At 40.6% G+C, this 288,358-nt stretch overlaps 7 protein-coding genes across 17 annotated transcripts; 3 read left to right on the forward strand and 4 right to left on the reverse strand.

Moving 5' to 3' along the window:
- The first annotated feature begins 2,169 nt into the window (after positions 1–2,169).
- On the forward strand, positions 2,170–33,874 carry strip2 (striatin interacting protein 2). Of its 3 annotated transcripts, none has more exons than XM_087831218.1 (22): positions 2,170–2,525; positions 7,758–7,827; positions 14,367–14,441; positions 16,227–16,361; positions 16,572–16,692; positions 18,340–18,408; positions 19,095–19,201; positions 19,321–19,448; positions 20,666–20,854; positions 21,217–21,267; positions 24,304–24,536; positions 25,159–25,224; positions 25,313–25,376; positions 25,655–25,726; positions 27,502–27,576; positions 27,873–27,970; positions 28,734–28,860; positions 29,659–29,759; positions 29,969–30,035; positions 30,134–30,238; positions 30,426–30,630; positions 32,019–33,874. In XM_087831218.1, exons 1-22 carry the CDS (start codon positions 2,415–2,417, stop codon positions 32,267–32,269), a joined length of 2,520 nt encoding a protein of 839 aa, XP_087687344.1. In that variant the 5' UTR covers positions 2,170–2,414; the 3' UTR covers positions 32,270–33,874. The 3 variants fall into 3 exon arrangements, with proteins under 3 accessions (XP_087687344.1, XP_087687346.1, XP_087687345.1); XM_087831220.1 differs by having other exon boundaries at positions 2,170–2,435; XM_087831219.1 differs by lacking the exon at positions 21,217–21,267 and having other exon boundaries at positions 2,171–2,525.
- A 3,088-nt stretch (positions 33,875–36,962) lies between these two features.
- On the reverse strand, positions 36,963–39,752 carry morn2 (MORN repeat containing 2). Of its 2 annotated transcripts, none has more exons than XM_087831223.1 (6): positions 39,167–39,748; positions 39,028–39,060; positions 38,906–38,956; positions 38,626–38,732; positions 38,407–38,543; positions 36,963–37,151 (listed from the first exon to the last, which is right to left on the reverse strand). In XM_087831223.1, the coding sequence occupies exons 1-6, from the start codon at positions 39,171–39,173 to the stop codon at positions 37,049–37,051; spliced, it is 438 nt and encodes a 145-aa protein (XP_087687349.1). In that variant the 5' UTR covers positions 39,174–39,748; the 3' UTR covers positions 36,963–37,048. The 2 variants fall into 2 exon arrangements, with proteins under 2 accessions (XP_087687349.1, XP_035765165.2); XM_035909272.2 differs by lacking the exon at positions 36,963–37,151 and adding an exon at positions 38,023–38,100 and having other exon boundaries at positions 39,167–39,752.
- Positions 39,201–50,821, forward strand: dhx57 (DEAH (Asp-Glu-Ala-Asp/His) box polypeptide 57). The gene is made up of 24 exons (XM_006780603.3): positions 39,201–39,683; positions 40,425–40,598; positions 40,691–40,969; positions 41,051–41,257; positions 41,390–42,282; positions 42,375–42,556; positions 42,678–42,799; positions 43,839–44,034; positions 44,138–44,262; positions 44,382–44,515; positions 44,605–44,659; positions 44,754–44,965; positions 45,215–45,331; positions 45,687–45,783; positions 45,933–46,106; positions 47,578–47,778; positions 47,875–48,151; positions 48,390–48,485; positions 48,578–48,661; positions 48,870–49,007; positions 49,093–49,167; positions 49,254–49,388; positions 49,477–49,677; positions 49,904–50,821. The coding sequence occupies exons 1-24, from the start codon at positions 39,649–39,651 to the stop codon at positions 50,045–50,047; spliced, it is 4,353 nt and encodes a 1,450-aa protein (XP_006780666.2). The 5' UTR covers positions 39,201–39,648; the 3' UTR covers positions 50,048–50,821.
- Positions 50,822–51,651: 830 nt separating this feature from the next.
- stmp1 (short transmembrane mitochondrial protein 1) lies at positions 51,652–54,723 on the reverse strand. Its single transcript, XM_006780608.3, has 3 exons — positions 54,566–54,723; positions 53,150–53,203; positions 51,652–52,156 (listed from the first exon to the last, which is right to left on the reverse strand). Exons 1-3 carry the CDS (start codon positions 54,578–54,580, stop codon positions 52,085–52,087), a joined length of 141 nt encoding a protein of 46 aa, XP_006780671.1. The 5' UTR covers positions 54,581–54,723; the 3' UTR covers positions 51,652–52,084.
- LOC102780635 (dynamin-1-like protein) lies at positions 53,622–67,336 on the forward strand. 3 transcript variants are annotated; one of them, XM_006780607.2, is made up of 19 exons: positions 53,622–53,678; positions 56,078–56,219; positions 56,684–56,730; positions 56,815–56,886; positions 59,016–59,102; positions 59,478–59,640; positions 59,758–59,878; positions 60,203–60,334; positions 61,346–61,552; positions 61,773–61,893; positions 62,064–62,219; positions 62,300–62,389; positions 62,493–62,585; positions 63,111–63,164; positions 63,472–63,552; positions 64,366–64,497; positions 64,596–64,705; positions 65,784–65,943; positions 66,026–67,336. In XM_006780607.2, the coding sequence occupies exons 1-19, from the start codon at positions 53,661–53,663 to the stop codon at positions 66,080–66,082; spliced, it is 2,043 nt and encodes a 680-aa protein (XP_006780670.2). In that variant the 5' UTR covers positions 53,622–53,660; the 3' UTR covers positions 66,083–67,336. The 3 variants fall into 3 exon arrangements, with proteins under 3 accessions (XP_006780670.2, XP_006780668.2, XP_006780669.2); XM_006780605.3 differs by lacking the exon at positions 53,622–53,678 and adding an exon at positions 54,830–55,057 and having other exon boundaries at positions 66,026–67,334; XM_006780606.3 differs by lacking the exons at positions 53,622–53,678; positions 63,472–63,552 and adding an exon at positions 54,830–55,057 and having other exon boundaries at positions 66,026–67,333.
- Positions 66,973–85,600, reverse strand: tnnt2e (troponin T2e, cardiac). 2 transcript variants are annotated; one of them, XM_087831222.1, is made up of 17 exons: positions 85,491–85,600; positions 82,011–82,070; positions 81,911–81,918; positions 81,799–81,822; positions 78,943–78,966; positions 78,360–78,383; positions 78,119–78,133; positions 77,658–77,681; positions 77,393–77,423; positions 77,222–77,282; positions 74,583–74,699; positions 74,386–74,463; positions 73,344–73,457; positions 73,099–73,211; positions 71,711–71,801; positions 70,655–70,692; positions 66,973–67,159 (listed from the first exon to the last, which is right to left on the reverse strand). In XM_087831222.1, exons 2-17 carry the CDS (start codon positions 82,052–82,054, stop codon positions 67,120–67,122), a joined length of 846 nt encoding a protein of 281 aa, XP_087687348.1. In that variant the 5' UTR covers positions 82,055–82,070; positions 85,491–85,600; the 3' UTR covers positions 66,973–67,119. The 2 variants fall into 2 exon arrangements, with proteins under 2 accessions (XP_087687348.1, XP_087687347.1); XM_087831221.1 differs by lacking the exons at positions 81,799–81,822; positions 81,911–81,918; positions 82,011–82,070; positions 85,491–85,600 and adding an exon at positions 79,148–79,692.
- Positions 85,601–87,269: 1,669 nt separating this feature from the next.
- On the reverse strand, positions 87,270–153,968 carry cald1a (caldesmon 1a). Of its 5 annotated transcripts, none has more exons than XM_087830330.1 (16): positions 153,831–153,968; positions 120,968–121,053; positions 112,984–113,121; positions 109,199–109,634; positions 109,071–109,103; positions 108,853–108,981; positions 107,064–107,158; positions 104,369–104,636; positions 102,266–102,403; positions 97,478–97,521; positions 97,191–97,263; positions 95,662–95,802; positions 95,384–95,479; positions 93,868–93,942; positions 92,325–92,354; positions 87,270–88,871 (listed from the first exon to the last, which is right to left on the reverse strand). In XM_087830330.1, the coding sequence occupies exons 2-16, from the start codon at positions 121,042–121,044 to the stop codon at positions 88,791–88,793; spliced, it is 1,854 nt and encodes a 617-aa protein (XP_087686456.1). In that variant the 5' UTR covers positions 121,045–121,053; positions 153,831–153,968; the 3' UTR covers positions 87,270–88,790. The 5 variants fall into 5 exon arrangements, 4 of the variants coding, with proteins under 4 accessions (XP_087686456.1, XP_035763772.1, XP_087686455.1 ...); XR_004843636.2 differs by lacking the exon at positions 108,853–108,981 and adding an exon at positions 93,510–93,561 and having other exon boundaries at positions 88,777–88,871; positions 92,325–92,361; positions 93,874–93,942; positions 107,064–107,167; XM_035907879.2 differs by lacking the exon at positions 108,853–108,981 and having other exon boundaries at positions 92,325–92,361; positions 93,874–93,942; positions 107,064–107,167.
- Positions 153,969–288,358: the final 134,390 nt, after the last annotated feature.

The raw sequence follows: 288,358 nt of genomic DNA on the forward strand, positions 1-288,358 counted from the left end.
AGCTTAGTTTCTTATATGAAGTGTCACTGTGACAAATCTGCAGTGCTTAAGGTGGAGGGAGAGGGTGGCCTGGAGTGGGCACAGCGGTGGAGCCAGACGTGTTTTATCAAGGTCACCAGACTGCCACCATTAATTTCACAGGGGTGGCTCTGACTCGCTGCTTCTTACTACACTGCATTCATGCCAGTGTAATACACAACGAGGACTCATTATTAACATTTATTTAACCAACTATTTCCCAACCAGAGAATAGACATTTTTATATTCTATATAAAACCAGTAGTTGCCAACTGGTCTCTAGGTTTGTTCACTGGAGCCTTATTCACGTAACCCTACAGCGAACAACTTAATGTTACATCTGTCATGTGACTACAAATCCTGAATAGATCCACCACTGTTGTCTGCTGCCATCTTTTACATACAGTCTGTAGTCAGGCCTTTTGAAGCTGCCTTGACCCACCTTTAAGAGAAATTAACCCTGATGATACCATTGGGATAGTTTTTAGACCAAACTTGAACTTTAGCCTGGAATTTATAACAGAAAATAGGAAACCTCGTCCTTGTGAAAACTGTCTGTAGGTACTTTGCAGTTTGTCTGCAGTGTTGGGGAGTAACGGAATACATGTACCGCCGTTACGTATTTAAAATACAAAATATGAGTAACTGTATTCCGTTACAGTTACCGTTTAAAAAGGTGGTATTTACAATACAGTTACTTTGTTGAAATAAATGGATTACACAGCGGTACTTCCCTGTTTCATATTGTGGCGGGTCAGGCCTGTTTGGGTTTTGTTTGACAGCTACGTTCTGTTGTTCCAGGCGGCAGCGTTACGGTTGCCTTGGTTACAGGGTGACGCTCTCTGCGTGTTTCCTGGGTGAGAGAGCGCCTGTTGTTGTTGTTGTGCTAAGCTAATAGGCAGAATGCTACCGGTATACCTCTAAAGAATGTAGCATCATAGGCAGTGTAGTCCGTGCTGCAGGGAGAATGGACTGCCATACCTGTTATGTGTCTGTGAGCGAGGGAGGGAGAAAAAGGAAAAGTACGAGCTGTCATCGAGCAAAAACGGGAGCTGGAAGCATGTAAATATAATAATAACCACTGCAGCCAAGAAGAGTGCCTGACGAGCCCAGTTGTAAGTAAGCTATTAAGACTCGACTGTACACCGTGTTCGTGTTTTCCTCCAAAAACAATAAGTTAACAATAAGTTAGAGCAGCCTTTCAACGCCTCTCTCTGTCTCTCGCTAGCAAAGTTGACCCACACAACAAAGTAAAGCTAGTTTTCGGCTACGAGCCCAACACGCACCCGTATTAGTCAGAGGTCCCTTTACTACGGTTCGGAGCCGCGGACCTTCAGTAACAGTAATAAATCACAGCAACAGTACATTCATGTAGTTGTAAACAGCATGATAATATATTAAGTAATCCAAAGTATTCAGAATACGTTACTCTCATTGAGTAACGTAACGGAATACGTTACAGAATACATTTCGGGGCATGTATTCTGTATTCTGTAATGGAATACATTTTAAAAGTAACCTTCCCAACACTTTGTCTGCTACCATGAAACTAAACAGTTAATGTTTTTGATAAATCCAATTTGCCTTCCTAAAAAAATCGTCCATCAACTGAAATCACATAAAATTCTGAAAGTGAGTCTACTTGAGTTACATTTAGACAAGTTCCCGCTGCTCCTCTGGCTTGCTCTAGAGTTCCTCACATCACTGTGTTTTTGTAGCTCCTGTGTTGCGTCTGCTGATCTTACACTTGGCCTGCGATGGATTTAACCACCAGTAAATTACTATTTAACCTTGAACTCTCTCACCTCCCCCACTGCCCTAGCCATGTGGCACAAGCCTGCTCTGAACTGTTCACTCCAATCATGTCATCTTAAGTGGTTTTTCCACAGTCGGGGGGCTGTGTGTGTTTCAGTCTGCAGGACAATCCACACACAGCCACGCATCAATAATTCACAGGGGAAAGTGACAGGAGGTGAAATGACAAATGAAGACGCACACACATGAAGTGATCTGCGACAGTGACATCACAGCTGACGGCAGACTGTGTGGCAGCTCAGCAAAGGGGATGCAGCAGTTATTTTTATAAGATGTAGCTGCTTCTAATACTTTGAGCCATTCAACCTCCACTTTAGTACACTAACATCGTTTTGGTTCCATGTGTCAGCTGATGCGACTCTCTTTAACTCCGCCCTCTCGGTTCGAGCAGGGACAGCGAATCAAACATATCGGGAGGGGGGAGTCGCAACAGCAGCAGCAGGAGAAGGAGGAGGAGATCCTCAACTTGGCTCTCCGGAGTCGGTCCCCCCCTCCTGACGCGGTGCAGTCTTGAGCTGTCCACCGGACCGGTATGCACTATCCGCGGAGGAGGAGGAAGTGAGCCGAGCCGACCGTGAAAGATGCAGACTGAGGACATGGAGGTACCTATCATTAATAACCTTAACGATAACGGCGACAGACAGAGGCCGAAAGGGAAAGATGTGTTCAAGGATCAGCAGAAGGAGTCAGAGGTAAATTCAAGTACAGCACAGCGGGCTCCCACAGCTCCTGGTACAGGAGCGCACTGGACGGCTGTGTGTGCGTACGTGTGTGTATGTGTGTGTTGTTGCTGGGAAGCTTTCAGATCAGCTGAATGTCCTTTCCATGCAGCGAGTCGTCGTCTTGACTCGAGAGCATGCCTGCATGCATGCGGGCAGACGGCAAGGTGTTATTTTGGCAGCGGCTCCTATAAATAACCCAGCGGTAATCCTACAGCGGTGCTCAGCGTGGGGGGCTGCAGGTGGTGAAATGTGACTGCTGCTCCCAGGACCACCGAGCGTAACTGCATATCATATTTGTGTCCTCGTGGTGTCCTTTTGGCATCTGGAGTGCATCCTCCATTTAATCAATCAGAGAATCGGATCAGTTTTTGGCAGTCCGCCTGCCCCTCAGATGAGCATTTATTGGTTTTATTTGGGATCTTTGTAAAAGGAGGAATTTGGTTTAGTACGCTTTCTTGGAAACTGAAATAAAAGTGGCTGCCAGACAATAAAATATGTGCAAATTTAAAATCTTTGAGGTTTGAACTACAGTATGAGTGATATACTGGTGGCACAATAATAAGCCGATGCTGGCCTGTCATAAATTTAGAATTGTTTGGGATATATATGAATGCTTGGGGCGCGTCAGAGACCTAATTTGGATGCTACAGTCCCACTAAATGTACAGTTGTTTCCAGTCCCATACATATCACCAGCAGGTGCCCTCCTCTGCCTTCTAGCTAGCTCTGGAGGCTGTTATCATCTATTGTAAACTGGTAAAAACAGAGAGGCACAAATGATGAAAATATGTAGTCAGCGTAAACATTGTGAGTTAGAAAGTTTACATTTGTAATGCGTTTTATATAAATGAGATTGTATTTGAACTCAAACTGCATCAAGAAATTATCTCCCTACACTATCAGACCATAATTGCCTTCTGAATTATTGCTACACGTCACGGTGGATCATTGCTTTCATGTCATTTGCACCAAATATCGATCCTGTTGCAAATCGAGACTCATCCAACCAGGCAATGTTTGGTTTTTTTTCCAATCTTCTGCCTGATTTTAGTGAGCTTGTGCAAATTGTACCCTCAGTTTCCTCTTCCTAACCGGAAGAAGTGGGACCCATTGTGCTCTTCTGCTGCTTCAGCAGCAAAGATGCTCTCCTGCACATATTGATTGTAACAAGTGATCATTTGAGCTACCGTTGCCTTCCTTTCAGCTTGAAGCATCGGAGAAATCCCAGTAGATTATCACCTTTCTTCCCCGATTCTGATGCTCAGTTTGAATTCCCACAGGCCGACTTGACTGCATCTACATGCCTAAATGTATTGACTTGTTGCCACATAATTGGATGATTAGTTATTTGCATAAACAAGCTGTTGAACAGGTATCCTTAATGAAGTAGCTAGCAAGTGTATGCAAATAGAATATTGACTAATATGTTGATATTAGAGCCTTGTCACTGTCTAAGAATTTGTACCTGCAAATCCAGTATGAGTTTGTGTTTGAACTGCTGGGTGTACATTGGAATCAGCCAATAAATCTTTTTTTTTTTTTCTTTTTTTTTTACATCATTGCAGTATCTTTTTTTTGATAAAAAAGACTGAGGCGGTCCCATAGGTCCGGTGTATAAGCATATTTTCTGTGGTTTAAAGAGTGTTTAGAGCCACCGTAGACTGCTTATGGGAGTCACCTTCTGTAATATGGACCTGTAAGCTGTAATCTCCTCCGCTATTTCTAAACTTGACTGGCGAGGCTTGTTGTTAAGGCTCCCTCAGTGCTCGGCAGCTATAATTCATCCTCCTCCTGAAAAAATTACTAGATGATGGGCTTCATCGGTGGGGTTACTCGGTCCAGATACATAAGAGATGTTACTCAGAGTGCGTTGAAGCCGAAACCATTCAGAGTGCTTTGAAAGAGGACGCTGAATGTTTTTTGGGGGAACTAGAGCATATTCATCATACGGTCAATGGATTGTGGGATAGGGGGGTTGGGGGGTGAATGAATGAGGTTCCCTGGCCTCTACAGTTGAACCAGGAATCTCAAACCTTACTCAGTCGTGTACGTGACTGTTTGTCTTTCTTGCTGGCTGGAGTGGTCATCGGTTGTCCATGTTGGCATATGTTGGTAGGAGAGGGGGCGTTCAGCCTTGACACTGCGCCCGGTGTTTGCACGCTGATGCGGTGTAGAGCGTGCAAACACAGGAGCCGTGCCAGTTCAGTTTGGAGCCGGGGCAATTTTGGTTATCAGCTGGCGGCAAAGAGAAGAGGAATGGTAAACGAGAGTGAATGGGGGAAAATGAAGGAGTGGAAGAGAGAGACTGGGTAATTGTAAGGAGAAATGTAAGAGTAGCAGCAGACGAAGAAGAGAGAGGAGAGGCATGAGAATTAAAGAGAAACATAAAGAGACATGTCATTTTGGTTTGGGCAGAGGAGTTAACTTCAGTTTCAGGGATGCCAATGGAGGACTGAGGGACTGAGAGACTCAGTAATATAATCTATTTAACTAATTTATCAAGGCTAATTAAGCCTAAGTGAAAGTGTTAAAGGCCTTGAAAACAAGTTGCCTCAATCACTTTTACATGGTCACACAATTTTCAGTGTAAGCTAAACAGTTTGGTTTGTTTTTCTTGAATTTTTGTATATTTTTCTGCATAAAACGAATCTAGGAAATTCTTGCAGGGTCATACGTGTCTTAATTTAGCAATTTTAAAATGAACTGCCAGTTTTAAGGCTGTTTGGTTACACTTAATGTTGTGAATAATTATTTTATTGACTAAGAAAACTAGTAATCATTGGAATTTTATGCATTGTTTAATTATTAATGATGAATAATGTTAATAAAGGATGGTTTTGTAATAGCTGTAATATTATAGTAGCTACTCATCAGATGAAGTTCACTTGATAAAAGTCGCCTGACAAAATTGTTTTTTCTGAACCATGTGTTTGTAATGCATGAAGTTAAAGAGAAGACCAAAAATAAGAACAAGTCCAAAGTAGGAATGTCACACTATCAGAAATGTTGTTGTTGGTACTAGTACCAGTATTACTTACCTTAAAGCTATAAGTTAGATTTAGAGCCTAATAGACATGGGAGTTTTAAGACGAATACCATGCCGATAATTGACGAAAATTCGATATTTCGGCCAATGTTTTTTTCTTCTTTCAGACACAAAAAACATAAACATATTTCTCTAATATTTGTTATGTGCATTTATTTATAAGTCTTTGGATTCTTTAATTATCTTGGTCCTTAAAAAACAATGATTTCATTGTCAAAGATTACTCCTTTACCTTCCAAACATATGTTTGAAATAGGAAGGTGGACAAAATGTGCAACAGCAACACTCAAAACATGGTTTAAAGGCATTTCTCCCATCTATTCTTTACTTTTGGCCGAGCTCTAGTTAGGGTCTTGTGATGACACTAATTTCTCTCCTCTGCTCTCCTGGGCTTTCTGTTGTGTATGTTTTATCATGTGGGCTTGTCTGTGTGTAAAGCACTTTCTCACATACACTAACCAGAGTGTGGTAATGTGAAAACATTAATACTCAAGGTGTAGACGACTCTGTAAATTACTGTGAGTGCCGTAATTCCTCCCCGGCAAGTGTTAATCCATCTAAAATGACGATATGGCTCTTTTTCATAACTGTCCCTGGAAAATAAAACCCTTACCACTGTCACCAACATCCTCCTAGCTTTGGTTCACCCGCCCCCTTCAAAAACAGACAGCCAAGGATAAACACTGCAGAGCCTCCCTTCTGCTGCTTTAAGGGTCACGATAAGCATTTTCCTTCAATCATTCTGACTCCCAAGTGGTTTTCATTTCCTGGTTTACAAGTGCAGTAATGATATCAAGTTGTGTTGCTCAGGCTCTCGGTCATAAACAAACTGCCATCTAATGTCCTGCATATTCTACTTCCTGCTGACTTGGTTGCAGCAGGTATTTATAGGAGACATGGCAGCACACAGTTATTTAACCAGGATGCCTGACTCAGAGATCCTTATTTACCGTCCTGAACCGGTCCCCAGGGCCGTTTGCACAGGGTTAAACACGGTTCACACCCTTAGCCTGAAGCTAAGTGCTGCCAGGAGCGTTTAATTCTCATTAGCATAACATGAATCTTTTATAATCCTTGTAGAGAAATTTTGCTTCACGTTATTATCAAGCACAACCCTTTCACCACTTTGTTCCTACCCTTACACGGTTTTAAAAGCCTCTCTGTATGGCTGCATGCTACTTACTGTGCAGTGTGTCTTGGTGCAAGTTAGTAAGGTGTCATTATGTGTACTGTGCATCCTGTTTCCCTGCAAATGAATTTGTTTCAAAAGGACAGTGACTGCAGGCCTTTCTGCGTGCTTATCTGCCCATCTCCCTCTGTTGTGTGCGTGCGTTTATACGCTTACCCTCCCAACTTTGGTTTTACTTGTTTAGATGTTGAGAAAGGCTTCATATAATGCATTCATAATTTATTAGGTCTGTCTTGGTCAGTAAGCTAGCTAGACAAAAGAGTGTGAGGCTGCTGGGAGTGTTGTTAGTTTGGTGAGATCTGGGACAAAGTTACATTTTTCAGTTGTCTTGCCCTAAGGTTACGCTCTAAATATGACTGTGTGTGTGTGCGTGGATCACATGCTGTTCAAACGCTCACAGATTTTGAGTGTTGCGATTGCGTGAAACATAGAAAATGTGTGCAGCCTGTCTCGTGGGTATTTGTAAATCACAGGGTGAGGCTAATGTCAGAGCTTAGAGAGACCTTTTCCTGGATACAGTGGATAATCTGCTTCGATATGGGGGTGGGGGCATGTTGACTCCTGTGCCTTCTCTTTCCTCTTGTTCTGGTGCTGGCTAGGGAAAGCCTTCTCTGACTGTTCAATTAGGCTGATTAAAGCAGTAGCTGTGTGCGTCCATAGAGAGCACCTGTAACCATGAGTGAGTGGCTCTGCGTAAGAGGATCTCAGAGGAAAGATGTAAATGACTAATCAGCACTGCCTGAAAAATCAGCCACCAGTAAAAAGCCATGGTGAGTGTGTGTGTGTGGGTGATGTGTGTATGGATGTGACTGCAAACCGAGTACATAGTAATTGTAGGTGTTGGGATATGTAAATACCCCACAGTATGTTTTTGCATCTATTTCAATGTCAATGTGGGCGTTTGGGGAAACTGTGATTAACTGAATTCAGCTACATTATGTGTGCTAATGTGTGTTTTGCTCTTGCAGAGCTCCATGGAGTCTCCAAACCTGGAGTTTGAGTACGGAGACACGGACACACTGACTGCTGAGCTCTCTGGTAAGACCACAGACCGTCATCTGTTGGCTTTGGACTTTGTATTCGAAGCCTCAGAATTACCATTTTGACCACCGCTGTGCTTTTGTGGCCGTATTTGAATGACAGGTGCGAAGTTTCACCCATCAAAAATGGAGCACAGCCATCTGTATGGTCAGTACCACACAGCAGGCCGTGTTACTCGTCAAACGAGTCCAATAAAATTACTTTAACAGCCACCAAAAGCGAAAACACGATGCAGGTGCAGATCAGCGACTCGATTGACAATCTGTGTTGGGACACCTGTCAGTCGAAAAGCTGCCAGAGCAGACTTACAGTCATGTGAAAAAGGAATATTTTCACAGGGCTCGATGCAGTGCTGTGCATCTAGTCTGTGCATAATAAATATTCTCCATTGGGGAGGAATTTTGGCTCGCTCTTCTTTACACCGTTGCTTCTGTTGATTAAGAGTCACTGACGTTCATTTATACAAAGCTCTCTTAGGGTCCCACTGCAGCATTTCAGTCAAATTGAGGTTTTGACGGGGCCACTGCAGTCATTCTTTGATTCTTTTCTTTTCCTTTTCAGCCTTTCCCTTTGTAGATTTGCTGGATTGTTTGGGAACATTATCCTGCTGTATCTCTCAGTTTTAGCCAAGCTTTAGCTGTCAGACAGATAGCCTCACATTTGACTCTATACTCAGATATGGACTCAAATGTGAAGGCCATTTGAGTACAGTTATGTTTGAGATGATCTGAGTCAATCAATCAATCAATCAAAGCTTTATTCGCCACATGCAGGCTGCCCTGCAGTGAAATGGGACCCCCCCCCCCCCCCCCCCCCCCCCCCGGACCTTACACACACAACACAGACATTACATGGGGATACAAGTCGGAGATCGGTAGCATTACAGAAAAACACTGAAATATACACTACAGTGGGAAAGTACAAAAGGAAAAAAAGAGACCTCTACTCATGCTGTGCTTCCATGGTAGGACAGCATGAGAACAGGAAACAAAAAAAACTCCTCTGCACAAAAAGCACATAAATGTCCTCAGAACATAGCTAAACAATATTGGAGTAGGCTGCATTTAAAAGATACTTTGTCGGTACTAAGAGATCCAAAATATGCCAAGAAAATATCCCCCAATTTCTAAGCCCAAACCAACCTATACAGAGGACTTTGTGGTTGATCTGTCTGCAAGGCACCCAGGTCCTGTGGCTGCAAAACAAACCCAAATCATCACCCCTTCACCACCATGCTTTATAGTTGGTATCAGATGTTTGCCCTAATATGCTGTGTGTGCTTTCCATCAAACATGGTGCTGTGTCTAAAACAGTCAAATGTCACCTCAAACACTTTGTTGTAAGGCAAAGACCCTACAATGATACAGAGAAAACCCCAGCCGTGAGACAACCCCCTGTGAGTAAGTACTTTGGTGACAGTGGGAAGGTAAAACTCCCTTTTAACAGGAAGAACCAGGATCAGGGAGGGGCAGCTGTCAGCTGTAACCGGTTTGTTCAGATGCAACTTTGCAAATCTAGTGTTGAATAGCAGGACCTGGCTGCTTCTTTTTCTCTTAATTCTTATGGAAGCAGTGAGTGTTGTCGGATTATAATATTATTTTATGCCATGTTAGACCCCTAATTAAAGATTGTAAATTATTATGTAGTTTTAGTTTGCATTATTCTCCTAAATTAGAAGAGGGTATAACTATTACATTTGGTAAACTGATTTGCATTACATTAGACTGCTGATTTATTGTGAATGAATGATATTGTTTTATGATTCATTATACTGTGAGTTATAAGAAATACTGTTTGCAGAAAGTCATCGCCTTATTTGTCTGGTTAGAAGAGAACAGAGCATTCTGCCCCATCTCAGCAGGAGCAGATAAACAGGGAGTCAAGGTCGTAGCTTAGGCGCTGTGTGTGAGAAAGAATGTGAATGTTTAGGCTTTTATGATTAGGTGGGGGCCACTAGAGGCTATAAGAGTTTGATCAAGGCTCCACCATTTTGAGATCTGATGCTGTCTGCTGTATGGTGTCCATCTCCCACGCGTGTGTTCATTAAATCATCGTTTGACTTGACCCGGCCGGACCAGTGTGGTTATTTTGGGTTTTCCTCTTGTATCCATCCCCAATATTTGAATCCGTAACAGTGTGGACTGTATAGACTGCTGTGAAAACTTTCTCATGACTGCAGATCAAAGATCTACGTCTGTTTGTCATGCATGACGGAGCTCTTCGCCCACAGAGCTCCTACGGTGACACCCCTGTTTCTACTTAGCATAGGAACGAGAATGTGCCATTGATTTGAGAAATAAATCAAACATCCACATTCCTCAGGATGCTTTCAGCTGTTTTATGTTACACGTGCAAACAAAGAGAGTCGGCGAGAACAGCGATGAAGGCGCAGAACAAAAATCTTTTGGTGTTTTTTTTTTTTGCCACGCACAGAAAAAATGACTAACACTAATCATTAACACTGTGATTATTCATTCAGAACTGCAGCATCTGTGTAAGGTGGTAACAGCCTGTACTTGACTTGGAGCTTGGTTAATAATGTTCCTTTTAGGGCTGAGTACAAAAAGTATATTATTTATTTTCTCCGATCCGGCTGGTGTGCTGAGAGAAACGTTGAATAAGTGTGTCGATTTGAAGTCAGAATGATGTTCCACCTGGTAGATGGCAAACGGCAGCTGATTTGCCAAAAAGGTTAGTCACACACAAACAGGCAAGACAGTCACCGCGGCTTTCTGCCGACAGCTCCTCGGGGTAAGGGAATGACGACTGCTCCGAGAACAGGAGGAGACGCGTGACTGTGTGACGGATCTTTAGACTGCGCATGAAACAAACCGAGGAGGACAGCTGCTCAAAGCATCAGAGCATATAATAAACATCATACGGTTACAATAATGTGAATGTGAAGGGGATGCACACATCCAACCCTGAATTTTCATTATTATATTATAACTTACGGCAGAAAATAATTCATCTCCTTAATTATATGCAGCATTTACAGTTTGTCATGCGCATGAATGCTTTTTGTGTTGTGCATACTGGGCTGCAAAGTCGTCCTATTTCATTCTCCTGCTGGTCTTGATGTAGGTGTCTTATTATAAGTGTCTCTATAATATTGAAAGGCCCTTAAGCTCTGTAAAAATCTGGGATTTCCGAGTTAAATTTGTTGTTTTTCGCTGTAGATGGAGGTCTATCTGTGTCTTGACCTCACCCGTCGAGCGTGGGCGGACGGATATTTTGCCCATTCATAATCTCTTTGGCTTTTAGTAGATTGCGGAATACGTTTTCTTTGCACTGCATTGTTATTTGGGTTATTTTAATCGGTGTTTGCACAGCACTGTTGTTGTGAGGCTTAGCTCTTGGTTTTGCAGGGCTTTGGAATAAAGGTTGTTTAGAGAGATAGATGCAGAGTGATTTTAAGAAAAAATGCTTGTTAGTGGATCTGCATAAATCCTTATTTACATGCATACAGCTGTGGTTACTGAATAATGTGCTACTTTATTAGTTACACCTTACCAGTACTGAGTTGGACCCCTTTTATCCTTCAGAATGGACTTAATTCTTAGTGGCGTCAATTCAACAAGATGTTGCACATTCACCACCACATCCTCACTGTGCTCTTTTCTATTGAGTGACATTTAAATGCCCACACCGCCATCACCACAAGCCTGAACCATTGACATAAGGCATGATGGATCCTATCAAATTGTTCATGACAAATTTTGACTCTACATCCAAATATCATAGTAGAATTTGAGTGTTTTTTCAGTCTTCTGTTGTCCAACATTGTTGAGCCTATGGTAATTTTAGCATCTTCTTAGATGAAAGGAGTGACACCTGGTATGGTCTCCTGCTGTAGCTCATCTGCTTCAAGGTTGCACGTGTTCAGAGATGTTCTTCTGCATACTTTGTTTGTATTGATTGATTATCTGAGTCACTGTTGCCTTCCTATCAGTTCAAAACAGTCTGACATTCCTCCTCTGACCTCTTGCATCAACAATGCATTTTCTTCCAGAGAACAGACACTCACTGGATATTTTCTCTTTTTCAAGCCAATCTCTGTAAACCCTAGAGATGGTTGTGTGTGAAAATCCCAATTAGATCAGCAGTTTCTGAAATACTCAGACCAGCTCATCATCCACAAACGGCCGTGCCACATTCACTTAAATCACCTTTCTTCCCCATTCTGATGCTCAGATTATACATCCACAGTCACCCAGACTGTGTGTAATTCATTAAGTTGCTGCCCTGTGATTGACTGATTAGATGTATGTATGAAGTGAGGGAAGATTTGGGGGTGGGTCTAACAGATTCCTACCACGTAAAAGTGCAGTGTCTGTTGGACTCTCATTCTGATCCATCCCCAGCTCTGTACAAACCTGTCAGATGCACGTCTCTGGGTGTGACTGTACTGTTCTATAATGGAGGGACATCTTATCACAGCGGTCCCCAACCCCCGGGCCTCGGACCAGTACCGGTACCGGTCCGTGAGTCGTTTGGTACCGGGCCGCGAGAGATGAGGCTCAGGTGTGAAATGTATGGTTTTCAGGGTTTTTATCGGTTTTGAACGTTATTTTGTTATCGTTTTGATCGTTAACTCGGTTTTCCTGGGTCTTTTCACGTGTGTTATGAATAAATCTTCTTTTTTTCGGTACCGGTACTAGTTTTATTTTGTTGTATTTATCCACGACACCTTAAAGGCCGGTCCGTGAAAATATTGTCGGGCATAAACCGGTCCGTGGCGCAAAAAAGGTTGGGGACCGCTGTCTTATCATCACGTTTATTTATATGTACATTATATGCAGTGTTGGGGAGTAACGGAATACATGTACCGCCGTTACGTATTTAAAATACAAAATATGAGTAACTGTATTCCGTTACAGTTACCGTTTAAAAAGGTGGTATTTAGAATACAGTTTTGTTTGTTTTTTTTTAAATAAATGGATTACACGGCGGTACTTCCCTGTTTCATATTGTGGCGGGTCAGGACTGTTTGGGTTTTGTTTGACAGCTATGTTCTGTTGTTCCAGGCGGCAGTGTTACGGTTGCCATGGTTACAGGGTGACGCTCTCTCTCTGCGTGTTTCCTGGGTGAGAGAGCGCCTGTTGTTGTTGTGCTAAGCTAATAGGCAGAATGCTACCGGTATAGCTCTAAAGAATGTAGCATCATAGGCAGTGTAGTCCGTGCTGCAGGGAGAATGGACTGCCATACCCGTTATGTGTCTGTGAGCGAGGGAGGGAGAAAAAGGAAAAGTACAGCTGTCATCGAGCAAAAACGGGAGCTGGAAGCATGTAAATATAATAATAACCACTGCAGCCAAGAAGAGTGCCTGACGAGCCCAGTTGTAAGTAAGCTATTAAGACTCGACTGTACACCGTGTTCGTGTTTTCCTCCAAAAACAATAGTTCGTTGGAGCAGCCTTTCAACGCCTCTCTCTGTCTCTCGCTAGCAAAGTTGACCCAGACAACAAAGTAAAGCTAGTTTTCGGCTACGAGCCCGACACGAACCCGACGTATTACTCAGAGGTCCCTTTACTACGGTTCGGAGCCGCGGACCTTCAGTAACAGTAATAAATCACAGCAATAGTACATTCATGTAGTTGTAAACAGCATGATAATATATTAAGTAATCCAAAGTATTCAGAATACGTTACTCTCATTGAGTAACGTAACGGAATACGTTACAGAATACATTTTGGGGCATGTATTCTGTATTCTGTAATGGAATACATTTTAAAAGTAACCTTCCCAACACTGATTATATGAAGCCGGAAATGAATTCAGACTTATGATGAACACGTCTTCAATTAATTCTTTGTCTCCAATGTTAACAGTAAATACATTTATTTAGTTAGAGCTTATACAAGTCTGCATTAGGCCAGACAGACTCAAAAACCTTCTGAAAATCAGTAAAATGTGAATTTCTTTTCTATCAAGGAAATCTAGGACTCTTGGGATACTACGGAATAATTCATCTGGACAACTGCTGACTGAAATACCACAGCATGGTTTGATTTATCCAAGCCTTTTGGAGCAGATGCCACAAAAACATCCCAATTGCATTATGATATTGAACAGCTTCAACACTGCACAATGCAGTTTAGGGAGTGCTGGATTTGAGCATTTCATTTTTAGCCCTTAACTTTAAAAGCCTGATGGGGTACCGTCGTCAGTTTGTGAATGTGATAACTTAAGAACAAGTTGACGTAGGAGCTTCAAGTTGATACCATACCATAGGTATATCTACTAAAAATCTCGGATGAGTTTGAATCTCGGTGACCTCAACCTTAAAGTCTAGGTCAGAGGTCAGGTTTTCTCAAAATCTTTTGATTCGAGAACAAGGCGTTGTAGGATTTCAAAGCCTCTGCTAGGAGGCTCATCTTTCTTCTGATGTATTCTTTTCATTCTCTTACTCTTGGGGAATTATTAGCGGGTTTAAATTGCTTCTCAAGCTCTAGAATGAACTGGAAATTGGTTTTCCATCACTGAGTGGGTTATAGTGTTTATTTCATCCCTGATTGTATCCTGTTGTGTCCACAGAGCTCTACAGTTACACAGAAGAGCCAGAGTTTGCCCTCAACAGAGACTACTTCGAGGAGGACTTCAGAAGCCATGGTAATGTGTGTGTGAGTGTGTGCGTGCATGTGTGCGTGTGTGTGTGTCTTCAAGTTCCAGAATTACAAAATTGCACTTGCACACTAAAGGCTGTAAAAGCGACGTGTTCAGTGAGCTGCTGTGGTTTACAACCTGACCGGTGAGGTGAGGCGAGGGTGAGCAGACACATCAAAGCTCTGCTCTTTTAAGCTGTTCAAAGAATTGATATCCCTACAGATTGAAGGGGCCACCCTTAAAGCATGTGATTAACGTTTGGTTATCGAGAACAAAGCGGCTTTTCCAGTCTGTACGTCGGCGTTATTATCAGCCTGACAGGAGATCGAGCTTTAATACGGTGTTGCTTTATCTGCTTTTGTGTGGAAAATTGCATTAAATTACGTTTTTGCTGTTGAGCAAGAAGAAAAACTTTCTTCTTGATTTATTTTTATTGTGACAAAGTCGAGTTTTCTGTATTGAGGGAGGTATTATTTTTAGGTTTAGGGCGTTACATCAAGTCCTGCAGAGACGGTGTCGAGGCGCCCTTTGTAGACAGTTTGAATCAGAAGAGAGCGGTCCTCGCCGTCTGTCACTTTCCCTCCACGCTGTGTGATGATGAATAGCAGAATTAGATGAGAGCTTCACTGTTTTATGAAGAATAGAGGACAGAGCTGCCTGTTTGCATCACTGTCTTTCCATTAGTGTTTATATGTGCGGTTTCCTGTTTGACTCGTCCTTTTTGTGGACGTGTTAGTGTAGCATGTGAGAGCTCATCAATGTTTTATCCTCCCCGTCACTCTCATGAATTACAGTTATTATCAAGGCACGTCTAATTGATGGTCTTTGCTGTTTAAAAAAAACGTTTTTTGTGATGTGTGCTGTAATTAGAACGTTTTTTGTGTGTTTTCCTTGCACAAGTGAGAGTGTGTTAAGTTGAAAGAGATCAGTGAGGATGCTTTACTCCTTAATGCTTATCACCGCCTGTCTAATCAACCGAAGAGTCTAAGAGTAGAAGATGGGAGGAAAAAAATGCCATAGTCCTTGCTAGAGACTGAGTGCATTTCTGCAGTGCTGCTGTTTTTGTAGTTGTTTGAGGTGCACTCAGACTCAGTTTTTGCTCGTCTTAAAAATAGTGTTTTTTTTAAAGCATACATCAGGTTTCTCCTCATTGCTTTCAGCTATCTCCAGAGCTAATGCAGTGAGCCACAACATACAAGTCTGCCAAAATATCTGAATATAACGGATTCCCAGATGGCAGAACTAACAGCTACTTTTGCAGTTAGCTAAATTAATTGCGTGCACGCCACAGTGCCGTAAAATTAAAGCTGGAAATTTGCGCTTTAATCACATCTTAATTGTTTGATATGTAATCCACTGTGATGAAGAAAACACCTAACGAGAACAGGAAATGATAAGTACCTCTTTTGTGCAACAGCCAATGAGAATCCTGGGTTTACGACATCCATGTTATTATAGTGCAGCACGTAGCAACTGCATCATTCCTTGACCGTAGCAAACCAGGGTACGAGGACTGTGTCATTATTATAAAATTATTTATATTCTTGGTATTTTGAAAAATTAACTTCCCTGTAGATTCAGATTGTTTTCGAGTTTCTTTTCCTCACTTTTTCCTCCACTCGTGAGTTTGTAACAGGAACTTTAGCATCTAAAAAATGCTGCAAAGTGCATCAAAACGTTGAAAAAGTCGACACAGATACACTCGGAGTTCTCTAAGGCACAGAAAAAAAATACAAATTAAATTTCTCTGACTGCAACCTTGAACCTTTTGTTTCTGTGTCCTTTCTGCAGCTCGAGGCAGGCGGTGGATCGAGCTGACGGTGGAGGAGCAGAGGGCGTATGTAATGAGGCTGCTGGACGCGCTGGAGGTGACGGACAGGGACAAGAGGCTGAAGGTGGCCAGGGCCATCCTCTACCTGGCTCAGGGTGTGTGGGCTGCACAAAAGCCTTTTTCACAGCAGACATTTAGGTTTTAGAGAAAACGCACATATCTTGCTGTTTATATTAACCATGGCTAAGTCTTCAACAAGGTCGTGACAGTGAGCCAGAATGCACAGCACCTGAATTTACACCGGTCACTGCTATTCTGCCATCATTTGCTTCGAATAGTCATCACTTCTCGCCTTGTTTCTCCAGGAGTGTTTGATGAGTGTGACACAGAGGTGGATGTCCTCCACTGGTCCAGGCACAACATTTTCCTGCTGTACGACATGGGCATCTTCACAGCACTGCTGGAGCTGCTTAGCATGGAGATAGAGTGAGTAAGACACCCTGGTTATAAATGTAACATTGTTCCTTATGCAGTGCTGCAGGGATGTTTCCAGGCTGGGGTGCAAAGCGCTCCTGGGGGAGCAGATGCTCCATCGCCCTCCTCGCCCTTCTTGTGGATTGCCTCAGTTGCAATGCCCGTTCGGGTCCCCTTCGCTGGGGTGCCCCGGCGGGTTGACTTAGAATGAGTGCAGACCAGGGGAATCCGACTGTTTAATTAAAACAAAATTATCAAAAATAATAGAACTGTAAGAGCCAAAGTCAATGTTTATGTTTTGCCTTTTTGTTATGGTGCCACAGGTGTATAGCCTTACCTGTGTCTCAGGTGATGGCATGTGGGTGTGGTCACAGTCTATTTACCTGATCTCGGTGTTCGCAGCAGGTGTGGTTTGTGGGCAAACTTTTCTGTTGACCGTCATTTTTTGGCACACCAGTTAATCCATGGGCTATTTGTAAATTGATTGAAAGCGCAAACGTTTGTTTTGTTTTGTTCTTAAAATAAATGCGCAAAGTACAAGTATGACTCATTATGGATTATTGGAGGCGCGTCACAGGGACACAACCAACTCAGCCGGCCGTGGCTTTATTTACGGATGAAAGTCGCAACAAGAACAATTATAGAAAACTGAGGTACAAACCTCTGTCCTATCGCAGATTTATTATAAGAAAAGTGGAGATTCAAACAAGCTTTTTATGGGCTGGCATAGAAGCATGCTGCTGCCATGACCCCTTGTAGACATGTCCCTGCAGTGCAGTGAAAACGTTTTTGCCTCATTCTTGAGTTCTTTCTTTTTTTGTTATATTTCTTACTCTTGCATGTTTCAGATCATCAATTTTTAACCTTAGACAAATATAAACTAGTAAATACAAAATGCAGTTTTGTAAATGATGATATCATTAATTGAGTGAAAATGCCAACCTCGTCTTGTGTGAAAAAGTAATTGCCTTGTTCACGTCTGAGTCTAACTCAGAATAAGTAAGGGAGAGAGGGGCTAGCATCCCCTGGAGATCAGAGAGAAAACAGAGAGAAAGAGAGAAGCGAGGAATATGCAGAGGCTGATGAAGATGGTCAGCCAGGCAGAGATGAAGCTGAAGCTGAACAGACAGATGGCTGTGATCTAATCACAAATCCAGTCCATCATTTGATGATGTGGTCAGTTAAAGATGACTAATGTATGCAAACTTGCCACTTTAGTTACATGGTCACATACAAATGTAATGATACTGGGAGCGCATTGTAACTGGATACATAGCACTACACCTCTCTTCATTACTTCAGAGAAGCAGAGACACGCAAAAGGCTGCTGAGGAGAGACTATAGGTAGCGTGCCGCCTGTGATCAACAGACCCCTTCACTGGGAACGCGGCGTGACAAAGGCTCCTTCAAGCCAGCTTTGTTGCTGCTGGTGTCAGCCTCAGTTGGGCTTCAGTGCTGCTTTGTTGTTACATAAGCTGCTGCGAGGCATCTTCAAGTTGCATAGAGCTGCAGAGAAGGGCGGTTTCAGCAAGACGAGCAGGAAAAACACGATGAAGTGTTAATCATACAGGTACAGGTAGTCTCACCTGCGACGTATTCAGAGACTGGCTTGCCACTTTCAGATAATCCACTAAAATCACGTAGCGTTTGTTCCCGCAGCAACAGCCAGGCGTGCAGCAGTGCCGTGAGGAAGCCTGCCATCTCTCTTGCAGACAGCACAGAGCTCAGGTAAGCAGCATAAAACCGATTCAACTTCCTGTCTGCTTCAGATCAGGAGGCCAATAAATACTGTTTAAAAATAACCAAAGTGCTTAACTTCATGCCATCTGGCCTAATCTGCAAAATGTAATTGTATTCGCTGACTGTTGTCCTCACATTCGTTTTCACTCTACTTCTGCCGAATGAAATTGATTTTTTTTTAACACAACAGGCCTTACACACAAACACATGAAATCATACGATTCACACACATACAGTAGCGCCGTCTGTGCGTTCCCTAGATGAACACTTACAAATAATTACAAGCTAGACGAGTGGATTTGCCTTTAATTACTGCCGCAGAACCGAAAGCCATTATAGTCCTTTTGAACCGAGCGAGAGGCTTTGTTGAGCGAACAAAGCCTTTAATGTACAAAACACCACCTGTATTGCATCAGATAATTACGAGGGAATGGCTGCATGATCCAGCCAGAGCTCGGAGATTATTTTCTCCTAAATGCGCGAGCAATTTGCAAAACCAAGCGCTACTTGCTTATAATTTCCTCTGTTATATCAATGATTCTTGTACTTATAGGCCACTTAGGGCCATTATATCTGGTCACGGCAGCAGTTAAATGCATGCCACACACAGACAAATGCACACATAACCTCAATGTGTCCATGATGAGTTCTTTGGACGTTTCTTTTTCTCGCAGAGTCTTACTGAGCATCATGTACTTGATGGTGGAAACCATTAGAGTGCAAACAGAAGACGACCGACCTGAGTGGATAGCAGCCAGAGAGGCCTTCAAGAATGAGCTCGGTGTGTGCGTGTGTGTTTATTCAGTATTTTGAAGTTACATGAGTATATCTTTTCATTGGCTTTCATGCTGCATGTCATTTTATTCCATTTAAAAACATTGCCTTTGACCTCCCCTCCAGCTTCTCCTCTTTACAACGGAGAGCCCTTTGCTCTACTGCTTTTCACCATGGTGACCAAGTTCTGCAGCATGAACGCGCCACACTTCCCCATGAAGAAAGTACTACTGCTGCTGTGGAAAACAATACTGGTCAGTGTGTTACAGTCAGGTTGTTGCATGTAATGCAAATGAATCTATTTCTGTCCATGTCTGCATTTTTGTTTTGCTTTTTTTTTTTTTTTTTTTTTTTAAATAAAACCAGTTTCACAAACACTCAGCGCCCACTTCATTATTTAGACCTTGCTGGTACCTGGTTGGGCCTTATTTTGCTTTCATAGCTGTCTTAATAGTTTGTGGCATAGATTCAACAAGGTGCTGGAAATATTCCCCAGAGATTTTGGTCCATATTGACATGATGGCATCGCACAGTCGCTGTAAATTCGCTACTCTGTTGCATTGACATCTGGTGACTGTGGAGGCGCTGGAGTGCAGTGAACTCGCTGTCAGTTTGAGATGGTTCGAGTTTTGCGACGTGATGTTTTATGCTGCAGGAAGCAGCAGTCAGAGGATGGGTACACTGTGGCCATAAAGGCATGACAAGGTCAAAAACAGTACTGCGTTTTGTAGGCTGTGACGTTTAAATTATACAAAATTGCCACTGCAGGGCCCAAAGTGTGCCAGAAAATGTCCACAGTATTACACCAGCAGCAGCCAGAATAGTTGATACAAGGCAGGATGGATTCATGCTTTCATCTTGTTTACACCAGATTCTGACCCTGGCGTCAACAAGGCATTTTCTCCCAGAGAACTGCCAATCATTGGATAGTTTCCTTTTTTTTAATACCATTGTCAGATGGCTATGATGTGGAAAATCTGAAATATACACAGCCCATCTGGCACTAACGCCATGCCAGGTTCAGCCACTTGGATTGTTTTTCCTCACCATTCTGGTGCTCAGTTTGAACTTCAGCAGGTCGTGATGACCACGTCTACATGACTAAATACACTGAATTGCTGCCATGTGATTGGTTGATTAGGGGGGGGAGTCAAACAGGCTAATATTTTTAAAGTGTGACCAACATTGTCATCCATTGTCAGCTGGGCAGGGATAGCTCAGTAGGTAAAGTGGTTGCCTTATGATGGGAAGGTCGGGGGTTCGAATCCACTGAACGGCTACCCTGAGCAAGGTACTGTCCCTACACAGTGCTCCCTGGGTGCTGTACTGGTGGCTGTTATTTCCCTATGGGGACTAACACATTATTGTTAACAAAATTTTATTCCCCTGTTAATAGACATTACTTAAACTTTGTTGGTAATATTTTATAACACATGAATCATTGTTTACCTGGGTCTTTTCTGTCTTCCAGTTTACTTTGGGAGGTTTTGAGGAGCTCCAGGAGATGAAGGTGCGACACCGGGAGCGTCTCAACCTGCCCCCACTGCCAGAGGACAGCATCAAGGTGGTCAGGGCCATGAGAGCGGCCTCGCCCCCGGCCTCCGCCATGGAGCTCATCGAACAGCAACAGCAGCAGAAGAGAGGCCGCCGCAGCCGCAGGGTACTAGCCCTCGAGCACACACGGACATCACACTGAAGCTAAATCCATTTAGACAACGTTTAGGTGACAGTGTCACTTTAGTGTATATTGCTGGCATGCTGTTATTAATACAAACTCATGTAATGTTGATCAGTTTCATCTATCTACCCTAGTAGACTCTCACTCTCTAACTCTTTGCTGGGTCACCTTTTTCCAAAAGTTCCAACATCATCAGTTCCCTGCTGTAAGTCAGTGACCACAGATGATCTTGGTGCTCGGACATCTTTGAGAATCCCAGCCTCTCTATTTTTTTTAATACTACAAAGTTTGACTGGACAGGCTTCCTCTTTAATTGCCCCTCTTCCTTCCTTGTGTCCCCACAGAGTGCCTTTGTTGATAGCTTGGAAGGAGACAGTCCTTTTCCCAAGAAGCAGGTCTTTACCCACAAGTTCCCTCTTATTCTCCTGCATTTTCTTTCTGCACTGAGCTAGACTTTTTGCACTCCTCTCCCACATCCCTGCAATCCGCCCCGTGCAAAATCTCCTCTCTCTGCCTCTTTGGCTTCCTTTTTCTCTTTCTACCTGCGTTTCCTTTTCTCCTCTACGTGTCCTAACTGTTGCCATTTAAAACTCATCCAGTCCCGACCGGATGCACTGCACTTGTCAGATAATTTACCTGATTTAAATTGGAGTTTGAAGTTATCCACTGGGCAAACTCTTTAGTGTTTGAATAGATAATGGATTGGAAAAATTCTGATGTTATAGATGGTTTTGGTGCAGCCTTACATTCTGCCTAATTTCTAATCCTCCATTTAATTGTTTCCAGCTTCATGCACATGTGTGTATTTCTTTTGCTTTCCTTTAAGTCTCCTGTTATTTTAATAATTTTTGCATGCTTCTGTTTTAATCCCCCAAGTGTCCCTCATTCCCTTCCCCTGCTTTGCTTTTCCATTTTGTCTTCTCCCCTCTTTTATTTTTGCTCATATTCCACTATTTTCCCCTCTTTTCGTTACTCTTTCTTCCTCCTCTTCCTCCTGGGGCGGCAGGGTTTGAGGGACAGGGCTGACTTGCTGGCTGTAATCACTGGCGCTGGAGCAGTCCCATAAAGAAAGCTCACTTCAGACATCAACAGTAGGAGCATCTCCCTTGTAGTTTTCATCACATTGCTACTGGGTTTGGTCTCAAAAATCACCTTGCACCATAGAGTGTGGACTAGGGGTCAATGTCTTTAAAATGCATTCATTGAGGAGGCGAATTGAGATCACCACCACTGTAGTTTTACTTCTGCAGGTGCTGTATTGTAGGTTTCAGTTGACCTCTCTCTTAAATGGATGGCATTAAAAGCAATTGCCCCCTAACCCTGGTAGAAAAAACCACTAGCTTTACCTCCCACATAGCAGAGAATGGCTTTTCCATAGAGAATGGCTCACGACACAGTCTCACCTCCCTCTTCCCACTCCCTCCCTCCCACCATACACTCACTATTAGTGCTCACTTAGCATTAGCGCTACCACTGATACACCAGTACTGTACATCGACTCCAGTAGCTCAACCAATGCCCCGAACGCTGACTCATGCCTGATGCTTGCACTCTTACCACAATCATTCATTGTAGAAGTAGAAAACAAAGATGCTTTGTGTGTGTGTGAGTGTGTGTTTGGCACTAAGAGTTCAATATGAACGCTGTCTTTTTAAGACTGCCGCTTGCGTTTTTACCCGTTTCTTCAGTGCAGGTGTGTGGTAAGTTTAATCAGACATGCTGCTTGTGGTGTTGTGGAAGTCTTTCTTCAATATATCACATTTGTTTCACAGGTTTTTGACAGGACACAGTAACCTAAGAGAGTTAAAAGAACATTTCAAGAAATCTGTTGCTTCAGTTTTTTATGTGGAATATCTGTTAGCTTAGCATAAAGACTTAAAGCGTAATAAACATGTGTCTGTGCCATCCAGTGTTGCCAACTTAGCGACTTTGTCGCTATATTTAGCGAGTTTTCAGACCCCCTAGCGACTTTTTTTCTAAAAAAAAAAGTCGCTAAAAAAGACGTGAAAGACATTACAAAAACAATAATTGCTAAAAGAAATTTAATTTGTAGTTCTAAATAAATTCTAAATGCATTTAGGACGTTTTTTGCTCACTTTATGTCTCGTCCACGATGTTATTTCTCTCTCCAGCAGCATAGGTTACAATTACATTAGCATGACTAATTATGCAAATTAGGTGATGACGTCATTTAGCGACTTTTAGGACAACCAATAGCGATTTTCCTTACTGAGGAGTTGGCAACACTGGTGCCATCCAGCTTATTTCAGTCTCACGCACTTGAGGTGAAGGCAACTGGACTCCATGTAGCAGGAGACTTTATCAAAGAGTGTTTGGTGGCTAAAATGGGACAAACTACCTGTGACCGGCCTCAGTGAGGTTAAAGGAAAAATAGGATTCAGAAGTAAATAATAATGCAAAGGGCCGAATGCCTCCAGGTCTGGTGTAGCATGACGTGCAAGCTAACCCAACTCTAAGCTAATGGTAAAAAACAAAAACAAATAAATATTCTCCTATAAGTTTTTTTATAGACTTTCTATTATTATTAAACATAATTTAGCTCTAAACCTCAATAATTTGCTTTAGGGGTGCTGGTTGACAGCCTAAATATCAATGACCAAAAAGCCCAAAGAAACAGTTAGCTTAGCTTTGCGTATTAGTATAGTATAAGTATTTGATAGTATTTTGATAAAAACAAACAAAATTCCCTCCAAATGTCAAAAAGACTGCTATTACTGCTTCTAATGTGTGTTAATTAGTGAGCTTTAAAGGTAAGTGTTTGCAGACGCTATAACGCTGCATTTAATATGGAATGATGTCAATTACTTTCGTTTAGCTTCAAGTTTAGCATACTTTAGCAGAGGAGAAGATGTATTTCCCATTGAGGTACACTTACACACTTTTTTAAGGCTGTGTGTTTTCAGTGTGACCAGTATGTGGTGTCTCAGAAATACCTCCGTCAGCAGCTTTCTTTAATACTCCTCCTGCAGCAGGTTTGCTTCAGCTGTCCCTGAAGAGTCCTCACACTGAGGCTGCATTGCTATAAATTATATACTATAGGTCCAGCTAATAACCACATATGGAACGCTTGAGCTGAAAGTGTGTAGTTTTTAGTATGTGTGTTGCACTTTAATTAAAACACATCGTCTTATGAAGTAAAAATGGTATCTGGTGCACTGCTTCCTGCAGTCTAGATGGAAGCACTTTAATTCCTTTTGCATGATTGTATAAACATTTGCAGAGAAGAAGGTGCTTAAAGCTGATAAACTCACAGGTAAAGTTTATATGGAGGATTTTCAATCACTTCTTGGTTTTGCAGTGAAAACTGGAATTTATTATGTCTTAAAAAATTTGGACGAGCTGCTGACTCCTTGGTTGCACAGTAGGTGCATATCTGACCTCCTTTCCCTCCTCTCCCCTCTGTCTCCCAGCCCCTGGTCAAGCAGGACAGCTTGGACACGTACAACGAGCGAGACCCCTTTAAGAACGACGACGCCCGGGACGAAGAAGAGGACCCTGAGGACACAGACAGCGGTATTGAGGGTGAGGTGGACCCTCTGGACCGCGACGTCATCATCCAACCGCCACCACCGCCACCTCCTCTGAGACCACCGACAGAGAGGGTCAACTTCCCCAAAGGTCTTCCTTGGGCCCCTAAAGTCAGGTTAATAAAAAAAAATGTTGTTGCAATCTGTATTCCTAAAAGTCAGAAAGTTGTTCATGATATGACGTTTTATTCTACAAAAGTTCCAAAGGATTGGTTGGTTTGTTACCACGGTGACCACTGGGGTACAGGAAACTTCAGCTGGGACATGACGGGTGTCTGTTTCCCACCCTGGTTTCCAGAAGTTAAAAGTAGATCTTAAACACAACCTCCTCCAGATTTCTCTCCTCACCAACATCCAACAATATGCTCTCCATCTGTGTATTTCAGACAGGAGCCTGGGTGTCTCTGCAGGGGGCTGCTGTTGAATAATACATCTCAGAGAAGAGCAGTGCATCAGTTAAAGCCTTTTCTTTAACTGAGCCGTGTCACTGGGCGCTCTCGTTACTGTGTTTTTTTTCTTTGGTCAGAGCGCTGCATCACACAATGGTGATTAGACTCTGATCAGTAGGAGGTTCTTAACCCTTCTCACAGAGAGCAGCAGCAGCACACCGTGTGCCCCATGAGATTTGAGAGGGAGCTGATGCAGTACGCTGTGATCTTGTGTTGTTTGCGTTTATGTGGGTGTGCGCGCACATATTTGTGGCTTAAATCTCACTTGAGTCTGCTCCTGTGTCTTCAGGGAGAAAGACATCGAGCACTTCCTCGAGACGAGTAGGAACAAGTTCATCGGTTTTACTCTGGGGAAGTAGGTGCTTCGTCTAAGACTGTTAAATATCTGTATTCATTCAGTTTTTTGGTGACTTCTTCATTCAGTGCTGTTCGTTACTTTACAGTGACACAGAAACCCTGGTGGGCTTACCCAGACCCATCCATGAGAGTGTCAAGACTCTTAAACAGGTGAGTGTGGGAATTACTGATTATTTTCTATGTTTTTGACTTAGTAAGTCATTCTTACACAAATTCACATTTCTAGATGCCCTTATCCACTTCCTTGTGGATATAGTCTCCGTTAATCAATACTCCCACACTGTTGAATCCCCTTGAAATTGGCCTCCCACTGAAAAATCCATAACGTCTTTGTAGAACAGACCGATATGCTTAATCACACAGCTCTGGGTGTCAGCCTACGATGCTAATTAACAATTATTCTCATATGTTTTTGTTTTTTTCTCCAGCATAAGTACATGTCCATTGCTGAAGTGCAGATCAAAAGGGAAGAGGAGCTGCAGCAGTGTCCACTGACTCTGGTCAGCAGTCTTACCAGGCTTGTGTATAATATAGAGTGTATTACAGGGAGCAGGCACAACTGTAATGATTTCTCCAAGCACGCCCGATTTCAGACTTATTAGGCTCATGCACCAGACACAGTAACCTCACAAATACATTAAAAATGAAGAAAGTACCATTCCCATCAAGCCAAACTCTTTGCCAGCTATACATATTTAAGGTTTAGAACTGCATCTTGCACAGTTGGCAAACGCGGTCCTTCAGATCTCTGTCCACTGATCAGCTACAGCCGTAAACCACCTGCCTGATACCGTGCTGGTGCCACGGCAACATCTCTGCTCCAGTGTTGTTGGAGCCTCCGTGTATCCGACGTGTTCCAGTGACTGCCGTGGGCGTTTACTTGACATGTACATGAATCATAGGACCCCCGGCTTCCCAGCAGAAGGTTGCATCCTAAATGTCTGAGGTCCTCACCCAAACTCTGAGGGTGATAACAGACACCTGTGAATGTGATTCATGCTGCTAGTGTCCATGACCTTATCCCGTCAGTCACTACCCACAGCTTGTGACAGCAGGTGAACATAAATGAAAAATATATCTATATATACCGTTAATAGATCTATGCGTGATACTGCATAGATCTAATTCACATAACTGCAAAGTATTTAACCCCATGCTCAATGCTTATGTAGGTTATGTTATGGTCTCTACAAAGATTCAGTGCAGAAGTTTAAATCAGCCACAAGTCCACAGCATTGCAGTTTTTTGGAGCATCTCCAGGGCAGGTGAAGCCAGTAGGACCACACTGGCTGCAAGAAGGAATCGTGTGATCTGTTAATTCTCACCAATACAAAGACATTGTTCTGCCTGTGGACAGATGTTGTCAGCGCGGTAACATTAGAACTGTGTGAAATTTGAATTTGAATTTATTTATTTAAAAAGGACAGTGCAGTTTAACATAGTTCAGGTGCAAGACATGAAACTGATGTGCCGCACATAGGTTTATAGCTACTGCTAATTTTCAACAATTGTCCCTTGTTGCACTTACAATCTAAATAGATACATTTTCATAAAACCAAATTACATCATAAATACAATTACAGTTACTCGACAATAATTTTAAATAAAATTAAAATCATTAGTTAAAATGACTACATCTTTGATTTCCCTTTAACCACACTTTAACCTTCAATGTAAAAGATCTAATGTCTGTAATCAATTTGATATCGGTTGGAAGTGTGCTCCACAGATGGCAAGCCTCTATAGAAAAAGCTGACTGACCGAATGTAAATCTGCGATATAATATCTTGCAGTTGCCGCTCACCTTACTAATAATACGAATACTATCTTGTCTCTGGATGTATCTATTGAGACACTCTGGGGCCATCCTATTTATACATTTAAAAACTAATTTAAGAAAACACAGATGATTAAATCTCTTAAAACTAAGTAGATTATATTTCTTTAAAACGTGACAGAGATGCCACCGAACAGATTTTTTATCCATTATTTTTAAAGATTGATTATATAAGGATACCACAGGCTGAATTGTAGATGGTGCTGATGTCAAACTTGAGCATGAACGTGAATATAGGTCCGGTTCAGCAACATTAACTCGATCGATTGGCTGTGATCACATCATGTGATTGGCTCTAATTTCCCCAATTCTGTCAGTGTTGAGCTTATATCTGCCTTTGTTCAGGTGTTTGAACTTAAATTTGGAAGAAAGATTCGAATGTTGCCATATTGAGCACTCAATGTTGACTTTCCACTGTATGCACGTGTTATCTCCCAGGGTGAAGAGGAAGTGGAGGACACAGCAGCAGAGATGCTGTACCTGGGAATGCTTCCCAACCTGTCACAGTATGTGGTGAGTACCTCATGATTAAATTCTCACCGGAGTTATTGACCTTTGTTTAATAAAACCAGCTCATTAAATCTTCAATAGTCTAACACAGAGTCTCAGTGGTTAGCAACTGTCTCTGTACTGGTTTCAATCATATTTCTGAGCATTAAATTTTAGCATTAAATTATTGCATATTATCTCATATGAAATGGGTTTTGTGGAGGACAAAAAAGCTTACAAGATTTTTAAGAGGGTACTGTAGAAACTTGAATGATTAGCCTGTTATTATTCCTCTATTTTTGTGTTCTTTTTTTCATCAGATTGCCCTCCTGAAGCTACTGCTCGCTGCAGCTCCGACCTCCAAAGCCAAAACGGACTCCATCAACATCCTGGCTGATGTGCTGCCTGAGGAGATGCCGTAAGTACTGCAGAAAGACTGCTGGGATCCTTGACTGTCTTTCTTTTCTTTCCCCTACCCGTGCTGCTGTTTTTTTTCCTTTTTTTGTCATGATGCTGTAGATATCTAGAGCCATATTTAGATGAGACAGTTTTGAAGAGTAAACACGCTTTTGCTAATAATGCTCAGCGATAATTAAAAAAAGATGGAATAAAAAGAAAGAAATCCTCTCGGGAGCATCTTTGCACTGCTGTTTATGTACGATTTATTTTTATTTTTGTCTAATCACTTGGCAAGAAAAAAAGCAGCCTGCTTTTCTTATGGGTTTTCTTGGCTGTTAGCACTGGTGTAAATGCACTACTTGTGGGTTGTTCGTGGTCTGTAGGATGGCTCTGTTTTAGATTCGCTGACACGCCAATGAAAGGAGAGACAGTTTTCCTGATGCAAAAACACCCACTCAGAAAAAAGAAAGATGTCTGATATTTTCATGGCTGAAATCCATTTCTTTCTTTTTTTTGGTGAGCATGTTTTGAAACTACGCACTCGCTCACCTGCCTGAGCTGGCAGCAGAGCCATCAGAAGGCCATACAGGGTGCCTGGGTTCAAGTCTGCCCCAGTTTGTTTCCTTTGTGTCTTCCAGTTCTGTCCTGGCTAAAAAAAAGTTTTTTAAAAAGCCCAAAATAAATCCGATTCGGTCTCCTTCTGTGCCTGTCACTTTGTCAGAGAAGTGATTATACTGTTAAAGACCCAAAGGCCTTACAGTTACAGCGTGTGTTTCTTTTAGTATCACCGTCCTGCAGAGCATGAAGCTGGGAATCGATGTTAACCGACACAAGGAAATCATCGTCAAGGCCATCTCTGCTCTGCTGCTCCTGCTCCTCAAGCACTTCAAACTCAACCATATCTATCAGGTTACACACACACACACACACACACACACAGACACCTTCACTGTGCCCTCCTACATACACCTTAACTTACCTCTCTTCCCTGATAAAATCCATACACCTCCCCCACTGTAACCTCCCCAGTCCTCCGCCTGATTAATCAGTCAAGCGCGCCATCACTTTCTCCATTTCATCCTCCTCCCCCCCTCACACGTGTTGCCTTATCTTCACTCACAACTCGCAAACCCCTGACTCACACACAGATTCGCAATTGGAGTTCATCTCAGTGAGGACGTAAAACTCACTGAAAAATGATTCATCCTCATTTCTGGTGCTTAGTATCTCAGTTTTTTGTTGCTTCAGTGATTATGAATCTTTCTGATGCTAGTAAGGGATATCTACATAGTTGAGAAGCTGCTCTGTAAACTTAGAATGATAGCGCCCTCTGTTGCAACTAAAGGAGATTACATGCTGACACAATTTTGAAGGGGAAAGCGGCTACAGTGGGAAGTCAAATCGGTTGCGGATTGTTTGAGACCCACACAAACTCGGCATTGAGATGAATACTGTAGCTTCAGCATGAGAAATGACCCCACTTGGCTCCTGATCTTTTCCACACTCAGCAGTAATATTGGGTTGTTTTTTCCCCACACCCCCCAATGAAAAGTCTGAAATGTGTTGCATTATTTTTTTACTATTATTGACTGATTGATTGGTTTTCCTTTCTTCCAATACATATCACTAAATGTAACAGTTGCATTTTCAGCCATGGCTCTTCTCCAGACTGTTCCTCACTGCCGCCTCCTCTTTTTTTCCCTGCAGTTTGAGATTGTCTCCCAGCATTTGGTGTTTGCCAACTGTATCCCACTCATCCTCAAGTTCTTTAACCAGAACATCATGTCTTACATCAGTGCCAAAAACAGGTAGGATCCTTTTCTCTCATCCTTTCGACTTACAGCGCCATTTACGTCACCATTTTCAACCTCCGACGATCAGTCGCACAAGCATCTGTTTACTGTAATAACCTAAAAGAGGTTCATACAGATTCGCATTAAGTTACAGGTGACAGGTTGACCTGCAGACTTATCAGTTTTTGGCTCTCGTTGTTTGTTTCTGTGTTTTCACACTGTAGTATATGTGTGCTGGACTTTCCCCATTGTGTGGTCCATGAGATGCCTGAGCTTACAGCTGAGAGCCTGGTGAGTCACACTGATTGAGCCTCAGTGAGTAATAGTCAGCTAAGAACGTAGCGCTCGCTGTGTAATGACGTTCTCGGTGTCTTCACGTGTGTTTTCAGGAAGCCGGAGACAGCAGTCAGTTCTGCTGGAGGAATCTGTTTTCCTGCATTAATCTGCTGAGAATCCTGAACAAGCTGACCAAGTGGAAACACTCGAGGACCATGGTGTGTAAATCTGCATTAGTGTGCGTCTCATAAAGAAGCCTTAGGTTGGAACGCCCACCTGAATTCAATATCTTTATATTGAATGCAAAGTGATATCTGCCTCCTTACGAGTGTGCATCCTGTTAAAGGGACATTTAGTTTGTAAGATGCCTTCAATTTGCTTCATTATATTTAATCTTTCTTTCAGATGCTGGTTGTTTTCAAGTCTGCCCCCATCTTGAAGAGGGCTTTGAAGGTGAAGCAGGCCATGATGCAGCTCTATGTTCTCAAACTGCTTAAGATTCAGACCAAGTACCTGGGCCGCCAGTGGAGGAAGAGCAACATGAAGACCATGTCGGCGATCTACCAGAAGGTCCGGCACAGGCTCAATGATGACTGGGCCTATGGAAACGGTAAATAGCAGCTGGCAGAAGCAGTATGCGGGGATTTGTTGAAACAGGGATTTTCTGCTTACATTTTGAAAATATCACGAAACCCCCCCCAAAAATCTGAAAATACTGGCCAATCAGAAGCTACAAATAACACTGTGCACAGAAGCTCTGTTTTCACTGACCTAAAACATTGTTTATGTGTGGACGAAAGGTCAAAAAACACGTCTCATGGGAAGAGAATATATCCTTGTGTACTGGGGAACAGCCCATAATCTGTTTGCACAGTTCAGTTTGATTTACTAAAAACCAATTTATGTTTTATGTTGTATGTTTTTATTTCATTTTACTCCTTTTAACACTTTATGTCTAGGAATTTTTCTTTAACAAATTTTTATCCAATTTGGAGCAACTGATATGTGATTTTGGGGACAGATACAAAAAAAATCCTTTAATAAATATAGCAACGCATATTCTTTATGTATAATACACATACAGTATATCTAAACCATAAAGTTACTGAAACTTAAGTGAAGAAGCCATTTGTTCTGCACCATTCAGCTTTGATGACTCTCTGCTACTTGTGCTGCAGTGCTGAACACATAGAGCACCCTCTGCTGGACAAACGCTGTTATAACAGCACTTAAATTCAGATTCTCTGCAGTGTGCTTTAAAAAAATGTCAGTATGCATTAATATGTCTATGATAAGCCAGTGTCTGACTCTTAGTTCACAGTGACAAAGTGCATTAGCTAAAAGAAAAATAATGTAGTAAAAATATAAATAATACAAATTAAAAATCCGATTTAAAAATGCAAAATAGAATTTTCTAACAGCGTTTTAATGGGAACAGCTGTGACAGTTTTATTGTATGTTTTATGATGATGACACAGGGTACTTATTATGTTAGTCAAAAACTGTCGAGTGGAGCTTAGTAAATTGTAGTCTGATAGGCTGGAGTCACAGATTAAATTAGGAACATCCTGCAGCGTTGCTCAGAATACATTCAGTTTAGCCTTTTAGATCTTCCTAAACGAAGCGGTCACAGAGCTAATTGGCCCCAGCAGTGCTCCTCACTCAGAGCTGATGAACAGAGAGGAGACTGCAGCATAATGAACATGTGTACCCGGGGCTGTGAAAACAGGCACGTTCAGGGTAATTACTGCATGTATGCGGGTGTTTGTGCAGCTGGTTGCATGATTACAGTACAGTTGTCCAGCAGCCAATGGCAAACTGTCTGGTTTGTGTTGCTATGGCAACAGGGATGGGGGTGGCAGTGGGGTGGGGGGACTTTTCAGGGTCCCCATCCCTCATGGGAGAGCAAGCAAGCTGTCACTGTGAGCGTGAGAGAGTAGGAGATAGAAAGAAGAAGCAGGCACTTAAATTCAAATTCAAATTGTGTAAAAATCACAGATATTGACGCACGGCCGTGGGACTTCCAGGCAGAGGAGTGTGCCCTGCGGGAGAGCATCGAGAAGTTCAACAGCCGCCGCTATGAAAGGAACAGGAACGGAGATTTTGCGCCCGTGGACAACTGCCTGCAGAGTGTGCTGGGCCAGCGCATAGAGCTGCCGGAGGACTTCCACTACAGCTACGAGATGTGGCTGGAGAGAGAGGTCTTCTCGCAGCCGATCCAGTGGGAGGGGCTACTACAGAATCCATAACGTACGGGGAGGGAGGGAAGAGGGGGGGGCATGAGGGCGTGGGGTGGATGTAACTGTGCAAAGGTCACACATTGAGCCTCTTGGGGGTGGTTTAAGGAGGTCGTACCAAGCAGCGCTGGTGGGAAGAAGGAGCTGGCAGCTGCATGCAGCAATGGAAGAAACGACAAGAGGATCAAAGATGAGTTTTAAAATGGATCGAATTAAAGAGTGCCACACACTGACATGTGCCTATAACTACTATGAACACACATGACCGGCAAGAACAGAGGTAGCAGTTATAAGAAACACCTGGTATCGCTGTAGCAGGAAACTGGTTTTTTTGGCCAGTTATACTGCCCCGCCCCCATGTTAGACAACAAAAACATCAATTTCTACACCATGTCCCTTTTTTTAACATGTCAGTGCTCTTCTGATTCCTCAGTCATGTTTTCCTCTTTATTTGTATCAACGTGTGTTCTAAACATTACGTGATAAATGATTGTTTGAAAGAACCTTTTTTTTTTTATTCAACACAGAGCCTACTGTAGGTATAGGGATTGTGGATTGTCGGTGATGGTTTTAAACATTTCTATTATATATTTTGTATAAAAGAGAAATGGAGCCACAGGGTTATGATAGTCCAAATGTAGAAATGGGAGCTCTTTGCTCCGAAAGCACCAAAAAAACTAAAGAGAAATATACCAGCGTATTAGTGTATGGGTTTGTTCTGTGGATGTGTAAAAGTCTTTGTGTGGAGAAGGAAATCTGAAAAAATGGGAGATGTGAGTTTAAAAAACAAAATGTTTTGTCTTAAAAAATATATATATCTGTATTTTTAAGTAGAAAATGAACCTTATATACAGAAATCCTGTTATTCCAAATATCTTAGCTTCATTTTAAGCAACGTCAAACCTATAATTACTGATGTCCTCCAGGGTTTGTTTCGATACATGTCGTGAGAGATGAAGAGGTCACAGAAGCTAATTGGATGTACTTTTTTATCAAAACGCTTCAGTTTTTCATATCACTTTGAATGAAGCTTGTGAACCGTGTGCAATGAACTTGCTTTTGAAATGGTTCCTTCAAAAGGTGCAGACCAAGCCTGCAACCACTCACAGTCAGTCGCTGTCTTCAAAGCCACTGTGGTGTGCCAAGAACAAAGATATTGACGAACCAGCAACAAGATGGAGTCAGTCTTCTATCAGTCTGTCACTGAATATGGTCAAGTTGGAAATTAAACGCAATGTGTTTGTGATAATAAAGCAATCAGCTAAGATAAATCAGTGAAAACTGCAAATCTTTTGCTATCTACAGACACAGAACATCACTGCTTAGATTAAGAATCCAGCCAGAACCTCAAAGATCTGAAATACAAGTTCAGAAATGGTGACGTAATTGCTGCAGGACAGCAATTTTTACTGAAAATTACACAGTAATTTAACAAAATGCAGTCAATTGAAAGCCAGTTGTTTGAGTTCTCTGTTGAAAACAAAACAAACTGGCTCAGATTGCAACATGTTGGTAATTTGTCTGCATTTCTAAACGGACAATTATTTGCAAACCTTTTTCTGTTTGTCTGGCAGTCAGTCTTGAATTGGACAACGACTGTTTAAAAACAGGTTTTCTCCCGGCAGTTACAATTGGGACTGGTTGCACAGACGTAGGGGCGTAACACTCTCGAACTCCCCAGTTGGTCACCACAAATACTTGCAATTGGTTGGCGAATGTGAAAAATTCAGTGCAGCTCCTGGGCAATTATTCATTTCTCCCAGTCGCAATGAAGTTATAGTTGTAGTTTCACTCAAGTGTGACTGAGCCATAATAAGACCTGTGTATCACTTGTTTGAATTTGTTATTGACTGTGGAATGGGGAAGGTTTTTTTTTTTTTTTTTTTTTTTTTAACCAATATGGAAGACCAAAACTGCCAAGATTAGAACTAAAAAAAATTTTTTTTAAAAAATGAGTGATTCAGTTAATAAATATTCTTTAAAATATACCAAAAATATAGACATAGCATTTATTTACTCATGCATTTATTCTCATATTTGCCAATTTATCCATTTATTTCTTGTTGTTCATTTGTTTATTTATCCATTTATTATGTTTCAACTACAACCTTTTCATTTCTCAATAAATATCTTATTATGTTATGCAAATTGAGCAGCTGTAATTTCAAGTTCATCATAAGATCAACATCGTATCTTTTGGTTAGTTAATGCCAGGCTCAACTTGAACAGTCAGAAAGCTGCTTGAAATCGTAGACACCAAGGCGGAAATAACACTGAAATAAATTCACGATTTAAAACAAATATTTTTAGTAAATTCCATCCATTCTCTTCTGCTTTTCCCTATCAGGGTCACGGGGGGCTGGAGCCTGCTATTTTTAGTACATGTTTAACAAATTGATTAAGGATTTAAATTTAATTGGAAATAAATAAATATGTGCAGTATTTGAAAAACAAGTCCAAAATTGTCTTTTTTTTAAAAAAAAATTATTTGTTTCCTAAATGTCAAAGCTTCGAAGTTAAAGTCTATTTTTCTTTGTTTATTTTCTATGACTTTACAGCTTCAAGATGTCTTTGGATTATTGTGGTAACAATGCAAACAGAGAAATACTCAAACCAATATTAATACATAAACAAACACACAAAATAGTTTCTCTCAATGCACCAGAAACCCATTCAATAAAAAACATTTTTAGACACAGTTCTGACAGATATTTGCAAACATTAATATTCAATATTATGGACATATTGGAAAGTCCACAAGTCTGTCTTGATCGTGTCTTTTCTTGGCTGTTGTGAATAGAGAAATTTACACACACACAGAAGAAATTCAAATAAAAGAATGTAATTGTCCCTTTTTATGACTAAATTAAGGCAATTTAAAAGGTTTTTCATCCAAATAATGGAACATTTATTTATTTTTTTATTGATTGTTTAGTTTGGCACTCTTTGTCCTCCGCAGATTTTAAGGTTAATAGTGTGTCTGTTTTGTCTTGGCACGCCACAAAGAAGCAAAACATTAAAAAACAAACAAAAAATGTTTTATGAAGTGTTTCCAAATGTTGCAATTTGTTTATTTTAAAGCAAAAAGACCTCTAGAGTGAAAACGAATTTGTTGTCTTGGCTGGACTGTGTCTGCTTGCTTCCCTGAGCTTTTCTATCAAACCATCTGGAGTTATTCGAACCCATGATCGGAACAGTGACCATTCTGTTAACTGATGCCCCACTTCCACTCAACAACAGCACAACACGCGAACCACACTGGTGGTGGCGGTTGTCACAATAATGGTGCTGCTTTTCCAGTTTAGTGCAACTTCCTGTAGATGAAACTGCCTAAACAATGCTTCAGAGCTGAGCACCTCGATTCCTGGATATGTCTTTACTTAAGCACACAAACAAGCACAAAGGACAAAAAGCATGTACTTTTGTTTTTTGTACAATTGTTGATTGTTTCAGATTGTTATCTACTTGCTTTGAGGGGGTTACAAACCGTTACGTATTATCTCTGTATAGAAATAATTTTGATACTCAGTCTTGTTGAAATGTGCATGACCATGGTTCTGTTCTGTGTTCACGTGTTAATGTGGCATTTTAAATGGCTAACCTTTTTGTCTTTCCAGTCCAGTAAGAAAAGTTTCTTTTGTTTGTCGTACAGTGTTGTGCACCACACAGGATTCTCTTTTTGTTTTCTTCTTCAGGAAGGCGATATATTTAACAATAATATTGTATACTTTATAGATTCTCAGGTTTATGGAGATGATATATATATATATATATATGACAACAGTTTTAAAAGCTTCCTTGCCATTCTCTGGCTCACTACCTGTAAAGAGGAATATACATTCTGATACACCTGAACCTCTAAACATTTACTGCATAAGCTGTGCATCGTCACAAAAACACAGTAGCTCATTGTGAGTGTTGGTCGCACTTAAAGTTCAGATGTAATGTTTATTTCTTTTTGTATCTTGTGCCAAATTTGAGTGCCATTTCCTGTTTTTATTCTCGTTTCTGCTATCTGCATTCAAGTCCGTACTGAAGACTTGGAATACAAAAAAAAATATTTTTTTTTCTACCTGAAAACTGTACAATCAGTGAAAATTGCCGTTTATTGTATCTGGGGTAATATTTCACCAGAAGTGTTTAGTATTGTATGGACGTTATTACCGTATATATGTGTTTTTTGTTACTCACACTTCCATATCTGCATATTCTAGATCCAGTAAATACTCGACACTGAAGATGTTCAGGGGTATGTGCAATTACACATCCATAGAGGCATTATACGATAGAGTGACAGATTACGATATCAGAGTTGCAGAGTTGCTTATTAAACAGTGTTGAACACTTGTGTTTGTTTGTCGACTCATTTTAATTTGCTAGCCGAGTTGTCGGAGGGGTTGTGTGGGGCAGAAAGCCAGTTCACACACAAAGCTGTGTGTACACACACTGAAGGTCAAAATGACCACATACTCACTCTTCCCCAGGCCAATGTTCCAGCAGTTTGGGTACAGCTGTTATGGATGGGGACATGAGCCCCTCTGGGATCGGATGGTGGTGCAGTGATAATAAAATTGCCCTGCACTTGTCCTTCACTCTCACAAAGAGTCAAGACACAGTATTGTAGATACTTGACTCACTTATGCCAGCGACTGTCACCCACTAATATATGAAGTGAAAGAAAATGTGCACAAGATCTTGTATGAAAAACAAAATGCAGAAGAAGTTTGTTGTCTGATGCAGTTACATTTTAATGTTATAGATAAATGTGCCAAAGTGTGGTGTTTGTTTTGCCTAAAGGTTGTGTTCCAATTTGAGTCCAAGCGCTGCTTTGCCGTGGAACTCCCCCGTCCAGACCAGTCCCTGTGCGCTAATGAAAGCCCCATCTCCCTCCAACCTGGAACACACCAGTAAAAACAGCTAAAATCTACAATTTCATCTGCTTGAACCAAACAAAGCCAAAGAACCAAAGAAACAACAACTACTGGGTTACACAATATTGTAACTAAACGCGTACAATAAATGAAAATGAGGAAAGATCATAAATTTGAGTCTGGTCTGGATACAGTTCATCCAAACAGTTGTTGTTACCATATATTCTTTCCCGGGGTTTGACCTATGAAGGAAGTTTAACATAGCCAGGTTTCCTTTGTGTTAGCTGGCTTGACCAGACCTAAGAACTCCAGCTGGGAAACAAACGGGTACTTTCTGCCTCATGTTCGACTATTCTTAAGACTAAAAAAGATTAATTGAGCAGAAACTACTCCAATCACAGAAATTGTCACATGAACAGATTATAAAGAATGTGGAAATATGCAAATAAAGATGTAACTAATCAATGTTCTACTCTGTGTTTATGAAGCTGCAGCGTAAAATTGATTTAGAGCAGGTTGGGGACCAAACATAAAATTTGATTTATGCTTTTTTTCAATATCACCAGCTGAGATCATTTAAATTCCTCTTTTGGTTCCTGCTTTGACTTTACTGTTATTCCAGTCTTCCTAGTGTTTCCCTGACTCCCCCACTGTTTTGTCTATGTAGTAGCACCTTCTACTTATTATCATGTTTTAGTGTTAAGTATTATTATTTCAGTGTTTATAATTTGTCCTTTAGCTATTTCCTGCTTTACTTTGATAGTTGGTTTCCTAATGTGTCAGGTTTCACTCTTTCATTCGCGCCTGCTTCTCTGGTTGTGGTTGTCTTTGCTTGATTACTTTCACCTGTGCTTGGTTCCCCACCTGTTTCTCATCCTCAGTCGATCACTTGTGCATATATGCTGACCTGTTTTTCAACCTTGTTCTTGTCATATCTTTGCGTTGGCTATATTTTGGTTCCCAGGTTGGACTCTATAATCATAAGATTAGAAGAATCCAGTTTGAACTTTGGAATTTTTGTTTGTTCCCACATCCTGCATTTGAATCTTCCCCACACTAAGCAATGTAACTTTAAATCTCATCTGATCGTCAGGTGCTTTAAGAACTGTACTGGGTTTGTCTGGGATTTCCTGTTTGGTCAATTGCATCTCCTGTGCAAACTCCCAAATGACATGTTTGTGTCTTTTAAAATAAAAACTCTCATATAATAGTTGTCTTTAATATTTATCTGATCTTTTTTTTTTTCAGAAAATATTTTTAAAAAGGCATTTTTTTTACCTGTTATTATGAAAGTGACCTTTACACATAGAACCATCTGGGAAGGTGTATGTTCCTGTGCCGCTGTACATGTTGTCTTTGAATTCTCCTTCATATTGTGCTCCAGAGGGATACTGCATGGTCCCTCTACCATGCATCTGGGAGAGCGACAGAGAGGGAGATTATGTTTGTCTAACCACATGGTAAAAATAACTGATGTTTGAGGTAGTAATTGCATACTTTGTCCTCATGCCACTCTCCAGTGTATGTGATGCCACTTGCTGAGGTGTGTTTACCAGCACCGCTCCTCACCAGTGCTCCATATGCAGACCTGCTGCACTCTCCCTCTGTGGAGAACAGAGGTTCATACATAACTAGCATAGACGTAAATTTCATCTGAGCAGTCACATTGAGGCATTGTGTATTGCTTTAACCAAGAATTAGGTCTCTTCTTCCCAAGATTTTTACACGTGGAAATGTTTCACGTGTAAAGCTGGATCATCAGCCAGCTATAACTTACCATATCTGTCTCCGTTTGGAAAAATGTAGGAGACTTTTAGAGGTCCACCCCCTGTAAACAAATACACAGTTATTCACGCTGTCACAAGAATACGCAAACTGTGGCACGAAGAGGATATTTACCATCAGTGTTCAAAGAATCGCTTCCTTTCTTATCTGAAAATGAAAATCACACCGAATCAGAAAAGGGTTTGTGTGTGTGTGAGTGTGAGTGTGCGCAGACTAGGTGTTAGAACGTCAGATCTTGACAATCACACTCTACCAGACATCCGTGACAGCTTCCCCCAGCTGGCAGATGGTTGTCAAAGCCGAGAGCAAATGCTGTGTTCTGGCCAACTTCTTCAATGTGAAAAGTCAGACAGCTGATTAGAAAGTTGTGACTATGACACAAGTTACAACCGCACTGTAGCTGTTCACTTTGACTTGCCTTTAAATGTAGCTAATGCTGCCAGTAAGCCGGGGGTCCTGTGTTTTAAAGGCAGTTAGAGGCTAGCCCTTGTTACCATGGTTACGGAATTGGTGCAAACTAATATCTTTAACGGCTTGTGCGACGCTCTAAAGGCGTTTTATTAAACTACTGTTTTCAAATAACAAGAAGAAAGGCTTACCGCCGCTAAAACCTTCGACTTTAACCTTGTCAAGTGACTGAGAGATACTGCTAACTTTTTATTGTATTTTTTTTCTAAGCGCGAACGTAAACCGGAAAAGAAACGTTGAACTCAAGAGTTTGGGCCAATAGAAGAGATGCAGGCTACCGGTGGTCAGAGCAGCTGGTTCAGGTTTGTTCGCAATTGTTATTAAAGTTTCGTTTTTCAGTTTCTTGCGCACTTTACCGATTATAACATGGCTCTATACTTTTTGACATTTTAAAGCATTTAGACTCACTGACTTGACTTGCCGGGAGGCTTTTTTCAGTTAGCTTACTGTTACATTAAAAGTGCTTGCTAGCTGTTAGCTCGTTAGCTAGCCGACTCCTTATACTTGAAGATGACTAACGTGCAGCACCTTACTTCCACATTATTCCTTATATGTTCTGGTCTTTTGTACTTTGCCTGTAGCCAGCCACCTAGCCGTGGGGTTAATCGGTCATCGCCCTGACTGGGTTGTTAGTCTGCACGTTAAGTTTGATTGCATAATTGTAGCCAGCAGCGCTGTGTGTCAGCCACCATCTCATTGCTCGCACTTGAATTGAAGTGCCAGCCAGCCCACAGCGATGTGTGACTGTGCTCTGCAGAGGGTGGACAGTAGTAGCTGCCTGCTCTTCCCGGGTTCGCAACCAGTAGCTCTCTCTCCCTCATCTAGGATTTCTTTGGGGGGTATACTCCCATGGTTGGAAAGATTTATTCAGACCATGCTTTTTAATGTCTCTTTTCGCAGATTGTTTTCTGCTATGATTGGACACTGATTGAATGTAAGTATATTCTGACAGCAGTGTTTTTTTTTTTTCTTTTTTTTAAATAGTCAATTTTGTATTTGTGCTGGTGTTTATGTAATGAATCTGTTCGTGTGTCCTTTGGTAGAGAAATGAACGCAAGGAGAAGAGGTGGGAAGCCCAACAGAGGAGGTGGAAGATTTAATAAACAAAGAGGAGGAGGGGGAGGAGGAGGAGGTGGAGGAAATCGGAAAGGAGGAACCAGGCTCTGGGATGACGGGGATGATTTCAACCTTGATTTTGGACCCTCTTATTTCACCAGGTGTTAATTTATATTGAAGAAATATTTAGCTTTGTGTGCTCGGCTTCAGTTGATTTCCTATCATTTTGCCTCGTGTCTCATTCTGTCTGCAGATCAAATAAAGGACGAGGTGGTGGCGCCCATGCTGGTGGCAGGGATGGTGGTCAAGGAGGAAAGAAAGCTAGAGATCGAGACCGAAATGGGAAAAGTAGTAGCAAGGCTCTGCCAAGGTCCTTGACGAGTACCAGGATGGACTCAAAGGTCAGTGAATGCATCAGACCAGAGGTGAGCAGTATGCCATTGCAGAAGATCTTCATGACTACAGCGAACCAGGAACAACTCAAGGAGTTGCTGAGGATTTTACAGACACAGGACTCTGATGAACTGTATGAGTAAGTACATACGCACTTGTTTGAAAAGAACAATTAGAAAGCTAGGAAATAAACTCATGCAACCCTCTGTTTGTTCCTTAGTGATTCTGGTTCAGATTATTCCGGGCTAGATGAGGAGGAAGAAGAGGAATTTGATGAATTGGATTACCGTGAGGAAGGCCAGTTTTGGGCCACAAATGATGAGCCTGTGGAGAAAGCAGAGAGCCCAACATTTGACCTAGAATATGAGGATGAACAGCCCAGCCCTGAACCTGTTATCTCCTTATTTGCCATAGGAAAGCTCTGCAGGTGATTTCAAATTTTATGTTTTATTTCCAGAACCTTACCTATGAGCTAAATCAGATGTTCTGAATCTGTGCTTTTGTGTGTACATATAATTAGCTTCTAACCCACTGCTTTCTCATAATTTCCTCTGTGTAGATATGGTTTTGACAGGGAGCGCAGCAAACAGGCGCTGGAAGCTGGTGGAGGAGAGTTTGGGGCAACTTTGGAACAGCTCCTCCAACAGATTTTCACTGAGCGCTATGGTCAGAAAGCAGTTTCCCCTGATGGACTTGGTGAGGTGCCTTTGGATGAGTGTGTAAACCAAAAGCAGGAGGAGGCCTTGGCTCTAGCTGCTATTTATGGCGAGCGCTTCAGTGAGCGCATTGCCAATGCTGTATGGACAGTAACCCTGGACCTGTCGTTCCTCTCACGATCTCCTGTTAAGAAAGGAGGAGTGGTAGGCGGAGGCGCTCCAAACATCGGTGACATTTGCAAATTCTACATGAAAGGTCAAGGCTGCCGCTATGGAGACAAATGTTGGTTCAAACATGAATTTCCCAAAAAAGACATGTCTGTGGCTGGTTCCTCGGACCTGAAAGGCCCAGGCCAGCCTGGTGTCAGCAGCTATTCTCCTCCTGAGTATGAGCTGGAAGTTCGTTTCCCCAAAGGGAACCGTTACCCTTTTCAAGCACCAATAGTTGCCTTCAGTACCAATGATGAGTCTCTCTGTGCTGCGGGGAGGCTCCATGTGACTGAGAGATTATTTGGAGAGGCATTGTCTGCAGCAGAGAGCAACCAGCCTGTTGTTTACACCCTGATAACCTTGTGTGAGGATGAAAATACCATGAAAGAACTATTGTCCATACGGCATCACAAATACAGCACCCCACCTCCTGTTGTTGCTGTTCCTCCGCCCTTTCTTGCCATAGCAAAGAGTAAAACTCTAAGGAGCAAAGCTTCTGAGGAGAGCACGAATGCCATCACCAGCAGTAGTAACCATGCAAACAGCGGGAGTGCTGCTGCATCGAACAACCCAAGGGCCACAGATAGTAAGTCGGATAGAAATGTACATTTTTGCTATATATTTTCTGTTGTTTCTTTATACAATAGAGAGCTGTATTTAATTCTGCTCACTTTTTAGTAAAACGGACAGTGGATGCAGAAGAGCTGGATGAGAAAGACGAGGATGAGAGGGACCACGCAGTTCCAGTTAAGAACGACAGTTACGTCAAGCTAAAGAGGAAGATGGTGAAAAGGCACAATACGATGGACAATCTGCTGCTAGAAAATAGCAAGCTGTGCAAAGAGTTCAGTAAGAAACAGGTGGGTCTTAGGAAAAAAATGTGTATATATTTTTTTGTTTTTTCTTCCTCCACATCCTTCTCAGTATGATGCATGCCTTGTAATCTGTTTCCGATTTCCTTTGGTTCCTCCGTCAAACCAGTCCTCCAGACGCTACAGTTCTATGCTTGAACAGAGGAAGAATCTTCCAGCTTGGCAAGAGAAAGAGCACATCCTAGATGCACTGGACCAGTGTCAGGTGCTGGTGATCAGTGGCATGACTGGGTAGGTCCCAGAGTTTTACCGTGACTTATAAATGAAAGAAAATATATATTTTAATGATGCTGATCCACCCTTTCAGCCTTTTTTCCCCCCAACCAATAGCAAGTCAAATGTGTGGATATATGAAGGGTTTTAGCTTGTATGGAATTAAAAACATTTACATCAGATATATTAAAATTGAAAGTTTATAAATGAGATCTACTATGGCTTTCCTTACTTTTTGTCATATCTGCTGTTATATTGTTATAATTATTAGAAGTTTTAAATAATGAGATCAGTGTATCGTCTTGATGCATTCTCAATCATCCAGGAAAGTAAATCTCCAAAAGTTGATTCTGTTCATCTGGACGTAGCGTTTTGTGGGAGAAACGTTTCGTGGCGAAAGATGTACCCTTAGGACAAGGAGGACTGCTGGTTTGAGCGCGGAGTCAAGGAGGCCATTTACGTGAAAAGGGAAAGACCATCTCTGAATCGAGGAGGGGGCCTAAGGGAATTTGCATAATTATGATTAAGGAACTGACCTCCCAGCCCATTGTTCCTTCAGTGGGCTGGTTTCAGTCATTATGCAAATTTACTGTTTATAAGATTTGGGGAAACCTGCAGTCAGCTGAGACTGAAGAAGTCATTTGGATGAGTGACGAAACGTTTCTCCCACAAAACGCTACGTCCAGATGAACAGAATCAACTTTTGGAGAGATCAGTGTATGTACATAATCTCGATGAACCAAAAGCTCAGGTTTCACATTGTTCTAAACTCTTTGTAGTCTGGGTTTTGTATGAAAATGGTTAAGGATAAATGGCTCAATATGATCATCATATAATATAAAAATCATATATAAACTTAGACAGAAACCTGCTGTGGCTGAACAGACGGCCTGTACCAAAGTCCAGTGTAAGCTTAATATAAAAGAGGACTCGAGTTTGAAAGAAGTATAAAAATTCACCTTCACAAAAAAGACGCTAAACATGCCTGTGATTATTGCCTGTTCCTAAACATGACTGTTTCATGTGCTTTTTTTGAATTAATGTGACTTTTCTGCAGGTGTGGTAAGACCACTCAGGTTCCTCAGTTCATTCTAGATGCCTCTTTGAGTGGCCCCGCGGAGCAGGTGGCCAACATCATCTGCACACAGCCTCGCCGCATTTCTGCCATGTCAGTGGCTCAGAGAGTGGCACAGGAGCGTGCAGAGTGTCTGGGGAACTCTGTGGGCTACCAGATCCGCCTGGAGAGTGTCAGGGTACAGATACAGATATAAAAACATCTACAATACAGCATTCTGGTTGTCTGTTTTTTATATTAATACTATATACTCTTCCAACACTGACTGCTCCTTTTATCAGACTTCAGCCACCAGGCTGCTATACTGCACCACAGGGGTGTTGCTGAGGAGACTGGAGGGTGAGGCGGACCTAAGAGGAGTCACGCATGTCATCGTGGATGAGGTGCACGAGCGAACAGAGGAGAGGTGAGACAGAAATACTTCAGCTTAATGGCACTTGTGTTGTAACGTGTGGAAAAATGAACCTGGAAAAAAAAAATTTAAGCTGCTTCTTTGTTTCTTGTCTCTTAATCTGTTATTTTCAGTGACTTTCTGCTGCTGGTGCTCAAAGACTTGATGGTGCAAAGGCCTGACTTGAAGATTATCCTCATGAGTGCCACTCTTAATGCAAACCTCTTTTCTGACTATTTCTATAACTGTCCTACTATCCACATACCAGGTAATCTATTAGCAGAACTGACAAATTCTATTCTTACACCTCATTCTATGCATTCCCCTCTTCATTCTAATAAATGTGTGTTGCTCCAGGGCGCACCTTTCCTGTTGACCAGTTTTTTCTTGAAGATGCCATAGCTAAAACTCGGTAAATACATTTTAAAACATTTAAGTAAACCGTAGACTGTCTTTACGATTTGCGTAGCAACACAACGGTTTGTGTATTGTGCTGTTTTTTCCAGCTATGTCATTGAGGATGGTAGCCCTTACATGCGCTCAGGAAAACAGAATCAGTCAACCATGGGTGCCCGAAGCAGAGGGGACCCGAGTTACGTGGTCGATGATTTGAGTGAAGATGTCTGGAACTTCATGTCTTTCTGTAATAAAGACTTTGTCAAAGACTCGGTCCCAGACCAACAGCTCAGCCTGCAGGATCTCACCATCAGATACAAAGGTGAAATGAAAAAATTAAATGAATGAGAGGTAAAACTTGAGGGGGTAGGGACAAATAAGTAAATACTTCTGCCTACTCCTTTTCAAACAAATAATGGAATAATATTTTGTAATGATTGTGAAGGCTCATGTTTGAAATGTTTGAAATAAAAATGAACTGAACTGAACTGAAAATATATTTAGGTTTTAATCATACAAGCTGCCAGTGCCAATCAGGGCATACATCTAAAAATTTGCGTTGCTGATGCAGATACTAAGAAGTCTGTGCTCAAAACCATCGCCACAATGGACCTCGACAAGATCAATATGGACCTGGTGGAAAGCCTGCTGGAGTGGATAGTAGAAGGAAAGCACAACTACCCACCTGGTAAGAAAACAACACTTGACAGCAAAGCAATCTAACTCAGGTGGTAGAGCAGGTCACATGCCAACTGGAAGGTTGGCGGTTCTGCTCCAGTCTGCATGCCGAATATCCTTGGGCAAGACTAACTCTATGTTGCTCTCCGATGAATGCATGTGTGAATGTTAGATATGCTTAGAAAACGTACTTGAACAAGTTGTGTAAAGCGCTTTGAGTGCTCATATAACGCTTTTCTATTTTATCTAAGAGCCAGTCCAGTTAACATTACCATATACAGGTGGCCAGTAAGTCTCTGATGTACTGATCTGGATTGGGGACAGCTGTGAAGCTGAACACTGGTTATGTTGCTTTGTGTCTGCAGGTGCAGTGCTGGTGTTTTTGCCAGGCCTCGCTGAGATCAAGATGCTCTATGAGCAGCTTCAGTCCAATAGAATGTTCAACAACAGGGGCGTGTCCAGGTCTGTGTGTGTTTTATGGCAACACTTGGTTTGCAATTGTATGTGTATAAAATGAAGCTAAAAGCTGAACCAGTTTTTTTTTTTTGTTTGTTTGTGTGAAAACTTTTGACTGAAACACATTAACTGTAACTTTTGGTCATGCCCATCAGGTGCGTAGTGTTCCCCCTTCACTCAACATTGTCCAATGAGGAGCAGCAGGCAGTTTTTAGCCGGCCTCCAGATGGTGTCACAAAGATCATCATCTCCACCAACATTGCTGAGACCTCAGTAACCATCGACGACGTGGTTTATGTCATCGACTCCGGAAAAATGAAGGAGAAAAGGTAACCTTCTATTATGCTAGCCCTAAATGCTCATTTTTGACAGTTTCGGGTTGTGAATTCAGTGTTGGGAAGGTTACTTTTAAAATGTATTCCACTACAGATTACAGAATACATGCCTCAAAATGTATTTTGTAATGTATTCTGTTACATTACTCAATGAGAGTAACGTATTCTGAATACTTGAAACTACATGAATGTGATTTATTACTATTACTGAAGGTTACTCGCCATACCAATACCAACCAGATTTTTAAATCTTAATATAAAATGAGTAACAGTAGGGTGGACATTAGGTCAGGCTGCAGTTTTTGCAGTGATCTCGTATGGAAAACTATTCCGCGCGTATATAAAACAGGTCCGTGGCTTTGAACCGTAGTAAAGGGACCTCTGACTAATACGTCAGGTTCGTGTCGGGCTCGTAGCCGAAAACTATCTTTACTTTGTTGTCTGGGTCAACTTTGCTAGCGAGAGACAGAGAGAGGCGTTGAAAGGCTGCTCCAACTGAACTTATTGTTTTTGGAGGAAACCATGAACACGGTGTACAGTCGAGTCTTAATAGCTTACTTACAACTGGGCTCGTCAGGCACTCTTTTTGGCTGCAGTGGTTATTATTATATTTACATGCTTCCAGCTTTCGGTTCGGTGATAACTCATACTTTTCCACTCTCCTTTTTCTCCATTCCTCGCGCTCACAGACACATAACGGGTATGGCAGTCCATTTTCCCTGCAGCACGGACTACACTGCCCATGATGCTACATTGTTTAGGGCTATGCCTGTAACACTCTGCCTATTGCATTCATGTTAGATAATTTTTTTTAAATATTTCTTCACGTCATCTTAATGCGTGTTTTGTTTGCATTTCCACCGATGTGGAATTACCAAAAATAGAGAGGGCATAGCCTAACATATGAAACAGGAAAAGACCGCCGTGTAATCCATTTATTTCAACAAAGTAACTGTATTCTTAATACCACCTTTTTAAATGGTAACTGTAACGCAATACAGTTACTCATATTTTGTATTTTAAATATGTAACGGCGGTACATGTCTGTGAAGGTTCTCAGTCATCCAGGTCATCGTAGTCTAAGGAGCTTGGAAAGAAACGTTCATGTGATTAGGTAGAGGATCATCAGGGGGTCCCTTGTCCCTCTTTTGGGGGAAACTCCCGCTGGGTTTTATATCTAGGACTCTCCACCATTTGACCTTAGAACTGAAGGAGCTTCTCGGATGAGAGGTGAAACGTCTTCAAGCAACTCAAAGAAGTCCAGACGCTTTTCTTTCCAAGCTCCTTAGACAACGGCGGTACATGTATTCCGTTACTTCCCAACACTGTGTGAATTATACTTCTTGTTTTTTTTAAAAGGCCCATGCAATCATATTAAAATGGTTTTGTGATACATGAAGATGCACTGATATATGCTCAAATCCACAAATCTCTAAGTCTCCCTTGATATTTTTTTTTCTTTCAGGTACGATTCATCTAAAAGCATGGAGAGCCTGGAGGACACGTGGGTTTCTCAAGCTAACGCGCTGCAGAGAAGGGGTCGAGCAGGTCGTGTGGCCTCGGGGGTCTGCTTCCACCTCTTCACCAGCCACTGCTTTAAACACCAGCTGGCTGAGCAGCAGCTGCCCGAGATCCAGAGAGCGCCTCTAGAGCAGCTCTGTCTCCGGTAGAGCCGTCTGTTTTTCCCACATAACTCTGACTATAAAATGCAAATGGAGAAATTCCAAAACGGTTGTTCACAACACTGACCTTTCTGTAACAGAATCAAGATCCTGGATGTGTTTGCGGAGCAGGCGCTGGAGTCAGTCTTCTCTCGGCTCATCGAGCCCCCGTTAGTAGGAAGCTTGGACGCTGCCAAGCAGCGCCTTCAGGACCTGGGAGCTCTGACCACAGATGAGAAGCTGACCCCGCTGGGCTACCACCTGGCCTGCCTGCCTGTCGACGTGCGCATCGGAAAGCTCATGCTGTTCGGCGCCATCTTCCGCTGCCTTGACCCAGCACTCACCATTGCTGCAAGTCTGGCCTTCAAATCCCCATTTGTAAGAAGGCGCTAGTTTCTGTTGAGAGACGCTATGTGCAGTTCATCTGCAGCATGCCACTGATTTTAGGCTCATTAACAATTACAAGTATAGTACACAGCGCAGTAATGAGCTGCTTCGTCTTTTCTGTTTGTTTTTAACAGATAGGAGGTTACATAATGACATTTATTTGTTTATTATGTATATTTGTAATGCAAGTGTCTAATTCTATGGAAATGAAAATCTGGTCTGCTTCCAGGTGTCTCCATGGGATAAGCGAGAGGAAGCAAATAAAAAGAAAGTGGAGTTTGCAGTGGCTAAAAGTGACCATCTAGCTTTGTTACAGGCATACAAGGTCCCTACTGCATTTGCTTATTGTGATAAGATAATTCAAAGATGTTGAAATACATACAGATAATATAAAAACTTTCTTTTTTTTTCATGCAGGGATGGTGCTCCGCAGCAAGGAATGGCCACCGTGCCAGCTTCCTCTACTGCAGGGAGAACTTCCTGTCATGGCGGGGTTTACAGGTGAGGCAGTGGTGTCCAGAAGCACTTAATCACTTGTCCAGAATCAATAAACTCACTTTCTCTACAGTATAATTCTGATCTTCTCTGTTTGAATATAAATCTAAAGCTTATGAAGTTCTTCCAATGTATTCAGATTTAATTTCAAATGGCCCGAGCAGTGTGTTTTATATGGAAAATACTTGAAATGGTGAATTGTGACCTTTGGCAGGAGATCGCCAGTCTGAAGAGGCAGTTTGCTGAGCTGTTGTCTGACATTGGCTTCATCAAGGAGGGACTGAAGGCCAGGATTATTGAGCAAATGTCTTACAAGGGTACAGACGGGGTCATGGAAGCTACTGGCCCTGAGGTGACGCATACAAATCACTGAATCAGTGATTCAAGGGTTCATCTTGGAGAAAATAATTCAAAAATTCTAATATTTTGCATCTCAGGCAAACCTAAATTCCAGAAACATCCGGCTGATGTCCGCCATGCTGTGTGCTGCCCTCTATCCTAACGTGGTCCAGGTGGGCATAGTCCCCCTCTGTGTCATACAAGTAAAGAACAGAAAGCCAAACAGAAGTATGAAACATTCACACTTGATGTCCTGCAGGTACGAGCTCCTCAAGGGACTTACAAGAAGACGGGCACGGGAGTGATGAAGATGCAACCCAAAGCCAACGAGCTCCGCTTTGTGACCAAGAACGACGGTTACGTCCACGTGCATCCATCATCCGTCAACTATATGGTGAGGTTAGGGGGGGAAAAAAGATACGCTCCAAATTAAACAACTTGTAGGAGAAATAAGCCTCACCTTTCTGTTCTTTATGCACCAGGTTCGCCACTACAACAGCCCGTACCTGGTTTACCATGAGAAGGTGAAAACGAGTCGCGTTTTCATCAGGGACTGCAGCATGGTGTCTGTTTACCCGCTGGTGCTGTTTGGATGCGGACAGGTCAACGTGGAGCTGCACAGAAGCGAGTTTGTCATCTCCCTGGATGATGGGTGGATCCGATTTGCTGCTGCTTCACACCAGGTCAGAGGATCTGATTTTTTTTGTTTTTGTTTTTTTTCTTTGATCACATGAACAAAAAGTTTCAGCTGGCTCAGAGCTTAGTATTGCAACGGGCGTACAAGCTGTGTAGTTTATATGCTTTAAAGGTTTAACAAGTTTTATGGAGAGTGCAAGCACGACAACTAAACAACTACAACATATAAGTTAACATATATGTTACTACATGTGCTTGTGTGACTATATCCAGGTGGCTGAGCTTTTGAAGGAGTTGCGCTGGGAGCTGGACCTGCTTCTGGAGGATAAAATCAAAAACCCGAGCATGGACCTGTGCAGCTGCCCCCGTGGCTCCAGCATCATACAAATGATCGTCCACCTCATCTCTACAGAGTAGCTCTGCTACTCAAAGCTTCCTTTATTATTATTTCTTTATTTAAAGGGCTCAGATGCATGGAGCCCCAGTGTTAATGTCTTTGTGCTCCTGCATCACTCCCACAAAGTCTTTATTAAAAATTCTTTAAAAAGTCAATATTACTGCATTGATGGTGGATAGTCAGAGGAAGATTAGCTGGGCAAATATTTGACATGAGCTCAGTTTCAGTACACCACGGTGTTGCCACCTGACACTTAAAAGTGTTGTTTTCCACGGAGTTGCTTTTGCACTCAAGGTTTTTAAAGCAAATTCTGCCTTTAAAGAAAAAAATGTCTCTATGCAGGTGATTATTAAGATTCCACTCTTATTCCTGCTGGACTAAAGCAGCTAATGCTTCGTTCAGTTTTTGATGTCATACTACCGCTGCATGGTATGTGCACATAAATTGGCACATGATTGATTGTTAAGTGATGTCACAGAGTTGGTATACAGTGGTTTTTTTATTTTGGGTTGTGTCTTGCTCACAACTGAGAAGTTTCTTGGGTCCATATTGGATTTTGTACTATGAGTTTATTTGTAATGCATGACTAAAAGATCCAAGAGCTTCTGCATGGAATACAGTTGGTGTACATTTACTGAATGTATTTAAATGTTAAAGTACAATTTCACAATGTGAATGCAAGGGCTTTTTACACCAGGATGATTTGGTGAGAGCTGCCAAAGAAACTGGAAAGCTACTGTCTTAACATGAATTCCACTGAACGCTGCACTACCATTAAATTATTGTGATGATAACCTGTTGTTGGCCGTTTTTCTTCCTTACTTAATGTAAGCGGTGTGTGGTGTTTGATGCCCAGCTGTGTCTCAGATACAGCAAAAGAATTTAAGCTCCGGAGGAAGGCCAACCCCTTCATACATGAGCAAGTCCGGTCTGTTTCTACGACAACAGGATGTAAACAGATGGGGTATCACTGTCACCGCTGAAGCCATTCGAGTGCCACTTACAGTGCCAAGGCAAGAGCTGGTATGAAATGATTGTATTTTATTATCATTTTAGGCACTTTGTCCTAAAAACTTTAAATCTTTTTTGGCAGAGAAAAACCTGATTTCTTGTTTTACAGATGAAAATCTGATCACTTACTGAAGCAAGATTGACATTCACTATGGTAAAGTAAAAAATAATTAAGACATTTATATATTTATAGACGAGTGATTAAACCACGTATTTTCTCCAAAGCCCACCAGGAAATCAAGAGCCCACAGTTCTAAGTCAGCCAAGAAGACTATGGCCCCAAAGACACCTAAAAAGAGGTCCTCGTGTAGTGCCAAAGTCACCACAACCGAGGTGGACATCCTCAGCCCAGCAGCCATGGAGAATATCTACTACATTGCTCACAATGCAGCAGACTGCCTGGAGTTCAGAGGATTTGGATGGCCAAATTCAAAGAAGAAAAAGAAGGGGACAAAACAAAAGAAGAAAAACTGAATCATACATTTTGCCAAAGAGAATTTTAACTGCCTTCCAATGGTGACACCTACTGGATGGATTTGAGATGACAGTTGGAGTGTTTGAGGCACTAAATAATTAATTCTAGTAAAACTAACTGCATGAGACTTAACAGGACTTCATTATATTCAACTTTATTGTATTGTTCAGAATGCTGTTTGTACAACAACAATAAAAACTTTGGCAGTTATTGTGAGGTGTGTGAAGGAAAATCTTCTGTGGACATATTGAATAGCTCGAGTGCATAACAAAAATGGTCAACCAGCAGTACCATGAAACTGGAATTAAAATGATCCCATTAGGTTTTTTGTAATATTCTTTAAATCCAGTCTTTGCACTATTTACCTTAGAAAATAGTTTACAAAGAGTATACCTATAAAACTAAGGGAAAAAACAAACACTGTTCCAGGCACGGCTTATATTTTCATATACATGTAACATGGTCAACTCTTTCATCAAGTGTACAACCATGACATCAAAATAAGCCTTTAAAATAAATAGTTTCTCTGCAGAGGATGTCCATTCTTGCTTGCATCATGGTCCCACTTTGCTCACTCTGGGGGCTTCTTCTTGGCTTCCACATCTTTCTTAAAAGCTTCAATTTTCTTGGCTATGTTGGGCACCTAGAGGGGAAAGATACAAATTACAACTACCGGTAATAAAGTCTGAGAAATGTATAGGTTGTGGTTTGTTAGAGGCACCAAACTAAAACTAATGTAGTGTAAATTAACTGATCTAAAGTACATTTTTCATTAAAAAAAATACAACATTCAGATTTTTGCTGTAAGCTTCAAACTTATATATCTATTGTAGCCATCTTACAAAGGTGGGAGATAATAGATACAGCCAGGACTGCAGAAAGTGGCACTGAACATGCAGTTGCAAGAAAATATTTGAACCTTTTGGAACAACAAAGATTACTCAGAAAATGTGTTACGATCATCTCAAGTCATAACTTTTACAGCACCTTGGTCATTTTGATCAATTGAGGTCGTTTAAAATGTACTATAGAAATTGAACTTGATAGATTGTAGATGTAAATAAAGACATTCAAAGTCTGGTTACAGACGATTAAATACGGACCATTTAAAACAAGGAATGGTAATGATGGAAATCTTTGAAATATTGCACAACTTGCACTGCACACCAACGCACTGAAGGGAACAACATGGTTTAAAGCTGCTTTTAGGGAACAATAAATTTAAAATTGTATCAAGAAAATTCAGAAAAAAAAGCGTAGAGACAATAACCCAAATCCCACAAGTAAACCAACCAGAGTCCGGATCATAATCCAACTGAGATGTTCTGGTTGTTCAGAAAAGACATTCAAGAAACACAGAGAATGCCAAAACTTGAAATGCCAAAACTGTGTTTGTGTTTTAATAGCTCAGTCAGGATTCATTTCTATACATAGATAAAGGCCATAAGTTGGCAACGACCTTAAAAAACTGCAGTTTCACACATCAGTCACTGAAGGAATAAAAGGCTCCAGCCAGCATCTATCCAGACCAGATACGTTTTGGTTTGGGGTTCGGGGTTAGTGGAGCCCATGGGTTAAAGTGACATCTTCACTAAATCATTGAAAAAATGGTTTGCAAGTCACAAAACACACTTACTTCATAGTTCTGAGCGAGATACATCCCCACAACATTTCCCAAGGTGAAGCCAGCCTGGAAGAAAAACAAAGTTCATTAAAACCCTTTAAACTAGTGTGAAAAAAACGATTTCACAGGATTCCACAATGTTCTGTGAAAAACTAAGCACACCCCATTCAATAGCCCGTAGAACCGAGCAATAACTTGAAGAACTTGTTTTCTGTATGACTTTATCAGTCTGTCACATCGTTGTAGAGGAATTTTAGCCCACTCCTCGTCACAGCGTTGCTTCACTTTGAGGTTTGCTGACAATCGTTTGTTCACAGCTCTCTTAAGGTACCATCACCGCATTTTAATCAGGCTAGACTTTAACTGGGCCATTTCATCACATTGAGTAATTCTGTTGTAGATTCGCTACTGTAATCGGGATCATTGCCTTGTCACATAACACAATTTTGGCCGAGGATGAGATGTCGGAAAGATGGCCTCACCCTTCACTATAGACTACTTTAGAGAGGAGTTCACGGACTCAATGACTTCACGCTTCCAGGTACTGTGGCTGCAAAACAAGCCCAGATCATCAGCCCTCCCCTGAGTAATTTCAGTTTCTCTAAGCACTACACTTAGAGAAACTACAATATTGCTGGAATATTGTGGCATTGTGAATGCTCCAGACCGGAAATCTGCCAAACTTCAATTTCAGGTGTTTACACTTCTTAATGATAAATTAATAAAGTGGATTTGATTAGCAGCAACTGACTGGTACTTGCACTGACAACTACCATGAAAGCAGTGAAGAGTTTTCAGGACTCTGTGTGTTTGTGTACATAAGTAAGTTTATGTTATGATTATTTAGCCATCCATCCATTCGCTTCCGCTTATCCTTTTCAGGGTCGCGGGGGGCGCTGGAGCCTATCCCAGCTGTCATAGGGCGAGAGGCGGGGTACACCCTGGACAGGTCGCCAGTCTGTCGCAGGGCCAACACACAGGGACAGACAACCATTCACTCGCACATTCACACCTAGTGACAATTTGGATTATCCAATTAACCTATTCCCACAAGCTGCATGTCTTTGGACGGTGGGAGGAAGCCGGAGTACCCGGAGGGAACCCACGCAAACACGGGGAGAACATGCAAACTCCACACAGAAAGACCCCGGCCTGATGTTGGAATTGAACTCAGGACCTTCTTGCTGTGCGGCAACAGTGCTAACCACCGTGCCACCGTGATTATTTAGCCGATATATTTATTTATTTATTTTTTACCTTTGTGGTGGCTGACAGTGACTTTTATTCCTAATCATGCAACTCAGTTTCAATTTCAATCCAAACTAGCAGCACTAGCTGCACGGTTAGCATAATGCTAACATTTTTAACTCGGCTAGCTTCGCAACAGACGTCAACTTTTAAGGAAAATAATACACATGTAAAACTTACCAGGAATTGCAGCATGATGAAATACTGAAGACACTAGAGGTAATCAAACTAACTCAATGGTACAAAAGCATGCAGGCAGTTCAAAGTTAGAAGGAGGGAAGTAGCCGAGTTTCTTGGCGAATGAAGCTAGCTTTTCATCAACAAAACGTCTACGCATGCGCAAGACAACTAATTGTGGCGTCATTTTCAGCGTCTATACGATGTAGTCTTTTCCTTATCCTGAGCCATACGTTTTCGACCACTGGAGAACTACAACTCCCAGCACCCCACAAAATCTCTCAGCCGTCTGGTGGGTGTTGTTGCAATGGTGGTGTCGGAGGGACATTGAATGACTTTGGCTCCATCACGGAAGAAATACGGGTTTATTAGGTTAATTCAGCATTCATGAGCATGGAGGCTCTTATACCCGTCATAAACAAGCTCCAGGATGTGTTCAACACAGTAGGGGCGGATATTATCCAGCTGCCGCAGATTGCAGTAGTGGGGACTCAGGTAAAAGGCTGACTGGGTGCATTTTGCTCAGCAGGCTGTCATGCTAGCCAGATAACCTTGTTTTAATGATATACATGTATGTAGGAGGACTAAGAGAGTAGCATTTACTGCACCGTGATACCGATTCGCATATCAAAATGACGCAAAGGCCGTGTCTGGGACTTCTGCTAAATTGTCACTTCTTCTTTTTCACAGCTAATAAACAGATACGCAGAGTCTGACCTGACGAGAGCAATTAAGTCTATTTTGATCACCATTAATTATATCTAGATCCTCATCTAGCTTCTGTAGACTAAAACTAGGACATAGTCCGAGGGAGAGGTAGAATTAGCTTAGCGGAGCTCCAAGATCATAAGATCAGCCTTATGCTGTTGTGTTAAATCAGAAAGAAGATGCCACAGTTGTGATTGTTTACTGAAACTAATCTGACTGGGAAAAGTAATTTTAATTAGTTAGCTTTGAGCTTTGGTAGTTTGCTAAAAAATATTTTAAACCCCTGGTTCCATATGTTTTTGAAATTCGTAAATCTTACCCATCACAAATAACTAAAAAAAGACACCTAAGCTATCAAAGAATGAACTAAAAGTAAACATTCTTACCGATTATAAGCTGCTACTGCATACAAGCTTGTGCTAAAAGAGGAAGTTCCAAATAACAAGGTTGTATGTACAGGTAGACTGGGTGAACCAAATTTCCTGGTTAAATGCTCCATTTCCAGCTGCCTCACTGACCTGATATTCAAATCTTTTGTTTGCAAGGTGCAGCCAGTCATAAGATTATAGAGAGGGGAGCTAAAATGGCTTGTTTCAGACAGTAGATGAACTGAAGAGCTACATTAAGGCTAAATGTATAGGCTAAATAAGGATAAATTGTGAATGATGTAAAGCTGTAAAGCTACCAAGAATTTAAAAATGGGGTTGGAAAAGAGCATAATAGGTCCCCTTTAAACAATGAACTATAACAAGCCATATCTCTGGTGCTTTAACTCATATCTTTTTTTTGATGCACTTCTGCCTGCAGAGTAGTGGAAAGAGCTCTGTGTTGGAGAGCCTGGTGGGCAGGGACTTGCTGCCCCGTGGGACTGGCATTGTAACCAGGAGACCTCTAATCCTCCAGCTAGTCCACGTGGATCCTGGAGACACAAGGAAACATGATGAAGCTGGTATGTACTATGAACTGTAATAACCCTTTTTGGTCTTTAAACGTCTCTTTTTTTAATACAACACACACACACACACACAAGGGGGCACGCAAACACATGCTTGTAATCTTTAGTATCCTGTGTGAAAGATTCCCTGCCCCAGGTTTAAAATCCTGTCTCTATCACTGTCTTTCCAACAACTTGCAGATGTCATGGTGTGAAAAGCACTGTACTTCAAGGAGGTGCATTGTACAGGTGTCTTAATGTTTAGTAACCTACATCATCTTCTTAGCTCTACCCCCTCCTCCTCCTCAAAAGCACTACCTGTAATTCCAGCTGCTTTTATTCACCACACCAGTAAATGTCACCAGGCATCAGTCCTCGCATTAACCGCCATTACGCTCAGGCTCCCGCACAGAGTAGCTTCTTTAATAGCCAGCACCCGTGTCGACCTGCTTTAACAATGTTTTTATTCTGGTTCACAGGCAGAGACACTGAAGAGTGGGGCAAATTTCTACACACTAAAAATAAGGTATGTGTTATTGTGATACTAAAAAGAATTCAGTCTGCTGAACCATACTTGTTGTGATATTGTTATTGATGCTTTTCTTTACAGATCTACACAGATTTTGATGAAATCAGGCAAGAAATTGAGAGTGAAACCGAGCGAATATCTGGGAATAATAAGGTGAGACGAGGGTTGAACATTTTCTAAAGCAGTGGGGTCATTGAGGATAAAATCATTATAGGATATTTCTTCCTTATTTTGCTTGTCAGAAACCGAACTTTAAACTGTGGCCCACCTACAGTCAAATTAGGAGTTAGAATAGAATATAATAAACCTTTATTATCCCACAGATGAGAAATTTGGGTGTTACACAACTCTTATAGCAGGGGGAAATATAAAATATAAAAGGAAGACACAAAGTGATCCTATATACATAAGCAACTGAAGTTTGTATATACAGGTAACAATGTATAGAAAAAAATTGTACGGCTATATGAATAAAATGTACTGTACAAGATAACCAAAAGCATGTTAAACTGTGTTATAGAGTCTGACAGCTGCTGGTAAGAATGACCTGCGGTAGCGCTCCTTACTACACTGTGGGTGTAAAAGTCTACTGTTGAACGAGCTGCTCAGTGCTCGTACGGTCTCATGCAGGGGGTGGGAGGTGTTGTCCATGATGGATGTTAGCTTAGACAACATCCTCTACTCCCCAACCTGCTCGATGGACTTCAGCGGACAGTCCAGGACAGAGCTGGCCCTCCTGACCAGTTTGTTGAGTTTCCCCCTGTCCCTCTCTGCCATTCCACCACTCCAGCAGACCACAGGATAAAAGATAGCAGACGCCACCACAGTGTCGTAAAACATCCTTAGGAGTGTCCTGTTCAGCCGAAGGATCTCAGCCGCCATAGCAGGTGGAGGCGACTTAGACCCTTATTGTATTGTCTAAGTCGTCATTTGTGTTCGTGGACGTGTCCAGTTTGTTATTGAGGTGAACTCCCAGGTATTTGTACTCCTCCACCGTTTCCAAACCCTGGATGTTCACTGGTGGCTTCTTGCTGAAGTCAATCACCAGCTCCTTTGTCTTGCTGGCATTGATGGAAGATAGTTAGTAGGGGTGCAACAATACTCTTATCGATATTGAACCGTTTGATACAGTACTTTCGGTTCGGTACGCATATGTATCGAGCAATACAAAATTTTTAATTTATTTTATCAACTTTCCTTCTGACTGTGCTGTCTGTGTTGAGCGCTCAGTGGATCTGCGCTCGACAGTGCAGCCTAGGCGGAGTAGTCGAACGCAGATTCACTGAGCGCAGGGCAAGCTAGCTAGACAGAAGTTAAGCTCTCCTTGCAACATAGCAAATTGAACCTCCCCCACCCTAATTCAGATGTGGCGTTTGGAACTATTTTGGTTTTCATGTGACGTATGACCCTGAAGGTAAGCGTGTCATGGACAAAAGTAAAACAGTATGTCGGATGTGCCAGCAATGCACATCCATTGGTGGGAACTAGTGCGTTAGCGCAGTTAGCTCGTTAACGTGTTGGCCGTCCAGCCCCACGCACGGGGCGATCCGCGGTAGCTCGTTAACGGAGATTTGCCGTGTTGTGGCGTTAACGTCATTTCAACGACATTAACGCTGACAGCACTAGTGGGAACACAACGAATATGACTGCACATTTACTCCGACATCATCTTAGTGCGAAGACAAGTGGAAGCAGACAAAAACAACAAGCGGGCATTTAGACAGCCGTTAGCACATGATTCTCCTTATGGGGACCTGATATGTTTAATATGCTGCTGAGAGTATACCTCAGAAGAAGCATATAGTATAGCTTTTATTTTGGAAAGAGACATTTCTCGGTAATAAACTCTCTTTTCCAAAGATGAGTGTTTTCTCGATCAGATTTTTTTTTTTACTTTGTTGTTTCAGCAACATTAAATTTAAAAACTGTACTTTTGAGTTAAAATATATATTTATAATTTTAATAAATGACAAATTAAAAAGGCATGAACATTTTTTTTGTTATCGAAAAAATATCGAACCGTGACACCAAAGTATCGAACCGAACCGTGAATTTTGTGTATCGTTGCACCCGTAATAGTTAGCAGGCCGTACATACAGTAATAAAAACAGAGAATTAAAATAATCCAGCTGCAGCACAACTTTTAAACTAAATGCTTTGAAAACGGCAAGTGAAAGTGTAACTCTGGTTTAGGTCAGTGACTCTAGAGGGTCAGTGACCCCCCCCAGTTCTAAGTTACTAAGCTATTAAATCCACTTTCTTCTTTTCTTGTCCCTCTGCAGGGAATCAGCGATGAACCCATTCATCTGAAGATTTTCTCTCCTCATGTCGTTAACCTCACACTGGTTGATCTGCCAGGAATCACTAAGGTAACATTTGCTCCAGCTCCCCAAGACAAGTCTTTGATCATCGTGTACCCCAAGGGAAATTAATTGTACAACACCCTCTTTTAGAAGTTTTATTCATTAAAGAGCACTAAAATGCCTTAAAAAAAGCTTTACCTTATAAGCCTGGTCAGCAATGTTAATTTCTCCATCTGGTCAATGCTTTTGCGTATTTTATATTTGTAGATGGGTGAGAATTAATGTTTTTCAACCGTGTGCTATGAAAGCCTCAGGGTATCCAGGCTTTGATTCTAGCCTCATTAGTTGGTCCCCCTTAATTTGACAAAGTCCCTACTTTGTTGTCTGACTCAAAACAACGAGTGCTGTGTCTTTGCTTGTAATTGGAATTGCTCCTTTCAGGTGCCTGTGGGGGATCAGCCTAAGGACATCGAGATTCAGATAAGAGATTTAATCCTGAAGCACATCTCTAACCCCAACTGCATTATCCTGGCTGTCACGGCGGCTAACACAGACATGGCTACCTCGGAGGCCCTCAAGGTGGCCCGGGAAGTCGACCCAGATGGTAAGAAAAACCAAATGGGAGCGATGTTCTAAAACTAGTAAAATAAGGAGTATTTTAAAAGTGTAATCTAGTGGCAGTGGGTTATGGTGCCCTTTGTGAATGACTGTAATTCATCAGGCAGGAGGACATTGGCTGTGGTGACCAAGCTGGACCTGATGGACGCTGGTACCGACGCTATGGATGTACTGATGGGCAGAGTGATCCCTGTCAAACTCGGCATAATCGGAGTAGTCAACAGGTCTCACAAACATCACACAAACCGCTACTCATAATGAGTATGATTTCATATCAGAGATGAATAGCTCAGTGGAGATGTCGAGAGAGGAGTGCCGCATCAATTTTTAATGCTCCTAGTAAAGGCTAATGTCAGGATCTATTGTTTGTGTTGCTTTATCACTGTCGTGCCATTGAGGGGGAAGATTTAATAAAAACGTTTCAGTCTTCGTGCACATCAATCACCATTAGACTTCTGGGAAAAATACGAGAAAGTACCGTAAAACAGACTTTTTCTCGTAAACATCTTTTTTTTTCTTTTCTTTTTTTGGTACGTTTGAACTTTTAGGAGCCAGCTGGACATCAACAATAAAAAGTCTGTGGCTGATGCAATTCGTGATGAACACGCTTTCCTGCAGAAGAAATATCCATCACTTGCCAACAGAAATGGAACCAAGTACCTGGCCAGAACCCTAAACAGGTAAAAGTAACGGCACCCTGATGATTTAGACTTTAATGTTTAAATCACACTGAGACGATGGTAGAAAGTTGCATTTTCTTTATCGAGCACCATTCAAAAGCTAGTTGGTGAAGTAGAGCCTGGATGATGTATCTGTTGGCTGATATTGGCCTATTGGAGATGATTCTGTTCTCGGGTTTATGCTGTCCTGTATGTGGCCATTTGAAAATTAGTTCTAAAAATAAAAAGAAGAAATGTAAATGATGCTTGGGGTAAATTAAAAGTAGCTAAATTAAAAATTTGTACCTTAAGCACAAAAGTTCCAGGGCTTCAGGTGATACTTAAAACACCCAGAAGACTCCCAGGCTCCAGCGGGAGAGTGTTCCACAGCGTCGGACCCAGAATGGCAAACACACAGTTCTTAGTGTTACATAAGATGCCTTGCAGATCTAAAATTAAACTACTAATATGCAGACAGAGCCTCGTCACTGGATAATTGTGATGTATTAATGTGTATATCACTTTAATATTGCAGAGGGAGATTATTATTTTATTTACCTGTGTATTGAAATGTGATTTTCAGATTTATAGAGGGTGAGAGCCTCCTCGTGTCTCTCCCTCTGAGTATGTCCCTGGATATGAGGCGGCATCAGTAGATTCACTGCTGATGTACTCTGGAGTTAGACCATTGACTTGAATCCTCAATTAATGGCATCAGAACCAGGGTGATGTTTGGTCATAATGTGTGGAGACAAAAAAATGGTGGTTTGAAGGGCAGCGTTTAAGAGTATATAGTGTTGTTTACTTTGTGTTACTGAGGCTTTTTGTTTGTTAACACCATTAGTTTGTGTTTGTTTGCAGAATGTGATCATTGTCATATATGCAAGAAAATGCCCAAGTAGTGCTTCCTCTGTGAAGATGCTGTCTGCATAGATATGGAGCAGCCCTGGCATTAATTACAGGCATCAGCGCATGTTGCTATTGTCCGTCCTAGAAAAGGTAACGCTCTGCCCTTTGCTGTTGTAATATCAGGCTACTGATGCATCACATTCGAGACTGTCTCCCTGAGCTGAAGACACGGATCAACGTGCTGGCAGCACAGTACCAGTCCCTGCTCAGCAGCTACGGGGAACCCGTGGAGGACCAAAGTGCCACCTTGCTCCAGCTCATCACCAAGTTTGCCACAGAGTACTGCAACACCATCGAGGGCACGGCCAAATACATCGAGACGGCAGAGCTGTGAGTAGTAGTCTCTGTGCCACTCCTCCGACCTGCCACATGGTGACGCTGTTGATCCGGTGCAGGGAGAAATGAGCAAAACAGCTGCATTGGTTTCATCATTTAATATGATCCAAATTGTAAGTTGAGGCACGCACAGCCTCTGCGAGGGAAGAGCTGACAGGAGCGGAGGCCATGGGGTTCACATCACAGCTAATATCCCCCCGCTGCTATTTTTCAGGTGCGGTGGAGCCAGAATTTGTTACATATTCCACGAGACCTTCGGTAGGACGCTGGAGTCCGTGGATCCTCTGGGGGGACTGAGCACCATCGATATCCTAACGGCCATAAGGAACGCCACAGTGAGTCGTCAGCTGTCGCACGACGTCATTAGCATCACTGCAGCTTGTCCTCTCACACCTGCGTTCAGTAGTCTGTTGTAAAACAAGATGAAAAACACTTTCTGTCATACAGCTTATCTGTTCAGCACACGTTGCTGACTTGCACTTCCTCCCCTGCCTCCCCGCATTAGGGCCCTCGACCTTCCCTGTTCGTGCCCGAGGTTTCCTTCGAGCTGCTGGTAAAGAAGCAGGTGAAACGCCTGGAGGAGCCCAGTCTGCGCTGCGTGGAGCTGGTCCACGAGGAGATGCAGAGGATCATCCAGCACTGCAGCAACTACAGCACACAGGTAGCTAACGGGCCCGGCGTGCACTCAGCTCGCTTTTGCTCGCGTGCAATCGTTAACGTTCGTGCCGCTTCACCCCGCAGGAGCTGCAGAGATTCCCTAAGCTGCACGAGGCCATCGTAGAAGTGGTCACCTCCCTCCTGAGGAAGAGACTGCCCATCACCAACGAGATGGTACCGACACCTTCAATTCTCTTTGCACGTGCGCATTTATCTCCTGCGGTCGGGTTTTAGCAGCAAGTACAACCACTGTAAGCTGTTTTTATTCTCGCCGCAGGTTCACAACTTGGTTGCAATCGAGCTGGCCTATATCAACACCAAACACCCGGACTTTGCAGACGCATGTGGGGTCATGAATAACAACATAGAGGTTCGTACTCATGTGGAAAGAATAAAGACATCAGATATAGAAAATAAAGTGCATGGAAGCAAAATGATGGAGGCAGTATTTGGAAATTAAGAAGCAACTGATTACACTGAACCCATGTTGGTGATATTTAATTGCATTTTAGTTCAAGTGATATAGAGCAGGACTGGGTGATCCAGCTCTGTTCAAAACTCACTTATTACCCAAATAATTTCATGCACAGGGTTTTGAATACTGGTCACTTGTGTTTTCAATATGACTCTTTGTGAACTTTGATAAATATTTTTTTCTAATTTAGTCATTTGAGTTTTTCCTTCAAGTCTATTAAATTATTTATATTATAAACAGAATAACTAACAGTGCTACATGATGAAATGTGTTTGAAATGAGCAAAGTGTTTGGTTTAAGACCGAACCCCCTTTTTTTCCTCTAATCTTCTTGCCAGTAAATTATTTTCCATATTTTTTTCTTTCTAAGAAGTGTCAAAAACCATCAACTGTTCAGACGTGTGTTTTTGTATGTTTCTAGGAGCAAAGGAGAAACAGGATGAGGGAGATGCCCGCTGCAGTTCCCAGGGATAAGGTAAAAGAAAGCGACTGTGTTTCCAAATATAACCGTAGCTCATGTGTTGTAACATTTGGTCGCAGGCTGCAGAGTCCCAGCATAAAGGAGACTTGTGCGGCGTTAATCACTCGGAGCGCTGCTGAATGATGATCCGTGAAGCAAATGCTTCGGATAGTTTCCATCAAGGAATTTTATCCCACATCTCTTCTCTCCTCTTGCCTCAGCGTACGACAGCCAGCCTCTTTTTCTTCTGTCTTTCCACATTTCTTCTCAGTGCTTTCTTTTTCCTTCCTCTCCCCCATCCCTGCTCTCGTATTCATGCTAGTCTGTTGGCAAAGGCCCGGCCGGCCCAACTGCGGTGTCTGGCGAGCCCCCTGCGTCTGGAGCAGAGATGGACGGTGCCAAGGTGGGCACACATGCAGCCTGCTGGCTCTGTGCCTGGCTGGCTGCGGGGCTGCTGGTGGCGATGGATGGATGGATGATGGGTGGATGATGGGCATGGTCTGCTGGCATGCACTCTGATCTTTGTCTGCTAATGGCGTGCTCTTATTTTGCTTTCCCTCAGCCTGTGTGGACTTGCACTGACAACCATTGTGTTCCCTGAAGTCTGTTAAACCCAAAGTTTGTCTAACAGAAAAAAAGATTTCTTTCCCTTTCTAACCTCTTAATACTATATGTGCAGTCTTTTGTTTTTAGATTCCAGACATTTTGAGGTAGAGAATAATCCTACCTCTGCGTACCATCTAATTAATCCTCCTTTCTTTTCCTTTTCTTTTTCTGTAAGCTATGCTAACAGTTCATGTTCCTCAGGGAATAAAGCGTGCTGACTTTGGTGACCCCTTGACTTTTCCTCTTACTTATTTTGTGACGTGGTTGGGTTCCCCCTTCATCTGAATTGTAGCAGTGTTGAAATTGCTTCACTTTTTCCAAGCATCCCCCTTAGGTGTGCTTTGTTTTTAATCTTAATAAGCATGCTAACCTGCTTTGATAGTGTTGCCATTGATGTCTGAAGTTAACATTTATACTTGCAGAGCTGTTGGCATGGCTTTTGTCATGTTTTCTCTCTAACTTGTGCATTAACAGCACAAAGACGTAAACTTTCATTTGATTAATCCGGTCTCTTTTTTTTTAACATGCCTGTTTTGTGTTAGCAGTGCATATGAGTCCTACTTTAACCATCACTTTCTGCAAATGTCATATTATCATTCTTTTTTTCCAGGCCCCACCTGCAGGGGTTCAGGGGGAGCAGGACGGCATGGGAAGCTGGAGGGGCATGCTGAAGAAAGGGGAGGAAGCCCCAGGCTCAGGACCCGGAAGCCCACTTAAAGGAGCGGTCAACCTACTAGATGTGGTAACTTAACACTGGCCTTCCAGCGTGGCTCGTATTAAACACGACAGTCTATTGAGGGATTAAAACACTAGCCTTCCCTTTTTTCTTCCCTTTTGCAGCCTGTGCCTGTCGCCAGGAAGCTGTCGTCACGCGAGCAGCGGGACTGTGAGGTCATCGAGCGCCTCATCAAGTCTTACTTCCTCATCGTCCGCAAGAACATCCAGGACAGGTAGGCCCTCCCACCTGCTCCTCTTTTGTTTATTGCCATCAAATCCTACATAAAGAGACCAAAAACCAACACTAAGACACATCTGCTAACACAGCGTGTGCAGCTGAAGCCTCATTTCTAGTATTCCCCTCGTCTGCTCGAGCGCCATTGTTGTCCAGAAATCAGAATTTAAAATGCATCAGTGAGCCGCTTTGTTGGATCATTTTCATAAGCAACCAGAGGCACCGTACCTTATTTTCACTAAATCTCTCACATATAATATCTCTGCCTCTTTAAATGCTCAGTAGTGCGCCAAATGAGCAGTAATCTGTTTGTGAATAGTCCAGTAAATGGATTTAAAAAAAGTCTTGTCTGAGTAAAATTTATACATTCACTTCTAGAAAACTAATGAGCCTTTTAAAAAATGAAATTATACACAGACATTGGTGATGGGAAATTGCGGCTCCCCCACTATACTGAGGTGATCCGGTGGTTCTGCTGATTTTGTGCATGCTTTGTTCCGAGGAGGGAAAGGTCGCTACAAATCAATGCAAAGTCGTTCTGAGTGATCACCGTCATCCTGTGATGAAACATTTCTAATCTCTGGGATCAGGCTGTAAACGCACCCCCGTCCACAGGGCACGAGGTGGGGGTCATTGAATGGTTTATGAGGATGAAAATTATGTAAATCATACGCCTTTGCACACACCGGACTTGAGCAGCTGCGAGAATTTTAAGAAAGAAGTGTTTTGCTAATGTTTTTATGTGACGTCTGTATTGGCGGCCTGTTTCTGCACATTTATTTCAGTGGAAATTTGGAAAGCACAGCGACCGACACTACAGGACATGTTGTAAACACCGTCCTTTAAATTCCTCCCTTTCCTCTTGGGAGCAGAAAACGCCCTTTAAAGCTCAGGAAGATTAAATCCATCATATTTAGCTCCTGCTTAAACAGCTCAGTCCTCGGACAGGCATGGCCACCTGGCGGTTTAAAGTCGAGCCACCTCCGTCTGGGGAAACGACGCCATCGCCGGGCCATCTTGCCGCCTTGTTCTCAACCATCTGTTCGGTCTGTTTCCTCTTTCTCTCTCTGCGGCAGCGTGCCAAAGGCAGTGATGCACTTCCTGGTCAACCATGTGAAGGACAGCCTCCAGAGCGAGCTCGTCGGCCAGCTGTATAAATCTGGCCTCCTCAACGACCTGCTGACCGAGTCTGAAGACATGGCCCAGCGGCGTAAGGAAGCCGCTGACATGCTACAGGTAACGGGTTCCTACGTTTGAGCAGTGCTCAAGTTTTCCACAGTGTACAGTCGCTTCAATACTTGTTCACATTTGTCCACAGGCGTTGCAGAGGGCCAGTCAGGTGATAGCAGAGATCAGGGAAACGCATCTGTGGTGAAGGAGAGGGGGGGAAAAACGCATCCCAGGCTGTTGCCTCCTCGTCACACCCAAAGGACCGATGCTCCACGCATTCATCATGTCTGAACTTGAAGTTTTAGATTTGCTACCATGAAAATATTCTGATCTCTGCTTCGGTGTACAGAGCTACTTGAAAGGAGCGAAACTCGTGTTGTTCACTAAAAAAGTGTAGTGTTGTCTGGAGCACATGAAAATGCACTGCCTCTGTTTGCTAATGGTAAAATGTCGCCACCCACGACTCCAGGAGGAACTGAGAGTGCCGCCAAAGGCAGTGCACTTTTCGTTTTCGCCTAAGTTTGGTTAATCAGTATGGAAATGGACTTTTGTGCGATGCTGAAATCAAAGTTTTTGAATCCGTTTTTCGGCAGCTCAGCAAAGCATTTAATATTTTGGCTCCAAGTTATATACTCAAAAAAAAGAAAAGTAATGTATTTAAAATATTCAGCTCCTAATTCGCAGCCTTTTCATTTAAGAGTAGCTGTCACATGTCTGAAACCATCGAACCTCCATCATCTTAATCTTTGCACTATTATAACTGCACTGTACTGTAAAGCAAGTCCATTAACCTGACACTGTATTACCATCAGAGTCTTTATTTATTACTGTGTTATTTAAATGTGTGGATAATTTCCAGAGCACCGTAGCAGGACGTCATTTAATTAAGTTTACATATCGCTGCCTATGTGTGAAGAAAATTCATGGTGCACTGTGGTTCTGTGTGTGGTTCCCAAAAGAAAAAAATGAATAAAAAGCGGTATTTTACTGCCAGTTAATTGGTTTGAATTCATATGTGCAATGAGTGAGGATTAGTGAAAAGAAAAGAGTGCTTCATTTCTGAGATAATTTAACATGAAAACACACAAACGGGCATAAAAGCACAAGTCTGTTTATTGTTTGTAAAGGCTAAGGGCTAAAAGGCACAAAACTGTGATTACTGAAGTGCAGATCGAGAACGAATTCCAACACGGGCACTCGTGGTGAGATGGCTCCTCTGAGGATATATGTCGACGTTTCCATCTATCTCACTCTGCCCTTGGCCTTTCCTCTCCCTTTGGCGCTGTGAAGTCAGACAAAAATATTCAACTGTTCAGCATGTGTGCATAGATGAATATTTTTAAGTTAAACTGCATAGTTTAATAGGTTTACACCTATTTGAACCTCCGTACGGCATTTTTCCTGCTATGTAAAGCATTAAAATTAAAACAAATAAGCTACTGAAGTTGTAATCATGAATAAATATGAACTGATCCTCCAATTTACTGATCTTAAATTAAAAAAATAAGCAGTATTTAATAAAGGTGTGAATAGACACTAGGTCAAAAAAAAAAAAAGACTTGATAACAATAAGCCGGATTTGGAGAAAATAAACAGTGTTTAACTATTTAATGCTTATCTTCACCTGCTTGCAGTTATGATTATTTCATAATGTCTTTTAATAGTACGCATGGAGTAATTCTGTAGTTTGCTGGCATACATGGAAACATTATTTTCAAGAAGCTAGCAAAAAGATAGCTAATAGCTGAAATTATGATCATTTTAACCTTTTAGCTAATGATGTAAAAAACACATTTAAAGTACATGTAGCAACATTAATGTATGGATAAAGTGGAATTGTTAGCTGACAATGCAAACTAGCTGGAAACATAGTCAAGTGAAAACGTTTTCAGAGCAGGGGCGGATCTAGAGAAATTTAGTTCGGGTGGCATGGAAATCAAACGGGGTGGCAAAATCAAAGCCATTTCTTTACACATTCAGGTTACATTCTGTAATATGTACTATATATGGTTAAAACAGTGTTTTGCAACCTTTTGCAGCCATGTATTTCACATATTTTGCATCAGACAAATCACAGCACACCACCGAACAAAAATGTCACAAAAAGCATATTGATAATTTTTCCCCGCGCACCAGGCATAGCGGAATTAGCTCAGTTTGTCCACGGTATACCTTTTTTGTTTTCTTCTGACCACTACTCATCCTAGGGCCTTTTTCTGAGTGGGAATTTTCTCCAGGACCCAGGCCAGATTGACTACTTTTTTTCTTTTCAAATATTTATCTATTGCTATTACGCGCCGCGTCGTCTCACAGCATGACTATTATGGATTTTCTTCTTCGTCTTCTTCTGTTTTACTGGCAGTTGGCAACTCATTTAATTACAGCAGGTCGTTGTACTGCCCTATAGTGAAGGAGAATGTAATTGTTCTGATCGCTACTCATGCTGGTTGCTTAGAGTACTAATCAGGTGGAACCAGATAATCTTCCACGGCACATCTATGTGCCGAGGCACAGTGGCTGGGAAACAAGGTTAAATTACATCAAATGCAACACATTTACATATGTTACACATTTCATATAAACATTGTAACTTTCTTATTATCTTTAGCCCAAAATATTTACATATTTCAGTTACATAAAGAAATGTGAATTTAATTTTATGTAGTGTATAGCCTTTATGATAAATAACCATGTTGTAAGTATAAAATCCAGAAAGCTACACAACAAGAGGTGCATCAGTTAGAAATACAAGTCTAACTTTTTACGTTTCACAATCTTTTCACTATTTATTTTTTAATGGGGTGGGCACCTTATGCACATGCTACCACAGTTAATCCGCCCCTGTTTCACAGGACTTTACACCCTTACTACCTTTACTGTGTTTACAGTTTTTAGAAGGCAAGTAGCATGACTTATTTATTCATTATTCATTACCATTTATTACTTGCACAGCTGCTCTTATTGTTCTATATTTCTTCATATATTCTTTATATATTTTCTATATTGTGTATTTTGTTACAGTTATTTTATTTTTAACTTTAATTTTTATATTTTATTTTATTCTTTCCTAGTTAAATTTACCCTTTATTTTAATTTTCATACTTATTTCCTATCCTATTCATAGTCTTTTATTTTAGGTCACGAGCAGTTGTCTAAGCATTTCACTACATATCGTACTGTGTATGACTGTATGTGACAAATAAAATTTGAATTTGAATTTAGACAGGTTTCCAGGAGAAAGCTGCTTCTCTTTAAAAAAGAGCATAACAGCACAGCTTAGATTTGCAAAGGTGCATCGGAACAAACCACAAAACCTGTGGAACGATGTCCTTTGGACAAACAGTGAAGAGTTTTGCCCATAACGCACAGCACAGAAAACGAAAAAGCAGCAAATTAGCACAAACACCTCATACCAGCTGTCAGATGTGAGGCCATCGTGTGAGGCAAGCTAAAGTTTGGCCCAAACTGAGTAACAGAACGGGACAGTGATCCCAAACACAGCAGCAAATCTATCACAGAATGGCTGAAAAAGACAAGAATCATGTCGCAATGGCCCACGCCAAGTCCAGACCTCAACCTGAGTGAAATGATGTGGCAGGACCTTGAGAGAGCTATGCATAAATGAATGCCTGTAAACCTCCATGAACTGAAGCACACTGTGGGTGGGCAAAAGTTTCTCCAGAACGATGTGAGAGTCTGATAAAGCCAAACAGAAAAAGAAGGACTTCAAGTTGCTGCTACCAAAAGTGTTTCTACAAGCAAATGAATTATGGGATGTGCACGGTTTTTCACAGGACTGTAAAAGCTTTTTTCACATGATCGTACACAAGCATAAACATTAAAGTATAGAAACTTGTGCTATATGAAAATAAGAGGGACAGCAAGAAAGAGCTGTGATAGATGAAAGGAAAGGGCAAATGCCAAAGCATCATTCTATTAGACAGGGACAAAGGACACAATTTTATGCTGAACACAGCTGGCAAACGATGACTGTGTCCTCACCTTTGATGTGCAGCCGCTGTCTGTTTTGCACCATTGCCCATAAGATCTGATACAGTCATAAAAATACAGGCTGCTTCGACACACAACTCACACTGTCTGTCCTAATTTTTGACATACTAAAAATCAAAAACTGAGAAATGTAAAAGATGAAAGGGAAAGATGAAAAGTGTTGTAACAGGATTTAAGAGAATATAAACCAGAAAAGATGATAAAAATAAATAAAAGAAACTGCATACAAGCCTAAAAAAGGTTGCAATACACAAGAACTACAAGAATTTCTATTAATGAGGTGATCCTTTTCATGTCTGTTTCAAACAAAAACAAGTTTGGCTACGTTTTGATAATTTGTAGCCCAGCTAAGACATCACGCTCCCAATTAATATCATACAGCATTATGTGAATTTTGGAGGCTTTGAGTGTAAGAGATAAGTCACAAGGCCCGAGAAAAAATGTATAAACGACCAAATTCTTTCTGAATAATAGAAATCCAATTTTCCCAGTGGGCCACATGAGCAACTGAGTTGTGTTGTTGGCTTCACCAATAAACTGAACACAGATGTGCTCAGTGTTAATGTCATGTCTTTATTAAAAAAAAAGAAAAAAAAAGGGAGAATTAAATCAATTACCCACCCCTGGGTTAGATTTCTCCAGGAGTGTTTAATCAAAAGGAAAAAAAATCACCGTGATACACAACAACATTTTTAAAGAAATTCTAATGATGCCCTTAGTGCAAATATGAGCCACACCTGAAGGGTGGTTCATAGATGTTACTTACCTCTGGCTGTTCTGAACACGAGCCTGGAGCAGAGTGATCTGTAGAGGAAGAAACATGGAGGACATGCTGAGTCCAGGAAAAACAACAGACGCCAGCTGAGCCAGCAAAAGAGGATCTTCTGGTCCTGTGGAGTAACTAGCTAACAGTATATTCTCCTACATAATTTTATGTCCGCATGGCAACCTGTTCTGTGAACGGTCTATATTTTAAACATATTTTAAACAGATTGAAAGCTAATATTCGGATTACTGCTCATGTGTAACTTGGTGAATGTGTAAATCAAATAGTGCTTCCAGACACACAAAAGTAAACAAAGAAAGACTTTATTGCGCCACACTGAATATGAAGCTACTTGCCTCTCCCCTATGTAATAAAACCTCGAATACAGCATCCATGGCAGATACTCAGTTGACAGTTCCAAGTAAAAGATTTGGAAAAACCACAGTTGCCATCTGCTTTAAATACTCAACATTGATAAAAATGCTAATGAAAAAGTCCCAACATAATGCAAAAACAAACCTGACATGCACATTGTGTCTTACTAATTTAAAGTGAACCTACTATAAGGGAATTAAAATCTTAGAAACAAAGGAAATAATTAAAAAAAAACCTGTTTCCTTTGTCTCGTGTCTCTGCCTTCTTGTAAGTCAGACCTCAAGTACCGTCTCAACTCTGTACTGTCTCTTAAGGTCCAGGATTAAACGGCCACACGCTAGCTTCACCAGCACACACCACTGTTTTCACCTCCTGTTTATAACTTACTCACTCAGCGGTCAGTCAGCTCTGGTTCAGCCCTTTGAGACTCAGTTTTTGACCCTTTGACACACAGACCAAACAACCAGAAGGCTCAGACTCGTCTTTAACAGTTACTCACAAATTCAGCTGCTCAGTGATGCAGATCTGGAGCCAGCTGATCATTTAAATAGAATGACCTTGCATTAAGTTTGATTACTGTTAGCTGATATTTCAACAGGCGCAAATAAAAGCTTGTAGATCAAAAACCGGTGTTCACTATGTCATTGCACAGCACGTAATATCCCGAGGCGAAATACTTACATCATATTTCTGTCTCATCAGTGTCTTGGTGAAGTCAAACTTCTCAGCCTCCAGCATCCACAGCCACTGATAGAGCTCATTGGCCTTCTCCCTTTTAATCAAAACCAGGAGGAGGACAAAAAGTGAAAACCTAAAGGCCAAAAGGCTCAAACTGTAGATGGGAGTTTATGCACCACCAAATCACCTGCAGCAGACTTGAAATGTGGATTTAGATGTGCTTAGAAATATGGTATCTAACCAGATTCTTACTCTGGATGGCATTACCTTGGCCTCCAGTAACACTGTGAGGAACCTTGGAGTCATTTTTGACCAGGATATGTCCTTCAACGCACATATTAAACAAATATGTAAGACTGCGTTCTTCCATTTGCGCAACATCTCTAAAATTAGAAATATCCTGTCTCAGAGTGACGCTGAAAAACTAGTTCATGCATTTATTACTTCCAGGCTGGACTACTGCAATTCATTATTATCAGGATGTCCAAAAAACTCACTGAAAAGCCTTCAGCTAATCCAAAATGCTGCAGCAAGAGTACTGACAGGGACTAGAAAGAGAGAGCATATTTCTCCTGTTTTGGCTTCCCTTCATTGGCTTCCTGTTAAATCCAGAATTGAATTCAAAATCCTGCTCCTCACATACAAGGTCTTAAATAATCAGGCCCCATCTTATCTTAATGACCTTGTAGTACCATATCACCCTATTAGAGCACTTCGCTCCCGCTCTGCAGGCCTACTTGTTGTTCCTAGAGTATTTAAAAGTAGAATGGGAGGCAGAGCCTTCAGTTTTCAGGCCCCTCTTCTGTGGAACCAGCTTCCAGTTTGGATTTGGGAGACAGACACTATCTCTACTTTTAAGATTAGGCTTAAAACTTTCCTTTTTGCTAAAGCATATAGTTAGGGCTGGACCAGGTGACCCTGAATCCTCCCTTAGTTATGCTGCAATAGATGTAGGCTGCCGGGGGATTCTCATGATGCATTGAGTTTTTCCTTTCCAGTCACCTTTCTCACTCACTATGTATTAATAGACCTCTCTGTATTGAATCATATCTGTTATTAATCTCTGTCTCTCTTCCACAGCATGTCTTTTATCCTGTCTTCCTTCTCTCACCCCAACCGGTCGCAGCAGATGGCCGTCCCTCCCTGAGCCTGATTCTGCTGGAGGTTTCTTCCTGTTAAAAGGGAGTTTTTCCTTCCAACTGTCGCCAAAGTGCTTGCTCATAGGGGGTCATATGATTGTTGGGCTTTTCTCTGTATCTATGAAGCGCCTTGAGGCGACATTTGTTGTGATTTGGCGCTATATAAATAAAATTGAATTGAATTGAATTGAATTGAATTGAATTGAATTGATTTAGGTGTTTGAGCAGAACTGTGAACAGTAGTGTCCTTACTTCAGTTTGTCCTCGTTGAGACGCTCGACGTTGAGAGGTTTCTTCCTCTCCGCCAGGATCTTTCTTTTCTTCTCTCTCTCCGTCTGCTTCTTCGCTCCCCGCTTTCCGTCTTGCTGGATGTGAGATTTAATGAACGTGTAAAATAAGGAAGAGACCGCATTTACATAATAAACAGGCAAACTGTGAAGCTGATCATATTTCCTATTGCTTTGAATGCAAATGTGTGCGCGCGTGTGATCACTCACCCTCTGCTGGAAGCCAGAGTACTGCTGAGTCATGTTTGTGAGAGCCTTCTTCTTCTTGGCGTCCTCGTCCTGCTTCCTGCGGGCCTCTTCCTGTTCCTTCCTCTCCTTTTCTTCCTGTGACACGGATTAAAGAACAGAAAAGAGAAAATGAAACCATCTGTCCACTTGTCTTTCCAGCCACTAAAACAGGACTGAAAATAGCATCCTCCAAACGTTCTGACATCCTCTGATGTCACAAAAAAGAATGTAGCGTCCATTGTCGTTCATTCTCAAAAAGTTCAGAATATTGTTTTTATGTGAGCAAGGCTATTCTATTGTGCAATCAAGGTTATTTTGCACATAAGATTAACTTCTATGTGCAAAATACATAAATAATATTTTTACTGCCACTTGGGGGCAGCAGAAACAAACTGTGAATCCATCACTGACATAGTCTCATGTTTTAAGATAAGTTAGAGAACTTTTTAAAATTAATTTGCCTACTTAAATTTCAAGCATTCACTTGGAGATGTGTTTGTGACCATAGCAAGTTTAACACTAGTCTAATACTTCTGTACAATTCTGGCTCCTCTAAAGAGAAATTTTTGGCTCTACACTTGCTAACAACGCCTTTTTTCCTGTGGCTGAAAATGAGGCTTTATAAAGAATCAGTGAGTCAAATATCATCATTTGACCCATTGTTATTATTAAAAATGTTGAGGGCAGGTTTAAAGTAAAAAAAGAAATTGTAAAATGGAAAGCAAATATCCGAGTGCAAGACTTTGTGTTTATCCCAATTTATGGAATCTGATTCAAACTTAAATTTTCACTAGCCATTAAAAAGCCAGTGCGTAACATTACATGAAAACAGAGGACAAACAGATCTAGGATGGTTCTTTTTTTGTTGTTGTTAATTAGGCTTTTGCAGACTGTACTCTAATTCTGTTCAGGAACGTGGGTAAAACCACAGCGTGTCAGCTCCTGGGGGCAGGACACTCTTCGTTTATTGCAAACATTGTCTCATTCTGAAAAAAGGCCGAGGCAACTGCATCTTGAAACTCACAGCAAGCCGATTCTGCCTCTCCTTCTCATGCTCGGTTCTGATCCTCTGTTGCTCAGCTCTCTCAGCACGACGCTTCTCCTAATCATCCGTGCCCACACGCAAACACAACCGCACACACGCACACATAAACAGAGTGTAATTGTTTGCTGGGTGGTGCATCGCTGTAGCGATCTGGCACGCTTTCCTGGAATACTTACAATCCTGTTAACGAGAGCGATGAGCTCCTCCTCGTCCTTCTTTCTCTGAATGAAGTGGGCCTCGATCAGAGATTGCAGCTCAGTCAGATCCTTCTCCTGACGCTTCCTGTGGATATCCTGCAGTCACGTATAGATGTTTTTAGTTCTCTACTGAGCACGACTCGTATGCATATCATCTCCAGTCCTGGCTTCACGCTAAGATCTACATTTTGGCAAGAAAAACAGGCAGACACCCACTAGTACATTCCTCAAACATGCAGCACACATGAAACTTGATGATTATATACATTAACTGATCCCTTTATTACTGCATGTTAATACAAATCTCTAATCACCCAATAACTTAGCACATGGCAGCAACTCTGTGGTTTCAGGCATATAGGCATGATCGAGAAATTCAAAGTTAGTGTCAAGTAAGGTGTTTAAAGTGACTTTGGATGTGGCATGGTTGTTATAGTATTTTGGAAATCTGCTGAGATATTCCCACACAAACATCTCTAAGGTTTAGAGAAAATGCTCGGAAAATAGAAAACATCCAGTGAGCAGCGATTCTTTGGGTGAAAATGGCAGAGGTCAGAGGAGAATGGACACGATCCTTCCTTCGGGGACTCAAATAATCCCTTGTTACAATAAAGGTATGCAAAAAAAGCATCTTTGAACACACAACAAATTTAACCTTGAAGGAAATGACAGCAATACAGCAGCAGAAGACCACACCTGGCGTCAGTTAAGAACAGGAACCAGGCTATCATTCACAGAAGTTGAAGAATAGAAGATTGGAATAAGGTTGCCTGGTCTGATGAGTCTTGATTTCTGCTGTGATGCTCAAATGGTCGAGTCTGAAATTGTTGCATAGGCAGTGTTGGGAAGGTTACTTTTAAAATGTATTCCATTACAGAATACAGAATACATGCCCCAAAATGTATTCTGTAACGTATTCCGTTACGTTACTCAATGAGAGTAACGTATTCTGAATACTTTGGATTACTTAATATATTATCATGCTGTTTACAACTATGTGAATGTACTATTGCTGTGATTTATTACTGTTACTGAAGGTCTGCGGCTCCGAACCGTAGTAAAGGGACCTCTGGCTAATACAGTGGGTTCTGTGTGGGCTCGTAGCCGAAAACCAGCTTTACTTTGTTGTCTGGGTCAACTTTGCTAGCGAGAGACAGAGAGAGGCGTTGAAAGGCTGCTCCAACTGAACTTATTGTTTTTGGAGGAAAACACGAACACGGTGTACAGTCGAGTCTTAATAGCTTACTTACAACTGGGCTCGTCAGGCACTCTTCTTGGCTGCAGTGGTTATTATTATATTTACATGCTTCCAGCTCCTGTTTTTGCTCGATGACAGCTCGTACTTTTCCTTTTTCTCCCTCCCTCGCTCACAGACACATAACAGGTATGGCAGTCCATTCTCCCTGCAGCACGGACTACACTGCCTATGATGCTACATTCTTTAGAGCTATACCGGTAGCATTCTGCCTATTAGCTTAGCACAACAACAACAGGCGCTCTCTCACCCAGGAAACACGCAGAGAGAGAGCGTCACCCTGTAACCAAGGCAACCGTAACGCTGCCGCCTGGAACAACAGAACGTAGCTGTCAAACAAAACCCAAACAGGCCTGACCCGCGACAGTATGAAACAGGGAAGTACCGCCGTGTAATCCATTTATTTCAACAAAGTAACTGTATTCTAAATACCACCTTTTTAAACTGTAACTGTAACGGAATACAGTTACTCATATTTTGTATTTTAAATATGTAACGGCGGTACATGTATTCCGTTACTCCCCAACACTGTGCATAGGCAACATACCAATATGGATCCATTTTGTCTTGTTGTGCATCGGCGGTTCAGGCTCCCACAGTGTGGGGGCACACTTTAGGCATCTTAATAGCAACTGAGCATCATTTAAACACCACAGCCTACCTGAGTGTTGTTGCTGACTGCGTCCAACCCTCTATAACCACAGTGCACCCATCTTCTGATAACTGCGCTATGTCACAAAGTTCATTTGCTAGTTTAGTCATCCTAAACTACTTTCTTGAACACGACAATGAGTTCACTGTATTCAAATAGTCTTCACAGTCACCAGATCTCAATCCATTAGAGCACCTCTGGGATGTGGCAGAACAGGAGATTGATATGATTGGCGAGTAGCCGAGAACTCTGCAGCATCTGTGTGATGCTGTCATGTCGATGTGGACCAAAATCTCAGAGGAAGGACTCCAGCATCTTGTTGAATCTGTGCCACCGAGATTAAAGGCAGTTTTGAAGGTAAAAGCAGGTCCAACATGGCACTAGTAAGGCCACCTAATAAAGTGGCTGCTGAGTGTATCTTTTTAACTGAAGAGGACCTGTACTTATAACCAAAGCTTTATCAAGAGCTGTGCTTCACACCCACTTGTAGATACATGCAAAAGTCAGATAAGCCTTTGATTCTGTCTTTTTAAGTGTGAGTCCACCTACTCCTTTTTTAATTAGAAATTAATAATTTTCTATGTTGCCAAAAAAAAAGAGATGTATTCTAAATTCATACTTAGAAATAGCGCTGCTCTCCCCATCTAACTCCAAGGCAAGCCATGTTGAAAAATGCCACACTGTTTCTTTAAATTGGCTTCAGTCACTCACATCAAAGTCGACTTTTTCTCCCTCAGGTATCTTTGGCACAGTCAGCGGTGGTGCAAACAGCCTGAAATATAACATCTCTGTGTTACAATGAGAGGAACTTTGAACAACCTTATTGCAAGTTGGATAAACTGATTAAAATTCAAATAACAAAAAAACAAAACCCAGCCTTACTTTGGTTTAGGTTTGGATTCATCTGTCATATCTGCAACAGGGAAAATAATAATATATTATGGGTGTATGTGTGTGTATCCAGTGTCCTAAAAATCTTTATTTTATTGGATTTTTCTATTATTTTAGCAGTGATGGAGAGCATCTGTGGATTTTTTATTTCCTTTTGTTTGGTTATCAAAGGCGGGTTGAAGACACCAGACATTTTTGGTAAACTAGAGCAGTGATCAAGCTATTTTCACAAGGCCTTATCAGCATGTAAGAGTACCTTCATCCACAGCTGGAGACTCGGCTGCAAAAGGACAAAGGAAAATGTTAGTGCATCAGCAGGTGGAATGCAAATGGATTTCCTTTTATTATTTCCTAACTCCATTTCACTCAGCTCTGATATTTACCCTGTGTCTATTGATACGAAAATCTTTCTTGCATGTCAGGGTTGGAAATGGAGTCTAAATCGTTTCTGTATATCGTGTCAAACTAGAGTTGCTCTAAGTACTCTTGGGGCTGCAAGCCATGAGCCTTAGTTTACCTTGAAACAGTGGAGGCATCTCTTTGATAAATGTGTATCAACCATGAGGGCCAAAATAAAATTGGACGATATTGAGATATTTACGCTGCAAATGAATGCCTCGGTACGGGAGAAAATCAAAACTATTGGATTTTATTACCTGACAAAGATGCGCACAAAAACAACTAATATAGTCTTGTATATGCACCCGTATACATTACCATCTTCTGCAGGCTCTTGGCGAGGGCAAGGCGAGGAGACAGTAGATGAGGATTGCAGGAAATGGAAAACAACTTATCAGTTAAGACTGCTCGTAGATGGACAAGGCGCCGAACACATTTGTTATGTTTATTAAATAATGGAACGCTAAAGTTAAGGAAAATAACAAGAACAGTTGGTGATGAAACCTCGCAAGAAGGCTGTAATTTCCTATAAAGCTAAAAGGGAAAAAGAGGTCATTACCTCCAGCTGTTGAAACCGGGGGTTCTGAGGGGTGAGAGTAATGAAAATATGATTAGATGCTGTCACTCTTTAATCGATGCAATGCATTTTCCTTCTTAAAACAATCAAGACATGTTTGCCGTGGGATAAACACGACTAAATGAATGTCAAACATGTGTGATCTGAAATGAAAATTGAATTTCAACAGAGCTCTTCTTGCATTGCGCGCAGTCGCTTTTGTCTGAGTAGGTGTCTCTATTTTTATTATTTTTTTCAAAGATCCTGGCAAATAAATCTGCCAAACTCAGCAGGCAACTCCTGGGGAGCCAAACATATAATTAGCGAGTACTGAACATAGGAACGTTTATAGTGATTTAGTTAAGGAGGTAATGATGATGTGAATGAAGTATTGTTTCAATTTGATGTGGAAACGGGTGAGACGATATTAAAAATCATTTTTTTTATATTTCAGTGATCTCATCTGATGTTTAGAATGGTGCAAGTTTATGAAATTAATCATAGTTTTTCTCCATAAATATTGTTACAATTGAGGAAAAACATTTCTTCATAATGGAGGAGAAAAAAATGTACAAAGAAAAATTACCTTCGACTTCAGGAACAGCTTCTTCTGCAAAGCAAGAACAGTGAAGTAAACTTATTGAAGTAAACTTCTGTTGCTCTTGGGTGAATACAACAACAACAACACACAAAAAAGGGCATGATACAATAGAAACAGCCACAATAATATCCCACAAGTGTGTAAGTAAAGAAACATGCTTTGTTTACAGACAACAAAAAGTCATACAAACGTTTTTCTTTCAGCGTCTCCATGACTGAGTGAACAAAATATGGATTAGTGGATCAATGAGACTCTTGCAGACAGCTTGCGGCTGGGTTTTGGTCACACTCTGAGCACTGTGATGTTGTCTCTTGGGGATGCACCGAGAAGCAGTGCTGGTGTTTGACATTCATTTTGAGCAAAGCCAAAAACTGAACCCGAGAGCGGTTTGCAACAGGCCAGATATCAAAGCAAAGCCTGAGCACATGTTTTATATATGACTGTTACCACACGCTTATCAGCGCTCCTCTCCTTTACAAAAGTAGCCTCTGAATGCTTCAGTGTAAAAGTTCTCCAAAATGAAAAGTTTGATAAGTAGGGTAGCAACAGTTTCTGTTGGTCATGTACTGTCACAGCTCAGGTACCTTTTGATAGAGCAAGGCTAGCTTTTCTGTTTCCTGTAATTGTGGTTAATGGGAGAGGTTTTGTTAGGGTTAAGAAACCAAGTTTACTTGGTTAAGTTTGAGAAAATATTGTGGTTTGGCTAGCCAGTCTGACATGTGCATATTTGTGCTAACCTGAGCTAGCAGATGCTCCCAAACTCATCAAGCTAGCCAATCAGTGTTGCCAACTCCTCAGTAAGGAAAATCGCTATTGGTTGTCCTAAAAGTCGCTAGAAGTCGCTAAATGACGTCATCACCTAATTTGCATAATTGGTCATGCTAATGTAATTGTAACCTAAGCTGCTGGAGAGAGAAATAACATCGTGGACGAGACATAAAGTGAGTAAAAAACATCCTAAATGCATTTAGAATTTATTTAGAACTACAAATTAAATTTCTTTTAGCAATTATTGTTTTTTGTAATGTCACAATTCCAACCCTGCTCCTTTACCCGGGCTTGGACCGGCAAAAGTGACCCGAAATAGGCACTCTGGTGGAGTTACTTTGTGTGTGTGTGTTTATAAGTAGTTTTAAACCGGATCCACAAAACAGCATAAGAGTAAAAGAAGAACTGACTGCGATACAGCACCCGCTGCTCGTTGAGAGTAAAAGCGATATGCGCTTTCACGTCTTTTTTTAGCTAGGGGGTCTGAAAACTCGCTAAATATAGCGACAAAGTCGCTAAGTTGGCAACACTGTAGCCAATGCAACCAAATTTACCAGCTGTAAACTGCACTATACTACACTCCACACTTTATTAGTTCCACTACTACCGGGTTGGACATTTTTTGCTTTCCCAATTCTCTTAAGCCTTTGCGGCATAGATTCAGCAAGGTGATGGGGACTTTCCTCAGAGGAAGGGTCGATCGTCATGTTATTATTGCCAAATTCCAACCCTATCCAATATCACAGCAGACACAGAGACTCATCAGAATAAGTTTTTACAGTCTTCTGTTTTCCAGTTTTGTAAACCCTTGTGATTTATAGCCTGCTGCTGTGCAATTTAGAGATGCTCTTCTGCATACCTTGGTTGTAACGATGATTATTTGAGTTACTGTGATCTGACCATTCTCCTCTGACATCAGAAAGGGATTTTTCTCCCAGAGAACTGCTGCTCAATGGATATTTTCCCTTTTTGGGGCCATGGAGATAGCTTTGTGAGAGACTTCCAGCAGATCAGCAGTTTCTGAGAGACTCAGAATCAACGACCATGCCATGTTTAAAGATTCTCAGTTTGAACTGCCATCTCTGCATGCTGCAATAAGTTGCTGACGCATGATTGGCTGATTAGATATTTACATTAATGAGCAGATGAGTAGGTGTACCTCTTCAAATGACTGGTGAGTGCAGTTCTTAAAATGAGTCCTTTACAAAAAAAACTGATGTTATGCAACTCATAACTAAGAGTAAAGGGGTCTGAAGAAGGGCATATCAAAGGTAGAGAGAAGTTTGCCTTTTTTTTCTTCTTTTTAATTTTCTTTCACAGTTGAGCTGGGTTTAGGAGACAAAGTACTTGGTTATGTTTAGAAACAGACTGTGGCTTGGCATAAAAAACACCCTTTCAATAACATAACCATGATTTAGAGAGGCTTACTGGAAGAAAACCTTCACTCATTAGCATTATTGCCTGGAAATATGTCACGTGACAAGAGGCGCTTAAGCATGGAGGTAGGGGTAAAATTACTGTACAAATACAATAAATATATGGGAATCCATCTTATCTGGAAAATAGCTGTTTTGGGGATAGGTGATTTAAAAATGCTGCTGCAGCGAATGAGAAATTAATATAATTAAATGTGAAGCTGTTGCATGACATACCATCATTTAAAAAGAGTAAGCCTGGTGTATTTTAACAAAGGCCCATGTCGCTACAGGCATGGTGGAGTGAAAGTAGCATATTTAAGTAAACTTTTTCTCTAAAAGTCAAACTGATTAGAAAGAGTCAAATCGGCAGCCTGGTTAGTAAACCTGTCAGAAGACTAAAACCCACAGTACACTGTATACATACTGACATGAACTGTACAGTCCTGAAAATGTCACGGAGACATTTCCAATATAAACCGACGGCTAAACATGAGCCGACACATCAGTGTTGACAGAGAGGTTGTTAACATTCAAAAAGAAAACACACACAGCCAGCTTGCTACGCCTTTTTATCCCTGACAGCAGACACTGTAATGGCAACAGACACACCAGAAACAAGATGAAGCACACGCAAAGCCACTCAAGAAGCCTTTACCTTCCTCTTGCTGCGTCTCTGCCTCTGAGCAGACATAATCAGGTCAGCGTATAGAAGCGAGGAATGACATTTTGGTATATAAAGAGCAAATTCTCACAAAACCTTTACCTACCTTCCTCCCTGAAAATACAGGAAGCAAAGACGTAAACTTTAAAATCAGCTGATTTTGTGTATTTATAGCTGTGTTTCGAGGGCGTAGCGAAGGTACTCACAGAATCTCCTCGATAACTTCTACTTCTAGCTCTTGATCGCACATCTTGGATCACAGTTACCTGCGTCGGAGAGCAAAACATCAAAAAGTCGCCACACAAATTTAATTTGATACATTTTTACATAAGAAAAGAAGCAGCTGTTGAAACAACACGAAATCATACCCACACGTATCCATCCGGGTCATTAGGGCTTTCACGTTTATTCGTACATTTCACAAATCTTCGTGCTGTGATTGCTCTGATTGTTTGTTTTCTTGACATCTCATTGCCTGTAATGTTTTCGCAAAAGCCCTCGAGATTTTTTTTCCCCTCGAACAGATGGATTGCATCTTTCTCCTTTCGGTACTTTTATCATTTGTGCAAACAACTAAACCAAAAATCCACAAAAAAATATTTAAATAAATTTTAAAAACTTGGCTACATGCTGTGAGATTGGAGCAGTTGTAGAATCCGGAATGATTCCACCATGGGCACTGCAGGCAGAGGCCCAGGGCTTTAAACAGCTCCAGGCCTAATCCTCAGCCATTTCCTTTTGGCGCTGATCAAGGCTGCAGTCAGCCGACTAGAGTCTGAAAAGCGCTGAAAATATCAGGCTTGCATGAGTTCTTCGGGGATGCACTGATGTATCTGCAGCCACACATATTGCATTGGCTTTGATACGTACACTCGTAAACAGTTTCCCAGGTACTTAAAAGGCTTTGAAGTAGTGCAAGAAATCTCCATCATAACAGGTGCTATTTAGCGTGATGGCAATGCTTAACTTAATATATTTCTTTTAAAAGCAGTTGTATTTGATTTCAGTACAAGCTCGGTTTATTAAGGGGCCATTACCCTCTTTTTGTTTACTTAGAAATCAATTTTCTTGTCATGATCTGTACTACTCAGGCTGAGTGGCTGTGGTTCTGAATTTCAATTTCTAAAGTCTTAGAGGGTAACCTTGATACAGACATGAGGATGTCATGAGGGTTAAGCTAGACTTGTAACATAAAGATTGTGTTACAAAATTGTAGCGTGGGGTTTGAAAGAAGTGCGTGTTCACCCAATGCATGAGTGGACTACTGTTTTGAAGGCTGACGCTTGAGATTTCAGATGTAGCCATCTTGGCACATCTGTCATTCAAGGCAAGGCAAGTTTATTTGTATAGCACAATTCAACAACAAGGTGATTCAAAGTGCTTTACAGAGACATTAGAAACAAAAACAAATAAAAAGCATGATTTAAAATTGATTAAAACAAGCAAACAAACTAACTAACTAATTAACAAACAAACAAACAAACAAACAAAACAGTATATAAAATCAAAACAGATAAAATCAGAACAGTAGATAAAATCAGTAGTTAAAATGTAAGTTTTGAAATTTAAGCTTAAGTGCGGATTTGGTGCTTTATTTAAATGCAGCTGAGAATAAGTGAGTCTTCAACCTGGATTTAAATAAACTGAGTGTTTCAGGTGATCTGAGGCTTTCTGCGAGTTTGTTCCAGATATAAGGAGCATAAAAGCTGAATGCAGCTTCTCCGTGTCTGGTTCTGACTCTCGGAGTAATATTAAAACAAAATGTATTCAGAATAGAAACAAAAGCCAAAAGCTGGGTAAGGTAGAGGGGTGGATCTGATTCTAGTGATGAAGCCCATTAATTCACTAAGAAAACAGTGAATTAACCGACTTCTATTTGGAACCACAAAAGTTCCCCCTCAATGGCCATTACAATAAATGCAAGTCTAAGGCACTTCTGCATTGTTTTTACATTTTATACCTGGAAACTATACATGGTTTAAAATCTAAATTCATATTTAAATTGTTTAAAAACTGATCATTAAATTGCCTCTTTTATTGTGTTACACCAAAGTTTTGAAGCATTTAATGTATTATGGCATTTTCATGGAAGCAGTAAGGATGAACATAACTTTTCACAGAACTGTATCCAGCCCCTGAAAACGTTCTTATTCACAACTTTATAGATAATCAGTTTATAGGTCAAGACATCTCAAGCTCCTCTCTTTTAATTTTTCATCGTTTCTTTCACAGGAATAGGATATCGTTTTGTAAATACCTCCCTCTGTAAAAACACAACCTTTATTTTGATAAAGAGCACAAACAAATGTATTTCTGATGTCTTTATCTGTTTCTCGTGGAGGTCCTTCGTGAAAGTAATCATCCCTTTGAAATCAGAGAAAGCTACCTAACATTAAGAAAATGAAATCACACATAGGAACACGGTCGATCCAGCTTCTGTAACAACACCATCAAAATGTCTGGAGTCAAGGTCACGCTGCTCAGAGGAAGGGATTCAATAAGGTTCTTTATATGTAACAGTTGCATGTCGGAAATATGGTTGCGCAGAGCACCTCCTGGGGCCGTGTTTTTTTTTTCCACATGCTTATAAATCACCGAACCGTAAACGCCAATGTCAGTGGGTCAGAATAGAAGGACCGAGGGCGAGGGTCTATTTATAAGAATAACAGAGCAAGCTTTTGAACAGGTGTTCAACAGCTCCTCCAGACAATGGGCTTGGCTCACCTCGCGCATACTCACAGTAAATCAATGAGCTGTGACTCGGGCTATTTTTGCCATTGCAGTTTGGTCAGCTGATTGTTTGGGGAAACATTTTCACAATACCTCTGGGTAGACTCTCTTGCTTTTTAAAGTCATATTTGGTAACAGATATTTGTTCTCATGCACACGTTAAATGGATGACGAAATAAAATTAGCTCCACATCCCCAGTTCCGCCCTCGCTCCCGCTGCCTGGCTGCCGTCCTGACCAGCTGCACATTCAATCTCTGCACGCCATATTTACACCTTCTGTATATGGTTACTGCCCCAAATGTATGCTTCTGTTTAAATTCTGCTACACATGTGCTCAAATTCACACATGGCGGCGCCTGTGGAGGCCCCAGTGTGGTTACTTGTGGCACTGAACTCAGCAGCTGACGTCAAAAGGGCCAATGCAAAGGAAGAAAAAGCGAGCGAGACCAAGAAAGGTAGAGAAAGCTGAAATGAAAGAAGGCCATCTGGTTGAAGAATAACACTAACTGGAAACCCAGAAAGAATTCACAATGTATGAGAGCTGTCATGGCCGGGTATTAAATGTGTATTTGCTTTAATGAATGCGGTCAGTCCCCGTCTGGCTGAAACTGTGGAACAACAGAGAGTCTGACAGCGGCAAGAATGTTGCGGGTGCTGGTTTCAGCATTAGGCAGCATTAAGTCAAAGCCAAAAGCATGCAACCAACTCCAAAGTCTCAGGAGCGAGCTTAGCACCTTCCACAGCGTGATATACACAGTTTGGATCAGAATAGAAAAAAAAGAAGTCATCATAAAAATGCCCAAGCCAGTTTGATCCATTACATCTCACTACGTATGAGTAACAGGTAATCGTTTGATCATGCTGATGGGTTTTACGTTTCTAACTCAGGAGCGCTTTAATTGCAATTATTGGCCTTTTTGACATCATGCACCCTGAGATGATGCTCAACTCTTACCTCCTATATATTCCTTGAAGAAAAAAATGGGATTAGCCACAAGTACTGGTCTTATTCTTCAGCTGCCAGACAAAGACAAGTTCAATCATCCGCCTCCCAACCCACAGCGCACACTTAATACAGCCCTGTTTGTCACGTGACCACATATCTTTTCTATGACTGGTCAGGATGGTCAGTTCTATTGTTGGAGGCAGACAGATGAGTTATACCTGGACAGACATGCTGCCTTTGAGTGCTCACCGTAATCCGCTACACATGAAGGGAGAAATTGGAAATACTTTTCACTTTAGAGTCATTTTAAAGAGGGCTGTCAGAACGTCATGGTTTTTGTTCCTTTAGAGAAATGACACCACAAAGCTGTGCTCTGCTGGAGTGCAAGTACAATTGCCTTCAAACTTGTACCTTCAGTTACACCCCAGCCAAATAATTTCAAACACATCATTCATTTAAGAACATGATAATTCACTAATATTCAATATTTCTGAAGAAAATGACTGAAATGACGTTTTAGTTTGGACACCTGACCTAATATCTTCCAATATTCAACTTTTAGTTATACAATGCAGAAGAACCACGAAGCAGCTTGTTGGAAACATGTTTTTGCGATTTTGACCATCGTCAAACTCATTATATTCAACTTTTTCCAAGATTGCCTATTATATATTCATTTTAAGGACAGAATTTGTAGGCATAGCCAGGTGGAGGTGTGTTTCCACTTTGGCGGAGGCCTTATCCAGTGAGCGGCAGTTCTGCTGTAGAAAATGCCTTGAGCAGATACAGGAGATGAGAGGAGAATGACCAGACTTCCCCCAGCTGCTGGGAATTTGGCATAAATAACACAAATCCATGGACCTTTTATTAATACCCTTTCATTCTGAAAGCAAACAGGGTCCAACCTAGTACTAGCAAGGTACTAGATCAGGGGTACCTTGCTAGGTACCCTAGCAAGGCAACTCCAGGCCTCGAGGGCTGGTGTCCTGCAGGTTTTAGATGTGTCCTTGATCCAACACAGCTGATTCAAATGGCTAAATTATCTCCTCAACATGTCTTGCAGTTCTCCAGAGGCCTGGTAATGAACTAATCATCTGATTCAGGTGTATTGACCCAGGGTGAGATCTAAAACCTGCAGGACACCGGCCCTCGAGGCCTGGAGTTGCCCACCCCTGTACCAGATCAATCCTTCTGTAGCAAGTACTAGCAAAGCATGGGTCCATCCAGTGGCGGTGGTGTCATGGTGTGAGGGTATTTTCTTGGGCTGTTTCATACCAATTTAATTCAATTACATTTTATTTATGTAGTGCCAAATCACAACAGTTGAGGCTGTTTATATTGTAAAGACCCTAAAATAATAGAGATAAAAACCCCAACAATCAGATTACCTCCTGTGAGGAAGTACCTGGCAAGAGTGGGGAGGAAGAAATTATATTATATATGGTTATAACACCAGATATTGTTGCTGACCATGTCTGTGCCTTTATGACCAATTTAGTACCAATTCTCTGATGGCTGCTTCCAGCAGGACATTGCACCATGTCACAAAGCTCACATCATCTCAAACTGCTTTCTTGAACATAATAATGAGTTCACTGTACTCAAATGGCCTCCACTGTGTTCAGTTCTCAACCCAGCGGAGCACCTTTAGGATGTGGTGGAACAAGAGATTCAGAATACGAGAAACGAAGGCAGTCGTGAAGGCAAACGGCAGTCCAGCCTGGTACTACTATAGAGAAGCATCTGGTGAGTGCATTAAGTGAAGTTGTGAAAGGAAACTCAACAATGTGGAATACCTCAATGTATTTATTGCTGTTGTTGAGTCAAGGTTACAATGTTCAACACATTCCTCCGCTTGGAATCTGCCTGCTTGTATGACATTTGGAGAGAGACTACAGATAGTGTATTCTGCATAGGCTTAGCGCTACACAAGGAACAAGTGTCTGGTTAAACATGGAAATTTAAAAAGTGGACACAAGGCTGTAGAAAACAAAACAAAACACAACATTATGAAACCATTACATTAAAAAAAATACAAAAACGTCACATTTTATCATGCTTAAAAATATTTTGGTCCAGCTCCCCTGCTCTTTTCAGGAGCCATGGAATGTGATTGTCAGATTGTTGAGCAGTAACACCGATCAATTTAATGCCCTGACAAACAGTTCATATTCTTATAAGCTTGTGCTGCGCGAAAACGTGAAAAATCACAAGTCAAAATCATGCTGAGCTGCTAGGAGGCTTTAAAGTACTGTACCTCGGCTGTCCTAAATGCTGTCATTGCAATCATAAGGCCAGAAGTTTTACATAGTGGTAAATATCCTTGTTACTATGACCTTGCTATATGTTTAGGCACCCTGATTTTACTTTGTATGCCCTCAATATGTAAAGTATTGCTGAGCATAAGAGTGTGCATAGAGGCAAAAAAGAAGTTAAAGGCAGATTAAAAAAAAACATGTCCTACATCATAAAACTTTAAGGCAGCAAAGGCACCACGTGCAACTGCTTTTAAGAGGAATGTCTGAAGATGTTTTAAAGTGTTCGAAAGCTAGAAAGAACTCAACCCCCCCCCCCCAAAAAACATTAAAACATAAATAAAAAAAAAATGACATGAAAGGACAATAAATGTCAAAATGGCCTTCTGAATATCCAACACTCCTATCACCTTCAAAATCAACTGCCTGTTGGTGAATGAATAAAAAAGCAAAAAAAATACCTTTTGTTATAAGTATACAGATGTTATATATGATACGGTATGATAGGTCATAGTCAAAATCACATGTGCTAGCATATATTACTCAGACCATTGCTGCACTATTGGTAAGACAATAAAAGTGAAATCAGCTAAACTCTAGAAGTGCTTATATTTCTATCCTGAACAGGTGAACGTTGAATAATATAGCATTGTGTGAAGCTTTTGCTTTAAATATAAATAAAAAAAGAGAGAGATGGAAAATATTCTGAGGGAGAGAAGTGATATCGCCCATCTCTTTGGAATGTGGAAACTTTTGAACTCATCCACTCAGCACGGAGTACGAGACATAAATCTTAATTCTATTCGTTTTATTGTCTTCCTGGCAGGATTTTATGAAGTAATTAGTAATTTTAAATGTCCAAATTTCACAGCATTTTGTTGTTATCATACTTTTTTTTTTTTTTTTTTAGAAAGCAGAAATTATTGTGCAAAGGCACTATACGTGGTAAGCCTATAACAATATGCTGATGCTGTTTCGGTACAGTGCTCGGACAGTGTCTGTCCTGTCCCTGCGTGCTCTTGGGGGTCCCTCCTGGGGGTGTGGTATTTGGTTCTTAAGGAAAAGTCAAAGAAGATTCTTGGATTGTCGTGGTCCCCAGCTTTAGTGGCTCCTTCAAGACATTAGTGTCCCATACCTATCGAAAGACACAAAAACGAGTACATCAGTGGCCTGACTCAAAGTCCAAATACCCACACAGGTCTGTGTTAAACCAAGCAGTGAGGTGTTTAAATTTGGCTCCACAGAAGTCTGAGTTTATTGGAGTCAAAAATCATTTTGCTAATTTTCCATATGGTACTGTGGAAAAGTCTTGACTCACCTCTCGCCCTTATATTTTGATTACAAGGAGCAAGACTTTGGTGAAATATTGTTGGTTTTGAGCAGGAGTTTTTCAAGTTTCCCGAAGGTCTTTTATATTTTTTAAAAGACCACCCCTTGTAACAGAGATATTTATTTTTTTGTTTGTTAAGCTACCTAACGCTGACCTATGAATCATTTAAGTAAAAAACAGACAGACAGCTTAGCAAAGAACCAATTTTAAAGAGTAAGTCGTGCCCTTAAGAAACAGGAAACAATCCAAGCAAAGACCTGACGCAGGATCTGAAAGATGGCCTTTCATCTACTGATCACTAATATCTGAAATGCTCCCAGTGGAAAGAAGTCATGTCAAGTCATGACACAGAGGTACTTCAAATTACATGAGAACTGGTCTCAAAATCAGTGGCAAGTGAACTTATGGAGTGGTGATTACAAATTATATTTTTGGTTCAAGTCGTCATCAAAATATATATGAACAGCAGTGAGTACACACCCATCTGTAATGATCTGGGGGCTGCATTTCAGCCAGTGGTGTTGGGGTCTTGACAAAATTTAGGGAATTATGCATGCAGCAAAATACCATCCATCATGCAACCAAACGAGGAGAGTGTCTGATTGGTAAGAGCTTCTTTTTTCACTGTGATAATGATGCCAAACACACTCTCAGTCCAGTACAAACATATCAGGACAGAAAAACACGCACCAGAAAACTATCAGTCATGGATTGGCCTCCCCAGAGCCCAGATCTCAACATTACTGACACAATGTGGGATTGTCCTGACAGAAAACGATGCAAAAGGCAGTAAACATCCAGAGAAGAGCTTTGAATGTCCCCTCAACAAGCCTGGAGAATTACTCCTTAAGAGATGACAAAAACTAAGGCTACCTTCACACTCCAGGCGAAAGCGCATCAAATCCTATTTTTTTGAGCCTATGCGACCCATATCCGATCATGGTATGACAGTGTGAACGGCACAAATCCGATATTTTCAAATCCGATCTGGGTCACTTTCGTATGTGGTACTGAATCCGATACATATCCGATGTTTTAGAAAGCGACTGCTGTTTGAACGGTCAGGTCGCAATAAATCCGTCTTTTACGTCACCGACACAAGACAGATGCCAATTATCAGCGCCAGAGAAGCGCCCGAGAAGCGCCCGAGAAGACATCGTGAACGCTTCCTGGCCATCCAGTGTAGATGTCAGTGAAACTGTTGGCAAGACAACGTGAACATTTTATTTGTACTGTATAATCTGCAGATTCTGACAGAAATCTGCAACTATCCTTTGAAGCACCGCTCCTCTAAAACAGCAATAAGGATCATTATTAGGTTATTTACATTATTATGTAAATAACAAAATAACTTAAAGCAAAAATTGGGAAACATAAAGTCCGAAGTCTTTATATTAAGGGCCATCAGTCAAACAATACTGTTTGCTCTGGGTCTAAACAGAGCGCATTGTGTGTGACGTCTTCTTTTGCGCATGCGGGCCGCTTTGAGGGTTCACACTAGAGCGTGTTTGCTGTCGCATTTTATTTGTAGTGTGAACAAGCAGACAAAAAAAATCGGATTTGATGAAAAAATCGGAATTGAGCATTAAGACCTGCAGTGTGAACGTAGCCTTTGAGTACAGATTGTGTTGAAGAATAATGGTGACTTTCAAACTCATGAGGATTGTACACAATCTGTTTTTGCCTTATATGCTGTACTTCAATGTTTCAATAAAACACTGCACCTATTTTCCATTTTTCTATCAAAATATAAAGAAATGAGGAGTGGCTTGAGATTTTTGCATAGTATTGTATTTCTAGGAACATGATTGTTATTGTACTAATTTTCAATTCAACTTTTCATTTAACACCATCATCAGGTCAAAACGTTCAGTTTCTCCAGTTAACCACCAAATTATTGCAGATGTTTTTTTCTCTCAGCCCAGCAATCATGCTAACAGGTTTACTGACACTACTGTTTGGCTCAAAGCAATGTTGTTTTTAAGCACTTAGTAAGTACTTATTTATGTTCCCTGTTTCATAGTTCAATCCAGAATCTAAAACAAGCCACATAATAATATTAACAGAGGTCCTAATACCATTCAAGACCCTTGGTTACTTCTGATTTATTAAAAAAGTCGAATAAAAGCAATTCTTTGTGAATATTTCTGCATTGTTGAAGGACGGCAGATAAGTTGTGCACCCTGATTCATAAACTGCTGCACTCAGTAAGCATTGAATTCTACCTATTTTCAAGTGTCTACATAATTTTGGAAACTCTCCAAGCATGTGGAGAGCGGGTGGGCTGTAAACTTCCACGCTGTCCACTCTGGTGTCAGATGTCTGTACGGTGTGACAGCCAACTCTTAGTAAGAAATTTAAAAAAAAGAAAAAAAACGAAGAAACAAATCCTTTCTCATCCTCTGAGTCAGGCTGCTATGGTGTGCTAATCTCGAACATACCAGTTATTAATGTGACAAACCGGCTTGGCAGGAATGCTGCTTGTAACACTGCCCGGATCTAAGCAACAGACGTGGACGTGTGCGAGAGTGGAAAAGCTGAAAGGTCTGAGTGGTGTCAAGAAGGCTGTTGAGAGCAGTCATAAAGGTGAAATTGGTTGTGTGTGCGTGTGTGTGTGTGCTCTGAACAAACACCGCATTACGCTGACATGTGTGGAATCTCTCAAGGCCAAAAGCTCTCTTCTGCCTGAGGAGGAGGAGGAGGCTGTGCTCGGATCTGATTTTAAAATAGCAAACAATGTATGGGTAAGTGGCATCCTAAAGCAGCGGCCAAACAAAAGGCCAAACCGCAAACCGAAATACTGCACGGCTGCCTGTGGGAGGACCAGTTATGCGCTTTGGAACACACGGTGTTGTGTAAGTCAAAGCGCAGGTGAGGTCATGCCTCTAATCCCGACAAAAATTAAAATGCTTAAGTGCTTAGACATGTGTCCAAACAAACACAAGTGGAAAAGTTTGCTGCTGGGGGAGTCAAGCGAACACGTGAATTTCTGTTGCTCCTCGCTTGTTACAAGAAGCTCCTGCCTGTACACAATGAGATAATCGATGTCCTTGTCCTTTAGTCGATTGTCTAACTTCATTTCCACATTTCCACCTCAACTAAAGGATTAGGTGTGTACCCCTGTGGATTGAGGAAATCCCCCAGTCTTTACAATTACACAAATGAAGAAAGCAGACAAAGTGGCCCAGCTCAGAATGAGCCAGTGAAGTTGAACTCTTCAGAGCGGCCACATGCATGCCTGTGCGTGGAAAAACTCACCATTAGCAACTGATTTGGTCTCCCCTCTGCCTGCCACCTGGAAAACATGAAGACAAGAAGTTGATGAGCCAGCGAAGATGCAGAAAGACTTCCACTTGCACCTCGCCCACGGATTCTTGCGCCTATCCCACCCACTTCTTCTGTCTTCCTTGACGTCACAGCATAGCACACTACCTAATGACAACTCTCTAACCACCACTTTTCCTGTACAGGGCCCTTTTTTTTACATCAGCACAGACCACCGCCTGGTGTCCTCCAGCCCCACTACTCACTTGCAGACCACAGCCTCTGGCCTGCGCTGCAGCTACTGCCTGTGGCAACACAAGGCTGCCAGATAAGAAGGAAAAGAGAGTTTGTAGAAAAACGAGTGGTTATGGTGGATATCCAGCCTTTTTTCCCCACTTCTGCTAAGCAGAGTTTAAATTTACACACAGACATTCGATAAAACAGATCATTCCCATCAGCTTTTAGTCAAACGTGCTTGAAAATCAGAGGCGATAACAGTGATTCACAGCGGTCGAGCTGCCGCTGCACACCCCAGTGAGGCATCTCTCCTGTAAAGAATGCTGTAAACAGTTCCTCCATTAGGGCAATAAAAAGTAAAGTGAAGCTGAGCTGGCTCGAGAGCGGAGATTTGTGGCCGTCAGAAGGAGCAGCGGTGATGTGATGCAGCCATTTGTGAAAGGTTTAAAGCCTGCAGTTGGACAACGGGCACACTTTTTGTTTTTTTTGTAAATTTACAATGTAAATTTGATGTAATCTTCTGGATTTTGTTGCGTCGGCTTTAATAACCTATGGTAGTTAATGGAGGCAACAGTGTAACCTTTCTTTAAACTGACTAAGACCACTTTGTGTGTGTTACTTTACAGCAATTGAAAAGATTTCTATTTCTTTCTAGTTTTTTTTCTTTTCTCTTATTGCAGAAAGGGGCTCAAAGTGACTCCCCGTCAAAATAAAAGCCTCTAAAAACACTGCGAGTCAAGGAGACACAAAAAGTGACGTACACGTTCGATCACAAATCTCTAACTTTGGACTGAAACTCGAAAATGTCCAACCACAGCCAAAAAAACAAAACAAAACACATACAAAAAAGTCAGTGCAAAGCAGTGTGGGCTCATTCAGTCATAAGCGCTTTGAAGAAAAAAAAAAAAGACACAAAAACACATAGAATAGTTTCTCTTTTACCTCTCCAGGCTTATTCCAGATTTAACGGTGAGGTCAACTAGCTATCAGAGTTCTTTAAAAACAAAAAAAACACATAAATGTGATTGTTACTCTCAGTAATGTAAAGTAAAGTCGAAACATCATGAGATTTATCTAATATTTCTACTTCATCTCTTTAACAAATTGTTGTCTTTGATTGACAACGACAGGAAACTGGAGCAAAAAAAAATACATGGAGAGCCGTCCAAGACCGCAAACTGTTTTGGCAGACTCAAAACTCCATTCTGGACTTCCTCCAGTACGTGGAGCACTAATCTGGATCTTTCCCTACACAAATCTCACTTCATGTTAAGCGAGTAAATGGGCTGATATTAACGACATCTACCTTGGCCGGAGAGGCGCCTTTGTTTTCCCATAGACTCCTCTTGTTGGTGACGTCAACAGGCTTCAGGTCCTGTCAGGGGGAGAGTCAGAAAGCAAGCGCATTATCAGTGCATGCTCTGCATTTGGAGCTCTGATTGAAAATGTTCATCGTGTGGCAGCGGTGGCGGTGCACCTGAGATGTAGGCAGGATGGAACGAGCGCAGAGAATGACTGATGCGATCAAGCGGAGAGCGGTTTGTGTGGAGGAAAATAGATAATCAATAGTCTGAGGCAATCCAAGTAAAAGAAAGACGTCTTAATGCTGTCACGTTGGACATAAAGTTATGTGCAGTGAAAGTTTCATCTGCTCTGTTTTAACAATGTTAGCACACAGCATAATGCTCCAGCATGAATATTTGGATAAAGTCATAGCTTTAAATGTTTCTATACACTTGGGAAGGACAGGACGAAAAGCTCAACCTTTGTCTGCAAGCAAACATGCAACGGGTTTAGCATCAAATGCTTGAAAATGATGCCACGTCTACACTGTCCACATGCACTTTATCTGGAAATTACAGCTGCGAGAGCAGCAAGCTCACACACGTCATAATTCATTTTTATTTGAGGCCACCAGGTGGAGTCAGAGAGAGGATACAGCCTGCGTCCAACTGACCTGCTTCACTGCATCGTTTGAAAGTGATCATAAAACATGTCCTACACAGAACATAAGCAGCAGTAAATATGACACAGGCATAAAAAGACAGCGGGACTGAAGCAGGAGAGGGAATGCTGCACATTATTACTAGTCACTCTCACTGTTATGTGGAGGGTCCGCCACATTAAGAGCCGTTCCGAGCCAACTGGTCTAACGTGGGAGCAGCAGCGATGTCGGATAACTGCCCATACACCTGTTTTATTTCACAAGGATGGCCTCAGAGAACCTTCAACAGCACTTCACACTCCCAGTGAAATGGGAGGGTGTAGAGGCCACAGTGGGATTTGGCCTTGGTTGACAGTTAAAGAAAAACCCACCAGCTGTCATTGGATTCTGGGTCAACTTGTTAAATCGTGACTGGTGTACAATTCAGTTCAATTTGATTTATATAACGTGAAGTCATAATAACAGTCACCTCAAGAGTCTGCAATAACAGAGAGAAAACCCCAGCTATCAAAAGACTGCTTATGAGCAAGCACTTGGTGACAGTGGGAAGGAAAAACTCCTTTTTAACAGGAAGAAAGCAGGCAGAACCAGGCTCATCAGGAGTGGGTCTCTGACAGAGGCCAGTGGCATCACTCTCTGCCAACCAAGCACCACCCACTTCAAAATAAGAGCCAAGAAAAACAAAATACAAAAAAGAAAAACAAAACAAACTTTGGCAGAAGGATGACTACTTGTGTTTTCCATGACAACTTTATGAGATTTAAAAGACGACCCTAACCCTACTGCAGGCCACTACCTTCATGTGCTCTGGTTCTGGATTTTGCTCTGAGGTGAGTGCTAAGTGTACTGTGCTCATACAGTGTTGACCTACCGCTGGCCTTCCTCCTGGTGTCTTGCTGCTCTCTGGGGTTTTATTCAGCCAGTCGTTGATGCGGCCCGCTACGCCTGTCTTTATCACAGCTGCTTCCTGTTTGGACAATGTCAAAGGTCAGCCAAGCCTGGTCATCACTGGCAGCGGGGCAGAGCAGGAAGGACCAGTGAACTGGGCTCTTTCCTGTCTGTCTGTCCTTCTCTCGCTCATACACACAGAAGGTTTCAACAACTTTCTAACATCCTGCACCACCTTTACTTTTTTATTTTTTATTTTACCTTGAATGTGCTCCCGCCGCTTCCAGGCGAGCTGAACACGTTGCCTTTCTCCCACATGCTCTTGATGTTTCGTATGCTGTCGGTGACCATGGGCAGATCCACGGCTCCGGAGCGAGGGGATCGAGACTCCTTGTTCTCTCTCTGAGGAGACAGAAATCTGGGTTTTAAGCTGCGATAGAAGCTCAGGAAAAAAGCATAAATACCAACAACTCAATGCAACGTCTTTCTTATGTTTTGGGGGAGTCAAAGTAAAATGTTGTGCTCTGGAGTGGCATTTTTGGATTGATGATAATAATATTTCCAGAATGATAGCCAAAAATAGGCAGTGCAGGCACATTTTAGTCAAGCAAATTAAAAGTCTTACAGAATGAAATATTACTTTTTCTGCATAGTTGCTTTTTGACAAATATTGGATATTTGCAGTAGAGATGCACAGATCAATCAACAACTGGCATGTGCAACGTGCGTGGAGCTATGATGTTGTTTTGATTGCTTCAACATATCTATTTATGTACAGATAAATTATTGAGCCATAGCACAAACCATTGCTGTGCAATGATGTGTTTTAACTTTGTGATGCTCAGAGTTTGTAAGATTTAGTCAAGTTAAAACTGAGGGCTATCTTCCAATTTACACACAGTATAAAAACTTTGTGAGGGTTTGAGCTGTCACTTGAGAAAGCATCGTGCCAAAAACAAAAGAAATCCGTTTCGACTTGAGAAAAACAATTGCTGATGCTCACAAAGCAAATGCTGGATATAAAAAGTTATCACAGTGTTTCCAAGTGTTGAGGACTGGAGTGAGAAGTATCATCAATAAATTCAAACAGAGCCACACAGAGCAAGGCTGGCAGAGGTAGGCAGTGAAAGACTTCAAAAACTAGTGAGAAATGTGTCTAAAGACCCCAGGACAACTGCCAAGACACTAGAGACACAAGAGAATGACTTAACCTAGTCGGGAATTGTGATGTCAAAGAAGACAATCACTAGAACCTCGCACAGGGAATGGACTGTGAGCCTGTAGACCTTCAAACCAGACTGAAGTATCCTAAGGACAACCTCGAGAATGATTAGGTATACCAGAGGTCCGTCACCTGAGATGAAACTGGAGCTCTTTGGTTATAGAGATTCTGGTTATGTTTGGAGAAAGACGAGAGACGTGCACAACCCACAATCCCCACATTAAAAACACGGTGGTGGGAGTATTATGCTTTGGGGATGCTTCAGTGTGTCTGGAACTGGGAATCTTATCAAGGTGGAAGGACTGAAGAAACAACAACACAAAACACACATCACTCCTCCAGAAGACTAAAGTGAACATTACTGACTGGCCAGCTTAAGGCCCGGACTTGAATCCCATTCAAAAAATCTGTGCCAGAAGACCATCAAATCTGGTGGAGCTTGAGAGATTCGCCAAAGAAGAATGGGCTGGAATTGCACAGGAGACGTGCGTGAAACTTGTTGAAAATGACAAACAACTCCATCCATCCATCCATCCATCAGTGTTTTCGAAGCTGATGCAGAGCTAACCTGAGCAGCTGAGGTGTACTGCTCCAGCCTGTTGTCTATCTTGGACACCACAGGATAATGAGCCTTCATTGTGCTGCGGGGCAAAAGCAAGAAATTAACATACAGTGCATGAAAAATCTAAATGCCCTGAAAATGATATACACATTACATACAGTTTGGGCTTTACGTCCTACACTACAGACCCTCGGGTCTAGCTCTCGATTGTATTGTTCATATTCAGCAAAAACAGGATTGCTTAAAAAGCGTTGTTAGTAGAGGTCAACATGACTAAAAAAGATGACGCTTACCTTTTCTGTGCTGACTTGTTTAGAAACTCGGCTCTCTCCTCAATCTGTAAAGAAAGGTTAGAAATCTGTGAGTTATAAATATTGCATCAGAATTGCTCTGCTGCATGCAGTACATCTCTACCACACTTCAGATATTTATTACAGCATCCCTGCTGCTGAATCAAGTGCACCAATCCCTTTATTACCGTTAATATGAACTCATTTCTGACTTCAACATGTAGACACGCCTAGTCCTAAACAGTCACTAAGCTTTGATGATTAATAACATAAAGGGGATCTGTTAACCTTGTGTGCAGCTTCAGATTTTATTTTTTTTGACTCCACCAAAGACGTAGTTCATAATAATCCTCATTTGTTTTAAACTGAGGCTTGCTGTGACACCTAAGGCCATCTCAGCTCGCTTTCCCTCCACTTCAAGCTGACTTCCCTTTGCCTTCCCCGGCAAACTGATAATTTGAACAGAAGGTGGGTGGAGCTGCTATGCTTGCAGCCAGAGCTGTGCGCCTGAGACGATCATATTATAGATATCTGTTCTCATTGACAGCTTACAGATCCAAGAATAAAGCAGTCTGAGCCCTGAGCTTCTGCCATACAGGGGTTACTTCTGCTCAATATTTTAAACTTTGACCATGTTTATGAACATCCATCATCGTAAGAGTATATACCGCAGACAAGAAATAGGTCCCCTTCATGCACTTAACTTTATTTCCCACAATCTCTTTGCAGGCTGTGTTTTCAAATAGTAAATATCTCATTATTATTTTTCTTCATACGTAATATAATTTGGCTTCACTTGAGCAGCACCAAGATACTGTTCCCTCTATGTGCAAAATGCTCTGAAAGACATGCACACACACGCACACACAGTCAGAAACTGACCCCCACCCCACAGCAAACACACAGTCAGAAACTGACCCCCACCCCACAGCAAACGCTTTGCTCTCTCTGCCTTTAGTCTGTGGGAATCTCTGAGGATTGTTTATGATCAACGGCACAAAAGGCTAAAAGAGAGGGCAGCACACGCGTTCCTTAGATGCACACATACACACACAAAAACACAAAACCCTATAATAGGAACAAAAGACGAAACAGCAGAAAAAAAGGCCCTCTTCCCCTCTCTTTATGAAGAAGGCCATTGCACTCGACTGCTACCGAATGTGGGAGTTCCCAAAAATACTCCCTGACAGGAAATTCCCCATTCTCAGACGCATTTTAAAGAGCCGTAGCCATCCAAATGCAGTTACAGTAATCCTGTTAACCCTAATCGCTTTCCTGCATATCCCTGCTGCCTGTCCTTCATCTCGTCCCTCTGTCCTTTTCTGCCACAGAACACTGAGCTTTATCTACAATACAGAGCGGGGTTATGCTGGTTTACTGCTGATAACATGAAGGCGAGCTCTCGGGACTGAGAGTTCCACTGGGAGCTGATTCCTGATAGTAAGACAGTCTTTTTTTTTAACGTTTTAGTGTAACAGGAGGCACCAAATGGCAGCTGTCAAACAAAAAGCACCTAATAGTAAAAAGAAATGAGGGGAGTAAAGTGTGCATTTTGATATAGGAAGTAGCCTTTGGACAGGTTCAACAAAAACCAAAGGGGCATGAAATTCACTCTGCACATAAATCAAGCAAGAATATGCTCCAATTCATGTGAGCCAATATAGAGAAAAACAGATGTGTTGTTGTCTGTTGTCTTTATGTAGCAAAAGGTATTTCAGCATGAAATAGATTAGAGTTGCTTTTCATGCTCTATCTTCTTCACAGTTATGGGATTATTACGCCCGTATTTTGTGCTTCTATACTAAAAAAAGGTTCAAACTTAAACTTCTGTGGTTTTATGTTCCTTTATAGTCAGGGATAGTGGAGACAGTCCAGGGATTTAGTGCTTATATGGTATATACCCGACCTACTGGGCTTTTGGGTTGTCCATTTTCTTAAATTAACAATGAGTTACTTAGTTTTTTGTGAAATGCATCAGCTACCTCCCAAGCATATGAGCCTTCTATATTTAAATTTAGCCCCCATTTAAGTACCAAAAATCGCTGAATCGCTGCTTGTTAAAATGACGCCTATATTATAACCTGCTTACAATCCAAAAACATTTTCACATTCATGACAGATCTGCTTGCTATCAAACTCATCTTAATAAAAACTACACACAAACAAGCCATTTTCAGTTTTGAGCGACAGGAAGATGCCGTTTTGTCTTTATTGATATTCTTTTGTACTAACCGCATTAAGGAACTAGCTTTTCAGGTACTTACGAGACAGTGAGTACCTTTTGTTTTAAGCGTGTTTCCTGCTAGCAAAAATTAGCTAGCTAGTCAGTACTATTCAGATGTCTTGCAATAGCTGAATAACTGAAACGAAATTCATATCGGATATTATAATCACTAAACATCGAAATACGTGGCATTAAATAAATGCTAAAGACGCTATGTGTCTGCAAATGTTTGTTAAGGCAACATTCATATTAGCTATACGATTTTAATTTAATTATGGAGTTTCCAGACCCCTCGTTTTTGGATTATTTCATCTGTTGCGAAAACACACAAATTAACTCAAAGCAAAACACAGCACCATAACTGTCCATATGTTCCGTGTACGTGAAGAACACAACAGATAGATATGCACTCAAACAAACACATTCACGAAGAAACACTTGTACGTACAGTGAACATGACGACAAAGTAAGGCTTTGTCTGTGAAGGGAGTGAAGGGGGCATGAGAATTACTGTTTACAAAGTGACCACAATTAAAAGAAGTGCCTGGGTCTAGTACAATCAGAGCTCACACACCATTAGAGCCAAACCTAGAGTCTCACTGGGATGGGCCAGATGGATATTACAGCTAACTGTCACTAATTAGATTTTCTCCACTGGCTAAAAAATCCCCCTAGATTTTGTGTGTGTGGGAGTTGGCTTTTGGCAAAACTGAAAACATTTATTCACATTTGAGTTGATTAAACGTTCCTTTGCAGTGACAAACATTTATCTTTAGATAAGGCGATGGGGAGGGTTGGGGGGAAAACTTTTCTTCGTGCATTTCTCGAGAAAGGCTTAGATTTAGACAGTTTTTAAAAAAAACAAGTTACAGTTTGATTATTGCATCTCTCTCTCTGGTTTTATGAAATCCACTCCTTTATCTCAGTTAGATAACACTTGTGCAGATGCCAGTCACCTGGCGGTTAATCTCTCCAAATATTTGAATGTTCAGAGTAGGCTTTGCTGCACTGAAGGATAGATGGTGTTTGCAGGTTTGCAGGAAAGCTTTTACGGAGTTCTGCTGACGACTGCAAAGGAACCAGTGCAAATGCAGTTTAGTACAGCACGCAAATGCTATAAAGTTGTTTTAAGCCTTAAACTTATTTAAGTGTTCAACCCCTGTTCACTACACCACATTGTCAAATAGCTTTGGACGCAAATGCTGGTTTGATTGTTAGCTTTGATGCCACTTGCAATGTAGTAAAATATCAGTGGTTGCCCAGTGAATTAATTTTTGACTCAATTCTGACTCAACCTGACTGCAATCACTTTAAGACAAAATGGTGAAGGTTTGCAAATAATTGCCATCTATTTTATAAATGGAGGGAAGCAGCCAGCATGTTGAAATAAATTTGAGCCAGTTTTTACTGATGAGCACAACTCGTCTGTGACATGTCTCTTTGCAATACTCTGCTCGACTGGTTGCTAACTGGTTGTGAATCACATGTAACTGGCAACTTAACCCCACTGAATCACAAACTAATAGCAGACTGATTGCAGACTGATGGGAGAATGACTATGTCTTATTGGCTTTTGATCAGTAAAGTTTCTTAGAAGACGACAGCTGACTGAGTGGTTGTTGACCTGGTCCCTGTCTTTAAAGCAGCCATTTTAAAGGCAGCAGGATCACAAGTTGATTTTTCATGGTCGCAACAATTTAGCCTGATAGTTTTAGATGAACTGCGTGCTTTTACTCACTTGTCCAATTCAAAAACACAAGCACAAATATGTAGTTAATAGTTTGACTGTCTGCTTAACCAAAGCTACAAGTGTTAGCGTGGTCATTATAGTGTGCTCATACATAGTGTGGGGGCCTGTCAGGGATGTAAAGATTAGCTTAGCATTACAACACTTAATTTTCCAAACATTTTTGCAAGTTTTATTTGAGTTAAGGATGAAAAATATGCAGTTTGAAACTAATTTACCTTGAATGATTAGAGTTTACATCATCATACTTGATCAAACTATTAAGAGCTTCACTGCATTTCAGCTTATCCTTACAGGTCAACAATAAATCATGTATTCAGTTATTAAGTGCAAATGTTTTAGTCCCATTTTAAGATGCTGATTTTAAAAGATAGAATTTAACCCATTTTTTAAAAAACACCCCTGCAGTATCCAACAAGACGTAAGCATGACTACTGTGAGCAATACATAAAATATCAGTTTTTGGAAAAATTACAGAAATCAAAACTCAATTGTAAATTTATGTTGTTGTTTTTTTTTAATTTGAAGGTTCAATTAAATATCCAGCTAAAAAAAATCTGGCATATATTTCATGGTTCAGGCTTTACTGGAATAAAAGTCAGTCAGGAACTGCATTTTCATACAACAAACAGAGTTCATCTCTGCCTAATCGGCTTGTTAGCCCCCGCTGAAAAAATCTGCCAGTGACATATGCCTGTTCAGGCCACCGAATGATCTTTGTATTTTGATTTCTATTGCTGCTTCTATTTTTATCCTAACCCATATGCGCAATACCAAAATGGAAAACCTGAGGTGAGAAGTCAAAAATGGTTGGACCGACCTTCAGAGAGGATCCTCGTGGGCTGAGACACTTAAACGGTTTGCCCTCTCCATCCATAGTGTCATCCACCTTCTGTCTCTTCTCAGCCGCCTCTGCTCTCCTCCTTTCAATCTCCTCTTTCATCTTCCTCTTCTCCTCCTGAGAAAGAGATGGCAGGCATTTCTGAGTGACTCTGTCCTGCCAGGTAATGGTAGCTTGTGTTTGCTAGCTGCTTGTATCGACTCTAACTAAATGGAAACATACTTATGCTGCCACAGGCTATCACATGATAAAGAAAATGTCACTGGCAGTTGACGATCAAAAATGCAGCCGACCCAGACACTTTCTAACTGATTTACTTATTTTATCAAATGAAGCAGGTCAGTCTCGAATTCAATTACTGTGAGTAAATTCTTATTTACAGCCATCGGCTGCCTCGGGAGAAAAAAGGCATTTTGAAAAGCCTGATACAGCAGACTATCAAGAGTTAAAAAAAAAAGTATGAATCATTTGTACAGTATTCAGAAGAGGGCTGGTACTTGGCAGTATATCAGCCCTCTCCGGCAGCCTTGTCTTGGTTAATTAGTCTCTCTGTATCTCTGGGCCATCTTTTAATTACAAACCAAAAGGCCTCATTAACATCACACAAGAGGAGAAGAACAGGGGCAGATAGCTAGAGATGGGCCGCCACGTTCGGAGCCAAGAGCAACAAAGAAGACCAGTCAGGGTAATAGCGAGAATGTAGGGGCCTCGGCGCGAGCTGGCTGCGAGCGAAAATGAGCGACGCGTTTTGGTACAGCGGGGGAACACGAAGGAAAGCAGAGGTTATCGCGTCTGAGATACGCAAGGACGAGGATGTTGTAAGAAGAGGAGACGGAGGAATGACATATGTGAGTTACAAGCGGGGACCCAAATAGGTTGAGTCATGATAACGGAGACGTATGGCGAGATAACGTCACAGCGGTGCAAGTGTGAGAGAGAGTGATGCATGGGTTTCTGCTCATACAGGTGCAAAGGGATGAATCAACATGGTGCAGAGCATGAGAAAATGTAAAAGACTGCAGTGACGGTTGTTGACTTCATTCTCACTGATGTCTGCATTTGAAATTTGATTGTTGCAACAGCTGTGTGGTCAGGCAATAAAAACCATTCAAGTCCACTCTTCTTTCGATTGTTTTGGGTTTTTTGGTTTCGATTTTTTGCTGTTGGCCCAGTCAGAGGTTTAAGCACACACGGTGTGTTATTGTTGCAGAATGACTCATTTGTAAGAGATGTGCCATTCTCGAGACTTGCTATCCCCAACTACAGCCCCTCCTTTTTTTTATTATAACAATAATGGGAACAGACACAACACTGTGTGTGCAGGAGCTCACAAATATCTCAGCAGGTGTTTCATCTGGACTCAACAAGATCCAAATTAGAAAGCAAGCTTCTTTTCTTGGGCTACAAAACTGAATAACTGCAATTTTTCCTGTAACTACGTAACCATATAGTACAGGGATGTGTAGCTTTTTCATGCTTTTTCAAGTTTAAAGGGACAGCTTCATGGATATATCGGCGACTCCGATAAGCCATTTGCATAGAAATGTGGCTTAATCCAAAGTAAAAAAAACAAAACAAAAGAACAATATTAAAGAAGGAAAAGATGACTGAAAACCAGAATTGTGTGATAATTCAGTCATAATAGAGAGAAAACAGGACAGCAACCTCTTAGCGTCTAAGAACAGTTGGTGGTAGCCCAGAGATTGATTTGAATTTTTTTTACATTTATCACAGTTCCCAATTATCACAAGAAGAGACTGATAGCAACTTATTGCTCTTATTGATGTACCAAATTTGCTTTGAAGACAACAACTGACTGCAGGTGGTCAGAGAACTGGTCCCCATCTTTGAAACATCCATTTCGAAGGCAATCAGTTCATAACTTCATTGCACATGCACAATAATTTGGCTGATTCCAGTCTCCCACCGATTGTAAGATGACACTCAGACTTGCGTCCATCGGCCACTTGGACATGATTTTTTTTAAACAAAACATTTACATAGAGATTAAAATAATCTCTAAGAGAATAAAACAGAGTAAAAACAGCTTAAAAGTTAAGTAAAACGAAACAAAACATCCACCTCCTCTTTGGCTTTCCTTTCTGCCTCTTCCTGCTTCCTCTGCCTCTCCTCCTCCTCCAGCACCTTTCTCCTCTCCTCCCTCTTCCTTTTCAGCTCCTCCAGCTCAGCTTCGGCGTCCTGCTGCTTCTGCCTCATCCTCTCAAACTCCTCGCTCTCCGCGTCATCGCGACGACGCTTCAGCTCCTCCAGCTTGCGCTCCGCCTCCAGGCGCGCGTCCTCGTCCGGGTCATCACCCGCAGAAGGCTCGGGGGAGCGCACGCTGCCGCGGCTGGGAAGGACACGTAAAAACACGGGTCAGCACACGGGTCGGAACGGAAAGCTGGTTGCCTTTTGATCCAGGTATTCAAATGCACACCAGAAGAAGATGTTGCCTTCACGGAATTCACACAACAAACAAATGCAATCACGTTTGCAAAGATAAAGTTACAGGCGGTATCAAGTTTCGTTCCAGTGTTTCAACCTGAGAACTCACTGCAGGTGACCCGTGACAGAAAAACACTCTGCCAGCTGAACAAAAACAACGTGTTTTTCTTGAAAGTCTGAATGAGATTTGCTTTTCAATTATGTTCCAGAAGCCTCGGGCTACATGTCTATACTTTCACACCAGCCTGTGCAATAAATGATAAATGTCAGCCTCACACATAACTTCCTGTCTGATAAAACAAATTTCCTTTAAAATGCAGTACATAATGTTGTTTATCAACAGACTGTTGTCCTCTCCTCGCACTCGGTCACAATGAGCTTTGGTTATTTGTAGTTTGATCTTTTCAGCTGACATTTGGGTCTGGTATATTAAGTTACTGCAGTACTTTTCCACAAGTGGACAAGAGTAGAGTCACTGATATATCAGCAAAGGTCTTAAGCTTCTTCATAAAAATCAAACTTGTGCAGAAATAAGTCCAGCAATTTGCTGAAATGTGCAAACACACATGAAAATACAATATATAAGGCACAATCAGAGTTTGTGGAATTTTAATGAACTTGAAAATCAATATTCGGTACGACCACCTTAATTCTTTAACACAGCCTGAACTCTCTTCTCATTTCTTTAAGTAGTCTTCAGAAATAGTTCTCCAGGCTGTTTGAAGGACACCCAAAGCTCTTCTTTGGATGTTTACTGCCTTTTGTTCCATTTTCTGCTGATTTGATCCACACTGCTTCAGTAATGTTGTGGTCAAGGCTCGGGGGATGCCAATCCACGACTGATGGTGTTCCACTGTGTTTGTGTTTTTAAAATCCAGGCTTTTACTACACTGACAATGTGTTTGCTGATTATTGTCACACTAAAAACTGAAGCAGTTGCCAATCACATGTTTCCGGTTAGTATTCCATGCTGGATCTGATGTACTTTCTGAGTTTACAATTCCCTCTATTTTGAAAAGATCCCCAACACCAATGGCTGAAATGGAGAGCCAAGTCCTCCACCGTGCTTCACAGACGGCTGTAGACTCACTGTTGTAGTTCCCTCTTGAGTCGTTTTGAAATAAATATTGGATTCATTACTCCGTGTGATCTGTCCCCCATCGTCAGGAATGGCTTCTTAACAGCAACCCTTCCACTGAAACCATTTCTGCTGAGCCTTCAGTGAACAGTAGATGAATCAGCTAAAGGTCCAGATGCATCTCTCAGGTCCTATGCCATGTCTTTCCAGGATTTTTCCTATTTCTTAAGGACATGAGTTTCACATCCTATTTATCTGTAAAAGGTTCTTAGGCCTGTCACTTCTTTTGTCCTCAGCTTCTGAGTTTGTTCAGAATTTTTAAGAACACACTTTACGTTGAGCTATACCAAGTTTTTGAAACTTAAAATAGCCGTTTACATTAAAAATGCTATTTCATGTCTTTTTTTTTGCAGATTCAACTAAAGATCTGGGAACAAATGTTGCTTGCTAGCAATAAAGTACCTTAAGATAAATTTATTTGTTATCCGTAGACAGAACACTGACTCATCTCTGGAGTTATGTGTCTTTTTTATGCTTTTTTTTGCTTGAATGAGTCACAGGTCAGCATTAAGTAGCATAACAAAAACATTTCTCTGAAAATGTTCGGGTGCAGGGACTGAAAAGTGTGAAAAACAGCCAATGTCCAAAGAAAAAGTCTGAAAGACCTTTATAAATGCCTGAAGAATTGCTGCTCAAATAATACAAGTAAATGAAGAAAAGAGAAATGAGTGGTGGCTCAGGACATATGCACAGCACTGTAGCTCAGTGGTTTTTTATATCTAGCCTTTTTTTGCAAGAAAGATTAGATAAGCGCAGCTGCTATTAGTCACATTCATTGAGTCTGTGTGTTTTATTCAGGCATACAGGTTTCATTAACGAATTAGTCACCTGTTGCTTCAGAATAAAGGCATCATTATCTTTTTTAGTAGGACTTAAATAACCATTATCAGATAGGTGACAAAATATTGAACTGAAAATGTGAAAATATTAGCCTAATTTCTGTTTGTCTGCTGTAAAAAAACAGAACATTTATCGAGTTAGATGACACAAACTACTGGCAATCTTCACATTTTTGCAACAATTGCATTCTGGTCTTTATGATTTTTCACAAATTAGAGAGGGTCAAACTGTCACACGAATCTGAGCGATACTGCTGACAGCTAAAGCGCTTGAATAATTCACAGGACTGGGCTATCCCCAGTTTGGCCTCAGGGTGACAATGAGACAGTGTGTGCTTTTGTTGCTGTTGTGTACCTGGTGGTCCTCTCAGGTTTCCTGTGCTGTTTGGGAGGCGCCTCCTCATGCAGCCCTCCGTTGTGCTTCCTCTGATCCTCCCTCTCCGCTCTGGGCTCATTCACCTAAAGCCCCACCCCACACACACACACAGAAAGCAAGATAGAGTGATACTGAACAACAAAGGTAGGCAGAAAGGTGCGTAGAGTGAAGTGTGATTGGATTCAATCATGTAACATCACATGATATCCCATAAGAGAAAGAGAGCACGCCCAAATAAAATAACACAGAACATCACATCACACTATGTCCACTCCAGGATTACTGTTGACAAAGGATTATCTAACGTGTGATCACACTGGGAGTGTCTCCAGCTGGGTATTTCCTACGTCCACTTGCTGTCCATAATCAGCAACATAATTAAAGTCTTATATGTGATAATTACTATTTCTGTGATAAGTACATATCCAGTCAAATTTTGAAGACCATGGGATATATTATGAATGTAATACAAATTGTGAATCTTTACCGAGAAAGCGCTATAAACGTTCTTATTCTTGCACTGACACCATTTCAATATAAAATGCTGACATCATCAGTTAAAATGCTTTTCCCTATTTTTTGTCATAGCTATCTATCTGTCTATGTTGAAGTGGTGAATCCACATTAAAACACAGCCATATGTCCAGGTAACCCCTAATAGGCAAGTTCAAACCCTCTGTTTTCAATCAGAAGGAACTGGCCCCAGTTACACAGGCTGGTTGGCAACTGGTTGGCAACTGGTTGGCAACTGCCAGACACTAGGGAAAATGTATATTCTTCCACCAGTTAACGAGTGGTTATGGGAGGTGGCTTGCTGTCGCTTGATGAAAGTGGTTGTAAAGAACTATATGATGCAGCAAAAACTGAAAGGCGACTGCAGCGGTCACCCGCAGTTTGCATGGAAGACACCAACTTGTTGCACACACTCGCCAACTTTTGTACTGAAGCAGCGACAAGTGCAGCCTAAACCACAAACAGAAATAAATAAATATTAAACACTGTGCTTTTGAAATGTGTTTTTTTTTTCAGTGTGAAGGCATAATTTTTAATTTTAAGAAGGACAGTCGCACATTTGAATTTTAACTGCAAAAAATGGTAACTGTTTGCAGACAAGCTGGTGTCTTGCATTAAAACTACTGGTGAGTGAAGCAATCTGCTGGTAGTGATGGAATACGGCCTAAAGTAGCTTGTTCCAGACATTGGATCAACTAAGGGACAACACACACACTGTACAAAAGGGTTTATTGCAATCTTCTATGGTCTTAAACTTTTGACAGATATCAAAAGATGACCTGATGCCTCACTGAGTTGCTGAAGTGGAGCCAGTGTAATGTGATGTGTTGTTGCACTCATGGCTGAGGTGGAAGACATGCAGAAAAAAAACGTGACCACTCTGTGGAGCATAGCATTAACCTTTTGAAAAGTCTGACCACACGGCTGTAAACCGCACCTCATCAAACGCAGACCTGTCGTCACCAGTTTGCAAATGTTGCAAACCATGCTAGACGGCACGAGGTGTCCGGGTAATTTCAGTGTCGTAAATCAACACGTCAACAAGACGGGCTCATCGAGAGGTTTAACATGTAAACATTTCTGTCTAGTTAGACACTGAAGTTACCCGAGGAAATTTCACGTGCTGTGCATCACACCTCTACTGAAGTTCTTACCGCATGTATGATACCTCATTATCTTCTGATTCAGATACCTCAAAGTCCTCTTCACTGTCATTTCTTAGTAACATAGGCTTGTTCCCCTGTGAATTATCTACATTATCATCCTCAGGTACCTCTTCAGCTTCCCCTGATGCTACTGTATCCTCCCCAGCCTCTGAATTTGACGACTTGGCCTGATTTGAACTTTCACTGACTACCGAATGTCTGTCTTCTTCGGCGAAGTCCTATGAAAAAGGATTATAGCAGTTCTTTGAAAGTAAGCTCAGCGATCAAATCAAAGGTAACAAAAAAGACAACAAATCACTAACCATACCTTGTTTTGAATTTTAGGCTCTTCAGCTGACGCCTATAGAAACAAGGATCAAATGTGCCAAGGCTGTCGGTTACACCAGCTTAACTTAATGTCTGACATGAAAGAAGAACGGTGACCTGATAACTGACCTGGTCTCTCAAGTAAGACCTTCTCGGTTTGTCCTCCACAACTGCAACTGGCTGCTCCTCCTCTTCATCTACCCCCTCCGCTTCTTCCTCTCCCCCTTCAGGGGCAGCCTGCTCTTCCTCCCTCGGCTCCTCTCGCTTATTCTCCTCCTCTCTTCTCGAGCTATAGGTTTCCATCTTCTCAGCCTCGTCGTCATTGTCACGGTAACGTCCCCTACGCCAGGAGGAGGGCCTCTCCTCTTCTGCGCTGTTTTTCTCCGTGGCGGTGCTGTCGTTGCCCTCCGTCACAGTGGGGTCCAGCTGTCTCTGTCTCTCCAGCGCCTCCTTCATGCGCCTCTGCCGTCTCTCCTCACGTTTGGCCATGCGGTCCAGTAGGGCTTGGTCCTCGTCATCTCCACCGCCTCCATAAGAGCTGCTCACAGACACCGTCTCTGTGACACTACGAGGAGAGAGAGAGAGAAAGAGAGAGACGGCACAAATGTCACATTGTGTGTATTCGTGTCAAAGAGGAGGAAGGGGTGAGGTCACAGCAGACGTCAGCCGTTATAAAAATGTGGGCATGGAAAGATAATCCATGACATTATCTTCTGTTACCTCTGAGGTGCCCCTGGTGGAAGGCCGCAACCCCTGTGTAATCATAATTTCCAGAAAGAGGTTGCATTGTTACTGACAGCTTTATAGCCAAGAACAGCAGAAAATGTTGACCCATGGCTTAACTGACTGCTCTTCACCACAGCTCTTCAAATAAACTCAGGTGAGGCCTTATAATGAATGGAAATTTGGATTTTAGGTGGGAACTTTTGTATGTGCTCAGATAAAGCCATAGCCTACAGTTTACAGCCATGCTAACACCTGCTAAAACTTTGGACTGAATGCTAACTACGATAGCATGCTAACATGCTAACTACGATAGCATGCTAACATGCTATCGTAGTTAGCATGTTTTTGGATGCCGAGTCAATAGTTGCTGTGGCATTAAATTTAACCCACAACGTGAAACATTACCAAATTAAGTGTTGCATCAGAGCACAAATGTGTAAAAAAATTTTGTTTAGTTTTGTCTGCGCTAAAGGACCTCCAAAAAACCAAGATAATCTTTTATAAAGCTTTGCTTCAGCGTGACTAAAATACACACTTACTGGCTACTTCATGTGGTACACCTGGTCACCTTCATGCACATATCTAATCAGCCAATCACTGTGTCTCTGTGCTTTTAGGCATGTAGAGAGGATCAAGACCAGCTGCTGTTCAAACTGAGCATCAGAAGGGGGATTTGTCTTTGAACGTGGCATGATTGCTGGTGGCAGAGGGCTTTTCTGAGTGTTTCAGAAACTGCTGATCTGCAGGGATTTTCCCACAGAGCCATTGCTCGAGTTTACTGAGAATGGTTCGAAGAAGAGAAAATATCCAGGAAGTAGAGCAGGGCGATATGACCAAAAATATCTATCACGATATACAGTTGAAAATTTGCGATAACGATAAAACTGACAATATAATTGACACTAGTCAAAATACTTTACAACTCCACAACTTTATTAGTGCAAAAAAAAACCCATCAATGTATTTTCACTTAAACAAGCAGGTGTTTTATGTGCATTAAAGTTATATAAAAAATTAGCAGTGCAAATGCAAATTCCTTGCTGACAGTTTAACCAAAAGGCATTTCCAGTGGAAATTGGCCGACACATCCTCAGCATAACCATGTGTAACATCCACAAAACTTAAAAAGAGGTTATACACACACAATACGGTAATATTATGTTGAAGCACAGTAGTATCAGTCTGCGAGGCTCCTGCCTACGATAGCCGTAATGCTCCGACAATCCATCAAGCTGTGCGGGTTCGTAGCTTAGCAAAGTTGTACTAAAACATTTGACAGATTTTCGAGTGCCGTGTACAACATAAAATCGTTTCGAGGTCAGAAAACACAACCAGAATTCATACATAAGGCCCACTGGATTATAAAGGGCACTGTCAATTTTCAGAAAAATCAAAGGATTGATTTTAAGTGTGCCGTATTTTCCAAAAAACACGGTAATAACGACGGCCTGCTAGCATGCTCTACCAAAAATAGTGCTTTGTTGTGTATCTGACGGATGAAAGCTAAACCAGTTCCACACCACTGAAGTTGCAGCATTTTTACAAACCCATTCTGGTTCATCCGTTTCATTCAACGATCTGCTTTCGCCGCAGTGCTTTTTCCGCCATGTGCGTATGAAAACAAAGGCAATGCGCGTTTTACCCATATTCTATCGCGATATTTCATTTTTCTATCGTTGCCCAACATTATACCGGTATTACCGTGAACGGTATGATATGACCCAGCCCTACCAGGAAGCCACAGTTCGAAAACACCTTGTTCATGTCAGAAGAAATGGCCCGACTTCTTCGAGCTGATATGAAGGCAACGCTTTACAACCAAGGGACACAGAAGAACAACTCTGAATGCCCAACATATCAAACCTCAAATCAAATCAAAAGCAGATGGCCTGTAGCTGATGGACCACACCAGGTGCTACTCCTGTGAGGTGAGGACAGGGAGCTGAGGCTACAATTCATACAAGCTCACCAAAATTGGAAGATCATTTTTTTTCTGGAAAAATCTTCCCTGATCTGACGAGCCTTTATTTCTGCTGCAATACTCAGATGGTAAGGTCAGAATTTGACATAAACAACACGACAGCATGGAGCCATCTGGCCATGAATCAACAGGTCAGGCTGATGGTGGTGGTGTAAAGGTGTTGGGGATATTTTCCTGGCACACTTCCAGCCTACCCGAGTATTGTTGCTGACCATGTCCATCCCGTTAAGATCAGTGTACCCACATTCTGATTTCTACACGTAGCATGATAATGCACCATATAACACAGCACAAATCATCTCAAACTGACAATGAGGTTATTGTACTCAAATGGCCTCCAGAATCACCAGGCCTCAATCCACAGTCACCAGATCTCCTGTTAGAGATGTGGTAGAATGGGAGATAAGCAGCCAAGAAATCTGTAGTGGACCAAAATCTCTGAGGAATGTTTCCAGCAACTTGTTAAATCTCTGTCATGAGGAATCAATGCAGTTTTGAAGGCACAAGAGGGCCCAACCTGGTACTACCAAGATGTACCTAATAAAGTGTGGAGTAAGTGTATTTATATTTTTTAACTAAAATATTCAGTGACTATCCTTCCACCTCGAGGCATGACTACAGCATGACTCACAATACTGTGACCTAAAAGTCTGCCAAACATTATCCTTGCATCTGCACAATCGACAATGGCTAGCAAGAACTAGGTCCTATCTCAGCATCCTTCTGCACAATCCGCTTGTTGTTTGACCACCCCAGGATGTATCTAAGAGCTTACAGAGAGGAAACATTCATCACCACAAAGCAGTGTCTGTGTGACTAGATGTCACAGCGACCCACCACTTCCACTGTAGCCAACACAATTTATCTCAAACCTGTACTTATAAATTATCCGCAGTCTTATTGTGTTTGGATTTTTTGGGATTTTTTTTACTCCTCAAATACACTCCGGCACCTCTCCTTTTGGGGTTTTTCATGGGCTAGTTCCCTTAAATTACTAAAGCTTACTATTTTCTCAAAAACTTCTGGCGGTAGACTATCTAACCATGCAGCTCCACCCCGACACCCTAAACCCAGAGAATGACATTACGTTGAGAGTTTATTAGTTGGACTTTACTGGTGCTCTCTCGCTTTTGCAGCTGAACCAAAAAAAAAAAGAGAGAGAGCCAATCAGTTGTCTGCTCTCGTACGAGAGCTTGTTTTGCTATACCTGTGGCTGTTGGTCATAACCAGGCTGTCCGACTGGCTGCTGGGCTCCTCGCTCTCCCTGCTCTTCATCCTCTCCTGGCGTGCCCTGCGCCTCCTCTCACGGGCCGCCTCCTCTTCATCATCATCATTCCTTGCCATCCTGCGGGAAGACGAAAGAAGAAAGAGAGAGTGAGAAGACAAAGGCATGCATTATCTATTTTCAACTTTCAACCCCTCGTCTCCTTTCTCCCTATCCTCAATTTAGCTTAGCAGTTAGAAACTTCAAAGTGAGCGGTTCTTTAAATTGGACTGTAATCTTCGCAGTGACCAAATCTGGTGGATTTACCCCAAGTCCCCCTCACCCACCCCTTCTCTTCTATCAAGTGGAGCTGTCAGCTGTGTAACCACCAATACTTCTTATCGTGGCTGCAGTTTTCACGAGCTGATAAAAACTCTGTCTGGAGACATGGCTTGGCTAAGGATAAGAGAGCAGTGAAACAGTGTTTCTGGCCAGCAGCTTGTACTAGTCCGGTCAGTGCAGGAACGGAGGAAGCAGGAGAGCTGTGTGTGTGTGTGTGTGTGTGTGTGCGTGTGTACACTGGCCAATAACCAGTGTAATCTTAAAAGTTCATAATTCTTCCAAAGAATTTAATACAGCATTAAATTTAGCAATCGTATTTTTCCAGAGTTGATATACTACAATAAAAACTTCTCTTAGCTGTATTTGGTGCGTGCATAGCTGAAGCACGCATCAATTAAATGATAGACAAGCTCAGCTTTTGCTGAAACGCCCAGGGCTAGATGACAACACTGATACTACTCTTACATGCAACATATGACGCAATCAGATTAAGTGGCCACTGTATATAGTATAAAAGACAAACACAGCTTACAACTAAAGACAAAACGCTACCTGCATTCTTCTTAATAGGCAGCAGGGGACGACTGATCTGCTCTCAAAAAGACTAATGATTTCATAGAAGTCTGGGCAAATGACCCTTGATTGCCTCGCTCTCTGACCTCGGTAAACACTCGTCTTATCATCATTCTAAGAGTCATAAAGGAGGATTAAACATGATGTGTTCAATGGCTTGTAAAATACAGGATGCTAGCAGGTGAAAAAGATGATGTAGCTATCGTGATGTCACTTGTTAGTTTCTGAAGTTCCGTTTTGAAGTCTCAAAATTAAGGTTTTGGTAGTTATCTTGGTTGCAACCCCCCCAAAAGGATCTGACAAAGAGAAACTGTATGGCTAAAAGCTTAACCAATGAGCTACTAACACAAATAATCCATTATGAAACAAGGTATGAACTAAATTTTCAAAATAGATTTCACTTTCTTTAACATGACTCGAAATAATACACTCGACAGGAGTGTGTTTGTGGAGTGTGAAACAAAGCTGTTCTGCCATAGACTTCTATAGGCCTGGAAGTCCTTTTGCAACCGGAGCTATCACCACCTGGTGGCTTTCAGATAATTCAGTTTCAGTTAACTTTTTCTTATATAGCACCAAATCACAACAACAGTCATTTCTAGGCACTTTATATGATAATATAAAGACCCTAAAATAATACAGAGAAAACCCCAACAATCAAACGACCCCTTATGAGCATCACTTTGGCGACAGTGGGAAGGACATACTCTTTTAAACAGAAGAAACCTCAGGCAGAACCAGGGTCAGGGAGGGGCAGCCATCTGCTGTGACCGGTTGGGGTGAGATCACAAATGAAGCTGCTGCATTGCAATTGGTTAATCTGTGCCATTGTTTTAACTGTGGAGAACTTTAGACAGCAGAATAAAAGTTTACTCCTCAAAAGCAAGCTGCTACATGGGTCGTAACTCCTGCTGCATTTAAGCACACCGCAGACGATGCATGGTCATTGCAGGTCATGTCTAAAACATGGGCAAACATCTGTTTTTTGCATTATACCTCACACAATCATTCAGAGACATGCTGCGAGTTATAAAATTATTTATTTAACGCAAAGGGTTAAGTACAGGGTGCGGCTGCATGCTATCATAAACAAGACTCCACTGTCCAAAAATCTAACTGGCTTGCAAGCTACTGTATATTTATGTTCTTAAATTTGATTGAAAGCAACAAGTTCAGGCCTTTCTCTCGGGTCTGTCCAAAGTCAGTCTGGGGAATGCAGGAAACTCAAGTGAAGTACAATAGACAGTTTTAAGGAAAAGAGACTACACCCAAAGGTAAAATCATATATCATATATCAAACAATGCAATACTACCCAACACTGAAACTATTCTTTTTTTTTAAGGTATCAAATTGTGCAGTGCAGTGTTTCTGGCCACCTGACATCTATGAACTCAGCTCCATGCTTGATCTGTGTTGCCCCGACTGACCTTTACACTCCCACTGCTCACCACATGCCCAGCTACCTAACATCGCAGCGCAGCCTTTGAGGCCGGCCAGCGAAGCATGCCGTTGCATGTTAATTGCAACACGTGTGGTGAGGCGAGCTAAAGCCGCCAGAGTTTATGTGAGGTTTTACAGCTTGTGAACAACACCCACCCCCCACCCACTATGCTGTTCCCCCAACCTCCTCTCCCTCTCATATGAGGCATGTTAGGGTTAGTCATAACAGAACAGATGAATCTGCTAACGCCCAAGTTAGACCTGTGGGACGGTGACATCAGTGACGTCAGGCAATGCTTTACACATGTGCATGTGTGTCTGCTTTGTTCAAACTATTCAGCATCTCCGAGTGTAGAAAATCAGCTTTACCCAGAGGAGGGTCTATCCTGAATTCCAGCTCTGCGGGCCAGTGATATACATACATACACACTGAGAGCGCTAGCACAATATTTACATTTTAGCAAACAAAAAAATACAAGAAAGAGTTTTTTTTTTCTTTTCCATTCATTATTAAGGTCAATTGAGCTCAACTGCAAAAAAAAGTACATTAACCCTTATTTAAAATATCAGAGCAGAGTGATGTTTTTGTGAGACCTAAAAAAAAAAAAGTAGTGAAACAACAACTGCTGTAATTCCCGAAGGACTGAACCGTCCCAGAAACAGCGCCGAATGTCATGAGAAAACGAAAACAGCTAAAAATGGAACAAAGGAGTCCTTGGTGGCGGTGACGACGACAATCTCAGGGTTAAAGATTCCTCAGTAGGAAAAAAAAAAAAAGAAAAAAGGAAGAAAGAAAGACAGAAAAAACTCCTGAAAGCTGAATTAGCATTCCTGTCAATCACAGCCTTGGCTGGAGACACATACACAACCAAAGCCCTGATTTAATATCCCTTTCCATAGCGAGGCCCCCAAAGTCTATCAGCATACTGACAGAAATACGGTGAGAGGTGGAATGGTGGATAATGGAAGAAAGAAAAAATAGGAGAAGAAGAGAACGGGCAAGTGAAATGGGATAGAGTGAGGATAAAGTGGAGAGGTGGGAAATGAAAAACGGGAAAGGAAGGGGTGTGCACAATAATGGAAAAAGGAGTAATCTGCAGATTTTATCATAGTCGACAACTTTTCCTGTACAAAATGATGTGAAGCCATTGCAGGTTACCAGGACATAGTCTCCACCAGACGCCTATTTCTTGAGTGGCCGAGTACAGCATGTAAATAAAGGAAACCTGCCCCTTATTGGTGCTTTACTAAGATGCCGTGGACTTCGCCGTGGCAGCTACAGTGCAGCATATAACGTGTGTTTCACACCCTGAGTAGTGTGTTTTCGCTGATTTAAACCGCCTGCATGGAAAGCACACTAAACATCGCCATCAGTGAGCCTATTAGGGAGAAGTATGTCCAAATATTTTCTTTACAGCAAAATATCTCAGAAATGTCAGTGAAAACAATTTGGGAAAAGCTCATGAGAAAAGACTTCTTCACCCCTCCTTGGCAAGAGGAGGGACAGAGGGAAGGAAGGGAGAAAAGTAAAGAGGAAGCTCGAAAACAGCGGAGGGAGGGAAAAAGGCTGCTGTGAGCAGATGGGGGAGAGGGGAGTTAAGGAAGGGATGGTTAGGGCGAGGGAGAGAGGGTGGGGGCTTGGCTTGAGCTGTCAGAAATGCTGACCCATTCCCACGCTGGTCTCTCTGGACTGTTTCCCTTCCTACTGCCGGCCCACAGAACCACAACATCCCCCGTCTGTCTCTCCCCCCACCCTGCGCTCTACTGGGCCAGCTCCAAGAATTCATATTGCTAGCTGTGGTACAGTCCTTCTAAACTGCATTTATTCTTCTACTCGAAGATGAATGAGGTAATATGGATGCATCTGAAAATAACTAAGAGAGGAAGGGTAGCCTTAACTCCCTTCAATGCTGATGTGGCAAAGCAGCTTAGAAGCTGGCAAAGATTTACGATGCAGGACCGGGTCACGTTGCGAATGGTCCGTTCAACCAGGGCGGGGGACCGTTTGGCATGGCTCATTCACGGAGGATGGGTGTTATTTCCTCAACCCTTCCTAGTCTCTGAGGCAGAGGGCCAGCGCAGATGTAAGAATGAGGAGGAAAGGGAGGACGGTGAAGAGAAGTGAAAGAAGCGACGGAGAAACGGACCGTGAGCGAGCGAGAAGGAAGTGGAGAATGAGGGGTTGACAATTTAAGTGGAGGAGCGGGATCAAAAGGAAGAAGAAGCGGGGAGAAGATGAGAGGAAAGGCAGAGGTGACAGTTTAAGAGAGGAGGAGAGGGAAACAATCAGGAGAATAATCAGAAAATGAAAGTGGGTTTTTGGAGGGGTGGGAGAAGAAGAAAGACAGCGAGACCCAGAGGAGGAGGAGGGGGAGGAGGATGGGATGCATAAAGAATGAAGGGAGGAGACAGAGGAGGGTGATCGGGAGGTGGGGAATGGCAAAAATCAAAAATAAACACTTCCCAAAAAAGGAAATAAAAGAAGAAATGCTAAGTAAAGGCCTCAGAGAATAAACATTACCTCATAGTTTCAAATTGAAGGAATAGTGAGACTACCTTGCTCTCAGCACACAAGTCATAGTATTTCTTTGAAACAGTGTTCACCCAGAGTAGCCTTCACACAGACAGTCATCTATGTTAAATTAAACTGCTGCGTATAATCAAATGCTTTCTAATAGCCAAATCCAGGAGGATTAACTGCTCAAGTACACGAGTTTCATTTGGGAAGGGAGTGGCAGCAACATTTCTGTAGGCTCCATGAGAAAAAAAAACATTTTTAACCAAGGCAGATACCCTCTGGTCAGTGAATTGACTGGGAAAATTCCACATCTATGTGCGTTCATTGGCTAAGAAGGGGGGGGAAAAAAGGCAGAGACATTCCTTGTCTGATTGCTATAGCGCCGACGAACGGCGTGGATTGCAGGGAATTAAAGAGCGCGAGAGAGTGTGAGAAACCTTTGAGCAGAAAAACAGGGTGTATGTGTGTGGCTTTGCTTAAAAAAACTGAAATCAAAAGCACGATGTGAGCCACAGCGTCAATGACCCTTTTCTTAGAGCTATAACTGACGTTGATGCAAGGCAGAACAAGGGAAGGCTTGGCTGTCATCCCGACAAACACGCACACTTGTATACTTGGTTGTATTTTTAAAAAGTGAATGGAGCTTGTCAAGCCTTCATCGCCCGATGCTGACCCGAAACACACCAACACTCGCTGCGTGGAAGCATCCTAACATTCGTGCACATGCGCTCTCAAGTACAGTGACATGCACAGAGCTGGCGTGAGGAAGCCCACAATCGCAGCATCCCAGCATGTAGGAAACAGCTCATGGAGACCTGGCCAGTAAACACTTATAATAGCCAGGAATTTGGCATTGCTTCAGCCGTTATTATATGGCCCCAAAGTCTCCTTTTTCTCACAGCACACTCAATGATGGTTGAATGGAAGCAAGCCAACGAGACACCATGTGGTTTTGACTAGTCCGACCAAGAGGGGGCATGTAAATATTGATTGTTTCAATATATTGGCAGAAATGGAAACAATTTAGAGATGTAATCTTTTATCAATAACAGGAGCGGCGCGTCGCCTGCCAGCTGAAATTATTGCTGCTCAGGCCAAATAAACAGTCACAGAGAAACTCCCGCTGAGCTGAAAATGTAAATGTTGAGGGCGCTTACGACTCTGGCCCTTTTTCACTCTCGCTCCATTGCTCTTCCAGTCGGCCCACAACTCTTCTCGGTCGCCTCTTTTTTTTTTAGTCTACACTTTCTGCCAAATTCCATCTTCTCCATGTAACATAAACATTCCAAAAATGCATAAATAATTCCAGCAGTGGGGGGTTTTAGGCTGTGAAAGCTAACAGAGGCATTGACCTTCACTCCAATCAGCTATTTAGGGTACAGCTGAAGGAATATACATCTTAGAAGGCAAAAGCTAAAGGTTTTAGCTTTCTGAGGCGTCTGATGATTCCTACTTCTTGCTACTAGCATGAACACATTCCAGAAACATGTTATAAAAATACAATGACATGCGTGACTACGTATAACATGATAGATACCACCATATTTATAAATTCTCTGGTTCAGAGCGTGTAGCATTTTGGCTAGCTTGTCTTATTTTATCTGTAAGTAAGCTGGTGTGTTCAGCAAAAGAGCTCACATAAACCTGTTGTACTAACCAAATGACAGACAGATAATGTTATCGAAGGTTACAAATGCTATGTAGCTTTTAGCAGCTAAAAAATATATGTTTCCTTAATGTCTAGCTAGGGATAAAAACACATTAATTTTAGCAGAATGCCAGAAAATCCTGCTAATGCTAATCCAATAAGCATTAGCATTAGCAGGAGTCAGTTTCACAAAGTCAGTTGTCAACTGTTAGGCCATATCAGATAAACTAAAGTAAGAATACTGTATGCTAATGCGCACAGCTTGCTTTGCTGCCCCCAAGTGACAGAAAAACAATACAAAGCCATTTTTAATTTACAGGTAATTTATTTCTTTTTTTTAGCACCACAAGTAAATATCAAACATTCCTGTACTGCAGTTTGTTGCATCTATTCTCATACTTGCCAACATTTATGAAGCAGAAATGTAGTCAGGCTTTGTTCACCATCTTTCTTCGTTCTAAGCTTTCTATTCAGGTAGGTTTAGTTAAATGACTGAGCAAAAATAGTCCCGTAAGTTCTCATTCTGAAAATAACTTGGAAATACATTTAACGTATCCAGGCATGCATTTACTAGATGAATGACACACTTCGTAGAACTGGATGAATGACTTGACCCTGAATTTTTATTACCAAGTATACCCAGTATCACGGACATTTTCCTTAAAACAAGAAAAGCTACTTTACCTTGAGCAAAGGGCCTTGTTCTTTACTACAGTTAATGCCTTTACACATTCTTTGTGTCATATAGATGACTTATCAGAGAGAACCATCTATGTATTCAGCAGTGGTCAGGCCTATGTCAGCTTGTTTTCCATGAGTGATGGAGCAAGTAGCTGTAATAAAATGCTTCTAAGAGGCAAGTGACCTTGGCCAGTATCTGCATCCACATCGACCTCATCTTTAATTGCGAGGGTTGCAGCACAGATGAAGAGACTTTTGTGAAAATACCTCCTTGGCAGACTATGTATCAAATCCTCACAATAAAAACCCCTTTTTACTCTTTTTGATTACTGCACTTGGCCGGTTACCACTCAATCAATTTGCTGAAATGAACTTTAGTTTAATCCGTTTTTTTTTCTCCCAGTGAATCAAAGGCGGTTCAGAAGGCTGTGGTATCTAGGAGAGAAAATTGGAAAGAGGGAGGGAGGGCACGATTGAACATTAAAGGTCATCACGTCTCCTATCAGATTTCTTATCAGCTCTTTTTTTTTCCTTCCAGCCTGGTTTAAGGAAGTCGACATTTGCTGATTGATGTTTTGTAAAAGACCTAGCTCTTGAATCCTTGCTCTTTCTGCTTGGTGTGCGCAAAGTAAGTGGGTTGTGCACTGAAACTACCAAAGCCTTGAAATAGTAGAGGCTATTCAAACAATCTAAGCAGCTGGTCTGTATGTGTTCTATAGACCACTGCAGAGGACAGATTTCTTAAACACCTTTTGAGAAATCTGCAAACACCAACATGTCTCACCTCTCTGCCTCCAGGCGCATCTCTTCCCGCTTCTGTCTCCTCAACTCCCTGCGCCGCTCAAAGTCCATTTCCTCCATGGTTGTGCCCTACGCGGAGACATCATAAAAAATAGACATTAATTCACTCAGTCAGCAGCCAGACAAGTTTTTTTTAAAGCTATAGTCAATCTCTATATGAATATTTTTACATATCCTAATTACGCCTGTAAATTTATTGTTATATTTGTCATATGTGTCATTCCCACCATGGAATTGATAGATAAGGCAATGCGTGTGACTCTGTGATTACTTCTAACTTTTGTTACTGCTGCTGTTACTAAATCAGCCGCAGGTGGTGCCAAATCAACCAAGGCAAAAATTTATAAGAATTAGAACTTTAAACACTCTCTTTCTGCAAGCAATGACAACAACAAGTGTGAGGCCTTGTCCTTCTGTTAAGTGGCACAAATTTGATGGAATCAAAGTCAACAAACTGCAGAACCGGAGAGAAAATGATAGAGAAAGCTGTATAAAGGAGGAAAGGAAAAGCCAAGGCAGGATGTTAACTCCATCCCTTACGAGAAACCCTCACTAAAAATACTCTGGAAGGGTACGTGACAGGCTGTGCTTGTGAGGCCTGAGACCACCCAGGAGCTGCTGAGCTTCCCATCACACATTTCTGTGCTAAATCAACAAAAACATCCACTATACACTGGGAGGCAAACAAATGCTAACCGAGCATTTGATTGAAAAAGGTGAGAATAAAGTGATATCTAAAGACCAAGAATGTGGGGAAAGAGACACTGCTTTAAAATGCTTTTGGAAAGCCAAAAATAGAGAATCATACATGTCATACCTTAGTTTAGACTTCAAACAATGTATTTTCCCTTCACACCATACCAGCTCCTCACGATGCCTTCTCCAAGCAAAGACACAGAGGCACCAACTTTCAGTGATAGTCTCCCACAGTCCGGCTTCAGCTGACAGAAAAGGCGAATGTTTCTTCTTCTTTCCCCTCCCTGCTAGTCGTCCCTCCCTCCATCCCTCAGTGACCCCCCCACCCCTTCCTGAGCCCTCTCTCTATCTCTCCCTATCTCTACAGCTAACTTTTCCTGTGTTGTTTACCGCCGTGTCAGAGCTTGGCTGAACTGTTTTCGATTTCCTGTGCCTTCTGTCTGCTTTTTCTTCTGTCCCCATAGCCTACTGCACATCAGGTACACGCGCACACGAGCGTGATAACACTACAGCAACGAGCACATGCATGGGAAATGCACAGGAGCGACATTCTCAAAGAAACCACGAGGACAAGAGGTCCCGCTAATGCTCAACCTCCCCACTGCATCTTCTCGCCCAGTGTCCTCCCCCCTTTCTGAGCCCGTATAGTAAACACGGCCTCTGCACAGCGAGAGCTTTTGCTTTTGTGACGAGAAGGAGATGTTCTAAACACCGCAAGAATTCACCATCTATGTTTAGATGCACGCTTAGTGTCATTTGTGAAACCGTGGGGAGGCAAGCTGCATTTGGACGTGGGGCTATTCGTACAACTGTAATTAAGACGAAATGACAGCAATAACTAAAAGCGACAAGGCCTCCAAACATCACCAGTCTAATCACATACTTCCTAGAAGTAGCGACGCCAAGGGAGACAAACTTATTAGTAACACAAGCACGGCTGCGAATGAATTTGGAGTTATAGATGCAAATAACACATGACTTATTCATTCTTGGTGTTTGGATTAGACAAAAAAAATGAGCTATGGATCCTTTTTAAAGACATGTCATTTACTCTTATGCAATGATCTGTAGGTAAATTAAAATTAAGACTTAGTTTTCCAAAAGATAAGCGGATTACGTACCCAAGATTTAATTGAATAACAAACTTGAGATAATAGTGTTTTAAACTGATTTATGATGTGCGGATGGGGAGGCTTTCTGAATGAAGCAGCAGCAACATGGGGGGCTGCGTTGTACACTGACAAAAAGGGTCCACAGCAAGACGTCAGAGAGTAACTGTTGTGTACTGAAAATCACTGAGAGGACCACCCACACTTTGCAAAAGCTAACAGAGGCAGAAGACAAAGACGGCATTCCATAAAATTGAGCAACCTGAAGTCACAAGCTTGCAACATTTTTAGACCTTTTGTATAAGTTCAGACTGCCTGAGCCGGTCCGCCGTAAGACGTCTTCAACCTTTGCTGCATCAGACCATTTATTCCATCGTTTATCTCCATCTTTCCACCTCCCTTCTGTTTGTCTTTTTCCTTCTCTCCTCCCCCTCTTTTTTCTTTCCCTGTCTGCCCCAACCTTCTACAATGGCTATAATGACACATTTACCAGTTAAATTACTACCTGTCGAGACTGCCAGACCCTGGCAGAGACCCAGCGTCTAAGTGCCAACCTCTTGAACAGCCTTGAAATCCAAGTTGATTTTATCCTGACAGCCACTAGTTTTACACCACGTTGTAATGCCTCGATCGACTCGTGGGGTCTCCAGGTAAAAGCCCCCAAACAATGGACTCCTATTGACCAAATGAGGCAAAGAGTAGATCGAGCAAAAGTCTGGGAGCTGGCCTGAAGAATAACAGGCCAGCAGCGCAGCATCTATTTTTGGCTCTGCCAAAATGTTCCTAAGTCTGTTTTAGCATTCTGTGAGAAAAGAAGAGTGCAACTTTTTGGTCAGATTTGTAACTCTGATACTCAGAGCAACTGTCCCCTCATAACCTTTAGACAAGCACATTAATCTCCACATTATGGTTATGGAGCTATGTGAGGAATGCTCCGATTCAGCCTCTGATTTTAGCAGAGGGAACTTGAAAGAGTCTCTAAATTACTCATTCACATGGCAGTTATACTCAGCTCAGCTCCTAACCCTAACCCTATTTTGGTTGGTGAATAAGGGGAATTAATGTGAAGATAAACAAGTAAAAACCAGCTTTGCAAGAGTTATGTGCTTGCCAGCTTCAAGATTTGCAAATAAAGGAACAAAGGTAGCTTGCGATTCCCAAGATTGTTTTTTTTTAAAGACCATTAGTTAAAAAAAAATTATGATGTAATCTGTTTTATACACAAATTAAACAGTAGCTATTTTATAATAAAGACAAAGCTAGTTCTGTAATTAAGCAAAAATAACTGTCTCAGATGGTGTATTTCTGTACTTACTCTTCCCATTCACAGTGCCTAAAAGAGTAAATTCACACTGTTAAGTATAGCTACATGCAGCTCCAACATATAACTTATAACAGTCAAGTGGACCTCTGTGGAATTCCTATCCTAAATTTTTGTTAGAGTAAAGAAAGGAGATAATATAGCTACGTCATACATGCTAATTGTGTTGCTACTGTTAGCTAGCTAACTAGCAATAGCAGAATCTGATCAGATTCTGATCTGATGTTTTGGTGACTTGGTACAAGTGTATTTAATTATCATTTGCACTAGAAGAATTTAGCGTCCTAACTTATAAAGTACACCACTTATAGTGTAAGTGGTGTACTACAAAAAAGTGTACTGACGATATATAGTGAGTTGTTAACATACGACCATGCTCGCTAACATACAAGTTTTGCACATGATCATTTTATTATAGCATACCTGTTCAAGCAAATCCATATCTGATAAGCCAGACACATGACAGCAATGCAGTGCATTTAGGCACACACACATGGTCAAGATGACTTGCTGTAGTTCAAACTAAGCATCAGAATGTAGAAGAAAAGTTATTTAAGTAACTTTGAACACAACATGGCTGCTAAAAAATGGGCTAGCCTGATTTTATGAGAAACTACTGAAAGCAGAAGAGCATCTCTGAACACAACACATGGAAACTGATTTGCCACAGTTTGCTGTGCCAGCACAGGAAAAAGGAAACTGAGGTTTACCAAAGTTAAACAATAGAAGATTGGAAAAACCTTTCCTGATTTGATGAGTCTTGACTTCTATGACATTCGAAGACAGGGTCAGCATTTCCATCAAACCATGGATCAGTTATGCCTTATATCAATGGTTCAGGCCGCTGGTGGTATAACAGTGTGGGGGATATTTTCTTGGTACACTTGGGGCCCCTTAGTAACAACTGAGCACTGGTCATTGCCACAGGCTACCAGAGTAGTATCGCTGACCATGTCCGCCCCTTTATGACCATCCTGTACCCTGAGTGTACCCATCCTCTGATGTTTGCTTTCAGCAGGGCATGTGACATGTCAGAAAGCTCAAATCATCTCAAACTGCTTTTTTGAACATGACAACGAGTTCACTGTTCTCAAATGGCATCTAGACCTCGATTCAATAAATCATCTGCAACAACTGCGTGATGCTATCATGTCAATAGGCATCTCTGAGGAATATTTTCAATTCCTTCGTAAATCTATGTCACAAAGAATTAAGGCAGTTCTGAAAGTCAAAGGGTGTCCAACCTGGCATTAGAAGTGAAAACTGCCACAAATGCTGTAGCTCTACAACTAGGACTGCCGCGATTAGTCGACTAGTCACGATTATGTCGACTATCAAAATTGCCAACGACTAATTTAATAGTCGACAACGTTTGAAGCTTTGTAAGATCCCAAAAGACGCAGGAATAATTAGTAGGATTTAAAAGTGTAATAACGGACTGAAACAGAAGATGGCAGCACTGCATGTACAAGGATGCCAGCTGCCGTTAAACCCCGAAGAAGAAGAAACTGTGTCTCAGAATTCATAGCACGGCCAAGCTCAGTTTCCAACAATGGTGGCAGCTAGTTAGTTTTAATGTTACTCTTATTATTCTTTCTGGGTCACAAAATAAACGTTTAACATAGTTTCAGGCGAGAATGTAGCTGTGTAAACCTCAAATATCTGCTCAGTTTATCAAGACACCACATATTTTCAAAAGCGCTCCGACGTTTTCGGAGACGTCTGTTACCCACCAGCTCGATAGCTAGCCGGGGTTCAAGGCTCACTAGAGCCGGTGAGAACACCGGACACCCGGAAAATCGTTTTCAAACCCACCGCCGTCTTTCGCTACTCAGGTTAAACATGATGTATAAGCCACTTAGATAACTAAAAATGTTATTGTTTGGCTTTTTTCAGTATTTTATTTGTTCCTGAGTAAATTGGTTTGGCTGAGATTAAAGTTATAGTTTTTACACAGCTGAATAAACGTCAAGCAGACAACTGATTATCAGAAGTGTGAGATGCTCGAGAATATACTCCGGTGTCCTTTTATATTTTAGATAGCAAGGAGCAGACGGCTGCATTTATTAAACTCCACCAAAACAATCTGCAAATTTCATTTAAATTGAATAAACTATCATCTTGTCTTTATTTTTAGTTAGCACATACCTTAAACACTTAAAGCTGTAAGCTAATGATAGTTATATAAGAGCAGATGCTGCTGGTGCAACAAGCTGTACATTTTACGTTCAATGGATGCACGATCTGATTAGTCGACTAATCGCAAAAATAATCGGTGACTAGTCGACTATCAAAATAATCGTTTGTGGCAGCCCTATCTACAACACTGAAGAGGAGAGACAGTTATGAGAAGAGTTACAACAGTCACAACTGTGCAGGTGTTCAGGTAAAGAGAAGTACTGCAGTAAACAGGAATGTAAAAGAAACACTGGCACAACCCCAAGGCTTTCTAGTCTCTACGTCAGTGGAAGAAAATATTTTGTCCACCTGCCACAGTACTTGGTATGCAGCAGAGTTCATGAGCCTCTTTCTTTCTTTTTTTTTTTTAACCAGCCACATGATATTTGATCTTTCACAGAAATTCTACTTTAGAAGGCCTGATGATAGACAAGGTGCATTCAAATGTATACAATACAAAGTCATTTTCAAGTAGTTGACAAGATACTGTATATTACAAATGAAGGACTGTAGAAAGCATCACTTCCTAACTATGAGAAAAATTTTATAAGAAGCAGGATTTCATGTATTTTGACATCAGCTGTCTCCCATCAATATTGACTTAGCTAGACTCAAATTTTAGGGCTTCTCAAAGATGAAAATACTTTGTCTCCATATTCTGACAAACCTTTATGACATCAGGAGCCTCTCTTATTAAATACTGTCATAGGTCTACCAGGCTAGCTTGACGTATGTTATTCTCTTCGCCTTTTTAGTGGAAATGACTGAAAGAGTCTCTGCTAATAGTCACTTTAGCTTGATGGTAGACAGTGGATCTCTTTTGCAAAGCTCTATGGATTCAGATTTTTCTTTTCGTTTTTACCAAAACGCATAACAGATACGTTAGACTTAAAGGTTTGAGAAAGTATGCCAAAGACAGCCTTAGCTGACTTTAAGAGATGAGTACAGAGGACAGACATTGAACTGGTATAAGTTTCAGACTAATCTGTCTGAAAGTATTGGTAACTGTCTCTATAAAAAGTGCTGCTCTTGGTATGTCGACAGTATTAATTCATTCTAACAGAGCTTGCTTTTTCATCAGAAAATTCTCAGGACACGATGGAAATCAGTCTGACAAGCAGGAAATGGACAACTGGAGTGCCGAGGACACTGATTGACTGATTGGTGATACTAATGAGGGTGGGGCAGACAATTACAAAGGAGGGAAATCTAACAATAGGAGGAAGTAAAGCTGACAGGAATAGACAGGAACCAAAGACTATGACATAAATCAGAAATAACTTGAAAAGTAAACAACAAAAAGCACCAAACCATGACACAAAACTATTCTCAATTCCTATACGAAGGAAAAAAGAGACAGGTAAAAACATTATCATAGTCTTACTAATAACTAATAGGCAAGATTACAGTAGAGTCAAGTTAGTCAAGATACTGGATACTTTGTAATCAATAGCTAGCACAGCAACAGTTGCTTAGTGATGCATATTCAGCCAAACAGCAGTATTTTAGTGTCTGTAAGTATACACTAGTCCACTTGGGTTGGAATGATGCAAATTTAGCCATTAGAGTAAGTGGCCTTACCAGTACTACAATATAATGCACCAAGTATACAAACATTCATCAGAAGGACCTGTAGTGGACTTGAAAAACTCATAACAACTAGTTGTTTGTGGTTATATAACTGTGTTTTTGTATGCCTCTGCAAAGGGCTATCAACCCAAGTTTGAACTTGTGTTTATGCTGTCCTGACAACCAGAACAAACACATTTTGTTTTGGTCAAGGTTCTTTGTGGTATTTTCAGCTATAGGGAGATTACCACAGCACTTATCGAATGCCCTCATACTTGCTTGGCAAAAAGTTGAGATTGCGTTGCTTGAGCTGCTATTTTGTAGGACTACTTATTTAACTTCAAAATACAGAAAGAAAATAGCACCAGTAATTCTAAAAAGTATCTTTAATGTATCTGTAAAAGCCTAACTCTTCCTGTCTTTCATGGGCTTTGAGTTTTCAGGTTACAGTCTTATTTATTTATTTATTTATTTATTTTACAGTGAGCCAGTTGAGCATGTTAAAATGTAAATCTTCTGCTGGCTTAGAGCTGGCAACATGGACAAATACGAAATAATCTAAAAATTAGTGCTGTTAGCGTTAATCTCGTTAATGCAGTTATGGTGTTAACGTCGTTTAATGCTGACAGCACCAATAAAATTATTAATTGTCTTTCAAATAAGGAAATTTCTTCCTTTTTGGAACATAAATTGTCAAAACGGGAAATTTTTTATCAGTGTAGAAACATCACTTTTTTTCAATGCTATTTCTATTAGAAGGAGAAAGAAAGGTGCTAATGCAGTTCGGCTGGACACATGGTTCCCATTTCACACGATTCATATCTTTTTGCCACTAAAGACATTATATTGCACTACGATACATTATTAAAATCAACAATCCAAAAGATGCACTTTTCAAATACATGGAGGCGATAACTGACACAGTGGGAATCTAACCATTACTCCACTTGAAACTGTAGGTCACGTGCTGTCTTTTGACGGTATAGGAGCAGTAAAAGTTGGAGGAGGAAAAAGGGGTAGAGACAGTTCAGTCTAAACTAAGATATGATGATAGTGTGTTTTACTGAAGTGGAAAAGATCATTTTATGGTTATTTTATCACACAGATAAAGCTTCTTCAATAAAGCAAGAAGGAGGAGGGAAATAAAAAAGGAGAATGAGATACTGTTTTCCTGTAGGTAGTGCACACTAACAGCTGTTTTGGCTGAGGCTCTGGGGACAGTTTGAGTTGGGTAAACCTAACGTTTTCTGCAGGGGTAAGGAGTCTCCTGAGAGCAGTCTGACAAGGCTGTTAAAATATGCTCAGCCTGTGTGTAAGGGTGTGTGCATTATGATAAACAGTACTTAAAAAGTAAAATTTACATTTGTGAATGGGCTTGTGTGGGGGGAAATGTCTGCAGATGTGTACAGATGAGGCTTTCTTAGTGCTGACTTCAACTAAAAACTGAATAAACTGTTTAACACTGCAAACATGAGAAACCAAAGCAAGTGCAGTTTGTGTATATGGTACAATAAATGTGTGTACATGTGCAATATCCATCAACACCTACAGCGCACTTGGATGTCAGAGTTTGGAAAGCTGGCCCGGTGGTTGTGGGTTTCTGCACTATGTGGCTCCTCTCATACGTCCAGGCCAAAGCAACATTAACACGTTTACAGTCCCAGGATGCAGAGCTGCTGTGGCTGAGCATTCATAAATTCGTGGACGCGTTTTGTCACAACAAGGTCAAGAATTTTTCAATGCTTTTTGAAATAGTAGTAGTAGAAATAGTTTTATCTATAATCTAGTGTATTTTACCAGTTATCTTTTAAAGCCTGTAGAGTTTAGTTATGACTAAACTGTTAAAAATTCAATCTAGCTGGAAATTTCTCCTATTGCTGTTTTTTGGGGTTTTTTTTTTTTTTTGCTAATACCAAAAAGCAAAAACTAACAAGCCATAATGAAAACTCCTGAACAAAGATGGCCCAGAACAATCAGGAAATTAAGATAAGGAAACATTTTTGAGCCAGAACTATAGATAAAAACATTCTGGATATTACTTAGGGCTGTGCGATATGACAAAAATCTCATATCCACAAAATTTTACATTTTCTTTAAATTCTGTGAATCTCGGGCAACTCGACTTGCGTGAAGTGTTTCCAGCTGGGCGTCGTGTATCTGGAGTTGAGTGTTTTGACCGATGCATGAAACTATACATTTTTAGACATAAGTTGTAACGGCCGCCATTTTCTTTGTGAGTATTTATTACACGGCGTGCTGCGGGGAAAAGCCTGTTCTAACAGTTGAGTCTAAGGCAGTGGTTCTTAACCTTGTTGGAGGTACCGAACCCCACCAGTTTCATATGCGCATTCACTGAACCCCTCTTTAGTGAAAAATAAAATATGATTTTTTTCAAATTCAAGACATAGATATGTTTTTTATTGGTGCACAAAATGAGCCGTGCATGTCACGGTGGAGGCTCTGCCGAACCCCTGAGACCGACTCACCGAACCCCTAGGGTTCGATCGAACCCAGGTTAAGAACCACTGGTCTAAGGTTTATTTTGAGCACCTGAGCTCTTTTTTGCTTCTTATCCGTAAACTCTTTCCACACTCTTTCACGTGACTCTTGTGTAGGTGGTAGAAGAGGTTTGTCGTGTTTGAGTCTGAGGTTTCCCGCATAATTTGCATAGTGCAGTTTTCTGATCCATGTCGGACTTTTAATATCCAAACCATGTACACGCTACAGAGGTAGCCCCTCGTTTCGAAATAAGGTCCTCGATTTGTTTTGACTGGTCTTTCTGTTTGTCATCATTTCAGTTTATTTTGAAAGATCTCGACAGGATCTTCAGCTTTATTGTGAAAGGTTTATGTGGAAAATAAACAAGCGGACGGTAGAGCCACATGCTGGGTTTACCATCATTGTTGCTAACGACAACATGTGAAAACAGTCGCTTGTCCATCCATAGTGTGGTTATTTTAAATGTAAGAGAAAGAGAGAACTTTAAGAATTTAATATAGCCACTACAGTGACCATCAAAACGATGAAATCGATATATCGAACAGCCCTAATATGACTGCAGTGTCATAGCTTGTTAGCTTTTGTTAGCAGCCAATAAAGTTAACATGCTAAGTTCACATTAGCTTATCAGTGAGGAAAGCAAGACACTGTTAAAGAATAAAATTCAGTGACAAAGTTCAATGTCTGAATTTATTCAATTTAATTAAAATCAATTATATGATACTTCCACTTTATTCTATAGCACTATAGCAGTTTCTCAGAAGATGTCACGCTCACGTGTATCAAGAGCTGGACATATATTGGACACAAGACACAAATGCGGATTCCCTTACTGGTTGGTGAGTGATTGCTGGAGGGTGCTTTATCAAAAACATCCTTGATACTGACCTGTAGATACTGTCTACAAATAAACACTTGCTAGCTAGCCTCCAAGCTGTAGTAAAATGTGAAAAATTTAATTGAAATTGGAAATGGAGAGTATTTGCCTTCAAATAAAAGTTTTACCTTTTGAAACATGTTAGTTACAAAGCTGAGCCTTACACTTTCTCCATTTCTGGGTTGTGTATAAGTAAGTGTAACAAGGTGGTTGTCAACAAATTACTGACCGATCTCTAGGATGGTGTGAATGGTGCTTTTGCAATCAATTTCTCAGTGACTGTCATCAACCTCCATCGACCACTTGCCAAACACCAGGGAATACATCTATTCCCCTGCAACTGGTGGCTACCAGATAGTCCCAGAACAGTCACAGGGCCCAAGTGGGCCTTATTCAGTTGACCCTACAGCATAACAAGTTAATAGGTAATATCAAGTGGTTAGTAATCACATGACTGGAAACCTCCAATATAAAAGAAATGCCAAATATATGGCACTATTGGCTCCTTAAACAAAACCTTAATTTATCTCTGTAATGTAGTTTCCAGTTAAGCCTTTTAACTTATCGCATATCTCTAAAATACTCACATCAAAAGCATCAATAATTCGTATATGTTTAAAATCTCAAACATTAAACAGCTAGTGTGTGTTGACTCCTGCTTGGAACACAATTCATCAGTGCAGCCAACAAGTGCAGACTGCGTTCAGCTATAATATAAAGAGACAGACGGCTGGTTGGTCGGCTATGAATTAAGTTGAGTACTTGGTTCAGAGTATTCAAGCGTGTCATGCAGCCAAGCTTTTTTTTCCTTATTTGTCTGCGTGCGCATCGACATGCCACAGTGTGAATATCAACCACAATAGGCTCTGCTGTCAAAGCTGAGGCCGTCAGCCGCGACTATATATTCAAGGGAACACATTAAGCGGCCAACTGCATCAGAGTGCAGCTCAATCTCAATACCATCTGCTTTCCGCTCACACTCTATCTCCTCCAAAATACATTTTTGAAAGTTTAGCCTCGGTTCGAGTGAGGAAAAATTTCACTAAGCGTGAGCCGACGATATTCAGAGGCGAAACTGAGTATCTAAAGCCAGTGCAAAGTGAAATGCAATGTGATAATGTGACGACGTTTTTGAAGATTAGGGCATGAAATAAGAACGGGACCACGAATGCTTTGGATATACCGTCACTGTTGACTTAAGATCTACTGATCGGACAAAATCCTCCCTCAAATCGTGCTACAATCTCCTCTGTGCTGACTTTGGCTGTCAGATGGAAGACAAACCAGCAAGGAAATATTTCACATCAGCGTAAGGAAGAGACCTGAAGTTTAAAGATGGTAAGTTTCCACTTGGTGAAAAAAAGGAGACTCTTGCATTCCCAGACAATGGTTCACATTCCATAACACTTCTCTGTGCACTGTGAATCATACACACTGAGACAGACCAACCGAAGGTATGTGTTCACACACTTGAAGAAAAGCTCAATGGAATACCTTAAATGCATTATAGGGTTAGCGGGTTAAAGTAAGCATTTATGATGTTAAAACAATCACTGTGAGTCATGTACATGTTACATAAAGTGCGACTCTAATGAAGGAAAATTATTTTTCAATGATAGCTTGGGATCATTACAAATTAGATCTTATTTCTGCAGCATGAGCATTGCTGCCAGTCATAATGTTATTAATATTATTTGCCTTTGGTAGGGTCTTGGAAGTGTCACCCAATGCAAACTAGTTCAGGGTGACGGACCAGTTTGCATTGGAAACACCAAGAGACTATGTTAGCTTGTCCGGTTCAAGATTACCAGGGCTCCACCCTAGAGTCAGCCCTGAATGAGCTGGCCCTTCTGTGGACCCACAAACCAAGGCAAGGCAAGTTTATTTGTATAGCACAATTCAACAACAAGGTGATTCAAAGTGCTTTACAGAGACATTAGAAACAAAAACGAATAAAAAGCATGATTTAAAATTGATTAAAACAAGCAAACAAACAAACTAACTAATTAACAAACAAACAAACAAACAAACAAAACAGTATATAAAATCAGTAGTTAAATGTAAGTTTTGAAATTTAAGCTTAAAAGTGCAGATTTGGTGCTTTATTCAAATGCAGCTGAGAATAAGTGAGTCTTCATCCTGGATTTAAATAAACTGAGTGTTTCAGCTGATCTGAGGCTTTCTGGGAGTTTGTTCCAGATATAAGGAGCATAAAAGCTGAATGCAGCTTCTCCGTGTCTGGTTCTGACTCTGGGAACTGATAAAAGACCGGATCCAGATGACCTGAGGGATCTGGAAGGTTCATACTGGGTCAGGAGGTCACTGATGTATTTTGGTCCTAAACAATTCAGAGCTTTATAGACCAGCATCAGAACTTTAAAGCCTATCCTCTGACGGACAGGCAGCCAGTGTAAAGACCTCAGAGCTGGACTGATGTGGTCCACTTTTTTGGTCTTAGTGAGGACTCGAGCAGCAGAGTTCTGAATGAGCTGTAGTTGTCTGACTGATTTTTTAGGTAGACCTGTATAGATGCTGTTATAGTAATCAAGCCTACTAAAGATGAATGCATAGTTTTTCCAGGTCCTGTTGAGACATCAGATCTTTTATCCTTGAAATATTCTTGAGGTGATAGTAAGCTGATTTTGTTATTGTCTTAATGTGTTTTTCTAAGTTTAGGTCTGCATCCATCACTACACCCAAATTTCTCGCCTGGTTTGTGGTTTTTAGGTGTATAGATTGAAGTTCTCTGGTGACCTGTAATAAACCAGGAAGCACTCATAAAGGCCTGCGACATATAATGTCATCAGAATCACAGAAATCGATTATTTTTATTCCAAATCCCTTTAAATCTAAAAATGTCTTAAATGTAACATTAGACCTTTGCCTCATTTAGTTTGTGCAGATCTATAAATGCAAATAAGCCTCCGTTTCCCACCACTCGCCTACAGCCTGCCCCCACTCCTCATCTCTATCTGTGATCTCACTCACAAGTCCTCCTGCTACATCAGGGAAAGGATGGTGCTGGTTTACACTGCTGTAGTGTGTGTTTGGCTGAGTAAGAGGGGAAACCCCAGTGGTTAATTTGTAAATCACAACACAGAGAGTGTGCTGTTCTGTTATGTTAGGGGACAGGAAAAAGTAACAGAGCGCATCAATAAATTCAAAGCGCCTGAAGCACTTCAGACAAGTCCTAGCTTTCATAGCTAAAGAAAACTGTCATAAAAACAACACTTTTACATAGATTACCACGTGTTTGGAGGCGTTTTCTTTACCTACCATAGTCTTACAAATTGCTTTCACCACAGGTATCGTTATACTCACTTTAAGCGTCTCTCCATTACTTTGCACGTCAGTTTTGGGAGGGGACACGATGATTATTCGACTGTCCAAACAGCTAATACTGTGCTGTTACTCTCAGGTAACCCATGCTCCAGTCACCATCTACAAGGTTAGTCTGCAAGTTGATGAATTTGTATTTGAGTGACTGTGATTTCCACAACAGCTCAGGTGGGAAAGCTTAGTGATTGCAAAGACTGTTTGTTTTATTCATGATATGCCTTTTAACTTAAAATATAATAAGATATTTGACCTTACTTTGAATCTTTTCACTTAAATACCCCCCAACCGGTTGTTGCAGATGGCCGCCCCTCCCTGAGCCTGTTCTACCAGGTTTCTTCCTGTTAAAAGGGAGTTGTTCCTTCCCACTGTCAACAAGTATTTGCTTACAGTTGGTCATCTGATTATTGAAGTTTTCTCTGTGTTACTGTAGGGTCTTTACCCTAGGAATATATATTGTGATACACTGCTATATAAATAAAAATGTAATTGTATTAAATAAACAGTAAACTGCACACAATATCAAAAACATATTTTTGTGTTTATAACTGATCAGGTCATTGTGTCCATGTCCCCACATAGCAACAAAAATGATGATCCAAACTACAAAAGGCAAGCGCCCCTGCAGTCTAGCATTTATCAGCAAAAAAATGTTGTGTAACTTCCACCGTACTTTCTCAAACCGCATGTGTTGTGATAAAGCAGAGATAATAAATAAAACAGTTTCAATTATCTCTCAAAATGACAAATCTTTTTTGGACAGGAAGCTGCAGCTTGATACTTTCTGCATTCTTGCGCTGCGTTTTCTAAAAACAAATGATTCTCAATGCAGCATACTTCAGTCCCGTGTTTTATTTTCCACTGTCAGCGGCGATAACACAGCTGAATTCTGCAGGCTGTTGTTGGTTATATATTTTGACTGTGACTCACTGTTCTTTTAATATTTTCTCCTCTTCCTCCAGAGCACATGCATGGGAGTTTTGTACTGTTCATCACACTTTAGGCTGCGCGAGATCCAAAGATATTTTGCCCTTGTTTTTTCTTTTTGCTGAGAGACAGCTTAAGACACCTGTGCTTCACCGGCTAACATTCCCCTTCAGGCTGAGGGTGTGTTTACGTGTCCTTAAACACCATGCCTGAAGCTAAGTCACACTTAATTTGCAATAAAAATAACACCAGAACACGCCATCCATCATCTGAATCTAAGCTTTTTCGACTTGCAGGTTTGATTGCACAGATGTTCCACCTTAAACTGCAAACGGGTCTCTTTTATTCCCATTTATGAGGAGATCTAACTATATCCGGCCTCAAAATCTTACTTGAAGCTCTTAAAAGTTTACCACTGAAAAGAGATGATAAATTCTGATTTGTCAGCTGTTGATCCAATTTACCAAATGAAATCACTGCTCAAATGGAGTCGATGTAGCAGTTGGCTGAAAAAAAGGAAAGGCTATAAAACACTGTCTTGCTTTTAAATGTTGGTTTTAAGGGGTACATTTGCATTAAGAGTTGGATTCTTTCTGCCCAAATCATAAATAATCCTGCAACGTCTCTGTGAAGCAGCAGCGGTCGAGAGCCAATATAATTCCGCTCCAGTCTTTGACTTTTTAAAGGCTGTGTCCCTTTTAAAAGTGCACTTTCAGATGCTACACCCACAATCATGCAGAACTGGGAGAAAAAGCATTCCAAAAAGTACAAATCCCACACAAAATAGGGATGTTTGGACGGCATCAAAAGGCTACTGCTCACTGGCAGTGCTCCATATGACCAAATATGGAAGGAAAAAATGCAGCCTTTTCCCGTAACCAAACTGGGAAAAGGGAAAAAAAAGGGAAGGTTTTCTTGCATGCTGTGTGCACAGCGAGATAGAGCTCTTACACTCACTCCGCAGTGGCCACAGAGCTGGCTCTTTCCCAAAGCAGCATGACTGATGGTGATGTCGGACCTGCCGTGACATCTCAGCCAACACTGTCGGGCAAACGCACACAAATACGCAAACACCTGCACGACTCAGGAGTCATGAAAGAAAGGCACACCAATCTTTTGGCTGCGCTGACGTTTCATTTTTAAACACACAAAAAGCTTTCTTTGCTCTCGCATATGAGCTCTATACCATTCACAGCAATGCACTCTGAATCTGAGCCCCCTGGAAGGGAACATTCCTCTCTGTGAAAAATCAACCGTCTCCAACGCCACACTTCTCTACTTCAGTTAGAAACAGTTTGTTTATCTGCCCCCAATATACAGAGTGGCTCTGACACTCTCCTGCCACTGCCTAATAAATGCCTAATAAATCTCAATGCAGGTTTTTCATTTCACAAGAAACTTATCGAAAAATCTGGGATTTATTTTTTGTTTTCCTCCTCCTTTCATCAGGAGGGCAAAAAAAAAAAAAAAAAAAAAACCTGAACAGAACAATAAATAATGTGCTTGTGTTTTTCCAAAACTGCTTACTAAGTTACTCAACCTTTGCATCAAACCTGAAGTAACACTCTGACATCTGAAATAAGCTTAATGGCTTACCTTCTAAGGTTTATATGAGAATATGGATATCACTCTCATGATTGTGTGATAAATTACTGATTTAACATCTTTTACAGATTTTAAACAGGGATGCAGCTAGCTTGACTCAGTAGGTCTGCTAGGCCGAATGTAAAAAATAGCAAAGGAAAAATATTTTTCACAATCTGAAAGGAGTTTCGAAGAGTTTGGAATTTGAGAAATACATTAATTTAGCTTCTGGCCTTGTGTTAGATAAGAATATCTCATATTCCTTTGCTAAACATTCAACTAAACCCAGAATGTGACTGTAGGTTAGCCTAAAAAATGCTACTATGGCTCTTTTAAAGTGATTAGAGAGATTAACATGAAACACTACATGTACTAAGGTTAATTTCCACCATGGAACCCTACGCTAAAAACTTGTCATCGGTTTAACAGTGTCTGTGAAGCTAGATTTAAGAAAACGGTTTATGGTTATAGTTTTTAGAGCATGCTAAGCATGTGTCATTACTTGGTTGGTCACTGCTAATAGCTTTACATTAGTTTATGTTAGCTAACTAACGACAGAACTACAACTGAGTGGAAAACAAGGACACTAAAACGAAACAGCAGTATAAGTGGGTCACTTTTGTGCTGCCCCTGGCTGCAAAAATGGGTTTATGTTAAAAAACCAAGGACATACTGTCCACTTTCACTCTCTGGCTGTTAAGCAGTAAGTGTTTTTTTCTCACTGTTGGCTAGCTTTGCTGAAACAGCCAACTGTTGGCCTTAATGTTAGCATTTGCAGAACATTTTAGAAATGACAACAGTGTGGAGGAAAACTTGTTTGAGCCAGGTGCAATGGTGGTTCACCAGACAGGCATGCTGGAGTCAGACACTGTTTGATCTTTGCTCATCGGGTTGAGTGTACAAAGCGCCACAATTAGCTGGCATAGCAGATGTCCGCAAGATGAAGTCAGCAATATTTTATGCAATAAAGTAATCCTCCTTTTCCCAAGCCCACCCAAATAGTTCTGCATTTTCTAATTGTGCATCTTTAATAAGAAGAATGGCTGCATCTAGATATGTAAAGAGGGTATCCACGGAAAAACTGCTTGCCGTGCATCAGTTTGTTGCTCATGGTTGGTCACCAGTGGATATTTCAGGCTCTAGGTGACTAGGATGCCAACATCATCTTTTTCCACACTGGTAGTCGCTTCAGTTGCTCAACTTGAGAAATTGAGAAATTCTTAGCACTGGACCTACCCACATCTTGTCAGCAGCTCTACAGCGGACATTCCAGGCTCCAGGTACCTGATAACCCTCCAACAGATTCCCTATTCTGTCATATGACACTCGGCAGTGTCATGGTTGTTGCTTCATGGTTGTTGCTTCAGTAGCTTGCCTCAAACTTAAAAGTAGTTTAGCTTGTTGCCTGCCCACTTGACATCACAAATACCGCAGTCACACTAAATGGGACGGCAACCTCCAGCAAAAATTGGCGATTGCCCGGTAATCGCATTGAATTGTTTCCCTTCTGGTGACCAACTGCAAGTAGTTGCAGTCAGACTACACCTGTAGCCTCTGACCATGCAAGCTGCAGTCCAGACTTGAACGAACTAAAATCTCTGTCAAGCACATTGGAAAAGGTTTGCAAAGAATCTAATTTCTAAATGCAGACAGATTGCTAACACTTTGCAATCAAGGTGAGCCATTCTGTGCTAAGTGTAACTTGTCTGAGATATGTCTGTTTGCAGTAGGGGACTCAACTCAACTGGTTGCCAACTGGTTGCATTCTGGTTATCTTCCTATTTAAAAGTAAGGTTTCTGAGCGCCTACGACAAAGCCTTTTGTGCAGCTACTTAAGTTGCAATGAGTGACACCTGGGTAGACCCGGTGGGTTATGGTAATCCTAGCATATTTAATTTGAGGTTCCTCCTCTATAAACTCAAACAGTCTTAAGATGGGAATTTTGACAACTCAAAAAACCCAAATGTAAAAGAATTCGGAAAATACACTTTTATGCGGGTTAGGTCACATGAAATTAAATGTTTTATTACCATGATACTTTTGACAATGAATGTTCTTTGCTTTGCTGCCAAGCAATGAAGAGGGGAGTTAAAGCGATAAATAAGCCAATCTGGCCCTTTCCTCCTCTGTTTGCTCAAGATCCAGGCAGCCTTGGTTTTCAGCGCAGCACCCCACTTATGTAAGCGTCTCCTTGGAAAAAAAAATATACATCAGATATTCTGGTGCAAATATCCAGAATGTCAAATAATCTCAATAAATATGCACCCCTGCACTTGACATGCAACATTAACAGTCTGTTGTGGAATTCCACAAGGACATTATAGTCAAGCCCTCATCTTTTTGTCATTCAGGATCAACTGCAATGTCACAACAAACATGTTGTGAAGAGGCAATACAGTATTAAAAAAAAAAGACTGTAATAGCATCAGAAAAGACAGGAATAAAATGAATATATATATGTAATTTCTCCACATCGTTTTCCTGTCAAAACAAAGCAGAGCTCTGAGGAATATAGAAGGACGTCACCATCGAATCATCCAGTACCTCAGGGTGCACTCTGACACTTTCAACTGTATTAAATGGGAGGTTAAATAAATAATGACAGACAGATGCTCAGTGAAGTCAAAGACAAAGAAGAGGAGCTCAATACAGTAAAAAAAAAAAAAAAAACACAGACAAACAAGATTCCCAGGTACCTATAATAGCCTGACATATTCATTATCATCCCGACATTAGCTATGTGTCAAATGGTATCAGCATTTATAATGGTCGATGAATGAAAATAAAATGTAAATTTAAAAATGTAAGGAGAGATGGGAGAAACACCCTTTAGTCATGTCACGAGTGTTGACGTTGCATAGTTCCTCCACCAGAGGGCACTCTGGAACTCACATGTTTGGAATACTGCCACAAACACAACAGCCAGTTTATCTGATCACACAGAAGGTAAACGAGTAAATAAATAGCTAGAAAAATCTGTTTATGTTTTTTGTATCTGAAAGAAAAACAATATTGGGCGATATCAGGTAAAGCCTGCCAATAAATAAGGCTCTTAAAAGAATGTGAAGAAACAAATGGTGTAACCTAATGCCCAAACAATCTATGTATTGTGTTGAAGAAATTTCAACTTAAGATGAACTATGTCTTGGCTATACTTTTATCTAATTCTATTTTTGTACCACAAAAAGGTGTAGCTAGATATAACTTTTTTTAGAAGCATTTTTATTTACCATGGCACACTGGCAAAAGGCAAAAGGCCTTGAGGAAAAGGGATAGCTAGAAAAAAGCAGTTAAACATCACGCTAAAATGATGCCCCTGGTGGCAAGTTTTTGTTAAATACAAATGGTAATTCTAAAAAAAAGTGTCTTTAAGGTTCGAGGATACCTCTAGCAGCAATGGAGGAGTTTTTCTTTCACACATGAACATGAGACCTGTCACGAATCCCTTCCTCGCCCTTCTCTCATGTCCATTTGCAGCCTGCTCTCGTTCCTTCAGGACAGCCTGTCTTGACACCTGCCTTCTGTCAGAGTAAATGAGGCCCGGGCAGGAGTCTGTGTCTCCTCAACAGGACATTAATCTGCTACTAGTGAGCTGACCGGGGAGACTTGTGGAACCAGAGTGCTGATGTATTGTGAGTCTAAGCACTGCTACTGCTGACACCACAGCTAGAGAACGGAAGAGAGAATATAAAAGCAGGACAGAATTAAACTGAAAAGATCTCAAGTAAGGATAAATTGGTTTAGTTCCTTTTTCTACAGTAATCAGCTAAAAGATCAGAGTTCCAGTTAACAAAAAAAATTAAGCCTGTCTTAAAGGCCTTTGAGCAGGATACTGAACTTTAATAAGAGTAAAGTCATCCTATATACACACCAAAGCTCAGTGACTGAAAAAGTATAGGTGATTAGCAAGAGCCACAGCACCCCACTGCCTCTGGTACACAGGCAATAACATGACATGTTGGAAGCATTAAGGGAAGCATAAAAATGTATTTCTCATTAAATTTGAGAGGTTCCTGATGCGTTTCTCTAAGGCAAAAACTGGAAATAAAATGGATCTGCTAACATTTGTGACATGCTTCTGGCGCGTTGGATGTGTGGCTCTCTCCGTGGCCAGGGAGAAATTACACTTCGGTGAGAGAAGGGGAGAAAATCGGAAAGATGACCAACCCCCCCCCCCCCCCCCCAAAAAAAAAGAATAAAAAAGAAGGCTGAGTGATTTATGTGGCTGACTCAAACTGTGCCACGAGAGAATGTCTTCCCATCATGCCTTACATGGAAACATGCATGAGGGGAGAGTGAGGCTGAAAGGCATGATGCAATGCCCCTGCACGCTGAGAGCCTGTTGAAAACATGACAGCTAAGTGAAAATCCTGCCACGAGTTTTGGCCGTTTTATTTGTCCGTGCAGGCATCACAGCCCTGTCAGGAAAACAAAAGGGAAAATGGCTTTAACAGAGGACATATTTATTTAAATCACTCCTAAATATCATAAATCTTTATCTTTCCTGCCTTGCTTTTGCATACAAGTCAGTAAATCATGCGGTGTGATGCCAATTTTTTTTTGAAGAGTGCTGCAAGGCTTTTCAAGGGTATTGCATGACAAGGTATTTTTCAAAATAAGGGGCTGCATTCCTGGAGAGAGATAGGAGGAGATTAAGGAGTGAGTGGGTGGGTGGGGTGGTGGGAGAGCAAGATGACCTGACTGAGTAGGCCTATTACTCACACTGGATGTGGAGTGATCCCCTGACGCTGCTTTCAGTTCAGCCTTTGTTGGAAGAAAAAAAGAAAAATCTGAAGGCTTCTTTGGGGAAGGTGCATCTACACAAGTCAGTAAAGACGGCAGGTTTAAGTTACTCTGCATACAAGTCTGCTGAGTATGCTTGCACCACTAATGTTTTTGGCCACTTGAGAGGAAACTGTAAACACAACACGTGACTTTTAAGCTACTAAATGCCGCACTGTGAAAGACTTGTAGAACAGATTTTTGTAGTTATTTAAAGCCTCTGCTACCTGCGCTAGGTGTTAGGTCTTTTTCAACAATTAATATTTGTCAGTGTGCCTCCGTTTTGGGACCCCCTAGCCTTCAGTGCACATGCATAGAAGTCTTTTAAGGCAGGGAAAGTAGCAACAAGATCCACAGCACAGAACAGAGCAGGTATCAGTGACAGGTTGTAATCACACAGGCCTAGAAACTATTATACAACCATCTGGTAACCACTGAAGGCTGTGCTACTGTCTGTAAACAACTGTCCAAGCTGTAGTGAAACTTGAAAAAGTGCAACACAAATTAAAGCAAGAAGCTGTGGTAAAGGTGGGTTGCAAAGCAGCTTGGAGCAGCTTGCTCTAGTAACTGTAGGCATGCTAAAGATACTTAAAATTGCACGAGATTTGCAGAATAGTATCAGCTAAGCCATCTGATCACATGAGCATACAATCAGCTGTTATATGCTGATGTATTATGATTGTGGGCTTGGTTTGGCTTCATAGTCAGAGTATGAATTTTGTGTATTTTAATGTATCTGCCATCCTAGTCAGCAGGAATTTGTAAAGAAGTGCATGAATTGTATATCATTTTACAGTAATACTTCTATCAAATGCAAGCGACACGAACTGAAGATTTAAAGAGTACACGGAGGAAAAAGTTAGAATAAGAAGGACTTTGATGAAAAGGCCAAATCATAGCTCTTGACAAAGGGCTGCAGAGGTCAGCACAAAACTCAGCCGAATACACCAACCCTAATCCCAGTCCACCTCCACCAACTGCCGCATGTTATGAAGGGAGCTACAAATACAGACCAGTAAATATCATAATCCTGTAAAGCGCATGTGTTTCAGTGGGTTTGCAGTAACATTTTTCAAGATATCAAAGCACTGTTTTTGAAACAGCAGAAGCACATTCTCTAAGTGAGGGAGCTCACCTCGCCATCCAAAAGATACATTCCAGCCTTTTCGTACCTTAAATCCTTTCAGGGCTCTGCAGGGCTGAGGTTCACTAGCTTTACCCGATCTCACTTTCGTGCATGGCTGTGCTGAATGTTGCCTTATTAGTGTGGCAGCCAGCCAGCTAGGATGGGTATGTCTTTCACTCCTCTAAATCCCCGTCAAGGTTAAAGGCCCAAACGAGGGTCTTAAGGACTAAAACATGATCCACGTAAGTTTGCAAACGCAGACACGTTGAGCTACGCGAGACTAAGACACATCGTCACACAATTCTTAACACAGCTCAAGCATAAGATGAAGTCTGAGCGATGAAGCCGAGGTGACTATAGCATGAAACCGCAGGAGATCTCTGCACGTACTTGAATACTTCCTTCATGAGCGCTTCAAAGGAAACAGCCTCCCTGAGGACAGAGACTCATCTTTGTGAATGCTAAAGATATTAATTTTCTCCTTTTGGACCAGACATTGGCATTTCACATACTTGCATTAAAAATGATCCATAATCTGTATAAAGCATGACTGTTTAGATTCCAAAGTGAGCCCTAGCTCTAATACCCAGAGTACATAACGACAGAGCAGCTTTCTTTAGACTTGAACTCTGCTGTTCAGGAGAGCTACCCCACGTCTGTCTTCTCTCTTTCTGTGGTTATGTGACTTTGGGATCCACTGCCAGAAATTCCAGGAAACTCTAGAGCTTCACGAGACATAACAAAGCTCTCTCTCTTCCTCAGTATTTGTCTCATTACACTATGTTCCTCTGTCTGCCCCAGCAGGCCTGGAAGCTCTGCAGCTCAATCTCCCTGGGACGAAAAGTAATTTAATTCAGTGGCTGATTGACTCATATCATACCGCTATAAATTCTGGCTTTCCTTACTATTAATGCCTATGCTAATTCTACACCAAAGACTCTTTGGACCATGGAAGGCGAAATCCTTGTTGAACGCCATTAGCATGATGTGGCATTTACCACTAAATGAAGGATAAAATTCAGCTTCAGAGGTTAATATATGTGCAGTATTTAAGCCTCTTAATTCCTAAATTTATTGGAGTAACACATATCTAAGACAGGCATGAAATTGTAAATAATTGAGCAGTGCTTTTAGGAGGCTTCTCTTGTTGCTCCGTTGAGATTGCTGCAAGCTTTTTTTTTAGCTCATGGCAAAACTGGAAATGAGATTTGGTTCACAAAGCAGCAGCGCTTGATGGGAATAAATCCAAAACCACATCCAACAACCCCACCACCACCACCACCACCACCACTAATCTGTCCAAAGGGGTTCACCCATGTCCTCCAGTTGGAAATTTGTGCTATGCATCTGGGTCAACTCTTTTTTTTTCAAATGGATAGATGCCAGCCTGCCTGAACCCCCTCATACACATGCACCTACAGAAATACCTATGCACTCACCACCCACCTTGTGTTTATGTTCAGAGCTTGAGTGACTGGTATTTCATTTCGGCCTGCCCCGAGCCCTTTTGCACAGTTTGGCTTGGCCGGTGTACCATTACTGGTCATTAAGTCTAACCTGAACTAATAGGGGCCTATTTTCCAAGGTGGTCTCCCAGGTGGCTGTTACAGGAGTGAATGGCACCGCGCAGCTCAAGGCTCAACTTAGGAATCCAGAATCTCGTGAAAAAGCCGTCGTTGGGATGCAAGCCAGACACCGTCATATATGCGATGCAGTCTCTTTGATAATAAGCAGCCATTGTTCTGGGGGCGGTGGGGGGGGTGGTCATCTGGGTGTTTTGTTTCTCATTAAGGCACGTTTAATGAGGCCAGTCATAATAGGAACCCTACCCCATCCTTAACATGCACTATATTACATTTGAACCTTTCTCAACATCTGAACAAATGAACCGTCCGTTATCCTTCTGGAACCCTGAACAAAATGGAATCAAACCAATAAAAACAACGAGTCAATGATATCCAGCGGAGCTAAATCTATAGAAAACACCTTACTACTCTGTTTGCAGATATCTTATTTTAACATTAAAATTTTCATGTTTTAACCGTGCTCAGCTCCAATGTGACATGTGTTGTCATTAATCAGAAGAGAAGGAGACATTAGTCTAAAAGCGGGGGTAATTAATCCGCGCTCACACTCCATTAGATGTCATGCTCAATTTGTGCTGGAGGGCTCTGTACTGTGTAAACAAGCAGAGACGATGGGACCCACAGCTATTACTTCTGAATAGCATGGCACCTCAGGACATGTCCTGGTGCTGTACCCCCATGAAAGCTAAACTTACTTGCTGCATAGTTCAAGTGGATAATACAGCTCAAATTGTAAGTAAAATGAAATGAATCCTTGCCCGTATTAGATAATTGCGATCATGTGGTGCTTTTATAGGAAATTTGTGAACTCTGATGTCTGATCAGAGGCTAATCGTATGCATGTGTATTTAGTCATAAAAAAAGTGACTGGACTTGTAGCCAAACTATAAGCCTCCAACAAGGTTAAGCTGCAGTAGGGCATATAGTATGAATCAGCCCTTACTTTAATAAGTACCATTTGGCTGTCACCTCGGCGGCTGTAGAGCTGCTCTTTTACAGTAAAGCCCCTCCAGTACAGAGCTGGGGTTATTCAATAAAAACCTGACTGAGTGTTTCTCCCAATCACCACTGGCAGAGCTCTGATGAGGTAAAAAGCTCTTCTATGCCAGCCTATGTCCCTGTGGAGCAGTGTCTGATTAAAATGGTTTTCTGAGGCCATATTTTTGTTCTCCTTGTCCCCTTGCCAGACCCGAGTTTGAGTACAGAGAGAAAAACTGACAAATTACCTAATGCTCACTGAAATGAATCCACAAAAACAGATCTAATCTATTTAAAGGCCTCTGATAGGTGGACAGATGGGAGCAATGTTTTTTTTGGGGGGGGGGATTGGTGGTATCCATATCTCAAAGTCACTGGAAAAGAGAATGTTGAGTGTATGCCTGAGCATACTGTACATTTGTTACTGGTAGTGATGGAGGAAAGACTTTGCATCAGCCGTTCTGTGATTTGATCGTCACCCTTAATCACTTTCACACCCCTCCCTACACTTATCTTTTCAACCCCTCTCCACCGAACTCCTCAGCCGAACAGGGCAGTGACATGTGAAGTGGAAAGAAGTGGTAACAGCGGAGTGGCCTACTAGCTTTTGTACTCGCCCGTCCTCTCGCCTTGCTTGTAATACATTCCTGAGCAATCCTCGGAGGCCCATATGTAAACGCCTGAGTATGCTTCTGATTAGGAGGCACAAAGAGTACACTCTATAAATGCACTCTTAAACAATTACCACTGCTCCCAACTGCAGCTCCAACACAGACCTCAGACTGTGCTGCAGCCTATTCAGGTGAGAAAGTTGGATGTGGACCATTTACAACAATGTGCCTCGTCTTACTTTGAAAATCAGACTGAAAAAGGTTTGACAAGTATTATGAATGCAAATGCTCAACAAATGCTCAACTATACTGGCTTAAAGTTCTGTCACAGAATTTAATGCATAGCCGTTATCCTACAGAAAATTATAATCCTTCAACTTGCTTGCACTTTTTTGATTCACTCTCTGAGCTTCCACCACTGAATGGCCTATAATAACCACAGTGCATACTACCTATCCAGAACCAAGGAGCCCATTTGGTTCTGGATAGGTACAACCAAACCTGAGAGCCAAAGCAGACCAATAGCTAATAAACAGATTCGATCTTTCACCACCTTAGCATTGTTATGCGGATACTGGTACGGTAATTTTAAAATCAGATATTATTTTAATATTATATTCTTACAGACATATGAAGCATAAATAGATTGCTCTAACATTTGTTGTTATGTATTTACTTGTGACTACTCAGATCAGCTGGTTGTAGTTCCAACCGCATTGCTAACACTAATGTTGCAGAGTGCCCTCTGGTGGCCAAACTATGTAACATCACCACTACTACATTGTTGAAGGGTGTTTCTCCCATCTTTTCATTCCTTTTCAAATATTTATTTATCAGGCATCATAAATGCTGATACCGACTGATCGGCAAATAGCTGATAGCAATCGGCTAATAAATTAGTCGGGCTCTAGAAAAGACATTAAGTTAAGTTTTCAGAAATGAAATGTTAAATTAATGATGATGCTGTCGAAGTTGTATATTTGTAACTTTTGGCAACACATACAATAATTAACTAAAGTTTTGTTTCCAATACATCTACTAAGAACTTTTGAAGGGATGGGTGAAATTCCAGAGAAATTAATTTATCCTTCAAGTCCTTAGGGGGGTAGCACTTTCTGAAAGTTCAGGAAGTTTAAGGGTGGGGCTTGCAGTACAGTCAGTCTCTGCATTAGCAAGTTGAGAGAGATCCCAAAGATTCCATTACCAATGAAGTTACTTCACAAAACTATATGTAAGGACAGTCTTTGCGTTTTAATATCTCAGTGGGCTTGCTTAATTTTATTCGGTCTTTTGGCTACACTGAACATGTAGCATAAATTACGCTTCCACTATAATGAATGAAACTAGCTTAATCGCGCGTAAGAGCATTTTTGCCACAGAGGTCTGCTCTGCCCATTTTAAAATACACAGCCTTTTGCCATGTTTAGCCAATGTTCTTTAGGGACCTTTTAGTTCTGTGGAAAAATTACATGGGACTAAATGTCTGGATATTATGGCTTAAAATGGTTTTGTAGTGTTGCCTTTGAGGCTTGTTTTCACTGAGTCAGAGTAGCCAAAAGAAAGCACAGGTCACTTGCAAAGTTATAACTGGAACTTTTACAGGGATTTTAAATATGATAACTTCCTCTATTTGTCTGTTATTTGGCTTACTCCATAAACAGATTTATCTCGACTCTAGGAGGAATCAAGAGTTTAATCAAGCAAATGACTGGCAGATTTCTTGTTAAAAATAATTGCTGGTTGCATCCCTAAATACCTCAGCAAGTGTGAGACCCTCTCCTGAGATTTTACATCAATGAATTTTTAAACGCTTAGAACTTGGTTGGAAAAATAACACAGCTATGAAGCTCATCCAAAAGCTGAAACTGAATTACAGTAGAAGTCTGACTCATGTGAATATCCATGTAAGGACACAGTGATTGTTTTATATGTATGAGCTAACTCCTCTGCCATCATTACAACATGCAAGCTTGATCTCGCTCTTGCCAGTTCTCACTCCCAGGATGGCAGACGTCCAGCACGGCCTCTCCAAGCTGTCCTTTAAATTCGCCTTTCGGCACGTTTAGCGTTCCTACAGCCACAAGCATAAACCCAGCAGGCCTATAACTGACCTGCACAATGCTCTGTCTGTCTGTCTGTCCCACCCCCCGTGTACAATTCATAGACCGGTTAACCTTGCTAACTGTGTAAATACATGACCTCACTAGTCATATGTTCACATTGAATGGTATTTTTCACACACTCCTCTGGGATTTACATCACCGTATTACCTCCACGTTCCCTTAATTCCACATTAACCAAAAATATGGGACATTTAAAGTGCGATTTAACAGGCTCTTGATTAGCCCGGTTTGTTTAGTTTTGTGGACTCTTTCGGGAGGAAGACGAAAAGCTGAGAGAAGCAGGGAGGAGGGGAGGTGAAGAGAGGACATAGGAATGGAAAGTTGGCAAAGAGATGAAGCTGGGTAAATGAAAGTTCTATCAATCATTTATTTTTGAGATAAATTTAAAGAAAAATAAAAGCTTAGGAAGGATATATTGGTGCTGAGGAAAAGAAGAGAGGTGAAGGGAAAGTAACGTAACTGCTATGAGAGAGGGGCACACAAGGTGGCTTCTCTGCCACAGGGACACGCTGTGCATGTCTGGAGTCCCAGCGGGAGGACGGCGAGGGAAAACACAAGGCCAATCAGCTAACAAGCTAACATAGACATTTCCTGTGCTTGTTTTATCAGATGAGAAGAAGCCCAAAGGCTAAATGTCCCCTCTCAACAAGGTTGTACACTTCTCAGAATAACCTGCTTTGGGAAACCAAGAGGAGAACATGCATCTTTTTAGCATGACATCAGAAATGCTGCTTAGGATCGCTGACCTCACTCTCACACTATCAATCATCGACAAAAAAACAATGAAATGCAGACCACGTGGGGAAAAGAGAAGATTTTTTACCTTTTAAGATATAAAGCAAGGCTGCCTCATGAATTTAATCATCTCCCACTCAAAAATCTAAAGATTTAGTAAGAGCTAAAGGATCATAATAGTCCTTTTTTGTGTTTTTTTTTTTTATAGCTGTGAAACTTCTGGCAGAGCTTGGCATCTGGCAACTAGCAGATGGTGAACCAATGTGCCAATTACCAACACCGACATGCCGTGCTGCCTATTATTCAATCTGGCCTTGAGTGATCACACTTTCAAGTCAGAAAACGATACGAGTGAGAGGTTGATCTAACAAACCCTCTCCATCCGAGTGTGACTAAAGCTCGGAGGAATTCAAACGCAGGTCTTTTGTGCCCACATGACTGCTTCAGACGGGGCGACTGAAAGTTAGTTGAGAGCGAGTCTGAAAAGGAAAGGAAGCAAAAGACAGCTCGATCCTAGAAGTGTGTTAAAGAGCTGCAGCTTGGAAATAGCTATGAAATTGTGGTTTGGTTAAATAGGACTGAATATAGTGGCGAATCTCTTATAGGCCAAGGAAAAAAGAAGAGGAGCAGAAGAAATCTCCATCACCCAAGAGACAACCAGAGCCTAATTGTAGAGTGAACAAATGCCAGAACATCCAAGAACACTTTGCTCCCACTGCACAACTGTTCCATGTCAGTTTGGCTGCAAAGCGAAGAACAACAAACAGCATATGAGGCTAAATTACACACGGAAATGTGTCATGGCGTAAGAGATTTTCCTCTTAACATGGAAAATAACAGGAATTTATATATCGCAAACATCTTCCAAGCTCTTAAAGCGTAAATAAACATCTTCTAAGGTTTCCTTCACAAGCAGTTAACCATCCCTACCAGTTTTTACCTACCACTTGCTGACCGCCATTACCCAGTGAAATAGTTAAGAATTCTTCCCCAACCCGACATCTGCCCGTCTGTCCAAGCTCACCAATATTATACAACTTAGTATGCGGTTCTGGATGCAGCACATCTAAATTACATGCTATCGAATTCAAAAGGAGGGGGGGGGGGGACGGCACAGAGTACACTGTAGGGCTCGAGTCCAGGACCAAGAGTCCCCTGAGTGTTAGCTACACGTCAATCACAATCACTTCAAAATGAGGTGAACCCCATCCTACTCCTGCTGTTGTCCAGAAGACAAACTTAAAACCTTCACTGACTTTTTCCCCCCCCCAAAGCAAGTGGTGCTCACACTAATGACAAGGACAACACTGATAAAACAGAAAGTGCTCATTTCGCTTGCGGTTCCCCAGCATAGCGGGGCTGCCTTTCTATCTCATGCCATATTCTTACAACAAACAAATCTGCATGAAATTAAGCCAGCGGGCAAAAACACTCGAGCACAGGAAACATGCTTGACATAGTTTCACTGGTCCGTTATGAGAAGAAACCAGAAAATAGCTCTGGCACCTGCTGTGCAGAAACAATGTATGTTTGGACTGACGTGTCTTCATGTTTGGAAAGTGTACCACATGGGGAGTTTAGGTAAAAATAAAAGAAAAAGAGAAAAGAATGGTCTGATCATTTGTGTTTGAAATTTGCCTCTGTCAGTTTTCCACTCGATTCAAATTTCAGTTGAGACACTTGGTTGAATGCCTCGGCTCAGCAGTGCTAAGAAACTACTGCCTTGCAAGGGAAACTCTGGATTCTTGCTTTGGAATATGATGCTGTGGTGGATTATGAGTATCTAGCATTAGACTTCAACAAAGCAGCCACATATATTACAGCCACATATATGTAAACAAATAATTAGCATTTCTTGATTTTAGTGAGAATAAGGCACAATAATCAGCAAACGTCTTAAGTTAAATCAGCAAGAAAAGAAAAATGGGATGAAAAATGAGATGGAGAGAGTGAGCGGGAGCCAGGATACAGTAACTAGAAGCCTTTCACCGCACTGTGCAGCTCAGAGCCAGACTCCGGAAATGCATGGCAGTGTTCCCTACATCCTGCCTGCCCAGCCCTAACCCTGGCCCTCGCCCACACTGCCAAACCCATGTTATCACTCTGTGCAATTACCTCCACATTCTTCTGCACCCATATCATATCGTTCCAATTATAAATCCATACAGAGCACCACATTTCCAGTGTGTGGCTTGCAGTCTGATGTGTGCTCTGGTTAAATATGTGTGTGACAGTGTGAACATGCACTTTAAAAACAAAGTGGCTCAACTGATCAAACAAAAAATGTAAAAAGCATGATTCGGCGACACGTATATAAACAGAGACGCATAGAGACAAACAACAACAAAAACCCCTAAACATTTGATCTTAACAGTGAGGAGTTGAGGGCTGTATGTTATGATGTGTTGGAAATAGTATGATGTGGGCTGTGTGGGCTCATTGCAAATTAACACATCTGAGTGGTTTGAGTGATCATCTTCATCCAATAATTAAACCTTTCTAACCTGATAAGAATACTCTCTACCGTGATGACAACAAGCCAATCACAAAGCACAAAGGAGCTCTATTAAAAACAACACAAGCTTTGTTTAATGAGTATAAAAATGGCCTTCAGAGCCAGCGGAGGCATCGCAATCTTAAACCTATGTCAGAGATTGTAAGGCTGTAAGTAATATATGCATAATAAAAAAATAGCCTCAAGGTCAGAAAAATTACGCTGATGTTGGAAGTGCCTTAAAATGGCATTTTATCTCCAGGTCACCAGATGGCGATATCTGTGGTTGCAAATAACCCTCTGGTCCTATAAAAGTCTAACCAAATAAAATACCTGTTTAATCTCTGTAAACAGTTTTCTGTTGAGTTCTATGAGCGGAGTCACTCATTTTGCATCATACTGAATAAAAAAAAGATCGGCTTCTTCCTGTTAAAAGGGAGTTTTTTCTTTCCACTGTTGCCAAGTGCTTGCTCATAGGGCATTGTCTGACTGTCAGGGTTTTTTCTGTATTAATGTAAGGTTTTTACCTTAAGTATAAAATGCCTAGAGATGTCTGTTTCTGTGATTTATTCCTATACAAAGTGAAGTGAATTAAATTAAATTAAACTGAATTGAAGTAACAGGCAAATAATGATACAACTGACTATATAAGTAAATAGTTGCACAGTTTGTCAGGGTCTGTTCTGTATGTCTGCTTCTTGGGTCCAACACAGCAGTAATCATGACACAACAAAAAGTAACAGATAAATAGTACAAATATATAACTAAAAGTAATAGACACAGGTTGCATAGTTACCAAAAAGGAACGGATAAATTGTTAAATGGTTAGCTAAAAGAAATATATAGTTACATAGTTTCTAAGAAGTAGTATTTGAAATAAATAAATAGCTATAAGGAATGGATAAATAGAGATATAGTTACCTAAAAGAAATTGTTAATTACAAAAGCAATGGCTAGACTGTGATATGGTGATAAAAGGTGTTAACTGTATTCCACAGATGAAAAGATTTAAATGGACACAAAGGGAACATTAAATGAATGGCTGCTACAGATACCATGAGATGGCGGTGGGGTGCATAAGGTTGGAACTACTGTATTAGAAGTGTGTTATTCATTGCATTCCTGAGGCTATTCCAGTCATCTGTCATCAGGTTGCTCCTGCACCTTATAAGGAGCAGGAGGGCATTCTCCACTTGTTTTCCAAACACTGCGCAACTTATCGGATACAGTTTCATGGACAATTACTGTGCTGTCTGTTTCCTGAAAGTATTTAAAATGAAAAAAAACAAAAAAAACAAAAACCTTACAGATCAACCTTTTGCAGTTCCCTCCACCCTCTTACACTTACCATGCTTCTATTTCACAGATACAACTACACAATAAAGCTGAGATCAAAAGACTTTATGCCCAAACTGAAGTACAATGAGAGCCGAAGAGAGTTTTTTGCCTCCGGCGTGGTAGGATTGCAGAGAATGTCATACCTTGAGAAGAGAATTCATTTTTGAGTAAGAAGGCCTGCCCTCTGAAAGACTGCCCCGTGGCTTTGTCTGCAGGAGATGCTGGATGTCTTTAAGACTCAAGCATTAATTAAAAAAAAAAAAAGAAATTAAAAATCTTATGTTCAGATTTGATCTTTTGAAGGGTATTTGTTGAGCTGGCATCTATACAAAGTTAGGATAACTGCCTTTATCCTAGCTCTGCACACTTTACGAATGCCTTTCTAAACTAAGGGTGAAAACCACAACCTTCCTTTAGTGTCTGGAGGATGCTGTTGACAGAGAGTCAACATCAACAGGCCAAAAAGTAGAGCAACTTTTTCTTCAAACCAAAAAAAAACCAAAAAAAAACTTCCATCAGGCTGCACTGAGTGGCTACTTCGACTATGAGAAACTTGCCCACCCCTCCTTCTTCCTACTGCCCCTTCATACTTTGTTCGCTAAAGAATCAGAAGGCGTGAGCGCGCATTGCAAGAGCGTGCATACGGTATGCTTTTCTTTATGCATCCCCACAATAAAACACATTTTTTTAAAAAGCTCACTGGGCCTGCAGCTGGGAATCATGACGTCACCATGCCTTTAGTGAACCAGCAGCGTGAAACGCGCACAAAAGAGGGAGCGGCTCCCAGCCAAGAAATTCCGAAAAGTAAAATCAGCAGCCCATGCGCACAGCAGACATCCAAGTATGATAATCTGCCATCGTAACGCGGCCTATTGCATCATTGTTTTTTGTTTGTTTTTTTACGTCATCTTTAACTTTCCACCCACAAAAGCTCTGATATCGTCTGTAAAAGTTCAAAGTTGTTTTTTTGCGCTTACCTGTGGATCACGACGGGACAAAGTAGAGCTCTAGAGTCGAGTGAGAGGAGTGGAGAGGAGAGGAGGGAGCCTAGTCTGCAGTCGGGTCCTCCACTACACTCAATGATAAAACCAAACTCAAAGCCCGCTCAAGCCCCTCCCACCTTTTTAAGACATACAGTACACATCTACCCTCGGCTGCATTGTACCCTTCGGTCTGTTCTTGTAAAGCCGAGACCGAGTCCAAAGTGAAAAAACTCACATTTGTCAGCTCTCCTAAGAGCTCGTGCAAAACTCCCAACATCTAGAGTGACTCTGGGCAGAAAATGCACACTTTTGGGGGTGAGAAAGCCTTCTGGGATAAATAAAGTGTCAACAGAGATCGCATGAGATGTTTATCTTGGACAAAAAAGGGGCTCACGGTGCAGACCAGCAGGCCCCAAAGACTGCATAATGTGTTGGCAACTGAGTTATAGAGTTCCTTTAACTGCTCACCATTATGTGAGCCATCATAACATGACAAATAACCACAGTTATCAAATTATATAACTCCTCAAGACATTCATTTATGCAGTGACTCTGAAAAGGCATGTGGGCTAAGTAAAACGAATATCTCATTAGCTAATGTTGCCAAGCTATTGACATGCATATGAGTCTTAGTGGGAATCCAATTTTCCTTGATACTTACTCACTCTAGCAAGAATGATTCTTTTTACAGATATAAAAATGTCCCTGTCCATTAGAATGAAGTTTTTTTTCTACCAGTTTAAGCAAACTGTTGGCTCTAATTTAGCAAGATTTTGTCATTTGCACTGATAATGACTTCTCTATACTGTCTATATGTATATGCACTCATCAGACAGTTTATTAGGTACACTTTAATAGTAACAGATTGGACCTCTTTTGCCTTCAGATTCAGAAAGATGCTAGAAATATTCCTCACATATTTTGGTCCATATTGACGCAACAGTTTTACACAGTTCCTGCAGATTTCTCATTCTAAGACATCCCAAAGGTACTCCAACAGGCTGAGAACTGGTGACTTTGGAGGCCATTTCAATATAGTGAATTCATTGTCGTGTTCAAGAAACCACTTTAGCATGATTTGATCTTAGTGAAACGGTACGCTATCCTGCTGGAAGCAGCCATCAGAAAGTGTGTACACTGTGGTCATAAGGAGACATGGTCAGCAACAATATTCAGATGTGATGCGCTGCTATGTTGGTACTAAGGGGCCAAGAAAATATCCCCCACATCATTCAACCCCAACTAACCTGAACTGTTGATACAAGACAGGGTGGATCCATGCTTTCTTGTTGTTTATGGTGAACGAGTGGCACCTGATGTGGTCCTCTGTTGCTGAAGCCCATTGTTTTTAGTGCATGATGCTCTTCTGCATACCTTCGCTGTAATGAGTGGTCACCTCGAGAACTGCTCCTCATTGGATATTTTATCTTTTTGCGACCAATCCCAGTGGAAGAACAGTTTCTGAAACACCTAGACCAGCTCATCTGGCACTAACAACAACGCCACGTTTGAAGTAACTTAAATCACCTTTCTTTCCCATTCTGATACTCACTTTGAATCTCAGCTGCTTGAGATGGTCTTGACCATGTTTACATATCTAAATGACCTAAGCTACTGTATTATATAATGAGCAGATGTATAGGTGTACCTAATAAAGTGACAGCTAAATGTGTATATTCAGCAGGGTGTGTTCAAATGATGGAGGATATATGATCAGGTCTGTGAAATGCTCAGACAGTAAAATACAGAAACAGATTCACAATTAGGCTACGTTCAGTATGTCACCATCTCTTAGCTTGCAAGCACGCTAATTCTTGGGTAAAATCTACAGTACACAGAGGTCAGTTGAACAGAATCAACTTTTTGGGATCACCTTGGAAGAGGTTTTTATAACATAATCTCCTAATTTTGTGTGGAAACCACAAAATTCCCAGAAAGAGAACAACAAAAAACAAACAAATCCCAAAACACCTGACCTTTATCTTCAATAGAAACTACAGCTCTTACATTACTCTCTGTGTCAGCCCTTACACGAGATGATTAACGGATCAAGAGAATTGCAGAGGTGAAGTTTCTCGTTTGATTCCCTCCACCAAAAGCACCACAGCTATTTCTGACCTCGTGTCTGTCAGCAATTTCAGGATACAGAGAGTTAGGAGATGACAAACACAATAGCAGCAGTGTTCTACTTTCTACTGTGAAACAGCAGCACGCAGACACTGCTCGGCTTTGTCGTCCCCACCCCCCCTTAAAACAATGATGCTCAGAACAAAGAGCGAACTTAAGAGCATTAGGCAACTGGTGCAGAAATGAGCACCATATGCGCCGGTGCTCTTTTGCATGTGCTTTTTAAAGATAAAGCGAAAGAAATGCGCTCTGCTGATTGTGTACACGTGCAAACGCAGTCGTGAGTGAGCGTGCACGTGTGCTGACATAACGAGGAGAGAGAGGAGGGTTAGAAGGCCATTCCGCTCAACAAATCTGAAAATGTGTTTATGTTAATTTCTTTGAAAAATGATGTATTTAAAGATAAACCTGTCATTCTTCATCTTGCGTGTTTCTTTTTCCGACTTTTATTCCTCATCCAGTTTGCAAACAACAGCTGCCTCAGAAACCTCCATTACCCTGAGTTGGATCACGTCACGGCATAATTTGATTGCCAAAAATGATGCGGTGGTTTGGGCACGTTTATAGTTAGCGCAATGCCCACATACTCAGGGCCTGTGATGCCTTTGCTATATTTACATCATGAGCTCACCTGTTTACCTCAGCCACACACTTCAGTTTGAGCTGTGCCTCCTCAGTGGAGGTAAACAGAATGATCTTTAGTATTGATACCAACGCTGGTACTGGTATCAGACTGAAAGCAGCGCGATAAGATTCAGACTTTGTTTCTATACTCTAAGTTCAGCATGTAGCCCACTGATTTGTGTTGAATGAATAACTTCTTGGAAATGAAAAAAATATACCTCACACACTATGAAAAAACGTTTTTGTGTTGACTGTCACATCTTTTTGATTTGTAGCCTGTAGCACATTTAAACAACAGAAGCGCTTTAGAGACAGGCACAGCTCTTCAAAAAAAACAAGTTATATAAAAAGCTGAAATGTGTATTTTACTGTGTTAGTGCCCATCAATGTGTTCAGAATTTGCAAATTGATGACAATTCATCTCATAAGTCATAAGTCATGACACACAAATCTCTGCTGCCTTTATAGGTTAAAAGTATCGGTATTGTAATACTGGCCCTGTATTCACTTGTATCAGATCAAACCCAGAATTTGCAGTAATACTTGTGCACTATTCCTCAGGACCTTTTGGCTTTGTGCGTCCTAACTGAGTTTCCCTACTACGACCTAATGAAATGAAGTCTTGTGTATGTCGGTGCCAGTAGAGGCAGCACTGAGCATGTAGAGACGAACCTGGGAAGAAAACACTGCGACTCTAGGCTGTTTTGCTTTCTGCGAGCCGTTTGCAGCTGCTGTCAAGGATTCATAGATCTTTGGCGCCTCAGGCCAGAGAGGTTCACGTTGCCAAAAATCTGACATGTATACCTTCAAAATGTTACATCAGCTAAAAGACCTCAGAAGCAATTATAAAGGTTCTAACACTGCATTGCTTTCAACAAACCCCTGACATTTCCCCCATTTCATCATATTGTTTTAAATTAGATGAAAGAGTGCATTGCCATCTTGTGTGAAACTGACGTTCCAGAGGTGAAGGTAGAAGTCGTGGAAAAGCGCAATAGTTAATGATGTCATCACGCTGTTTGAGAAGAAAGTAATACCATTAGTGTCAGACATCAACTTCATATGGATTAATTCATACAGCAGCCCTTGCTCCGACTATGTATGTATGATGGATGATTGGTATCTGAGATGTCTTGGAGGCTCAGCTGGTCGATGTGCATATCAAATACCTGCAGCATCCTGGGTAAAACCCAGCACTTTTATCATTCCGATCATTTTCCTGTTCCTTCTTGTGTCTCTGCTGTGTAATATCAAAGACAAAAATGCCAGCAAAAGATGGACCCCTGCAGAAGCAAACAGCTGGATTATTTCCCTTGTGCGTGGCTCTTATTTGCATTAATACTACCTTTGGACTGCAATATTCTGAGGATAAACAGAAAGGTTTTCATAAGATTGAAATAAGGTACTTATCTATTGGGACACTTTAGATTAGATTCTTATTTTAAGAAGGTACAGAAAGTCGAATATTTCGACACACCTTGTAGTATACTGCAATATACATACATACATACATGTTATCTGATATCTTGATTTCTAAGAGTAAATTCATAAACCAGTTGATCCGATATATTATTAATGCGCTATTTGGCATAAAATCTAAAGTACACCAAATATCATTACTACATAATTGTCAGATAATATTCATATATGTCACAATCCTTCATCAAGAACAAAAAATATCTAATGCGTGTCAAAGAGAAACCAGATTTCACAATGAGCCATAAAGGTTTTTGAGAGATTTCATTTTTTTTTCATTTTTATTTCAGAATGGCTTTGCTTAACTAATAATGTGCGAAACATTAGACTGCAGTGGAATATATATATGGATCCCTGCTCGGTCAGTCAGGTCTACGGGTGTAACCACTTGACCACACACCACCACCACAAGCCCTGCCCTGACCCGACTGGCTCGAGTTCTAATAGTGTCACATGTCAGTGGCCCGACGATAGGTCCCTGAGGGACTCCGTCACATCAGCTGTAAGTCTAACAAAAGCAAAGACAGAAATCCAGTGTGTCTCTCCTTTGTAAAATGTTGTCTCTTATTAAAAGTCTGACTCAGTGCATTTATGTGAAGCTTAAGTAGTTACATGTAATAATTTGTTCTTGTTGATTTTGTAACAGTAAAGTATCCCTCAGCCAGTATATTTGAAACATAAGGCTCCACACATTATAGAGCGATATATGTGCATTGTGAAAATATATAAAATAAAATGTGCAAAAAGATATCAACCCACTGTAGAAGAGCTTTTTCAAACACTCCAGGTGCCAAGAAATCCAATCTTTAAATAACAATAAAAGGAACAACCTCCCCCCCCCCCCCTCCCTCCAAAACAAAACATGTTCTCACACTTGAGCTGTCAAAGCTGATTACCTTTTCTAGTCCATCTGGTTCCTGCTTTCCCCAGGCCTTACGCAATGCCAAAATCTCCCATGACCAAAAATCTACCACCGTCATCAACCAGATTTCAAAAAAAGGAATTTTTGCCACCTTATCTATGGCTACACTGTAAAAAAAATGTAATATAAAAGTATTTTACTGTGTGTTTTACAGTTTTGTACTGTTCTTCTAGAATATCATTAAATTCACATAAATAGACTGTGATTTTACATTCCAAATGTAAATTAACGTAAAATCACTGTAAATGTAATAAAACATAATTTTCTTGTTTTTTAAATGTATTTGTCTGTACATATGCATATTTAGATTCACAAATGTATCATAATCTCACAAATATTTGTCCATTATTTGAAAGATTGAACTGTTAACTGTTAAATTCAAATGTAATGCTATGGAAAAATATATAAAATGATTCTTATGAACTTTTTTTACATCAAATAATTATTATTATTTAGGGCGATCGTGGCTCAAGAGTTAGCCGTTTGCCTTATAATCAGAAGGTTACCGGTTCAAGCCCCGGCTCAGACACTCTCGGTCATTGTGTCCTTGGGCAAGACACTTCACCTACTTTACCACCTACTGGTGATGGCCAGAGGGGAATTGTAAAGTGCTTTGAGGGTCTCAAAAAGTGCTATATAAATACAATCCATTATTATTTAAACCAACTGTTAACTGTATAATTCTGTACATTTAAGTATCATTATTCATATTGCTGCATTCATTGACCTTGTTTATAGGTAATTTCATTGTTTAATCACATTAAAATGGTCCTAATTTAATGTTTAAAAGCACTTGAAAAAGGCAAAATCCCATGTAAAATTAGGGCAACAAACTGTATTGTCATTACTGAAAATAACCGTATTTTCATGAGAAAGTTATTTTCTGTTATTTTCTGGTATTATTTTGGCGCCCCAGCTGAATATTACTGTTTTTTTGGGATTTTTTTTTTTACAGTGTAAATCATTTACACTTATTGCGCTAGAGGTGTTTTATTCAACTCCATTTCTTAGTAACGACACTGATGGCTACTGATCTTCCACTGGAATTGTTTATTTTACATAGGATGCCATAAAAGTACACTGTGTGAAAAAAGCAAAAAAAGAGAACTTTAGAAACCCAGCATTGGCACACAGTGGAGAGAGATGGGTGAGTAAAAAAAAGGATGTCATTAAGTGGGCACCTCTCATCGCAGGTGTTTAACTAAATCACTCCCATGACACCTCAGTGAGGCTCCTCTGATTCCCATCAACAAATATAAAGCTACATGCAGCTATATCTGGATGGATCCAAGCAATCTCTGGACGTTCCTATGTCTTATTTCTAGCTTGTTCCAGTGTAAGCAGCACTGACACACATAAGACAGCAGCAGACAGTAAAGCCTTGATATAATGTCGACTTGAGAGTCAAAGCTAGGGCAAATATAACATTGTGTGGGATGTTTGATATTACTACAGAAACCCATCTGAGGTCAATAACAACAAGACCATCTGTTCAAAACAGAAGAAAAACGCAAAATGACATAAAGCATCGAAGTTAAGGAAACAGTATTTTTAATGCATTGTTTTATAGAAACTGTGTATGTAGTTTAGCCACCTACAATCATGACCTATTATTCAACAATCTACCACTCAAACTGTACTTTCACAATCATCATAAGCTGCAACAGTAAAGATATTCATGACCATACTAACTTATATTACAGAATCAAACCATGTAGGACCAGGTTTACTCAAGCTAAGTTGTGGGTTAAAATTTAATGTGCCATCAGTCCTTCATCCTTCAACCTTCTGTAGCCCTCCTTCAAGCATCAGTGAAAAATAAATAAAAATGAATGGATGAGTGGAGGGTGATGCTTGGACAGCCCCTGGTGGAGATTATGATAAAGTGAACACTGGAAGTATGAGTCAGATCCCTTATTGGTCATGGTGTCAGCATCCTGACCTATGCTGCCACCAACAGTTCAGAATGCAAAGTAGATCCAAAGAAATGCAAAATGCACTTGCGTTTGGTAACAAGTTTGTATTTGAAATACTATTGTGTCTTGGTGGGGTTGAGGTTGGACATTTGGGGGGTGGGGGTAATCTGTGACCTGCAAAACTCTATTACAAAAATCAAGTCGAAAGAAAATCCTGAGGTATTTCCACACTTCAGTTTGCATCTAACTAAAAGTTAGAGTAAATTTAGCCAAATAAAAGCAGAAATACAAGAGGTATTTGGGTATTATTTAAATTATGGATATAGTTGTACTGAACAGCCACTTTAAGATATTGCAGATATTGGTAATGTCAAACAAGAAGCCTTGCAGTAAAAAATAAAAAAGTGTGTGTGTGTGTGTGTACACACAATAGCTTCTATGGGAAAAAAAACTGTAAACCTGAGCAAGCTGCTGCCTGCAGCCTGACTTTCACTTTCTTCTTCTTCATGCTGTTTTTTCAGTTTGGTTTCCAGGCCTCTTTTGGTGCATCAGGTTTGGCCTCTTATGAACTTTCTTTTCCAGCATCTTCTAAAATCACGAGCTGGGACTCTGGGTCAGTAAAAGAAAGCAGGCGAAGCACGGTATTTCTCCATTTCTCCTATATTCGCTCTGCAATCTTAGATATGCACTAACACAGAACATCTTTCTTCTGCATCCTTTGTGGATTAGAGCAGATCACAAAGCCTGCAGAATACAATTTGACATTCAACTATGCATGGTTTTTCATACCAATCTCTGCAATGCCCCATGAGTTGAGGCAGTGCATGCAATATCATAATTTCACTTTGGTGTGGCTAGAGATGTAAATAGATATAATCTTGGAAGGAGGATTAAGATGAGAGTGTAGCATTTGATCTTCAAAGAGCTGGGGGTTACCCGGGGTAAAATACAGGTGTGGTTAGCAACCATAAAAAATTCTGACACAGAGTTAAACTTCTGTTCATTTCCATTACAAAGACAAGCAGCTCTTTCTCATTCTTGGCCACCTTCACCTCGATATCGTAGCGCTCATCATCCACTGTGTCAATCTTTCAGTGTAAATCCTTACAGAGCTCTTGTGAAGACTTGGGCTTCTTTAAAGCACTATGGGAGGGTGGAAAAAAGGAAATAAAAAGAAAGAAAGGAATGATTCATCATCAAACGGCATGTAAAAGCCACGGCTTTTAAATTTCACTCAGCTGTCAACTAGACAGGTGGCAGGGTTTTTTTTTTAAAGTCCTTTTATAGAAAGTAAAGTGTACACAGTGAAAGATGCTGTTTGTCGGAGAAACACATGGGAGCAGCTGCAGTTTAAAAAAAAAAAAGAAGCAAAGTTTATCCACACATAGATAAGCCTATCCAGAATGTAAACCATTCTGGACATAAAGACATGAGGGCTGGGGAATACAACAGAGCCAGGGACCATGTGCAGAGGAGTAAACTGTTTGGCTATTCAGACTGTGGCAATGGCTGTTGGTATTGTGAAATTACAGTTGAGTGACAGCGATGGCAAAGACACAGTTTCAGAACAGAGTTCTATTTCTATGATCCAAACCTACTATGCAAGTCTACATTTGACAAAGAAGTTGTGCATTTGCAGTGAATGAAGAGCTTTTCTGGCTTTCTCACCAACTTCTGACCAAATACACAATATGGACAAAAGCGCTGGACCAGCAACAGAAGCTGTTTGACAATGGAAGCCTGGTGTATCTGATATCTCTGTGTCAGTGCTGTTCAATGATTACCATAAAAATGTTGGTCCAGGATCAAAACTGCGTTGTGCAGTCACAGCATTGTAATTTAGGAGAAATAAAAGTCTCTTCTGGAAGCATTTTAATCATTTGTTATGAATCTATATCATATAATAAATATATTATCAAGTTAGTTTTACTAGCCAAATTTTGCTTACTCATGCTGGTTTGCTATGACAGTCTTTGAAAGCATTAGCTAAATTCTTGGCTAATGCTAACTGAGTGCTGCTCAGTTAGCATTAGCCTGTGATAATGTGATAATGTTAATGGCAAAGGAGACAAGAGTCAACGAGTCAGTCCATTTAGACATGTAGACACAGGCAAAATGACCTGCTGAAGTTCAAACTAGGAATCAGGATGTGGAAGAAAGGTAATTTTGAATGCGGGATGGTGGATTGTACCAGAAGGGCTGATCCAAGTATTTCAGAAGGTGCTAATCTGCTTGGATCCTCCCATGGAACCATCTCTAGGGTTTGCAGAGAAAAGAGAACAATATCTAAAACAGCCACTTATTACACCCAAGGAATGCAGAAGATCAGCTCTGAACACACAACATGTCAAACCTTGAGGGCAGATGAATTAATGCAGAAGACCTCACTGTGTGTCATGCCTGTCCTCAAAGAACAGGAAAATTAGGCTATAATTCATACAGTTTCACCAAAACTGGAAAAATGTCAAAATATTGCCTGGTCTGTTGACTTTTAATTTCTGCTGCAGCATTTGGATGGTAGGGTAGGAATCTCTATAAAGTATGGATCCATCCTACCTTGTGTAATAGGTTCAGGCTGCTGCTGGTGGTGTAATTGTATGGGAGGTATATTCTTGGCTCTTAGTAACAAGTGAGCATCATTTAAACACCGCAGCCTACCCAACTATGCTCTGGACTATGTCCATCCCTTTATGACCAAAGTGTACCCACCTTCTGTTGGCTGTTTTAAGTAAGATAACTTGTCACAAAGCTCATCTCACACAGGCTTCTTGAACATGACAATGACTTCACTGTATTCAAAATCACCACACCTAAGTCCAATAGAGCACCTTTGGGATATGGTGGAATGGGAGATTCACGTTGTGGACGTGAGTTCGACATAGCTGTAGCAACTGTTGATGCTGTCATGACAACATAGTCCAAAATCTCTGAGGATTGTTTCCAGCATCTTTTTGAATATATAGCATGTAGAAAAGAAACAGTTCTGAAGGCAGTGCTAGCAAGATGTAGCCAATAAAGTGTCCATTGAGTGTATGTAATACACTAGTATTGCTTGAATGAAAGGGCAATGTTGTTATAATCCATCATGTAAAGTCTTTATCAGAATGTTTCACCTTGCCAAACAGCTGTATTATTTATCTTGTGTATTTTTGATGGACTTCCACTGAACCTCACGCTGGTCTACACCTTTCTTTCTATGAGTTCTCGAAGTTTGAAATTGCCAATTGTGAAGACAATAATCTTTTCCTTATACCCACACTGCAGCTGTTCTCTAGCTGCACTTCCCTTTGACTTTGGAAGCTTTTACACTCCCCTCTGCTATCATCTCTGCAGTCTAGACTCCACAACCGGGGAAGCCTCGGTCCCTCTTAACAGCTTGTCATGACGATTACCCAGGTATTTACTTTACAGTGCATAGTGGAGACAGTGAACACTATTCATTCAGCACACAAGCCTTGGCACCTTGATCCCATTGCACAAACAGCCATTAGACTCACGTTACCAGAGGCGGCAGAGTGGATTACCCTTGAGTGAACCCAGCACAGGTTATTTGGATGTAAAAAGATAATGCATTTGAAGAGGCATCTTAAATGTAGTAGTAATACATTTTTCATTTTTTCACAGTGCAGAACTGCCACACCATTGCTGTAAGCCAGATTCCTCCCAAACTAAAGCTGCCGTGAGAACACTTTTAAAAAAATCCACAAACCTCTAAAAAAGTAAGCAGTGTGATGTGTACACAGGTAAACAAACACAGACAGGAAGAAGACCCCAAAAACCTTTCCAGTAAAATAAAGACCCCAGACAGTTCTTAACGTGAAACTAGAAAAAGTTGCATTTCCTGCGAAAATGCAGTGTGAATGCCGTGTAGTGGAATCTGAAAACAGCAGAAGAAGGAGAACTATCTGCTGAAAACACTGTGTAGAAGCTGAACCCTTTGCTGAAAACTGCTTCATGTGAAAGATTACATGAAAGGTCCATTTCTCATCATTGCAGAGAAGCATTTCAATAAATACAACTAGATAACAGAATTTTTGAATGGGTTGTCAATAATATTTACCACACAACAGACCATATTCTCTGCAATAAAAGTACTTCAAGAAACACCACAAGCAGGATTAAGGAGTCAATTCAGAATATCAGATGGCCATGCCATTAATAATGCCATTAATAATAAAACTTGATAAAAATTAAATGGCAAAGTTATGTAAAATATGGTGAAAAAGTCTTGAGCCATTCCTCATTTCTTTTTATGTCGATTCCAAAAACTAAGACTTTCTTGTAAGTCTTAATTGGTCTTGAAAAATGTGCAAGATAACATAGTTTGCCAGGCATTAAATTGTGTTTCTACTTACACAAGGTGATTCCCACAGATAGATTAGCTGACAACTTTGTAAATCTCAACATGATGTGCAGTGTTTCCTTAAAGAATTTGAGGAAACTAGACAAGTATAGAAGTGGCAGGCCTGAAAACTCTTAAGAAACAGACCCCAAGAGATGATTTGGGCCTTGAATTGATGCATCTTTTGATTGCTGAACCCTCATGAGAAATGATCTCAGCAGAAGCATGACTTCTTCTCAGCAGAAGAAGATACTGTCAAGGAAGGGAAATGGGGAGAAAAGGTGGAAGTATGGCAAATTACAAGAGAACTAGCCTAAAAATCAATGTCAACAGGTCTTATTGAGTGATAAATCCAAATGTGAAATTTGAATTCAAATTGTCTTCAACAGGTACATAGGACTGGTGGAGGCTCTATTATGGTTTGGGGTGGATCTTGTCATAATTTAGAAATACAGAAATATATATTCATATAGATTCACTATGCATCAATTTAATATTCTGTTGTTGAGTTTCAAACAAATACCAAGTTTTTCTCATGTGACAATACACAGTTGTGTAACAAAGATATTCAGGATAAGATAAATTAACCACACGTCGATGTGATACTTGAGTGAAGCGAAAAAGCACCTCAGGCCTGGAAAAACTGCCCGTAGGGTGGATTTTTGCTGTTTTAGAGAAGGTATATATCAGATTATTACGAGCAATGGATTTTAAATAAGAGCAGAAGGAAGTGGTTTGGGATTTAATGGCCCAAACAAGACGTTTGGCCAAAGAAGCACTACCGGGGGCGAAAATAACAAATCAAGACTTAACAATTGTTCTTACATGCATGGCGTCAAGGCAAAGGAAAGCAAACAATAACATCAGGAGCAAGCGAATCATTTCCCAACTACGATCAATAACAAGGACATTATTAAGGAGATCACTGATTGAAATGCAAGACAGTGTGACAGGCAGACAACCAGCCCTTGTGGTTGTTCTCGCTTAGATTTCCAACGTGGTGCAATAAGCAATTGACTGGCCTACATTCACAGCTGTGGCATGTCAAGCCGGCACCATATGGCATGCATTACAGGAACATGAGATTTGATCATGTGTTATTAGATTGCACGTTACTTAAATTGTGACAAATGATCAAACTTGTGTGACATAATTTATGCAAAAGGGTGTATTAGACCGAATATTAGTGTTATTATAATATAACGTGAAATAAACCTGATAGGAGTGTGTAACATAATTTTCTTTTCATTACCACCTCGAGCGCTGGTCTTCACACATGCACAGTCAATACCATTACATATTCTACTCATAAATGGCTATGAGCAGTTCTAATTTAACATTTATCTCACTGTTTAGCAGCACTGACGTTCAGGGAAAAATGGTATTAGCTTCACATAGCCATACAGATATCCTCTCATACCTGCTGATCCCAGCTCGGGCTGTGTCTTGTCCTATGATTTCTACAGAAAAATGCTATTACAGCCATCTCTCTGGGGACCAGATCGACAAGGTCTTTGCGGTCTCAGCTTGGGATAAAAACAGCTGACCCCATCTCCCTCATCACACGCAGAGATGAGGGTACCTGAGCAGGGGACAAAAGTTCATCCTGTGGGTTAATAGGGTCCTTGGATGAAATTGTGTGTATGATACAAACAAAAAAAAAAAAAAGTAAAGGTGAAAAGAATTTAAAAAAAAAAAAAAAAACAACCTTTGATTTCCAACACTCTTTGATTTCCTCTCCATCCCTCCTACTTCTGTGGCCGATTGCCCTTCAGTTGTTTTGAAGGAGAATGTTAACTTGTAGGAGATAAGATTTCATGCTGCAATTGAGGCTTAGGAAGCGTAATAGTGTTTCGGCCATGGTGTCTGCTGTACCAAAGACTGGCACAAGGCAGCTGAGTTAAGAGGCCATCTGCTTTAATGTCACCAGTGTGACATTACACACAGGGACTGAACTTGTGACCTTCGTTGTGACACATCGTTCTGCTGGTTCTAGTGACCTTATTAGCTCACCTGAGCAAGAACACACACTACACAAAGCACACGCTGCCTGGATACTTTGTATCCCAATGTCACCAACCAGGACATGGTCAACCTTTGTATGAAGGTTTCAATACATTACATGGAGACTCATTGACTTGAGCTCATTTTTCTCTTTTTCACACAGAACACATGAAACACTCAGAGGCATCTCTGCTCGCACACGAATAACAATCAGAAGAAGGGGAGGGGGATGAAGTCAATACACCATTTTACAGGCAAGTGATCTGACACCAATAAAATACAGCTTTATGAGGAGAATTACACGCTTAAAATATAAAGGAGGATATGAGCTGTGACCTCCAGAAAGATCGAGAGAGGTGCTGCACCAGCAATGTGCAACTGGCACTCACACAAACACCCACACATACAAAAGCAATCTGGCAAGTACCAAAAAAAAGATGAAAAAAAAGACTTGACCTATTTGTATTCATCGTCACTCATCTCGTTGGGAGAGATACCCACCCGACAATTAACTCTGAACAATATCAACCAAACTGTATTCTGCTTTGATTAATACAAAACCACTACCGACATAAAAACCAAGTTTCAGCAACTGTTTCTACTTTAATAACTCTTTATCATGGAACAGGTGTTTAACAATACAACGGAATACTAATATAATATATATATATATATATATATATATATATATATATATATATATATATATATATATATACAGTGTTGGGAAGGTTACTTTTAAAATGTATTCCATTACAGAATACATGCCCCAAAATGTATTCTGTAACGTATTCCGTTACGTTACTCAATGAGAGTAACATATTCTGAATACTTTGGATTACTTAATATATTATCATGCTGTTTACAACTACGTGAATGTACTATTGCTGTGATTTATTACTGTTACTGAAGGTCCGCGGCTCCGAACCGTAGTAAAGGGACCTCTGGCTAATATGGTGGGTTCTGTGTCGGGCTCGTAGCCGAAAACTAGCTTTACTTTGTTGTCTGGGTCAACTTTGCTAGCGAGAGAAAGAGAAAGGCGTTGAAAGGCTGCTCCAACTGAACTTATTGTTTTTGGAGGAAAACATGAACACAGTGTACAGTCGAGTCTTAATAGCTTACTTACAACTGGGCTCGTCAGGCACTCTTCTTGGCTGCAGTGGTTATTATTATATTTACATGCCTCCAGTTCCCGTTTTTGCTCGATGACAACTCCTACTTCTCCTTTTTCTCCCTCCCTCGCTCACAGACACATAACGTGTATGGCAGTCCATTCTCCCTGCAGCACAGACTACACTGCCCATGATGCTACATTCTTTAGCGCTATACTGGTAGCATTCTGCCTATTAGCTTAGCACAACAACAACAAAAAGGCCTCTCTCACCCAGGAAACACGCAGAGAGAGAGCGTCACCCTGTAACCATGGCAACCGTAACGCTGCCACCTGGAACGACAGAACGTAGCTGTCAAACAAAACCCAAACAGGCCTGACCCGCGACAATATGAAACAGGGAAGTACCGCCGTGTAATCCATTTATTTCAACAAAGTAACTGTATTCTAAATACCACCATTTTAAACGGTAACTGTAACGGAATACAGTTACTCATATTTTGTATTTTAAATACGTAACGGCGGTACATGTATTCCGTTACTCCCCAACACTGTGTATATATATATATATATATATATATATATATATATATATATATATATATATATGTAAATGTGTGTGTGTGTATATATATATATATATATATATATATATATGTAAATGTGTGTGTGTATATATATATATATATAATTTTTTACTGAAGACTTAAGTGCACAGAAAAAGCCTGTTCAGTGGCATCACATTAACATGGCGATTTGTGCTGATCAAGCATTAGCCATAAAAATAGGTCTGAAATGTGGATGAAACTCAAAAGTGTTTTAAACCTGAATTATGTTATTGGCCCACACGCCTGTAAAGACAGCCGTCTCATGACACTTTGTGATATATTCTATTCAAATGTATTCACTTTTATGTATCTAGCCCCAATAACAACAGTCGCCTCAAGGCAATACATACGGTAATGTATTACAAAGAAACCACAATGATCTCAAATCCTCTATGAACATGCACTTGGTGACAGTGGGAAAGAAAAACTCAATTTTAACTGCCAGCTAAGTCAGGCTCATGGAGGGGCAGCCACCCACCACACCTGCTTGGGTGTGAATGGAAAATAATCACTACCCTTAGTCCACACATACTTTGGTATTTGTAGCCAGTTTTAGAAAACTCAGTTTTGCAAGAACAGGGAATCTTTGACTTCTTTTTTGATGTCAGACTGTGTGCCTTGTTATTGTTCAGCATCTATTAATTGGCCGACATTTCTTTATGGGTAGGGTTATAACGCCACATGTTGCTTTACCATGCTCTCTCCAAACCCCCAGTAGCACATACCCCCAGCTGTTGCTTCTCATTTTTGTGTTCCTTGGCTCAATATTACAACTTTTTATTCCAACTTTTCATCAGTCTGCTCTCATATTTACTGATTAAAAGACAAAAAACTTCTGCATTTGGAGGTCAGAAGTGTAACGGAGGCATAAGTGGTGTTCCTATCAGGGACCCATGTCATAGACATCAGTTTTTCACACATCAGATAAACTGCAAATATTCCAAATTTACAAATTTGTGCTCAGTGACACAAAATAACATTATAACTTGTGTTTATAAACAAAAATAATCGATTCAGTTCTCATAGTTTTTTCACAGACCTCTGAGAGACTGAGCTGATATAGAGGAAAAACGACCCTCAGGCTCTCTTGGTCTGTGACCTGAGTAAAAACTTTCTTGTCGACTTTCTGGGCTCAAGCATTTGTTTCAGGCCATACTGAATAAAACATGAACATTTTGTAAATTTAATTCATACACTAACTGTGATTTCACTATTCGCTGTATATCATCTAATTAAAAACACATAAAAGTTGAACGAACTTGCCAGAGCTCCATACATTTGAACTTTCTCTGTTTGTCTGTGGGGGGCAAACTCTTGCAGCATGTGAAGAACTCTTTCATTCACAATAGCAGAGGAGGCTAAAAATGTTTTTGTACAACATTGTTGGCACTCCTGTTTTATGGTATGTCTTATATCTATCACCTGTAATGTTTATTGCAACCACTGCTCTCCTCTTAATGCAGCTTAAAGTGATATAGTGCTATTTTTTTTGTATAAAAATGGCTTCCAGTCCTGCAGAGAACCCAATAAAAAGGATGAATTAATTGGAACATGTTCCATGTCTCATAACTCTGCAAGCTCCTCTTATTTGGATAATATCCAGCACCTTCAGTGTCTTGTCGTTACTGCATAAAAAAAAGCCAGAGAACCAGGGAGATTAAAAGTCAATAATTTTGGGCGTAATCAGCCAATGCCACATCCCCAATCCAAAACGTACCCCCTTTATACCTACCGCCAAAGACAAACACACACTGTCAAAGTGCTTACAGTCAGGTGGTTCAGTCGTAAAGCCTCATAATTGTTTAATGGTGCATTTTATGAGGCCACACTGTGAGTCAGTGCAGCCTGAGGGCCCCGAATTCCAGATGATAACACGTTGGGTTAGGTAATGCAGGGTTAATCACAGGTGGATATTAGTTCACTGTGGGCTTTGCACAGCTGCTCAAAGTGTGTGCAGCCTTGGGGGAAGAGGTGCATCTAAAGCTTTCTGCCTGTCTGTCTAAGCCAGGCCGACCTTGCCGTCTGAGCACAAACAGATATCAGAGAAGATGGGGACACGCTGTTCCCCTGCAAATACAGCACACAGCGGCTCACGAGCGCCTGAAAACCCACACTTTTTTGTGCATGCACACCGAGACACTGAAATGTAACGTGCACATACACACACAAAAGATTTGCTGAGGTAGGAATCCACAAGCTTTGTTCCGTGATCAAAAATAACTGTTCCACAGCTGTCTGAGTGCAGTGATGCAGGGTAACCTGATACTGTCCCACAGTGCTGTTCCGCACGAGCTGAACAGGCCCCTGTAGACTGTCCCCATAACGCATGCCAAGTAACACATACACAGACACATCACTACATAAAATGAAGGACTGCATACACACTTGTGTACACCCACCCACACCCACCCACACAAACCCATAAGCAGTGAAAAAAGTAATACATTTCCACACCAATATGCATACAAAGGTGTTTTCGGAGAGGAAAGTTCTCATAACTTTTGAAAGAAGTACCCCCGTTTTTTGCATGTTCACCCTACTGGAAATAGGAAGTTTCTTCAAAAGTTCAAAGTTCTTTGAATCCTTTTTTCAGAGGTCGTTTTTAACCCCTACCTCAGGTTAGGCACTCTCACAGACTGTATAACAAATGGTGGCAGCCACCTGGAAGTCAAGCCTAGATGTAAGCAGCAGCATATTAGAGAAAACGAGTGAAGCGTGAGCAGACATTACAACAGGTCTTTAACACTAGTAGCAAATTTTGACACTTAGGTGTGTGAAGAATTTCCACTCATCTTGCTTCCAGCATCCACACAATGGGAAGCGCTGCAGAGAGAGAAAATGATGACGATGAAATTGTATTAAAAGAAAATAAAAGGCCACAAAAACCTTAGTACAGACCTGCAATTGGTGGTTGTGTGGGTACAAAGGATTCAATAGCTTTTGAAGGCTATCGTTAGCGGCCCTGGGAGCTGCCAGAGGAAGCCTCTCTCTAAGGTTTGTGGCTCCTTGTATTCTAAACTACATTAAAGAAAAGGATCACTTATAGTTTTAAGTTATATGACTTTAAAGAGTAAAATATGGGTGCTTCTAACACTACATCTTTTTTCTGATCCTAGCATCCTCCAGCTTATTGTGCTGGTTGTAGCCTACTTGCTGATATGCTACTTTCAATTCAATTAAATTCAATTTTATTTATATAGCGGCAAATCACAACAAAAGTCGCCTCAAGGCGCTTCATAGATACAGAGAAAAGCCCAACAATCATATGACCCCCTATGAGCAAGCACTTTGGCAACAGTGGGAAGGAAAAACTCCCTTTTAACAGGAAGAAACCTCCAGCAGAACCAGGCTCAGGGAGGGGCGGGGCCATCTGCTGCGACCGGTTGGGGTGAGAGAAGGAAGACAGGATAAAGACATGCTGTGGAAGAGAGACAGAGATTAATAACAGATATGATTCAATGCAGAGAGGTCTATTAATACATAGTGAGTGAGAAAGGTGACTGGAAAGGAAAAACTCAATGCATCATGGGAATCCCCGGCAGCCTACGTCTATTGCAGCATAACTAAGGGAGGATTCAGGGTCACCTGGTCCAGCCCTAACTATATGCTTTAGCAAAAAGGAAAGTTTTAAGCCTAATCTTAAAAGTAGAGATAGTGTCTGTCTCCCGAATCCAAACTGGAAGCTGGTTCCACAGAAGAGGGGCCTGAAAACTGAAGGCTCTCCCTCCCATTCTACTTTTAAATACTCTAGGAACAACAAGTAGGCCTGCAGAGCGAGAGCGAAGTGCTCTAATAGGGTGATATGGTACTACAAGGTCATTAAGATAAGATGGGGCCTGATTATTTAAGACCTTGTATGTGAGGAGCAGGATTTTGAATTCAATTCTTCATTTAACAGGAAGCCAATGAAGGGAAGCCAAAACAGGAGAAATATGCTCTCTCTTTCTAGTCCCTGTCAGTACTCTTGCTGCAGCATTTTGGATTAGCTGAAGGCTTTTCAGCGAGTTTTTAAGACATCCTGATAATAATGAATTGCAGTAGTCTAGCCTGGAAGTAATAAATGCATGAACTAGTTTTTCAGCGTCACTCTGAGACAGGACATTTCTAATTTTAGAGATGTTGTACAAATGGAAGAAAGCAGTCTTACATACTTGTTTAATATGTGTGTTGAAGGACATGTCCTGGTCAAAAATGACTCCAAGGTTCCTCACAGTGTTACTGGAGGCCAAGGTAATGCCATCCAGAGTAAGAATCTGGTTAGATACCATATTTCTAAGATTTTCAGCGCCGAGTACAATAACCTCAGTTTTATCTGAATTAAGAAGCAGAAAGTTAGCGGCCATCCAGGTCTTTATATCTTTAAGACATTCCTGCAGTTTAACTAATTGGTGTGTGTTACCTGGCTTCATAGATAGATAGAGCTGCATGTTATCTGCATAGCAGTGAAAATGTATGCTATGTCTTCTAATGATGCTGCCTAGGGGAAGCATGTATAATGTAAACAGAATTGGTCCTAGCACTGAACCCTGTGGAACTCCATAATTAACCTTAGTGTGTGAAGGCGATGCAGCAGAATACCTGTAATACCCACAGCATGTTCTAATCGCTCTAATAGAATATTATGGTCAACAGTATCGAATGCTGCACTGAGGTCTAGTCAGTGCTAGGACCAATTCTGTTTACATTATACATGCTTCCCCTAGGCAGCATCATTAGAAGACATAGCATACATTTTCACTGCTATGCAGATGACACCCAGCTCTATCTGTCCATAAAGCCAGATAACACACACCAATTAGTTAAACTGCAGGAATGTCTTAAAGACATAAAGACTTGGATGGCCACTAACTTTCTGCTTCTTAACTCAGATAAAACTGACGTCATTGTACTCGGCGCTGAAAAGCTTAGAAATATGGTATCTAACCAGATTCTTACTCTGGATGGCATTACCTTGGCCTCCAGTAACACTGTGAGGAACCTTGGAGTCATTTTTGACCAGGATATGTCCTTCAACGCACATATTAAACAAATATGTAAGACTGCGTTCTTCCATTTGCGCAACATCTCTAAAATTAGAAATATCCTGTCTCAGAGTGATGCTGAAAAACTAGTTCATGCATTTATTACTTCCAGGCTGGACTACTGCAATTCATTATTATCAGGATGTCCAAAAAACTCACTGAAAAGCCTTCAGTTAATCCAAAATGCTGCAGCAAGAGTACTGACAGGGACTAGAAAGAGAGAGCATATTTCTCCTGTTTTGGCTTCCCTTCATTGGCTTCCTGTTAAATCCAGAATTGAATTCAAAATCCTGCTCCTCACATACAAGGTCTTAAATAATCAGGCCCCATCTTATCTTAATGACCTTGTAGTACCATATTACCCTATTAGAGCACTTCGCTCCCGCTCTGCAGGCCTACTTGTTGTTCCTAGAGTATTTAAAAGTAGAATGGGAGGGAGAGCCTTCAGTTTTCAGGCCCCTCTTCTGTGGAACCAGCTTCCAGTTTGGATTCGGGAGACAGACACTATCTCTACTTTTAAGATTAGGCTTAAAACTTTCCTTTTTGCTAAAGCATATAGTTAGGGCTGGACCAGGTGACCCTGAATCCTCCCTTAGTTATGCTGCAATAGATGTAGGCTGCCGGGGGATTCCCATGATGCATTGAGTTTTTCCTTTCCAGTCACCTTTCTCACTCACTATGTGTTAATAGACCTCTCTGTATTGAATCATATCTGTTATTAATCTCTGTCTCTCTTCCACAGCATGTCTTTTATCCTGTCTTCCTTCTCTCACCCCAACCGGTCGCAGCAGATGGCCGCCCCTCCCTGAGCCTGGTTCTGCCGGAGGTTTCTTCCTGTTAAAAGGGAGTTTTTCCTTCCCACTGTCGCCAAAGTGCTTGCTCATAGGGGGTCATATGATTGTTGGGCTTTTCTCTGTATCTATGAAGCGCCTTGAGGCGACATTTGTTGTGATTTGGCGCTATATAAATAAAATTGAATTGAATTGAATTGAATTGGAATAGGACAAGCACAGAGATGAGTCCACTGTCAGAGGCCATGAGAAGATCATTTGTAACCTTCACTAAAGCTGTTTCTGTGCTGTGATGAGCTCTGAAACCTGATTGAAACTCTTCAAATAAACCATTCCTCTGCAGATGATCTGTTAGCTGTTTGACAACTACTCTTTCAAGGATTTTTGATATGAAAGGAAGGTTGGAGATTGGCTATAATTAGCTAAGACTGCTGGGTCTAGAGATGCTTTTTGAGTAAAGGTTTAACTGCAGCCAGCTTGAAGGCCTGTGGTAGCTGATTATTAGAGATAGGTTGATCATATTTAAGATCAAAGAATTAATTAATGGCAGGACTTCTTTGAGCAGTTTTGTAGGAATGGGGTCTAAAAGACACGTTGATGGTTTGGAGGAAGCAATTATTGAAGTTAACTCTTTTAGCATTCTCCTGTTGGTGGAATGCTAAAAGAAGGGCCTTTAAAGGTGTGCGGTTTTCAGGTGATCACCCTAAATACTGCACCAGACTGCTTTCTTTACATTATTTTACACTATCACAAGCAAGCATTCAGTCTCTTCCACATCCACTCTGAACATGCTGATTAAATGTTCAATCAAAGTGGAAGCCTGTATGATGTATGTAACCACACACGTATTTTCGAGCACTACAAATAGCCTTTAACCATCACTTCAGATTATGCTGCAGGTGTTCGGGAGTTCAAAGGAAAATGAAATGGTAACACTCCTCAGAAGGCTCTTACACCACTTTAAAGATTTAGATGTACTGACATCAATCAGTTTCCCAACATCTCTTTCTTTATTTACTAGATGAGAAATCTAAATATGCACCGAAGCACACATTTAAATATGCATCAAAGAGTCACTCATCAGAGTATTCTTTTGTGAAACCTCTAATAAATATTCATAAATTCTGTTTCTTTTGCTAAATATCCTCAATGACCTCTTTAGAATGAATTCACTAGTCTACAGACTGTGACTGTACTGAGTACTTCGCAAACTTTTCTATCATTTCAGATGCTAAAACTCTACCCAATGCGTGTACTGATTGAGCCACTTAGTGAAATTGTCAAAGGTGTGCTTTTTATGTTGGTTTCTGCTTAACTGCCTTTTACAGAAAAGAAAAACAATCTTTGAGTGACACAGCGCAAGATAAGCTTCCTTATATTCCAATATTTTGCTAATTTAGGGCTCAGTCACACAAGCCTGGAGTCTGGTTGGAGAACGCCAGTTCTTAGGGAAAGGGTGTATTCTCGGCCTGGTTAGTGTGCAGTTGCTGGCTGTTGCCGGGTGAAATAGGATGCGAAGGCCTATTTCCCCTCACCACACTCTCTGCCGGTAACTGATGCCCTCAGGGGTCGGTGCGTTGGTGGTTCTTGGTGTCCGGGGCTGGGTGCTCAGGTATGTACCAGCTCACTCCCGGTGACTACTTGGCGGGGTCTGGTGCCTGTTGCACGCCACTGCAGCCCCCTGGCTTCTGCTCCGTGGCTACTGGGTGACCCCTCATCTGGGGCTCTCCTCAGCTCTTCCCAGGAGGGTGGCACGGATGCCCCTCTGGTGGTCCTCCTTGGGCTCTCGCACTCTTGGGTCTCTGGATGTCTGGGGCCTGGATCTCCTCCATGCCTGCTTCATGCCCTGGGGGACAGGGCTATGGCTCTCTACATCCTCTAGCAGACCATTACACGGGGAAACCTTTTGAATACAAGCGCACAGGTGTGCACACGGGTGTTCACTGTTCATAGACATAAACTACACCTCTATTGGCTGCTATTTCCAAGCACATTGTGTGCTGTCGGTCCTGCTTGCTACACAACAACATTCAATATTCAGTATTTACTGCTGTTTACACTTAGCTAGATTAACGTGATGGGGTTGTGTTTAGTATGTTGCTCTGGTTTTTTTTTGCTTGTTTTCTCTTCTTTTTCTCTCAACAGGAGGATCCGGGAGATTTTTTTTTCTTCTTTCTCTTTTTAAGTGCCCTTTCTCACTGTCCCTCTTCCCTTCTGTTTTTCTTTTCCTTTATTTTTCTTTCTCCCTTTCCTATCCCTCAGTCATGTCTGTCCCGCCTGTAACAACTGAAAATAAAAAAAAAATAAAAAAAATAAAAAAATAAAAAAATAAAAAAATAAATAAAATAAATAAAATAAATAAAATAAATAAAATAAAATGAAGAGTTGTAATATTTTCATATTCCAGGTATTCCTCATAAAACATGTTTGTGACATGAGGCCACAAAAGAAGAAGAAGAAAAAAAGAAAGAAATAGGATGCAAAGACAGTGCTGCGCTAGAAGAATGCCGTGGTTGCGATAGCTTGTGTAGAAGACACTGACTTGTCTGCAAACATTCTCTAACCAACAACAGAGGAGCAGCCATGTTTAAAAAAGACTAGTGATCACAGTTTCTAGCTTGCATTGCATTCTTTGTGATCTCACTGCTGCCTAGCATTTGGTGTTTGCAGATTTTCTTTGTGACCAGTTTTACCTAGAGACAGAAAACAACCTCCAGTAACCACTTGCCAACCACTTGAGGAATACTAATTTTTCCTAACAACTGGTTGGTTATCAGAGGGGTCACTAAGCAGTCTCTAAGTGTATGTGACTGAGGCTTTAGCGAACACTTTAACAATGAGTGCTAGTAACCCTCTAGCAACTCAGCTGCTTGGTGGAATACGTATTTTTCCTTAACAACCGGCCAGGTGGTCGCCAGCTGGTCTCTGTGCTTGTGTGCTAGTCAGTGCTCTCGCTTTAGATGTGGTAGCTAAATAAAGCAAATAACTGCTAGGAAGTACATACCAAAGTAAAGTGAAGTAAAGGTTTAACAGTGACATAATCTGTAAACGTGTTTTATCTCAATAGCTCTATACAAGCATGTTATTAATATTTTTTTTTTTTATCACAGTGCAACACAAATTGTTGTGTTTTTTTTTGTTTTGTTTTTTTACCACCACAACACTATATTACATTTATCACCAAATGAATCAGATTTTCAGCTCCATATGTTCTTTCCCCCTGTATTTTCTAGCACATCAGTTAGTTTGTGGGAGTCCATGTTTCCTTTCCAAGAAACATGAAAATGTTTAATTACAAACGAAAAGAAAAAACTTAAAAGTAATTTCATGGTTCCAGAGCAAACTGCAGGATTATATGTGCATACATTAAGCGGGCTGCCGACGCATGAATACATGACATTGAAACAGGTTAAATTAAAAGCCTGCTTCAAGTCTCCACACATATACTGTATATACCGTACCTTCCACCTACACAGGCTCGCTGTCCATGTATCCGAGAGAAGGTGTTAAGCCTCCTAATCAGATGACAGAGTCGCTGCAATCTCATTGGTAAACCTTGAGGCCTGCATCTTCGATCCCATACATACGCGCTATTAAACAAATCCTGACTACGTGGTGCGTTTGAGGGGAAGTCTGACGTGTCCTCAGGTGTGATGGCACTTTAAGGCCTCCCAGCTTGCCTCTGCAATGATTTTTTAGTTAGAGTGAAAGAGCATCAATGATCTCCCCACGGCTTCAGTCAATGTGTGTGTTGCCGCACATCATCAGCGGATGCTCACGGATGAAGCAGCGGAGAGGCAAGAAGTGCGAGTTTATTTTAGAAACTCTAAATTTAAGTTGAGCGCACATGTAACTGAGCAGAGTAACACAGCTCGGTTATTTGTTTGGACTTACTCGGAGAAGAAAGCGCGGCATGAATTAGGTTATGCAAATGAGGCACGGTAATAATATTATTTAACACCCCTTCTCCCCATCCATACCTTAATTTTAATTTGATTGGATTTACATAACGATTTCCCATTAACCGGCTCCCCGGTGACCTCTTACTGATGGCGCCAACTGGTTACCCTACCCCCACGAAAACACACACACACACACACACACACACACTTTCATCTTTCATGCCATTACTTAAAAGTCTGCGGGTGGTGCGACTACTTAGCGATGCCATGCGTGCCATTTACATGCAGAACAAGTCTGATAATATCTCTGTGTACAAAAAAGAAGAAGAAGAAAAACCAAACCAAAACACCTTGTCAGCAAGTGTTAAGTCATCAAGTGGAGATGACTGTTCAGAGCAAAAGCTGCATGTATAAATTTTAATGCATGTTATAAGTTTTTTTGTTGTTGCTTTTTTTTTCTTTGAAGACTTCATTCTGTGTGGTGGCTCCTTCAAAATAAAGCTGTGTTTTAAAGGTGCAGTCAGTGGCTACATTTGCATATTTTCCTGGAAAATTATTACCTCCGGCAAGGAGGTTTAGTGATTACTTCAGTTTTCAGAAAGTTCAAGTGGATTTGCATAAACATTTTACCAGGTGGGGCTTGGCCTAACTTCGAAGTGACTGACTTCTCTTAGTTAAGTTAATCTGGGTCTGGATGCAGAAATATTTTTAAAGGATTGTTTACAGGGTTTCAGGATCTTTGGTCAGTGTTTTCATTTGTTTTCTCTTAAATCCAAATCACAAACTTGAGTCATCTCAGGGTTATCTCCACTCTCCTGCTCTATCTCAGAAGGTGGCTCATTGTTTAACACGGATGAAAGCCCTGAATCGGTTGTGTACCCTGCGGGAGGAAAGCGAGAGGCAGGGGGCCTCCTCCGCTATCTTTTGACACACAGACACACACAGACACACACACAAAACACAGATGCCTTTTTCTCTGAACTGGGGCAAATTTCAAACAAATCTCCTCCGCCTATCACATCCTGTCCTTTGCAGCGTTCAGCACGATTGAACAAGGAGGGAGAAGAAGAAGACGAAGAAGAAGAGGAGCAGTCCTGGAGATGACCTAAAAAAACAACTCCTTACGGACGTTCTCCATGTCTCAAAGACACACGGCCAGACTATCAAATATTTACCAAAAAGCTGTACCCGATCACTGTGGAGAGGGGGGTGTGTTTGGTAAGAAAAGGTCTTTGAAAAAGACTCAAAAGCATCTGCGCTGCAGTACATCGGAGATCTTTCTCTCCTCTCTGGTCTCCGAATGATGATAGGAAGAGCAGGAAAAATGCTTCCTTTCTTTCCCACTTGCCCTCAATTCAGCTGAGTGATTATATGGGCCAGTATGGAGTCTTTCAGCGTGATGGATGCTCGCCGCAATTCTTTCAACGCTCTGGGATCATGAAGGAGAATTTGCATATGTATGATCGAGCTGCACAATAAGTAATCTTACCGACACACGCCTGGATTCACTGCACACCAGTGACTTAAACCCTCAAACCCAATTTCGCTATGCTGTGCAATTAAGGTGCCTTTTCGGATGTTTTGATATTTTCGGATTGCCGTTGCTCAGCGTGTGCTCAACAAAGTTGAGAAATAGGGAACTCCAAAGCCATGTCATTCATATAAATAGGATTCAAAGCACTCAGTGGCGCACAACCAAGTTTTTTTTTCCAGTTACAGTAATCTCTCAGCTGCATTGCTCTTCCTAGCCACTAGGGGGTAGAGGTCCTCTGTTATGAGGGGCTCCGCAGGCACTGCAGGGAGAAGAGGAAAACCGATGCCATGATTTCAAATGAGCGGCCTTGTAAACATGCCACAGACAGTTGTTAAGATTATAATGAAAATGGAGGTGGGGTGCCACAGTGCACCCTACAGTGTATCCATTGTCCAATATGCAAGGGAAGCAGGAGTTCTTTTAACTATAGGACAGGTGAAAATTTTGATTTTTACATCGTCAACTGGGAGCCTTTACAATGCCGCTGTCTTAAATCCTTCAACCTCCCTGACAACATAATAGCCTCATTCTCTCCATGCAGGCAATTATTGTAGCTTTTAATTGCGTTGTTGTGGAAAGTGACATCACTGTCACTCAGCCGTGTTCATACAGTGTATGCTGCTGTCACTCAGACCTGCCAGGTGTTCGTTTTGGGACAGTGCGTGTGTGTGTGTGTGCATGCTTTGTAAGCCTGTGTGTGCCAATGTGAGCCAGAGTGGCAGCGACACATCTGATCAACTTGAGCGCGTGGGTGACGGTGTCTGGGAGGTGACAAGGGCTTGGCGATGGAGGTGGATTTGCCTTTCTACAGGTGACAGAGTGTTGGCATCCACACAGTCTGCGTTACCTGCAGAGGGACAGTTCAGAAGTGAGTCTTCTCTTCTTTTTTTTCTCTTTTCTCCTCTTGTTCTCTGTTCTGATAAGATCGTGTGTATACTGTCGAAGGCATTGAAGGGAGGCGATCTCGGGTAGAGGTCGCTGATGGCTGCCTCGAAGCACCGAGGGAGGTCACTCTCAGTGTCAGCAAGGATAGCCATCAAGGGTCTTCTGACCTGTGGAGAACCCCCGTCTCTCTGTTGTGGCTCCTTTTCGCAGGGAACCTACACAAAGATATATAAAGCGTGCATACAGACTGCCTCGAGGCAAGAGATGAGGAGATAATGGATGGAAAAACACGTGGATGGCTGGAGGAAAAAGCAAGGAAGGATGAGTTGAGGAAAATGAGAAAGAGAGAGGGATCTGAGAGGGTCTAGGGAACCTGCATGAAGAAATAGTAGAAGTAGGTGAAAAGAGATGGAGCTAAGATGGGCAGCGAGGGAAAAGGATGTATTGGATCAAAGAAGATAATTCTATATGGCATCATAAGGAGGAGAAAGGTCTTATGGACCCTGGATGATGGAGTGGAGGCAGGAGGACACAGAGGAATGAGTGTATATATGAAATATTAAGACAGAAAGATTCAGAGTCATGCCCATTGTGGAAGATGGAGCATACTGACAAACAGTAAGTGTGAAAGGGGCTCATTAGAAGTTACGAAGGTTTTCTCAAAGGATTTTTCTGAATGCTTAAATTCCAACAAAAACAGCATACTGAGTTTTTTAAAGGTTGGGTGTCTGAAAAAGACGTATACACTTTAAAGGAAGAACTAACTGTCTGTGGGGTATATTAGAAATCCATAAATCACAAACCGGAGGTGTTGCAAGCAACGCAGATTAATGATTTTATGCCTTTTATACTCTAAAACGACACCATAATATTTTTAGAAGTCTACATCTACCAGCTCGCTCTTAATGATTAATGGTGCTGAGTGGAAGCCAGTTAAAGAAAGTGAACTTTGTTCGAGATGCTACGCTGATAAGCGCTGTCCCCTGCTGTTTCTGGTGTACAAAGCTGAAAGTCATTAAAATCAAGCATGAAATTGACTTTCTGAAAAGGATTGGTGCTTTCAAAAGAACCTGTGTTCTATGGTTCCCAAGATCTGTGTTCATGAATGAAGGTACAGTGCTGATGTGCTGCATAGATGATGACAACGTGAATTAAAAGTGGTCGGTCATCTTATAATGCTCTCAGCAGCCTAGGAGGGGGTCATCTTAAGCTACGACCATTTTGAAGAGCTTCTTCATATGATACTTTGACCAAGTACTTGGGAACAGTGGGAAGGAAAAACTCTCTTTTAACAGAAATAAACCTTCGGCAGAAGTAGGCTCAGTGAGCGGTAGTCATCTACCGTGACTGGTTGAGGGTGATGGGATGATGACCAGAGATGGGCAGTAACGCGTTACTGTTATTCTGATTACTTTTTTCAAGTAACGAGTAAAGTAAGGGATTACTATTGCAAAAACGGTAATTAGATTACTGTTACTTCCCATAGGAACGCTGCGTTACTGCGTTACTAAAACCGTGAGTTTTTTGCGAGAATGTCTCATGACAGTGACGTAAGCGAGTGCGACGTTTGTGACAACAGCTGTGTGCAGATCAACAATGGATAATATATCGAGTGCGGGAGAGAGTATGAGCGTGCAGCGTTTAAAGCGTGGAAGTACTGACCTTACTTTGAGTTTGATTCCATAAAAAGTGACAAAAACATTAGCGTCAGTTGTGTGTGGCAAGAAAACTTCTTTTTACAGCGAAAAAAACCCCCAAAACTCCAAAACTTCTGAGCAAGCACCGAGTGCGCTATGACGTAATGGGAAAATTCACAGAGAAACACGTGGATTCTTCCACTGACTGCTGCGGCACACCTGCACCAGGGTAAACCTCCGCCTACCCCACTCCTGCTTTACAGGTGAAAATAGAGCAACAGGACCGCTAGTCTTTGATTTTATTTATTTTTATTTGATATTTATTTGATATTTATTTATTTTTTATTTATTTTCTGCTGTGTTTTACTTGCATCTATTTGAAAGACACACAGAAAATAGGTTTAAATATTAAACAAATTTCTTCCAGTCAGAGAATGTTGCATATAATTAAATTTTTGCTTCATGCATAAAGTTAAAAGATTAAAACTAATAAAACAAGTTTTAAAAACAGAGTTTTTCCATTTGCTTACATTTTGTATGATGGATTATGTAGAAAAAGTAGAATTGGGCTGAAAGATCTATCGCTTTATCACCTATTCAGGTTGTAAATCGTGTTTTTAAAAAGTAACTAAGTAACTAAGTAATTAATTACTTTTGAAAATAAGTAATCAGTAAAGTAATGGGATTACTTTTTTGGGGAAGTAATCAGTAATTAGTTACTGATTACTTTTTTCAAGTAACTTGACCAACACTGATGATGACAGGACAAATGACACACTGGGTAATAGAGCTCAAGACGCTTTAAGAAAATGTGGTCCTGATAAACAAGAACATTTTGTTAAATACTTCAAACACTACATGAATATTCCTATTCTTGCTAAGAGTTAGGAGTGTTGACTGACCTTGCTGTGATTTGTTTGTAGGTAGAACTAGAAGCTGGTTAGCTCAGTGCAGCTTAGCTCAAAGCAAAAACTGAAACCTTTGTAAATTAGAACTAGTTCAACAAAGGTCACAACACTTCTTTATAGAGCAATTAGTCCGGTTTGCTGCATTATCACGCCTATATTTTGTTTACTCTGGTCTAATAGTAAATGGACTGGTTCTTGTATAGAGCTTTTCTACTCTATCTGAACACTCATAATTTTCTATGCAGAAGGGCTTTCAGTCTACCACTCACACAGTGATAGACTGAACAACAGGGGGTTGGATATTTGGAACATTTTCATCTTTGGAATTTTCATCTGGAACATCCCCTCAACTTCTGAATTTCCAACTCGGAAAGTCACAGCAGCCTCACCAACTCTGAGTTAACAACCCAGGATGGCAGGAGTGAAAGTAAACTTGAAAGCTTTTATCTGCACTGCCACTGCTGCGTATTTATGACTTGCTTAATAAGCCACACACAGACCACTGACCAGGCTCTAGCCATGAATGTGCTGCAACAATATTTTTAAGTGCAAGAAAACAAGTGTTGCTATGTTTCTACTGATGCACAAAGTGCTCTGTCTTGCTAAGAAGCAAAACAAATTCAGTTTTTTCCTTCCTTTTCTGACTTTACTGTGTTTTACTTGCATCTATTTGAAAGAGCAAAACACAAAACATTTTATTTTATATGCTGGAATATGCAGAAAATAGGTTTAAATGTTGAAGATTTCTTCAAGTCAAAGACAGTTGTATTCATTTAATTTTTGCTTAATGCAATGTGCATAAAATTAAAAGATTAAAAGTCATAAAACAATTTTTAAAAAGAGGCTTTCCATTTGATTCAATTTTATATGATGGATTATGCATAAAAAATAGAATTGGGCTGAAAGGTCTATTGCTTTATTACCTATTCAGGTTGTGTATCATGTTTCTAAAAAGTAACTAAGTAAATAATTACTTTTGAAAATAAGTAACCAGTAAAGTAATGGCATTACTTTTTTGGAGAAGTAATCAGTAATTAGTTAGTAATTACTGCTCATAAACAGAAGCGAGCGATATACTGAATTTTTTCTCTTATTAGAGTACATTTAAGATTTAGTCACTACGCTCCAATACCGGAAATCATTAAAACAGAACAGCACAAGGCAAAAACAGCCAACCAGCGGTTTGGGGGTTTGTGAGTCAGCCTGAAACCCCCAAACAACCTGTAACTTCTAAAAATTCCTGCAGACTTTTCTGCAGAGTCACATTGATTCACAATAAGAGTGAGTTGTTTTGGGAATTTTTTTTTTTTTTACCACACTCTGAACCTCAGTGACCTCACTAACTGGTAATGGTTTTCGACTAAGCTAAGCTAGTTTGCGATGTGCAGCATGGGACAAGACCACAAGGAAAAAAAAGCAGCAAAATACTATTTTTACACAGTACACATAATACAAGATATTCATTCATTAAATTTATCGAACCTTATTACTGGCTAAGTTCGCTATTAAATATCTTTTATAGAACTTATTTTAAGCTAACTCAAACTGCTTACTGTTCAGGTGTAAGAGCTCTTTCAATCTCTTCTTCTATTGTCAGTGGCATTAAATGAAATAAGCAGTATTCCTTTAAGCATACGTCTGTTTGGAAACTGTGCCGATGCAAAATACATATTTGAAATTACCACAAAGTTTCATTGGGGAACAAGGCACGAGGTGTGAGCTAATTAACTTATAACCCTGAATAAATTGCTTTCTGTCTGCTCCAGATCCACCAGATTAAAAAGCAGTTTTGTTGAACCCCCCCCCCCCCCCCCCCCCCCCCCCCCCCCCCCAAAAAAAAACAACAACTCCATAATGGTGTTATTGGTATAAGAGCATCGATACTAACGATGAGCCTTATCAATCCAAGCACCCTTAGTCCATTAGCAGGCGCAAAGACTTTGAGCTGATTAATTGATTTTTAATTTGCTGAGGTGATGTGGCCGCCACAGGCACAGCATGATGGCTTTATGGGTGGAAAATCAGTTTGACAACCCTTAGCCATTGTTATCACCTTCATACACACACACACACACACACACAGACGTGCTCACACACACATTAGTGGTGTGCACTTGCAAAGCCCCTGAGTGTGGTTGTGATGATATTAATTGAGAGGTAGCAGCTCTACGCTACTCATGCCATGTGGCTTGCCTGGAACAGGCTAATCATCGTCACTATGCGCAGACTTTTGCTCCCTGGCCCACAATCCTTTGCTGCCGGGAGTTCTCAGGGGCTTAGCTGGTGTCAGGAACCCTTTTCATCCCTCAGCTCTGCTTTGACAGAAGAGCCTATTAAACGTGCCTTTATTATACAGGGTCTCAATACACTCTTAAATAAAGTACAAGAAGACCATCACAGGCGCTGTCAGTTTTATTTCCACATTTATCCTCTGCAGCCCGCTTATATGAGTTATTTAGACTACATTTTTTTGTTGTTGCCATTTTAATGTTGCATACATTCAAAAACACACATGCAAATGCAAAAGCAATATGGGTTTCCACAATATTTTCCTTGCACTTTATATTCTGAGTCCGCAAGTGAGATTTGGATACATAAAACCTCGCCCCAAATATAAGGTAAGGCGTGTTTGAATGAGGCGCAAAATGAAACACGATTACAGAATTACGGCACAGCTCGCGATTTAATACCCCCAAAGCCTCTTCGCGTATCAGAGAGAACGCTCGAGGAGGGGCTCGCGATTGTTTTGATGCAATCTCCGAGGTAAACGCGACTCCGAGACATGCCGGTAAAAAGGGATGATTCACCATCAGCGTGGGACATACTGTAAAGGCAATTATCAGCATATAAAGCAGACACAGTTGATACATGAGGTGCACGGGGATTGCTTACAAGCATTAGTCAGTGCACCAAAAGCAAATGGCCTCATATACCGGAAATTGGATGGTAACGAAGAAAAAATAAACTCGTTTTGTTCAGGAATCTATTCTAATAGTAGTTTCATTACTGCAAGGACATCATGCTGCAGAATATTGCAGTATTTTTGTTCAGTGGTAGTTTGTGTGTTTTGGTATGCTGGGCCTTATTTATACTGTACATGCCATTTAACAGGGCGAACAGTATCATATTATTCATGGCCAGTCTTATCTGTTTGGGTATTTTTCTGAGATTGGGAATACTGCCTGAACAGTAATTACACTTCCACTCAGCTGCTTAGCTGAATGGTCCCTACGAAGGAGCAGCAGCAGCAGAGAAAAAGAGAGAGCGAGGGCCCGGATGTCTCTCAGCATTAACTATCTCTCTGTGAAATTGTGCAAATGAAGAGGATTTCAGCCTTGCCAGAAACTAAACGGGTTGAAGTAAATCACCGTGGTCAATAATCCCGACCTAATGCAGCGACTACTGTATCTTCCACTGACGTACCTGTTTCCCCCCACATGCTGGTTTTCCTCTGATTTAGGCTCTTGCAGATTTGGTATTAGATCCTGTTACAGTTTTTCTCTGTAGGTTTTTCTCCCGACTCCACTGGGAGCCTTTCTCCCTCCTCCTCCAGATCGTAGCAGAACCAGCTTTCTAATCCCTAAGGAAGGATGAATTTAGGACACATTCTCATTCGCTGGATTTCTTATCACCCCAGTTGGAACTTAATGCGAAAGTTACATTGAAGCATAACACTGTGCTGATCAGGAATACCAATAAAGTGTTATCTCATACTCGTGTTTCTTTGTCCATGTAATTGTTGCCAGCATCTAACTCCAAACAGAGCTGAGGGATCACAGCACTCAAAAGGGCTTTTGAAAAGCTTCAGTTTTAACCTTTTCTCTCCCCCCATTGGTAAATGGCCTGTATTTGTATAGCGCTTTTCTCCATTGCAATCAGTATCTTTAGAGCTGCCCTGATTTCCATCTTTTCTCCCCGAGTGGGTTCAACATTATTTTTTATTTTATTTTTTTGTAGTGAATACGTATCGGCATTAATCACAGATGATAGAAATTTGCAAGTTTAATTCTGTCCTCTGAAATCTCAGCTGCACACTGGCTGCTTATGAATAGTATTTTTTTTCCCCCTCCCCACAAACATTTGCAATAAAAAATAATTACAGCTGGATAAAAAGCCTTGATGATAACTCAGTGATTTCGAGTGCACTTAATGGTCTATTGTCTAAATTTGTCAAGCTCTGAGAGTTGTTTTGTTGTCTCTTAGAACAGTAATTAGCCAAGTGCAGTCTGTCCTCAAACACCATATCTATATGACTCAGCTATTTCAGCCACTTTATCTTCAGATTGTCACAACAAATCCAAGCTAATGACAAAAACTGGCATCTCAAACATCCCTTTCAAAACCCCACAACGCTTCTAACCCTTTGTTACAGCTGCACAAACTGTACTTTATGACAGCTTTCTTTAGCTTCACTGTAACTCTTTTGACTATCTTTCATGTATTGTCTGAGATACCACAAGCCCCCTATGTCCTGTAGGCAGCTAAAGTTACATTTGTAGATGTTTTTTAAATGTTCTCATTTTAAGAAACGTGTATAAAACACTGATGTAGGTTATGGTTCCAAAAAGAAGAGTCAATGCAGAAGTGCTTTAAATCTGGATTATGTTTGATAGCAAAGTGTGGGGCAGTGATTCTGGTTGAAAGGAAAAAGGCTTTTGCATTCAAGTCTATGGGAAGATGACTCTTGGCTCAGTTGCTCTGTGACCTTAGTGACCCTACGCAAGGCTTAACATTATCAGTGCTGACATTCCTGCTGCACAGAACAAAAATTGTTGTGCTTCCCCAGTGACAAACCTGACAAATGGATCCCTTCCTGTTTAAATGTAGCAACTCAAGATGTAGCTATCCTTTGCTGCACAAAATGGAAAATGCAAAATGGGAGCGTGCAAGTCATCCATTGTTACCATGGGAGGGCTGATCTTACTTTGATGTATTAGTAAAACAAACCAAAGAGCCAACACAGGGTTTTAATGATCAATTGATAGCAACGTCTGAGTTTAATAATATCCACACTTTTGATAATCTGTTCAGGGGAGCTTGACTCCTCAACATCACAGACAGACTCTGTAATTTCTGTGCTGAGCGTCTGAATTTTAATTATTTGAATTTTTTCCCCTTCATTATACAATATTCAATGAAAACTGTGGGCCTGCATCAAAATGAACAGGTTTTACAACTGAATAGCGCTACACCAAGAAAACGCACATGCTTGTTTCCTTTAATAGCTGCAGTAGCATCCTGTAGTTTTTCCTCTAAAATCCGAAAGCTACGTCAGGTTGAATAGCCGGACAATTTGGTCAGGATTTAGAAAGGCAGTTGTTAACCTCAGCATGAACACAACAGTTAACAAGAGCAGCACTACTGAGGTATGGCTTCATATCGACAGACTCAAAACAGCTGCTTGTTGCATTGTTCGCTGCTGCTGCTGTCATAATGAACTTAAGCTGATCCACTGCTTTTATATATTTTGTGGCTGTGAGGGTAGCTCACTCAGTGCTGTGTAGACAGCTGTAATGGAGTACAGCAGGATGCTTTTTACAGCTGCCATTCACTGCGCATATGGATTTATGGCAGATACCCATTAATCAAAATGCCTGGATTTGGCATGGCTTGAAACAGTAATTACTCCCCCCCCCCCCTCCCCCCCATGCTGCGTCACAGATAATTATTTGTCATTATGGGATTTAGTTTGTTAACAGCTACATAGCTGGAGTTGAGCATGTACCTGCACACATATAATTTGGATCCTGGTTAGTGTAATCCCACATGCATACATGAAAAATAAGTAGCCTGGTTAATACAGAGGCTTACTCAGCAGTGTGAGCAAATTAACAGCGGGGTTGCATAATAATCAGCTGCCAGCAAATGAATGATATTACAGTGAGTGCATGCTTTTATTGCATGGAGCACATGTAAGTCTGTGTTGCTTTCACAGCATCGTTTGCTTGACACAAACAAAAAAACAAACAAAACGAATTGATATAATTGAATACTGTAGTGATTCCAAATCCATCACAGATTCCTTATTGATTCTTTTATCTTATCTCACTGGCACTGCTTTGAGAGTCCCCATCATTTTAAAGACATATGTACAAACTGACAGCATACTATATGGTCAAATATGTGTGCATATTGAAGATATTTCTCCTCTTGGATGTAGCCGGTGTTAGGGTCATTACTCATATAGGCTCTGGATGTTGTGGGGCTGTCCTAGTTTACACTTGTTGGCACACAATCTGCCTCTGGATTGGCAGACTGCTCTGGTGGTTCCCCTGTTCATAATAAGAGTCTTTGTCCAGAATCAACATCGCAACTGACCAGTGACATTATCTGAGCATTCATTTAGCATTAGTCAGGAAGTTAGCTAAAAACTGTCACAAACCAACCAACATAAGTAAACTAAATTTGGCTAACATCAAAATTAACTTATATTAGTTAAGTTAATAAAGAAAATGCTGGAAATGCCTCACATTTATTCCAGAAGAGTTTTATGAACATTCCCAAGCTATGACATTGCAACTGCCTAATCACGCTGTTGTAATGTTAATCCTGGACAAACATTATTGTGATGATGTAGGAACCACACCAGCACAGGGATATCAGCATAGTCCAATTATATTGCGATCATCCTCCTATTTATGCTGGGATGCTGGAGAGGAGAGAGTGTTAGTTGAACCCTGGATGTGGTTTTCATCCTGGTTGTGGAACGTTTGACCTCCTCTCGAAGATATTTGAAGGTGTGTATTTTGTGGACTGGGAGAAGTCATTTGAGTGCATCCCTTGGGGTATCCTGCAGGGGTGTCTGGCCCATTGTTATGGACCACTCAGCAGGGATGTCAGCAGGGATGTCGGCACCGGTTCTGACATAAAAGGTAGTAACCAGACCAAAAAACAGTGCACATTTCAGTGCTTTATTTCAGTGCTTTTTTAAATTTTACGTTTCTGAGGATAGTAGGCGGGCCCAGGTACGTACGTTCTTTTAGAGCAGAGCTACAGATTAAAAATGCCCAAGGCGAAGCGGTCAAAAGTCTGGTTGTACTTTACAGCAAAAGATGCAAACTCAGCAGCCTGCAACAAGTGCTTTAAGGTGATACTGTGCAAAGGAAGTAATACCTCGAATCTGATGAAACACCTGGCGACGCATAGCGGTTTTTTAAAAGCCGAGAAATGCACCGTATTTGATAGCTTGCTGCGAGACCGAGCACCGTGCACATCTACTGCGGGTGTGGTGCCTGTTATCGGACCCGGAGTTAGCAACATCCCCCAAAAACCCGAAGAGGAGAGTCCTGGCCCCTAGCCCTGCCAGTGTAGCAGAAATGATGAGGATGATGATGGCAGCAGCAGCCGTTCTTCTCTGCGTGAGTAGCTTAATGTTGTTCATGTGTAATTTACGTTGAGTAGGCTAACCACGTTATTAAATTAATGCACGTAAGGTGAACTAGCAAACATCATCATAGATACATGCGGTTGTCTTCTTGTTTGATGGCAGATGCTCCCTTCACCCTGGCCAAAAAGTCTAAAATGACCAAAGAAAAAGTGGAAAACAGTTAAACATGAGAGGTTTTTGGACAAAGTTTGTGTTTTTCCCATTGATTAAGCACTGCTTCCAGCCGAGAGTGATACCATATATGCCCTATAGCTGCAGAAAAGGCTAACATTGTTATCTTTTTACAAAAAACAGCAGAACATGAGAGGTTTTTGGACAAAGTTTGTGCTTTCCATTCTTTAAGCACTGGTTTGAGCACCGTTTAAGCACCGACACCGTTTCAAAAGTACCGGTTTGGTAGTGGTATCGGATAAAACCTAAACGATACCTATCCCTACCACTCAGTCTTTGTGCAACCACACTGCGGACTTGGTCTGAATTGCTGGCAGTAAGTCAGACTCATTTCAGGTGAGTGTTGGGCCCTGCCCTTTGTCACTAATGAATGGATGCAAATCAATTTTCATTATACAAAGCGCAATCACATTGCCCTAACCCATTTACCTCATCTGAATTTGGTCAACGTCTTATTCTTAAAGTCATCTTCTTGGGCATCTCTGCACCAAGAAGTGGTGCAGAGATGCCCAAGAAGATGACTTTAAGAATAAGAGAAAAAAAAAAGAAGTGGTGCAGAAATAAAGAAAAAGAGAAAAACAAGCAACAGGGGTGATTAGGTAAATATTTTCCTTTTTATGCATGGAGTTATGGAACTTACTCATCACACCTCACTTTATGTGAAAAAACCCCCAATGTTAATTGGTTATTTCCACCTATTTGTGTCTTTGGGATCTGTTAGATGATGTGGGACAAGCGCTAAAGCTGAGATATTTATTGTTTTCTCATTTTGAAAGCTCTGTAACATCCCATCTCGGTGAAACGCTACAAAAAGTGAGCAGTACAGTAGGTTCGTCATCTCTCCTGCCGTCTTCATTCTCCTTGTTAGATGTCTTTGCTCTTGTTCGCTGGTGTATGTGCCACAGAATGATAATAGAGTGCCATCATTGTAAGGAGATTGTGTCCTGAAATGGGAAGCAGCGGCAGCTGAGTCTTTTGGATCATCTCTCCGCAGATTAAAAGCTTATTCAAATTATATTTCTCCCTCTCTTATAAACAAGGCAAGCTTTGCATTCCCTGCAGAGAAGTGCTGGTAAGTAGCTTTGCAAACATTTGGGTCTAGAAGCGCACAAATTGAAGCTTGAATGAGCTACTTCTTGTTTGTGAAATGAATGCCCAAAGACATAAATGGATATTAAGTCGTTTAACAATATTGTGGAAAACAAATGTGGTAATTGTTTTTGTAATCTGAAATTAACTTGAGTAAACTGCTTCGTCGTTGTTAGAGAAAGGGAAAGAAATTCCTCCTGAATCTGTGATCGACCATAAAATTAATTCTGTCAAATCTGCTTTGATCATATCTAAACATGGTTTTAAAAAAAAGTTAATGTGTTAAACCATTTTTGCTAAAAAAAACAAAAAAAACCCCAAACAGAATATGGTCCGCGTTAGCAAATGGGTTGTCAAAGTTGAAGACAGATGAAAATCACAGCAGTGTAGGAGCAGTAAATAGAAGACTTTCTTTGATTGCTCCATTTGTAGGTTGCTGAGCACTCGCCTCTCTATAAAAAATAAATCACGTGTACTTTGCCTGAAAGAAGCGTAGATCTCCACAATAGCAAAGGGCTGCGCTGTACCACTTCTCCTCCTCTCCAGCTTTTTTTTTTTTTTGGCAGCTTGGCAGTCCCGACGCTTTGCATATTCATGCGAAACTACACCTGATGATGAAGCTACAAAGCCCTGACACCTTGCGGCAAACACAGTCCATAGTAGTAAGATGCTGGCCCACAATATGGGGCTGCAAAACATTCTCGCTGTCAGCCACGTATCTGTCGCACTTCCTCAGGTCGAAAGATATTATTTCCAGGCATTTCATTTTCATGCTGGCTGGTGATGAAAATGAAATGCCACATCACCTCAGCACACCTGAGAGACAGGAATTGCTTTAATGAGGTGGAGTTCCCCCTCCCTGTTTTAAAGACAAAAACAAACCCATTGAATATTAATGGTGCTGAGAAATCACAGGAGTCTTTTGAGGATTTTCACCTGTTTTTGCAACCAAAATAAAGATGAAGTTTTATGCATGGTTCATTGTGTGTTTTTTTTCCCACAGATGCTAACTTTAGCTGAACCCCCGATGTTTCATATCCTCATACAATAAATCCATTCACCCAGATAATGGCTCACTCAGGCCCAAAGTACACAACTGTCGTGCTCTGGCCTAAAAAACAAAAACAAACAAAAAAAAAAACCTCCCAAAAATCTAAGCACGTTTATCCTGATAATATGGGGGTAACTTTCCAGTAAGCGCTCACATTACAGTCATGTCGCATTCTGATCTGTCCACATGAACGATGTGCAATTACTGGGCCTGGCCCCGTAACCCCGTGCTATGTGCGTGCACGGGCTCTGCGACGGCACACTGCCTCGGCGACTCGGGCTGCAATGTCATATCGCATTATGAAGAATGACCTTTGTCATTGCTGCTTCACAAGCCTGAAGTCTTTACTTAATTAAAGATGATTAGTTCAATTTACTAAGTCTGCTTGGTAATGGCTGCACAGAGGACCGGTGGCACTGCAGAGAGTTCAGACTGTGTGGAATTTTCCCCCTCTGTGATTAGAATGACATCTGTGTGTAAACATTGATGGTGGCTCTGCAAATTTTTATTTTTTACTTTATGCTGATAATAAGCACGGCTAAGTCTTCTAGAAAGTCTGTTCGGCACTTTGAGATGATGTTAGTGAAGATGAGAGCTGAAACAGCCCACTCCCTTATCACACTTAGGTCTCTGTGTGATATGTGACTGCATGCAGATAAACTGAGCTGTGTGTCAGATGTGACAGCTCCTGATAAAAATGCTCACAAATGACTTGTCTCCATGAAACTGTCAACAGTGAAAATGTTCGTTTTACCCACCCTCAGCACATCTCCTTTCACCACCGGGTGCCGGTTTTGCTCAGCTTCTGGTGTGCAGACTGTTACATGGCCTTCATCAGAGCTATGCCTCAGTCTAATTTGTTAATTGATAGAAAGTTGTTCAACTCTGGGATGAAAGAGCCTTGCCAACGGCTCCAGCTTCCACTGCCAATTAAATGAAAGCCAATTAAAGCCATTTAGGTGAAATGAAACAATTCAACAAAGGTTGCTTGCCACAGGTTATAAAAGTCAGTGCTAAGATATACATATCCAGTGGGGAGAGTGCTCAGGGGACAGCAAACAAATAAATCCACCCAGTGACACACGGACCTTCACTTTACATGACAATATACTGTTATGATTATTGCATAAAACAGCCACACTAAAGGTTTTATTAGACCCAAACAGACTAACCTTAATGAAATCTATCAAACATTTTAATATCATCTGTACAGCATCCAGAACAGTGTTGTTATGAATACGTACAATGCAGCCAAAATCTTTTAGCTCAAAAGCTAGCACTGGCCAAAAAGTTAATGAGATTGTCATGCACTGTTATATTGCAACATTGTTGCATTTCTCACCAGCCTTTTTATACGGAATATCTTCCCCTTTGCATTCACAACTGCCTTGATTCTTAATAGCACAGATTCATGGACACCGTGGGAGATTCTGGTCCATATTGACATGATAGTTTCATGTAGTTGGACATCCATGATGTGAATCTCCCGTTTCACCACATTCCAAAGGCACCCTGTTGGATTGAGATCCGGTGAGTGTTGAGGCCATTTGAGCACAGCTGTATCGAAAAAAACAAAACAAAAACAGTTCCAGCATAATATTGCTGGAAGCAGCAGTCAGAGGGTGGCTACTCTATGGTCATAAAGGAAGGGACATGGCCATTCTCTTCTGACCTCTGCCATCAAAAAGGCATTTTCACCGCTCACTGGACATTTTCTCTTTTTTTGGACCGTGCTCTGTAAACCCTAGAGGTGGTTTTGTGGAAAACCCCAGCCGATCAGCAGTTTATGAGATACTCAGACCACTTAGTCTGGTACTAACAATGATGCAATGCTTAAAGTCACTTATATCACCTTTCTTCCCCATTCTAATACATGCCTAAATGCACTGAGTTGCTGCCATGTGATTGGCTGAGTTGAACAGATGCACCTAATAAAGTGGATGGTGAGTGTGCATGCTGTTAGAGAAAGCCAAAAGAACCAGTGAATGGTTACTTTATGTATGTTCACACAAAACAAAACAAATAAACATGAAAAAGTTAGAAACAGAACATTTATCTCATGTAGTAATTACTATTAGACAATGATCAGTTACTAAATTACTACAAGTTTAAAGATTTTAGTGACTTTGGTGTTGGTGGTGAAAAATACCTCATGCTAGACCCTGCGGGTATGTGAAGGAATTGTTCACTTGGAATGGGACCAAGACCAACACTTTCAGGCATTTCACTGAAGCTATTTGGTGCCACTGTGGTTTGAATGGCATTATATATCCCTGCCAAAACAAATCAACCCGAGGTAAGTAAAATGTGCAAGTGTGTTTGAAATGAACTGCTCTAAAAACCCCAAACAGCCCAAAGACAGAGTCTGCAAAGTTTTATTTGTTTGCTTAGGCACCATAGATCAGTAGCTGTAGGGTATGTTGTAATGCTCACACAGGAAACAGCATTGGCAATTTGATTCCCTATAGAAGCCACCTGGACTCAGACTCAAACTTTGCACTCCTAAACACTCCAAAGGTCAAGAGTGACACGGCCTCCTTAAAACCAGAAATCCCCATGGGGTCTAACCAATCTTAAATCTTCACTCTAATCAAAAACAAAAGAAAGTCGTTCAAAACCTATATTTTAAAAACCCATAAGCCTCACAGACTGCTGGCTGTAAATTCCTAATGTTACCCAGCCATATGCAAAGTCTTGAAGCCAATATGTGACCCACCTGCCACTGGGACACAAACTTCAATAAGATAGCAGTAGATTTACATCAGGGTAATGAGTATTATTAAAAAACTAACCACCTGCCATAAACTGAAATCACAGTTTCAGTTTACTTTTTCTATAAATATATTTGAACAAATATGTAACTGTAGATACTTGTGAGTAATTTCAAACTGAATTTCTGTTATTCCTGCGGCCCACCTGCAGTACCTTCACTTTCACCAGTGGGCCCTGATCCATATTTTGGGAATCACTATAGAAAGGTAAAGACCCTACAATAATAGAAAGAAAAACAGTCACTTTGGCGACAGTGGGAAGGAAAAGCTCCCTTTTAACAGAAAGAAACCACCAACAGAACCAGGGGGTTCAGGGAGGGCCAGCATGTTGGGGGTAAGGGCAAGGAGATTGGACAAGAGCGTGGAGCATAACTAAGGCAGGGTCACATGATCCAGCCCTAACCATAGCCTTCCAAAAGGAAAGTGTTAAGCGTAAAAAAAAAAGTAGAGAGTCTTGGCCTCCCATTCTACTTTTCAGATACCACAGGTAATCAGTCTGGGCAAAGTGCTCCATTTGGATGATATGGTGTTGTAAAATGGGGCCTAACTATTCAAGACTTTGTATGTGAGGAGAAACATTTTAAATTTGATTCTGACTTTAACAGGGAGCCAATGAGGAGAAGGTAATATGGGAGAAATGCTGTATGCTCTCTTTCGAGTCCCCATCAGTACTCTGGCTGCAATGTTCTGGATCAACCGTTGGATTTTCAGGGAGCTTGTAGATCATAAGAGCTAATATGATAATAATGAATTACAACAGTCCAGCCTGGAAGTAATAAAAGCATGAACTAGTTTCTCAGCATCACACTGACTGCTGTATATCTAGATAACTTAAACAACTTGCCACTGAACGACCATCAAATGAGAGGCAGTAGACTTGAAAATCTGCCTCTGTGTCTGCTTTAGCACTCATGATGTTGTGGTGTTTGGTATAAATGATAATGTATCACAAAGCAATCAGTTTCCACACTTTGAAAGAAGCTCTAGGTGATGGGAGTTGTAATATTTCTTTTATATGTGACAATAAAGGACTTGTATGCACTGAAAGCTCCTGTTTAAGAACCTAATTTCTGATGGTCCGGGATTAGTATGCGGACAAAGAGCAAAGCTTTTCTTTTTTTTAATGGGGGAAGGCGAATGACAGATGTCAAAAGTAGAAGAAAGGAGCAAGATAGAGGAAGAGACAGCCTACTAGTTCCAGCACAGCGTATTTGCCTGCCTGCTATCAAATCTGTGCAGTGAGAGACTGCAAAACGCATTAATGCCTATTGAAAATATCTGTGCTGCAGGATGAAATCCCATCGGAGATATGAACAGTCTTAGCTCAATATCAGCTTCTGATCTAATTTGACAAATGGATACCTATTATACAATTTCCTATGATAGGTGTGCCAGGCAGTGGAGTGCGGGTGCTGCCACTTTGAATTTGGAAATAAAACATCCACCTCTAAATTCCTCCTCTCCTGTACTTGAGCCTCTAGATCTGCCTGGATTTGTGCGTTATCTTTAGGACCTATTCTGATTGAATTCAAAGGACTGGCGGCTATGCTAAAAAACGAATTAACCACATCTCCAATATATCTTCATCAAGCTGTGCAGCAGAGGCAAAATGAGAGTTGGTGTTTGACATGTGGTTCACTTTTGCCTTTGAACATGGTGTTTGACCTTTCTCTGAACTAAGAGTGATTAGCACTATGCAAACACATAACTCATACAGTGTGGACAGACGTGACTCACATTAATCATTTGCACTGCAGCTACCAACGACAAAGCACACAGTGCCCCTGCATATCTTCACATTTTTCTCTTCAAAGTGTAATTATTAAGTCCACAGCAGTGTTATGCATGTGTGACTTATAGAGAGAGTATTTCCTTTTCCTCACATGTAAATTTACCTGAAGGTAATGAGTCTTCTGCTCTCCACTATGTAATTGTCCTTCCTCTCTCAGTGACATCACAGAGACTAAAGCACTTGCTGTGACACTTGAGGAGTCGACAGTGGTTTGAGTTTCAGGTCACGCTAACGACCCTTCTCTGCAAAACCAGTAAAAACAGAAGCTCAGGTAAAACAATTAGCACACTCAGATTTGGTCTACTTCATTTTGTGTTAAGAAGCTAAATTAATTTTTAGCATCATGCGTATGTGGCTTTCTGAAAACATAATGAACAGCAGCCACTGTTGTCACCAATGGCAATCAGAAGATACCATTTTTTTTTCAGATTCTGCTGTTACTGCAGGGATATGCTCAAGGTGACATGATAAAGTGACTCGGGCTATATTAGCAGAGTCTTAGACACCCAGAGCTGCGTTGCTGTACATTTTACTCATTTTGCTTTAATTTTTAGGCCGCTGAGAAAAGATTATGGTCTAGATAAAAATTAGTTTGACCCTGCATGCTGACAAATGATATTCACTGCATGTAAATGTGGTGCCAAGGAGATGTTTTAAGTATCTGAAGGCCACTATTGTCATAAACCTGCCACCAGATGGATACTTTAAAAAAGACAAAAACCTTTTTATACCAAGCTGTGCATGGGCTTTTTATTGCTGCAAAGTTGGGGGCATTTTAATATGGGTGTCTGTGGGGACTGACTCACTTCTGCAGGCCACTTAAGGCTGAGGACTTCAGCATTGGCTTCAATTTTTAGCTCTGACTGTTTCCACTAAATGACAGTGAGCCAACCTATAAAATGCAGGTTATAATTTCTTACAAAGTCATGACACAATGTAACAAGTCTTGAATGTTTTTTGGTTACAAATATTTCCTCCGAATGTTGCAAAGAAACACAAATACATCATTGGCAGCTCTTTGATGTGACGAGGAGGAACAGTTTGAATGTGAAAAGATTTGACAATTTGAGGTTTGTGCTTTATCACAAAGTAAAACTCAGACTTCGCTCGTCTCTCCAAACGAACTGCTGATTACATGCAGACATTTTTGGTTCTGATGGAACATCTTGCTCAGTTGTTTTCTGTGTAATTTCCGGCAGTAAGTCTAGTTTGCTGGGTTTCATTATAAATAAAGTCTCATGATGAACGGATCGGCACATCTCTTTAAAACAAGTTTCTTGTCATAATGAGCGCAGATTCTTGTTTAACAATGCCGGTCCTTCTGTTCTGACACAGAAAGCGCCATAACAAGATCCTGTGTGAATTATTGTGAAAAATGTAAGTTTTCATACATAAAAAGGGGTTCTCTTGATGCATTGTTAGCAATCTCAAGAAAGCACATTCCAAAAATAGGCAGAGTAAATGTTACATAAACCAAATATTGAAGCTTGTACGTAAATTGCTGTAAAGAAGCATCAATATGTTGGTGGCCTGGGCTCTTGTAGTTGCAAACCCGGATTTTAAAGAAACCTGATGAGTCCCGGCAGTGGATCTGTGGTCGGCACCATCTCACAGGAGGTAAAAGAGTGTGTAGCTCGGTACATTTACATTAAGCAGAAAAGACGTGTATTTGAAATATTTTTCTGTCTACTTGAAATTATAGCAGCTGCATAATATGAAATACTGTGCGGTAGTTTAAACACCGAAGGACATGAGTTTGACTGACTTCCTCCAGATTACTAAACGGTAAAGTGGCTATACCGCGCTCTGATAAAGTCAAATTCTGCTTCTTTCCGAGAAACTAATCAGAATCATCCGCACTTAAACTGATAAATGTCTTGCGTATTCCCAAACTGATACGCAGCCTTCTCATTTTTCAGCACGATAAGGGATTAGATGAGAGAATGGCATGGGTCTGGTTGATGGATTTACACCTTTCAAAGCCATTCTGAAGATAGCTTCTCTCTCACAGCGAGCACTACATTTTGTAGAGTGTTTCCTTGCCAGAAGCTCTGACTAATGCCGGAGTTGTCAGAAAGATTATCATTGCCCTAATGTAAGGAAGTGAACCAACACTAAATCTTGATAACAGTGGCAAGCAAAAAATAAAACTTCAGCTTCTGCCCTCCCCTGCTGTTGTGATGTTTCACATTGTGCAGCGGAGAGAGTCGATTGTTTTCCCCCTCCTCTCATCCCCCCCTTAAATTCAAAAACGCCTCCTCCCTTTCGTTATTCATAACTTCACACCTTATCAGAGGAGGCAAAAGTGACTGTTTATTTCCTTAACACTTATGGTCTTTTAATTTTTAATTTAGATTTCAATCAGCTTGCTTTGCTCATCTGTACAGAGGAAATTGCCAATGCTAATGAGCAGCACAGGACAAATATTCTGTTCGAGTCTAAGCCAGAATAAATAGCGTTTAATTTCTCGGATAAATTAAGAGCCTGTATCTGCTGCTTCATCTCCTCTGTGACCCGTAGAAGGTCAATAACTGTGACTACAGAACTGAGTCAAGTGAACATAGATAGCTGGTTAATGTTAATGTCCCACTCATGGTGTATACACTCGTTTAAAGCAACAAGACAAGAAGATTAAAAAAAAAATCACATCTTTTGTTTTTAAAACAATATATGTTTAATTGAGCAATTGTACTACGTTCCATTTCAGACCATTAAATTATAATAAACCGACTCATATAAAACCAGCTTTTATCACTGAACAACATTTTCTGTAATGTCTGTCTAAAGTTTCATTTGGCACAACAATCAGCCACAACATTAAAACCTTCCTGCCAGCAAAATGGTTCTAAACCAACTGGACATGGTGCCTCTGGGGGTGCCTTGTGGTATTGGGAGATTGGCAAGGGGATGCTTTGGATGCGGGATAGGGCCTCTGTGGCTCACATGGATGCGTGCTCAGATTGGCAATTTAGGGAGTTTGGAGGTCCAGTTAAGGTCTCTGTCTCTTTATCTTGTTTCTGAGCCATTTTTGTGGTAGAGAACATTATGGCCTCTGCTATTAGGGAGTGTAATTGGTCTGCAGGAATGGTTAGTCGAGTGGTGCATTTCACAGCAACCTCCGCACGCAAGTAGGGAACCAAGATTTCCCGGAATATTGCATTGGAATGAGATAATCAATATTATTCACCTCACATGTGAGTGGTCATATGTTGTGGCAGACTGTTGTATATGCTTTCTCCCTTTATTTCATATTTATTTTTTTCCACATAACTAAACTTGTTCTCACTTGAGGCTGCAATAATTGATGATTTGCTGTTCACAGAGGCTTAGATGCCAGTTCAATTTGAAAGGTTTCACACTTAGAAATAAACCCACAGACAGTTCTTGCTTAATGTGGATGTTTTCTACAGTTTTTTTGTGTCCTTAAGCTCATTGTTTTGGTTTATGGTCCACATATTCAGCCACACCACCCAATAAATCTTATCTTTGCCCTTAGCAGGAAGCTCATTGAAAAACTGAAAAAACAGTTGAAACTAGTATCAGCAGTACCTGGTACACTTGAAAATATCTTGAATTAATGAACTCGAATGAACTCTGAGCTTGTATCAAGAAAGCCTGGAACAAAACACCTCAAAGGAGCGCAGATAATCAGCTCCATCATTTATACCTTCACTGACTTTAAGCAGTTGCCTGTACCAAAGTCACTCTAGGGAAAACCGTGGTTGGAGACCACAGGACGACCACTGCAATCTTGTGCAACCTCACGGCCTTTGGTTACTTCGATGACAGGGACCATCCTGCAACCATTTACAGTCAGTTCCCGTCTTCAGAACAGCTTTGGTGGATCAAGATGGTGATAAAATGATAATGAGTCTATTGGTTTGCGATTGAGGTAAAGTTGTCAATTACATGAATTTTGTTTGTGATAATTCAGCAATCCACTGAGAGGAATTGGTGAAAATTACAAACCTGTTGCCATCTACATCCATAGAAATTTCACACTAAACACAAATTCACAATAACTGCTTACATTCAGTCCATGCAGACTGTTGTCGATTACAGCATTGTAAAGACTGTTGTTGCTGACTGGCTCTATGTAAATAAAACTGAATTGAAGTGAAATTTAGAAATTTGTCTACAAATACTGATTTAGTTGCTGATTGTAATGCAAAATGATGAAGCTTCTCAGTAACCTTGATTTCATATATGAATATTATAAGAATACACACAGCTGGCAAACAGGCGAGTTGCATCCCTTACTGCAAAGAGAGACGTTGTCGTTGGATTGCAATCACTGGTGCAGACTAACTCAGACTGCACCATGTTGGCAATCAGTCTATTTACATTTATAAAATAGATTTCGATAGCAATTATTGGTGAGTGCAGTTTGTGTTGGGTCACGTCTGTTTGGAGAAAGGTTGCCTCCTCCCAGGCAACCTAGTGATCAAAGTGGTTGCCAAGCGGTTGAGGTTGTCGCATGGTCAAAAAAAAGTTGTCTCTTTACTTTTATTCTAGTGTGTGACTAAGTCATTAAAAAATCGGTTGGCTTTGTAGAATTTTATAATAATATCCAACATTATCTGCTTTAAATTGTGTTTATGTTTTTTAAGCTTGACCCCAAACCAAAAGCTTCACTGCTGTCCATTTCAGCTACTGTATATATTAGAAGCTTCTGGGCAGTGCAGTTATTTTCCTGGGTGATTTTGCACCTAGTGCCCGACAGCAATACATAGTGAAAACAAGACTTATAGGCAACGAAAATTATGGGTGTAATTATCATGTAAGCACTATGCTGTGCCATCAGCATTTACATCTAAATTATTAATTGTAACCAAAAACATATTGTGTTGTTATACACAGCCAAACGCTGCTGGTAGAAGTAACACGTCAGAAACGTCTGTGACAGTAGCACATTTCAAATTCAAATTTTATTTGTCACATACACAGTCATACACAGTACGATATGCAGTGAAATGCTTACACAACTGCTCGTGACCTAAAGAAAAAAAAGAAAAGGCTATGAATAAGATTAAATAAAATTAAAAAGGGTAAATTTAACTAGGAAGGAATAAAATAAAATAAAATATAAAAATTAAAATTAAAAATGAAATAACTGTACAACACAAATTAGAATGAAGGGTAAATTTAACTGGGAAAGAATAAGATAAAATATACAAGTTAAAGTTGAAAATAAAAAAAACTGTACAACAAAATACACAATACACAGTATAGAAATATATAAGAATGTATGAAGAAATATATATATATATATATATATATATATATATATATATATATATATACACAATAACAGCAGCTGTACAAGTATTAAATGGAAATGAAGAAATATAATGTCCAGTGTTGTGCAATCCACATTTGTAAGTGACTTGTGCAGTGCAAATATGCTTAAAGTGATATAAGTGATGAAGTGAAAACAATGTCCAGAATGTTCAGTGTGTGTGTAAGAACCATATGTGTGGGTCAGTACTATGTGGTGGTGTGATTGAGAGACCGTATCGCCTGCGGGAAGAAGCTCCTCCTCAGTCTCTCCGTGTTGGTCTTCAGGGAGCGGAATCGCTTTCCTGACCTCAACAGAGAGAACAGTCTGTTGTTGGGATGGCTGAGGTCCTTCACGATTTAATTGTTTGAAGGATACCTTTTAATCCTGCTCGTTGATAAAGTTAAAGATTTATTAGTATAGACGCCACATAGAATAATTGGACTGTTAGCTGGTATCAAAGCCTACTGGGGAAGAAAGTGGTTATTCACCCTCCATACTGTTAAATAATCTAAATGAAATGTATCATCCCTGTTTCCCTTCATTGCTTGCACAGTGAAGAGATGACAGTTGGCAGCCAGGCAAGCGTGACACGACAAGACTCATTTCTCACTTCAAACCGGGCTAATCAATAAATTAGCTTTCAAACGAGACATTAGCAGATCCACAGGATGCTACCACCATTGGCTATATGGCATTTTCAACAACTTTAAACAAAGTCTGCCTGATACACACTGATATTAAGCAGTATTTTCAGCCAGCGTATTATAGTGGACACTAGCTGCACTTATCGGGATATGTTGTGTATTCCAAACTTTCATCGATCGCTACACTCTGTAGTCACACTGTATTGTGATCATCACTCCAAACTCATTCTCCCACTCAAGTTCAAGTAAGTTTTTCGCACATAAGCCCAAAGTCTCACACTCTGATCCAGTGTTTTGCCGAGCCATTGAGTAGTCAAAAAGTACAACCCCCTGAATACTCAGCTTAATCTACCCTAGGGTTCCTCCTTCTGTGGCAATGTCATTGCCAAGGTTTTAAATATTTATCAGAGGTATTGGTTAATTAAAACAGAGAGGGGCTTCAGATATCCTGCATTCTAATCAATTTTAACGAACATCTGCCAGCATTGCATATGAGAACATGTCATTAAATTCAGCAGTAAAACTATGCTTGCCTACTTTATAATCTCCTCCCAACCGAAACAGTCAAGCTTTCTAAATTATTGAATTCATTATTTTAAACATGCTTCGGCTCTAAAAAGTAAATCTAGTGAATAATTGTTGCCCAGGGTGCCGAATCATTTTGCACTAATCAGTCAACCAAGTGTTGCTTTTAATGCCAAGTGTTTTTCATAAAACACATCATGGCACAAAATGTTGTTTTGAAAAAGTTATGTTCTGAAAGTGCAATCACTTTCTGAATGAAAGCAGCAGAACACCAGACGAGCAGAGAACGCTTCAACAAATTTGTTCAAACGTCCACTATCAATCTAATGCCTTCTTCTCGGTTTAGCTGATAATTTAGCACAGAGTGAAGCAACTGCAAGATTTAGCAAGCTAACCTTTCGCTACAAAATTCATGAAAAGAAGCAATTATAGTTTGGAACAATACATGAATGAGGGCCATTGCCACATTGCGAGACTCGCTTCTTTCTCAATAATGGAGGCGATAATCCTATCAAAAGTGAAATGCTCTAACATTTCTGAGGTCATGCCCTCAAACTGGCAACAAGCAAACTGCCTTTTCTCTGCTGCATTCACGACAGACAGAAGACATGTTAAGTCAAGTACCAGCCATGCATTTTTATCATCTCTAAATGAATTTGCAGTTGTTAAATCAATGCAGTTGCTTTAGCCAGAGATGTTTAGTTTGAAGCTCTTGACATCTTCTTTTGACATTTCTTTGACAACCTCATCTCAGCCACAGACTATATACAAAGCGTAGCCACTATCTAATGATGCCACCAATTGATTTGTAAAGTTCTGTTTTAAAGTTGACAATCGGAATCCTTTAAATGAGAATAAATGGAGGTTTAGGGTATAAACAGTCTGTGTATAAATATGCAGAATCTGTGGACATGGGACAAGATTTGTGGTACTAGAAGCTTTCAGGTTTCCATCTGTAATCCACCTTTAATATGAATGCTGTTGACTAATGTTTGAGGTCCGTCTTATAACCATTGGTTATTGTTTTTATGACAATTAAGATAAAGATAAGATGTATTATATTTAAACCCAATCGATTGAAAAACATGAAAAACAACAGAGTTTAAAAAATTAAGTAAATATCACTGAACAAAATAGCTCAGAAAGGCATAAAACACATTAAAGAAGATCCTCGATTAAATAGAAAATGTAAATCTAAATAGTCTAGAATGCAGATCTTAATTCATTTCTAATAAATGTGTACATTTATTGTGGTATAAGGCAGGAAAGATTTCTGTGCAAGTGAAGCTGAAACTAATTTTAGAGAAACTTTCTCCGGTACCTGTTCATTAGGTAGTGCGGAGGTGGTCTAGAGCAATTTATTATTCCTAGCCATTCTCCATATACACAGCCGTTTGGTCATCTGATGGATTAGAGTTTGGAGTCCTTCATCAGCTGATGCAGAGATCATCCAAATTATTGCGTGTCAGCTGATGGAGGAATCTAAACTGAGGCTTTCTCAAGCAACAGAAATGACGGATGAGAATTTGCTCGGCAAAGTACGGATGCGTTGTTAAGCTAGCAATTCAATATCTGGGCCACAGATATGTTCCATTACAGTATTGTTTTATTTTATAATGAATGCAATCCCTCCTCATTTTCACTTATTGCTCAGATTAATAGCCATCTGCCCAAAAAGTCAGGTACAATCACCATGTTTTCTGGTTGGAAGTGGCAAAGTCTCCAAGAAACACATCCAACACAACTCACAGTTCTCCCTCTGGGTCATAATCAACACTCCAGGCTCACTCGTCTTATTGTCCAAGAATTTTACATTCCACACGATGATAGATGGAACAGAAGATTTATATTGGCTCCCCTTAGCTTTCCTCTTAGCTCCAGCACTAAAACGTTGTCCTCTTCTCCCTACCTCATCTAAAATTACAAGTTTCACTGCAGAAAAAAAAATATAGTTGTTGACGTTATTGAGCTGATGTAACTAGCTTCTACTTAGCCTGGCACCAAGGAAGAGAAAATACCATTTTACTAATTTCTAAAAAAATAATGATCAGCCTTTCTAAACAGTGACTGCTGGACAGAACAGGACATTTCCTCCAGTATCTGCTACCTTCAACAAAATAAAAAAAACTTTAAGTTTTCAGTGTAGGTTGCAGATATCCATTCAAGTTGTAAGAGCAAGCACTAGATTGTTTTCTGCATGGGCTTCACTTTTCAGACCTGAGGCCACATTCATCTTTTACATACAGTCTATTGTCTCAGCGCAGCGCTCAGGCCAGACTCACTCACAATCCATTTTCAGTTTTCTATCAACACTGTGTAATGCGAAGACAATAAAAATATCAACTAAGCGTGCAGTATGGGATTGCATTGTGTTTTTCACGTAATTTATGAAGCTGCTGATTGTGCCGCCCCAACTAACGATAAAAGAAGCAAGGTTTAACAAACGAGTTGTAGAGAAAAAGATAGGAAGACGAAAAAAAAAAATTCCTTAACTTTGATTTACAACTGGAATGGAGAGCAAAATGAATGTGAGGCTGTGAAGCTGAGACCTCCCATCTGCTGCGCTGTAGGACAGAGGCAGAGCAGCCATCTGTGCTGAAATCTGTTTTAAAATTTACATTTAGTGGGGAAAAATAGACAATCTAGATAACAAGCCGAAGATTATACAATCTGCTATCACAGGCATACTATAACTTAATACACAACTTACAGTACATACTCTAGGCATGGGAAAACCTGTCAGAAGGAAGAAGTAATTTCATCTTTCATTCTCAGTGCTCAACTTACTCTCTATGTGACATTATTTCACAATAAATGTAGTGCAGGCTATTTCACCATGATGACCATGTTCACAATACCAGTTCATTTCTTTCAAATATTAACATTATTAGCCTTTTTTATTTGCAAAAGTCAGTGCCATTTCAGATTTGAAATCATTTCCCGAGAATCAAATGTCAGGACGCTGCTTAAAAAAAAGAAAAATCTAATCACGTCTTTTCAGTCTCCTCCACTGGACCTTGGCTCTATGACAAATATCTCATATTTGAACACCTGCCAGACATTCCTCTTAGATTCTGTCTTGAATTTCATAAGGACAAAGAAGCACTAAGGCAGATGGATAAGACAGATAGAACTTTTCTGTTGAACTTTTCTATTTTGGTTTTTCTTTGATCCCTTATAAGTGTACTGAGTAAATATTTAATAAAGGGAATCCAACCTTTCGTGTAAAGTGTGAGAAAATGCACAAATATTGCAGAATAGGCAGATGGTGAAAGAGATACACTAGATGTTTTTTGGTTGTGTGTGTGTGTGTGTAATATTTTTTTGTGTGCAGAACACAGAAGAGCTACCTGGTCAGGCCAGGACTTTGCAGTCTATTTACACCTACAGGCCAGTGGAAACTCTTTCAATGATGAGGATGTACACATCTTGGACAGGGAGGAACGCTGGTTTGAGCGTGGAGTCAAAGAGGCCATTTACGTGAAAAAGGAAAAATCATCTCTGAATCGAGGAGGGGACTTGAGGGTACATCTTTCACCATCTTACAATGCTGTGATTGCAGCCATTCCCCAACTCTCTGTGAATAGTACTCATGGCCATTGATCAGTTGTTGATCAAAGGTCATGAGAATTTGCATAATTATGATGAGGGTGACCTCCCAGCCCATTGTCCCTTCAGTGGGCTGGTTTCAGTCATTATGCAAATGTACTGTTTATAAGATTGGGAAACCTGCAGTCAGCTGAGACTGAAGAAGTCACTTGGATGAGTGACGAAACGTTTCTCCCACTGAAAACGCTACGTCCAGATGAACAGAATCAACTTTTGGAGAATATTTTTTTATTGGACTTGGAAAAGGCACTCAGGGTTTCCTATGGGAATTACTAGAGGAATATGCGGTATCAAGCCCTTTGTTATTAGCTATTTGGTCGATAATGCAATGGCAGTTAGAATTTGGTTTGCATTGCCAACAGTGACTCGAGTTGTTGACTTATTCACAGTGGGCTTTGGGATTTACCAGAGCTACCCTTTGTCACTCTTTGTTGCCCTTTTTTCTGTTTTATTAATAACTAGCATGCACAGAGTTTTTAAGCAGAGCTTAATGGATCCTGTTGGCTTTATTGAACAATGACCTCCAGCTTGCACTTGGCTGTAAAACACCTATGGCTAGGACCCGAATGGGAACCTGCTAATCTCAGAATGTGGTTCTCAGCTGGAGAAGACTGGTGTGCCCGCTCCTGATTGGGGAAATTTTGTGGTAAGGCCTAGAGACAAGTTGAAGATCCCCTGGTAACCTGGGTCCAAGGAAATTATGTATATTCCATGAGTGGTTGTTTAAGTTAGGTATTGGGTATTGTCAAGTAAAATTGGTTGGAAAAAGGATTTTGCACCAAACATCTCCTTGTGACTCCTTAACAAAGACTGCAAGTTTGAATTTGAATGCTGCATGAATGATGGTCATGTTAGACTTAAACTTTTCACTTGGGAGTGTAGCTGCTCAGGTTTATGTAAAGGAACAGTTTGTAATAAAGCAATGTGTTTTAGTCCTCAGGACCATGGACAGTTCTTGGAAATTTCTAACAGAAGAGTTCAAACCGATGTGTGAATTCCACACAGTTAGCCTCTGGTACAACAATACACGCTTGATGTAGATGTCAAGATATTGGAGATTTATCATAGTTCATTTTTTTTAATATTGTAAACAGATTTTACATAAATGTAGACTTCAACAAGACCAACTGTTTTCCCCTATTTTTATCACTGTCTTTATGTACCAAAATCGCTATGAAGACAACAACTGACTGAGTTGTCTCAGACGTGGTGCCCATCTTTGACGCAAACATTTAAAAAGGTATGGAGATAGTTTTTGCAGATGGGTGCAGTAGTACTAATTGCCTAAACGCAAATAAAAGCAGTTCTATAACTTGATCGTGTTTCACAGCTTCCTGGTGAACGCCAGTTTCCCTCTAGAAAGCGGGAGGCAGTGTACAGGAAACGAGAGGTGAGTCTAGGCATCTTTCGACTGCTTCTCCCTCAACCTGGACCCGAGTAAATGGCAGAAAATGGATGGAATGGAGAAAAACGTAAAAGAAAGATTCCTCGCTACGATGTTAAACAACCAATAACTTCAAATAGGATGGGAAAAAAAATAGAAATGCGTAGATCAAAAGAGTGCGTGAAAAGGAGGACATGAAAGGACAGAGACTTCAATGCCACATGCTGTATCACCCCATCATTGGATTCAGTGCAATGTACCATGTGTGGATGATTCACATTGTGAGATGCAATTACAAGCATGACATTTCCTTTTAATTGGTTTACCAACGACTCCTTTCTGAGGCGAAGGTCATTTTCTGGTTCAAGGCAACTTCAACCACCTGATGGATGCTGAGATTAGAGAATACACTAGTTAAATAACTCCACATTAGTGCACCTCCTTTTCTATTTGTAAAATATGTTATCAAATCTAAACTTTGGTGTTTGATCAAAGTGACACTATCCTGTCCCATTTAGATCAGGTATTTAGATCAGGTATTTTACGAGGACTTTTCCATTTTATCTTGACTGCTGTCAGCTTGGTACAAGCTTAGTACTGTGCAACGGCAGACAATTTATTTACCTGTCTTAATGGGTTAAAACATGCAAACAAAGCATTTGATTTTATAGGGCAATCTCGTACTAAACACTGGAGAGCTACAGCCTGAGTGAGTCAATGACAGTCGGAGCAATTTTGCAACTTGCTCACTTTTTGCAATTAACTAATCAGGTCAGATACTAAGGGAGCTGGCCCCAAGGTGTTTCCTAGCAACCATGCCGCTGCGATCGGTCCGCAGTGTTAGTGTGTGTGTTTTCCGTGGAGAAGGAGAGTTACTGCCGCAGTAAAACTGTCTCTCGGCCATAAGTGATTTGTGACTTCCCTCTCTTCTGCTATGTCGACGTAGAGGCAAGGCACGCGCCGTCTGATGTTTGAGCAAACACACTTTTATTACCGAGAAGAGATTGGCAGGTGGTGCAGGATCTAACTTACAGTATAACCATGCTTATCCAAAGGACAGTGCAGTTCTCACTCACTCTGAAAAAAAACTTGTTTAATGCATTCCAAGAAACTCTGTATTTTCTGTATGTATATATTTTTTCTTTTTCCAGAATGAATGTAAGTTGAGCACTTTACAGGGGTGTTATATCACCACAAAATTCCCCCCGAGCTGTGCATATTTACATTCACATCCTGTTATGTTGTTGTCTAATATCCACATCTTCCTCTCATCAGTTTGCATGAGTAAGTTGTAAGTTACAAACCAGAAATATTATTTGGAGTCATTTGCAGCTGTCCTTTGGTCAGCCTGAACTATCTCAACTTTGAAGCTGATGGCAGTTAAATATCACATAAGCAGACAAGATAATAATCAGTTTGATAAAATTAAAGCAAATGAATGAAAAGTATCTCAGTAAAGTAATAAAATCCACAAGAAAGCTCAGCATATATGAAAGAAAATAAGCACAACAAGGATCTGCATTACATTAATTACATTGTAGCCCTCTTTTTCCTCTGAGCAATGCCATGTCCAAACTATATATATATATATATATATATATATATTACAGTAATACACATTGTGAAGAAATTCTCATCACCCCAACATTCTTATGGTACAATCACACTAGAAAGACTAGAAAAACTGTAGTTGGAGACGACAGCATGATCAAAATCCCGACCTTTGTGTACTTGTTGCCTTTGAAATATTTTTATTTCTTATTTCATTTTTTACCAGGTCTGCAGTGGTTGCAGTCAGTTGGCTTTTCAACTTCAACTTCGGCGCATCAAAGCAGCCATAAAACTGTGATGAGAGTCAGTCTGTTGACTGTTTGTGACTGAATGGGGTCAAATTGATGCTTACTTGCAATTTGTTTCTGATAATACAGTGATTAACTGTGATATATTTGCAAAGATTGCAAAGCTGTTGCTGTCTGTTGCAATTTCCATGCATAGAAATGTATATTAAACAGAAATTCACAAAACTACTTATAGCCCAGCCAAAACTTCATAGAGCTGAAACAGAAATCCACAACTGAAGCTTATGCGTAAGCTCTATGAGGAAGTAATAATCTATGCTTTACATCACTTCCACTTTCCCACGCTGTGAAGCTCATTGCTGACATCACTGGTCTAGTCCAGTCATCTTTCTGCTCACCTTTTTCAAGCCAATCCGCCTCACTTCCACTCATCTGTCATTCTCCCTGCAAGACACCTTCATGCAACCCACATCCTCCACATCTCTGATTCTCCAAAGTTACTCAAGCTCCACCCAAGCCTCCATCTTTATCTTCACTACCAGCATCTAGACTCTGCGAGGTGCTACCATAATTTCTATCACTGCTGGGGTTGGGTTTTGCTCTGATGGGCTATGAGAGTCTAATCGCCAGATAACTTAACTGTATTCTGTCTATCAATAAATCATGTTCAGTTCCTTCTAATGATCTCTGCTTATTGAAACAGTGACATACGTAGTTATTGTAGGACTACGATCAAACCACAAAATGACACAGGCTCTCAGCAACCTTGCTTTTATCTGGAAATATGATCAGTATACAACCAGTTGGCAAACTGGCTCAGATTGATTGCCAACATGTTGGCAATCTGTCTGCATTTATAAATTCGATGACAATTATTTGCGAAGCTTTGCCAACCTGCCTGAAAATGATTGTCGTCAGAGTCGGACCATTTTGACAAAGTAAAAGTATGCTACACTGAGACCTTACTAAAAAAAAGCTTGCAAGCTCACAGATGCAGTGAAAGTGTGCCAGTGTATTTTTTTTCCTTGTGCAAGTGGTGAGTTTTGCTTCCTACATTTACTGAGAACTTAAATTGAAATGTAAAAGAACATAGTCTGATACATGTGACCTAAACACTGAAAGTAGGGATGCACCGATACCACTTTTTTGGAAACGAGTACGAGTACTTGCATTTCAGTACTCGCCGATACCGAGTACTTAATAAAAACATGATTTAAATTTACAGGTAACAGCTTTAGTCCTATAATTTAACAAAAAACAAACAAAAACAAACAAACAAGGGACTGGTTTGGAATTAAGAACATTTATTTAAAATGAAAAGCATGTTGTATGCAACATATTACAGAATAAATAATTATGAAAAAAAATTGAAACAGTGACAGTGCAACTCAAGTATTGTTTTCAGTTTATTCTAAACTCTGCCGCTTTGGACAACACAAGGGGCATTAATAAACATCTTTGCTATTTAGTGCACAAGATTTGAATAAACTAACAACATCCACCAACATAGAACTGTGGCAGTCAGTGCAACTGAGGTAGGTATTAACATCAAGTCTAAGATGACTCACTTAATGGAGAGAAAAAGTGAGTGGCAGGTTTTTTTTTTAAAGAAAAGTAGCTTTTCTGCATTATCAGCAGTCAGACTGTTTCGGTTTTCATCTATAATGTGTGACACTGAGCTAAAAAGCCTTTCACTTTCCACACTGTGCTTGTCTGTTTCTCTGTTTAGAAGTCTCACAAGTAAATACCTCTCAGCCCCATGTAGCAGTCACAGCTGGTATGACATCAGAGGCTAGTGCGTCGTAGCTGCTCACTTTTTTAGTTAGTTCCTCAAAGGGGGCGAGGATGGCAACAGTTGTCTCCATAAGAGCCCATTGGTGAGCGGTGAGATAGTCAGGGAGTTCATGCTCGGACACCCCCAGCACTCGCTTTTGCTCAATGAGGGACTGGAGCATGTAATACGTGCTGTTCCAGCGCGTCTGTATGTCCTGCTGCAGTCTCTTTATTGGCTGGTTGAGCTGTCCCTGAATGTCCTCGAGGCGGGAGTAGGCTAAGGCGGAATGTTTAAAATGCCCAACTATTTTCCATCCCACTGCTATAGCATCAGCTATGCTCCTCTGTGCTAATAAGCATGGGTAAATAAGCGTGGGTAAACTCTTTGTACTCGTTGTCGTGTTGGGATTTTGGTGCTTGATTAAATTACTTGTGTTAAATGCGCTACCTTTTGAGCCTGCTCTGGACAATTTCGCTGAGCACAATTTGCAGTCCGCCTTTGTTTTCGCGTCTTAGTTCACTTTGAAATAGTTCCACACGGCTGACTTGTCTCGCCTGCCCTTCTCTCTCAGCTCTGAGCTGCAGCCGGGGCCTGGGGGCGGGCACTCGGGGCCTGTGATTAACCCCTTACATACCGCTCAAACGTAGACAGGTCTCAGACCGTGGTATCGGTCCCCGGTATCGGGGGACTTTTAACGAGTACTTTAGAAAATGTGGTATCGAGGCCGATACCGGTATCGGTATTGGGTATCGGCCATATCGACTTTCCTGATAGGCATCCTAACACATATTGTAGACCCTGAAAATGAACAGAGTCCACTGAATGAAAGCCACAAAATGCACTTCTGATATTTAAATCGATTTCTGATTTTATTCATGTGCAGCATATAACAGCTTTCTCATACGTGCCACGTTTTCTTAGTCTTGAAGCTAATTTTCAAACAGACTGGAAAATTATTCACTCTCCCTGAACAAGAATTACACCAACATTATAGATGCAGGATTCTTATAAACCAAGCAATCAAGCCTCTGTGTAAATTGATGTAATATAATGCATGCAGTGATTCAATGGCCCCTCTTACATGCACTGTAATGAATGCTGATCAAGGTTAGATTAATGGACAATTACAGTTGTATTTTTATAGCACATCAACAATATGGCCAAGTGGACTGCTGGGGGTGGCAGGTTGGCAGTTTCGATGCTCAGCCGCAGCATGTGGGCGACAGATTTTCTGTACAGTTCTACAGCTGACGTATCTCACAACTAACAGGCATACGGGAGAAATAAAATGATCCAAAAATATGCGAGCATTGATTATCCTTGACATGCTTGTTCTCGTGGTGGGATGGGAAATAGACTGTAAAATCATCTTCCTGTTGTTTTTTTTTTTACTTCTTGCTGCTTCAGGTTTGTACAGCAGCGCTTTAACTATGTTATTCTTAGAATGTGCTGTGAACAACACAAAAACACTGTCATCCTTATTAGCCACTGATGGCTTCATTAGCCAGTATAAACTGTTCATTAGCTTAAGAAGTTGAAAAGTGATCCTGACTTGGAACAAAGCTTTGCTTTGATCAAATTCAGTCATCCCGGTGGGGGCTGGCTCTTTGTCTTTATGATATTTTGACAACAAACCCCACTGGTCTGTACTCTGTAGTTTGCCTGCGTATATGTGAAGGCACACATTTGTGCCTGAAAAGTGATGTCTTTGTGTGTGTGTGTGAGCGCCTCACTGTTTGTGAGAATGTTTCTTAGGAGGATTGGGAGAGTAGGAGTGAGTGCCTGTGCCTATTTGTGTGTGAACCGACAATCTGAAGTTTCCTTGGATCTCCCCTTGGCACTGGCTCCCGCTAGCAACTCTCTGTCTCTGTTGTGTTTGTAGATTACAGGGGCTGTTGATTTTCGGATGTTTCTTTTCCAACTTCAAAGTTTGACTGATCTTGCTTGCAGTAAGGGACTGAGCCACTTAAAACTTTTATTATTACTTTCTTTCCCCCCCCCCTCCCCCATCTTCCCTTTACCTCTGTCCACACATGCACAGTACATATGGCAGCTTCCAGTATACTGGGGTTTTAACACATGACTGCATGCAAAATCACGAGCTGTGCTCATCTGAATATCCCTTGCCGGCATGAACTAAGCCTGGAATACGCTGAAGAAGTTGTAACAAGATGGACTGCTCAATCACATCAGCTTTAGAGCGAACATTAATGCGAGGCAGCGGGGGCTAAAGGCATTTGCGAGTTGCCACTGGAAAGAAGACACATTAAAAGTCCTGTTGAAATCAAATACAGCAACTTGAAAGCCTTTTAAAGCCCAAGAGAGATGAGCGTTAGAGTGCATTACAGTGCGTACATTAGTAAGTAAGGGTGGTTAGCAGTAAATGACATTAATCATGCACCCACTCAGGGTGTTGTGGAAGCTTTGAAGTGTTGCTGAATAAATGCTTAGGAGATCTGGGAAGGGCATGAATACCACCTCGTGTCAATCATAGGCTAAATCCATATTTATAGATAGTTTTACTTTGTGTTAAAGGGAATTTCGCCCCAAAATCATGCTTGGGAGTGGATGTAAACATTAATGGCATCCTACCTGGGTTAGCTGTAATGTGAGCCAACCTGCTATACTGTGCAGCTTAGTGGAAAAAACATACTTCCTATATGAAACTGCTGACAAACAGGTTTATGGATTTCTTTGTTTTTGTTTGTTTGGAGTAACTGGGCCATGATTTACAGAACAAGACATTTCTGAGTTTCTCTAATGTGCCGTTGCATTCAAGAGAAGCAAACATCTACAGCCAGAAGTTTAGAGACTGAGGAGCTCACCAGAATAACAGCATCACGGGCCAGATAAAAAGATAAATTTGACTTTAAATTGAACTGACCTTTGAAATATTTTGTACTCTTTTATAAATACAAAAGTTCCAAGTCATCACTCATTTCTTTAAATATTGCCACAAAAATCAGAAATAGGTGCAGCGATTTGTTCTATGACTAAAATACAGTATATAAAATGAGAATAGAGGTTCTACAACTCTAACAAGCTTGCAAGTAAATATTTGCTATGACCTCCTTTATTCTTCAACGCAGCCTGAACTCTCATAAGCAACCTTTCTTGTAATTTCTTTAATGGTAGCCGTAGTAGTAGTAGTAACAGTAGTAGCAGGATTGGCTCAGCAAGATTTCTCCTTTAGTTAACTAAAACTAAACAAAAACTTAAACAATTTTGAAATACAAAATATAGAGGAGTTATCCCTAGTTTTAGTGTTTGTTAAAAAATGTTTTTTAATGAAAATGTGACTTATGAGGCTTTTGATATATAAATGGTAAATGGACTGATTCGTATATAGTGCTTTTCCACTCTCCCGGAGTACTCAAAGTGCTGTATACAACATGCCACATTCACCCAATCACACCCATTCTCACAAGCACTTTCTCTATACATAGTGCTTTCTAACTACATTCACACACATCCATACTCTGATGAAAGTATCAGAGAGAGCAACTTGGGGTCTACATGTCAAGGAGCCAGGGACCGAACCACCAACCTTCAAGTCAGTAGGTGACCTGCTCTACCCCCTGTAGCTCAGCCACCCCTGTAGCTCAGGAGGGTGGCAGTCTTATATACAAGACTGTGAGTCAACTGCTTTCAAAAACTTCTGTTTTTTTGTAATTGTAATACTGATTACTGATAATACAGATTTTCCCAAGTCTTGCAGAAACCCAGATTAAATTCAATTTGAACATTTTCAAAAAATAAAAACTGAAATCAGCAAACTCACTCTGGAAACAAACTGAAACTAAACTGAGTTAAATGAAAAAGTCAAAACCAAGGGAACCAAATAATTAGAAATTACAAAAATATAATAACTCTGTTCTCCAGGCTTCTTGAAGGGCATTCAAAGCTCTTCCTTGGATGGCTCATCACCATGCACACGCAATACTTCTTCCTGTCTACTATAATCAACACTGTTCACTGATACCAGACTATGCTTAATCAAAGATATAAGCCTACCAGTGTACCAGTGTCCAACAAAGTACTAACTTGCTGACCATTGACCTTTTTATAGCGCTGCGCCCCCACTGGCTGGTCCCTTGTGGGCTCCATCTCCAACTGGGGTTCACAGTATATTAATGACTGTTTTGTTTTCTGTCAAGACAATCCGAAAATAGTTCAGTAATGTTGAGATCTGTGCTTCGGGGAGACCAATCCATGACTGACAGTGTTTCACTGTATGTTTCTCTGTCCTCTCTTCTGACCTCCTCTATATGTATTCATGGCAATTAAACAAAGAATTCAATTTTAGATTCATCATGATAAAGCAGCCACTGTCAAACAAAAAAATTTGAAAGAGCTTTAGAAAGCCCGGAGAACTATTGCTCAACACCACTTTAAAAACAGTGAGAAAGTCTGGCTCCTTGGAAGCAAATATAAAGAAACAAGGGGTGGCTCAAGACTTTTGCCCAGCTTTATATGATGTCTTTTGCAAATGTTTTCAAATGTGCAGTTTCTTCATTCATTCTGCAAGAGCTTGGTAATATTACAGACAAATTATGTCATCAGTACAACATGAGTGCCGTTATCTGGCTCTGTGGTTTAATTACGTAGCCTGAAACAATAAAAGCATCACAATTTTAGGCATATTAGTACCATTTTATGCAAAACTCTTCACAATGTTGAATTAAAATCTGTACTGAGGGTAAATATGTCAGGTTTTACATGTAATGATTCAATTAAGTAACAGTAAGAGTTTAGTGTTGATGTGTAATGATGTGCTCATTATTTAAGTAATCCTATTGGACCACAAGATTAGAATCATGTTCCTCTGATCAGTCAAAAAATCAAAGTGGGATTACTTTAGCCGTATCATGGATTTCTAAGAAGATTAAGGGCTGAAACAGTCATTCTAATCTAAGAATAATTCATTTCCTGATTGATTTCTGATAAAAAATGTACTTTGCTGGGTGAAAAATGTCTCAGAGTCAAGAGTCAGAGCAGTAATCTGAAATCAAGCCGTAGGCCTGTCTCAGGATTTATGACACCATGCTCTTTATAGAAGCTGTGTCCATAGCAACAAAACCGTACATGTGATATACTTGAACTCTGACAGCTGATTGGTGTGAACATTTTGATTTCACAGTCTGAGAATGTCTGTCTATTATGCATCTCTGGAGAACAATCAGCTTAGAGATGATCAGATTTAGAGCCATCATGTCGATTTGTCAAGACTGAGGTCGGAAAGGGAGAAATGAAACAGCCACGCCGCATTATGTGAACAAGGCATCTGTGTTCGCATTTATCGTGTAACACATGGACGTCTCATTACGTTTATTATTTAAGCCAGTTCCCCTGTGTTATTTCATCAAATTAGCTCAAGGAATAAACGTAGAACATCCGAAATGACTTGTAAAACACGTTGCACAAAAAAAAAAAAACCTCAGGGTGTGTAATTAATCATGTGGAAATTAAAGTAAAAGGAGAGGGTTCAACCTTGTCCTGTGAGAGTTAACCCATGTCCGCAGCACAGGACTATTTTTACATTATTTTCAATTATCATCTGAAACGGACAGGGACCCTTGAGGAAGGTAGCCTCATTTTTGCCAAGTCGCTGTCATTGAGTCACATTACCACATTCTTTATATAGCTGAGCTGTGGAAACACGGTCAGCTGGCTCACAATGTCCCTCAATTCCATCTCCCTAAAGATTAAAGACTTGGTTTGATAAAAATGTTGAATACTAATTGTTCCCTACAAACTCTTTGACAAAGTAAAAGTATGCCACACCGAGACCTCACTGAAAAAAACAACGACAAATTTGTATAAAACAAAATGATTTTACTACAGCCCTGTACATATACAACAGCACATTTGCAGTGCACCATTTCTTAAAACTATCCCGCATATAAATGTCACTGAAGAATTATGTGAAAAAAATGTCACTTGAATAATGTCATGAAAGCAGTCAGCTGTGCACATAGTGCCTGGATAATGACTTTAGAGATACTGTCTTGTTGTGCACGAAATACTTCTTCGTTTAGTGTGACAGCATCTTAATTAATACACACTCTGGGGGTGTTAGACTGGACTGGGTGCCTGTGGTGATTGGCAGATAGATTAATACTGTCAGACCCTGGAGATACATGTCACATTCCACTTGAAGCCATTGTTTCTTGTTTCAAGGACAGTTCACCCACCCCCATCGATGCCGCCCCTCCTTCACTCTTCTGCTGTTCCTGTGGTGGGTCACTATCATTTAAACAGAAGTCTCAGAACACAAACGCTAGAGTGGATCCCATAGGAGGAGCAGTAAACACTGTGACACCGTTCTGTCACTACGCCTTCTGTAATTGTATAAAATGCAGTTAAGACCTTTACCAGATGTTCTGCTAACTACTCTTATAATCTTTATTATTAAATGACACATTACTAAACACCTTCTTGTAATGCTGGTTGCCCATTCGCAGCTGAGTTATTGTGACAAGATGCTGCAGAGCTACACATCCCAAAGAGGGCCGCGTAGGATATAATGCTCTCTATACTAAAAAAAAAAAAAAAAACAAAACAAAAAACCGGGAGGTTTGTGTCCCGCTTTCTTAGCTTTCCAAAGAAAGGAAAAAAAACTGGATTAAATGATCCAGTCGTGTGGAGAAAAAAAAAGTTTTCACAACACTCTATTCAGTCCTGTGGAAAACTACGTACACATTTACTGCTTCCACAGGAATTAAGAGGCTAAGTAGCAGCCAGCTGCTGCTAATAAAATGCATTTGATTAAATGATCATCAGCAAATGTAAGCACCTCTATAAACACTGAAGCTTTGGCAGTTTGCTGTTCTGGAGCATTTATGTCAAGGAGGAAACACATTAGCAGTTATCTTAGAGATGCAATAGTTGCTGTTTATTTTAGAAGGGTCATAAGGATATTTCCAAATAATATGAAGTCCATCATTTTACAAGAGTGAGAAACAATCAAAGCAGATTCAGTTTTCTTCATATTGAAACTTTAAAATGGGACTTCAAAACCCCCCCACAAAACAATGGGTGACATCATGGTAGCTCCACCGTCTATGTTTTTAAACCAGAGATATTGGTTAAGCCTAAGAGGATGGATGGATGGATGGATGGATAGGCAGATGACGTAGAAAGAATGCAGGTTTAAGTTGCTTTCGCACTTCATTTATCTTTTTATATAGTCTGTAGCTGTAAACAAAAGGCATCATTACCTTCTCTGCCACATGATATGAATGTGGCATAAGCCAATTTCTTTTCAAGTGTTTCAAGTGTCAGTGCCAATGCCAAAGCATTCGTGTAGTTTTTCAAATGCAGTGCTAACAGAGTGTGTGTGTGTAAATTTGATTCTACTTGAAAGATTTTAACGCGATTAATTCATTTTTATTGTGCTGAACCTCGGAAGAAAAAGTGGTGATTTCATCATTCACACGTGCCTTGACATTCTTGGAGCATCCTTCATGTACTCATTTGTTCCTACTATGTTTTTAAGGTCAACAAATAAATCAAAGACAGTGAAAGCCAGAGGTATTTTACACACAGCTTTAACTTCACCAGGGGCTGTATTTCATTTCCCGGAATCAACATTTTATTTCTCTTTTTTTATGCCCTTCGTTTCTTTCCCATATGGGTTCCTGTTTGTACTCTGCTTCAACCCTGCCTTGGGCTCAACTTTGGAATGAGTCTGTCTCTGCGAGATGATTGGCGGTTGGGCTCCAGCCAGGGACAGCTGGTCTCTAAGAAACTGTCTCGGTGTTTGGAATACATTAACGGCCACCACACTCAAGGTACCTTGATGTAGTTGAACGAGTCAGGCTGCTTTTGACACCCCATCTTCTTTCAATATCATGTTTGACATTTGGGATGTAGATATTTTTTCTTTTAGCATTCCCTGAAATGAATTCATTCCATCGAGTTATTTTTTCTATGTCTCTGCGGTGCATTAGAATCATATTAACACATGGCTCTGTCAGTCACAGGCAGTGGCATTTTTCTTGTTGAAATTGCCTGTTTATGCTTTTGTTGAAAACACAGTCACTAAGCATCCCCTTCAGTCAATCTAAATATATTATTTATCAGGGACTGACAGAATATGCCCCAGAGTTTTAATGCCGCATTTGTTATCATCGCTTAATTGCAAACTACATGTTTAACACTCCACTGGGCCATGGATGATTCAGAATTGCTCAATTTAAAATGACTGCAGTGCCAGTCAATGAGGGAAGGCAGATTCTCTTCCAAGGCTGCCGTAACAATTCAAAATGACAAAAGAGTGACGTGTGAGAATATTTTAGCTAACTTTACATTGTTCCCTATATATCACTGTCTTTGTCATTATCATGCTATAGTCACTTAACATGCATTATTTTGCATAATGAAAATTCTTTAAAGTCGCTCTGATATCCTCTTTAAATACAAAACACAGTGATTACTGTGTTGGAGCAGTCTCAGCAATGCGTTGTTCCTTAATATTCAGTGATGGCCTGTAGACTAGAGACTGGTTGGCCAACCCTGGCAACCTCAGGCCATTAGTAAAAAAAAAAGTACTCAAAACCTGTTGGTGAGTGGTTTCTGGAAGTTGCTGGCCATCAACAGGTAAAACTGGTTAAAAAGAAGACGCTGCACTGAAAACCTCCTTCTGATTGCTATGGTCACAAGCAGACTAACTTAATGTTTGCATGATCTACTCTGTGGCTTCCCTTCGGTAGGACACCTTATCCAGGAGGCACCCAAGAGTCCCTCTTGCATGACTTAACTCCTCACCCTATCTCTAAGCGATCTCTAAGCTACCCTCTGGAGAAACCTCATTGCTTGTGTCTAATTTTCTGGGTCACTACCCAGAGCTCGTGACCATAGGTGAGGATATGGATGTAGATCAGCTGTTAAATAAACAGCTTTACTTTTACAATCAGCTCTCTCTTGACCACAACAAGAGAGATGGAGGTTACCACCTGATGAAGCCAACAGAACTACATCATCTCCAAAAAACAAAAAGCAGAGATGAATAGAATCAGTGACACAGGGCAGCCCTGGCAGAGTCCAACATGCACTGGGAACATGTCTAATTGCTGGGAATACTGATCAACCTCTCGCTGTGGTTGGACAGGAAGCCCTATAGTTGAAGATGGGAACCACAATCCCAGTCTGCCATCCAGAAGCACAGTCCAGGCCCTGATATTCATGCAGCGTTGAATAGGTGTGTCAACCAAGACAACCTCATAACATCAAGAGCCTTTAGGAACTCAGGATGAATCTTAGCCACTCCAGGGGTCTTGCCACTTATTTAAGTGATTTTGCAGTAAGTTATTTACCCCAGTGAACAATACCCCAGCATTTCTCTCCTAGTGATTGGCGAGTTGTCTACCTCATCTGCTTTTGGCATGTTGACATGTCAGTGGAATTGAGGAGATCCTCAGTGTACTGAACCCACCACCACCCCTGGTCTATATCATCATTGAAATCAGCATCACCTCACCTGCACTATATAACCTGTGAGTAGAGCACTGCTTTGCCCTCCTGAGTCATCTTTGCCAGAGTCGCTTTGTGGCTGACCAAACGTCTTGTTTTGTTAATGGCTTCACTAAACTCCTCCAATCCCAACATTTTGCTTTAGCTACTGTAAGAGCTACATTCCAATTGGCCTCCTGGTACTCGTGAGCTGCCAGTCTTATGGGCAACCAAGTCTGTGGGACTCCAGCTTGATGATCCCCTTCACCGCAGGTGTCTACCATCTGGTTTGGAGATTACTATAATGACACATACCAACCACTTGGCAACCAAAGCTCTGGACAGCTCTACAATGACTAAATCTTGTGTGTGATAAAGCAATAATATGGTGATTAACTGTGATAAATCTGCAAAAATCGCAAATTTGCTGCCGTCTGCAGCAGATGTTACTATACGGGAAAATAACCAGAATACAATCAGTTTATACCCAATTCAGTTCATTTAAATTCAGTTTTATTTATACAGAAGCACATGACAGCATTCATCTCAAAGTGCTTTGTAGTCACTATGCAATTGAAAGGCTTTGCAGCAACTACTTGCAATCAGGAAAAAAAAATAATTCAATCTGGGCAAGCAACCATTTTTTTCCCCTTTTTTGTAGCCACAGTTGTTGCCATTCAACTTTTACTCTAGTGTGACTGAACTATTAAGCAATCTAATAAAGGATTTGTTAGACTGATTGTGACAGAAGACTAGCATCTGCTGGCAATGACTCTTACAATAAATAAATAAATAGCACAAAAATTAATTTAAGGATGATAACATAAAGCAGAAACAAAATGGCAATAAAAATGAGAAAGACCAGGACACAGGGCAACAATTGTCCCAGCTGGCAAGTTACTAAGAATTTTGAACCTTTTCTGCTAGCATGCAAACCTTCATAACAGGTAGCTTACCTTTCAAAAAAACAAACAAAAAACTTCAAAGCACATGTGTTTTTACTTCAAGAGCAATTTCTATCATTAAAAAGGTAGAAATGGTTGAAGGCGTTTCTTACATTCTCCGAGCTCCAAGCATTTAATACTCAGACAGCACAGAGAAGCAATTTGAAAGCATGGGCTAAAACCATACATAGCTCATCAATGGTGCTTCAGTTATGAGTAGAATAGTGAGACACTTGAAAACCTTCGCACTCATATGTGCTATATAGCCATCACTATGGCTACAAACGTATCATTTTCTCCACTTCAGTAGTCACCGCAGAAGCACTTCTGGAGTTCCTCCACTATTTCTTTCCCAAATCTCATGCCCACCATCATAAATAAGAAGAGCTCAAGAAGTAGGGAACTTGAAAAGCTGTTCAATGTGGAAAGGTATGCTGGCATCTTACATTCTATGAATGCCACTCCACAAGACTTTTGATCTAGACCTTAGCTAGAGATGCCAAATGCTCCCTAAGGGAATGGGAATGAAAATTCAGTACCATCTACATGCTCATCATGTTTCAGATGTTGCTCTCAGGATCTGTAAAAACGCTTCCGGAAAAGAACAATTGATTTTTTGCAGAAAACAGCAGCTGAGAGTACATCCCAAAGTTACTCACTCTTTAGATATAAGATATACTGGATCCATAATTTTATGCTTACAAGGCATACAAGAGGTTTTTTTTTGAGGAGAATATGGTTCTTGTTGTTAATGGTTAACAGTGTACCCCTGTCCTTATCTGTCACAGAAGGTTGCTTTTTTATAATGTGGGCGTCTTTTCCAATTTCATACATTTTCTGAATATGTTGGGCTCAGACTTTACCAGAGGAGAAATCAGAGCACAGCATTTTAAATGTCACACAATCGTTACACAAGAGTAAAAACAGAACAGCAACCTTCTTGCTACTAGAAAAAATCTGCAGTTGCCAGATTTGTTCTTCCACTGTTGGGGAAAAAAAAAGTAATTGTTGTGTTGTGTAGTAATTGCAGCCACCACTTACTATCTGCACGGGTTGCTTTGTGGAAAGCAGCCTATCACCAAACAACAATGGTCCCACTCAGACTGCCTGCCAGTCAGATAACTGAAGGTTTTAAAATAATTGCAGTCTACTTTTTTTCTTTTTGCATTGAAATCATTGTCTTAGTTTCTAAATTTCTGTTTAAAATCTCTAAGGTTCTGGCTGTTCTGGATGAAATACTTTCATTCTAAATGAAAGTAGTTCATATGCATTTCTCTGTATGTAGATGGTAACAGATTTGCATTGTGATAACAGATTTGCAACATACGACAACAGATTTTTGATCTTTTATGATTTACCACCAGTGTTGGTCAAGTTACTTGAAAAAAAGTAATCAGTAACTAATTACTGATTACCTCCCCCAAAAAGTAATCCAGTTACTTTACTGATTACTTATTTTTAAAAGTAATTAATTACTTAGTTACTTTTTAAAAAACACGATTTACAACCTGAATAGGTGATAAAGCGATAGATCTTTCAGCCCAATTCTAAAAATGTAATCAAATGGAAAAGTCTTTTTTTTAAAACTTGTTTTATTAGTTTTAATCTTTTAACTTTATGCATCAAGCAAAAATTGTATTATGTGCAACATTCTCTGACTGCAAGAAATTTGTTTAATATTTAAACCTATTTTCTGCACATTCCAGCACATAAAATAATTTTTTTGTGTGTGTTTACACTCACTCTTTAAAATAGATGCAAGTAAAACACAGCAGAAAATAAATAAAGTCGAAGACTAGCGGTCCTTTTGCTCTATTTTCACCTGTAAAGCAGGAGTGAGGTAGGCGGAGGTTTGCCCTGGTGCAGGTGTGCCGCAGCGGTCAGTGGAAGAATCCGCGAGTTTCTCTGAATTTCCCATTACGTCGTAGTCCTTGGTGCTTGCTTGGAAGTTTAGGGGTTTTTTTCGCTGTAAAAAGAAGTTTTCTTCCCACGCACAACGGACGCTAATGTTTTTGCCACTTTTTACGGAATCAAACTCAAAGTAAGGTCAGTACTTCCACGCTTTAAACGCTGCACGCTCATACTCTCTCCCGCACTCGATATATTATCCATTGTTGATCTGCACACAGCTGTTGTCACGAACGTCGTACTTGCTTACGTCACTGTCATGAGACATTCTCGCAAAAATGTTTTAGTAACGCAGTAACGCAGCGTTCCTACGGGAAAGTAACGGTAATCTAATTACCGTTTTTGCAATAGTAATCCCTTACTTTACGCATTACTTGAAAAAAGTAATCGGATTACAGTGCCCATCTCTGTTTACCACAGTTAATCACCATATTGTCACAAACTGATTGCACGTAATTGCCAACTTGCCCTTTAGTCTTAAACTGATAGCAGACTGATTGCAGACTCCATCTTATTGACATGACATTGTGACCTACCAAGTTCCTGTAAAGACTGTAATGATAGTCAGACCAGGTCCTTGTCTTCAGAGCAACCAACTCAAAAGTAACAAAATCCTAAGTCTGTTGAACACAGCCACAATAATATTGTTCATGCCATGGATTCAAATCACTTTTTTCCCTAGTGTGGCTGAAGTATTAAGTAGTGAGTGATGGCAGTGGCTGCCAGCAGAAGCTCCAGCAGAGACATGATTATACGTTTTTGCAACACATTACTAACACGGTCAACATTTTTAACTTACTTCAAATCATCTTAATGGCATTTCCCTTTTGGGATGTTATTGGTTATCATACTGTAAGCAGATATTTTTAATTATAAAAATGTAAAGTACGCCAATATTAGCAACCTTGTTAGGCATACACATTTGTGTTTCTGTGTGGCTGATGGCTGGTCACCTGAATGTGCTGCACCTCACACAATGAAATACCAGCGATTCTGTCCAAAGAAAAGAGGTTAAAATCTTCCCAGTGATTATAATGAGGTGTGTTTAATCTAACCTACTACTTTCACTGCTGAGTGTTTAATAAATGGGAACTAAATAATTGCCACTGGTCCGCCATCAAGAAGAGCTAGTTAAATATGTCAGACTGGAGGTCGGCTGGCAGAATTTAGAATAATGCCCATGTTAGCAGGACTTCATAACTGCAGTCAGCATTGTTTGTATCTCTCTGTTGTGCAGATGACATTGCTGAATGCACCACAGCCAAGGACAGCCCTCCTCTTGCCTTTTGTAGCCGTGTTTCGCCCGCCTATTGAAGTTGCCTTTGCCGCTTGGCAGGTGAGAGTGTGTGTGTGTGGCCAAGTCCCACTGTGAATGACCTCCATGTCCTCAACCTGGCCAAAGCTGCCACCGCTATAATGGCCATCATATCTCAGCCCCACTGTGCCTGCTCTCCAATTGTGCCTTACACTTTTCCCTGTGCCCCTCTCTCTTTTTTCATTCCCTCCTCCTGAAATTACTGTATAATTAGTGACATTAAATGTCGGCCTGTTGAAGAAGGCGTATGATTTAACAGGTATTTTCCCCCCACCTCAGTAAACCATGTTCCAATTTACACAGCAATCACAGTGAAATATATCTGCACTAAGAAGTGGACTCACTTAAAGAAACTTGATGGTATAAGCAATATTACTGTTGATCTTTTTATCTCTGTAAAATAACCACTTACTATTTGCTGAAATTACTGTTGTGATAATGGAGTTAGTGTGCTGACAGATAGCCGCAGCTTCGCCAAACAGTGGAAGTACACAACCGCCCGAGGCAGTCTCATCAAGTCAAATAATACATTTACAAAACAGTGTGTTCTCTACAGTACATTAGGCATTTCAGTTTTCCTACCCGCTATGTGAATATCCTAAAACAATATCAGTCACTGCAACCAACTAAAGCAAGAGCAAAAGAACGCTTTTGTAAAGTAAATAAGTGACATTAATGCAAATCAAATTAAGTGACCACTGTGTTTAGGAAATAATCTGAGCTGAAACAGCAGGCTGTGGTCTACTATTTTTACTACAGTTCCTATTCCCTCCAGGAAATTAAAGTTCAGTTCACATCCAGCATGATTTCGTCAATGATCTTGCCTTGCAGTGAGCTAAAAGTCTACAATGTGCGCTAACATTTAAGATTTTGTGCCTCTCAGTCGGCAACTGATCAGTTCTCATATCATGCAAACACTCCGTCCCTTTTCTTCGTTTAGACTTGTGTGAATGTAAAGCATAAAAAAAAACAAACTATGATTTGTGTGTGAGTGTGTGTGTGTGTGCGTGCATTAATAGTAAGTGTCCCTGAATGTCCCGCAGGGGCCACATTTCATTTTTAAAAGAGACACTGTTTAACTGACTGCACATTAAAAGGCCAAAAGTCTGTTGATAAATTTCCAGGAACAGATGTTTGCAGCAGCCCTCCCTTGATTTCTTTAACTCTCAAGAGAATGTGAATGCAAATGCTGGATTGGGCTCCATTCCCAGACCAAAAAACCAAAACAACAACAAAGAAACAAAGAGGTGCTGGAGCACAGAACGCGGCTGACCTCATGAAACAACATGTTCAATTCACTGTTTGTGTCTGTTTTTTTGAGTGATTCAACTACACTCGAGTTGATGCGGCCAGATGGTATTATTAGTTCACTGGCTCCGAGCATCACAGAAACAGCTCCTGCATTGCAAGAAGCTCAGTGAATTTTGCTGGAGTTTGCTGTAGATGAGGTCAGGAGTAATGCTCAGACTGGAGCTGGGTGTTGCTTTCAGTTACAAATTATCTGGAGTGAAATGTAATTTCACGTAGCGATTTTACCTGTCATTAAGATCTAGATGCAATCCAAATATCTAAATGCTTGTATTGAATATAGCAGTAGGATGTGGGAAGAAGCAATGGCAACTATCACCGGCAAATAACTGTGCCTTGGGTTATCAGTGACAATACAGCATTAAGATAATGATGCGACTAGATTTGGTGGTGGCTGATATAAAGATATTACAGAACATATAGAGTGGAATATAACAACCATGGCATAAACAGTGACAAATCAGTGGTGTTTTAGGCTGGCAGGCCATTTTAGGTTGTCAATACAGTGTGGAATCTAGAGGTGAGATTTATATAGTTATTTATAGACCTGAGAATGCTGCCAAGTGCTGTAGCAGTGTAACTACAGTTCTGTGCTGTAACATGATATTCATTACAGTACATTTAAAGATCATGTCGCGCTTTTTTACCTGCAGTTAATACATTATGTTTTTCGACCATTTTTATTTACCTCTGAAATCAAGGACTCACTTTTAAAAATAAACTAGAATTGTGTAACAGTGTGAACTACATATGAAAAGGAAAACTCAAAAGGTTTAAGCCCTGAATGTGGATAACATCACATTGTAGGTCAGCTATTGTCACAACTGAAACGTCTGCATGATTCGGGTACACTATAATGCTCACCTATGCTATACAGTCAAAGCATTTTTATAAACAGGAAGCCTGAAGTCTGGAATACCTCTGAAAAACCAACGTCACACTGTCTATTCAGTATCTGCGACCTCTTAACAGTGACAGCAGGATCCAACACACTTCAAAATGTACAAATTACTGCCCCTGATATGCTTTTAAGAATAATTATTCTCAAAAATACGCAGGCAAAGCAGAGTAAAAAAAATATAGAAAAGGGTGTCAGCGTGTCTCCGACCTTAGTCGTCATTAGCATAATTGAATTTCAAACGATCAGGAGAGTTTTGAGAAAAGAGAAGCCATTGAAAATGTGTAAATGGAAGGCTGATGGACCTTCTAAATAAAGTATGTGAAAGACAGGCAAGAAGGAGGGTCAAAGGTTTATGTTGGTATTCTCCCTATATAATCAGTTTGTAATGCAAGATCTGTAGCCATGTGAAAAAGTCCGTTTTCACAGAACTCTACACAGTCCGGTGAAAAATACCTTGTCATTCTGTAACCTGTAGAACTGCAATAACTTCAGGTAATTGTTTCCTGAGTGACTTTATCATTATTCACATATTGATGAGGATTTTGGTCTACTCTTCTTTATAGTTGCTTGCATTTATTGAGGTTTGTAGCCATTTATTTTTGAACAGTTCTTTCAAGGTCCCTGTAACAGGGCGGCCCTTAGCAGCTGGAAACAGTGAGATGGACCAAGGCAAGTGTAGTGGAACAAAAAGTATTTATTTTCTATACAGCTCTCCTTACAATAATTAACTTGTCGAGCTTCTTCACAGCAGAAAAATCCACACTCTAATGACAACTGGCAGCCTTAAATATGTTCAGCTGTCACAGACTTAACCATTATTCCACTCTCAGGTAAGTTATTAAATCCCAACCTTCCACCACAGTATACAATATAGCAATAAGAATAAATAAATACATAAATACATTTCACATTTACATATTAATAAATATTTCACACTTTAATATTACACCAAACCCAATATTATAAAAACCCAGAAACCCAAGCACAAAAAGATTCACCACACTCTCTTTACCAATGGTCTCTCCCGGAACCTTTAAATGGTGTCTGGACCCCTGGGGAAACGTTTGTCCAAACACCTTGAAGAGGACACAGGCAAGAAAGGTGAGTAATCATTATCTTACACTTATTTGCACCACTTTTATCCCTAGATTTCACACACACATTTGCATTAGTTTTCCTTACTGGTAAACCTTAATCACAATTTCAATCACCATTCTTTTCTCCTGACAGACAACCACCACATTCCTTGATGAGGAGCAGCTGTGCAGGATCTGAAATAAGGCTACCAACTGATTTTAAAATTCACAATAAATAGTCAATAAATATTTAAACTTCTTGTGTGCAAATGTTTTACTGTGCAAATCCATGCTTAAAGTGCAATGCTAAATAAAAGTGCTTGATAAGGTGTTTTTAATAAAGTGAAAGGTGTGCTCTAAAGTGCTATACAGATAATATAATATAAATAAATGTAGTAAGGGAGTCCTCTTCCTTACAGTCCCACCACAGCTTTTCAATCAAGTTGATTTTGTCTGGACCATTGCAACATCTCTACTCTCCTTTTTTTTAGCCATTCTGATTGGCTGCTTGGCTTGTGCATTGTCCTGTTGCACGACTCAGCTTGAGCCAAGCTTTAACTGTTAGGCAGATGGTCTCACATTTGACTCTAGACTACTTTGGCATATAGAGGAGTTCATGGACGACTCAGTAACTTCTAGGTGCCCAGGTTGGCTGGAAAACGAGCCCAAAACATCAACTCTCCATTATCGTGCTTCATAGTTGGTTTGAGGTTTTTGTGCTGATATACTGTCGTTGGCTTTCACCAAACTTTGCATTATTGCCTAACATCTCCACTTTGGTCTCAATTGTCCAAAGGACATTGTACCAGAAGTTTTGTGGTTTGTTCCGATACAACTTTGCAAACCTAAGCTGTGCTGCCATGTTCTTTTAAGAGGGAAGAGACTGAATACTCTTCCATAAAAACAATATTTATTTAGTCTTATCTAATTGCCCTGTGAAGACCATTTTTCATGCTAATTGAGGCCTGTAGAGTCTGATCTGAGACGTGTCTGTAAGATTTTTTGCAGTTTCCCCTGAACATTGCACTGTCTGGGCCTTGGGGAGAATTTCCTGCTAAGTCCACTCCTGGGAAAATTGTGGCATAAGTTTTTTTATTGCCACTGAAATGCTTCAATTTCATATTAAGTCTTCAGTATTAGTTTCAAGCTGCTAATCTTTGCACTCATTTAAGTTGTATACTCTGCTTGCAGGTGCCGGTGAAAATGAGTGATGAGTTTGTTCTGCAGAGATCTCTGACTGAATGAATGAAAAATACCACAATCAGGCCTTTCAACAAGTGCTCCAAAACAACATATGCTGGAGTCCCAGTGACAAAGCCCTTCAGCTGCTGCAGTAATTATGAGGAACGGAGGAAAGAAGGTGACTAATATGGAGCAAATTTTTGTGAGCAAGGAAATTGTGCCAAACAGAACGCCAAACTTTAACCCACTTTTTGGTGAAATAATATTAGTGCTTAAACCTAACTGAGCCTCATCCACATTTGTCAGATCATAAAATAGAATATTTGACATTGATTTGTTACATTTTGCAACAATAAAAGAGTTTAGCTTGCTGATTGGGATTTTCTGTGTCACTTTAAAGGGAATTACAAGTGATTTGTTCTCTTTTTAAATAAGATAACTTGCTGGGTATTCTGTTTGTACTTTGAAAGTAATTTTGTAATTTCGCTTTCACTTGCTTATCTTTCCTGCAGCTATCTTTAATTCTTGCAACCTGCCAGTTTGTGTCTGTCGACATGACATCTCCTTTATGTCCATGTCTCCAGGATGTGAGGACGTGGAGATATTCTTCCCTCGCGGTGTCATTATGATGAATGAGCAGAGAGGTGTGGCAGTGGGTAGGGCAGGTTTCTCCTTGCGGAGCAGTGAGCTATCGCTCAAGTGGGGTCTCTGGAGTGGAGTTGTTCATAAACATGCAGATAAAATCAGATCCTTCAGCAGGTGGTACCCTGTCCTTGGCAGAGGAACCAAAAGTCAAATTGGCATACATTAGAATGATAGTAGCCATCCCCGAGGACAGACTGTTTTTAGTTGTCTCACTAGTTGGAAGTCAAAGGCGGCCCAGGAGCTGTCTGATAGGATTTGATTTCTGCCTCTGAGGAGACAGAATATAATCCTGGTACTCAAAACAGCTGCTGCCCACCTCACAATATGAGGCAAACAAATCACATGTCATCCATTAAGGAATGAAAATAAAAATCCAAACTACCTGAAAGACAGCTGAAATTTCTCCAAAAGTGTTCAGTTCAACTAAATTTTCTATAGTCCAGCAACATGCCTCATGCATACAAATAAGCAACTTGTCTTACTGATTAACCATTTCCTAACTGTGAATCCAAGACAATCCTTCTGTCCAGAAGTAGCTGTTCTTCTTTTAAAAAGCTCCAGAGTAGCTCATAAACAACATATGTTCAAAACAATTATGTTTACCCTAGGGGGAAATGTAACCTTGAGTCTTCATAGCAGATGTTGGCAAAAATAACAGATTATAACAGCTTTGAAATCATGATTCATTGGCACCGATGAGCGCTTGCGCTGGTCACCAGTGTTTGCTGCAATGCAACTTAAAAAAAAAAAAAAGGATTAAAAGAAAGGAGAAAATGACAGCACCACATAAAAGAACATAACACATTTGCTTTTGCTTTTGTCCACCCACACTTTAAATTTGAAAAATGCAAATGGTCAGGTTTTGCAGTGTTTGTAGCTGCTCCAGGCATACTGGCGGAAGCTGAAACAGAGGTGGCAATGCATCAAGTTATGGCATGAGACTTTCAGAAAAGTCAGACACTTTATCCTTGACTGTCTCGCGGTGGGGTATGAATATTAATAGGAAGTATTAAAACATCGTAGCGTAGGCCCAACTTAGAATGCATTTCACCGTCAGCTTCTGTAGCTTTGTGCGTTTGTTTGGAATTTGCATACATCATTACAACAAATGGCATGAACTGGATGATGAAGGTTACTGAAATCAGGTAGAGGGATCTACATTTTTTACATCAAGAGACCCTCTGCATTATTTTTAAAATCTGGCTCACTCTAGCATATTAATTTTAAATGGGACTTGCGTTGCTCTGTGCCAGCCTTGGCTTTACTAAACTCTCTTGAGACTCAGTGTTATCTTTCAATACTTTTTTCCATTTGTTACAAAAGGTCTTGTGTCATGCAAACAAAAAATTCATGCAAAATAGTGAGGCACCAAAGAATTGTTCTTATAATATAACGTGAAACTGTATGCCTATTTCTAATAACCTTTGAAATGAACACTGGCATATGGGCAGTTCACTAAAGTGTTTAGCGAGCATAATCCTTCATTGTTCCAATAGTCACATCAGAACACCTCATTATAAATGCATGTGAGCTTTCCTTGTCCTCTACAGTGAAAGATCAATGCCAAAAGAGGTTATAAAATGGTAATCACATCTCATTCTATTTTTATGAGCAAGTTAATTTAAGAACCTCTGGTGCATCAGGTATCATGAATATTGGATCAAGGGATAAGTGACTCAATATTAGTGCAACTTGGTCTGAACAGGTTGGACGTACAGTATTGTCACGGGGTGGAAATGGACAAGTTAACTAGGTTTTTATCTCGCATGAGATGCTGTGTTTTATTATCGTTAATATTTTAATATTGTATAGTGTTTTATTTTTGTTTTATTGCATGCTTTTATTGTATTTATTGTTGACTTCTCCTGGAGAGACTCCACCCCTCCCTGATTACCAACTTGGCACACCTGGGAGGTCACAGAGGCCCAATAAGAGGGCCTGGCCGGTGTTCTGAGAAACCATTCTACTCTGACAAAACGTCCTACCCGTATTATAATTTAACGGTGACTAAACCTAACCATAACCATAACCTTATTCCTTAAAGTATTCCGGATGGGTGAGAGAAAAGGAAGTTAATTTGGTGTTGGTGTTGTGCGCATGCGCCGCGTCTGCGCAGAAACATTGGGTAGGATGATTTTCAGGTAGGATGGATTCCCAGAACATTGGAACTGACTGCCTTCATATGTCACAAATGTTTAAATTTCAGTGAGGTTCTGGCTGAATTCTGAATGCAAGTCTAATCCAGATTGATTTTGAATTGATGTGTTTGCAGACCACAGTAAATTTGCAATTTTTGCTGATTCATGGCAGTTAATCTCTATATTATCACAAGCTGATTGCACGTAATTGGCAGCTTGACCGAATTCTGTCAGACTGTGAGCAGACTGGCTCCAACTTACTGCCTTTTTCTTGCCATCTTAGTCGCTTTGAAGATGATAAGTTGACCGCAAGCAGTCGCAGAAGTGGTCCGTGTCAGTCAAGCAGCCATTTCAAAGGTAATGAGATTGCAAGTTCACTGCACACAGTTGCAGTAAGGCTGGTTGTGCTGCAGTCGCTAACTACAGTTTTCCCTAGCATGACTGTAGTATTTAGGGCTGGGTATCGTCACTGATTTCTACAATCTATTTGATTCCGATTCACAAGCTCCTGATTCAATTCACCATTGAATTCAATTTTGACTCAGTCAGAAATATTATAATTCTGATCATTTAGTTACTTGTGAGACTTTGTCACAAAGGCATCTGCTGTGTTGCTTACATCTCTGATAAAGTAACTGAGGATAAAACACAGAAAAACATGAAGGAGATTCTCCTGGCCTGGCTTATTATAACAGATAACCTTAATAATATTCTACAGTAGATCAAAAAAATGAAAGAAAACCATGAATCAACATCTGGACATTACCTGATTGTTCTTAAGTGAAGCAGAGCAAAGTTAGAGGTTTTATTAGAGACACAGCTAAGCGTTTTGCAATTTGGCATCATTTTAAAAAGTTTAAATTTCTTCGGTCTTGAACAGCAGAAACAGGTTTTCTTGTTGGAAGTCATTTTAAAAAAAACAACCAACAAAAAAAAAAAAGAAAAAAAAAAAAAAAAAAAGGTGGGCGTCAGCACTGTACACAGTGGTATACTGGTGCATAATAACCAAGAAAATAATGCAGAAAACAGATTTGAGATGGGGAAACTGTTCTTGAAGTACACTGAGACAGAGAGAGCTGTGCAGGGTGTGTTTTTGTCTTTTGTTTTTAAATCGTGGTGGAAGCAAAACAGCAAAAGTAAGAGCGAATTAATGAGGATGTTTATCAAAAGTGAAGCGAAGCTTTGGTCGGCGAGTGACAGAACCTGCAGAATCTTTGAGCTGACGACGTGTCTGTGTACATGCTATCAGGTGAGAAAGCTGACATCTCACTGATTCTGAAGTGTCGGGTCTGCGCTTTGTTTACATTTTTGTGTGGAGTCAGTTTACCTGCTCTCATTTACTGTTTTAGCTGTTTGGTGGCTGTAGAAATAGTTTTGTGAAGTTTAACTTGAGATTCTGGTGTTTCTGGCAAAATACATTCAAACTGAGAAATCGATTCAGGATTCGAAATGAACCCCTAGTAGTATTATAGCAGCACCAGTGAGTCAAAGTTCTTACTCTTTGAACAGCTGGTAGAACTATCAGGTATTTGCATTTATACCTGTTGAGTACATGGCAGAAAAATCGCGTCCACTCTGGCCATAAACAGCTACCAAACAACGATGATTTGCTCACTTTTTACTGTAGCATAAGGAACAATTTGATCACTTTTTTGTAAAATAAATGTGAAAAGGTAAACTCTCATCATGAATTCAAATAACTTTTGTGATCCCTCAGGTTTTTATCTAGTATCATTACGAGATCAGAACTCTTCATTCACAATCAGAACGTAGCGCAAATGATATTGTCTTTTAGAAAAGCTATGACTCCCAGGCAGGGGTTTTAAATTAAACAGGTGTTGATTGTGCACCCTTGGTAAACAACTAAATTCCCAGTGAAACATGTATTTTGAATGCCATCTGTGCCAAATGGTAAAGGCTTAAGACTCCAAGCAAGAAACCAAAAATAGAATGAAGTGACAGCCCAAACCAACATACACACATGAAAAGGTATCCGCACACGCCACCGTAACTGGCAGCTGACAGACAGGTACACACAAATGAATATGGGCACCTGTCCATCTGTCTGTCAACACGTACACACTCTCAGACAAGTGCACAGAAACTTCTCCTTTGGTAAAGCCTTCTTACAGAGGCCCAGAGAATTTCTTAGCATCTTATCCTTCCAGTGTACCTACAGCTAATGAAGGTGCTATAAGTGAAGAACTTTCGGAGTTCTCCTGATACAGCATTTCCAACACTGAGCCTCCACTTCTTTGCACACATATTTCACAAAATGGCATATTTTAGCCTCAGGAATTATACATTATTGATAGTAACTACTTTATGCTTCACTTGTCACCATTCCTGCTCTACAGCTGCTAACAGACTGTACAACATGCTAGGTGAACGTTGTTATACAACTGAAATTGTTCAGATATGACATACTTATGGACTACACTTACATCTGCTGCTTTGCTGCACAGAATTGTGGTATTTTGTCACCATGTAACTGGCAATAAAAGACATTTTTACTATAACGTTTACTTATTTCTGTAAGCAAAAGAGGCAGACAGGGCCAATAAAGAGACACAGGCAGGGAGATGTCAGCAGAACACATTCATTTGTGCTGCTCCCATGTTTAGGTCTACATTTAAAATAGTTGGTCTGTGGATGAAGTACAAAAATGCTTGATACGTTTATACTGTCAACATGCTAATGATTAGCATATAATGTTTACCAGGGTTTCCTTCTCAGTTTTGCGTTGCAGCTTGGAACATTTACACTCCAAGCTGCTACTTGAGGACAACAATTCCCTCCATCCCATGATTTCCTGCATCTGCATTAGTTCGAGATAGATCCTTCAGAACATCAAGAAAATGTCTCATATTTTTTCTTATTTCAATTTCATATGCATTCGTGAAGATATACTGTGAAATGTCTAATTTACGGTAGTCTCACGCTCTTATTTTTACGGAGTAAAAAATAAGAGCACAGCCCCCTAAGAAAAAATAAAGTAAAATTGGCAGTTGCTCGGTGATTGCACTGAATCTTATCACATTCGATGACCAATTGCAAGCAGATGCAGTGACCAACTGGTTGCCCAGAGATTGTGTGCAATGCCTACAATCTCTGGGTGGCAACTTTTTAAATCACAAGGCAATTGCATTAGTGTCTTGGTGGGAGACGACTAGTCTCCCACCTGGGCTGACTACAATCACTCTGACACTGGCGAAGGTTTGCGAATAATTATGGGTAATTCACAAATGCAAGCAAATTTCCAGGACATTGCAATCAATCTGATTCACTTTACACCGATAAGCACAATTCATCTGTGGCACACCTCTCTGCATGAGAGGACTTGACTCAGCTGATTGCCAAATTGTTCTATTCTGGTTATATTCCTGTACAAAAATGAGGCTGCTGAGCACCTATGTCAGTTTGCATTCAAATCACTGTCTTGCAACAACCAAGTCTCTATTTGTGGCCGACTGAAGGAATAAATAAATAAATAAATACTGTGCAGTCCCACATAAAATGGGACACATGGTCACCCTAGAGGGAGGTAGTAAACACAAAGCACAACCTAAACTGCTGGTCATTAGCTTTAAGGCATCTGGCTATAAAGCAAAGTCCAAATTAGAGTGATGCAGTAAAAAAATCCTTACATTTATGCTATATGAAGGATTTAGTCAGAGGGGATTATTTCAATACCAAATTTAACAGAAAACTGTCCAAGAGAACAGGATCAGCGTAAAAACCCAGAGTTGCACAAACGTAATTAGAAGTCATATAAGAAGCACTACTATCTGAATGACAGTGGAAATACTGGGAATTCAATTGCAAGGCATTCAACTGTTGAGATATTTCAATTAAAAAGAAAAACTGTCAACCTCATAACCGTGCTTGAGCAACAGTCAGAATAGGACTACTTTAGTACTTTAAATCCATCTGTTAGGCCTAAATAATGGATTTCTAAACACAAAGTTGGTAGTTCAAACCCAGGCCCTGCCATTAATCAGACCTGTGGCAAAAATAAGTTACAAAAGGCAAGTTGCTCTAAATGGTGCACGAAAGACCAACTGAAAGAAAAAGCTTACTTTTGCAATGATGGCCTAATTATGACACATGTACAAAAATGAAGAATACATGTCAAATATTTAACAGATTTAAAGTACTTATACAAATGCCATGTCACAGAATGTTGATACTTTAATATGAAGCTGGCAGTAATATATAACTCATGTTTGAAAAGGGTATAAATATGGATTTGTGTTTCTTCAAAATGTAAAGCAGGAACAATCACATTAGCACACTGATGGCCACATCCCCTCGTGGGAATCAAAGTCTTTCATACAGCGGCTGACAAATCTACAGCAGTATTTCAAATCTCCTGATCCCAAAAATTAAACTCAGCTGTCAGATGGGTGCTTTTCTCTTTTAATCACTTTGTCTATACCCAAAACGTTTGCCCACGCAGAAGTAAAGGGTTTCCGCTTCTGCGTGTTCCAAGTACAGTTTGATGGATGGAAGCTGGTTTGATCCCTGCTGCACCACAACGCCAAATTGCAGCTATCTGCTGATGTGTTTGAGAAATAACATTCTCCATCTCGTGCTGTCGAGTTGCCAGGCTGTTTGGCCTGGCGGCGATGTATTAAATGGTATATTGATAATTGAAATCTTTGCAGCCCTTGCGTTGCCTTTCTGCTGACTGTGATCTTTTAGGCAGATGGTCTCTATTACTCATGTGCAAGTGGAGAGCGGAGAGGAAGTGGAGGGGAGTCTTAGAGGGCTTATGCAAAAATTTGATTTTATTATGCAGCCATATGTGCCGAGATCCTATGAGACCTACGGAACTTGGCTAATTGTGAAAAACCATACGAGCAAATTTGACTTAGCATTATCTGTATGACTGCTGTGTGTCATTTCCCTTTCTTTCAAACATACTTAACAACTGATAAATGGGACACTCGCAGGTTTCCTCTATGTGCATCAGAGCCATAACCAGATCACTACAGCACAAATGAGAGACCTCTTTTCATTTCCATCGCCTCAGAAATATCATATCGAAGGGTAATAGCCCATTTTGTTTTCGATTCCAGTGGACCTCGTGAGTGCATTTTCACCCATGGCGTTCAGCTAAAATAGAAATAGAACAGACTGTTGACAGTAACCAATGTCACATAATCTCCCCCTGAAGGACAAGCATCAAAGATCAATCTATTTTCCTAAATGCTATTCATATATCCATCTCTGCTGAGCGCCCAGGGATGTTGCATATCAGAGTTTAAATCTAATGTTGCATGAATGAATTCTACAGAGGGGCAAAAGACAATACACTGACACAGAAAATGGACGTGACAGAGAGAGGTGGCGAAATTCACCCAATGAAAAGTGTCAAACCAAAAAGAATGAACTGTCAAAAAGAAATGTTTGTTATTTGCTGTTCATCTAGAGCAGCCGTAACCACCGACAAAGACACAGCTGATGCACTTGTGCAACAATAATATTGAGGGTGCACACAGCGAGATCAAAAACAACAAACAATTGTTTATTAAGTACAACTGTGGTGCACCATTAAAAGAAATGAAAACGAAGTGTTTCTTCACAAACACCTTCGTGATTTGACTGTTTTGGGGGTGGGTATTTTTATAAATCATGCAAAGCCTGCTCCTTCTCGCACTTAATAATTGCGCCACACACATGGGACACGGAGGCTTTGTTTACTGTACTCTGAGCCAGCAGATCAATGTTGTGTTTTCTGAGGAGCACTCCCAGCAGATCTCCTGCCCTGCCCCCTTTGATAATTGCTGAGCAGAAGATGTGCGTTTACAGTTACAATTCTGCCAGCTCTGAAACACTTTGGACAGGAATAAAAGTGAAAGGCTGTGAGGTGGATGGGATCGGGAGAGAATTAAAAAGGAGAGAAAAAAAAAAAAATAGCTGGCGGTGTGTTTTTGAAAATGCAAGGCCTGATATGATCGGTGAAAAATCAATACTATTAAAAATGAGGGATGGGTCAACAGAAAGCCCTTCACAGTGTCAGATTCAATAAAAAGATGGCGCCGGGATAATTAGCCACTGGAAAGCTGGCACAGATCTTCGGCGTGACCTTGCAAAAAATTAACAATCAAAAGATGTACTAATTGACCTCTGGGTGACTTATTTTCCTTTATAATGCATTAAATGAGTGTTAGCCTTGAAAAACTGGCTGCAGATTGTAGGGACTAGGGATTGAACCACCAACATTCTGATTAGATGGGCGATGGTAAGTGACAGGAATGGAAGGTAAAGTGAGGAGAGCTATGCTGTAGTATCAAGAAACCCAAAGAAAATCTCTGTAGCATTGAACATGGTGTGCTGCTAATTGCAAACATTTCTGTCACTAACTAAGAGACATATTTGAATCGACTTCAACAGTCTGGAGAACGATGAAGAAGACTTTGACAGTTTGCAGTGTTTTATTGACGAGTGTTACAAACGCATTGTTATGGGGAAACCAAACAGTGCAGACTCCCTCCAACAGCAAACACGCTCCATCTACAAAAAGAAGTGGCCCAGAAGATTCACCAGAGCCAGCTTCACCATGGACCAGTGGCACGGTGAACATTTTGCAGTTGACAGACGAAATTTTTTTTTTTTTTTTTTTTTTTTTTTTTTTTTTTTTTTTACATTTATGGTCTTTTAAACAGGGGTGGCCCAGTACAGGAAAAATGTCAATTTTTTTGAGGCCAATATGGTCACAATGGTTTCCTGAAAGGATGTGTGATATTAGCCAGAGAAGTATCATTAAGTATTGTTTGACTTGATTTAATAACAAATGTTTGCAGGAATCGATCATCTGGGTAGGGGTTGTTCAGCTGAAGTTTTGTGTGCTAGTAACCCCACCCTTACTGCTGGACTTTGTCTATCCACCGGAAGAGAAAACAACCAAATAACTAACTTCTTGAACACACACGAACACACGCAAACACACACACACCAAAAACAGGGAAAGAGGATAGAGCTTTAACAGCCAACTCATCATTTATATATAATCACTCAAGCCATATAGGCATGCTACCTGTACAGCCTTGTCTTCCAGTCAGCCTCCTTGGATAAAATCCAAAAATCCATAGAAAAGAGACACTTCCTCTCTGCCATAAGTTGAACAGTCTGTTAGCCGCTGCGTCAGTAATAGACACTCTTGAACTTGTTTATGAATTCAGAACAAGTCAGATCCTTTCCACCACTTGGCACAGCCTGTGCTCATCCAAGTGCTCTTATCCTAAGAGGAACAACCAGGTAAGCCAATTTAGCATCATCCATCCATCTATGCATTTCCAAAGACAGTCGACATTTCTCTAGTTCCTCAGAATAGACTTTTAGAGCTGGAAGGGATTGTTCGCATGGGATCTCTGATGGGGTGGCCCAGTACAAGTATTTGCACTGGTTTGGAGTTGTTGCTGCTTGGAGAGGTGCTGGGGAACTTTGTGTTTTCTGAGGAGCACTCACTGGCTGATGAGTGTCTTCTTAATTGAATTTATGTCTGTTGAGTCCATGTTTATAGACAGATGTTTCAGGCAAAAACTGAACTGGACTCAAACACAGAAGACCAGGAGTAATGTCTTTTTTGAATAAACAAAGTTCATTTCTGGGAAAAAAAAAAAAAAAAATTACTTCTAGGGTGTGTCTCTCCACAGTTTGCTTTTCCTACAGATTTTTCTCCACAGGTTTCCTTTTCCAGCATGGATTTCTCTTCACAGGTTGGCCATGGCAGGAGGCATTTGCAGAGAGGAAAAACAGATTCTCTCACAGAAACCACCACAGAGCATGAAGAGCTCAACTTTACTACCACAGTGGCAGCAACAATCTGACCGAGAAAAATCTTCTGCCTTAAGTAGTGGGTGAGTAATCATCAGATTGAATGCAGGTGAATGATTGCCTAACTGCTTTCAGGTGTGCAAGCAGGAAAAGCACAGGAGCAAGGAAAAGGCTCCGCCTCTGAAACACACACAAGCAGAATTATGTGCTCACATGCCCACAGACTGAGGAGAGAAAGTGAGAGCAAGGAGCGGAGAGATAAATATATATAAAGGCAGGTCAACACAAGAGGACAAGGGAACAATGACAGCTATAGCATCAACAACAGGGTGACAGGATGAAAGACTCGGACATACTGAGGTAAAAGAAAAGGATGACATAGTCAAACATAGTCAAACACCAGGAGGTTTAAAAACCTTAAAAAACAGATTGATGACATTACATGAATTAAGTGCCTTCAATGAATTAAAGTTTTGGTTATATTTAAGATAAATATATCTGGAAGACTATTCTATATATATAAATTTTAACAGAATAAAAGGAAAAGGAGAATTAGAGTTGCCAAAAAGACAAAAAAAAGTACTCTAAAGTGCAGATGAGGCTACAAGAATAAGATTTACTTTTCCATGCTCAAATTTACCTAATCAGGCCTTAATTAACTGTATCTTTAGAAGAAAGCAGTTTAAGCCTCCCACTACTAAATCAGTAATTAATGCATGATCATTAAAATAGTTGAGACACACTTCTTAAACATAGCCTGTGATTGCTACTAAAGCGGTTAATAGTTTGAATATAGAAATACAATTGATAGAAATTTGATAGATCAAGAGTTTCAGGGACAGTTCACACCAAAATAGTAAATCTTTGGTATGAGTTTTGGAGATACTGGTTGCAGAAACGTCTGCCTTCTCAATAATAATTTAACTAAATTGCACTCACTTGGTAATCATTATACCACACTAATAATACAAAACCTGAAAAGAATTAAAAGGCTTGGAAACTGTATGACATTGTTAATAGTCATTTTCTAAGTCAAAGGAGCTTGCAAAGAAAAGTGTCTGGACTTCTTTAAGTTACTTGAAGACGTTTCACCTCTCATCCACTAGGTTTATATCTGGGACTCTCCACCATTTGACCTTAGAACGGAAGAAGCTTCTCAGATGAGAGGTGAAACGTCTTCAAGTAACTTAAAGAAGTCCAGACGCTTTTCTTTGCAAGTTCCTTTGACTACAATGACCTGGTTGACTGAGAACCTTCACAGACAGTCATTTTCTAAAATAAAATAAATTTAAAAAAAATCTATGAAAAATCAAGTTGGTATAATTGGCAAAAAAATGTGTGTGATAGTGCCTACATGTGTTAAAGTTGCCTGTTCGATCAATCCCAGCATAGTAGGATGTTGATTGTTCCCACTCAATCATAGGAATCTTCTCTAAAGGCTTTCCTTGCTAAACTGCTGAAGGAGTTATTAAAAGCTGCTTCACACTGCCTTTGTTCCTGTTCACAACAGTTTGACCAAGGTGATTAGAAAGAGAAAACTCCCTTTGTTGAGATGATAAATCTTTGTGTAATTAGCTTATTTACTACTGCTACATTAGCACAAGTATTTCTGCATGTGTTTGAAAAAAAGACTGCAACATTGTAACTAATCTCACAGCAGGTGACAGTTAGCCAGGCAAAGCTTGACCAGCACACAGTCTTTTAGCTAATCTCCCATCAGTCTCCTTGAAAATGGGATAATCAGCAATGTGTATGTGTGAAATACTAAAATATGCTTCAGGGGTTTTTTTCCCCCTCAGTAGAATACCAATAAGCCCACATATGATAAATGCAAAATTATAATTGTCAGGCAGTCACTACAGACAATATCAAAAATGGGTGTAGCTGCTTTGATGTAACCTATTAGTTTTGGATTTCTCATTTTTAAGCTTCAGTATTAGCAACAAACCTTACCTTTTCAACCTTAAAGATTTTACTCACAGGCCAAATCTGCAATTTCAGCAGTATTAATGAGCTTTTTAATGCTGTAAATTTTTTTTTGACATGGAGGTCTGTATGAAATAATTCCCTTTTGTAGCCAGCTTCAAATGGAACCAAGGGGAACTGGAGTTTTTAGTACAAAAGGGCAGTAAACTACAAACTGGATACAAATTGGCAATATGAAATCATTTATATGACAGAACTACTCTGAGAGTAAGGAAAGTGAACACTTTCCCTTTGCTGTGATGCTAATTCGTGTTTTGGGCAAGCACTGCCTCCATGGTTGACCTGACCACACAACACAGAGTTTCATTCCCATGACAGTCTGATGAGATGTAAGCATTGATTAGTGGTCCAACAGATCAAAAATCTCACGGTTCGGTTCGGATTACGGTTTTAAGTCATGGATTGGATCAATTTTCGCATCAGCAAAAAAGAAAAAAAGACTAAATTTTAACATTTACTTATCAACTTTTAAAGTATTTTTTGCCTATTAAAAACATTCAACTCAAGACTCATTCCACACAATTATATAATATAAGTAAATATAAGTATATAAAAACAAATTAAGGTGAAATATAGGGCAGTACAGGGCTTTGTATCTACCACTCCACTGTGATATAATGAGCGGTCACGGTTACGAAGCTTTCCGTTGACCTGGAGGTGCACCCGTTTGTAGTTGGGCAACAAAAGATGCCTGGGACAGTTCAGCCATAACTTTAAACTTTTCCTGCTCATACATGCCTGGGTACAATCTTGTCACTGAACGCGCAACGGGATATCATAGCGTGGCTCAAGCACGTTCATCATAGTTTAAACCTCTCGTTTTGCACAAGGGAATACGGCCTCCCGTCTGCAGCTAAACACCCCAGTAGCTTTTGTAATAGCTTTAGCCCGGTCGGATTGGGCAGCAAAGGGCTGCTTAAATGCCGCAAACTCCTCTGCTCCTCCACTTGGACCGCTAGCGCTGGCCATAACTACCGCTTGACAGACTGACCACGCGCACCATACACATACTTTTTTCCCTTCTTTTTCGAATCTTTGGATCACGTGCGTGCTAAACCGTGGAGTGGGATCGGTTCGGATTACGGATCTACCGCGATCAGTTGCACCACTAGCATTGATGGTGTCCCACCGCAAAAGAGCTGTGATGTTGGTGCATGTAGACAATAGAAAGCAAATAGCTTCTACAACTAAAAGATGGATACAGTAAGTAGAACGGCAGAATTGCAATGTTTGAACGTTTTTTTGATGTGTATTTTTCCACTCAAATTTAGAACAGCAGTTGAATTAAAAATGAATTTATATGCCTGCTTTATTATAATTTGCCATTTAAAGCGTGTAGTTATAATAAGCAATACTTTCACATAATTAGCCATATTGTTAAAAATTCATTGCACTCCACATACAGCATTCAACACAAAAACAAGTCAAAATTATTGCACTGCTACACAGACGCTATACAAGCAGTCTAAAATGGTCTCTCACATATAAATTCAGCGATTTTGAAATGGGAATTTGAGTAGCACACCGCTTTCATGTTGTCCTTTAAAACCCAACATCTGCTGCCATGAGGAACGAAAGAAGTCGAGGTAAGGGAAATATTATTACCCTTTATATCTTTGAGGAGGCAGGAGTCCAATCCAGCCACCTACCCTTGAGATATCGCAGAGACTGGTTGTTTATGGGGCCCTTGAGTGTCACTGCGAAAGTGACAGTGCAAAGGGATCCGCAGGCATGGCAATGAACTGTGTCCTTCTCCAGAGAGAGGGGTAAAGAGAGGCAATTTCTGGAATGATGGGTGCCGGAGATGATGCCCAATATGCTTCAGCTCTTTAGAATTTACAGCCTCTGCAGCACTGTGTAAACAGCTGGAGAGCAAAACAGGGCGCTCTGCAATTTCCTCCCCTGTCCATTTTTTTCCCCTCTCCTTTTTATAATGCTCAGTCGGCAATGTCCTTGAGAGAACATAATTTTAGATTTCTCTGGAGAAATACTTAACTATAGTGCCTTGCCTATTGTTTAGATGCCAATATTGCAGTTTTTACTTGCGCATCCATCACCGGTGACAGAGCAGAATTGTTGTGCTAAATGTTTACAGCAGGGCATTGTTGCCCATATAAGCACGCAAGGGTTAAGAATACTGTTGTGTGCAGGTGTTTAATGGATAGTTGTGGATATGACAACAAGAAATTCACTGCTATCTTGATGGAAGGCCATTATTGTGAATCTTTTTTATGATGCCTGTCGGCTGAAAGAGTTCTCTGGGAGATGGAGACTGTTTGCCTTAGTACATCAAATATATAATATATAAGGAGAACTTAATATTAGGCAGCACAATTCACACCTCAGGCTCATTGTCTCAAGGTTTAAATTTATATATAGATATTTTCATTGTCTCCTCTTTGTCTGCATTCACCTTCACACCTGAAGGCTCATTTAGGGTAATCACCCTAAATCATGAGCTGGTTATAATCACCACTTTAGTATGCACTATGGACGGCTCGATTTTCATAATTGCTCACGATTCCTTTATACTATGCGACCGATCATGACAACAGTTCATGAAGAAAAATCTTATTGTCGTAAAAGGAACCCGATGTGCATTACTATGTGCTTGTGTGCCATTTGGTATTTATTGTGATTTTGCAATGGAATGAAAATAGATTTATAAAAAAAAGAAAATCCTTTTTGTATTCCCCACGGCTTGATCGCATAACGTCTCCTGGAAAGAGCCTTTGCGTTCTCTGACCTGGAAGCATACTGACCTTGGTGTTTAATCTTCTTTTACACTTGTGCAGAAAAAGTTTTGCTTTCTCTAGCGGAACTTTTAGAAAATGTAATAGCTGGTACATATTAGATTGAGTTCTTTCCACTTTTGTGCTCTGTAACTCTGTTAAATGCATAGTCTAGCTTTTTAAAGTTTACCTCCACCGCACAGAACCAGACCAGAAGTAGAGAATTAAAGTGTATTAGGTGTTGGGAGAAAAAAAAAAACAGCTTAAGATAAGATAAACTCAAACAGACTTATTCCTGGAGTGATTTCAGATAACACTGCAACATTCATCAGTTTTCTTTTACTTACATATTTTTTCTCTTTGACACAAGTACATTTACAACCAAGCTGCCCCTAAGAGCAAGCAATTGGTGACGGTGGGAAGCAAAGGCTTCCTTTTAATAGGAAGAAACCTCCAGCAGTCATCTGGTGGAGAGATGGAGGGAGACAGGACAAAGACACACTGTGGAAAAGAGCAAGAGATCAAAACAAATTTACAATAAATCCTCTTCCAAAAAGTCCAGCAACTGTTTTTATCAGTTACCAGAAATGTACATGCTGTTGTTCTGAGACGTGTTGCTATGAAATTTAAGATGATCAAATATGTTTCCATTTTCTCACATTTGGTGTGTTTTTGCTGTTCCATTGTAAACAAAATGTGGGTTTATGACATTTGCAAATCACTACATTCTATGTTTATATACATCCTAAAAAACCAAAACAAAAAACTTGAAGAATCGGAGATGTACTTTTGTGAATATTTATTTCCTCTTCTATTTATAAGTATTCTTGATATGGCTTTACTCGGGGTTGCAAACATATGCTAAAGGCCAAAAAAAATTCACAAAGTCTCGAGTCTCACGGGTCAGCTCCCTGTTGGCAGCTGAAAGTGAGCTTGTGCCAAACATCTCGAGGACTGACCTCAAGAAAAATGCATCCCTCACTCTGGCCCGCGTGTCTCACTGGAGACTTCTCCAGACCTGGATGCAGATTTGTGGCGGCAGCTGTAGAGGTCCTCACCTGCTGGTTTTAGCTCTTAGGTCTCAGAGGCCAAACAAGTGAACGCATACTTAAAAATCAGACTTGTAGCAATTGAACAATTTCTAGTTTTGTTCTGAAGAAGCCCAGTTGCTGCTGCAAGTTTGTGGCTGATGGTACACAGCCTGTACCCTACGCAGTGCAGAGAGGCATTATGCAAGGCATTGTGGATCAGGAAGTGGCTCTGTCCACCCACAGGGATGAATCTCAAGAGTGTGTGGATGCGAACAAGTTGTGTGTGGAGAGAGAATGAAATATGGTGGTGTATATTAATACTTTTTCCCCCCCTGTGCTGTAAAGGTTCTTGCACATTTCTGCTTGGTGCACAACAAAGACCCACTCAGTGACCCCTCACCTTCCATGTACTGCACAATAAAATGTTTAAGTAGCATACCAGCACCAGTAAACTCTAGCTGAATTGCCTCATATTTTCTGTGAAGCTCCACATCCTTGAAGATAAAATAACATTTAAGACTGCAGTAAACAGAGAGAACATGAGATTGAAAAATAAATCTGGGTGTTTTGCTGTTACACACATAAGAACCTTAACATATTGTTTACTTTCATTCTGCATTTTGTGTCATGATTCCCAGAATATGAGCTCTCTTTGGATAAATATCTACATCACACCCTTGTTTATCAGCTTTACTGTGTACTCACTATCGCAACCTTCAAACATTTCCATGCAGAGGGAGATGAGATCAAAAAATAATGAAAAACATAATGCATATTTCAGGCAGAGAGGCGAATGTGATGGAATCGCACGCTGATGATGATTCATGCACATAATGGATCGGGCATCCCAAATGAATGACTCCGTCGCGCAACAATTCAAAGTCATGTTGAGTTTCAGCATCAAACTGTCACCCATGGCTTTTAATTTCACATGTAGCCCCGAGCTGTGGCAGGAGATGTTTTGCATCCAACAAAACTAAACTAAAAATATGACAAAAAATAAATTAAAAAAAATGAGGAAACTTATGAACTAGCTTTCTTTATTCTTCTCTTGTTCTGCTATAATACATGAAAGCGCTGGGTAAAAAGCTATCTTTACCCAGCAGAAGGCTTTGTGCAAGTCCTGCACAAATGGCCACGCAGAGGGATTTGCAAATAGGCTACAGCTATTCCATTTGAAACTTTTGTGGTTTTGCCCATTAAAAAGATTATTTTTTAATTGCGGCTTTGAAAATACTTATTTATAATTTACCTGGGCGGCATAAATCTGAGCGAGCACAGACCCAAACTGCCTGTAATCCTGCGTGCTTGTTCAACTGAAGCATGGGGAAATTAAAACATGGCATTTTGTGACTAGACTGAATTATACGTTTATAAAAATCAGTAGGGGGGGTGGGCGGGCGCCGCTCTTTATAATAAAAACACTGTTTTTCTTCACTGTGCTGAAATAAGCACGGGATGTAACAAGGTGCAGGCATGCAGACTGCATGAATCTGCGTGCACTTTAACCTTGGGAATCCCTTTTGGGGATCCTTCACTCGCACGCTTTCATTCTGCTCACAGAAAGATTACCATCGCCTCCCGTGGAGGGAAAGGAATAGGAAAAAGATGGATACAAAGTGCTGGAGTTCATACTTGGACATTCCATTTCATATTCATAGAATGTATAGCAGCATTTTAGCAATGCGATTGGCAGCTATTTTCGCTTTGTCTATTTTACTTGAAAACTACATACAGGGCATTTCAATTAACACTATTAAACAAGAGATAAGGTCTGTAAATTGATCTTAAACCAATATAAACATCTTTTATTATATGTGACACCCATATATTAAAATTCTCTCTGCACATATTTTGCATTCTAATTAAGGGTGCTCCAAACAGTTTTAATAATTAAACACGGTTGCAGGTGAATATGCATTATTTCACTGACACAACAGAAGAAATGACAACTATTTTGTAAGCTGTTTGTGTATTTACAGCAGTGGCGGATGTGTTCGGCAGAACTGCCGGGGCAAATGATACACAAGTAAAAGTGCAAGATTAATAAGCAGTGTATCCCAGAAAGGGTTACATATCCTGCATCTTAATAAGTCCACGTTTTCCTTCTGTGAAAAAACATGCATGCCAGCAAAAACAAAAGAAGCGCGCAGAGGCGCACGACTTGCACAAACGCACACTGACCTCATGCAATGAAATGTCATCTCTGATTAGCAGGCTGCATGTTTGATGTGTAAATATATTTAATCGGGATCTTATAATTATTTCCCCGTTAATTATCATTGAAAAAAACAAAGAATTTTTGTAAAGGAGTGGGGTTTTTTTTTTTAACTCATGTATTTCGTGTCCCCATTGTACTTCCTGCAACAAGAAGACACTGTTCACTGGAGTTGGCAGCTAACAAGGTCCCTTTGCAAGTAGTACAGCTCAGAAAATGCTTCCGGTAACAGAAAGTAAGGAGAAAAACTGAGAGAAATGTAAATTAGCTGGTGATTATGCATTCCTTCAAAGTAAATGAAAGAAAAAAACTGCAATTACCAGAAACAATGTCCTGGTTACTCTGGATAATCGACAGACCTCGACATCATTCCTTTTCATATGGGGGTTATTTCTTTAGTGAATAAGACGCTTCAGTGAAAACCGAAGGTCTGTGGATTAACGGACCTATTTTTTTCTGGAAAGGCACACTGCAGAGCCTTTCAGATGTCACTTTCCAATGCTTTAAGCTTCCCTAACAACATTACAGTTACTTTAATTGTATTCCTGTGGCACCAAGGAGGAAAAAACATAGGCACAGTTGTTCAAAAATAAGCAAAGCTGCATTCTGACAGAGTTACTCCTTTATATGTGGCAGAGGAAAGATTTGCTGTAAAGGGATGGTGCCATCATAACACACATGCCAATCTTCACTGCCCACTGGGAGTTAAAATAACAGCGTATTTGTTTAAAACTGCAGACCCAGATATGGACTTCACAGGTGTAAAAATAGAAACAAATAAAAAAACAAAACCGAGAACTGATGATTAATTTATTTGGAACTCATAAATAGTGAGAGCCACAGTTTTGTGATTTTCTCAAAATGGAATGTTTCACTTTATTAATCACTCAAAATATTTAGAACAACGCATAATTCAGGCAGAAATACACACACACACACACACACACACACACACACACACACACACACATATTGTTGAGCAACTGGTCTGCGAGTGTGTAGCAAGTCTGTAACACTCAACACTGCCCCCCCTGGTGGATACACAAGACACTACACCAGTTTTCCTAAATACTGCTTAGGGGCGTTTCTACTCATGGTTGCATCATCCTATCTTTGCAAGCACCTGCAAAGATAGAGTACCAATGGGTAACCCCTAGTGATGTGCGATACCACTGATTTGCTTTCCGATCCGATACCAAGTATAATTCAGGGTGGTATCGGCGATACTGATCCGATACCGATACTTTGTACAAAAACTTTTTTTGTACCTCAAATTATAGCTTCATAGTGATTACAGGACGTCAGATTACTTGTTCTTATCACTTAATAATGCAGAATTATCATACAGAAAACTGAAGTTGTGTGCCATTTGAGCATGTTGCCTGCCTGCAGCACTAAAGGACTCCTCGAGAGACGTCTGTCTCGCCCTAGCAACACCTGTCCCCGTCCTCGTCTTCAGTTCGCCTCAACATACGCTCGTCATATTCTGTGATATGATTTACTCTGAGGTGTTTGACGAGGTAAATGGTGTTGCCACAACACCTCACTTTCTTGCCACATGTATCACAAACCGCATCTTAGCTGTTTGTGGAGGTAAAATACGTCCGCACATTACTCCATTTACGCCCAGCCATTGTTGTGAGTGTGCACGCCAAGGGGCTGCAACACATTTATACAGCCGTATTTCGCACATGACTATTAAAGGCGGAAGAGGAAGTAGTTCCTTCCAATGTAGACAATCCAAATGATATAGTTTCTTTCCACTCTGTTCCTGTTAATGATAAACTACAAATTTACCCTACATTACTAAAATATCGATATTTTAATGTGAGAATCGATTCTAGAACATAAATGACTGATATCGGAGGAATCGATATTTCAGTATCGATCCGCACATCACTAGTAACCCCTATCTCGGCTAGCTTTGCTAGCACAAAGTAACAAGTAATGTGTAATAGATTACTATTTTGAATAACAACTCCAAAACACTGCCTCCAACTGGTCAACTGGACAGACAGCTGCCGCAGCCTGGTTCTATATGGATAACAAATGCTTGACGGCCTCATGTGACTACTGAAGTTTCTAATATTGGAGAAAAAGTTACTGTTATTGTTCCTGTGCACTCTGAACAAAACTGGGTTTTTTTTGTCACGGTTCACCATACAAGCATTTCTCAGGAAGTTAAACATTGAATGGCAAAAGTTGCTTGTTTCTAGTAGTAAATCCACCAGGTCCACCAGGTATGAAAGTGGAATATTCCAGGGTGATGACATGCCAGTAAAAATCACAAACTTGGACAATGTGTAGTCCAGTGATGATAAAAAGACAGAGGCATCGGGTTAAGGTGTTATATGGTGTTAAATGCCAAGGTGTTATATAGCCTATATTAGTTGTCAAATTTGAATATATATTATATTCAAATTCAAATATTCAATATATATATTAACATTTTAGTCCCAAGTCTGACATCCTCTGGCTGTATATAGTTTTAACCAATTAGAGAGGCTTTATTGTCAGAACATGAAGATTTATTAATATATCTTTAATCCTAAACTGGAGGTTGATTGCACTGGAATTCTGGCACCTTCAATTAATGAGCAATTAAATCTGATACATTGTTAAAAGAGTTATTTTTTCATGCGCGTCCAGCTGACGGCATCAAAATATTTCCTCAGTAATACGAAAGTGATGACATGTCACAGTCTGCTTAAAGCTTTCCTTCCATATAAAGCTGCAGTCACAGCATTTAAACATCCATCTGGCGCTACAGAAGAGGAGTGAGTATACATTTTTACATGTTTTAAGTGGCAGGTAAAGAGAAAAAAAAATGTTACAGCTGCTCAGCAGCCAACATTTTATTAACTGGAAATTTAAATCTTGTCTCATCCTAATCATTGTAAAATCAGATGCTGAGTCTATACATAATGTATTGATAAATTAAGCTTTTATGAAAAGTCTAAACTAACTGAAGTATGCTGATTTTGTGCTAATAAAATATTGCATATATTGCATAAAAAGTATCAGGAAGTCTGGGCTAAACTGTTTAGCTTGCAGTACTGTGCAGCTTATGGTCAAGCACTATGTTGGGCTGATGCAGGCTGTGGTTTAGGTTTTAGGTTATATTAGATTGCATCAAGGGTGAAAGACATCGATTTAATTTAAACTTAATTTCTTGACCAACATGTTTTGGCTTGTGACCTTTATCAAGTCATTGTTGTCTTGATTAGCTTCAGCTGTTTCTTTGTTCCCCTGCTTCCCCCTCTGTATATTCATTGTTCCTTTTTTGCAATAGTCATGGTCACCGTGCCTGTATTATTTTCCGGAAAGCTGTTCTATGAAGACAGTTCATCAATCCCAGAGTGTCTTCATGTTATCTGGCTTCACGTACCTTAACATTGGCAGCCAAGGTAAGTGGTCACATGAAACTGGTTTCTGGCTTGAATTGTTAACCCAGGGTTTCACCTTTTGTGTTCACATTTCTTTTTGTAAGTGCCCTTCGGGCTTATTTCAAAGTTGTGCTTTGGACATTGGCTTCTTTTTAAATCCTTTTCAGTCGTGTTTTGTTATCTGAGAGTGTAATGGTTTAATGGTTTTAACCTTACAACCATAGAAATTAAAGTGTATTCGACCTGTCATCCGGGGAAGAAGGATTTTTCTTACCTAGTTGTTGCATGCTTTGTTATGTTTGATGTTGAGTGTATTTTTTTTCCTTTCTGCATGCTTTTATTGCTGTAGAGACTCAGGATTGGGAGCCTTGGGGACTTAAGGTGGTGGCTGTTGCTCAGGTGGTAGAGCAGGTCATCTACTGATCGGAAGGTTGGTGGTTCGATTCCTGGCTTCTGCAAGTCTGCATGCCAAATACCCTTGGGCAAGATACTGACCCCAAATTGCTCTCCGATGAATGTGTGTGAATGTTAGCTATGAAGCACTTAAAAAAATGTGCTTGTGTGAATGCACAAGTTGTGTAAAGCGCTTTGAGTGCTCAGATGAGTAGAAGAGCGCTATATAAGAACCAGACCATTTAAGCTCACGGACTGAGGATTGGACTTTTATTGTGCTTAGTTTTATGTTTTTTAAATTATTCTATTCCCTGATCAGGGTATTTTTATGCTGTAAATAAACTGTATATTTTTATTAAATGTTGTATGCTGTACAGTGCAGCGAGGAATGCCCAGACCTCTACATTGGAGAGACCAAACAGCCACTTCACAAGCGCATGGCACAACACAGAAGAGCCACCTCCACAGGACAAGACTCAGCTGTCCATCTGCATCTTAAGGATAAAGGACACTCTTTCGAGGATGCCAATGTTCACATTTTGGACAGAGAGGACAGATTGTTTGAAAGAGGAGTGAAAGAAGCCATCTATGTCCACTGTGAGCGACCATCTTTGAACAGAGGCGGTGGTTTACGACACCAACTCTCTGCCATCTATAATCCAGTTTTGAGATCCCTTCCCAGATGCCTTAACGCCCACTCACATCCTGGGCCATCTGACCTCAGGAATTCGCATGATAAGGTGGGGCCAGGTTTCACAATGAACTCACCCGAAACTCTGGCTGATTGGGACCCACACCCAGTTTCACACCTTGGCTCAGGCGATTAGAGGATCATCAGGGGGTCATTTTGTCCCTCTGTGGGGGGATACTCCCACTAGGTTTATATCTGGGACTCCCCACCATTTGACCTTAGAACTGAAGAAGCTTCTCGGATGAGAGGTGAAACGTCTTCAAGTAACTTAAAGAAGTCCAGACGCTTTTCTTTGCAAGCTCCTTTGACTACGATGACCTGGATGACTGAGAACCTTCACAGACATTTTTATTAAATATTTTAACCAGGTTTTATACGTCTTTCTGTTCCCATTATCACCCCCTGCTGCTCCTCCTGTTTAGAAGGGTTTCCCTTCTAGCATACACCAGCGACAGACCAATGATAACTTGATGGATAACTTATAGGCTGTCTCGGCTGAGTTTTATGAGGGCTGGGATGTTGTTTTTGGAACAGGACCTTGCAAACAGAAGCAATTTCATGGTACCTTCTCAAAACAGGACATTAGAAGACGACGGGAAAAAAATGCAGTCTATACTACTATGTAAATTCCATAAATGTATGTCTTCCTACCATATTCAGTTTTTGTTGCTTCAATTGAAACCTTCAGTTTGTTTGAAGGAGGTGAGTGCATGCTCTCACAGTTACCCCAAGTTAAAAAAGACTGGTATTCTGTCACGGCGGGGTACGCCGGTGTGTTTGAGTACAGGACCCAGAAGCAAACGCTTAGAAAGTCACTGCAGGTTTTAAGAAACCACGAGCCTTTATTATGGCTGACTGACATTAACAAAAGCTAGTCAAGGCGAACAGGGTGATTGCAAACTGAGAAACCTAAACTGGAAAACTACAAAACTATGAAAACTGTGACAAGACTGACAACTATGACTTCTGTGATGAGACGTGAAGGAAAACAGATTACCTGATATGAACATAATGACGCCACAGGGGAAATGAAACTAAACACAATGAACAAAGAACAGAAGACTCTTTCAAAATAAAGCAGGAAACATGGAGACGTAGACATGACAACACAAGCTTGACAGACCTAAAACACATGACAGACTAGACAAGAAACCAAACACAAAAACCGAGACAGATGATAAATGATGGCTAACCTAAAACTTAACTAAACCCTAAATAGGAATAACACACAAACTTACAGAGACACAAAAATACAGAATTAAACTCAAAACTCTGGGTCAGAAGCATCGTACCATCCCTACACACTGCTCCCCGGGCACTGGATTGGTGGCTGGACACTGCTTCACAGAGTGAATGGGTTAAATGCAGAGAGTAATCCCCTTAAAGGGGATTAATAAAGTATACAAAATAAAGTATACAAAAACATTCATCAGAAAAAACACATCAATGGTTACATAGGATTAGAGAGGATATTTGGGCTGGGGTTTGAAAGTTGTTGCCCTTCTGTGGGGGGTCGGAGAGCTGTTTTAACAATCATCTAAAGTGTGACAATCAGAGTATAAATCAAAAAAGTGATATGATAGGCAGCAGACAGCTTGAGAAAGCAGACAGGACTGCGATATTTGCTGGTGTGGCCATTAATTTATTTGGAACTCATAAATAGTGAGAGCCACAGTTTTGTGAGTTTCTCAAAATGGAATGTTTCACTTTATTAATCACTCAAAATATTTAGAACAACGCATAATTCTGGCAGACACACACACACACACACACACACACACACACACACATATTGTTGAGCAACTGGTCTGCGAGTGTGTAGCAAGTCTGTAAAGCCTCAACACTGCCCCCCCTGGTGGATACACAAGACACTACACCAGTTTTCCTAAATACTGCTTAGGGGCGTTTCTACTCACGGTTGCATCATCCATGTGAAAGACGGGGGACATCACTACGGTCATCGATCAGGCGACAGTTAATCAGAATTCCTGTCAGGGTTGAGGTGGCCATTTTAAGTGACTGTGTCTGTATCAATATTACAGCCTTGTCATTCAGATATGTGAGAATCTTATGGATTATGATTATTTCATTAAATTGTGTAGATTAATGTTTTGAAAGTTTAAAAGACACGTTTTAACAGCATGAAAGTAAATAAAGCATAAATATATAAAACAGAATTCAAATGTATCAAATTTGACGTAATATGGATTTATGAGTGCTCTGCAGACTTAATCTGTGCTGCTGAGTCCATGTTTGCGGCCAGATTGTTCAGTTATAATAATATTAATAATAATGGATTACATTTATATAGCGCTTTTCGGGGCCCTCAAAGGGCTTTACAATACCATTATTCATTCACTCTCACATTCACACACTGGTGAAGGCAAGCTACAGTTGAAGCCACAGCTGCCCTGGGGCAGACTGACAGAGGCGAGGCTGCCATATCGCGCCATCGGCCCCTCTGGCCAACACCAGTAGGCGGTAGGTAAAGTGTCTTGCCCAAGGAAGGACACAACGACCGAGACTGTCCGAGCCGGGGCTCGAACCGGCAACCTTCCGATTACAAGACGAACACCCAACTCTTGAGCCACGATCGCCCTAAAAAGTTAACCAGCTCTGGACTCAAACGCAGACACCCATAATACAAGTTCAGATTTATTTTGCTCACAGATGTTTTTTCACAGTCAAAGACTGACTTGTGAATTGTTTGAATGTCTTCCTTCCGGGTGGCAAGCGAGGGGGCAGACAGGTGAGTAAACAAAGGCTGTTTGAAAACTACTTTGCTTCACAAGTTTCTTTCTCTCTGCAGATTTTCTTTTTTTCTCTCCACAGATCCATAATGGCTGGAAGCATCTGCACAGACGAGAAGCCACACAGAGCATGAGGAGCAAACGAGACTACTACAATGCAACAATCTGACAGCGACTGAGGGAACTGTTCAGTAGTGGTGAGTGAGCGATTATTAAAAGCATGGGGGTCAGGAGAAGGCGCCACCTCTGAAATGTCGAAGCAGAATTACAAGCATACATGCCCACATGTACAGAGATAGAGAAAATGAGTGGAATAAATCGGCAGGACAGCAAAGGAGGACAAGGAGACCATAACAGCACCAGTAGGTGTCCTGTTTTAGGATCATATACAGTGGGTAAAATAGTTATTAAACATGTCACCAATTTTCTCAGTAAATGTATTTCTAAAGGTGCTACTGACATGAAATACTCACCAGATCTCGGCAACAGCCCATTCAATGCACACATGCATGTCCACAAATGAGAAATCTCACAGGAAAAAAGTATTGAACGCATGAGGAAAGTGAGGTGCAAAAAAGGCATGGAAAGTTATGGCCCCAGCTAAACACTATCAGTAATTAGAAAGCTATCCTGCCACTTAGTGTAAACTAATATCAGCTGGTCCAGCCCCAACTGAGGCCAATAAAAAAGTATCTTACTACCAAGGTTTCACACAAGAAACATCTCATGATGGATAAAACCAGTATGTCGAAAGGTGTCTTGAGGTGTCTCAAGACCTAAGCCAGCATTTTCCAATCTTTTGGAGACATGGTACATATGTCACATTAGAAAAATCACACAGCACACCACCAAACAAAAATGTCACAAAAAGCATATTGATAATTTTTCCCTGTGCACCAGGCATAGTGGAATTCATTTGGTTTGTCCCTTATATACCTTTTTTGCTGTCTTCTGACCACTACCCATGCTATTGTCTTCATTTGAGTTGGAATTTTGTCCAGGACCCAGGTCAGATTGACTACTTTTTCTTTTCAAATATGTATCTATTCATATTATGCGCTGTGTTGTCTCACCTGCAGCATGACTATGCAATTTCTTCATCGTCTTCTTTTGTACTGGCAGTTGGCAACCCATTTAATTAGAGCAGGTAGTTGCATTGCCCTCTAGTGAAGAGAATGTAATTGTTCTGCCCGTTACGCTCACGTGTGAAATTTATGGTTTGCAGGGTTTTTATCGGTTTTTATCGTTTTTTTTTTTATCGTTTTTATCATTAACTCAGTTTCCCGGGGTCTTTTCCTGAGTGTTATGAATAGCAATACCAGTACTGGTTTTATTTTGTTGTATTTATCCGCGACACCTTAAAGGCTGGTCCGTCAAAATATTGTGGGAGATTAAACCGGTCGGCTCAAAAAGGTTGAGGACTGCTGGCTTAGAGTATCAATTAGGTGAAACCAGATCTTCCACGGCACATCTGATCATTTCTCATGGCATCTCAAGGTGTCATCACCAACAAAGGCTTCTGTATGAACTATCAAATTCATTCAGTAAACATGTGCAATACTTTTCCCCTGTGTCATTTTTCTTTATTACTCATAATTTAATTCATGGACATCTATGGCTTGACTTCTTTGCATGTTTCGATTGGACGAGTTGTTACAGACATCTGGTAATAGTTTTATGTCAATAGCACATTCAGAAAAACATTTACTTAATATATTTACAGTAAATTTATTTGCAGCGATTAGGAATAAAATAAAGGAATAACGTTGCATTTAAGAATTTATGTTTCTTCCTGATGCTTATCAGGGAACATTGAAATTATTAGATCCTATTGTAAACTTTTAGATCCTTCTACTATCCAGGCACACGTCTGCGGGATCTTCCAGGAATGGTGATGTTATTTAATTAGTTAGTAGGCGTGATTTTGTACCTATTGATCTCTAATCTAATCATTTTGCACATTTTCAGAGATGGGCAGTAACATGTAATCCGATTATTTTTTTCAAGTAACGAATAATGTAAGGGATTATTACAAAAAAGTAATTAGATTACTGTTACTTTCCCGTAAGCACACTTTGTTACTGCACTACTAAACTGTGATTTTGTTTGTGAGAGTTTCTCATGACAATGATGTAAGCATTTGTTTGTACGACCATACAGCTTTAAAAGAGTGGAAGTACTTAATTACTTCAAGTTTTATTCTGTAAGTAGCAAAAACATTAGCGTCAGCTGCAAACTCTGCGTGGGGAGCAAACTTCTTTCCACAGCAAAAAATTTAACTTCATAGTTCACCAAGTACCTAGCACGCTGCCATGGGAATGTGAAATTCACAGAGACGTGCTTTGGAATTTGTATGTGTTTTGTCTCTAGGAGCCACTGTAGAAAGGTCTATTGCTTTGTTACGTATTCAAGTTGCGCATCATGTTTTTAAAAAGAAACAGTAACTAACTAGTAACTAATTACTTTTTTCAAGTAACTTGAACAGCACTGCATATTTCATTGTACAGGCCTCTGAGTTGATTCCATTGAATGTGCTTACTATTTGTTTTTGGATTATTCATTTATCGTTTGTTGTGTCATCATCATCATCATCATCATGTTTTGTATTTGAGTCCTGCTCCTTGTGAACCCTAACATATTGACCCAAACTACATGATCATGCGCCCATCCTTGTTGGTTTGTCATTGGATGTGTATATGGATCGGCAGTTTTGCAACTTCTCTAAGTTATCCTGTAAAACAAAGTGTCGTCTTTTTTTTTTCTTCTTATTTCTTTAGAACATGACTTTCAGATACTGTTTATTTGCTGAAGATAGTTTTTCAGAGCTCCCCTTGTTCAGTTTCCTCAAATGTTTTAAGGACACTCTGCACACCATTCTGCACCACACCTTGTTGGTGCAAAAATACAATTTTATGCCTGTCAAACTGCTATCTTTATCTTTGATGGCCCATGAGAAATCATCGCTGATTACATTTCTACCAGGTGCAACAGTGCTTCAAACATCTGAGCATTCTCAAATAATGTTTCTTGACTGTATCTTGCACACTTGGGACACTATTGCTTTGACAAAAATCTGTCCGCAGAGACATTTGCCAAAGTTCCCTCTACAGACATAAACACACTTGCAAGGTGAACACAATAAGCTGCAGCCTGCAGTGAAAGCATCTGAAATCTCATCTGAATTTGATCTGGATATAAGCCACTTGAAATGAGAAGTGCAAATGAGGCCCCTGCTTGTGCGTAAACGGTGGATTTCAGCATCTCTAACTTTGACATCCTGAATCACTGCTGTTACGTTTCCTTGCCAAAAGTCCTATTCTGCTGCTCTGTAATTCAATGCTGGGGCTCTTTTTCAGACTTTACCATTAATAGTACTCGTTGTCCTTGTTGGGTTTTTTTCAGTCGTGGAGAGAATTCTAAGGGCCATCCTCCACCTAATTTGTATATTTAGCATCTAAAATTATTCTTCGGCAATGCATTTCTTTGATCGTTGTCCAAGAAAAGTGTTTGATGTGGAGAGCGGGTTTAGCAGGAAATTCACATATTTTTGGAAGGGGCAACACTACATGGCAGTGCCAACAGCCACCAACTGTCTCCTCTTTGAAATTGTCCTGGAAAAGAAGGCCCGTAGTGGCATCCTTTTCCCCCCCTCCTAAAGAAGAACAGGAGCGAAGGGGGAATACTCTTTTATGTTATTTCCGGGCTGAACATATCAAACTTCCTCTGTGACTCATACCACACATGGTTGATGCACCCAGAGGCATGTGTCACTGATTTGTTCATCATCAGTGACTATTCCTGTTTGAAGATAATTCAACATGCTTCCACTGCACCTGACTCGTTCTGCCTCGGCATCGAAATCAATTTTCCTTGACTCCCGTCTGTACATCCCACTCAAAGCTTTAGATCCTTTGCTGCCAGACTGCTGAGCTGTCCATCATGTGGCAGCCTTTAGCATCTCAGACAGTAATTGGATGGGTGCTGCACACAGGCAGTCTCCTTCTTTTACATTATGCTGTGAATATCTAAACATATGATGGGTATAGGGGAGTGCATTATATGGTTATAGAATGGCTCCATTAACATATCCACTGCTATGGGTTGACTCTTTAATGTAAAAAGGAACACTTGTCTATACAGAGACAAGAGTTGTTGCAAGGGAAGCAAAGAAGGAGAAAAATAGAAGAAAATGTGAAAAAGAAACTGAAAAGAGACGATTAGAGTGAGCATTTTCCATGCTTTTTTGCAAGAGTGGCGGGGGATCGCAATGCAGCAACTCACATTAAAAAAGTAGAACTTGCACAGAAAGTGAATACTCTAAATCAGCTTTGGTTATTTGCCCAAAGCCTCTTCAAGCTGTCAGGTTGTGCACACGTCCAGAAGAACTTGGCTGCTACTTCCACGGAAAATATAGCCGAGTCAAATGTAGCAACATAACTAGGTTTATGCCCACAATTACTTGCATCAAATGTTCAATTTATTTCACACAGCTGTTGTTTATACCTTATATGAGAGCCAGAGGAGCTATACTGAGGCAGCGATTGGCACGTCTACCAAAATTAATTTACAGCATGCTACAATATCACACTTCATACTAAGATACTTCTTGACAACTTAATTTAATATTCAAACATACAACAGAAGGGCGGGATCATCTAATATTACTGTCACTGCAAAGGGTTAAGATACTATTATTTACTCCTTACAAAGCAGTGACTTCATTATTTTGGCATTAGCTATGAAGTTGACAAAGATTTTAGGAATTTTAAAATGACTCCATCATGAAATATTTACCACCGCTGATTATTTGAGGCTTGGCAGCCATTTTCAAAAGCACCTCAGTGGACGAGCCAATTTTCAAATGAAAAAATTCCTGTGAAGTAAGCCATGGCCTCTTATTAATATTCCTCTATGCAAATGCCAGATGATCTAACCACACAGTAAATGGAGGGGGCTTTCTGAAATTCATTAACTGATTCAACAACTCGAAAAGGAAATGTCTTTATCGACGGCTGAACTCAAGTTCAAGAACACCATCTTGTGTATCCTTGACGGAATAGAAGGGAGCTGGGGAGTATGTAGTGGAAAATGCGAACATTAATTGAAAGCTGTTCTGATGTAACTCTGAAGAAGAATTGCAAAGTTCAATCTAAGCTTGAAATGATTTGTCAGCAGTAACAGAAACTTTTTCTTTTGTTCTGGTGTGAATGACAGGCAGGAAGACAAGTTGAAACTATATAAATAAATCCAACAAACAAGTTTAGGGGCAAAACTTGGATCGATACATGAAACTGTAAGATTTCAAATAAACTGTATTGCACTTTTTCACAATCACTGTCAGAACTATGATACAGCTAATTGCCTCAGGCATGCCATAAATGTAGATTTGAATTAATATCGAAGTAAGAAAATCATAATGACTTTAATGTAATTAAAGTGCAAGTGAGAAATTAAAAAGAGTAACCACAAACCTTTATGTATAATTTTTTATTTTTGAAAGCCTTCGATTAACACCCAATTTTAATCCAGGTTCTACAGACAGATTATAACTGCTTTGGTTACATGCAAGTAAACAGTCCTTATGGAGAGCAAACCAGTGCATGCATTTCTCAAAATCCAAACTTGAAACCACTGGTGGAACTAAAAAGTAAAAAATGTAACTTTTTAATTCTTAATTGTTAAATATTAGTGGAACGTTAGTTCAAAGATAGCAGTGAAGTCATGCATATACTGGGTGATTGCTGCGTGAAACAACAACTTTCATAATGTAGTACAGCTGAAGTACAGAAAAATTAGAATTAGTATTACAAAAAAATAGTTTTTTATCTTCAGTTAGAATAAAATAACATCATCTACCCAACAGAGGTGTACATTCAAGCTCTCTTTGAGCTGTCTACCTTGAGATAGCACCAAGCCTGAGGTTGAGGAAACTGGCAGAAGGCTACCACAGGCAACAAGACAGATGGCAAGCACAGGCAATTTGCCTTGAAAAAAGGAAACACTGATACTTACCCATATTTTTAAGCTTTTTTTGATTATACACCTAGCTGGACTGCCAAGTATTTCTATTTAATTCCTCTTTGTGTCTTTATTTTGCCAAAAGCCCATCAGAGACCTCATAAGTGACTCTAGTTATCAGAAGGACATAAGTACCAAATGAATTTCAGTGACCAAATCGTGCCCTTTTAGCTGGACTATGTATTTGCTAACTATTTGATCTTTTCAAATTAGCTTTACATTTCATTTAAGCAAAAAAAATGCTTAACTTAACCTTAATCATTCATCAAATCTAAATCTTAAACCTGAACTTAGGTTTTCCCTAAACTAAGAATGGATGTGGTACCAGTGTTGGCAGTACTTCTAAATGCTAATTTTGCAGTGTTGCTTTTTGGAGCATTTTAAAAGAAGCATTCTAGCAAATAACATAGATTTACTAGCGCTTCACTCAAGATCTCTGAGCTCCAGTTGTGGTGTGTTAATTTCTACGCTGTTAGTGGTATGGTACTTTGCAGCCAGTATATATTTCTCTGCGATTCACCAATATGGACTATGACTGTATCTTGCTAACCACTTTAGCTAACATTAGCTGAAATGTTTAACAGTTGAATAAATTAGTGTCAAACGAGCTCATTTTTCATTTGTCAGTGCCATGGAATAACCCTTCAGTCCTAATGCCACATAGACACCAAGTCAGCAAGTCACTATGGTCATCCTTTTCATGGATGCAGAGGTCAATAAAAATGTGGTGGTGGTCCTATCTAGCTATCTGCTGAAAAGCAGTGAGCATTGCTTTTTTAATTTTTTTTTAATTTTTTAGATTTTTTTAAATGCAGTGTTTCAGGACAGTGGTATCCATGGCCACCGATAGGTTAGGTCCTGGGTAGCAACAGAGACATTATAAAAGAGAGTCATGGCACTTAAAGAATTCTGAAAGTTTATGGTAAAATTGTGCTACAGCAAAGAAAGTGATAGAAGTTCCAGTAGAAATAAAGCTTTTAAACTTATGCCTGTGGGCAAAGTCAGTAAATCTTCTGAGTTTTCTTTAATCTGATTTAACTGGATATTTTTACACACAGTTTTTATATCTCCTTCGCCAATGGCATGAAAATCAATTTAGAAAACAATTCAAAACACATGCCCAAATAAGTGAAACGATGTATTTCAATATGGCTGCTAAGTAACAGGACTTGGTAGGCGTTATGAATTTGATTTGAAGCTGAGTATGTTTAGTAATACTTGGTAGATTTGCAGAATGTCGTTAGCTAAATCCACAAAGGAGTAGGGAATTTTAGAACCAGCAGCAGCATAGATCAACAGATCACCACCTGTCCATAAAGTAAACAAATCTACTTATAATAGAAATTATTATGGGACTTCCCACATCTTCCAAATTGCACTTTATCCTCTAATTATGTATTAAAAAAAATTCAATATCTAAATAGGGTGATATGTATTATTATATATCAGTCTAACAAAACAAGATAAATTATTTGTCCATTTTAAGGGTTATTTAAACCTTAATGTCACCATAAGATTGACATTTGTGGCTTTGACTAATTTGATTCCCTAACTTTTGGATTTAAATGACTACCTACCTAACTATTACCATGGTTTAATATAATCTGTTATACAGTACTAAATATTATACAGTCTAAATATTAGCATTGTCACATTTGTATTGTTAGCATGTAGCTTAAGTCACTGCAAGTAGGCATGTATGGAGCCAAATATCAGCTAATAATTAGTGTCTGTTCCTTTGAATAGAGCCTAACATAACTTTCTGTAATTCCATTAAAGTTGCTAAAACAAAGAAGATTGGTGAGAATGGGCGCTGACTAACAATATACCCACAAAAGCACAAATCCAATGGTAAATAGCTCTAGGAAAGCAGAGAAAAATACAGATCTCTCTCTTTTTTTAATCCTCTTCTGTCAGAGGATCTGACCTCTGAGGCCTTGCTCCTGTTACGCCAGGATTTGACACCCAGATCTGTTCTCGTCGTGTGCGTGATGCAGTCCCGCAGATTGTTTTCCATCCAATCGTAGCTTGAGTCCACATTGTTCCATACTTGGTGATTTCTCGCTTCACAGCTCTAGATGGGCAAAAAGTATGGAGATCACCATAGCAACTGAACAGATGCTGTGCAGTGGACATTTGTTTCCAACAGCACACGTACACACATGGATCCAGCTACTTGTGATGTTCAGCACTCACTCCAGCCCTTGGGAGCACCAATGGACCAAGGAGGCTTCTGTGTTTCATGCACTGTTAGGTTAGTTAGAGGCTCTTTATCGCTGACTCCTGACAGTTGTGCCTATACTCCATAACCGAATGACGCTTGTGATCCTTAGAGATCCAAAGGCTTCCCATGGGAATGTTAGGGAAAACTGTGTCCAAACAAACTCATGTATTATAACCAAAGGGAGCTGGCTAATTATGCTCAGTGCAGATTTAATATGATTATGCATGAGTGAGGTTTGGGAACCTCTGAAGGCGGCATTTCTTTATTTGACACACCTCTTTGGGAACTGAGTTGACGGAGCTGAAAAACAGATAAACTCTGATATTTCTTTTTGTTTTGTTTTGTTTTTCTTTCTGCTCACTTGTGTGCAGCCACATTGACAGCCTGCCTTGTAGCCCCATGGAGCAAAAAAAAAGAGGTTTTCGAAATGCACAGGTCCAGATTGTGGTTTGCGTTATCTCATGCTTGATCACTTCTCAAATTGCAATATCTCGGAAAGACAAATCGGTTCCTTCACGCTCTACGAGATTCAGGTTGGATTGTTTCATTTTGCGCCTAACTGAAAAAGTCATTTTACAGGTTGTTTTTGCAAATTGTGTTATTCAGAAATGAGCCATTACTTATACTAATATGACACGAAAAGTCCTTCTGACCAAAGGCCCCATATTTCCCAGCCTCGTCAGAGCAAGTCATATTTACATGATAAAGACGTATTCAGCTACAAGGTCTACTTATACCTACAGCCCCCTTCAAGGCTTTTATCAGCTAGAATATAATATTGTGCTGCTGTGCCTCGGCTCTTTGCAGCCGTGCCTCAGATCCAAGACACCACTGGCAGAGCATGATCATCTCATTACACCAAATACTGAATTTTTAATGGCCATCATTATGGCCGGCGATTTTCCAGCAGCAGTTCTGTCAGAGCAAACAGGTGGAGAAGGGTTCTGTCAGGTCACCGTCTACACAGGCGAAATATCTCCACTGATCCCCCATTTATATACGTGTCTGCCGAATAGAAAAAAAGAAAAGAAGGGGGGGAAAAAAAGGACAGGGGAATAAAAGCTGCCAAGATGGACAGTACATTTCAAAAGCCATCAGTTTATTTCGGGGGTAGGCTAAAGCTAATTTCAACAGCCCTCAAAGGATTTGCTGATATGATGTATTAGCCAGAGCAATATTATAGGCCCACTGTGCTCCTGTATGCCATTAGACTTGTTTGTGTTGCATTACGGAATCCATCTAATTTAAATGTACTCCGGTAATTAGGCCTTGCTGTAATTATAGGTCATAATTGTATTACTGCAAACTTGAAAATTGAGAATTGATAAATGCAGAGTTATTAATTGACTTCCAAATTCACCTCATATTTATTCATGTTTTTTTTTTTTTAAATTTCCACAGCGGTTCACTCTACATCAGGGAGACAAGAGCCAGCATTCCAGACCGAGCGCCAAGAGCAAGAGACCATTAAGTCTTAAGAGACTCGCAGTAGATGTCGGTAAAGAAAAGGAGAGAGCGATAGAGACGGGGCAGGAGGACGAGGGAGAGAGAGCGAGAGAAAAGAGTCCGATCAATATTCAAACTGCAAAATGAATTTGACTGGAGCGAGAACTTCTCATCAAATGGGAAAAGAAATTGGATATGAAAGATGACCTGCCATAAAATCCGATATCCCACAATGCCATCTGTCAGACAACGGCCGGGGAATAATGACAACGGCTAATGAAAGTTGAGCCCTGGTTCGGCGGTGGTTTAAATCAGCTCCTCTGTGCAGCCGCCCCGTTGTGCTGACTCAGTGCCCTGTCCTCTATCCAATCCAGCTGCCATAGAACCAAAGAGCAGGAAATGCCTAATAATATTCCATCTTACTTCAAACATGGGCAGGAAGGGAATCAGGTAGCTTTACACAGGTCCTGGGAGAGGTCTTCGATTCTGGTCAGGCGAGATAGAGGTAAGCCCTTGTGGAGCTGAAGGAGCCTTCAGCAGTGCAGAAGCTTGCTGTCATGGAGGCTTCAGCATTTGCCTTCCAGATGATAGACAGTCTCAACTCTCACATTGCTATTCTGCCCCCCAAAAAAGTGAATTTTGTTATCGGACTGATATGAAATCCATATGTTGTTTTACCTTTATATATATGCAAGATTCAGGTGAGTCCCCTAAAACAACTGCTCTTCCAAATCTCGCATTGCATTGGTTTCTCTTTCTCAAAAGTGAAATGCTAAAAACAGAGATATTTTACAGTATTGCCTGTGATTGTCTAATATGTTCCTCTGTGTCAGAGTCAAGTTAAACTTTCAGAGTGAAATTACAATGCTAAAAAGAAAAGAAAAAGGAAGCAGCACTTCTTAATCAGAGTGTAACATCAAGTCAGTGAACCTTCTGGGATATTGATCTGGTCAGTTAGTATCAGAGGGAGTTGTTAATCAGTTTCAGGTGCTTTGGTGTTAATGAAATTAACAACAGGTGCACTAGAGGGGCAACAATGAGACAACCTCCAAAACAACATAAGGTGACACCTGGACCCTACAGAGGTTGCACAGGTAGTCCAGCTCAACATGTGCCATTGCCAGAAAGTTTACTGTGTCTCCCAGCACAATCTTAATAGCGTGGAGGAGATTCCAGGAGAGAGGCAGTTACTCTAGGAGAGCTGGACAGGACTGCGGAAGGCCCTTAATCCATCAGCAGGACCGACATCTGCTTCTTTGTTCCTGCACTTGTGCTACAATCAGCTGATTCGAGCTTATGAGCAAGGAGGAGGAAAACGGTGCAGCAGTGTATAAGGCTTAAAGATAGGAATATTCCTTTTATTTGCATTGCATGAAAGGAGTGCAATAGTAAAGTGCAAATTGTGTAATTAACTACTATTTCCAAAGAGTAATTAAGTAACACAATACAATGCATTGCTGTACATAAAAGATGCACAGAGTTCCGGGCTGCTTTCTTATTAATCACCAGCAGGGGGTTAGCCATGTATTATGTATGATGCAGTTGTAAGTCTATGGAAAAACAGCCCCTCTTGCTCAGTGAACTCACTAAATACATTTCTGAGTTTATAGGTTCATTTGCTTGTTTAAAGTCATATTGAATGCAGCATGAAGACCACTTAGTAAATTGTGGTCGGTATTTAAGAGAGAAAAGAAGATAAGTCAGGGTGTGCCAGGCAAAACACAAAGATGGTGAGAGTGGCTACATCCATCTTTTACATATTGTCTGTGGTTAGCTGTTATATTACATAGTATAATGCAGTTTTATGCGTTTCTTTCAGGTTACTTTTGCTTCCTGCTTCCTGTTTTGAAGATTATGTAGCCTCTTCTCCTTGTTTCTTTTGCATTGTTCTTGAACAACAATTAGCACATCAGCAATTAAAAGCTTCATATCATAAAACAATAGAAAAAAGTGTAAACAGAAGCGTGTCATTGTTCCAGTAAACCATGACCTAATGCTGCAGAGTGTCAAATGGAGTGACATGCAGAAGCTTGACAGAGGTTTTCGATCTGCAAACATGTTAAAATAATCACTTGGCTGCATCAAAAATAAAATCCTTAAATGTTTGTGAAGTTAAAACTCCAGGAGAGGAATTAAATGCAATTATCTGTCTCTCCTGTGCTCTCCCATTCATGTTGAACATGGCTTATTCTAAAGGTTAAGATATGTTATAACTTGGCAGTGGTTAATATTATAGTAGAAAAATAACTACGCAGCGAGAGAAAAGCCAGTTGTTCGAGGCATCGCACAGTCCTGCAGACCACTGGCTTTGCTCATCTACTATATTAGCTCCAACCTTTGCAGCTGAGAATACACACATTATTAATGCACTTTGCAATTAGGTGAATCCATAAGACCAGCATGAAATTCAAAAGGTCAAGCTGTCGAGTTTGCCACATTTCTCCTGTTTCTATTAGTACAACAACCCAGTATGTGAGATGTGTTGACCGGGTACAGTATCTTTTCACGTTGTGAGTCCTAAAAAAAGTTAGAGCCTTGGGGCCTTAAATTGCAGCATATGTGTATGTCAAGTTGTGTATGTAAAGTTAATGGCCTTTTAAATAAACTGTCAATCGTACCAGTGTCTGCCCCCCTCCCCAACTCACTCAAGAGCACATTCTTCTTCTTCTTCTTCTTTTTGTTACAAGCCATGAAAAACATTACCTCAGTTTAGGAAAGCTTCTTTCTCCTCTCCCCTGTGCCTCTGCCCACCCACGTTGACTCCATCCTTTGCGACACAGCAGATTTAATAATTGATCCTATTTGATCCTGCCCATTTCCATTTCAATCTGCACCTACAGCCATATGGGGGCAGGGAGGCACGGTTGTGACCGGGAAATCACAGGAAGCAATGACGCTGTATTTTGATAGATTGCGAGGGTGCAAGGTGACTGATGTCAGAAAAGACGGGGGAGTGCCTTATATCTTACTGTGTCATTCAAATATATACACTGCTGTTGGGCTGTCAACCTAAATCATGGCGCACTATTTTCTCTGGGCCAAAAGGAAAATTAGCAATATTGAATCTTTTGCTGAATATTGAATAGTTTACAGAGTTTCTCTTGTCTAACCTAATAGGAACTGCAATTAAAGATAGCCCACACATAAAAGTCAGAAAAGGGAAGAGAGAATTGGTTTCTCTATCAGCAGTATGAGGAGTATATGTTATGATTCATTGCAAGGAAAGTGTTCACAGATCTCTCAAACTAGATAAAACTTGGTGACATAACACTATTTCTAGGAGCATTTGTGACTGAATTTCAAAGGGAAGACTACCTCCAGTTCCCTGACATACTATTTATACTGTCACAACCAATGAATGACCTGAATACAGCTTTGAGGTGACTGGAGGGTAGCTGAGTTCTTGTTCTTTGTCTTAGTCTCATCAGGTAGACATTTAGACCAGCCATCACTTTTTTTCCCCTCAAACTATCTAAAAGCAGTTTCCTTGTTAAATATTCATGTTGCCCTTCTCTTTCAGGCTAAGATTTTTTTATTTGAAACGAGCAAATGCTGTATCTGTGTTTTGACGGTGGGGTGTAAATGTAGTGTGAGGTCTTTGGCAGATGTGCAGGACCCAGGATTCAACAGATAACAGATGTGTCCGTCAAATGGAAGCTCCCAACAACACCGATGTGATGAGGAGAGCAGAATGAACAGGGAGAGGGAAAAGAGGAGAATTTTTTTTTTGAAGTGTGAGAGACTCTTAAGTGACGGCCCTCGATAGAAATGTTATATAACACAGATGCATGAAATCGCATTCATTTTTTCACGAGTTCCCCTTTTGTGTCCTCGCAGTAACCCACTCAGCAGCTCCTTACTTGAAAGCCAGAACTTGCACATGAAAATAACCTGCTTGTAATGAGTTCTATGTAATCTTCCGTAGGACTTACTTTTAATTGACAAAAGAACCATCAAAGGCAGCTTCATAGCTGGGACTAAGCGTAAATCATGTTTTAATTAAGGAGGATATAAGGATTCCTTTTTTCCCTCAGCGAGAAAGACTTCCCCAACGGACTGCCTTCAGATTCCACAGTAACATTACTCCAAATAGCTTAACTAGATGCTAATTGGAGGCTGTGCTAGCCAAGGGGAGGCTACGTTTTTTTAATCAATCCTTTAAGAAAAAAGGGCACCGTAGTGCTCTTTTCTTTTAAAGAAGCCCAGTCGACCTGCCCCAAAACAATCCGTCTGTGTAAAAGAAAAGGATTTTGCAAACGTGACAAAACAGAGAGAGGTTTGGAATATTGTGTCAGCAAATTATTTGCGGCTTTACCCTTTCATTTTTCCCTCAGAACTTTTCAAGAACACCACTGAAAATGAATTAAATTTGCTGTGCAATGTGGAAGAAATGTAGGGGAGAGACATAAAGGTGTCTTAAGTATGGGAAGCAGTTAGCACTGCAGCAAGTTGGACAAAGACGGAGAGCGTTTGAAAGGAATTTTAACATGCCGATGACATCAAGAAAATTGATCAGAAACCTCCCCAATGTCTCCAGACAAAAAGAAAACCATGCTATTTTGTCTGGAAGAAGGTGAACCTAAAACAACAAAAAAATATGTATTGATTTTTGTTGAGCTATTGCAGCTCACAGTTAAAAGTATGATTCACAGATAACCTTGAGGTATGAATGGACATAACAAATCACCGCCCACAGAAGCCATTATCAGTGTGCGAGTCATTACCATGTCATTTATGTATATTAGGACGTAGGGGGGACAATAGGCCATCAGAGGGCCAGGTGGAGGAATTAAACTCGCAAATCACTTAGTATCTGCCACTTCTACTGGCAACACGTTAGCAATAAACACAAACTCATTATTGCAGTGCACTCCTTGGCCTATAAATGTCTCCAAAGCTGAGACAGGAAATAATGATGAGTATAGGCCTTATATCACCGTTTTTGGTCTGATAGGCCAGAAGGGAACCCACCCAGCATCTGTGTGTATTCCAGAGAAATGGCTAAAATGGCAGCTGCTATGGCCTGCAAGTTATTTGATTAGGGCTCCCTGCAGACCAGCCATGCTGCTAGAGAGAGGAGAGAGAGGCAGGAGAGAGGAGAGAATGAGGGGGAAAGAGATATGTGCTGTTGATGCACATGAGATACCAATAACCAGTCTCGTCTCTTAAAGGAATACTTTGATGTTTTTAAAGCGATCGTGCTGTTAAAGTGATCCTATTTAGAATATAACAACAGGGTGCAAAGTAATTGGCTAATACTAACAAGCTTGGTTGGCAAAAGGTCATGCCTCAAACTTCAAAGTGAGCCCATTAAACTTCCCGCATCGGTCACGTTGAGACCAAACAGTGACATCACCACTTTACCCGCTGCATTATTCTCCTGAACAATGGATGTTGCCATACAGAGAAAAACTCTATATCAGCACAGGTATAAGAGGAGAATAATTCAAAATGCAAAGCAGCAACATTTTGAGGGTTTTCTTTGTTCAAGTTTTTTTAATTTTTTTTTTTTTACAGATATTTTTATAAAATGAGCTTCTTCAAAAAAGAATTACGTGTGTGTCTTCGACATTGGTGTGCTGACCGAGGCACACCAATGTATAACAAATTGATTCCTTCAGTCTGCATGTGAAAGCATGTTCGGACAAGATACCGACCATCGAGCTGCCCTCGATGCAGCCATCTGAATGTGAGTGCATGTTGTAACGTGGGTTTTATTCAGTGGTTGAGAGGAGGCGGCAGAAACACTCAGCAGGATAGTCAAAAAGTCATGACCACACTGGAACTGGGAATGCCACAGTGCTTGTCCTTTTAATAAACACACCCTTCACCAAGGCCCAGGAACAGCTGCTGTCTTACGTTACTTTGAGTTAAGGAGGTAAAGATATGAGGTTCATCTCAATCCATATGTAGCCCTCATTTACTCAATACCATTAAATAAATGGGCTTTGGGTTCTTTTTCTAGTGTACTCTCGTATGATATTTTTAAATTACCTTCTCTCTTGTTTCTGGGATCAATTAAGCTTATTCCTTAACAGTGGCACTGCACGCAAAAATGAACACTAGTGTCTACAGTGCAGTAAATCATGTCATACACCATGTAAAGTAGAGCATTGCAACCCTCCTTTAATTTACCAAACAATGAAAACAAAATAATAAAATGGCAGATTTCAGTATTCAGGCAAACCAAAAAAAAAACCACACAGCAATTTACCCACTGTACACAGAATCTCCACATATACAGTGTAAACCACCAGTGATAAAACAATTATAGTCCCAAACTAAACCTAAAGCCGGCAGAGATAAACCCCAAGTTGCAGGCCTGTATTGCTCCAGTATAAATCCAAAACGATCTCCCAACCGGAAGTTCTTCACTCAACGAGTAAAAAATAAATAAATAAACTCAGTACCTTGTGAAACGTGCAATTCCCACCAGATTAATCCAGGCAACAAGTTGTCTTCAGCCCCTTCAGAAACACTCCGCTCTGAATGCAGTGGCACAAAGATGGGGAAGGTCTGTGATCTCCACGTGCTCCACAAGCTACCTGTTTTAGCTTCCCACGTTGCCAGAGGTACTCTGAGTGACGCGGGCACTCAGAATGACTATCTGTCCGTCGTTATCCAGTTCGGTAACGATCCTCTGCAGCTTGTTATGTTCCACAACTTTAGCGAAACGGCAGTCTACAGTAGTCCTTATTAGCAAACGGCTGGGTTAGCCTCGCTTTAACTTAATGCGTGCACAGCCGCAGTAAACAAAACACACAGTCCAGCAGCTTCACGCCGAAACTTTACGTGTCATGTCACTAACCTACTGACACTGTGACTTATCTTTACGAAAAGTCAAAACACACTTACTACTAGTACATAAAAACAAGCTAACTTCTCCGGATGCTCCGTGTAACTCACGCACCACCGCCCTCTCTCCTCGCGCTCTCTTTTTTTTTCCTTTTCCTTCTCCACCCTGTGTTACCTTCACAGACCATACCCCCGTAGGAAATTACAGTTCTCACAAGCAATTCACAATAAAAGAAAGATAACTTATTTTAAACAATGCAAACATGTTTTTAATCATTTGACATGAACTTTTACCTTTTTAATATACAAGAAAATTTAAATAAATAAACTCTTTGATATTTATATTCTTAGACTTCACTTATCTTTTACTATTTATGCATCTTTTTAACCCGGGTTACACATATGTCCATCTCCAAGCACTTTCTCCCACACTCGACAGAGGGCAGTGGCACATACTTATAAAATCACTAAACATCAACTTAGGTTGTCTTAAAAAGACACCACAAAATTGCGACTGCTACAATGTGAATTTTAGACAAGACGCTTACGCACAGAAAAAATGATAGTATTATTGTGTGTGTGATTGCATGAATAAGACGTGTTGTGTCTTGTTTTACTTAATAGAAACACATCACTCAAAGTTATCAGTGATCATTCTCTACCTTTCTGGCTTTTTAATAGCAATAATCATGTGAAGCATGTCTATTTTTTTTTATTTTTTTTTACAGTTACAGTTTACACTACACCCTAGTGTATACTGTGACTCTAAATATTGGAAAGCTTTCAGAAAAGAACCAGTCTTGGGCAGACAAAGATTTTAGTGTTGACATCCAGCTTAGGATCAAGACGTTTTCTTTGTTAGTAGTCTAAACCATTCAATAACCAGTGTTGGGAAGGTTACTTTTAAAATGTATTCCATTACAGAATACATGCCCCAAAATGTATTCTGTAACGTATTCTGTTACGTTACTCAATGAGAGTTACGTATTCTGAATACTTTGGATTACTTAATATATTATCATGCTGTTTACAACTACGTGAATGTACTATTGCTGTGATTTATTACTGTTACTGAAGGTCCGCGGCTCCGAACCGTAGTAAAGGGACCTCTGGCTAATACGGTGGGATCTGTGTCGGGCTCGTAGCCGAAAACTAGCTTTACTTTGTTGTCTGGGTCAACTTTGCTAGCGAGAGACAGAGAGAGGCGTTGAAAGGCTGCTCCAACGGAACTTATTGTTTTTGGAGGAAAACACGAACACGGTGTACAGTCGAGTCTTAATAGCTTACTTACAACTGGGCTCGTCAGGCACTCTTCTTGGCTGCAGTGGTTATTATTATATTTACATGCTTCCAGCTCCCGTTTTTGCTCGATGACAACTCGTACTTTTCCTTTTTCTCCCTCCCTCGCTCACAGACACATAACGGGTATGGCAGTCCATTCTACACTGCCTATGATGCTACATTCTTTAGAGCTATACCTGTAGCATTCTGCCTATTAGCTTAGCACAACAACAACAAAAAGGCCTCTCTCACCCAGGAAACACGCAGAGAGAGCGTCACCCTGTAACCATGGCAACCGTAACGCTGCCACCTTGAACAACAGAACGTCACAGCTGTCAAACAAAACCCAAACAGTCCTGACCCGCCACAATATGAAACAGGGAAGTACCGCCGTGTAATCCATTTATTTCAACAAAGTAACTGTATTCTAAATACCACCTTTTTAAACGGTAACTGTAACGGAATACAGTTACTCATATTTTGTATTTTAAATACGTAACGGCGGTACATGTATTCCGTTACTCCCCAACACTGTCAATAACATTATAACTAACCTTGTGCTGGAGAAGGATCACTTCAGATAGATAGCTTAAGTTTGGTTGTTTTTCGGTGTTTTCTTCCTCCACAGGACTGTCTCTGCCCACCCTTACCACGAAGAATTACTGAGTGCAATTTATCTTTTGTCTTACATCGTGTTTCTATTAGCCAAACCTGCCACCAGGTACAAAGTCAACCCAACTTCACTAACCTACCAACCATCACTGCTATTCAAGTTTCCATCTTTGTTCATGTCCAAAGTTATAGCAGTGCTGTGCAGTTAAGGTTTTTTAGAAATGCTTTAGTCCAGCAGTCCCCAGCCCCGGTCCATGAGTCATTCGGTACCGGGCCGCGATAGTTGAGGCTCGCGTGTGAAATTCATGGTTTTCAGGGTTTTATCGGTGTTTATCATTATTTTTTTTATGTTTTTTAACGTTAACTTGGTTTCCCTGGGTCTTTTCCCATGTGTTAATAATAAATCTTCTTTTTTTGGTACCGGTACTGGTTTTATTTTGTTGTATTAATCCTCAAAACCTAAAAGGCCGGTCTGTGAAAATATTGTTGGACATAAACCAGTCCGTGGTGCAAATACGGTTGGGGACCGCTGCTTTAGTCAGAACATGGTATCATCTTTAGGTGGTAACTAGCTGATGTCCTGCTAAATCAGGGGTCCCCAATCCCGGTCCGCAAGGGCCGGTGTCCCTGCAGGTTTTAGATATCACCCTGGGTCAACACACCTGAATCACATGATTAGTTCTTTACCAGGCCTCTGGAGAACTTCAAGACATGTTGAGAAGGTAATTTATCCATTTAAATCAGCTGTGATGGATCAAGGACACATCTAAAACCTGCAGGGACACCGGCTCTCGTGGACTGGGATTGGGGACCCCTGTGCTAAATTCTATTGGTACAGGTCATAAATCCTATTTTTCGCAGATGTCTGGATAATAAAGACCTGGGAGAACAACCACACTAATAATTTTACTGGAGCTGTTTTTTGACTCTTAGTGGTGCCCCGGAGTTTGTTTGCTTTCTTGTTTGATCCGAAGTGGCTTCTGGACCTTGAAAAGGCACTTAACAAGAGGGGATTGAGTTACTTTTGAAGCCAACATGAAGTGGTCAGTCAACTTCAAGGAACTACAATTTGGGACAGTTTCACATATGCTTTATTTTTCCAGGGCTGGACGTTTATGCATGGAAAATAACGAATTCTCTTCTTCTACAGGCAACAAACTAGCTCAGTTTTGCAAAAAAAAAAAAAAAAAAGGCAGGAAATAGAGGCAACAGTTAACCTAGCTCTGTCAAATAGTAACAAGGTCAAACCAACAGCTCCTCTAAAGCTCAGAAATTAAGATGTCATATCTTGTTAGCTTCACAAGATAGCAACAGTTTATGGTTTTCCAAATGATGCGTGCTGGACTGTGTCATGGCTGGGAGCAGTGATGTCCTGAAATCTTGCTTTTACCATGAGGTTGCCCTGCCAAGAAATACTGTCTTTACTCTCTTGCTATAAATGCAAAGTGTCTCCTCAATTGGCAAACAATCTCATTTTGCTGGGCCTTTAACCTTGAAAGCTGGCATCAAATACAAGGCAAGTTTTATGATTCACTGGGAGAAAACAGTGAGTCACTGTCCCTTTACATCTGTAGCACCATGCCCTCTGGTGATCTTTAGGCACATGACTGTCTCTAATCTTTTTTACTCTCAGAGTTTAGCTAGTCAACCAAGAAACTACCGAGGCAGAGGGACACCTGTCCTTAGAGGCAGCGACCACAGGCACACGCTGGCTTGTAGCACTCTTACCATATCTGAAAAACACTCAGATTTTGCCAGCCCACCCAAGCTCACATCTCATGCAGTTGCTAAGAAATGGCAGCGCTAATTAGCAGTGCCATTTTTTTTTTTTTGATCTGCCACCCACTCCCTTAACACAGGATCAGAGAGTGTGGGTCGGTCATACTCAGTGTGGAGGGCAGACTATTCACAAGAGAGCCCTTTGCTGCCGAAATCACCAAGATGCCGGTGAGCAGCTTGTCTGATTAGCGCTGATTACTCTCTAATTGGAGTTCTCCAAAACACGATGACCTCTGCTTTGTTTACTGATGGGATTAATCACAGCCTGGTAGAATTAGAAATCCCAAATGGATTCATCCTTTCCTCATTGTTTGGAGGCTGCGTGGCTCAGCCTGTGCCCCTTATGGCCCTGACTCTTTTTTTCTTCTCGAATGCTGAGTGGCCAACAAATTTTCACTGCTGAGAAGGGCGAACCTTTGCCGTGATGCTCTCCCCCTCCTTGATTGCAAAGTTTGATCGAACACAAAACTCGGAGTCAAACTATTTTTTTCTTTATAGCTCCTGTAAAGGTGCAGTGGGTTGAATAAGGCAATTACACATAAAAGAATGAGTACCAGGTTGATCAATTAGTTCATCTGCCACTGGCTTTTACTGCACAATTTGTGCAGTAACACACATGTTTGATATGCACTGAAAATTTAGACTAGGCATAAGGCAAATCAGGCAGAAACATGTAAAATATCAAGTCTTGTAATTTACTTATTTTAAATTAGCAATTCTTGTCATATGAATAGTATTTTGGCAAGTATAAGTGTAAAAAGCTGAACAGTGAACAGGGGGCCACTAATTAATGCAAAATTTGGCATTTTTAAGGTGATCGGGATCTTTCAAAATCACACAGCTTTCTGAAAATGAGGCTGGCTTGGCACTCTTTACAAAACCAGCCATTTATTATCCTGCTGCAAACCTACAATTAGGGCGATTTTGTCTGTTTTAATTTAATGACTACTTCACTGTTTTTCACTGGTGCAGTCACACCCTTAGCGACAATAATTTCAGTTTTTCAGAGTTTTTCCAGTCTGTCTCGTATCTGTGGAAAATAACAATTAGAAAGCTGCAGAATGGAACTAGCTCTTTCTTGCTGCTGCTCATTCCATGCTTGCGTCATCGGGTGAAGGATTTGGGGAATTAACTACATTTGGTGTACTGTACTGACAAAAAGAGAAAAAAAAACATGCACAATGACCGACATACTGGACAGGCTGAAAAAGAGCAAAATAGTTCTTAAAGTTAATAATAATATAGGTTATATTTTTAAAAAAAGAAAAGAAAGAAAAAGAGCAGCACTGGGAGCATACACTCCGGGGATAACAGCGTGTCGCAATCAACAACTTTTAAGTCTGAGTGGCCACTTCAAACAAGCGACCCAAAATGATGGCATAACAAGAATCCTCAGATGTGGAGGTAAATGATTCACAGATACAGACAACAGGAGAGTAAGAGAGAGAGAGAAACCATCAGGGAGTGCAAAATACAGGGACGGCTACATATGTAGACAGGTACAAAGGCAGGAACACAGATGCATCTCGATGGATGTGGTGTGACAACCCGAAATCATCCAGCAAGAGAGAGGACGGAACAGATGCTCGGGGACGGGCCCGAGCCCGCCATCGTCATCTCAGATCCCACTTAAGAGGCTGCTCAGGAGCGTCGGCTGATCCGCGGGGAAGGAGACAGGCGGCCGGTGCTGGCTTGTGGTTTGTACTGGCAGGGAATGACCAGCTTTCCGATAGGCTCATTGACATCTGTCACCCTCTGAAGTTGTGACACTGAATTGCTCATTTTCCACTAAAAAAAACAACCAAATTCTTCATCAGCATGATACATAACCACCCAAGCACAATCTCTTCTGTAAGTGTGTATGTATTATCTGTGCAATCTCTCTCATTTACATTAGCCATCTTAGCTTGTTAATCATTATGAGGAATTAATTATGTATATTGCTGTTTTACAGCGTTTGAGCATAAATAAATATTATAAATATCTTGGTTATGCAATCATCAGCTTATTTATAAGGGAGAAGAAAGAGGCTGGGTCGGCACCTGGTACTATTTTCCAACTGTGGTGCCAGGCTGTGCAGATGTTTTCAATTCATTTCGCTCTGGACATTTTTAAAGTTGACATATATAGACAGAGAGAGATGGTCAAGCAAGCTAGAAAAAAAAAAATGGTCGCATGAAACAAGAGTAAGGCAGTAAATCTCCGAAATTGTTTCATGAAAAGTTCTAGTTCTAAAGCACAACCAAACCAGCCTATCCCTGCCTGAAGCTGCTACATTGCCTGATTTGTGTGACAGCACCAGAAGTGCACATTGCGTGTTGTTTACCATGGCTTCCTTTCTTAATAGAGCATTGAGGCAAAGACAGCGGTGAACCCCTTGAACTACTGAGAAAATGGTAAAATATTGGGAGAGTGCTGGGTCTGTATAAACCTCTTATAGTACAGGTGTGATCTATAAATGAATGAAATAAAAGAATCATGACACCACTTTCACTTCTGTTTGTCAAATACAAACTAGAACCAGGAGGTAGATTACCTTAAGTAACTCACTGACTGAAAGTGTGAGAAACAGCTACCCTTCTTTAGCTAAAAATACACATATACAAACAGCTTTGAAGCTCAGTGACTGAGGTTTGACAGAGAGTAATTTATTTTACAAACTGCAGCAGAATTCATTGATTTTCCTTGATGCTTGTTGAAACTGAAGGTTCAAGTTGTAGCACAACTCAAAGAATCCACTGTACGTGGTACTGGAATTGGTGATATCAAATTCCTTCAAACAATTTTGACCAATTTTTGGTCACACTGGTCAGCCATACTTATACATCTACTTCCCTTTACTTAAAGCATATTCTAATAGTGGTGGTTCTGGCAATTTAGTAGAAGATGATAATATTTATGTGGATGAGGAGGTACAGCCAGTCATCTTGTAATTAGAAGCTTCTTTCAGCCTGCATGTTGAAGTATCGTTGGGCAAGATACTGAACCCTAAATTGAGAGTGGGATTGTGTAAATGTTAGGTTTAAGTTATAGAAAAAAGAACTTGTATGAATGTGCATGTGAATGACTGAATGAGACTTGTAGTAAGAAAGCACCCTGAGTGCTCACCAGGGTTTTAATAGTTTTGCAATTTTCATTAGTTTTTATTTTTATTTAGTTTTGACTTCAGATTTTCAATTTTATATCAGTTTTAATTAGTTTTTACCAGTTGTTTGCTAGTTTAGTTTAGTTTTTATTTTTTTGAAAATCCTTAGTTTCAGTTTAGTTTTGATTAGTTTCAGTTATAGTTTTAGTTGTGTTTGCAATAATTAAGTGTAACAAAATCCCAGTTTCATCATATCAGTCATTCTGCTTATCCTTGGGTATGTTGCTATTCCAGCTACCATACTGCACCCCGAACAGGTCGCCTGTCTGTCGCAGGGCTAACACGCAGAGACAGACAACTCACATTCCCACCTATGGGTTCTTTAAATAAATAAATAAATAAATAAATAAAGGCAGATGAACAACCATTGATACCAGGCAACTATAAAATGTATATCTTGACCCCAATGAGACTATTAACTCTCGCAGCACCGGGTGTTCGTAATTTTGGTTCAAGTGAATCGATAAACTTTTTGAAGGCAATTGACTCACACAGTTATGTAGATATCCGTGTCCTGTTGTCTCGGGATGCATCACGCTGCCTTGCCTGGGGTTAGCTTCTGTTTTCTGGGGATGAGGGTTGAGTGTGCTCCCTTACCTTCTCAAGGTAAGCTAGGTTAGCCTTCTTGTGTGAGCTTTTCAAGTGCACTTTAAGGTTTGTGGGATTTTTTTCTCTTTAGAAATTTCCCTAATAATTTGTCTGTTTCCACTACAAGACACTTGCTTTATCCAAAACACAGTCATATTCAAAGTAATCCCAAATTGGACTCTGGCTCCCGACTTTTCCTGACATGATTCTGCGCGTGGATGGAGCAGCAACACAGATGACTCGACTAACGTACTGCCACCTGCTGGCATAATGAGACACAGCAAGAAAAAAATCTGTAAACTAAACTTCATTTTCACCCTTGACTATTGTATGACACGCACACATCAATGAAAACTAAACACATTTTTGCTATAAATTCAGTTAATTTTAGTTAGTTTTGTGAACACTCCTTATAGTTTTAGTTAGTTTTCCTTTTTTTGTTTTTATTTTTATTTCCGTTAACGAAAATGGTTTTTTACTTCTAGTTTTCGTTATTTCGTTAGTTTTCGTTAACAATAATAACCTTGGTGCTCACATTGAGAACAAAAGCATTTAAAATACATAAAATAAAGATATATATAGAAATATAAAGCGTCTTGAGGTGACTGATTTTGTGATTTAGTGCTATATAAATAAAATTGAATTAAACTGAACTGAAAGTGACATTGACTATTTTAGAGAAACATAAACATATTTTTCGGAAATGCACTCTTTAGCTTTCTTACTGAGAGTTACTTCCTCATACCATATGACTTGAAAATGACCCCGTGTCTTTACAACAATGCATATTAAAGCACTTCAGCTGCTGGAGGACATTACTTTGCGTACTGTTGCTCGGGACTAAATATATAATCTCAACTTGAATACGGTTCCCATCCATTTGAGGTGCGCACCACAACCGCATGATGTAAATATATTATGGGGAGCTTAATGGAACACGTCCCTCCTGCTTCCTAATCTGAGTACATTTTCCATTAGGCTAATTGCAGAACAGCAAAATTCAAAAAGCCACAGAATAGTTAATGGTTATGGGTATTTGCCACTGAAGCTTAAGTTCTCTCGTGACACTGAAAAGTGCAACCCAAAACACTTAAGGATCCATTAAGGGAACTAAGCGCATAATCCCAGAGATGCAAGTGAGGACAATGATGCTCAGCTTTAGCATTCACTGGTGTAGACTTAAAAAATAAATAAAGAAAGAAAGAAAAACTTAACGATTCAATAATAAGTGGGCGTACTGAGCAAAACAGACTACAAAGGGCTTTTAATTGGCCTGATGCACAAACATCATCTTCGTCTCTTGCCAGGCCGTCTGGGATCCCGAGGTTGAAAAGATCTCTCGTCAATAAAAGCGAGCCTAACATTTTCTGATGAAGGAACAGTCTGCTGTCATCTCATGCTATCAAAGATGTATCCGCTCTGAATGGTTAAAGAAAGATCCGCTCCTGCACATCAAACAGTCTCCCCCCCGCCAAACACAATTCCAGTCTCCTGTAGCCTGAGCCAAATTGCCTTATCTTGTGTAGGAAACGCGGAGCCGCTGTTACATGTAGCGATACTAAAACATTTAACTGACAGCTTCCAATTACGCACCTATTGATTAAAGTCGATTTCTCTGTCAGCCTCTCACCTTTCCTGTATCCGTCACCTGTATCTTCTTTTAACCTCCTTCAGATGACAAGATAGTGGGCCTAAACTGCCCCTAGATCAAACTTTCAAGTCCCATTCTTAGAGAATCAAAAATTACACTTTGGGCCACAACAGGCGAGCAGAGTGCTCTACTGAAAGCATCCTGGCTGACAATAATTGCAGTAAAGAGCTGTAATGGCACAGAATTGCACTTGTACACTCTGTACCCTGTGATCAAAAAGACTGCGAAAGGCTGTGGATGGTTTATAGTGTTATTTATTGTCAAAATTGTATACGGCCGGATTCTTGGAAGCTGCAGAAATACACCAGGCTTTGTGTCAGTGTCCTTTCAGCCTTACTTTTGGTGATATAGTTTAATTCCTAGCAATTTTTTTTCGTCATCCAACAAAAATGAAAGCGAAACACGAACAACAACGGGAATAACAGCACAGCTGACTGGGCTCCCCCTGACACAACTGTGCTTACGAGCGGAATGCAAACGACATAATTGGCTATGTAAAACTCTTGCTCTATTAGACGAGGGGAGCTTGGTGCCTGATAGCCTTCATCGCCACTAAAGCTCTTCATTAATCTCCATCCACAAGGTCAAGGAGGTGCCCTGTACAAGACAAATGAATTAAAGCTCTGCTATCAAGAAGTGAACCTCGCGTGACCGAACAACAGGGGCTGCTCGTGGGTTTAATGGGAGACGTTGCTATCTCAGTAACCCGCGTATATATATATATTTTTTGAAGCTATAGTTAAAAATTGACTGGATTTTTTTGTTAATAATGAGAAAATTGTTCATTGTTTTTTTTTAAATCAACCAAACATTCGTGTTGTGTGCAAGGGTCTATTTTTCTTAGGCACTGAGGCTTCAGACCTCCAAGACTGTTCAACTGCAGTAAACAACAGCAAATTACCAGGGTTTTCAGTTGCACAACATCTGACCCTGAAATAATTTCTCCTCCTACCAAAAAAAAGGGCTTCCACTCGGAAGTAAAGGTTAGCCTCCAAGCCAGCACTTAATGTAGGGGAAATATTGTGCGCCTACACACATGCATCAAAATGCATTTAGTGTTGGCCTGCGCTTATTCATACCCCTCCTGAAGCTGCACTGCACGCATGTATCTTTGTCCTGTGAGTATTATAAGATGTGGCCACAAAGTTCACATTGATCATAGCAGGAATTTATGCTTTCATGACTTTTTCTATCCTCGAAGGTCTCCTAAACACCCTCGGTGTGCATTTTGATGTGAAACTGCAGGTTTTATACATCCCTCCTCCTACCCAGTCTTTAATCAAGATTTGTTAACAGTGGATGGAATGAACACATTTCGGAACCCAACTCTTGTAGTTTATCAATAGGTCTAGGTCAGCTGCAGGGCACACACCCTTCTCAAAGACACTTGCTTATTAAGGCGTTTAATCAAAAGTGCTTTGCTGATGATAAGATGAGGTTATATTCGTGAAATACGCCCCTTTAATAAATCCACTCCCATCTGCCTAAATAGATGTTTTTGAGCTATTACATCTTGTCCTCGGAGGACAAGGGGAATCGAAATCTTAATGGGGCCGGATTACGGCCGTCGTTGTCGGCCAGTTTTAATGACAGACATTTTGCCGGCGAAATGGCCAGAGAAAAAAAAGAAGAAGAAGAAGAAGAAAATGTGCCGACTTGCCTGCAGAACAAGGCAGAGAAGGAAGCAGTGAGGATCTCTGTTACATGTGTGCCTCTCCGGGCAATGGCTTTGTTCAAGTTCAGCTGCATGTGCATTTGTAAAGGTCTTTATTCAAAAACACACACACTTTTTTTTGCACATGCACGCATTATGGAATACTTATTTAAAATACATAGTTTCCTCATTTTTTTTTTTTTTTACAAAGAACAAAGAGAAAACAAAAATGATCTTAAAGCCAAACTGAATCCAAAGTCAGGTGTGTGTGTATGCGAATTTATGCTAATGTGCAATAACACTGTCTGTACAATGGCTATATTTTCGTGACTAGAACTGGATTATATTGTGATTTATGTGGGATTTAGTGCATTTTTTGTGTATTTCCTAAATATTTGCTAATTCTTTTTAATTATTTGTGAGTTATTCTGTTAAAAGTTGAAAATGCGTGGCACTTGTAATGCAATATTACCAATCTTCACCACTGCAACAGAATCTTGTGCGCTGTTATATGTGCGAGGTACAGCTGACCAGCTCTCACATGTTAACTTTTTAATGCATTATGAAGTAAGTAAATATTTAGCATTTTTCCTTAAATAATTAAAAAAACAACAACAGGGATGGAAACATACTGTAGCTGTATAGATGCCAGTCTGTGTGGTCGGTCCCCAGGGGAGGAAATTTTTATGGGCCAGTGGTAGCCACTCCATCACACATTTACCATACCACTATACTCATTCATGCTCACGTATATAAAAGGCAGCAGCATTAACGGAGGTGAAAAACTGGTCAAGGTCAGTTGAGAAAGTTCTCCTGCACACACACACACTCACTCACACACACACCAGTAGAAGTGCAACTCTGTTAAATAGACAGTATCAGCAGCACAAGACCATAAAATGAATAAACACACACACGCTTTAATGTTCTAATTCAAGCTCCTTGTAGCCCATCTTGTATCAATATGATGCCTTTCACATTTACTAAATGAACAACACGATTTGTTGTGGTACAACTACTAGTGGTGCATGTGAAGCTTGGCACCCTGTGGCTAAAAATCGTTATGAGTTTATATGCGTGTGTTGCTACCCAGTGGGAGGGACAGGGATGCACGTTTGCCCTGAGCTGCTGCACCGCTAGCGGTTGTTGTTTAACATGCAAACATAAAAGATTGAGAACGAGCATCCCGTGCTGCAATGTGGCCATGCACGTTTTAAACAGATTTGATTTCATCATTAACAAAAAATGTGTGGGGGTGTGGAAAAAGACTGCCTTTATCACAATCTTGCAGGTGTTACAGTCAGTTAAGGTGACCTGTTTGCTTGTTTCCAGCTAACAGACTAAGTTCACAGTGATTTGCATTTATCTCATACTTGGCCTCGGTGAAGCCCTTCAGCCAGTCCACTCTCTGAAACAAGCCCACTTGAAGGCCAGCTGTCCTCTGATTGACTAAACAGAAGGTTTGAACAGCATGTAGATGGGGTTGCAGTTCTCGTGGCTGGAGTGTTGTGCCTGGGATGACAATATTAGGGATATCCCATCTCACTGACATCACCCGGAGCCAAGAATAGAAAAAAATTGTTGGAAATGGAGTGTTCACAGTAATCTGAAGTCTGACCTTTCGGCTTACAGTGATTACTCAAGTGTAAGGCAATCATATTATCTAGAATATTTGACAATGTTTAAAAGAAAAATACACAGAAAATGTGTGAAAACCTAACAGAGCTTCTAAAATTGTATATGATGTATGTAAGTCTTGATGTAGTTCTTTGTACACGTGATTAAAAAATTATTAGACTCTAGACTTTCTCCTTTCCAAACAATAAAAAAAAACTGTGTTATTTGTATTGTTTTTGCCAAATATTCCCTATAGTCACTGCTGTGTAGTGTGGAAGTTTAAGCCCCACCAGGCATCACTTAACAAAGGCAGCCCCGGAAAGACATTTCAGATAACCTGAGCTCAGTGGGCAAAAGCTCCAATAGAGCGCCCAACAGCGTTTGTTTATTGTCCCAACAACTGGTGGTAATGTCACACCTCAATGTGTAACTTAGCCTTGACACCTTACACACTGGCTTGATGCCCTGTGGTGGTTTAAGAACACCACTGGGCCCAGTTACCGTGTCCTGACGAATGACACTCACTAGCAAGGTGACTCAGTGCTTGCCCTGTTGTAAATTGCACTACTTCACATCAGATTGATCGCAGCGAGCATGTTTGCGTTTGAGGGTGCGCGTCTCTCCTGTTCTTGCCATTGGTGGCCTCTCTTTCTTTCCCTCTTCCTTTCTTGCTCGCTCACTGGTTAATTGGTTAATGGAATGCACGACATCAACCCGAAAAAGAAAGCAAAGACAAAAATAAGCACTGTATTCATGGCTTCTCTACAGCAATGAAAGCTTTGGTGAAGTCGACAGCATGATGAAATGAAAGTAAACGCTACTTTCTCAAGTACACAGAAGGAGCAGTCTTTGTCTGATGCATAAACAGGAACAGCAGTTAACTGAATTACCATTTCATTTTTGATTTGCATTTCATTTAAAAACATACAACTGAATAAAACTTCAAATACAAGGTAATGTGATGCTTAGCCTATGAACTTGTTTGGGCAGCCAACTCGACTTTATAGTAACACTTAGAAACAATTTTTCTCACATAATTTTTACTTGGGTAGGTCACCCAGGGACACATAGTGGTGTGACAAAGCAGTTGATCCCAATCCCTACATTATAATTTAATTCATGGGGAAAAAAAGCTATCTGAATCTACCTGGCCCTATGTGAAAAAGTAATTTCCCCTCTTGTTAAATCATGAATTAACTGTGATTAACCACATTGTTTGTTGAGCTCAGTTTCACTGGCAACACCCAGGCCTCATTACTTATTACCACTGCCACTGCCAGACCTGCTGAATCAAAAAACAAAACAAAAAAACAAACAAACAAGTCACATAAATGGAACCTGTCTGACAAAGTGATGTAAGCTTAAAGATCTCAAAAGCAATCCACAAATGGAGAAAATCTGGAGCATTGGTGAAACTTCCCATTGTGAAATTATGCTATGTGCTCCAGAAACCACAAGTATGTATGTTATCAGCATTGTTTGTTTTTCTTCCATCCATCCATTCTCTTCTGTTTATCCTTATGAGGATTGTTGGGGGGCTGGAACCTATCCCAGCTGTCATAGGGCGAGAAGCAGGGTACACCCTGCACAGGTTGCCAGTCTATCACACCGCTATCTTCTTTTCTTTTCTTTTCATTTATATTATTTATTCTCGATGTTGCAAAAACATAAATACTCTATCCATAATCCAACACTGGAACAAAAATTTCTCTGACTGGTGGAAGCTGCTGTTATCATGGAAATATCTAAGCCAGGAAATGTCAAGTCACTTGATGACTTAAAAAAACACCGGAGGTGACTGTAGTCAGGAGCGAAGTGTTGTACCATATCAGTAACAAAGCTCTACTGGATATTCACTATACAAACTCCAAAATTACTCCAAACTATTATTATACAACACTATTTGCAGTGTATCATGGGATGAGTAGTTCTTTCACCGGTAAAAATACTATTGTGCACAATCTTACAACTTTCCTTTTTTATCCAGCTGTTTTCCTGAATTTTTGATCCATATACGTTTCACACTATAGCTAGCTGTCTTGGTTCACATCTTAGAATTCTTTATATAAGGATTTTCTGAAATGTCAATGGAGAAAATGAACGGGAAATTCACTTCACCTGAACCAGACTTCTCAAAAATGAGGAGCTACTGGGCTCAATTACCCATGCTAGTTAACCAAGTTAGCATATGGTCTTCAAATAAAAAACAACAACACAACAACGACAAGTGATGACGGCTCCACAAAAGTACTCCACAAAGACAGAGATTGTGGAGAAGTCCATCTCAGTGTACAGTTTATGGTGTTGGGAGAATGCTAAATAAAATCAGCCAGTGGTGGCTTGTCAGTTGAGGGTGCTACAGCGCTGCCCTGGTAAAAATACTGTGAGGAAAAAAAATCCATCATTGTGATTGGTGACTTCAAGTACTGATGAAGCAGTAAAGTTAAATTGAATTGTTTATTAACACCAACCTGGAGCTGTCCACCCAGAATTAAACATTCAACAGCAGTCCGTGGATTGTGGGAGAGCATATACACTGACCTTGCCTAGCATGCTACAGCGGAGTTGGATAACTGGATGTGGGGGTGAGAAATGCACTCTTTTGCATTGTTTTCAAAGTCTCTTTCAAAGTCCTGGTATCAAAATGTTGTGGATCACCATGGTTCTATGGGACTTAAAGTACTTAACAGAAAGGTGCAAAAGACAGGAGAGTAGCCATTGGAAAATATCTTGAAGCTACAGATTTTTGGCAGGTTTAGCCTAGTAGAACAGCTTGATGAAGGCTATC

This window comes from Neolamprologus brichardi, chromosome 17, assembly GCF_056152115.1.
Source record: "Neolamprologus brichardi isolate AB-2024 chromosome 17, ASM5615211v1, whole genome shotgun sequence".
NCBI lineage: Eukaryota > Metazoa > Chordata > Actinopteri > Cichliformes > Cichlidae > Neolamprologus > Neolamprologus brichardi.

Excerpts from the sequence above, each read along its gene's own strand:
- stmp1 (XM_006780608.3), bottom strand. Across the intron at positions 52,157-53,149 it reads ATCTCGCTCAGAACTATGAA|GTGCCCAACATAGCCAAGAA; the intron begins GTAAGTGTGTTT and ends TTTCCCCTCTAG.
- morn2 (XM_087831223.1), bottom strand. Across the intron at positions 38,957-39,027 it reads CGATTCTTTGAACACTGATG|GGGGTGGACCTCTAAAAGTC; the intron begins GTAAATATCCTC and ends ATTTGTTTACAG. Across the intron at positions 37,152-38,406 it reads GGTCACTTTCATAATAACAG|GTTGGAGGGAGATGGGGCTT; the intron begins GTAAAAAAAATG and ends GGTGTGTTCCAG.
- strip2 (XM_087831218.1), top strand. The coding sequence starts at position 2,415 with ATGCAGACTGAGGACATGGAGGTACCTATCATTAATAACCTTAACGAT. Across the intron at positions 21,268-24,303 it reads GTCCTTTTCCCAAGAAGCAG|CCCCTGGTCAAGCAGGACAG; the intron begins GTCTTTACCCAC and ends TCTGTCTCCCAG. Across the intron at positions 29,760-29,968 it reads TACATCAGTGCCAAAAACAG|TATATGTGTGCTGGACTTTC; the intron begins GTAGGATCCTTT and ends TTCACACTGTAG.
- cald1a (XM_087830330.1), bottom strand. The coding sequence starts at position 121,044 with ATGGAGGAAATGGACTTTGAGCGGCGCAGGGAGTTGAGGAGACAGAAG. Across the intron at positions 109,104-109,198 it reads GGTCTTACTTGAGAGACCAG|GCGTCAGCTGAAGAGCCTAA; the intron begins GTCAGTTATCAG and ends TTGTTTCTATAG. Across the intron at positions 104,637-107,063 it reads AAACCTGAGAGGACCACCAG|CCGCGGCAGCGTGCGCTCCC; the intron begins GTACACAACAGC and ends TGTCCTTCCCAG.
- LOC102780635 (XM_006780605.3), top strand. The coding sequence starts at position 54,950 with ATGAGCATGGAGGCTCTTATACCCGTCATAAACAAGCTCCAGGATGTG. Across the intron at positions 63,165-63,471 it reads CTGCAGTTCCCAGGGATAAG|TCTGTTGGCAAAGGCCCGGC; the intron begins GTAAAAGAAAGC and ends TATTCATGCTAG. Across the intron at positions 63,553-64,365 it reads CAGAGATGGACGGTGCCAAG|GCCCCACCTGCAGGGGTTCA; the intron begins GTGGGCACACAT and ends CTTTTTTTCCAG.
- tnnt2e (XM_087831222.1), bottom strand. The coding sequence starts at position 82,054 with ATGTGCGATCAAGAGCTAGAAGTAGAAGTTATCGAGGAGATTCT. Across the intron at positions 74,700-77,221 it reads GAGAAAAAGTCGACTTTGAT|GATATCCACAGGAAGCGTCA; the intron begins GTGAGTGACTGA and ends ACGTGACTGCAG. Across the intron at positions 73,212-73,343 it reads ACTCTGGCTTCCAGCAGAGG|CAAGACGGAAAGCGGGGAGC; the intron begins GTGAGTGATCAC and ends TCTCACATCCAG.
- dhx57 (XM_006780603.3), top strand. The coding sequence starts at position 39,649 with ATGCAGGCTACCGGTGGTCAGAGCAGCTGGTTCAG. Across the intron at positions 41,258-41,389 it reads GCCATAGGAAAGCTCTGCAG|ATATGGTTTTGACAGGGAGC; the intron begins GTGATTTCAAAT and ends TCCTCTGTGTAG. Across the intron at positions 44,035-44,137 it reads TCCGCCTGGAGAGTGTCAGG|ACTTCAGCCACCAGGCTGCT; the intron begins GTACAGATACAG and ends TCCTTTTATCAG.